The 267,196-nt window shown below is 42.1% G+C and overlaps 3 protein-coding genes and 1 pseudogene across 5 annotated transcripts; 1 reads left to right on the top strand and 3 right to left on the bottom strand.

Annotated features, from left to right (window-relative positions):
* The first annotated feature begins 13,181 nt into the window (after window positions 1-13,181).
* VANGL1 (VANGL planar cell polarity protein 1) lies at window positions 13,182-66,702 on the top strand. Of its 2 annotated transcripts, none has more exons than XM_016925042.4 (8): window positions 13,182-13,402; window positions 22,605-22,812; window positions 30,967-31,099; window positions 34,990-35,597; window positions 53,672-53,805; window positions 55,249-55,381; window positions 56,601-56,835; window positions 62,355-66,702. In XM_016925042.4, the coding sequence occupies exons 2-8, from the start codon at window positions 22,742-22,744 to the stop codon at window positions 62,613-62,615; spliced, it is 1,575 nt and encodes a 524-aa protein (XP_016780531.1). In that variant the 5' UTR covers window positions 13,182-13,402; window positions 22,605-22,741; the 3' UTR covers window positions 62,616-66,702. The 2 variants fall into 2 exon arrangements, with proteins under 2 accessions (XP_016780531.1, XP_016780536.1); XM_016925047.4 differs by lacking the exon at window positions 13,182-13,402 and adding an exon at window positions 13,781-14,023.
* Window positions 66,703-71,251: 4,549 nt separating this feature from the next.
* Window positions 71,252-140,105, bottom strand: CASQ2 (calsequestrin 2). Its single transcript, XM_513677.8, has 11 exons — window positions 139,655-140,105; window positions 116,086-116,170; window positions 111,980-112,080; window positions 109,470-109,581; window positions 104,172-104,245; window positions 98,301-98,431; window positions 96,833-96,878; window positions 89,118-89,172; window positions 76,429-76,529; window positions 74,140-74,214; window positions 71,252-72,654 (listed from the first exon to the last, which is right to left on the bottom strand). Exons 1-11 carry the CDS (start codon window positions 139,886-139,888, stop codon window positions 72,469-72,471), a joined length of 1,200 nt encoding a protein of 399 aa, XP_513677.3. The 5' UTR covers window positions 139,889-140,105; the 3' UTR covers window positions 71,252-72,468.
* Window positions 140,106-207,661: 67,556 nt separating this feature from the next.
* On the bottom strand, window positions 207,662-212,542 carry NHLH2 (nescient helix-loop-helix 2). 2 transcript variants are annotated; one of them, XM_001148497.5, is made up of 3 exons: window positions 212,238-212,542; window positions 211,507-211,835; window positions 207,662-209,683 (listed from the first exon to the last, which is right to left on the bottom strand). In XM_001148497.5, the coding sequence occupies exon 3, from the start codon at window positions 209,673-209,675 to the stop codon at window positions 209,268-209,270; it is 408 nt and encodes a 135-aa protein (XP_001148497.1). In that variant the 5' UTR covers window positions 209,676-209,683; window positions 211,507-211,835; window positions 212,238-212,542; the 3' UTR covers window positions 207,662-209,267. The 2 variants fall into 2 exon arrangements, with proteins under 2 accessions (XP_001148497.1, XP_016780524.1); XM_016925035.4 differs by lacking the exon at window positions 212,238-212,542 and having other exon boundaries at window positions 211,507-212,029.
* Window positions 212,543-228,256: 15,714 nt separating this feature from the next.
* Window positions 228,257-228,988, bottom strand: LOC469425 (heterogeneous nuclear ribonucleoprotein A1-like; annotated as a pseudogene).
* Window positions 228,989-267,196: the final 38,208 nt, after the last annotated feature.

A 267,196-nucleotide genomic window follows, 5' to 3' on the forward strand; every position in this document is an offset into this window, starting at 1 on the left:
GAGGAATAAATAAGACATAAAATGCTTAGCACAGTGCCTGACACATAACGAATGATCAGTAATGTGAACTATTATTCTTTGCACCTGCACATCCTACAGGTCCCTTACATTCAACATGCCTAGAATTAAACTAACCTTTTCTCCTTGAGCTTCTTCCTCTGCCTGGTTCCCCATTTGTGATTGAGCTTTGCCTGTGAAGGCTGCATTAACTAAGGGCTATTGGCCTCTCTGGGCTTCCTATGGTCTCACCAGCCTCCCATTTGGTCTCCCTGCCTTTACTTTTCCCACCCACCAAACCACTCTCCACACTGCAGTCAAGATTGGCTCATCTTATTCCTCTCCGTAAAAACCCAGTGGCTCCCCATTGTCCATCAGATACAATCTGAACCTTTTTTTTTTTTTTTTGGAGACAGTGTTTTACTCTGTTGCCCAGGCTGGAGTGCAGTGGCACAATCATAGCTCACTCTCACTGTAACCCCAAACTGTTGGGCTCAAGCAATCCTGCCACCTCAGCCTCCCATGTAGCTGGGACTATAGGCATGAGCCACAACACCCAGCTAATTTTTTTTTTAATTTCTGTAGAAACAGAGCCTATGTTGCTCAGACTGGTCTCAAACTCCTGGGTTCAAGTGATCCTCCTGCCTTAGCCCCCCAAAGTGCTGGGATTATCGATGTGAGCCACTGCGACTGGCCAAAATCTAAACTTCTAAGCCTGCCATGCAGGGCCCTCTGAGCTTTGGCGCTGCTCCTGTTCCAGGCCCATCCCCACTCTCTCCCCCGTATCCCAGCCTGCTTCCTCTCTTATGCTCCCATGATGCCAAACTGCCAACAGGCGCCCCACAGAGCTGTCCTGCTTCAACACTCTGTACCTGCCTCTCCTTCCCCTGAAACACCCCCACATTCAGCACCTTGTTTCTTCAGACCTGTGAAGTCCATTAGCATGAAAGTCACAAATGTGCCTTCCTGGATCTACTCTGTCACACTTCTGTGCCTTGGCCCAAAATGCTCTCTCCCCCTTGAACTGCCAAATACACCCTTTTCCTTCTGGTTCCAGAGTTACAACCAGGTGAAGCCATGCCACTTTTGCAGATTTAGCTAGTCCTTCTCTCTGTGCTCCCATGGTGCTCCCATCCTGCCTCTGGTCTCTGTCAGGGCACTGGCACTATCAGCACTATGGTATTTGATGGGAAGACTTTGTTTATGTAGCAGTCTTGCCCTGGAGCACCTGAGCTCCTCCAGGAGAGTGCTGTATGCACCCTCACCCCACTTCTCCATGTCCTTTCCTGCTTTATTTTCTCCTTAGCACTCATTACCATTGGACATACTACACATGATGCTCATTTGTGCATCTCTCCCCACTAAAATATGAACTCTCTGAGTACAGAAGCTTTAGTCTGTTTTAATATATCCCCAGAGACTGGAATAGTAACTGGTACACAGTGAGTGTTCAATAAATGTTTGTTGAATTAATTGTTGAATCACTGATCAATGTTATATTACCTAATTTTATATCTCTAGTAGCTAACATATTGCCTAGCACATAGTAGATACCAGAAGAAGATATCATAAAAGTCAGGCACTGTGGCATGCACTTATAGTCCTAGAGGCTAAGGTGGGAAGATTGCTTGAGATCACGAATTTGAGTCCAGCCTGGGCAATATAGTAAGACTGTTTCTAAAAAATAAACTTAAATAAAAATGAAATTTTAAAACACTTGGAAAGAACATTTCAGGTTTATCTGTGGTGCCTGAGCACGTACTCTTAAGCAAAAAAAAAAATCCAAACATCAGTGTTGGATTCCAGGTTCTCTACCTTCTAATCCTGGCCACTCAATTTTGAATCCTCTTTGTCTCAGCATAAGCCTTTATCTTGACCCTGACTGCCCTGCTCCCTGCCCTTGAGTAAATACCAGGCATTGCTCTTCCTCTCTCTGGCCCACACTCCAAACAGAAACACTGTTGAACCATTCTTCAACATGTACATACTGAGCACCTGGGATCCAGCCACTGTCCTCCACCTATGCCTATTCCATTTCTCTTTCCTCAAGGTGAGGACAAATTGACCCTCCCTTGGGAAGCTTTCCCTAACTATCCAGGCCTGTGTGACTCTCTCACTGGGCACTAATGAACCATACTGTAGCACCTCATCACTGGCATTATTAACCAGCAGACATAAAATAAGCATATGTAGATTTTACAGAAAATGGCCCTTTAAAGAATTGGCACTTTTTAACATTTCAAACATTTTGGATGGAAATTTTTCTGATATTTATTTTACATCTTCTCTGTCTTCTCAAATAGAGTACTGTATACAGAAGGGCCATCTCACCTTTTACAACGAAGGCACTGTGCATCCCTAGCCATTATTCTGTGATGTGCAGTGTGTCAGGAGCAAAAGAGAAGGGCATGAGCTCTGGAATTAAACAATCCTCATAGTGATCCTCTTTGCAGTCCCTGGGGTCTTCCTGAGGTCACTGCCTGACTCTTTTTGATGTGTTGCTAATCTACAGTGAATCAGATAGTAAAGTTTATTAGAATTGTTAGTAAACCAAGTGTAAACAGTATCTAAGTGGGGTATGAGGGAGTCACTTGTTTATCAACTCTCTCTACTTTAAGGCATAGACTTTGCACAGTCTATATTGTGGATCAGAGGCCTTTCTCACTTAACTCCTGTTATTTGGGGTTTATTCATAATTCTTGAGGTTGGTTAAGTAACTTCTTAAAAAAGTGTGATTTAATGCATTTAGCATTTTATGTATTATCTTCTGTTAACAACCTTTATATGCATATATAAAAACTCTGTAATTAGATTGTTCTCTGGTTAAATTATTAACTTCCCAGGGCAAAAAGTATTTTATAGTCATTTACTCATGTGCTAAGTATTTTAGAAAGCAACTACTATGTGAAAAGATCTGTGATAGAAAAAAGATAAATAAGACATGGTATTTACACATTATTGAGGAGATAAGACACAAATAACCATACAAAGCAATAAGGTAAATGTAAAAAATTCAGAGTGCTATGGCAATTCAAATAGAAGAAACTTCTGGTTGGGAGACCTGTGAAAGGCTTCATGAAACAGGTGGCATTTGAGTTGGGTCTTCGTGAACAGGAAAAATTTCAGTGGGTAGCTGAGAAGGAAAAACAAACTCAGTTCTTCCTATGTACTCTCACAACATGGAATGCTTCTCTGACCACAAGTGTAAGGGATTTTCCCACAGACCAAGCAAGCAAGCAATTCTGCAGGAGATACCACCTGGGTATCCTCTAATTCAAATTGATTCTGACACTATGGACTTGAAGAGTGTCAAGACCCACAGGCTGAGGGCTCAGCCTCCAAGAATGCCCTCACTTCGGCCAGTTGCAAGTCCAGGACTCTGGAACTTATGGCCAACTGGCTATAAATCAGGGTTCCCACAACCCCCTCATCAGATTCGATTAATTTGTTACAGTGGATCATAGAACTCAGGGAAACACTTATGTTGATGATAAAGGATATCTGAAATAATACAAATCAACAGTCAGATGAAGAGACACACAGCAGGAGGTCCGGAAGGGTGGCACCCAGGAGCTTCCATCTTGGTGGAATTGGGCTCTGCCACCCTCTAGACACATGGATATGTTCTTCTTCACTGTCCTAGAAGCCTCCATGTGTTTGCCTATCTGGTAGTTACCCAAACCCAGTCCTTTGGGGTTTTTACGGAAGCTTCATCACAGAGGCATGATTGATTAAATCATTGGCCACTGTGATCAGCTTAACCTTCACCCCCCTCTCCTCTCAGCTGGTATCTGCTGCAGAATTGATTGCTAGCTTGGTGTGTGGAGAAATATTCCTACAGCGGGGTCTGAAAAGCATTCTGTATTGTGAGAGTACAATAGGAAGAAACTAAGTTTATTTTTTCTTCTCAGCTACCCACTAAAATTTTTCCTATCCACCAAGCCCCAGTTGAAAAGCCACCAGTTGCACGAAGACTTCTGCAGGTCTCCCAAACAGAAAACAGTTTCTCCTATTTGAATTCCCACAGCACTCAATCTGAATGCTCACCTTGTTGCTTCCTATTGGTTATTTGCATCCTATCTCCTCAATAATGTATAAATACCACAGGCAGAACCCTTCAACCCTGTGACTACAGAATTGGTTTCCCCGACAACCAGTATCTCTCCCCCAATGCTACAAAGTGTTATCTAGGGACTTCCCAAAAATTGCCTCATTAACATAAGCTCAGGTGTGGGTGAAAAGCATTTGTTATAAATAACAAAAGACTGTCTTTCACCTTTATCACTCTGAAACTGTTTCCAGAGCTGCTTCAGGAATCAAGGACAAAAAGTCAAATACTTGAACAAAAGATATCCTTACTGCTCTAGTCACTTAGGAAATAAGAATCTCACAGGAGATGTGAGCCAGGAACCACCATGGATGAAAACCAAAACATATACATCATCATATCACTGCAGCATACCAAGATTTGGGAAAGCTGTGAGAATGAGAAGGGAGAAATATTTGTATGCATTTGTGGAACACAGAGTCTTGAGATCATCCAGTGCATAGTACCCCACTTCCCACATTGAATTTGCAGCAAATATATTAGTGAAACAAAGAAATGGCATGTGGCACCCACAATATTAATTTTATTACTAATTAAGGATAAGCTGGAGCACTCAACTTTGGGCAAAAGCCAAATGAGGCTGAACCACTTGGTAACAGTAACCTTGAGCTAGAGCAGGCCTCCATCATTCAGTTCCTGAGAAGTTTTCCAATGCTTACCTTTTCAGCTTGAACACTTAAGATCACTGGAGAAAAATGGACAGTAAATGGCATTTTTAAAAAATTATGCTTCAAGTTCTGGGATACATGTGCAGAACGTGCAGGTTTGTTACATAGGTATACATGTGCCATACTGGTTTTCTGCACCCATCAACCCGTCATCTACATTAGGTATTTCTCCTAATGCTATGCCACCCCTAGTCCTCCAACCCACCGACAGGCCCTGGTGTGTGATGTTCCCCTCCCTGTGTCCATGTGTTCTCATTGTTCAACTCCCACTTATGAGTGAGAACATGCAGTGTTTGGTTTTCCATTCCTGTGTTAGTTTGCCAAGAATGATGGTTTCCAGCTTCATCCATGACCCTGCAAAAGACATAACTCTTCCTTTTTATGGCTGCATAGTATTCCATGGTGTATATGTGCCACATTTTCTTTATCCAGTCTATCATTGATGGACATTTGGGTGGTTCCAAGTCTTTGCTCTTGTGAACAGTGCTGCAATAAACACACATGTGCATATGTCTTTATAGTAGCATGATTTATAATCCTTCGGGTATATACCCAGTAATGGGATGGCTGGGTCAAATGGTATTTCTGGTTCTAGATCCTTGAGGAATCGCCACACTGTCTTCCACATGGTTGAACTAATTTACACTCAGACCAACAGTGTAAAAGCATTCCTATTTCTCCACATCCTATCCAGCATCTCTTGTTTCCTGACTTTTTAATGATCGCCATTCTAACTGGCATGAGATGGTATCTCATTGTGGTTTTGATTTGCATTTCTCTAATGACCAGTGATGATGAGCTTTTTTTTTATATGTTTGTTGGCTGCATAAATGTCATCTTTTGAGAAGTGTCTGTTCATATCCTTTGCCCACTTTTTGATGGGATTTTTTTTTCTTGTAAATTTGTTTAAGTTCCTTGTAAATTCGGGATATTAGCCCTTTGTCAGATGGATAGATTGCAAAAATTTTCTCCCATTCTGTAGGTTGCCTTTTCACTCTGATGGTAGTTTCTTTCGCTGTGCAGAAGCTCTTTAGTTTAATCAGATCCCATTTGTGAATTTTGGCTTTTGTTGCCATTGCTTTTGGTATTTTAGTCATGGAGTCTTTCCCATGCCTATGTCCTGAATGGTATTGCCTAGGTTTTCTTCTATGATTTTTATGGTTTTAGGTCTTACGTTTAAATCTTTAATCCACCTTGAGTTAATTTTTGTATAAGGTGTAAGGAAGGGGTCCAGTTTCAGTTTTCTGCATATGGCTAGCCAGTTTTCCCAACATCATTTATTAAATAGTGAATCCTTTCCCCATTGCTTGTTTTTGTCAGGTTTGTCAAAGATCAGAGGGTTGTACATGTGTGGTGTTATTTCTGAGGCCTCTGTTCTGTTCCATTGGTCTATATATCTGTTTTGGTACTAGTACCATGCTGTTTTGGTTACTGTAGGTAGCTTTGTAGTATAGTTTGAAGTCAGGTAGCATGATGCCTCCAGCTTTTTGCTTAGGATTTTCTTGGCTATATGGGCTCTTTTTTGGTTCCATGTGAAACTTAAAGTAGTTCTTTCTAATTCTGTGAAGAAAGTCAATGGTAGCTTGATGGGGATAGCATTAAATCTACAAATTACTTTGGGCAGTATGGCCATTTTCACAATATTGATTCTTCTTATCCATGAGCATGAATGTTTTTACATTTGTTTGTATTCTCTCTTATTTCCTTGAGCAGTGGTTTATACTTCTCCTTGAAAAGGTTCTACACATCCCTTGTAAGTTGTATTCTTAGGTATTTATTCTCTTTGTAGCAACTGTGAATGGGAGTTCACTCATGGTTTGGCTCTCGGTTTTTCTGTTTTTGGCGTATAGGAATGCTTGTGATTTTTGCACATTGATTTTGTATCCTGAGACTTTGCTGAAGTTGCTTATCAGTTTAAGGAGATTTTGGGCTGAGACGATGGGGTTTTCTAAATATACAATCATGTCATCTGCAAACAGAGACAATTTGACTTCCTCTCTTCCTATTTGAATACCCTTTATTTCTTTCTCTTGCCTAATTGTCCTGGCCAGAACTTCCAATACTATGTTGAATAGGAGTAGTGAGAGAGAACATCCTTGTCTTGTGCCAGTTTTCAAAGGGAATGCTTCCAGCTTTTGCCCATTCAGTATGATATTGGCTGTGGGTTTGTCATAAATAGCTCTTATTATTTTGAGATATGTTCCATCAATACCTAGTTTATTGAGAGTTTTTAGCATAAAGGGGTGTTGAATTTTATCAAAGGCCTTTTCTGCATCTATTGAGATAATCATGTGGTTTTTGTCATTGGTTCTGTTTATGTGATGGATTATGTTTATAGATTTGCATATGTTGAACCAGCCTTGCATTCCAGGGATAAAGCCAACTGGATCATGGTGGATAAGCTTTTCCATGTGCTGCTGGATTTGGTTTGCCAGTAATTTATTGAAGATTTTCGCATTGCTGTTCATCAGGGATATTGGCCTGAAATTTTCTTTTTTTGTTGTGTTTCTGCCATGTTTTGGTATCAGGATGATGCCAGCCTCATAAAATGAGTTAGGGAGGAGTCCCTCTTTTTCTATTGTTTGGAATAGTTTCAGAAGGAATGATACCAGCTCCTCTTTGTACCTCTGGTAGAATTTGGCTGTGAATACATCTAGTCCCAGGCTTTTTTTAGTTGGTAGGCTATTAATTACTGCCTTAATTTCAGAACTTGTTATTGATCTATTCAGGGATTCAAATTCTTCCTGGTTTAGTCTTGGGAGCATGTATGTGTCAAGGAATTTGCCCATTTCTTCTAGATTTTCTAGTTTATTTGTGTAGAGGTGTTTACAGTATTCTCTGATGGTAGTTTGTATGTCTGTGGGATCAGTGATGATATCCCCTTTATCATTTATTATTGTGTCTAGTTGATTCTTCTCTATTTTCTTCCTTATTAGTCTGGCTAGCAGTCTATCTATTTTGTTAATCTTTTCAAAAAAAAAACAGCTCTTGGTTTAATTGATTTTTGAAGGGTTTTTCATGTCTCTATCTCCTTCAGTTCTGCTCTGATCTTAGTTATTTCTTGCCTTCTGCTAGCTTTTGAATTTGTTTGCTTGCTTCTTTAGTTCCTTTAACTGTGATGTTAGGGTATCAATTTTAGATCTTTCCTGCTTTCTCCTTTGGGCATTTAGTGCTAAAAATTTTCCTCTAAACTCTGTGTCCCAGAGATTCTGGTACCTTTTGTCTTTGTTCTCATTGGTTTCAAATAACTTATTTATTTCTGCCTTAATTTCATTATTTACCCAGTAGTCATTCAGGAGCAGGTTGTTCAGTTTCCATGTAGTTGTGCAGTTTTGAGTGAGTTTCTTAATCCTGAGTTCTAATTTGATTGTACTGTGGTCTGAGAAACTGTTATGATTTCCATTCTTTTGCATTTGCTGAGGAGTGTTTTACTTCCAATTATGTGGTCAGTTTTATAGTAAGTGTGATGTGGTGCTGAGAAGAATGTATATTCTGTTGATTTGGGGTGGAAAGTTCTATAGATGTCTATTAGGTCTGCTTGGTCCAAAGCTGAGTTCAAGTCCTGAATATCCTTGTTAATTTTCTGTCTCATTGATTTGTCTAATATTGACAGTGGGGTGTTAAAGTCTCCCACTATTATTGTGTGGGAGTCTAACTCTCTTTGTAGGTCTCTAAGAACTTGCTTTATGAATCTGGGTGCCCCTGTATTGGGTGCATATATATTTAAGATAGTTAGCCCTTCTTGTTGCATTGATCCCTTTGTCATCATGTAATACCCTTCTTTGTCTTTTTTGATCTTTGTTGGTTTAAAGTCTGTTTTATCAGAGACTAGGATTGCAATTCTGCTTTTTTTTTGTTTTCCATTTGCTTGGTAAATATTCCTCCATCCCTTTATTTTGAGCCTATGTGTGTCTTTGCACATGAGATTGGTCTCCTGAATACAGCACACCAATGGGTCTTGACTCTTTATCCAATTTGCCAGTCTGTGTCTTTTAATTGGGGCATTTAGCCCATTTACATTTAAGGTTAATATTGTTCTGTGTGAATTTGATCATGTTATTATGATGCTAGCTGGCTATTTTGCCCATTAGTTGATGCAGTTTCTTCATAGTGTCAATGGTCTTTACAATTTGGTATGTTTTTGCAGTGGCTGGGTACTGGTTTTTCCTTTCCATATTTAGTGGTTCCTTCAGGAGCTCTTGTAAGGTAGGCCTGTTGGTGACAAAATAGCTCAGGATTTGCTTGTCTGTAAAGGATTTTATTTCTCCTTAGCTTACGAAGCTTAGTTTGGCTGGATATGAAATTCTGGTTTGAAAATTCTTTTCTTTAAGTGTGTTGAATATTGGCATCCACTCTCTTCTGGCTTGTAGCAGTTCTGCAGAGAGATCCACTGTTAGTCTGATGGGCTTTCCTTTGTGGGTAACCCAACCTTTCTCTCTGGCTGCCCTTAACATTTTTTTCCTTCATTCCAACCTTGGTGAATCTGATGATTATGTGTCTTGGGGTTGCTCTTCTTGAGGAGTATCTTTGTGGTGTTCCCTGAATTTCCTGAATTTGAATGTTGGCCTGTCTTGCTAAGTTGGGGAAGTTCTCCTGGATAATATCCTGAAAAGTGTTTTCCAACTTGGTTCCATTCTCCCCGTCACTTTCAGGTACAACAATCAAACGTAGGTTTGGTCTTTTCACATAGTCCCATATTTCTTGGAGGCTTTGTTCATTCCCTTTCATTCTTTTTCTCTAATCTTGTTTTCACACTTTATTTCATTAAGTTGATCTTCAATCTCTGATATCCTTTCTTCCACTTGATTGATTCAGCTATTGATACTTGTGTATGCTTCACGAATTTCTCATGCTGTGTTTTTCAGCTCCATCAGTCATTTATTTTCTTCTCTAAACTGGTTATTCTAGTTAGCAATTCCTATAACCTTTTTTCAAGGTTCTTAACTTCCTCTTATTGGGTTAGAACATGCTCCTTTAGCTTGGAGGAGTTTGTTATTACCCACCTTCTGAAGCCTACTTCTGTCAGTTTGTCAGACTCATTCTCCATTCCAGTTTTGTTCCCTTGATGGTGAGGAATTGTGATCCTTTGAAGGAGAAGAGGTGCTCCGGTTTTTGGAATTTTCAGCCTTTTTGTGCTGGTTTTTCCTCATCTTTGTGGATTTATCTACCTTTGGTCTTTGATGTTGGTGACCTTGGGATAAGGTTTTTGTGTGGACGTCTTTTTTGTTGATATTGATGCTATTCGTTTCTGTTCGTTAGTTTTCCTTTTAATAGTCAGGCCCCTCTGCTTCAGGTCTTTTGGACTTTGCTGGCGGTCCATTCCAAACCGTGTTTGCTCGCGTATCACCAGCAGAGGCTGCAGAACAGCAAAGAACAGCCTGTTCCTTCCTCTGGAAGCTTTGTCCCAGAGGGGCACCTGCCAGATGCCAGTCAGAGCTCTCCTGTATGAAGTGTCTGTCGACCACTGCTGGGAGGTGTCTCCCAGTCAGGAGGCACAGGGGTCAGGGACCCACTTCAGGAACCATTCTGTCCCTTAGCAGAGCTCGAATGCTGTGCTGGGAGATCTGCTGTTCTCTTCAGAGCCGGCAGGCAAGAACGTTTAAGTCTGCTGAAGCTGCACCCACAGCTGCCCCTTTCCCCAGGTGCTCTATCCCAGGGAGATGGGAGTTTTATCTACAAGCCCCTCACTGGATCTGCTGCCTTTCTCTGAGATATGCCCTGCCCAGAGTGGAGGAATCTAGAGAGAAAGTCTGGCTACAGTGGCTTTGTGGAGCTGCAGTGGGCTCTGCTCGGTTCAAACTTCCCAGTGGCTTTCTTTACACTGTCAGGGGAAAATCATCTACTCAAGCCTCAGTAATGGCAGATGCCCCTCCCCTCAACAAGCTCCAGCATCCCAGGTCGACTTCAGACTGCTGTGCTGGCAGCAAGAATTTCAAGCCAGTGGATCTTAGCTTGTTGGGCTCCATGGGGGTGGAATCCCCTGAGCTAGACCACTTGGCTTCCTGGCTTCAGCCCCCATTCCAGGGGAGTGAGCAGTTCCGTCTCACTGGCATTCCAGGAGCCACTGAGGTATGAAAAAAACCTTCTGCAGCTATCTCAGTGTCTGCCCAAATGGCCGCCCAGTTTTGTGCTTGAAACCCAGGGCTCTGGTGGCATAGGCACCCAAGGGACTTTCCTGGTCTGTTGTTTGTGAAGACCATGGGAAAAGCATAGTATCTGGGCTGTAATGTACTGTTCCTCACAGCACAGTCCCTCATGGTTTCCCTTGGCTAGGGGAGGGAGTTCCCCAATCCCTTGCACTCCCCGGGTGAGGTGACGCCCCACCCTGCTTCAGCTCGCCCTCTGTGGGCTGCACCCACTGTCTAACCAGTCCCAATGAGATAAGCTGGGTACCTCAGTCGGAAATGCAGAAATCACCTGCCTTCTGCATTGATCTTGCTGGGAGCTGCATACTGGAGCTGTTCCTATTCAGCCATCTTGCCCAGGTCCCCCGGCATTTTTTTTTTTTTTTTTTAATTGAGATGGAGTCTCGTTTTGCCCAGGCTGGAGTGCAGTGGCATGATATCGGCTCACTGCAACATCTGCCTCCTAGGTTCAAGCAATTCTCCTGCCTCAGCCTCCTGAGTAGCTGGGATTACAGGTGCCTGCCACCACGCCTGGCTAATTTTTTTATTTTTAGTAGAGATGGGGTTTCGCCATGTTGGCCAGGCTGGTCTTGAACGCATGACCCCAAGTGATCTGCCCATCTCAGCCTCCCAAAGTGTTGGGATTACAAGCGTGAGCCACCAAGCCTGGCCTCTACATGGCATTTAAAGGTGAATTTATTATTTTAAAATAGGTTATTTGCAACTACCCCTCTTTCCCACAAAACATCATCTGGTAAGGTGGCTAGACATAAGAACCTAAGTGAATTAGAATTACTTCCTGAAAACTCATTGAAGATCTCTGTGTTAATTGGAGCTATTCAGGTACATGACTAGAATTGGAAATCCCTGGCCTGTTTGAACTTTGAAAGTTCTACATTTTAGAGATGAGAGAGACATGTTTTTATAATGTTCTACATTTCTGAACCTGAGTGCTGATTTGGGTGAATAGACCATTGGCTTTACCCATAGGAACCTGGCTGCCTGAGTCAGCAACATCTGCTCTCTGGAGCCTACTGGGAGGCTGGGGGTGGGGGAGGAAGATGGTCTAGGCCACTGAGTGGGGCAGCAGAGCCTGGGGACTAGGAGTGGTGAAAATCAGCCACATTGAACATATGGGTGTCTTCTCAAGGAAATGTGACATATGCGAGAGAAAATGGAGTCTAGAAGGGATGAGGAAGAGGTGATCAGGGGAGTGAGGGGTTCTTGGAGCCAAGGTTCCCTGATTAAGGCTAGTCAGGGTGGGCCTGCATTTCCCCACCCCAAATGCCCGCAATACTCCTGTAGACAACTCTTAGGAAATTCAGCACTTCATTATACACTGCTTCCACTGGAAAATCCTGCCACGTAAGCAGCTTTGGGTCCAAGCTAGATTGGAGATGATCAGTAAGGAACCCTAATGCTACCAACACAAGACAACTAAGAAAAGTGCAAATATTCATGAAAATCGTTGCCAACTGTTTTGTAATCCTCACCACAATCCTGCAAGGTTGACAGCAGCATCCTCACCACTTTTCAGACAGGTAAACAAAGGCTCAGAAAGGAAACAGTACCTGGTTGGAATCAGCACTGAAGCTTCAGCTACCTGCCTGCAGAGATGTGCTCATCTAGCAGTTTCTAGGAGACTAGGCTGGCGGCAGTGCCTGCTCTGATAAGGGAGGAGGAGGGGAGAGGCTTGCTGTGGTGGCTTGTAGGGTGTGTGTGTGTGTGTGTGTGTGTGTGTGTCTATTTGTGGGGTCATTTCCAGGGCTACATGTGAGTTTAAGTGTGTGTATATGGGTTGAGATATGGTGTATATGGATATTTGTCGGTCAGTTCTTGGAAAGTGTGTATATGAGTGTGTGTTGAGTGGGGTTGGGGGGTTAGTCCCTGAGCCGTGTGAATATGTGGATGGGGGCGCTCGTGAGGGCAAATGGGCTCGGATTTTGTGCATGATTGTGTGTGTGTGTGTGTGTGTGTGCTTGAGATTCCAAGTATGTGGGGGAGGGAGGGGGCGGTGTCGGAGATCAATCCCTGGGCCATGTGTTTATAGTGTGTGTGTCTGCCCAGAAGAGAGTGGGTTACTGGGCTGTGCACGTCTGTGTAGGGTGAGTGTGTGTATGAGGGTGAATGAGTGTGGGAGGTGTCATTCCCTGGTCCGTGTGTAAGAGTGTGACCGCGCACGCCTTCGTGTGTGTCCCGGGTGTGTGGGGTCGGGGCGGTGACGAGGTGAGGGGGACGCCGGCCGAGCCCCGCCCTCCGCTGCAGGTGGGCCGGCCCCGCGGCGGGGCCGGCAGCGCTAGCTGTTCTTGGCTCGCGGCCGCGCCGGGCTCGCAGGGCTGGGCTCGGGCTGCGGGGCGGCGCCGGGACAGGAAGCGGAAAGCAGCAGTGCAGCAGCGGCGGCGGCGGCGGGGCTCTGCCTCTCCAGGAGCCCAGCGCAGGCCGCAGAGCCGGGGCCGCTGTGAGCCGAGACCGCGGGCCGCGGAGCTCGGGCGGCCGGCGCGGAGGTGAGTCCCGCGAGAGGCCGAGCGCTGCGCGGCGGCGGCCCCCGGGGCAGACCGTTGGCTGGGAGACGCCCCCACCTCGGACCCCGCGTGCCCCTGCACCCTCCTCCCGCATTCGCCCCGCCGGACTTCGACCCCGGGTCGCCGGCTCCCGCCTCGGGCCGGGAGCTCCCTCCCCTCCTCCGGAGCGCTCCGGGTCGTGCTTCCTCTGACTCCACTCTTCTCCCCATGCGTTGCGCCCCTCCTGGCCCTGCCGTGCGATCTCCGCCGCACCCCACTCCTTGGGGTCCCGGGGTTCCCTGCTCACACCTCGGACGCCCCTTTCTCCCCGGGCTGGCCTTTGGAGTGCGCCCCTTCGGTGCGCGTGCCGGGGCGGCGGGCAGGCCGGCAGGGAGTGGCCGAGCGTTGGAGGCACCGGGCGGCTGCAGCAGCCGTGCAGGGCGGGAGCCGGGCGCGCACCGGGGTTCCCACCCCTGGCGGGGCTCGACCTGGGCACCGCCTGGCCCTTCGCCAGGAACCGGGACAGAGCTGGTCTGTGTGCACACCTCGCTCACAAAAAAATTGAGCCGGCCCTGGAGGCCTGGGGGGCGAGTCCAGTTGCGCCTCGGAGAGCGCAACAGGCAGGTAGGAGTTTACTTTCAAAAACGCCGGGGTGGAGCAGAGGCGCCCGGCGGGTCTCTGCCCAGGGTGTCCCGCTGGAGGAAATCTCACCGCGCCGGGGAAGCCTTCGCCACCGGCAGGACCTCATTTCCTTCTGCAGTCTTTGAACTGCCCCAAGCATCGCGCCTAGAGAAGTGTGAAGCTTTATAAAAATTTAAACGCGTCCGTGGTGGCGGCAGCAGTGGGGCGGAGCCGCGGCCTGGCTGCTGTGTGATGAGCGGATGAGACTTGGAGCAGAGAAATCTGTTGCTCAGTTTTCACTTCTCCAAACCAGGTCTAATGCCCACGCTGCGAAGGTGTTGTGAGCTCCCTTAGATTCTCCTTAGGAAGTGTTAGAGCGCCTTATGATGATGATTATGTAGATGGCCCATGCATTTTGTTAAAACTCTTGACCTGGCTTTGGTTAGAAATGAATGTATTCTTAGACACTTAGTCCAAAAGCTAACAAACTGTAAAAGAATCTGGCATTTTCACTAACATGTTTATAAATTTTACGGGGTTGCTGAAAAATATTATAACTTGTATCACCAGTCAACAATGCTAATTAGCATTCTCCCTTCAGTGGGTGGGTTGAGTACACAGCTCCCAGGCTCTGCAAGTGAGATGGCAGAAATTGTCTGAATACAGGGAGAGGTAATTAGCCATTTTCTGTAACCACTAATTATAGAGTTTTTAGGGTTGAATTAAATCAATGTGATATAGTTGGGGCTTTGATTTGTGGGAGGAAACTGTTTCTTTTTCCAGTTCAAAGAAATAACACGCTTCACCTATCCATGAGCATTAAACATTCCCAAACGTTGATGTCTCTCAATATAATTAGTGAAAACACTCAGTGTGGAATTTCACTATTAACAATGTTGGCAGTGAGGCTTGCTTGCAACTTAATTTGTAAGTAAAATGGGAGAAGAATTTTGAGAGTGATATATTTGTAAGGACTGCTTGCCAAGCAGTACATTTTTATTGTCTTATGTATTAAGCAACAGGACAAAACCATAAAGGAAATTTAAAGTTTCTTTACCAAGCAACAATTCCATGTCACCCTTTGTTTGAAGGATAAATGTGTTGAATGAAGAAGGCATTCTCCCCTTCATCATCCCCTTAACACACTTATATACACACACCGTGCTTGCTACCCTAGGCCTTATCAGCTATTTTGGTGGGATGGGCCCTTGTCACATTGTGTTTTAATTGGAGGTCTCCACATTGGGGCTGTGAGCTCATTAGGAGTTAGAATTATTTTAGATCCATTTCTTTTCTCCTGAGTGCCCCACGATGCTTGGAACACTGAACCTGTGAGTAGAAGTTGAAATTGCAAAATTCTTAGTGGGGTTATATGTGGTTTGGGACAATTTGTGATTGTTGCTTATACTCCTCTATATAAACAAACAATTCTAGTAATTGCTACAGTGCTGTCAATTTTCTGTAGCTAAGAACACAGGTTCTGGAGTTAGACTCTCAACGTTTAAGCCCTGGCTCCTGTGTCAGTCTGGTTTCCCTAACTAACATGATATTAATGTCTTATTTTTCTTAAACGCTTGTTATGCAGATTAAGTGAGATATTACATGTAAGTGACTTAAAACAGCATCTAACACATAGTAAACACTTGACAACTAGAAACTGTTAGACTATTACCATCATCTCTGTAAAATCAGCTAGCTGGTTAGGGTCTCGCTGTATAGGGCATGTAATTTGGGCATCATGCTATTCTATTTTCCTTTAGATGGAAAAGATTAGGTAGGCTTGTGATCGGACCATGTTTCTGTTAGCAATATTGGTTTGGTGTTAGCAGTATTGGTTTGATGTTAGCAGTATTGAAGTTTGATGCAAGGATACATGTGTGTGCTGTTGTCTCTAGCAGTGTCCTTCTGAATCCCAGTTACAGGACAACAGTGATCAGACTCCGTACCATCAGATTTACAGAGGAGGTAGTACTCATGAGATCTATTTTTCTGAAGTTTAAATATCTGGCAGGGAACAAGGGAGTCACTTGCAAGCAAATATACATCACATAACTCCAGACATGTTAACGATTCACACCTCTTCAGAAATCTGTACCCAGCTGCTGGAGGTGTTTCAGGGGTAATTAATGACTGGAGCCAAGAGAAGTTATTCTGGCAAGGTGAGTTGAAATCATTGGCGAAACAAGTAAAACAAAGTTGACATTTTCTTTCCTTGTAAATAATGACCCAGAATCATTCATTTATAAGCTGTTGTAATAAAAGAATCACTGGGTTTGTCACAAATGCCATAAGCCCAGCAGATCCTCACATCAGTGACCTGCATGATGTTTGGTGGTTTATAGGCCACAAGTTCAAAATGTTTTATAGATTTGCCCTGCATCTCTGCCCGCTCCTTTCCAGCCCATGCCCCTCCAAATAAACCCACTAAAACACACACGGTTTCCTCTGGTCTCTCTGACATTTGCTTCCAACCTGGGGATGGTAAATAGAGGCCTGTAAGAAACAGAATAGAAATCACTTGTTACTCAGCTATAGCTAATAGTAGCAGTTAAAGGTGGTAGCAGAGACCAGAAAAATGTGTATAAGTTCAGTGAAAATGATACAGAAGTTATATGCCATACAACCCCTTCAGTTCTTCCTAACTGAAGGAATTTTACTCTAGTGAATACTAGTAGTAGTTGACAGCTGTGAGTGCCTACCATGTGCTAGGCACTGTTCTAATAATTTTTATGAATTATCTCATTTAATACCTACCACAGATCTATAATATAAGTAAAATAAAATCTGTTGTTACAGTTAGGGAAACTGAGGCAGAGAGCAGTTAAGTAACTTGTTCTGAGGTCACACAGCTAAGTACTAGAGCCAGGATTTGAATGCTCTTCACCCACAATTTGGTCTCATTGCTACTCTCTAGAAGAATAGTTGACTCTAAACAAAATTATTTCAATTGTCACTTTCCCCTTGAGTGCCATTTAATTAAGAATGGGTACCCCTAAGAAGAATGTTAGCTTCAAGACATAATATAAATAATAATTAATAGCATAATCTCTGCAGAATTCTATGTAAAAATCAAATATTCAGAATAATATACACAGCATATATAAGCATGGTTGTACCAGATACCACTTTTCCTTGGAAATAGATCTACTCACTGAATAGGAAGCAAAATCTCTCTTTAAATTCAGTGCGTGTCTCTGTAACCCTTACAAAGTAACTTTCCAAACCAGAGCTCCCTTAATTACTTAATAGCTCTAGGCAGAGCTGTTGATGTTTTTATAATTTCCTTTTTGCGAAGGTTAGCTTATGTTTACCACGGTCATTATCATAACATATTATTTCCTTCATACGATTTGCTAAACACTGTGTTTTCATATTAAGTAGTAGGATTTTTATATGAGTGAACATGACTTTAGGAGAGAATTCTGTTTGAGGCTGCTTATCTTCATTTTGCTTTTGATAAAGGGTGGTGAACGAGGTTCTTTCTGACATTTTTGCCTAGGAAGTCCAGAATTTAGGACACTGCCACTTAGAAGCACTCTGTGCACCTATCTCCCATTGTTGACCTTGCCTGCATGCGATGTGGTTCAATGAGCCTGGCCCTGTCCTAATATTTGCCTCCAGCCCCTACCCAAGCAGTGCCAAGCAGTACACTCTTAAGGGGTGGGTGACCGGTGAGGCAAGATGCTCTTGGGCAGTGGCTGAAAGAGGCTGCTGCTGATTTTTACTCAGTGTGTCTGGCATACGAACTCTGCCCCTGAGTGGGACTGCCATGCGAGCCAGTAGTATAGCTTTTTTTTTTTTTTTTTTTTTTGATAGTTCTGGTATCACGCCTCTATCTAATATCTGCATCTTTTTTTTTTGCCACCTCTAAAACTAAGGATTTAAAATAAATAATTTCTAAAGTTTCTTCCACAATGAATCTATGGCCTCATGTCCTAAGATCTGCCACAAAACCCTTCATTCAGCAGACATTTATAGGGTACCCATAATGTCCTAGGAGCTGGAAAGACAGGCAGTCATGAAAGTGCCTCTGCCCTCATGGAGCTTACAGCCTGTAAAGAAACTAGACAATAAGTGATCACACAAACAAATGTATCACTGGAAGTTGGATAGAAAGGAAGAGTACAGGGTACTAGAGAAGAGCCTGACTGAGAATGAAGGATCAGGAAAGGCCTCTTGAAAGGAGCAGTATTTAAATTAAGGAGTGATGAGTAGGAATTTGGCAAAACAGGGCATGTAAAGGGTGAGTACCAACAGATATACTGGGCTCTGCCAAAGCCCTAAGACTCTACCTTAAAGGAGCTGGGGCTAGAGAAGGAGGAGGGAGCTAGAGCGCTGGGGAGGACTTTGCATACCAAATGAAAGATTTTTGTATTTTATTTAAAGTGCAGTGGGACACCACGGAAAGGTTTTAAACAGGAAAGTGACGTCTGCATTGTAATTTAAAAGGTCACTCTGGCTGCTGCCCAGCCTGGGCCAAACACAATATAAGTCATGTCAGGGGTCAGTATGATAGACAGTTCCAGGTTCTAGGAGCCATATTCCCACCTTTATATGACTGTCCTATTCATGCTGCTGTGACAGCCTATCAGTGTATTACCCTGGGAACCTGATTCCTTTTCATTGCTTTATTGTCTTTTCTGATAAGGGATTCCTTCTGACCTTATCATGAGTTTGGTTAATTTCTTGTGTATGCAAGGGAACTATCTCATAGATATATCATTGCAGTGATAAGCTTCAGGATATCCTTTTCCACTAAGTCTGTTGAAGTTCTTACCTTGGCTCAGACTCTTTTAAAATAAGTTCACTTCGGATTTTATTAGTTTGCCTCTTATTGCATTCTCTTAGTCCTCACTCAGATCTTGGATAGGATAAGAGTTGGTAACTATTAGAAACGGTATGACTTAGAAGGGGCCTGAGCTGTGTATAGGCTGGTGAGGACACCTGGAGGCTTTGTAGTGGTCTAGCCCTGTGTAGGTGGAGCCTGGAGGAAGTGGGTGGCTGTGAATCAGTAGAGTGAAGGGAGGATCAGAGAGGGTGTTGAAGGTGGCACAGGGTTAGATCCTTAGGATGAGGGTATTGCTTTAGCTGAGGAATTGGGAAGAACAGGACAGGATACTGGAGAGCACCTATGAGAGGGATGATGGTATTCCCAAGGGGAGCAAGAGGAATCTCAGTAGGAAATGTGCACTTGGGATTTAGTCTTTCAGTAAGTATTTGTTGGGTACCTGCTATGTTCAAAATATCCTGGGTGGAGGTAAGACGTAGTTGCTGTGTTCAAGGAGCTTCTGCCATAGGAAATCTGTGGATGGAGAAGACTGAGAAGAGTTTTGAATGTCAAGGGATAACGTGATAAGGGGAGAGGAGAGGGAGTGTTAGAGGAGAAGTAGTAACATAAGCGGCATCAAATTGGAGGCTAGCCAGCTGCAGAGAAACTCTGCTAGGGCAGGCAGCATGCCTTTGTCATTGCTGTGCCCTAGCATTGCCTAGCATGGTCTTGTAGGTGCCACTTAATATGGAGGTGGATGGACTAATAAATGAAATAAAAAGCACTGGGGGAGGAGGACAAGGATGTTACTTGGCTCATAGCAATTGTTGGCCAACTTTGAGTTGTTTCAGTGGAGTGTTGTGGATGGAGATTTGGACTGAAAGTGGAGAAGGAGGGAGTGACAGCATGTATAGACCATTCCTTTGGTAAGTACAGGAAGGAACCGTGGGAGGGAAACCGGACTAGGGTGGTTGGTAGAGTTAGATAAAGCCTTTCCCTGGAGGGCAGTTGGGACCCATGGTTTCCTTTGAGGGACAAGCCTGGAGTTGTCTTAATGAATGGCCACAAGTTTTCAATGAGGACAAGGAATGAAGTCCTCTGGCAGAGGGGGAAGGGAATAAAACTTGGGTTACCATGTGCCAGAGACTTTACCTTTGCAGTTTCATTTAATCCTCACAAGAACCCTGGGAAGAGAGAGTATTAAATGACCTCATTTTTATGGGGCAGGGTTGGATAAGCTCAGAGAGGCAAACATTTGCCCCCTGATGTCACAGCTAGGAAGCACCAAGCTGGATCTGCCCACATCTGGGGGGCCTGGGCCACCTGCCTCTGAGACACTCCAGCAGCATTTAGCAAAAAGTAGCTGGAAGTTGGGATGGAATGGGGAATCCAGAGTTATGGGTTGCAAGGCAGAGTGTAGGAGTTGTGAAGGGTTAATTATGAATCTAGAAGAGAGTGGGAAATTGGTGTTCTGGGCCAGGGAACTGGACATTTGAATCTGCAGATCAGCAGAGGCTGGGTGAGGGGCTTTCAGGGAGGATCTCAGTTCACTCAGGGCTGGAGATCTTCGAAGCACATCCTAATGTTGACGTCTGCCTGTTATGAAGCAGGTGAGAAAACAGCAAAGCCCAGGGCAGAGAGGAAGTGAGACTGAGGTGTTGAAAGCTGATTGAAATTGCTAGTGAAAATGGTGGAGACAGTAGGCAGAAAAAAAGATGACTCAGCCCTTGAAGTCTTCTAGGAAAGTAGGGTAAGTCCAGGAGCAAAACTTAGCATTTAAAAAAGGCCTGCTGTGTTTTCACATTTAATCTTTACAGCTACCTCCCCCCACAAACCCCCACCATAATAGGCTGCCTTGCTTCCTTTTTATGGATTGGGAAGTCTCTGAGGCTCCAAGGAGAAACTGCTTTGCCCAGGTGTACAGCTAGTTAGTAGGCAGCGGACTGAGATGTGAGCTCCATTCTGTCTGACTGCAGGTGAGCCTTGTGGCAGGAAGGCCGGCACAGAGACTCTGTCTGCTCTGCTTCTTTCCAAGCATTTCTCTCATTAAAAAGACAGAGGAACAAGCATTTCGGAACCCGCAAAGGGAGTGCTGATAGACAGTGACTTTCGTTTACCTAGCACATCTGGAGCTCGCGCTGGGTGCCTTCATAGTTGTTAGCTCATTTGGTCTTCACGGCAACCCTGATATTTGCATTTTACAGTTACATGTTCAAAGAGGTTTACTAATTTTGACTGGGGCCTGATAGCTAATAAGTGAGTAAAACCCGAGATTGGAACCCACCTTTGGAAACTGTATCTGCTTATATTTTCAGATCTACCTGTGAGGTCGGTGGCTGGTTGGTTTACCCTGTTTAACAGATGAGGAAACTGAGGCATAAGAAAGCAAGTGGCTTATCCCAGGTTGTACTAAACAGTGGCTGGGCTCAGACTAGAACTCAGGTTTCCCCAGGGCTAGCCTTGGGCTCCTGATGGCAGAGGAGAAGTGAAATGGTAAGTCAGGGCATCAGGGGCAAAGGAGGCTGGCCCTGGGTGGCAGACCTTGGAAGTGATCGTACCTGACTCCCAGGAAGAATGAATGGTAAGGGTAAATACACCCTAACTGGGATTAGAGGCTGTGGGGGCTGTATTGGTGGTGTATGGCAATTTTTGCTGACCTGATTCCCTCCAGACTTACGTGTTGTTGCTGGGGTCAGGGAAACTTGGCCTCCTCCCAGGAGGGTTAGGGTATGGCATTTACAGCTCCTTTGTTTTTTCTTCACACTTATCTCACTGGCTGTGTTTGCAGTTTCAGCTTCCAGCGGCTGGAAGAAGGAACCCTGTTGAGCTGAGACTAGCTCTGGGGTGAGGGGTGCAGAAAGAGACAGAACTTGTGGATCTCGGTTTTCTAGAAGTAAAAATTTTAGCATGTGGGAGCTCAGGAATGTACTTGGAAATGTTTCCAATTTATTTTTATTGCAAAGCAATATCTAATGAAAATGTGGGAAAAGACCCAGGAGCCTGCAAATAATAAATTGCCTGCTTTCATTTTCTGTGTCTCCTTTTAAAAATCTTTGTCCTTACATAAGCAATTTTATACAATTGTAACTGTAATGTTGGTTCACTGTGTATCAACAATACTGTATCCTGCTTTTAAAATTCATCATTATAAGAGTTTCTATTCTTTATAATGATCATTTTAAACATATGTGATACTTTTCTGGTGGATGAACCATGTTTTCCTTACCTGTTCCTGTATTCTGGGGGCATTCAGATTGTTTCTAGCATTTTATTATTTATAGACAATGAGACAACAATAATTTTTCTTTAAAAAAGAAATCAGTTCCCTCAGATAAATTCCCAGAAATTCAGATCCTAGATCAAAAAGATTGAAGATCTTTTTTTTTTTTTAATTGACTTTTGGAAATTATGACCAAATCCCTTAAAAGCAACTTCGCTGGGTATTGTTTTTTTAACCAGCAAACTGGCAGTGGGGGGCTGGGCATTGTGTGGAGGGTCGCAGATGTGGAAAGCCACCTCCTAAAGCCAGTGAGCAGGGGTCAGGTCATCCTGAGGACGTGGACAAGTGCCTCCCATTTTCCTGCTGCTGTGGTAGGGGTTCAGCTTGCTCAGCGCCTATCCTGTCTCCCTCCCAGACACCTGGGAAAACTGGTTGCTGCATGGGTGGAGCATTTACAGTTCAGTTGCTTCACCCTCACTCGCTTGTTCCATGATAGAGACCCCAGAGAGGACGTGTGGCTTTGTCATTTATCTTTCAGCCCCATTAAGGTTGGCTCTGAAGATTAATGTCTTTTTTTTTTTTTCCCTCTTTCCCAGAATTTGTTCCTGTTGAAGAGTGGCTCCTCTTCTAATTTCCAGACTCCTTGAGGTTTTAGGAGTCTGGTAGGTGAAATTTTCTACCTCTAAGGAGAAACAGTACCTGCTCCTTCCTCAAGCGCAAGCCCTCCATTGCTATGGATACCGAATCCACTTATTCTGGATATTCTTACTATTCAAGTCATTCGAAAAAATCTCACAGACAAGGGTATGTAAGTTGTTCATTATTCCACTTTTCCTTTTGGGGAAACCTACAGGTTGGTGGGGTTCTCTACACTCACTTTTCAGTGACTCAGCGCTGGACATTTGGTCCGTTGGTGCATGAGAAGCTGAGCTTTAAGAGCATTTAACATTCTTGGGAGTAACTACGCCACCAGTTTACATTTTATAGCCACCATTAGAGTTGATGACTTTAGTTTCTCACAATTGGTTTTAAATTAAAGTTTCTTCCTGCAGTGGAAATGTTTTTCATTTCTAGGTATTTCTTTTTTTTTTTTTTTGAGACGGAGTCTCGTTCTGTCACCCAGGCTGGAATGCAGTGGTGCCATCTCGGCTCACTGCAAGCTCCGCCTTGTGGGTTCACGCCACTCTCCTGCCTCAGCCTCCCGAATAGCTGAGACTACAGGCGCCCACCACCACGCCTGGCTAATTTTTGTATTTTTAGTAGAGACGGGGTTTCACCTTGTTGGCCAGGATGGTCTCGATCTGACCTTGTGATCCGCCTGCCTCAGTTTCTAGGTATTTCTTATAGGTATCGGCTCTCCTGAAAGCTTTATGAAGAATGTAAATGGAAGATATAAAAAGTGTTCATTGCTTGTTGCTTTTCACCTGAAGTTGTTGACTCATTGTCCATTATGCCTTTGTCATGAGGCTTATTTAGTGAACTGGTAGGATTGTCCTGGCACCTTGTTCTTTTTGACTAATCTTCAGGTGAACAAGTTTGGGTTTTGAAAACACTGTCCTGAGTGATATTGGTCAAACTTCCCCTTCTCCGCAAAATTAGCAGGTGTGCACTGGTATTCTTAGGGCCTGCTGTGTTACTGACCTGTAGAATGTTTGTTAAGTAGAAGAGCAAATGAATGAATAAAGAAATCAGTGAACAGATAGGTGGCACTGTACCAGTTAGAATTGTACTTGGTGAAATTGCAGTGCTGCTGTTTACTTAGCCTTGTCATCTGTAAAATGGGTACAGCAGTCCTCTCCTACAGGGCTGTTGAGAGGATTAAATGAGATTATGCATGTGAAGCATGTAACACAGTACAGGCTGGAGGTCACTCACCAGTGGCTAAAGTAATGCTGTAATGGCCTTGGCATTTCAGCACTATGTTCCAAGGTATCAACTGGCCCCAGCCCAAATGCCCAGCTCTGCACTGGCTTGGGAATAGTGATTGTAGTGGTTTTTCCCTGACTGCGCTCTTCCCCATACAAGCAGCCGAATGCAGAGTGAGATTTTGTTCTGTAAAACAGCAGTGAGCTACATATATCTAATTATTTACAAGCCCATCTGGATTACTAACGTAGAAAGAGGTTTGGGAGGGTGACCTCCCAAGCTGCCAGGAGTGGTCATCCATAGGGGGAGGCTCGGCGGAAGCTGGAGAATGATGGGAATTTTCATTTATCTTTTTGTACTTGTTCAATTTTTTTTACAAGTGTATATTTTGTAATTTTTAGAAATGAATGGAATAGAGTATAAGGATAGGTTCTCAAAGATGTTTGATGACTTGAGGAAATGTTCATGAGACCATGTTAAAAGAAACAGGATTCAAAATGTTGTATGCTGTGATAGTTACATAGACATATGATGAGTATTCACATAGTGACTATGCCTGTCTCTGAGTGTAGGACTATGGTCGTATTTTCTTTTTAACTTTAATTGTTTTCTAAATTTTTATGTATTGCTCTTATAAAAATTTGGGGAAAACATGTCAGTGAGCTTGTGCTGGAGTCCAGGTAAGGCTCTCAAATAAGGCTGAGAAACAGAAGGAGCTCGGGGCAGGTGCTGCTGGACGGGGCCTGTGGTGACATGGCAGAGCCCAGCTCCTGAGACAGTCACAAACCCTCTGGCCATAAGAATTGAATCACACATTTCAGCTGGTGGGTAAACTTACCAGATTTAGTTATGAAATACCAGAAACAGCTGTTTTAAAATACCAATTTTGTTTAGCACTACCAATTCCCTTGTCAATACCAGGCTTCCCTCATCCACACCACAATGACAGAAGTAGGAATTTGGGATTCCCTGGGTGCTTGGGGATGAACAAAGCAGGTTGGCTTGCAGTATCCTTTGTGGGAACCATCTCTGGGCTCTTTTGTCTACACTCGAGTTCTGACTTTCACGCTTCGGGGCCCATTGCTACGCTCTGCTATTTCCTTAGGCCTCTTGGGGCCTCCAGAAATTGATATTCCAATGCCCTTGTAGTAACTTTAAGAGACTGTAACTTCCAATTAAAACAACACGCAGAATTTTTAATGCATTCTTGGACCCATATAGAAAGTACTTGGCAAATGTTAATACAAGCTGAGTCTTTTAATCAATTATTCAAAAAATGTTCCTGGATATCTACTCTGAGAAAAGCTCTGAGAGAGGAGATGAACCTTAGAGATTTGTAGGTGCGTTCTATGGGTTCTTTAAAAAACAGCACTACCACCTACGGGTGGTGGATTCTCCAACTGACTGCAGCATAGGGCACAGCAACTGTGGGGTGAGAGGCACCATCCCTAGAGAGCACGGGCTGTGGTGTACTTTGCTGGGGCCTAAAGGATGTTAAGCAGTAGGGTTGCCCCCCACAGGCATGAGAGCAGGCCCCAGGCCCAGCTTAGGGTATTTTGTCCGAGGAGTGTTCCTGTGAAGGCTGCCCTGCTCAGAGGTTTGTGGGGAACTTGAATGGAAGGGTAGGAGGCGGGTTGGGGTTGGAGGGGGACCATGCTCTTTGGTAATTTTAGTCAGACTCCAACTCAGGGAGGAATAATGAAATGCACCAAACTTGATATGCCTGATGACACCATGATCATCTTAGAAGACTGGCCAGGTTCCAAGCAGATGACAAGTGACTGTTTTCTAACAAAGAGGTCAGTGGCCTGGTTTTGCGATGCCTGCAGTCTCCAGAGGGTGTCCAGTTAACTTGCTGGGAGAATGGTGTGGACTCCTGCTGACCCCGCCTAACTTTTGTCATTGTGGTGTGGATGAGGGAAGCCTGGTATTGACAAGGGAATTGGTAGGGCTAAAAAAAAAAAAAAAAAAAAAAAAAAAATTGGTATTTTAAAACAGCTGTTTCTGGTATTTCATAACTAAATCTGATCAGTTTACCCACCAGCTGAAATGTGTGATTCAATTCTTATGGCCAGAGGGTTTGTGACTGTCTCAGGAGCTGGGCTCTGCCATGTCACCACAGGCCCCGTCCAGCAGCACCTGCCCCGAGCTCCTTCTGTTTCTCATCCTTATTTGAAGTTGGGTTTGGAGCACAAGTTCCCTAATTTAAACACAGCAGCTGCCAGTTATGTTAACTGCTTTGGGGGTGTCTGCTAGGCCCCTCCCTCATAGCCGTTGTCTCCTATTCTCACAGCAGTCCTAGAATGGCGGGAGGTCATAGCCCCATTTTACAGGTGATGAAATCGAGGCACAGAGGGCAGTGTTATTTGCCTAAAATTACAAAGTTAGTAGGTGCCCTCAGCAGATTTTGGGCCAACCTTGTTTCTTTAGAAGAGAAATGCTACTTTGGGAAAGGGAAACGAAGGGTGACTCATGTGATTGATGTGCTAAAATGCACAAAAAGAGGGCCGCCGGGGCAGTGAGGAATTGGTGCTTTTGTTTCAAGGCTGCTTCAGAGTCTGTGTGCCCTGCGCCCAGCGCTCCTACCCCAGCCATAGCCAAGAGGAAGCAGCCAGCCGGGCCCCAGCAGCCAGCAGAGAGAAAGGACGGGTCGTGGGTTGTGGGAGAGAAGGAAAGGGAGGAGTAACCAGTGGGGCCAGCTTTCCCCAAATAGAAATAGGCAAACAACAGAAACAGGACTAAATAATCTTCCCAGGAAATGCTGACTGTAAGTGAGAACAGTGAGAATTACAGGGGTTCTAGCTGGAACGAGGAGGGTGACAGCAACCCCCAAGGGCTTAGCTCTAGAACCACCTAAACAGACGCATTTGCTCACACACGTGTGGTGCAGACACATGCCCGGGCTGCCTGCATGCCACCACTTGCTCTTCCTGCCCCTCACACAACACGCACAGATATACTTATCTTTACTCATACAGGCAGATGTTGCGTGGAGACAGATTCAGAGATAAAGATACGAAGAAAAACTCTCGTAGCTGACACAGCCACCCAGCAAAGGCACAGAGGTGATCCAGACCACTGAGGCAGAGTTGGAAAAACACACATGTATACATGTGTTTGTAACACCTCTCCCTGTGGCTTGGCAGTCTGTTTACTCTCCTGGTCTCCCATTTCCATACTCTTAGATGCCGTGAACAGATTGTCTTCATCATTGGGGAACCCTCTCCCAGACAGCAGTTGGCAGCCATAGGTTTTCCCTGGAGTTGTGGCATCTGGAACTACAGGGATGAGCATTTGAGTACATATTACAGTGAGGTGGCTGCACTGTGACCCGCAGTTCTGCAGACTGGAAGGCAGTGAATGCCAGGATTTTTGTAGAGTGTCACTATGAAGTCCTGACTTGGCTCAGAGACCTTCTTAGAGCAGTAATTCGGGACCAGTGGATTTCTGATAAAGTTATTCTAATTTTCTAATAATTGTTTTCTAATAAAAGCCATATGGCAGGTCCTGCTCCCTTGGTAGCATGACCAGTACCTGGCGCAGTGCTAGTGCTGAGCCGACAGGAAGTGCCTCACCTTCACCTCTCACTTGACAGTGGGTGGAAGGCTCTTGGCTCAGGGTATCCCTCAGTCATGACTGCACACTGTCCTGAGCTTTTCTCCCAACTTCATCCACTTTATACTATTTTAATAAAGCAGTGCTGTGTATTATAACATTGTGCAGCTGAGCATTACACTCATGGCTCCCACTATCAAGCCCCTGCTATATACAGGGCATTTCACAAAGAAGCAAACTTCCAAGCAGTCACTCAGCAACCTCCTCCTAGGAGCATTTGGGGAAGAGAATCTTGGGGCAAGTTTTCTTTACCACCTGCAGTCACCTGGGATGCTGGGAAAAATTTTGATTTCTGTTGTCTCCCTTCCAGAAAATTATTTGAGAGTGGGGCCAACAAATCTGCACTTGAGTCCATACCTAGGATAGTTTTTCTGTGCAGTTTTTTAAGTTTAAGAGGTTTTTAAAGTTTAAGACACACTGGTTAGGGTTTTGGGCTCTGGAGGATGAGAAACCTTGCTTGGGTTATCAGATAACAGATTCTTCTCTGGTTTCCCTCCGATGTTATCAGGGGAATTGTTGGTTGTTTCACATTTGGGTGCTTCTGGGCCTTTTAAGAGCCAGGCTGGGAGGGCTGGTGATGGCAACCCTGGCTGGCAACAGAGGCTGTTTCCACCCCTGGGTGGCTCCCCACCTGCTTTCTGCCCTGGTAGGGTTCAGGCTCCGGGAATTGGCACTCAGTGAAAGAATTTTGATTTCCAGTGGAATTTGTGCTGTCACAAGATTTGACCCATGGGACTAGTGAATAGATAGATGGGTTAGGTGAGCATGTGACTTGGCTGGTGGCCGAGAGAGTGATAAATGTGAGAGTAGCTGGGGAAAATGGAAACGGATTAAGATAGAAGAGGGGCATTGTCCATCTGGCCGATGGCAGGGCTGGTGGAGCAGCAGTTCTAGACTATTCTGAGGTTAGTTCAGAAACTGACCTAACAACGTGGGAAGTCTCTCCCAAATTGTTTATCGTTTCTCACAGTGGGTGCCTTTTGAAGTGATTGTATTTGACAGCCCAGAGTGTTGGGCACACAGCTTTGTGCTATCTAAGGTCACGGTCCAATTGTGATTCCTAGCAATAGCTTCAAGGCATATTTCATAGCTCTAATAGTTTTCAAGTATAAGGGTGTGAGAATGAGCTTTAAGAATATTTATGCCATGAAATCTTCCAATTGCTCTTCAACACGGTGCACCATAGTAGGTGTGAATAGAAGTGGTGGCAACAGACCTGAATTCAGGTCTGCCACTGACTATAATACTAGCTTGAGAAGTAACTTGAACTCTGTGAGCCTCAGTTTCCTTGTCTGTAGAATGAAGACAATGATACTGCCTTCATAGGATTATTATTAGGATTGAATGAAATATTATAGTGAGGCATTCAGCAAAGTGTTCTATAAATTGGGGTAGGATGTGAGGTAATTGGCATTGTTAGATGCGTCTCTGGGTAAACAACCAAATTATCTGCCTATTTGGCTGTTTCCCTAGCTGCCTTGTTAAAACAAAACACCTGAGTTGACCAGAACACCTCTGTTTTTAGAATCTAACTTTGCAGTTGTATTAGTCTCTTCTTGCATTGCCATAAAGAAATACCTGACACCTTCATAAAGAAATGAGGTTTAACTGGCTCATGGTCCTGCAGGCTTTACAGGAAGCATGGTACTGACATCTGCTTGGCTTCTAGAGAGGCCTCAGGAAGCTTACAGTCATGGCAGAAGGTGAAGCGGGAGCAGGCACATCACATGGTGAAAGCGGGAGCAAGAGAGACAGTTGGGAGAGGAGGCGCCACACACTTTTAAACAACCAGGTCTCCCAAGAACTCACTCACCATCGTGAAGATAGCACCAAGCCATGAGGGGTCTGTCCCCATGATCCAGACACCTCTCACCAGGCCCCACCTCCAGCACTGGGGATTACAATTGAGCATGAGATTTGGGTAGGGACAACTATCTGAACTGTATCAGCAATAGAGTGTGATTATAAGTTATGCTGTAGGAATAGAATTGTTGTCACTGAAAGATTCCCTTGGCCATGGGAGCCTCCTGGCTCTATGAAGGAATCAGTCAATGCTTATCCCAGGGAGGTAATGATAAGGTCGAAGTTTGACAAGAAATCTACGTTTTCTTAAGCTAAGTAGTAGGTTAACAGAAGATATGTTGTGTGTTAATAGTTCTATTTACATCCCTTTCTCCAAGGTTATACACACTCTGCATCACTAAGTCAAGACACCATTCTTTGACATTGGCTAATAGTAATAGCAATCATAGCCACTGTGCATTAGCACTTACTCCACATCCTTGTACTGAGCACTACTTACATTATGTGGTGTTGTCATTGTCACCATTTCATACATAAAGAAACCAAGGTTTTCAGAGATTGAATAACTTGTGCAAGATCACACATCCGGTAGGGCAGATCCAAGATCTGTTTGTCTCCAAAATCTGCTTCTGTCCTGCTGGGAGACCTTGGGAATGACGGCAAGTGGTTGTAGGAAGGAGGGCTGATGTCAAGGTGGCTGTGGGGGCAGGAGGCTGAGGGAACTCACTGACCCTTGAGGGACTCCTTAGGTGGGGGCTTCTGGGTTTCCTGTTGGCAGCTGGAGGGGGAGTGCCAGTTCCCAGAAGTGGTTATTGCCCAGGTTGTGACCTTGGCTTGGCCAGTGATTGGTTCATTTTGGAATTTCATGAGTGACCCCCAGGCAGGGTTCTTACAATCACGCTGGAAGACCACCCAGGAAGTTCCTGTGGGGTAAAATGATGCAGCAGCCTGCTTTCCTCAGGAGGTCTGAAACCCTCCCCATGTACACACACACACACACACAAACACCCACCCACCCACCCACACACCCTCCACCCCTCTTGGTGTCTTTGGCCTTTTTTCCTAGCTTATTTGTTTCTATGGGTGTCTTCAAGTTCAGCTAGAACCTATGGGAATGACTTAGTTTTGAACCTGTAAGAATGAGAAGTAAACAATTCTTTGTACTGACTTTGAATTTCCTTTCTTCTGTTGTCCAAAGGTGAAGGGTGACAATGTGTCCCAGATTTTTTTGGATATTCTACAAAAAAATAGATATTTTTTTGTAGAAAAAAGCTTATTCTACAGTGTTGTCCCAATTTTAAAAGCCCTAGAAAACTGGTTAAGGCAAATTATAACCAAATCAAATCACTAATTATTACAATAAAGTGTAACTAGCTACAAAAATCCTAAAATTACAATTTTAGGCTTTGAGAAAATATCACTGATGATAGAGGAAGAGTGACAGTCTTTGTTTTGGGTCTTGGGATGGCAGAAAGAAAATATTTAGTAGGGAGTAAAGATCAGTGTACCCCTTGAAGTGTGGTGAAGATGGGTGGGTTTTGATGCTCTGTGTGTGTGTGTGTGTGTGTGTATGTATGTAGAATTTCCCTAAATTCAAAATGATACCTACATTTTGATAAACCCAGAGAGTTAATTAGCATGGCATAAATGTGCTAGCTCATTGTTGTTTTTCAGGGAGAGAACTAGAGAGAGACACAAGTCACCCCGGAATAAAGACGGCAGAGGGTCAGAAAAGTCTGTCACCATTCAACCTCCCACTGGAGAGCCCCTGTTGGGAAATGATTCTACTCGGACAGAGGAAGTTCAGGTAAGGATCAAAGGTGGTCTGTAAGCACACTGCCACTTGACCAAGACTCCTGTCTGTAAATGTTTTCCTTAGGTTCTCTTGGATTTTTGTCTTTATTTTTCTACCATGCTAATTAGTTTATCTATGTCCCATGGTCTCTTGTTGGTCTAAGGACAGCCTGTCCTGCCCTTTGGTAGCGTGGGGATTCTTCTGAAGTATGATTGGTTGGCCTGCTTTACATGGTGTGGAAAAGTAGCCAGCAAGGTTGACGACAGGGTTGGGAAGGGAAAAGCTGAAGTCTCCCACGACTCATTTCAAAATGGAACAGTATAAGGGGGAGAAGGAAACTCAGAAACCTAAGAAGTTTAAAAAACATGGGGCAGCCCAGACTGACCATTACTACTAGAGCTATGCAGGAATTGAGAGGCCGCACGCTCAGATGCCTGGTAGAGAAACGTAAGTTAATTAAGGAGGCCCTGGGTCGAAAAGAGGGGGCAAAAATATATTAACCTAGCTTTGGGTTAACAGCAATCTGTGCAGTGCCTCAGTGTCAGTGCTGTAGTGTGGTGTGAAGGAGCCTATGGCTAACTGGAGAATGCATTTCCTCTGTAAAGGAAACAGCAGCTCCGCAGCTCCAGCCACCTACTGTTGCTCAGGAATGCAGGGATTCATTGTTTGAGAAAAGCTGCAAATCAGGATTTTATGTGGAATCCTAACTTTATAGTATTTTTGAAATACTGACACTTTATTAATTTTTTTGAACCATTGAGTGGGTTCTTCTCCAGGTTCCAACTGTCTGGCAGCCCACCCGATTTAAATAAACATCTGAGCTATACACAGAAACATGTCTGCATACCCTCTGCACATCCTGAAGTATATATACACATGTCCAGCCTTGCCCCTCATAAACAAAGCGATGTATGATACACAGCTGTAAAGATAGATATAGGACTATAGATAAGCATACATCTGTACATACCTGTGCATACACACAGGTAAGCATTTATAATCAAATAGGTGGACTGAAACTGGAATTCCTCAGAGTACACAAGGTGTTCTTGGGACACAAAACTACAATTGTGGGTTGAACGTGGGATTCATTGAGCAATGAGCAAATGCCTTTAGTGCTGTCTGCCTTGGCTCTGGGATGGCTGATGGTCGGATGGGGCCAGTCTTAGGATTGGATCACCCTGGAGTACTTGAAGGGGTCAGTTTCCTCCTGGATGTGGGTTCAGAGGTGCCAGTGGCCTACAGCAAAGGCTCTTCTTTCTCTGCATCTCCTCTGCACCTCGTAGCTGAGAACACTTTGAGAAGCTCTTGGTGTTGCCCCAGGATGATCTGGTGTGAAAAGCATTGAGATGGGTGTTTGGAGGCTGTATTTTTTAGTAGCTCCGTTACCTTGAGCAGTCACAGCCTTTGTAGGCCTCAATTTCTTTATTGAAAATCTAGGGGTTTTGATGAAAGCATCTTAGGTGCTTTTTCTTCTAAGAACCTGAAGCTTAACAGGATCCTTTGTGTATCTACATTTTTTAGGCATACATGTGCACCCCAGGAAATTCTCTCATGCCCTTTCTAGTCAATCTCTGCCCCACCCTCACCTCTCCAAGGCAACCACTGTGTTGATTTCTATCACTGTAGATCAATTTTGCCTGTTTTTGAATTTAGTATAATTAGAATCATATGGTCCATCTCCTGCCCCCACCCACCCGCCCTGCTTAGCATAATGATTTTGAGATTTATCCATGTTTTGGTATGTTTCAACAGCTTATTCTTTTTATTTTTGCTGAGTAGTATTCCATTGTATCAGTCTACCACAATTTGTTATCCATTCTCCTAGTGGATGGACATTTGGGTTTTTTTTGTTGTTGCTGTTTGTTTGTTTTTTGAGGCAGAGTCTTGTTCTGTCACCCAGGCTGGAGTGCAGCGGCATGATATCACCTCACTGCAGCCTCTACCTCCCGGGTTCAAGCGATTCTCCTGCCTCAGCCTCCCGAATAGCCGGGATTACAGGCACGCACCACCACGCCCAGCTAATTTTTGTATTTTCAGTAGAGATGGGCTTTTACCATGTTGGCCAGGCTGGTCTCGAACTCCTGACCTCAGGTGATTTGCCTGCCTTGGCCTCCCAAAGTGCTAGGATTACAGGCGTGAGCCACCGTGCCTGGCTGGATGTATATTTTTATTAATTTTTGGATAAAACCTGAGAGTGGAATTGCTGGGCCATATAGCTAAGTATATATTTAGATTTATATGAAACTGCCAGAGTGGTTTTCCAGAGGCACTGTACCATGGTCCACTTCCACCAGCAGTGTTGGAGAGTCCTGGCTGCTTCTGGCCATCGTCTTAAATAGGAATTTCTCTCACTGTATGTGATACTTCTGACTTTGCAAGTTGAAGGATTATTAGTTTATAGGATTGAGACCTTAACCACCACCACTTCTTACCATAGCCCATACATTTCATAAATTATGTTTTTTTTGGTCATTACTAGATTCGGAGTTATTTGATTATGAGCGATGTCTGTCTTGCTGATTTAGCTACTAACTTAAACTAGCTTTTTCTAAGTTGGTGTCCTAATTTCACCCACTTTGCCACTGCATCTGACTGTTTTTTTTCCGAGTGAAAGGATACATACAAATTTCAGAGGCAAAAACCTCTTTGGCCCCCTGTGTCTTTTCAGCGCCTTGCTGTTGTTGCTTCATTATTGTTGCCAGTTGTTTTTAAACAGCAAAATCCTTTAAAATTCTGTCAACTGGGTTTTGCTAAGTGAATAGACTAATTGCTTTAACTAGCAACTGCCTAGAAGTTTAAAAAGAGAGGAAGCTAGAAAGTAAAAGATAACATTTTAATAATCCTGGTTGTTTCTATGCCCTTGATGTTTAGTTCCTCGTGAAAACATGTTTTAGAAAGAATTTTTAAGCCAATCTGGCCATACACGGATTCCTGGATTTGCTTAGCTTGGTCCATGAGAAATATTGTTAAAGAGTGCTTGACACTGATACTTGTTAAGTGGATCTTGTGAACATCATAAGGAGATTTTTTTTTTTTTTTTTTTGAGATGGAGTCTCGCTCTGTAGCCCAGGCTGGAGTACAGTGGCACGATCTCAGCTCACTGCAACCTCCGACTCCCGGGTTCAAGCGATTCTCCTGCCTCAGCCTCCTGAGTAGCTGGGATTACAGGCATGTGCCACCACGCCTTGCTAATTTTTGTATTTTTAGTAGAGACGGGGTTTCACCATGTTGGCCAGGATGTTCTTGATCTCCTGACCTCCTGATCCGTCCGCCTCGGCCTTCCAAAGTACGGGGATTACAGGTGTGAGCCACCGCGCCCCAGTCCATAAAGAGATTTTAAAATGTGGGTCCTAGGTGCAGGTAAGCTTGGGTTTGTGTAGTGGTGTAAGTTCCCTTGCTATGCCCTTTGCTCTTCTGGGCTGCTAGAGGGTGTAGTAATACTCCCACCTCCAAAAGTTGGACTTCGTAAGCCTTTATAACCCAGCGTGAATTGGAAAGAAGATGCAGGAGGTTTATCTCTATAGATGAGCTCTCACAAGATTAGTCTAATACCTGGATTGCGCATTGCAGGGCAAACAGCTCCAGGCCCTCAGAGCTGCTCAAGGCTTTTCAACCCAGGGGATGATAATCAATGTTATGTCAATGAATCAGCCAAACAGACAGAAAGATCACATTATGTTTTCTCTGTTTGAAAAGGTAAATACCTCATACATTTTGAAAATTTCAATGAAAATTGTTTGAGTTAAAAAGTTCTAATATTTAAAGAGTTAAGCTTTCATTTTCTGGAAGCCTTTGTGAATAGGGCTGGGTAGATGCAGCGGGCCCTGCATGTTCACTGCCCTTTGTAGCTTTTACAAATGACCTGCGTCATGTCATCCTCACTGTCTTCTCCCCACCAGGATGACAACTGGGGAGAGACCACCACGGCCATCACAGGCACCTCGGAGCACAGCATATCCCAAGAGGACATTGCCAGGATCAGCAAGGACATGGAGGACAGTGTGGGGCTGGATTGCAAACGCTACCTGGGCCTCACCGTCGCCTCTTTTCTTGGACTTCTAGTTTTCCTCACCCCTATTGCCTTCATCCTTTTACCTCCGATCCTGTGGAGGGATGAGCTGGAGCCTTGTGGCACAATTTGTGAGGGGCTCTTTATCTCCATGGCATTCAAACTCCTCATTCTGCTCATAGGGACCTGGGCACTTTTTTTCCGCAAGCGGAGAGCTGACATGCCACGGGTGTTTGTGTTTCGTGCCCTTTTGTTGGTCCTCATCTTTCTCTTTGTGGTTTCCTATTGGCTTTTTTACGGGGTCCGCATTTTGGACTCTCGGGACCGGAATTACCAGGGCATTGTGCAATATGCAGTCTCCCTTGTGGATGCCCTCCTCTTCATCCATTACCTGGCCATCGTCCTGCTGGAGCTCAGGCAGCTGCAGCCCATGTTCACGCTGCAGGTGGTCCGCTCCACCGATGGCGAGTCCCGCTTCTACAGCCTGGGACACCTGAGGTAAGAGGCAACATCCAGGAGGCAGAAAGGATGGCTGATGTCTTGCTGGGAGACAGCTGCTCTGTAGCACGTGAGGGGTGGTGACAGATGCCAAGAGCTAGGACCAGAGTCTGACTCTTTTCTGGTTTGGGGAGGAGATGCGAGGGTGGGGAGGGTGTCCATGTTCATTGAGTTTCTGGACTTCTAGATGGTGCGGGGCAGTTGCTGGCTCTCACCCAGGTTGAGATTTTGCTGGGCCTGTTCTCAAAGTTATTGGCAGCTCCCAAAAATGATGGAGAAAGGAGATGCATAGCGATGGCTGCCTTCTTTGACTCTGAAATTGGCCAATGGACAACGGATAAAGTGACCAGCAGCTCCATTTTGTCCCAGATGTGACATCTGGTTTACCATGTTGTCCCAGTGGAATCATGAATTGTTCCTTTTTTCCCACTCTCAGAGGCCTGGTTTGGGCAGTAAATTATATGGTCATCCGAGGGACCCTCCAATAAAGAATCAAGTGCAGGTTAGAGACTCCAAATGTGTAATCCTTGAGTGTTGTGAAAATGTATGCGTGAGAAAAAGTTAGAAGTCAGTTGGGTTGTCATACTTACATCTCTGCATAAAATCTCATTATTTTGTGGTTAAATAAGAGTGATTACCATCATTTTATTTGCTTCAAGGTAAGCACTTTATATATAGATTGTGTATTTAGTCTTCATAGAACCCCGTGACCTAGGTATTATTAATCCCTGTGTCACAGATGAAGAAACTAGGGCTTAGGGGATTTAAGTAATTTGCACAAAAACATATGGCTAGCCTCATTTAGGATTCACTCAGATGTCATGAGGCCAGGGCTGAGTGAATGCCCCCATAATGGCATCTCTCACTTTGTGGTTAGTGGCCTATTTTTCCATCTGTTTTCTTCCGCAGACTATGAACTCCCTGAGGCCAGGGGCCACCCTTATACCTCATTACATCCTCAGTGCCTGGCATGGAGCATGGCTTGCACTGAGATGTTCTCTGGGTGAATGCAGAGCCTGGGACATTTGACTTCAAAGCCTTTACCCTCTCCCAGGCTCTCTGCCTCCTTAGGCAGTATATGCTGATGTGTGTAGCCTGCTTGGGACAGGGTAGGCACTTAGTTCATTGCAGCTATTACTGCTGTGATCATGTAGCTGGCAGAGCAGCCAAAATCAGCAAGGGCACACCTTAGTGGGTATCAGAACAATCGGCTTTGTCATAGATTTGGCTGGGCTCCAGGAAGGTGGCTCAGCCTGTATTTGGAGTCAGGCCGTGCTGCCAAACCATCTTCATGTTGGTGTGTACCCTCCTCCATTCCTCTGGCTTGGCTTGTGCTACGAGGACGGGATGATCTAGCGTTCAAGGTTGCTGCCACCCTAACTGATCCTTGGTGGAAACTGGTGTCCAAGTCACATGTCTGTGCACCAAAAATCTGGGGTTTAGAGTCCTTCACAGATGCCTGTAGGGCTCTGAAGACAAGTAGGTCACCGCTTTGCTGCGTATTCATCTCAGAAGGCTTTCTTTTCCCATGTTTTGCATCAGGGAATGACCAGCAGTTTTGTGTTAAACATCTGCTGTGTGCAGAGCCCTGGACACACCAGGCTGGCTGCCTTCAGAGCTCTATCTCAGCACCTGTGGCGCTCACAGTCACTTGGAAAGAGACCAGTGCACCGCTGTCTGGTGGACAGGTGCAGAAACAGGCCTGGGGGTATAGGTGATAGGAACACAGGAGGACAGAGAATTTCAGATTGTGGCAGCAATAAAGCCGAGCAGGAGACAGTCTGTCTCAGAACAGGTTTTGCTGCAGTTAAAGTGGTAGAGAAAAATCCGGCTGTGGTCTCAGTGGAGATGAGTGATATTTGGAACTCTGTATATGTAAGTAGCCAAGACACTGGCCAGGAGTGAGGTCTATGGTGGTTTTGTTTTTTGGCCCTTAGCCCTAGTTGGTGTGAATTCCACCTGTGTAGGTGGGAAAGGGCAGGGCATCTTCTCACCATAGGTCATGCAGGGTGGTGGGACCGACTTACCCCCATGGGCTCCCACATCGCTCCTCCCTGTACGACTGGTTGAGCTGCACACTGCATCTGAGTGGGGGTGGAGAGGGGACAAACCAAACAGCCCGAGGAAAGTATGCCTGTGGCGTGTTCAGAAAACGTAATTAGCAGCAGCCTTCGCCTCTCACCACACAGCTCTGCTGGTCAGGGCAGAGCTGGATGGGAGAAGCCAGACTGATTGTGCTGCATGGCTCCCAGGCTTGCTGCAAACCTTTCAGTCTGCTCTTACCATGACCAACAACTGTCCAGGCTTTCAAAAACTCAAGTCAGTCACCCCAGCTCCCCAGGGAGAACTGAAAGGTGGCAAGTGCCCATCTGCCCTGGGGAGAGCGTTTTGAGGTGGTCCCCAGCCTCATCCTTTCGGCTTCTTCTTAGGGCCATTGGTGTTCCTCCTCTCCCTGCCTTTAATAAGGCCCCCTTTGTCCCTCTCGTGGAGAGCCTGGGTTAGGAGGTGGAAAGAATGGCTGGGGAAAGAGGGATGTCTTTACTGACAAATGGAGCCCTCAGGGAGAGCCAGATGCCCAAGTGTCAGCCAGTCTGCCAGAGCTGGAGCAGGCTTGGCACCTTTCCTCCTGGCATTGTGTGGGCCTGGTCACCTGCCGATCCTTGGGCTAAATCTGGTCTGAACCCAGCAGTGGCTGGAAGAGTTACTAGGCCAGAAATACAACTTCTAAGGCCTTTTGTAAAGTGTAGAAACAGACAGGAGGGAAGAGGGAGCGGGAATAGACAAAGCAAGCCTTGGAAATCAGAATAGCAGGTCTCCATCAGACCCAGCAGAATCACAGGCTGTTGGCTCTCCCTTTATGTAAAGCCTTCACCATGGCAGCACCCTATTGGGCTTAGGTGCCAAGCGATGGTGAGTTCTTTTTTATGTTTTCAAAGATGATTTTATCGAATTGACTGAGCTATTTTTGAGAGTTGTCTAAAGAATGTCTACTCTTTAGTTTCTTAAAGAAAATAGGCTTCTCATTAGTTCATAAAAGGTGCTTGCTGTGGCCCTGCTTGTTGGCAGGAATGAAGTTTTGGGCTTATTTGAAAACTTTCAAAAATGTAAAAAGTTGTTGCAGAAAGTAAGATACCATAAATAGATTGAGATACTTCCTAACCTCTGCCCAGTGCCCTAGGAGTTATGAAAAGCTTTTCATAGGTTTGGACTCATTTACCCCTCCTTGCTGCCCTGTCAGAGGTCAGAACAGGTGGGGTAGAGGTGTCCCCTCTTACAGTTGAGGTCCCCAAGCCCCAGGGTAAGGGACCTGCTCAAGGTCACAGGGAATCAGCACCTTCCTGTGCATCACACCGCTTACCCCACCGCACTCTCTACAGCATCCTGGTGTCTCACACAGTCGCTTTGTCATTTTCCATACACACCTTGCTCGTCACTTTTCTTGGCCCCGTTCTCACAATAAGTTGCTAACTTTTCCAGGATGTTACCAGAGACTAATGACTGTTGATATGACTTTATTTGAGGAGAAACCCAGAAGAATAGAAGAGCCTAAAAATTGGCATTCAATTATCTTAATCATTTTTCAGTTTTGAAACCTCTAAAGGGAAATAGTGTGAATACTGGTGCACAGGCACTAGTGTAATTGACTGGTTGAATGTGAAATGGTAGAACAACAGAGACAGATAAAGAAAACCTTAACAATAAACAATTACATAGTCTTACTGGGAGCCAGGTACCTTCTGATCTTTTAATGTGCAACTCAGTTTTCACAACAATCATGTGAGGTAGGTTCTGGTAGCCTCCTTTTCAGATGAGCAAACCGAGGCGTGGGAGAGTTAGGTAAGTCTAAGGCCCCACACTTTGTAATTGTGGGAACCAGGATTTGAGCCCAGGCTCTCTGGTTCCAGAATGATCTTACCCATTTCACCATACTACCTCTGAATAGATAGGTGCATGTTCACGTCACTGCTTTAGGAACACATGAACAAACCCAGAAGCATTTTTTGAGTGTTTCCCATGTGCCAGCCTCGGTGCCAGATATTTTTGTATACATTATCCTGTTTCACTTAACACAGAGCTTAGGGCTGGAACAGAGAGAATGTGCAGGATTGTCAAGATGGCTTGCACTCTGAGGTCCATTCCTTAGCTCCACTGGTTATTTTATTCACTCAGTTGACAAAGCCTGGTCCTTAAAGTCATAGCAGTAGGTTTGAGCCTTTGGTCAGACCTTTTTAACTTCCTATACTTCACATGTCTCAAAGAAAATATATTTTATCTATTGTTGTGTAACAACTACCCCACCACTTAGTAGTTTAAAACAACCAATTCAGTATTTCTCACAATTCTGCAGCATGGATTGGGCTCAGCCAGGAGGTTCTTTAGCTGATCCTGCCCATGGTCCTGTGTGATTATACTCACATGGTGAGTCAGCCGAGGCTGACTTTCTTTTCCTGTGTATTCTCTCCTCCTTCTTTTCCTGTATATTCTCTCCTTCTCATGGCCTCTCCTTGTTGTTTCCTCATTAGGGTTGCTAGACTTCTTAAATGGCAGCTCAGGGCTCCCAGGAGCACAAAAGCAGAAGCTCCCAGGCCTTTTAAGGTCTGGGCCTGGAACTGTCCCAGTAGTATTTCCACTGCATTCTCTTGGTGAAAGCAAGCCACAGCCCTATCCCACATTTAAGGAGAGAGGACGACACAAGACAGAGGCTACTAGGATGTTAAGTTCAATGTCGCAGACCCCCACAACCACCTCGGGCTGTCTTTCTCAGAGTCTGTTTATTCTCATTTTGCATATAGTTCTAACAAATTTAATTATTGATTTCTACACCTTAAAAAGCCCAGAAGTAATATATTTTGAGGGGAAAAAGTGCTGCTTTAAGGAGATATATGAACATCAATGAAAAATGATAGCTGATAGTCATCAACAAGGAGGGAGACAGAGAAACCACAAAAGCAGGTATGACTCAGCACTCTGGGAAGCTTTCCACAGTGACCCATTCTGTAGGATATTTATATTGCTGAAGCTCCCTTGTACCTAATTCAGCCAGCAGGTTTTAACTGTTTGGGTTTTTAAGCTTCAGGGTCAAAGTTTTGGGGTAAAAAATGCTTCATTCATTGAGACAGAGAGAGTAGCTTATAAATTGACACTGACCATAGACCTTGATTTTGTGTCCCCACCCAAATCTCATCTTGAATTGTAGCTCCTATAATTCCCACATGTTGTGGGAGGGACCCAGTGGGAGTTCATTGAATCACGGGGGCGATTTCCCCCATACTGTTCCTGTGGTAGTGACTAAGTCTCACAAGATCTGATCGTTTTATAAGAGGAAACCTTATAAAAGGTGGCTCTCATTTTCTTCCTTGTCTGTAAGATGTGCCATGTAAGATGTGCCTTTTGCCTTCTGCCATGATTGTGAGGCCTCCCCAGCCACGTGGAACTGTGAGTCCGTTAAACCTCTTTTTCTATATAAATTACCCAGTCTTGGGTATGTCTTTATCAGCAGCATAAAAATGGACTAATACAGTTTTAATCAAAGATGTGGTAACTAATCACAGAACCACCTGTGCTTTAGAAGAAATGATCCTTGGATTGCTTTTCAAGCAATGGAAGTTTATGATTGTCACATTGTCGATTGTGATTATATTCACGAAGTGTTATGGACTGAATGTTTGTGGTCCCCCCAAATTCGTATGTGGAAGCCCTAACCTCCAGTGTGGCATATTTGGAGATGGAGCCCCTAAGGAAGTAATTGAGGTTAAATGTAGTCATAGTGTGGGGCCCTGATCCCATAGGACTGGCATCCTTACAAGAACAGATACCAGAGAGCTTGCTCTGTCTCTGCACACACCCTTAGAAGAGGCTGTGTGAGGCCCCAGAAAGAAGGTGGCCATCTGTAAGCCCAGAAGAGAGCCCTCAATAGGAACCAGGTTGGCTAGAACCTTGATCTTGGACCCCCAACCACCAGAACTGTAAGAAAATAAATTTCTGTTGTTTAAGCTACCTAGTCTGTAGCATTTTGATACAGCAGCCTGAGCTGAGACAGGAATATTACATACACTGGAGACTTGTAACCCCAAAGACTTTTGACCTGTTGAATAGAGCTCATCTTGTCCTCTCTCCAGCTCATGCATGCATCCTCCCAGCTTGCAAGGGGGCCTTGCTTCTCTGGATTGCACTTTGATTTTCTAGTTTTAACTGACAAAGGGAGAGTCTTCTAGGGAGGTTAAAGTTACTCCAGTAATTCCAGGATATTTCCAGCTCCTTTTGAAATCTTATGTTTGTAATTCTGGGTCAAGTAATGTCCAAGCCAGTGATTACATTACTGGTAGGCATGTCTCTCATGCTGGGCCACGCCCTCCATCCCATGTTCACGATGAGCACCAACGGTCTCTGAGAGCCCAGAGCCAGTGGCTGCAACGTTGGGAAAATTCTTAAATGACCATCAGTGGTTTTGGCTCATGTTCCTACGATTGTGGGTTCATATACCATCTCATTTTTAGAAATGTGTGTTTTTGTACTCCTGTAATTACTTTTTAATAAAGATATTTTGCCAGTCCTTAGCCCCACTCCATAGCAAAGCAAAGGACAAGAACAAGTAAGGGCTGAAACATAGAGCGTGGAGGGTTTTGCTCAGGCCATGCTTTGCTGTGGGAGAATTTTGAAGGCGGGAGTGGAGCTGCCGTTTGTGGTTTGGTGCTGTGGTGCCTGTTAAAAGTGGCTTTAATGAGAGTGTAAGGTGCTGCACACTGAAGCCCTTTGTTTATTCAGCTGCCTCCTGCCAGCGGCTACAGCTGAGATGGCTTCCCTCGCATGGCGTCTGCCCACAGCCTTGCGCCCAGAGCCCAGAGGACTCACAGGAAAAGGAGCTGGCAAAGGTGAAGCTGGTTTTCATGGTCTCCTGAGGGCCCCTGGCCCCTGGGAGATGGGTCACACTCCCTGAATGCTGTGCTGTTGGTTTCCCTGGAGGATTCTTGCTGCAGGCCAGGTCCCGTATTCTCCACACTCACCGCAAGTGGCTGGGTGTGACTTGACACGGTGTGAAAGTGGAGGGGCGCAAGCACTCAGGTGGGTGAACAGCCTGCAGCCTCCTTTCCCTGGCTGCAAAGCCGCCACTCAACTCTGCTCCAGCCCAGGTTTCGGGGAGCCGGGATCCACTTGGGCAGGCCGGGAGCCTCAGACTCCAGACTTTTCATGGTGCGCTCCTTCCTGCTTACTCACGAGGAAGGCGAGGCAGTCCAGCATCCTGGGTGGAGTGGAGGTGTTTCGAGTCCATATCTAAATCTTTTTCTTAGAGCACCCTAAGCAGGCTGCTGTCTTTGATCCCCATGCCTCTGCTGTTTATCTTGGTGTGATTCATCACTGTAATTTAAGACGTGGAGAGAGCAGAGTTCCCATCCCAGGCAGGGGAGGCGCAGTGCAGGTTGGACTGTGCAAGGAAATGGCAGCATGGCGAGGTTTGTGCCGCGGCCTACAAGCAGGGCTGCATGCTCCCCAGGCAGACGGTGGCAGAGCCAAGCCCCTCACTTGTAGGGAAGCGTGTCTCCTAGGTGCCCCAGTAGGGGAGGTCTGCCAGCATCGCTGTGCTGTGGGGAAGGCAGCCAGAGGGCTTCATCCATAACTGGCTCAGCTCCTCAGGAGGAGACCAGCAGTGTGTCTCTGCACTCAGAACTGCCACTGGGTCGTGGTGTTAAGCCCAGGAGGGGTGCATATGTTGACAACCTTGTATTGCTTAGTTGCTGAGACCAGAAGATCCAGGTAATTGCATGAGCTATTAGCTACTTCTGGTTCTCACAAACTCCTCCCAGTGTTGATAGAGAATGGTGTCCTCCGGGCATGCTCTGGGTATAGTTTTATTTGTATTATTAGGGACTCATGGAGAAGTGCTCTGGGTGTCCCACACACTGCACTTTGGAGATCATTCGGTGATTCCCAAGTCCTGCTGATTCCACTTCCTTGGCGCTCTGGGATTAGATATCCCAGGCTGCCGATCTGCTTGTTCATCTTTCAGTGGGGATACCCTGCAGGGCTTGTCCACAGCTTGAATTTCAAACCAAAAGCCAGGTACGCTTTCCAGCCTTCCGATATTGGTTCAAAGAATTTGGCTGCCGAAGCTTTTGTGTAGCTGAGGCACCAGCAGGCCCGAGGCACGAGTGAATCCAGGTGGCCCGAGGAAGAGCCTTCCCGTGGGCCTCAGCAGCCACACAGAGCCTCTGATCTGTTTCCCTTTGCGGGATGGTCAGTCTCCTGTGTCTCAAGACCTCAAGCAGAAACCTGTGGATCTCCGCCTCTATCTCGAAAGTCCAACCAAGTCCAGGCCTTTGTTGTGCAGTTTAAACCAGACCTGTCAGTAAACATGAGCTAATTCCAGTTTTTGTCCCTCTTTGTCCTTCTCAAGTTCCAAGGTGATCATTGCCTGTTATCTATGGGACTTGTGTAAGCTAACTTCCCAAATGCAGCTGTGAGACAAATATTTTAATTAAAAGGCAGAAGGGCCAGGAGATATAAACACTCATGTGCCTGGTTGTCAGTGAAGGCGGTGGCGTTCTGCGTCCAGGGGCTAATTATATTCTCTTCTCTGGGACTCACACAAATATTGCCACAAATGGTCCTGACTGTCAAGACTGAAGTCATTTATCTCCAAGTGTGGGGAGCAGTGAAGCCCACACGTCCAGGTAGATTTAGCTCTTACGGACTCTTCTGGGAAGCAGCAGGTGGGTAAAACTGAAAGCATCAGCTATTGCACCCTAGCTGCAGGTTTTCACAGAAAGCTGAATCAACTTGTATTGGGGATTCTGCATTTTAGAGTTATCTCAAAGACCTAGGTTTGGGCCCTAAAATGCAGCCACCAGAGCAGGCACACCTTAAAAAGTAGGTAATGAGTGGCCTTAGTGCCTGGGCAGCCGTCAGTACTGGCCTCCTTTGGTTGTCCCTGTCCACTGACCCTCCTTCCTCCCGTTCTCTCACGTTTGCATTCATCTGCAGCCTCCATTACCATTGACCAGCTTTGCTGCTTACCTGCCTCCACCCTTCCTTCCCTAAGTTCGAGTAGTTTCCTAAGTAGCTTCCCCTTAGTTTCCTAAGGCTGAAGTAATAGAGTATAGCACAAACTGGATGGCTTAAAAGTTCTCCTTCTCAGAAAGTACAAAATCTAGGTGTTGGCACCGCTGTGCTCCCCGCAAAGCCTCTAGGGAAGAATCCTTCCTTGCCTCTTCCTAGTTTCTGGTGGCTGCTGGCAACGCTTCGTGTTCCTTTATGGCTGTGTCACTCCAGTTTCTGCCCCCATCATTACATGGCCTCCTCTCTGTGGGTCTCTGTATGTCCTCTTTTTTTTTTTTTTGAGACAGAGTCTTACTCTTTTGCCCAGACTGGAGTGCCTTGGTGCGATCTCAGCTCTCTGCAACCTCTGTCTCCCAGGTTCAAGCAATTCTCCTGCCTCAGCCTTCCTAGTAGCTGGGATTACAGATGCATGCCACCACACCCAGCTGCTTTTTGTATTTTTAGTAGAGATGGGGTTTCACTTTGTTGGTCAGGCTGGTCTTGAACTCCTGACCTCAAATGATCTGCCTGTGTCGGCCTCCCAAAGTGCTGGGATTACAGGCATGAGCCAAAGAGGCCTGGCCACCTCTTTTCTTATACGGATACCAGAATGACTCTACCTTAACTAAACATAACATCTGCAAAGACCCTGTGTCCAAATAAGGTCACATTCTGAAGTTCTGGGTAGATGCAAATTTTGGGAGACACTGTTTGCCACTACGGGTTTCTCCAAGTTGTGCTGTCCTGTGACTGAACACTGACCCTGTTGCTCTATTGTGGATGTTTGGGAGGATTAACACCAGCCTGTTTCTGCTCACACTGCTTTCTCTGCCTGGAATTTGCTTTACAGCCTGTTGTCCCTGGTGTGACCATCATTCATCTTGTAAGACTTAACAGCCCAGCTTTGCCCCCACTGTGGATTCCTGGCGGAAACACCGTCCCTCTTCTCCTGGTGTACATGTTCTGTCATGGTCTCTGGATCACTTGACTGTACTTATTGTTTGAGTGGTACTCACCACTAATTGGAGCATAAGCCCCTTGAAGGTTTCATTTACATCCGGGTCTCAGTACTAGGGACTTAGCAGGTGCTCATAATTTATAACTGCTTTTGATGGAGTTGGAGAGGCTAGTTATTAAGATTTTTCTGAATGTAGCATCCTTAGCTGGCTTTCAGGATAGTGACTGCATGCTCTAAAAGGAGATCTTTGCAGATTTTACTCTATGATGAGAACACTTTTTAGTACTTTTTCTGTCAGCATGTACCTAGGTAATAAGAAGAATGGCGTGACATGTATTTGGGGAATTAGCATACAAGAAGTACTTTGACATTTTCCACGTGTGAAGAAAGCTGTTTTTATTGACCTAGCTGAAGGGATCAAATTCATATTTGAAAAGATGTGGCTAAAACTTGAAAAGGACTTGTCCATGGGGGATGTCTTCATCCCTTCTCCCTGCTCAGGGAGAAGTTGCAGGCCATAAAGTGTGAGGGCATCAGCCTGGATGAGCTCTAAAGCTCAATGTTAATTTCGGATTTTAATAACATGTAAGAATCCAAGTTTGATTGCAGAATCCACAATCAAGTTCAAGGTAGGGTGAATGAATGGGAAGTAGAAGGGACCATGTGTACGTCTGTGTGTATGTGTGCATGTGTGCACACATTTTTTTAGGCTTTGGTTCCTTTAGCTATAAAATAAGGGAGTTAAAATGGAGGTGGTTTATGGTCACGATTGTTTCCTTCAAGTATCTAAAAGGCTTTCACCAGAAAGGGGGACTTGGGTTCAGAACAAAGCATTGGGTGAACCAGTGGTAGAACTGAAAGGTCATTTCAGTGTGAAAGTGACCTTTCTTTTCAAGCAAAGGCTGGATGTCATTTGGGAGCTTGTAAAAAGAGTTGTTATATGGATGCCAGGCGCAATGGCTCACGCCTGTAATCCTAGCACTTTGGTAGGCTGAAATGGATGGATCCCTTAAGGCCAGAAGTTTGAGCCAGCCTGAGCAACATGGTGAAACCCCGTCTCTACTAAAATACAAAAAATTAGCCAGGCGTGGTGGCATGTGCCTGTAGTCCCAGCTACTCCGGAGGCCGAGGCATGAGAATTGCTTGAACCTGGGAAGCAGAGGTTGCAGTTAGCTGAGATTGCACCGCTGTACTCCATCCTGGACGACAAAGGAGACTGTCTCAAAAATAAAAATAAAAATTGGCCAGGTTTGGTGACTCACACCTGTAATCCCAGCACTTTGGGAGGCCGAGGCAGGTGGATCATCTGAGGTCAGGAGTGCAAGACCAGCCTGGCCAACATGGCAAAACCCCATCTCCACTAAAAATCAGCCAGGCATGGTGGCGTGCGCCTGTAATCCCAGCTACTTGGGATTTGAGGCAGGAGAATTGCTCGGACCTGGGAGACAGAGGTTGCAGTGAGCTGAGATACGCCACTGCACTCCAGCTTGGGCGACAGAGCGAGACTCCATCTCTAAATAAATAAAATAATTAAAAAAAACAATTGGTATATGGATTGGGAGATTGGACTGATGGACTCTTGATTTCTCTGATTCTTGAATCTCTGCTTGGGTGAACACTAAGATTCCTTCCATTTCTAAAATTTTGAGGTTCAGTATAAATGGAAATGGGGTCATGCTTTTGTGCCTAGGAGCTGTGTGTATATTCTAGCCACCAACCAACCCCATCCCCGCTGCAAAATGTTCATGCTTATTATTAGTAATGTGATAATTTTTTGTGTTTGTACAATGCATTATAGTTTATAAATGCCTTCACTGTCATTATTTCATTTGCTCTTCTCAACAACCACATGCAGTAGTTGGTGTTATCTCTTTATCAAAAGCCAAGAAAAAGGCCAAGAAAGGGGAAATGACTTATACAGGATTACAGGGTAGGTAGCAGGAATCTAGACCTTCTGGAATCTAGTACTCCTACAATGGATGCCTCCCTATAGGTAGGTTTGATTTTCAGGAGGCTGAGAGTTGGCAGGAAGTACTGCATAAAAACAAAGAGTAGCATAACTTTGTGGCCCCAGTCCCTAAGGAAAACTGTGCAGAGTGGACCCATCTTGGCTCATTTCCCATGGCAGTACCCTCATGGTGGGCCTCTGGAGGAGGTTGGTACAGGCGCACATGGGATCAAGTTGGCCGCTTCAACATATATGGCCATATAAGCTCGTGGTGGCTATCGTTTATGAATTATTTACTTTGAATAACCACTTTAAAATGTGTTATTTCATCTTCAGCACAGACCTAAACCAGGCAGGCTACTCCTCTTTAGGAAGCAGGAAAGTGGTGGGTGAACTCCCAAGTCTCCAGTATTTTTCCTGGTATAAATGCCAACTAGCTTTGAAGTCTCAGAATGTCATAGAACTTGGAATCGTCCCAGTGGATATTTAAGCTCATGAGACTTAACCTGCCTTAGGGCGATGCAGACCTCAGCCAGCACCTGGTATACTTGGATCTCGCAGGCTGCTGCTGGAGGTTCCCAGTAGCTGCCTGTACCAGGCCTGCCCCAGTCAATTCATTAGCCTTTCAGTAAGACGTTTTATGCCACTGAGTATTTTGGAGCCCACTTATCATGGTAATCAGGGTTTTCTGTGCTGCTCTTCCCATCCTGCAGATGAAGAGTATGAGGTTTGGAGAAGTGACTGATTTGTTCAAGGTGAATGAATGAGTGAGAGAGCCTGGAGTCATGTTGTCTGGGGCCAGAGTCTGCACCAGTTGCACTGTGCGTGCCTCCTCCCACAGCCTCTGTGCAGACTCAGACATGCACAGAGCATGGGGAGGCAGTGGATGGTCTAGATATGCAGGGCATTAATTTGGTTTGTATTTTTTTCTTCAGAATTTATCTTTAAAAAATATGTCTTTCAGATTTTTGTGCATTAACATTTGAACTATGTTTTGAGGTGCTTCTTTCCAGGTCTGTTTAAGAAATGTAGCCCAAGGGCAAGCCCCTCTTCTCTGTTGCCATGGCAGTCATGTAACAGTTGTCAACAACACTGGAAGTGCTTTCGTGGTTGATTAGACACAAAAGAACACAGCATTTCTCATTCCACCCTCTTTGTCCTGCAAAGAAAATAGGCCAGTAGGCAATGTGGTCAGCAGTGGGTTTTAAATTAAAATGCAGCCATCAGATTCCCTTAGACCTTTGTGTAGACCCATTGCTGGCCCGTCCTTCCCAGGAGTTCAAGTTTGGACCAGCCTAGACTGAAGCCTATTGAGGAGGTTTTTATGCATAGGTCTCAAGCGAATTTCTGTCACAACTAGGCGTACCTTCATGTGCTGTTTTCCACAAATCTATGTGGTCTGGGAGAGAGTATTTCTTTCCCTGGGTTGTGACTAGGCAGGTATGTTGGCATGTGGCACCAGTTGAGCACAGAGTCCTCTATCTTGGGAAAATGCTCCTTGTCATAGGTTTCTGAGGGGGCTGAGTCCACAGTCTATACTTCAGGCTCCCCCTGATGGTAATACAGGGGTCCTGTTCAGTCAGGCTACTGCCTTTTCTCTCTGAATGTAATGGTGATAACAGAGGGGGCAGGTTTCTAACCAACTTGATTTTTCTTGCCTCCCACATTTCCCCAAGATTGTCTGGTCTAGAGATTGGGGTTTGTAGAAGGATTTGCTTTTGTTCGTCTCTGGGGCCCTTTTTGCCTCTGAAATTCCATGATTTTATGAAATACATATTCAAGACTGATCTTAGGCCTGTGGGAATTCTAAGATTGCATGAACAGAGAAGTTAAGCCTGCAAGTATTATATACCCATGGAGGAACCAAAGGACATGTCCCCTGTGTGTCAGGGATTTGCATGGGCAAGCTTGTTGAAGGGGCAAGACCAGCTTCCTTGACTCCCTCGAAGATATCACAAGTCATGTGTCATCACTGTTGATGCTGCAAGTTTAGGGACAGATCAGCGGGGACTGGAGGATTCGAAAAGCCTTCCTGAAAGAAGCCAGTCCTGTGTTGGCTTTGTGGTTCCTTCCATATTTGGAGGGTGGAGAGGAATCAAGGCAAGAGGAATGCTGGGCACGGACAGTGGCGGAGGGAATGGCTGCTCCCTGCATCCTGGCCTCCTGGGGCTATGACTGAGGCCATGGCATAGTAATTAGGAATGACTGATAGCAGTAGTGAGGGAGAATGTAGAAAAAATGTAAACAAAACAGCCTCACCTATTCACACTTGCTGCAGCTTGGGACAGAGTGGGGATAGATGGCCTCTGCCTCCTGATGGAACCCAGTGTCTTCACTGCCTTATGTACGTGGCACAGCTCACTGTTAAGATGCGTAATCATCATCTGGAGTAATCAAGAAGACTTAAATCATATATCACATAGCTTACTCTCTTCAAAACGATGAAGAAAGGCCAAGCACAGTGGCTCACACCTGTAGTTCCAGAACTTTGGGAGGCCAAGGTGGGCGGATCACTTGAGCTCAGGAGTTCAAGACCAGCCTGGGCAACATGGTGAGACCCCGTCCTTACTAAAAATACAAAATTTAGCTGGGCGTGGTGGCATGTGCTGTAGTCCCAGCTATTTGGGAGCCTGAGGCAGGAGAATCCCTTGAACCTGGAGGTGGAGGTTACAGTGAGCCGAGATTGCGCCACTGCACTCCAGCCTGGGTGACAGCGGGAGACTGTCTCAAAAAAAAAAAAAAAAGAAGAAAGGCATATTGGATTTTATCCCAAAATGTCACAACCATTTTATTTAAGGTGTGCACTTGAGTTTTGTGTTTATTTAGTTACTTGGAAATTCTCATTCCCTAATACTGCCAGGTATGCTGGGCATCAAACAGACCATCCTCTGTAGGTGAGAGCATGCACACTCTTGGAGGCGTTTATCAACTTCACCCTGAGATCTCTTCAGCTCCAGCATTGGCTTCTCAGCCTGTGGGGCTGGCCAGGCCCACGGCAGGCTGTGAGTCATCCTGTTGCTTCTCTGAGAGGGCAGAGCCAGAGGGAGTGCAGGACGCCTGCACTTTCCCCTTGTTTGGTATTTTTGAGCAAAGACTCTCACTCTTTGGGAGGACTGTGAGAGCCATGCCTGTGACACCCAGGGCTGGCATCCCACAGTACCCGCCCCCACCCTGGGCACTTCCTGGGACGCCAGGACTTTGCTCTGAGGGGCTGTCAGGTGGGCTGTGGACTTGGCTTATTTGGAGAGCTGGCCCATTTGGAGAGCATCTGCTGAGGCCCCATGCTGGAAGGCGGTGGGCCGGGAGCCCTGCTGGAGACAGAAGCCACTGCTCTGGGTAGTGCATCACACTCACAGGGTGGAGGGTGAGAGACACAGCCAGGAGGCTCCAACCCACCCATCCCCTCACAGGCCCCAGCTGAATTAATGGGATTCCCTTGACACCTCCTTGCAGCCTTGCTGAACAGAAAAGCAAAGCCCAGCAACCACAAGACAGTTTTGAGTTGAAAATGGTTCTGAGAACTTCTGATGATTGCCTTTTAATTTTTAAATTTAGATCAGGGTAATGCTTTTCTGTTGGAATCCAGGGGCCTAGAGATGTTTCTTTATCAGTGGAGGAGGGGGGATGAAGTGAGTTTGAACCCCAGTGGGTCTGTGTGTATAAACTGAGTCTTACAGCCATGTGGAGGGACTGCTTGCCTCAGAAAGCCCAGGCACTCCGGAAAAGGCATGCACAGGGGTGGGAGCTGAGCTAGGCACACCAGGGAGTGTGTGTGTGTGTGTGTGTGTGTGTGTGTGTGTGTGTGTGAGAGAGAGAGAGATCAGGGAGAGGGTTGCAATGAATCTCTGGATGGGGTAGGAATAAAGAAACACTTGCCCCTCTCTGGAGAATGCCATGGACAGGGGGCAAGGACGGAGTTGGAGCCACATTGACTTGGAGATTGCCAGGTGAGACCTTCAGGGCAAGCAGACTAGACTTCTGCAGGAAGAGCTCTCGTGATACACGAACCTCCACGGAAGGCCGCCTCCTCAGGAAGGCTGCACCCTGTCCCAGGCAGCCAGAAGCTCTTCTCCGTGGTTACTCAGCCCCACGTGTTCCAGCATGAGAACATACTCACTGTCATGGGGTTCATGCTCCATGTACCAGCTAAGGTCTATCTTGATATTCCCAGGGCTTAGCAGACACAGGCACTCAAATATGGAATGACGAGTGAGCAACTGAGTAACTGAATGGTCAGAATTTTCAAAATGCAGATTTGCTGTTAGGGGTCTTAGGTTTACTTCCATTATGCAAAGTTGGTCTCACCAGATTTCCCCTGATAGTGTTCCCCAGCCTCACATGACTGTACATTATCTAGGACGATATTAGGTACCAACTGAATGCAGGCACTGTTGGGGATATAACTCAGAAAGTTTTACCATGATTCTGCTCTTAAGCAGGTTAGCTGACTGACTTCCAGATTCAACTCTGTTCAAGTCTTGAAGCAGAGCTCCAAGGGGAGCCAAATGGGTGGGTAGACAGAATTTCCAGTGGATAGTTTGGGAGCTCCCTTGTCTTGGTGTGAAGTGAAGATCCCTGAGCCACCTGGAGAGTGTTGGAACACAGTGTGGTCATCCAGGAATCAAAGGGAGCCCCATCCCGGTGCTCCGGCTACTGCAAATAATCCTTGTAAGCCGATCTGCTTAGCAGAGTACTAGAAAGGAAAATCCAAAGGGCAAGATAAAAATATATCTGTGGTATTTAACATGGTGGTGGTTGGAGATGTCAGCACGTACGCTGTTACACAGAGTCCGCATGTTACCGGGAAGCCCAACTTGGAGGTTTGTAAATCATATCAGAGTTCCAGGTCTCCTGTTTATTAAATGCATACTGTTGTGCAGGTCATAGATTTTTGAGCCTCAGTTTTCTTACCTCGAATGATTGTGAGGGTTAAATGAGAATCAGGTATGTGCAAACCCTTGCTGTATCATTGCAAGGTGTTCTTCAAAGTGGCAAGTGTCCTGCACCATAGACCAAGGGCATATTCTTTTGCTGTCTATACTCATTTCCAATTATAAGTACCCTCCCACATCCTCTCTCCCACTTGTTGATGGTACCTGTTCTTTGTTCCCCTGCTGCTCTCTGAGGACCAAGCAGGGGATAGGTTGGAGACCTAGAATATCGGAACATAGATAGTCACCTTCATACCCCTCTGCCAAAGGCCAGAGATAGCACTCCAAGGGGCAGGGGGACCCAGAAAGATCAAGTGGTCTCAGCGGAGGCTCTCTTTTTTGTTGTTGTTGTTGTTGTTTTTTTGAGACTGAGTTTCACTCTTGTTGCCCAGGCTGGAGTGCAGTGGTGCAATCTCGGCTCACTGCAACCTCCGCCTCCTGGGTTCAAGTGATTCTCCCGTTTCAGCCTCCCGAGTAGCTGGGATTACAGGTGCATGCCACTACACCCCGGTAATTTTTGTATTTTTAGTAGAGACGGGGTTTCATCATATTGGTTAGGCTGGTCTCAAACTCCTGACCTCAGGTGATCTGCCCACCTCAGCCTCCCAAAGTGCTGGGATTACAGGCGTGAGCCACCGCGCATGGCCAAGGCCCTCTTAAGTACGCTCTGCTCTGGATGGCTGCAGTTGTTCTGGTCTGTATAAAACCTAAGTTCCAGGATTCCTTATACCCAGGGATACCAAGGCCTAGGGGACAAAACCCTGAATGAGGACCTGAGAAACCTGAATCTATACTTTGTTCTTTCACTCATTAGCTCTGCAACCATTAGTAAGTCTCTTGCCCTTTTGGGGGCATCCTCAGTTTCTTCTTTTGTAAACCGAGGAAAAATAGAAAAAGTTCTTGTGTGCCTAAAGCTAAATGTAAGTTATGAGTTACAACTTCTTCCTCTTTCAACAAAGGGCTAGATGGGATGTGGCTAATCACAGGTCCAGGAGAGGGCACAGAAGCCACTTGGCCATGGGGCTTAGTTTCAGCTTTAAGTTCTCATCCTGGAGACCAGAAGTGTGGTGGAACCCAGTGGACTTCTGTATGAGATTATCTTTGATGCTGTGTTCCTTTACCTGACTCCAAAAGAGGATTTTTCATTTAGGACCTGCTTATTCAGTGAAAAAGCTTTGCATTAATTTTGTTCTTTTTTTCTCAGTATCCAGCGAGCAGCATTGGTGGTCCTAGAAAATTACTACAAAGATTTCACCATCTATAACCCAAACCTCCTAACAGCCTCCAAATTCCGAGCAGCCAAGCATATGGCCGGGCTGAAAGTCTACAATGTAGATGGTATGTGCCTTGAAAGGGTGTCCGTGGTGCTCACAGGGGCACAGTTGGGTGACTATTTAAGCTTCATGGTACGTTTGGTTCGACTTCTTCTCTGGGCCTACCTTTATGGTACATTCTTGTTTCAGAACAATTTCTCTTTTTTATGTAGGCAGACACATTTTTAGAGGAATGTTGATTTACCATCTACCTGTGTTGGAAGCCTGTTCATTTTGGGATTTTATGATTGAAAACAGCAGCGGTGTGTGTTTCCTGCCTTCTGCCAGGATCACCTTATATTGGAAGCTATTAGGAAAGGGTTGCTTTTCAAAATTTGTGCACATTACCCACAAACTCAGAAAGCTACCTAAATCATTAAGACTAGAAATCTCAGTAGTTTAGGCATCTGGTGAGATACCTACGGGCACTTCTTACTCGTGGCTAGGAGCCGGAGTTGAGTGGGTGGCAGGAGGCTGGAGGCCAGGCTGGGTAAGTCCAAGCTATGTTTCAGGGTATCAGATGGTTAAGTGCAAGAAACAGGATGCGGTGTCATTTCTTCCTGGGTATGTTGGGTGAGGGCAAGAACTTTGCAAACCCTAGGAGAGGATTATATTGTCAACAAGTCAAGTGATATATATACAGTGTCAGTTTTTGTTGGCAATATCCTTTCAGTTATTCGTTTGTTCGTTTTTTGGCTATATGAGGTGTGAGCTCCCTCACGAAGCCTGAAGGATTGATAAATTTCACCTGTGATCTAAAAACTTAAGAAAGATTCCCACTAGTGAAACCAAGTCACCAGCCAAGTAAATCATCTGTAAGAAAGCCTGAAATCTGCCTATGTTTCTGAAAAGTTAAGGTGGTCAGTGGTCAGGGGACAGGACAGGACTTCTGAGTCTGTATTCATTAATGGGTCACGTTGCACACCCTCAAGCATTGGTATTTCCTAGAAAAGTTGTGGCTGCCATGACATTCTAGCATAGCTTGCTTTCCATTGTAGACTCAGTGTCTCATGTCCTTTGACTTTCTTTTTTGTCTGTCTGTCTGTCTGTCCTTGGTCTCCCCATCCCTCTCATTCTGTCTCATTGTCTTGCTGAAATTTGATGTCCCAGCTGCCCTTATGGCCAAACTGAAACTTTATGTAACAGATGGTAACATCTTCAGCACACTCTATGTGTTGTTTTTGGCCAACATTTTAATTGCCAGCGTTCTTCATCCCCTTCTGAGTTCTTTTTCCATTTCCACTGACCAGATTGGGGTTTAGGGAGATTCCTCTGCTCCCTTGCTTTGGACATAGTGAATGTGGAGCCGGGGCACAGTTCACCCTCCTGGGAAGTGACCTTTAGGATTTGTGTGTGTGTGTTTCATAGGGGGTGGGTAGACAACACTGACAGATTGGGTACTAGTTTTCTGCTCTGTTTCCCACCCTCGTGGTATTAACACTATTCTTTCACTGTCCTTTCCCCAAAGGCCCCAGTAACAATGCCACTGGCCAGTCCCGGGCCATGATTGCTGCAGCTGCTCGGCGCAGGGACTCAAGCCACAACGAGTTGTATTATGAAGAGGCCGAACATGAACGGCGAGTAAAGAAGCGGAAAGCAAGGTATACTGCCCTCCTGATGCCAGTACCCTCTTACAGACTTTTAAATTTTTATTTTATTTATTTATTTATTTATTTATTTATTTAGAGACAGAATCTCACTCTGTTGCCCAGGCTGGAGTGCAGTGGCAAGATCTTGGCTCACTGTCACCTCTGCCTCCCAGGTTCCAGAGATTCTCATGCCTCAGCCTCCGAAATAGCTGGGATCACAGGCGCCCACCACCACGCCCGGCTAATATTTGGTATTTTTAGTAGAGACGGGGTTTCGCTATGTTGGCCAGACTGGTCTGAAACTCCTGACCTCAAGTGATGTGCCTGTCTCAGCCTCCCAAAGTACCGTGATTACAGGCATGAGCCACCATGCCCGGCCTCTTGTAGACTTTCAATCTTTCCTTTCTTACCACTAGAATGAGGTTTCTGTTTAAAAACATGACCTGCTGGGACACCTTTGGAGTGCACCTTGCTCCAGTGTTTCTCAAACTGAAGCCTGTATGAATATCACTGGGAGGGCTGTTCAAATACAGGCTGCAGGTTCCGGGCCCTGCCTGCAAAGACCCTACCCAGTAGGTGTGGAGTTGGGCCCAAGAAATGGCATTTCTAACAGATTCCTGGGTGATGCTGATGCTCCTGGCCCCCAGCCCATACTTGAGTGGGTCTGTTCTGCACCCCTGGACCCTTGCTAGTGTTCACCATCAGGTCATATTCACTGAAGGGGACAGAGGTGCATTCCATCATGTGTGCTGTGCCTCTTCCTGTTTCCCAGGGGCGCTGGTGTGGGTGGCTGGACCAGAGGGCACGTAGCTCTGCTTCTTTGTAGGGCTGCTTCTGCACCACCAGCCACCTCTCTCTGTACAGAGCCTTTTATAGCCAGTCGGAGGGGCCTCAGAACTCTTTTCATCTAACCATTGCAGAGATGCAAAAAGGACTAGTGCATTTCCCAAGCTCATTGGTGGCAGAATTCAGAACAGAGTTCATCTCCCAGTCCTGGGGCTCCTTTCCCCCAACCCCTGGGGCCCCTGTTCCACATGTTATTTTTGCTGTTGCTTTTCTTTCTCCCTTCCTCCCTCTCCACTCTCTGGGGGACAGCTAAGGATGCAAGCAGCGTGATCGGGCCTTGGGTATGTTGGCAGGTTGGGCCGCAGCAGGGTAGACAAGCGTCATTCTGTTCTCACACCCTGTGGCAGGCACCATCCTGATTACTTAGTGTTGCATCACCTTCTAGGCTGGTGGTTGCAGTGGAAGAGGCCTTCATCCACATTCAGCGTCTCCAGGCTGAGGAGCAGCAGAAAGCCCCAGGGGAGGTGATGGACCCTAGGGAGGCCGCCCAGGCCATTTTCCCCTCCATGGCCAGGGCTCTCCAGAAGTACCTGCGCACCACCCGGCAGCAGAACTACCACAGCATGGAGAGCATCCTGCAGCACCTGGCCTTCTGCATCACCAACGGCATGACCCCCAAGGTGCGCTGCTCCGGGCGGGCTCTGCCACCGTCATCCTGGCTTGTCACTGAGCTTGGCCAGTTGAATTATAGCGTGTTACTAGAAGTGATAAAATCGAAAGGCATCTCTAAAACTCAAGTAATAAGAATTAGTGATTCTCACTTATTTTATGTTATGTTAGTACAATTGTTTTTTTTAAATGTGCCTTTCGAAGGCCTCTGGATTCTAACAGAGGAGAGAATTTCGCTTGGAGGACAGTATGGAATAGTGATTGGAGACAGGATGGAATAGTGATTAGGGGTGCATTGTGGACTCTGGAGCTGAACTGATTCATTCTAACCTGGCTCCTCCACCAACTAGTTGCATAACCTTGGGCAGATGGCAATAGCTCTGTGCCTCAGTTTCCTAACCTGTTAATTGGTTAGGATAATACTAATAACTATCTCATTTGTATGTTTTGGGAACTGAAAGAGCAGGATACACATATAGTGCAACATATAAACAGGTCCTTATAAAAAACAGCTACCAAATGTTACACGTGTACCACATGCCAAGCTCATCTACTCTCTACCATGCGATTTACATGCCTTGTTGCCATATTCAATGTAATTCTTACACAACAACCCTGTCAGAGAGATATTATTATTATCCTCATTGATACAACAGCAAACAAGTGTAGAGGAACTGAAACAGTTAATTCATGTGAAGTGCTTGAAACAGTACCTGTCATATGATGAGGATGGACTAAATAGCTGTTATTATTATTGGTAAAAAATAGAATGGCGTGAACCCAGGAGGCAGAGCTTGCAGTGAGCCGAGATCGTACCACTGCACTCCAGCCTGGGCGACAGAGCGAGACTCCGTCCAAAAAAAAAAAATGCCATCAGGCATTTTGGGTGTTATAGAATTAGTTTTACTGAGTGGTCTTTAGATTATGATATTTAGGACACTTTAAGAAGTGTTACAAGAAACAGCCATGTATCTAATAGAGAGTTGTGGCCAAGGAGGCAAACTAGAGTAAAGATACAGCAAATGACTTCTCTACAGAGAAGTGGGTTCAAATCCTGGCTCCACCACTTAATTGTTTTGTGACTGTGCACAAATTACTCTACCCTCTATTAGATATATGGCTGTATCTTGTAATATCCCTGAAAGTGTGCTAAATACCGTAATCTAAAAGACCATTCGGTAAAACTGACTCTGTAACACCCAAAATGCCTGACAAAGCCATAGCATTATTTTTACCAATAGTAATAATAGCAATTTAGTCTGGCCTCTTCATATGACAGGTACTGTTTTAAGCACATCATGTGAATTAACTGTTTCAGTTCCTCTACACTTGTTTGCTGTTGTATCAATGAGGATAATAATAATATCTCTCTGACAGGGTTGTTGTGTAAGAATTACATTGAATATGGCAACAAGGCATGTAAATCGCATGGTAGAGAGTAGATGAGCTTGGCATGTGGTACACGTGTAACATTTGGTAGCTGTTTTTTATAAGGACTTCTGTTTATATGTTGCACTATATGTGTATCCTGCTGGTTACATTGTCAACCAATAACTACCCTTAGGAAAGCAATGTAGAAATAGTAAGAAACCAAAAAGTTTTCTGTATTGATTCACTAATCTCTCTCCTAGGAAAACTATTTCATATAATCATATATACACATGAATGAATATACACAAAGGTGGTGTTTTGCAAAGCAATCTGTAATCCTCCACAATGGAAATAATTTAAAACATAACAGTGGCTTATAAATTATGGTGTATCACCTGTTGAATCATGAAAGAATCTGTTAGAATATTAAGTTACAAGAAATAGAATGCAGAAACATGTGAATACTGTGGTTGCAAATGAGGAAAATATGTCTGCAGGTATAAAATGATGGCTTGTACCATGTAGAACCAAAACAGTTGTTTTTCTTTTTACAAGATTTTAGAAAGTTTCCTGGTTGCTTTTTGTTTCATTTAAAAATTTTATACTTTCCTGAATTAAAAATAATAGCTGTTTTTGGTATAGAAATCCAAACATTAAAGAAAAGTATCATGTGGAAAATGAAGTTTTCAGCCCCTGCCCCAAAACAGTTTTTACTGATAAGGAGTTAGTATATATTCTTTCAAATATATGTAGATGTTTTTTAAGCTGAAATGGGAAAACAAAACAGAAATTGGGTCATTGCTCTCTCTTTCTCTCTGTGTGTGTGTGTGTGTGTGTAAACCACAGGCACACACCACCATGCCTGGCAATTTTCGTATTTTTGTATTTTTTTGGTAGAGACAGGGTTTCGCCATGTTGCTCAGGCTGGTCTAGAACTCCTCAGCTCAAGCAATCTACCTGCCTCAGCCTTGCAAAGTGCTAGTATTACAGGCCACCACCCCGGCCTATATATATCATTCATTGGGTAGATAGATAGATACATAGATAGATACATAGATATATACATAGATAGATAGATAGCCTATATATTATCATTCATAGATAGAGATTTACATACTACATCTCTCTATACAATGTATATTATCTTTCTCTTATATATAAGAGAGATATAGATATATAAAACTTTGCTTTTTTTTCTTAAAGCTATCCCTTGGCTGTCTTTCCAAGTCAATACATACAGATCTTACTCATACAGATATAACTACAGATATAACTCATTTCTGGTAATAGCTACGTCTTATTCTACCAAATACCATGATTTATTCAACTGATTGTCTGTTGATGCACATTTGGATTAAGAGTTTTCATTAGTGGAAGCCAGGGGCTTGTTGTATTTGTTAATCAGATTTTATTGGCACACAGCCATGCCCTGTTATTTATGTATCACCTATGGCTGCTTTCACTTTGCACCAACAGAGCTGAGTAGTTGTGACAGAATATGGCTTGAAACGCTGAAAATATTTACATCTATGGAAAAGTTTGCCAACCCCTGGTTTAAACAGCATTGTGGTGAATACTTTTTTACATATGTATTTGTACAAGTATTTCTGAAGCCAAAGTTTCAAGTAGAGGAAAAGCCAGGTCAGAGTTGTAGATCCTACCAAATTGTCCCTCCTAGGGGGTGTACTTTTGCATGCTTTGCCTCTAACATCTGAGATTTTTTATTTCCCACATACTCGGGAGCATTGGATGTTATTTTTTAAAATCATTGCCCATCTAATAGGAGGAAGTTAGTTTTTAATTCTTCTAATTTATATTTCTTCTTTTTTTTTTTTTCTTTGAGACGGAGTCTCACTCTGTCACCCAGGCTGGAGTGCAGTGGCGCGATCTCGGCTCACTGCAAACTCTGCCTCCCGGGTTCACACCATTCTCCTGCTTCAGCCTCCCGAGTAACTGGGACTACAGGCGCCCACCACCACGCCCAGCTAATTTTTTTGTATTTTTAGTAGAGACGGGGTTTCACCGTGTTAGCCAGGATGGTCTCAATCTCCTGACCTCGTGATCTGCCTGCTTCAGCCTCCCAAAGTGCTGGGATTACAGGCGTGAGCCACTGCGCCTGGCCTATATTTCTTTAGTTAATAATGTGATAGAAAAATTTTTATATGTTAATTTTCCAATAATATTTATTCTATAAAATTATTGTTTTAGTTTCATTTCTCTAATTGTTGAGTTATTTTCTTTTTCTTACGATTCATAAGAGCTGTATTTATATTAGAAGTGTGAGAGTATGCAAGGCCTTACTTTTCTGCCTTACAATAGATGCTCCACAGATGAAAAAAATATATACCTGGCAGTAGCAGCAGGGTGTGAATAAAAGAGGATACCGGGCCGGGCGCAGTGGCTCACACCTGTAATCCCAGCACTTTGAGAGGCCGAGGCAGGTCAATCACCTGAGGTCAGGAGTTCGAGACCAGCTTGGCCCACATGGTGAAACTCCGTCTCTACTAAAAATACAAAAAAAAAATTAGCCAGGCATGGTGGCGCATGCCTGTAATCCCAGCTACTCAGAGACTGCGGCAGGAGAATTGCTTGAAATGGGAGGCGGAGGTTGCAGTGAGCTGAGATCGTGCCATTGCACTCCAGCCTGGGTAACAAGAGTGAAACTCTGCCTCAGAAAAAAAAAAAAAAAGAGGATACTACTTAAAAACTGTTCTTCACCAGGTGCAGTGGCTCACGCCTGTAATCTCAACACTTTGGGAGGCCAGGCAGGCAGATCACTAATGGCCAGGAGTTCAAGACCAGCCTGGCCAACATGGTGAAACCCCATCTCTACTAAAACCACAAAAATTAGCCAGGTGTGGTGACACATGCCTGTAATCCCAGCTACTTAAGAGGCTGAGGCAAGAGAATCACTTGAACCCGGGAGGCGGAGCTTGCAGTGAGCCGAGATTCTGCCACGGCACTCCAGCCTGGGCAACAGAGTGAGACTCTATCTCAACAAAACAAAATCTGTTCTTGACTCTGTCTGGGACCTGATTGATATATCCCAGTATGTTTCTATCTGTATTACTGGCTCATTTCATTCTTCCTTCCCGTCATGGCTAAATCAGTGTATTTATTTGATTTAATTTGCATGCTGTCAAACTCCTAGTATGTGCTAGGCACATTGGAAATTCAAATTAAAAAAACAAAACATACTTCCTGCCCTTCAAGAGAGTGAAGTGTAGTGTGGGGAGCAGACACGCAAGTCAGCAATCACTTTGAAAGTAAAGGGTCACACGAGAGTCAGTGATTACAGGAGCCTGAAGGAGGACATGTTAATCTGCCTGAGAGGTTCAAGAGAAGAGCCTTAAGAAGATTTGAAGGGCAGGGAAGAATGAGCTGAATGACAGTGTTTAGCTGGAGGAACAGCGCATGTATCAGAACTCCATCGAGCCAGGTGCCACTGGAGCAGAGAACTCAGGAGAGGGAAGGGGGCATCAGGCCTGGGCATCCCCTGGACTGGCCATGTGCACACTTAGCCCAACATGGAATAACCATTGCTTGCTTACCATGTTGGGCATTGCTGTGAGTGCTTTTTGAGAGCTAACACTTTCATCCTCACGGCAGCCCTATGACTTAGGTAGTGTCATTGCGTCCACTAATAGACAGTGTAAATGACTTGTGCAGAATCACTGCCAGTAAATGGTAGAGCATGCGTTCTTGTTCATGCAAGTATATTCAGCTTGTATTTCCTGACTGCTCCTTTGGGCCCGACACAGCCCTGGCCCTGAGAAACTTTTGGTTCAGGAGGAGGAAGACATGGAGAAACACATCAAGTAGGACCATACCCTAAGAATGGAGTGATGCAGCCATGACGGCTTCCAGCCAGACACTGACACCAGCCACCCCATTTTCCCTCCCCTCTGTGGGTACCACTATTCTTGCCCTTGGTGGATAGTAGGTAAAGGGGAGTGACGAAGTCCAAGAAGTCTTCCCTCCCCAGTAATGACTCAGTTGTGAGGGTCTGATGGGAATTGAGTGTGATGAGCTGGGCTCTGGTCTAAGCTGGTTTATTTGGAAAAAGTTCTTTATAGATGTGAAAGTGGATAGCCGCCTGGCAGTACTGCCCTTAAAACAGGCTGTTTCTTCCCTAATGGCCTTTCTCCTCTGCTTCCAGGCCTTCCTAGAACGGTACCTCAGCGCGGGCCCCACCCTGCAATATGACAAGGACCGCTGGCTCTCTACACAGTGGAGGCTTGTCAGTGACGAGGCTGTGACTAATGGATTACGGGATGGAATTGTGTTCGTCCTTAAGTGCTTGGACTTCAGCCTCGTAGTCAATGTGAAGAAAATTCCATTCATCATACTCTCTGAAGAGTTCATAGACCCCAAATCTCACAAATTTGTCCTTCGCTTACAGTCTGAGACATCAGTTTAAAAGTTCTATATTTGTGGCTTTATTAAAAAAAAAGAAAAATATATAGAGAGATATATATCTATGCCAGAGGGGTGTCTTTTTAAAAAATGCTTCTTCATTGCTGACTGAAACTGGCAGATGATTGACCAGTATCCTTTGACCATCTGCACTTTATTTGGAAGGAAGCAGGGGCTCTCCACCCTGAAAAAGAGTGACTGATGACATCTGACTTTTGTCGATGGGACTTCTCAAGAAGCCATTCCTTGGAGCTTCTGTTACAGCTGTAAACCAAAGTGGAGCTGGTGCTTCTTGGGAGCCTCGCCTTACAACTAGTTCCTGCCTTTCGTCCAGTACCAAGTCCCCCGTTGCTTCTGGTCAGCCCACTTGTAGACTTCCAGGGGACACATCTTTATTCTGTTTCAGGAAACCAGTCACGACACGTCCACATATGTATTTGTGTATGTTAATGTCCAGTATCACATCACCCATGAAAGTCGTGGGCAGTTCAGGAGATACCTGCCTTCGTCTTTGTTCTTTGTTGCCTTAGGTTCTTCAGAGAAAGATCACAACAAAAAAATGTACACTGTCGTTTACAGCTATTAAGTGATTTGATTTTGTTTTTTTCCCAAAGAGAAAACCTACCTGCCCTGTTTCTGATCCCACCCCTCTGCTGGCTTGAAGCAGGTAGCCCTTTCCCAGCCCTGCAGCTGCCCACCTGGCCTCCATGCCATCCTGCCCCCACCTGGCTGGCAGCCCTGGCTCTCCATGTGTGCCCTCCGGCTCTGTGTGAAGCCTCAAGTCAGTCCCAGCATTGTTTCCATAGGGAAGTGTGGGGTGCCCAGCAGGTAAAGCATAGGGAGAGAGGGCAGTGGGAATGCCGCCTTTAGGCTGCAGCAGGAGCCCCACACTGCCCAGTTTTCCTCCCCACTGTTCTACACCAACCAGGGGAGACTAACACTGTGACTCTGGGATTGGCAGGTGCAACTTGGAGCCACTTAATTTCCTGGGGACGTAAGTTCTTCCCAAGCTTAGAGCAAGCTGCCCTGCCAAAGGAGACCAAACCATGCCAACCACGCTGGCAACTGCTGCTGTCCAGTCCCTGTGTTTTCTGACCACCGTCACTGTGCAACTCATCGCCTCTGCGACTTAGGACCAGGAAAGAGGCTGGTTTTGCTCCCGCTCTTAGTTGCTGATAAAGTGGGGAGAAGGAAAATTGACACTCTACAGAGTTTGGGGAAGGGAGAGTAGGGAGCCCATCTTCTTGTCCAGAAAGAATCATCTGTGGTCTGTCTGCTAAACACAGCTGATTTCAGTGGGCTTTCCCCTGGCCCTGGGGGAGCAGACACTGACTGGGTTGTGGGCAGAGGAGCCATCCTGGCGGAGCCCTGCTGCAGGGGAGCTCCTTCAGGAGCCCCACCCGGACCTCTTGCACTGGGCTGCCTTTGCCTCCATTTGCCTTCCTGTATCTGCAACAAACCTTTTAAAAGTGTTCACTCTTGCTTTTTCCAGTATTTCGGTAATCAGCCATCTTGCTGTAGTACAGGATGACATTGTCGAATGTTCTTTGTATGTGTGCACACCCCGTTACTCCCTTACTGCTTCATACACTCCACAAGTGGTACAGTATTTTGTGTCATTGTAAAAATCAAAATTGGCTTTGGATCTTTGTAATACACCTGTACCTGAAAAAGTAAACAACATTCTTCAATTACCAGCCTTCAGCTTGAAAAGACATGCTGGAGAAGAAGGAAGGGGGAACCCATAGGTGTGGCGTGGAGCCAAGATGTACTATTCAACTATGTGGTTCTGTTTATAAAAAACACATACCATGGAACCATGGTGCTTTTGTTCTTAGTTTTTCCGTTAGATCCCTTCAAACTGGAAGTTCCTTACAATATCTTTCTCAGGAAATATTTTGGGAGATGGGGTAAGAGATGGCAAGTGTGAGACGGGCTGTGTCAGAGGTTGCTACGTCATGGGTACAGTGCAGTTCCAAGTGCCATAAGTGTATGTACATATAGTTAATAGTGACACTGTTCATCACCATTCTAAAATACTGTTCTTCCAACCCTATCTTCAATGACCAGTCCAGAAGGGGTTAAGCTGGATTCATTTGCTCTTGCATGTGCATTCCCAGCAGGGTGAAGAAAGGTTTAAATTAAAGAATTTATTTTCTCTCTCCCCCTTCCTCTTTCTCCCAGTCTTTGCATAGGAGAATGTTAGACATTCAGAAATTACTGTTTCTGTTTTAAATTGAGTATTGATTTTTTTATATTGACTTTGTATTGAGTTCTTTTTGAAAGAATAACAAAATAAAATGCAGGATCTTTGTAAAGCCTTTGCACTTGCAACCTCTTTATAGCTTGAGTTACTGTTGCAGTGGGAACAATGTAAATGACGTTTAAAAGATTTAAGGTTTCAGAAAGCTGCATCCCACAATTGAACACAATGCATTTTTATTTCAATTCTTGGAACTGGTAGGCTATTCTTTTTAAAAGGGGATAAACTTCGCCATAAGGCTGGTGGAACGTATGTTCACATTATAGTAGACAGGATTTCATTTGCCTTATATGTTTATAGATTTTTTATAATTTTCATCCTACGTTATTAAAATTAGAGCATTGAGTGTTAAAGAACTTAATGAGGAGTCTATATCTGAGATTGCTCTCTTCCCTGGTGATGTTTTAACTGGTAGATAATTTGTTCTTAAATATGTACTTTTGAAGATAGGACAGTTTTTATAGTCCATGAACTGAATGTTAAAAAGTTCTGTATGCATTCTCAGAGAGGATTTTAAAGCTATATAGTTCGTCCATCCTTTGCATTATCAAAATGTTAAGTCAAATCTGTAATACTTTGGCTAAAATTCATAAAGTAAGCCCTAGAGAAAATACTTGACACCAAATTTTTGCCCAACTATCATCACCTCCCTTCCCCCGCCTCTGTTCTTGCCTTTTGACATCTACATAGAAGACAAGTTCTTTACAGCAAATGGTAAGAGGCAGGTGACCTGGTGTGTTTGCTGTGTTGTAGTTCATTGCCTGGGGCTTGGGACTCCTTTTTTAATGGAGAGACTGGCTGTGCAGGTGTGTGTTGGATAGGGATAAAGTGCTCACCCCTGCCCTCTCTACAGTAGTTGGTGGTAGATTTCTCTCTCATTTTGCCTCATAATCACTTTCGAGTGCATGTATTTACCTAAGGGCTGTAGCTCTGTGGGATGCTACCAGCATATTGGACTGACAGAAATTGATTACCTTGCCACTCCAACCTACGTACTGAGTGAGTGTTCCAGCCACTCAGTGAAACGAACAAAAGTGAGTCCTTGGTTTACCTTCCAATCTGGGTCCTGCTGTGTAAGTATCCCTAAGTGGGGATGCATATTTGTTTGTGCGTTTTTATTTCCATATATATGAGCATTTCTCTGAGTGTATTACCAGACGGATAGCACATTTATATGTCAGACATCTTAACATCTGTGTTATCTGTAGCAGGTGTGTAGCTCAGCAGATACGTGTGAATGTGTATATAGCTGAGTGTGTGAGGGTGTCTGTGTTTCTGCAGTCCCCTGTGTTTGAGAGATGACTTAATAACCCTGTGTTTTGGGAGGTCGCTCTAAACCAGTGACTTTTCCCTCCCCTGCTTTATTCCTTTCCCTCACTGACACTGGCTTCTCCCCCTAGAGTAAATGGCTTTAGCACAGCACTGTCTTCTGGGGAGCCTGCTGTCCTGCAGGCAAGTCCATTAAACTCTTTCTTGCTTTAGGACTCTGAAAACAGCAAGAAACAAACAAACAAAGGTCAAGCTCTAAGAAAATTACTGCTCAAACTTCACTACCCTGGAAGCCTTACTAGATATTTCTTAAGGTAACTTAAAAATTGGGCTTTATTTTTAAAAAGTGATAGGTTACTTAAAGTAGCACAGAAATGTTAGCATATTTATTTAAATAGTCCTGCAGCAGAGACCCTGCGATTGTAAAGTGATTTAAGTATTTCTGGGTAGTGTTTGTGATTTACGGATTTGTTACCGAAAAACAAAAAAAATCACTACTGTGAATTTACTACTATGTAACCTTGTGGTCGTATTTCATTATAAATAAAATAAGAATTGCTCTTCTGCCCACCGTTCTTGATTGGTATTCAGTGCAGTAGCGAAATGAGATAGTTTAGACACTGTTGAAATAACTGCATTGAGCTTTAACCAAGTGTATGCTCAGAAAATTCAGTTTTGGATCACATTTTGACAAAACATGTTTTGGTCAAGGAAAGGCTACTAACACATTTATCAGGTATTGTATGTCACAGTCCGTGTTCCACCCAGCCTTGTTATCCCCACATTCTTTCAAGATAGGAGTCATCTTGGTTTTTTGGGTGAAAAACGGAAGGTCAGAGAGGAAGGGGCTTGTCCAAGGTCTCATGTCTGGTTAACAGAATTTCAAACTAGATGTTTGATTCTAACCCCTCAGTCCACTGTACCTTGAAGTATGGTCTAAATGATTTGGCACTTCTGGATGTTGAGGAAGGACCTAGAGACACATCCTTGAGCTAGAACCTGGGGTGAGAGTTCACTGGGAGGCAGGGTCTCTTCTTTCACTTTGGATTTACACCTTGTCCCTTGGAAAGCTTCTCCACTATGCTAGCAAATATCTTAGGATATTTGATGGAAAGAACTTGAGAATCCCTTCTGGAAAACCCAGCCTTTCAGTGTTAACACCTGCTGCAAGACAGGGATGCTGTTGTTCTGGCAGCCCCCCTTTGCTTTTGCCTGGCCCCACCTTCTGCTCCCACTCTGCTGGCTTGGGCAAGATGCGTGCCTTGGGCCTTGGGTGCAGGGAGGCAGGCAGGGGCTTGACCTGGCCTCTCTCTGGTGCCATGGCAACATTATGCCCCAAACTTCTTCCCTGGTTGGAGTGAGAGGGGCTGTCCACAGCCCCATCCTGTGGGGATCTCAAGCCGGAGTCCCTGGCCTGGCCTCCTTGACGTAGGTGTTCTCAGCAAGCAGTTTGCATCCCACCGTCTTTCTCACACTTGCCCCCAAGACTTTTGACAGAGCAGACGTAAAACAGGACTCAGAAAACCATTTTTCTCTGTTCCCATATGTAGTAAGTTTTGATTCAGTTGTGCATAAACCATAGTTTTCTGCCCTGCTGTTTGCTTTCAATGGAAGACAGTAAAGGGAAGATGGTGCTCACATCTCTCCATGTGACATCTCATTAGGAATTAAGATGCGATGGATTAGAAATGTAAAACTTCAGAATAAAATTAAATTTCAGGGCTCTATAAGTCCCGTTTTCCCAGGTCCTGTTCCGTTTCTACGTAGATAACCCAATTTGTTTTGTCTATGAAATAAGTCTCTTTAGTGGGTTGTTTTAGTCTCTCCAACAAAAGAACAGATTCCTAAAGCCAGGTGCAGCACTGTGAAAAGTTTCTTTCAATATGGCACCAAGACTCTACCATTTATGTCTCTCTCAGCTTACAACATCAGCGTTTTGTCCTTGTCATAGTGGAAGAAAGACACTTACTTTAAGCTTTGGGGACAAAGGTGACAAACCCCAGGCTTTTATCTTAAAAGTGTCTTTGGCACTTCTTTTGGCACTGAAATGGTATTTGGGAAGCATTATTTGAATGTACAGTTGTTTGGTTTTGTATGTGCTTATCTTTGTCTGAGCTTTCACTTGTGGACATGGCCTTTTGTTGTGAAGTTGCTCATCATTTAGGAGTGTTTAATTCTAAAAAGCCTTCAGCCTAAGAAAGCTTCATCTGTGGGGACCGGAGACTGTTGCTCAGGGAGTTAGTGATGGGACTTGGGCATCTGATCTGCAGGTGACAAGTTTAGTTCAACTCAAGTTGTAGGGAATTTAGACAGTTGCACAGCATTGCCGTTCTAGGGGCCTTGTAGAAAGACGCGGCAGTTGTTTTTCATTTACCAGCACCTCTCAGTTATAGAGGTAATGGAACATTTGCTTACTTTTCATCATCATTCTTTAAAAAGGGAACATACAAAAATCTAAACTTTGGCAATAATTTATTTTTATAATACTTTACGGTAGGCTTTAATTAAATGGCAAACTCCTCTGGGACCCCTAAGTTATGGCGTGATTAACCAAATTTGATTTCCAACAGTCATTTATGGCCATAACTATTGCATAGAGTGCAGGATGCCAGCAAAGATGAGGGTGGGGGCGGATACTGGCTCAGTGATTTAGCTCACATTATAGATGACCCCTTCCTCAACAGAAATGCTACTGAGAGAACCAGAGAGGCCTGGGCCAGGCAGGTCTTATTTGAGAGGAGATTATTTGATAATTGCTTTGGTTAGAAGGACTTTACATTTCCTGATTTCAAGTCCAGCACCAATTTAGAAAGTTCAGAGATGAAACCACCTGTCTTTACCTGACAGAGTCATAACTGTTTGTATAAAAATGTGGTCAGGGACCTTTTTTGTTCTTTCTGATTAGTTAATACTGTACATTGTAACCAGGAGGGGCAGTTTTGCCAACCAGCCTCTGCTCATGGTCACCATATGTGTATGACAAGGCCTGAGTGAGTTCCTGCATAAACTGGGTAGTGGGCTCTTTTGACACATTTGCAAGCATGTAAATGAATAAATGACACTACCAGCAACCATCTGTACAGGTCCATTTACTTACATTCATAAGGTTTATGCTATGAAACTTCTTCTCATTGTGATGTCAGTAACAGAGTTAGTGTCTCTGATGGAATAGTGTACCTGTCACCCAAGTTATTTTGTTCCTTTTTGGGTCCTCCAGTATAATCCCCCCCTCATCCCAATTAACGGTAAAATGTTTTACACATCACATTTTTTATACTGTAAACTTGGAAAATAAATTGAAATATCAAATTGTGTCTTGTTTCTTTTCTTCATGTGATTATTTCAATCTAAAAAGTTGCTTACTTTTTCAGGGACATTTTTCACTCTTGCATAATTTTGAGACCTTCAGAATTTCAAGACAACCTGTCATATTTCTATAAAAACCAAGACAATTGTGATGGATTGGGAAAGTAGAATTACCATTGTAACAAAAACTACTGGTTGTCAATCATTTTACAGTGAAGAAAATGTTTTGAATAGATAACTAAAAATGAAATCCTCAGGCTGTAAAACATGGAGATGAAACAGATCTTTTGAGTAAACCAGCAAATGGAAAGGTATTTGAGTCAAATAAGAAGAGAGAAAAGTAACAGACCTTGGGTTGATGTGGGAGGTGAATATTGGATTATTTTTCTGAGTGGCTTGGGAATTCAAGTTAAATTATCAACTGATTTTAGATAGGTCTATTTAAAGGAAATTTGATTATTTGCAAAGAAATATGAAGCCTGTTTTCTGCTAAACTCAGTGGTAGAATTTTGACAGCACACAATCAAATTCTTAGCTATTGCATGGACAGAAATTAGAGAAAGCAATTGACTCAAAGATATTCATTGGTTAGATTATTGATAAGCTGTTTCTTTGGGCCATTAAGCAAAATGTACACAATTTATATCTACATAAGTAAACCCTGTTAATACACTTTGTGCTATCATTTGGATATTTGTTCCCACCAAATCCCCTGTTGAAATTTCATCCCCAGTGCGGCAGTATTGAGAGGTAGGGTCTAAAGGGAGTGATTTAAGAACTTGAGAACTTGGGTCATGGGATGGATCTTTCATGAATAGATGAATGCCCTCTCTGGAGGAAGTGGGGTGTGAGTGGGTACTCGCTCTGTTAGTTCCCTGGAGAGCTGGTTGTTAGAGGCTGGCACCTCCTCTCTCTCATGCTTCCTCTCTCACCATGTGATCTCTGCACACACTGGTTTTCCTTTACCTTCTGCCATGAATGGAAGCAGCCAAGGCTTTCACCTGATGCCCAGTATTGCAGCCAGCAGAATTGTGAGCGAAATAAATATTTTTTCTTCATAAATAACCCACTCTTAGTTATTCCTTTATATCAATAAAAACAGACTAAGACACCTTGTAAGCTCTGTTACCCAATAGTGCTGGGGAATTATAGGTATTCTAGTTAACCAATTATTCATCCACCAACTCAATAAATGAGTATCTACTTTGTGATGGGCAAAGCGCTAAGTGCTAGGGATTCTAAGATAAATTCCTTGCCTCTAAGGAGCCTGCAATTTAGTGAAAGGACAGACATGCAAATATATGTTATACCTTAAATGATAAGTGACATGATCCAGGGATGCACAAATCACAGGGGGGAAGGGGCACCTTCAGGTCACCTAGACAATTGGATAAATGGTGCTATCACCCACCCAAACTAGGACTCCATGAAGAGGAGAAGATGTTTAGGGGAGAAGGCAATGAGTTCAGGTTTTGTTGTGTTGAGTCTGAAGTGCTTGTACAACATCAAGTCAAGATATCCAGAGGCAGTTGAATGAATGTGTCTAAAAATAAGGCAAGGAGTCAAGGTTAGAGACTCATATTTGGAGGTAATTAGCACATGGATAGTATTGATGGGCATGATGACATCATTTTGGAAGAGTATGTAGAGTTGAGATGCTGTGAAACACCATCATTCAAAGAGCAGGCGGAGGAAGAGGGGCTAGAAAGGAAAATAGAGAAGAAATAAGGAGGTAGGACTGGAGCCAGATGAGAATGAGCAGAGTCAGAAAAATCAAGATAGGATTTTCAACATTGTCTGAATATTTTCAAAATATGAGTTTAATGACAGAATTAGTTAGCTAGTATTCCACAAAAAGTATTGCTCTATTTTCAAAAAATTTGCACAGTGTCTTACACATGTGCTAAAAGATTGAGAAAATAAATTAGAAAATTATACTGCATGCTTAACACTAAATCTACCAAGCACAATGTAACTTTTAGACAGCTCAGAAGGCACTTTGGGTTTTTTTTTTTTTTTCAGTGCCTCAGGGCATCAGTATGAACTCCAATTATTGTTGCCCTGGCCAATTGTGGGAGTACTGATAACTGGAGAGTTAATTGACTGCTGGATAAAGCAATCTTTAATCTAAATGGGAAGGCTCACTAGCAGCTACAGAGAAGGGGTATTCAGATCCCAGCTTAGGCTAGGAAGCCAGCTGACCCAGAGACATGAACCCATCAGAAAAATGTAAAAGTTTTCATCTTTCTAGTTTTCCCCCACCCTCCACTCCTGCTGATGAATATGTGAGACTTGCCAACTAGAGGGAAGTTTAGAGAGGAAATCGACCTCCCATCCCAGTTTCCTAATATACTAGAAATGATGGTGACACCTGTACACATTTCAAGGCCTCTCCATAGCCATCCAAAGGCTTGAATATCCAAGTTCATAGTGATATGAATGACCATCACTTGAAATAAGTTTAACAGAGCCATGAGAATATGATTTATAAGTTTGCTTCCAAGGCTGAGCCTTCTCTAAGAAGGATCATCTTGGCTAGAGGAGGGATCCCAACTGATGTTCGAGGTATGGAGGGAGCTAAATCATTAATCATGTGTCTTCCCTGGGCTCTGATTAAAAGGTCACTCTATGCCTGTGAGTTAGAAAGCTGTCAATTCTGTTACTGTCATAATCAAAGACAAGTAAACTTGTGTTAGGGGATTGTTCACCCCAGACTGCCATGTTCAGGCACTGCCATGACCCTTGATGGTCCAGCAAAGAACAAGATCTGTTCCGTGACAGTCAAGACAGTCAACATGGGAATAATTTTTCTCCTGTCCCTGCTAAGTGGGATTGCTGCATTTGAAAAGGCATTTGCTGAATGATACTGCTCCTGACACAAAGGGAGTGGGAAAAGAGATGATGGAAAAGGGAAAGGAGCTGGCTGGGTGTGGGGCAGAATTGCTTGCTGCCACCTTGTGCTGTCTGTATGGTAGTGGGTGCTGTGATTTTGTTTTCATCAGAATTGTTTGGAGTTGGGCTATTCATCATCATCATCATCACTGTCATTATCCTCTTCATCAGAATTATCATCATCATCATCATCTTCATCATCATCATCTTCAGTGTTTATCTTTCCAGAAAGCACATCCTCAATCCAGTCCTCCAGCTCCTCAGCAGTTGGAAGATCGTCATCATCTGGAATCTCCATCCAGACACTGTCAGCCTGCAGTGAGGGACAAAATGAATGAGTAAATGCATGAAGGCTGAACCAGACCAGGGATAGCCGTGCTGAATAGCTATGCTGGGTGCCCCCCGACTCTCTTACACTTATTAGGAACGTGCACATTGTTAAATGGAAATGCCAAATGGCAAAATGGTATGTGTAGTATACTGTTTGTGTTGCATAAAAGGAAATGTGTATTCCATTGCCCAGTGGAATATATATGACATTTCTGGTAATATACCCATGCAACAACCACCAGTGGTTCCCTCCAGGAATGAGACTAGGGGTTGGGTCGGGGGAGCATGAATTACTTTTTACTTTGACCTTCTAATCTACTGTTCTGTTTTAAAATGTTTTCACTTGAGCATATTTTAAAAGTTATGTGTTATTATTAATTTTAAAGTAGCTTACAAAATAAATGAATGTAGAGTTCCCTAGGTGATTGAACACCTATCAACAGGGGAGAAAGACATTGCTAACTGGCCCCCATTCTTTTTTTTTTTTTTGAGATGGAGTTTTGCTCTTGTTGCCCAGGCTGGAGTGCAATGGCATGGTCTCGGCTCACTGCAACCTCCGCCTCCTGGGTTCAAGCGATTCTCTTGCCTCAGCCTCCCAAGTAACTGGTATTACAGGCACCCATGACCATGCCTGGCTAATTTTTGTATTTTTAGTAGAGATGGGGTTTCACCATGTTGGCCAGCTGATCTTGAACTCCTGACCTCAGGTGATCCACCCATCTCAGCCTCCCAAAGTGCTGGGATTACAGGCATGAGACACCACGCCTGGCTTGGCCCCCATTCTTAAGAGATTCTACCTCAATTAAGTATGGCTCTAATAATCCTCTGTGATCATCCCTTTCTGTTCACTATTTGCCTGATTGTATCTGTCCCCACTTGAGTTTTATGATGGTGGAGTTGTATCAGATGTATGGACTGAGATCTAAGATTTCCTCGCATTCTGCCAGTGTACCTCACTAGCCTGTCCCACCCTCAGTTCAACAATGCCTGAACTCTGAGGAGAAGCCCCTTACTCGCATATGATTTTCCTCCTTCCCTTCTGCAGGCCTGGTCTCCTGCCTGTAGAGTAGTTGCCTGCCTGGGATTCTAGGCCACAACGGCCCCATCACCCATTGTGCAGTGATGGCTCCTGGTGTGGGTTCCCTTTTGTAAAGAGACCTTTTTGTTTGTTGTTTGACTTTGGGGGTAAATACAGGAGAGTTTACTTGAAGGGAAAGTTCCAAATCAGTGATTCAGGAAAGGCTGGCCCCATAGGCAAGAAAATGTGCCCATGGAAGAGAGCCATGGAACCACAGATTGGGACTGGCTCGGAGACCAGGCGTGGAACACACTGGCAAGTTTCCTTGAGCAGGACCCCTGCCCTCTTCTGAAAAGGCTGGGCTACTATAGATGCTCTCACAATCTAAGCTGTGTAGCAGAAGACAGGGCAGGCCAAGGGTGCCTGAGCAAGCCTTCACGGGATACTCACATCTGTGACATTCACCACCCCAATCTGTGGCCTGAATAGGTCAATCTTGAAAGTCTTCTCCCAGTAGGCAACGAGCTGCAGCAACAAAAAAATAAGATTAGACAGCAAGCAGAGGGCATTCTCTGTTAAGGACCCACCCGCCGTCCCATCGCAGTAACTAGGTCACCATTGGTTAAAGGTCTTCAAAACAGCTGTGAGCACTTAGCGAATTGAAGACTTGGCCCCAGCCTTCAAGCACTTCAAATAAGCATTAAATAAAAGATGACATAGCATAAATTATGGAAACATGTGTCTACAGCTGTAAGAGAGAAAATTATAGAGGTGGTCTAATGTTGCTTTCCAAATTACTTGTGGCTGTTTTATAGTTTATAGAGCCATTTCCCTCCACCTCTTTTTTAATGTCCCAGTTTTAAAAATACCTTATCTTGTGCTACATGAGATAGCTGGAAAAGCCATGATGGGTCATAAGTTGCCAAGTAAGAAGAAGGCTTCTTCATTCAACCAGGCTTGGACTCCATGTGGACAAATCTCGGACTGGGGCAAAAATAAAGGAGCAAGGGGCCACAGGATTTTTTTTTTAATGGAGATGTCCAGTGGTAGGAAATCTCCCATGCAAATATATGGCCTAGTGGGGACTAGGGATATTCAGGAATCTGGAAATCAGAATAGTCTGAAGATTTCTTCTTTGCAAAAACCAAGGCAAACACATAGAACTGGCCAAAAGAGAGTCTGGGCATGGTGGCTCATGCTTGTAGTCCCAGCACTTTGGGACTGGAGTCCAGGAGTTTGAAACCAGCCTGAGCAACATAGTAAGACCTTGTCTCTACAAGAAATTTTAAAAATTAGCTGGGCGTGGTGGCACATTTCTATAGTCCCAACTGCTCAGGAGGCTGAGGCAGGAGGATTGCTTGAGCCTGGGAGCTTAAGGCTGCAGTAAGTTGAGATTATGCCACTGCACTCCAGCCTGGGTGACACAGTGAGACCCTGTCTCAAAAAAAAAAAAAAAAAAAAAAAAAAAAAAAAAAAAGAACTGGCCAGGAAAACTGCAAACCATCTGCAAGCTTGTATAACAAAATAGTCAGATAAACTAGAAACACAACCAGGCAGAAGCTATATCAACAAAGCTGTACTGTATGCAGTCTTATATGGCCATGACTTTGTTATAATTACCCAGTGCTATGACATTGGTCTCAAGTGTCATGGAAGCCTCTGCCTTTGATTCACCCCCCTCCTCTACATAGGGCTGATTTTCAGGACCCTTGAGATCCCTCTCAATTTTCTCTATTTAATCACAGTATCAACAGTCATGACCTATGCAACTAATGATAATTCCTGGAAGATAAAGTCATCATTCATAACCTAATGATAACTAAACTTGTACTGATTACTTCAATAAGCATTTACCTAAAGCAGTCGGTAGACCAGGCTTTAGCATCATGTAGACCTAGACTGGAATATCACATCTATCACTCACTAGCTTTAACCTCCCCAGCTATCATTCTCTCCACCTTGTGACAGGGATTATAATAGTACCTACTTCACAGGGTTGTTGAGAGGATTCGCTGTGATGAGGCATGTAAAGTATTACTCTAGTTCCAGGCATACAGTAGAATATATCAGCTATGCTTATTATCAGTACCAGTACTTATTATCAGCACCAGAACCAGTACCAGGGTTCAATACATGTAGTGTACAAATTCTGTTTATTCTTTTTTAAAAACTAAGTATAATCAAAACTTTCGGGCCATTGATCATGCACACTATCAAAAGTGTGGACTTGAAGTTTCTTTCACATTCCTTGTAGGCTAGACACTATGCTAGGTCCTGGGGAGAACACGATGAACATGACAGGCACGCTCGCTTTCTCTCCACAAAGTTCTGAACTCGCTGAAAAATGTTCATCTCTGATTTTTATTACTTAGTAATTCAGGTGGCCTCAGAACGATGGTCCCCACCCAGAAAATAAAAGTAGTTCTGGGGACTGGGAAAGGAGTGATGAGGAGCAGCTCTGGAGCTGCTGCCGAAGGAGTTTACCCTGCTCACTTGGCTGGGACCCCGAGGGTCAAGGGTTTTCAACTCCTGGTCTCCAGGGAGTAAGCCTAATCCTTTCAGGGTCAGCACCAGGCCCCCAGTTCAATACTGCCCCAAGGGCCAAGACCTCCCACATTGGATGAGGGCCGCCACTGGGTTTCTTCAAGTGCCCCTGCCTATTTTACCTCCTCGGATGCTGAACGCAATCATGAGGTTGTGACAGCAACTGAGGGTGGAGCGCTGGCCGGAGCCACTCACCAGAGGAAAGTCGTCGGGGTCGATCCACAGGATGCTCAGATCGGGGTTGTCAGTATTGTCCCGGGCAACCTGTTTCAGGATCTCCAGGAATTCGTAGCCATCTGAAACAGGATTCAAGAGAGTTGAGTAACCCCTGCACATACACAGCTTCTAATGTGGAGAGCAGAGTGTGATTTTTCCACAAGAACTTCTTAGGACATTTGGTGCTTACCCTCAATTATAGGATTATTCTATAGAATGAGTCAGATGAGAGCTCCAGGCACAGAGCAGATTATACAAAGGAAACAATAAAAAATTTGAACAAAGGATTAAAAGTTCACAGAGAACTGGCTGGTTTTTCACTGGAAGCCAAACTTCATTTGTGAAAACTGCCCAGCCTTGGGTCAGAAAGTCAGTCACGGAACAGAGAAATTCCTGCTTGTCCTTACTGATCCTGTGCGATCTCTTGAAACAGATGCTTTGCTGTCCCCTAGAGTCCCCAATAACATTTGCTCTATGGACCAAGAATGTTTAAGCCTGGACCCTTAGTTTTCTACAACCAGGAATTGCTAAAACCTTCAAACCAAACGAGCTTCTGATTTGCAGTTGGTTTCACAGCTCTGAGATAGTAAACGGGGCTTCCCTCCCTCCCTCCCTCCCTCCCTCCCTCCCTCCCTATTTCCTTGTATACTGGGCCCTCTCTCTGTTCAGTCAGCAGCAGTCATTGCCCCAGGGGCGGGATGATTCATAAGAAAAGCAGAGAGGAGCTTTATAAGCTTCAAGAACACAAACTTTTTAGCTTTAAAAGCCTAAACCTTGAAGGACTAGGAGCATACAATTTTTGCCATAAACAAAAATTGTAGGAGAATGTTTAGTAAGAGATAGCATACTCTCAACCCTCAGCACCACTCCCCAGCCCCCAGCTAGAAACAGAAAAAATAGTTTAGATTCTGGAAGGTCCCTGAGAATAATAAACTGTGCCTGTGTGTGTGTGCGTGCGTGCGTGTGTGTATGTGTGTGCGTGCGTGTATGTGTGTGCGTGCGTGTGTGTATGTGTGTGTGCACGTGTGCGTGTGCAGAAACACAAGCCATGTGTGCATGTGTGTCCACGTACAGAATCTCCATTGTTTCAGGGAATCCCAGAGTATAGAAGACCCATGATTTGTTTCAGAATTAAACTCAGGCAGATGAAAAGATCCCAGAATCCCTTAGAGAACCCCCTAGTATAGGAGCACTAGGGCAGAAAAGCCTGTCAGAAGGCCCCATGGAGTTGTCTTGTCATTCTGAGGAACTTGAACAGATAACGATGACCCATACCAGATGTGCACCCCACTCAGCTATGCCTGGGAACCAGAGAGACCCTGGATCCCTTGGGATAGTGGGGTTGGGGTGGAGGACCTTAATTATCAGCCCCAGCTTCCACCACTCAGTGGTATACACTCAAAATTGAAATTTAGGTTCAGTTCTAAATAATAAAGTTACATTTCTTGCATAGCTGAATTTGTGGCTTGAAATTTATACGTTGAATACAAGTAACTCACCAGCTACTTGGGAATTCAATTAACTGTGCTTTCTTTGCACAGTTTTTCTTCTTTTGTCTGGAGTCTCAGCAAACTTGAGCTCCTCCCTATGGCCTCTGTTTAGCAAGCCTCTCCTCTCTCCAGGAATGTTAGCTTTTGTTTGGCTCTTTTGGACTCTTGGTAAAAGTTTTTTTCTACACTTCTTTATCTCTAATGCATTCCAGGCAAAACGCATACTATTCTTAGCAACTCTACTTTGAGTTTTTGAGTTGGTGTAGTCACTGTTGCTAGCTCACACTGAAGATTCAGGCTGAGCCCCTTAGGCCTTATTACCTGGGAAGCACAGCGACCTCTAGTGGAGAAATATTTCCTTTTTTTTTTTTTTTTTTTTTGAGAGTCTCTGTTGCCCAGGCTGGAGTGTGTGGTGGGATCATAGCTCACTGCAGCCTCGACCTCCCAGGCTCCAGTGATCCTCCTGTGTCAGCCTCACAAGTAGCTAAAACTACAGGTGTGTGCCACTATGCCCAGCTAGTCTTTTAAATTTTATTGTTTTATTTTGTGCAGACAGGGGTCTCACATTGTTGCCCAGGTTGGTTTTGAACTCCTGGGCTCAAGTGATCCTGCCTCAGCTTTCCAAAGTGCAGGATTACAGATGTGAGTCACTGTGTCAGGCCTAGAAGGGGTCTTTATGGCCGGTGGCCACTTCTTGCAGAAATACAGAGTGGACCTGGGTGATCTTTTAATCCGTGCTCATAACCATATTGCAAATGAGATTATGACAAACACCGGAGACTGACAGGGCCCTAAGCATTAGAGTTCATTTATCTGTCATTGCGGGGCTGAGGGTGAGGTGGGGCAGGGGCATTACTCCTGCTGCCTGTAGGTGGAACTGAGAAGGTCCTGCCCCTCCAGTGTATCACTGACTGACGTGTGGACACTATGGGTCGTCCTTTGGCCATGTGTCTGTCACAGGAGAGGGAAATATGGTGCCACCTTGGTTATCTGTAGAGATAGAGATCATAGTACAAAGACCACAAGGAGGAATTCCTCCAAAACAACTTCAGTTACTGTTTTTAGCTGCAGAAAATAAAGAAATGATAATCAATGAGGTGACACTGCCAGTACTTTGGAAGATGAGAGAGAGTCAAATGTAAAAGGGACATGACAAAACTGAAATTCACAGAGAGGATGAAATGCAAAAACACAGACTCAAATGAAAGTAGAAAGTAAACTTGTGGTGCAAGAGACTGATTCACATAAAGGAAAGGAGAGTCTAGGCAGGCACAAGTGTTGTGGAGGGACAGGATCCGTGACCCAGAACTATAAGCTGAATACACAACGGAGCCCTGTTGTTTTCTTATGGGAAAAACTCTCTTAACATTGGGATTCATCAAAAGGAATGTGGTATACAAGAACTTACCTACTACGTTCCTATTTGACATTCTAGAGCAGGTTAAGAGATGAAAAGAAAAACTGAACTGTGCAAGAAAAATCAAATGGGTTGTGGTTTTTTTTGTACACGAGTGAAGTCAAAAGTGTGGCTTAATGCCCATTTTCAAGAAACTAAAAGGTTTTTGTAAGGAGAATATTCTTTGTGTCTATGGAGAAGCAAAGAAATCTCAAAAACCATTCCCAGAATAAATTAATAAATAAGGTTGACATTAAAGCTGAAAAAGTTTCCTCTAGATCCAAGGGCAGGTTTCTGATGTTCAGGGTGATGAATTCTGTAATGGACAATGTCTCTGACCCCAAATACTTTCAATGACAGAACAGAGCCCATTCTTCAGGGAGTCAGTCCAGCATGGCCCTTAAACACACAGACTCTGGGGCCAAATGACCTTGGCCAAGGTCGTGGATGTACCCTTAGAGTGTGACTTAGCGCAAGTTATTTAATGTTTGTCTCCTCATCTTTAAAACAGAGATGATGAAAATGATAGCATCTACTTCATCGGGTAGTTGTGAGTTAAATGAATCAGTATCTCTGAAGCACTTGGACAGTGCCTGGCATATAGTACGGTTTAGCCATTATTTTACTTAAATTACCTGACATTCTATATTCAAAGGCAAGGAAGCTGGCTGGAACCCCCCAAGCATGGCCATTCCTCTGCTCATTTACCACATCGGTATTACGTTCAGTGATCTGGGCACTGGGAGTGGGGTAGAGGCAGTCTTGGATCCACGTGGTACATGCTCACAGAAAACTGTATCACAAAAGTGTACAGCGTGGGGCAGCTCCTTCCAGCTCCTGTTGCCGATTCTGTGACCAAAGGCTTCAGGGATGGCTGTGCCAGCTGGTGTGACCACAAGAACCGTGCCTTGATAACTGGGTCAGGGAAAGGTTTAATTCCTTTGCTTTTAAGGCATTAGCTTGTGTGGATATTCCTGATCAAAGGCTTAAAAGCCTCCAAGGTTCTCCCCTCTTCAGACACCAGCCTTGAGTGCAGACCTGTTAAAATGGATTGTCAATCTGTGAAAGTGAGTTAAGGCAGCTAACCTGGTCTCACATGTATTCAGTTGCTAAAATTGCAAGTTACAAGTTCAATTTTTTCCAAATAGAGCCTCTGTTTCTTTGTAAAACTGGCAAGTCCCCTGGAAAAGAGAAACATTCTCTGTGGATCCTCCCTTTTTGACCAGGAAGGCAGGTGTAGAAAGCCGCATTTCACTTTAGTAATTCAATGTTAAGCAAGGACTAGTCTACTGTTAAAATTACATGGATGAATGACTGAGTTTAAAATAAGTAAATGTTTCCTTTACCAGTGGTAGACATGGCTTGGAGCCCTTTCAAGACTGTGGTCATGTATGTTTCAGAAGTAATATAGCCTATACTTCAAAAAACTATATAGAGAAAAAGGGAAAGTACTATTCAGAGATGTGTAGGCTAATAGTTATCTAGACAAAGCAAGTAGAGGACTATTCTCTGCAGTTATCAGAAAAGCATCAGTTCTCAAAATCAGAAGAGACCCCCGCAACCCAGACATTCCAAACTCCAGGTAGATGAATAGCCCTCACTCAGAACATTTGTCTCTGTTGAATATTTCCAGGACTGAGACCGTTTGACCTTGCTAAAGGCTGACTACAGAGTTGATCATTCTAACAGCCAAGAATCTTATCCTTGCATCCAATTGAAATCTCCTTTTTTTCACATGACATTTACTCCCCAATTTCTTCCTTTATGGACACTGGACATTGTTCTTTTTTGTTTTGTTTTGAGATGGAGTCTTGCACTGTTCCCCAGGATGAAATGCAGTGGTGCAATCACGGCTCACTGCAGTCTTGACTTCCCAGGCTCAAGTGATTCTCCTATTTCAGCCTCCTAAGTAGCTGAGACCAGAGGCACACACCACCATGGAGTTAATTTTTTTATTACTATTTGTAAAGATGAAGTCTCTCTGTCTTGTCCAGGCTCGTCTTGAACTCCTGGGCTCAAGCGATCCTCCCACCTCAGCCTCCCAGAGTGCTGGGATTATAGGCGAAAGCCACCATGCCCAGCCAGGACGCAGAACATTGCTCTCCATATGCAGAAAGTCTATAATCACGCTGCTCCAACCTTTATTTTCTGAGTGTCTATTGAACACTTACTGGGTACTGAGTACTTTTACATTTGATTTTTACAACTAGTCTTGATGGAGGTTAGGAAGATTTTATCATCTCCATTTTAAAGAGGATGGAATTAAGACCCAAGGAGAGCAAATGACTTGCCCAGCATCACACGGGAGCAAATGGTAGAGCTGGGAGTTGAACTCAGGTCTTAAGTTTGCACGTCTGGAGCCACTTCCACCGTCTCCTACCTCTGAGGTCTCCGCACTCCTACCAATGTTGCTGCCATCTTCCTTCCTCGAGTTTGTGCTTGAGATTTTTAAGCCCAGTGTGAAAGCTTCAACATCAGGGAAGCAGGGGCTGGGACACTGAGGAAACTGTCCATGGGGTCAGTCCCAGGGCTGGCGGGCTGGCCTCTACCTTCCCATGGAGGGGTCCCTTCCCCTCCTTCAAACCACGCTGCCAAGCCCTCGCCTCCCAGCAGCTGTAGTATGATGGGTTGGCTAACTCAGGGATGGCTCTGAGTGGGACTGGCGTCTCAGAGATGGATGTAAATAAAGAGACCTGGAGCTGTGAGAACTGCAACTCCTCTCCTGCCACTCAGGCTTGGAGTCCTGAGAGACCATGACCCACAGCCAAGGGATGCACGTTGTACCAGGAGGTTTCCCACGGCAAGCGACTGGCCTCTGGGAATCACATCTTTGTGGGAGGAGAAACTGGTGATTATCCTCTTCTGTTTCCCTGGCAGGGACTGGTGGGAATGAGCCTTCACCAAGCCCTAGGGGACCGGTCCCAGGCCAGGCACAGCCAAGTCAGGAGCCAAGGCCACATTCGGCAGAGGCTCACGGGTCTCAGACCAAGCAGTGGTCCAGGAGTGAACAGGCCCACAGCATGCAGCCTGCCCTGCCCTGCTATCTGTCCTCATGGCCCCACTCCTGGGGGAGCTGGCTGTGCTCACTCCACAAAGGCACGGAAAGGGACCCTTCCTGACTCCATGCCATGGGAAGTTCTGGGCCTCAGGGTCTCTGCTCCTGTGAGGAGAGGCCTGAGCTTGGGAGGGCCAAGCTCTTAGAGTGGGGTCCTGCCCTTGCTTGTGTGGCAGGTGGACAGATAAACGGCCGGGGCTGGAACCACACAGCTTAGAGGTTGTGTCTAAAGAGGGCACTGGGTCTGGAGTTTAAAGACCTTGCACAGGTCGCTTAACCGCTCCCCTTTCATCTCCTCCTCTGAAAGTGGAGAGAACAGCTGCCACATGACTTCTCAGGCATGTTGATATAACGAGATGCTATCAGCATGTGGGTTGGGCAAAGTGTGTAGGGAGACACATGCAGAAGGTCCTCATAAAGACTTTGTCTGTCTTCTTCCTTTCTCTCCTCCACCCCCATCAAACTCTTACTCATTTTAAGGTTTTTTTTTTTTTCACTACTTTGATCCTTCGTTGATGGGAAGGGTTTTTGTTTGTTTGTTTTGCTTTGTTTTTGTTTTTGAGATGGAGTCTCACTCTGTCACCGAGGCTGGAGTGCAATGGTGTGGTCTCGGCTCACTGCAACCTCTGCCTCCCGGGTTCAAGTGATTCTCCTGCATCAGCCTCCTGAGTAGCTGGGACTACAGGTGCATGCTACCATGCCCAGCTAATTTTTGTATTTTTAGTAGAGACGGGGTTTCACTATGTTGGCCAGACTGGTCTCGAACTCCTGACCTTGTGATTCACCCGCCTGTAATCCCAAAGTGCTGGGATTACAGGCGTAAGGGTTTTGTTTGTTTGTTTGTTTGTTTTCAGCAGGCAGGTATAATTTGAGTTCCCACAACATCTTAAGTCCAGAGCCTGAGGCTGAGACACAAGGGTGAATAGGACAGGTCCTTTCTCAGAAAGACCTTGTTGGTCTCTAGGCCAGAGCTCACTCAGTAAATACGGAATTCTCAAAAAGCAGCCCAGCATCTGAACTGGATCCTTTGGGAAACCTCAGAGGGACAGACAAGGCTGGGAGCTCTCCTCTCACAAGATGGAATTGCCAAGAAGTCACCTGTGAGAGTCAGACATCCGCGTAGGACAGGGGACATTGTCTGGGCCCCACAGCTATGAGATGGCACTTGAGACATGTGAATACGCTACCACTCCTTACCTTACCCTCTTTCTCTGCCTGTCTTCTCCTGGCCCTAAGATCCCAGAATTGGTGAAAAAGTCAAATGATATGGTGTTGTGATGAAGAGAAGCTTAAGCTGATGGTTACAGAGCCCAGACTCCGGGCTGGACTGCTGGGTTTGAATCCCAGTTCTATCACTGATTAGCCATGTGAGCTGGGGACATTATTTAACTTCTTTGTCCCTGTACTTTATCATCTGTACACCGGGGAAGATGATAAAAACAGCACCTAACACGTCGGGTTGTTGCAAAGGTTAAATATGTTGATACTTGTTAAGTGCTTGGAATAACATTCAACACATAGTAAGAACCAGGCCAGGCACAGTGGCTTACACCCATAATCCCAGCACTTTGGGAGGCTATTGAAAATACAAAACTTAGCCAGGTGTGGTGGCCCATGCCTCTAATCCCAGCTACTCGGGAGGCTGAGGCAGGAGAATCGCTTGAACCCGGGAGGTGGAGGTTGCAGTGAGCAGAGATGGTGCCACTGCACTCCAGCCTGAGCAATAGAGGGAGACTGTCTCAAAAAAAAAAAAAAAGAAAGAAAGAAAGAACCAAATGTTAAATTTGGTAAACCAAACTTAAAATCAAAAGCTCAAGGAGGCAGTTAGTGGTCCTACTTGAGACAATTGGTCTCAAAAAGATTTTTACAAGAACCTGAAGCAGTGGAAGCTTGGATGGAACAGAGCTTGGAGACGTTCCTTCCAGGTCCTGTCACTAATTCTGTTCCACGTGTGCAGACAGCAGCCTGTCCTTGCATTTCCAGCTTGTTAGCGCTAATATTCCCAGTGCCCTTTGAGGATATCCATCTAGCATGCACTCATGTAGAAACGCTGCTTTGCAAACCTTTCATCACATGTTATAAAGAAGATGTCAGCCTGACACAGACACATCCAGGGGTGGTGAGGAAGAGAGTCATTCATTTTCAAACCTGTCAGACGAGCGGCTCTGGCGGGCACTTTGAGCGCAGGAGCTGGAGGAAGACTGGCAGCACCACCAGGCAATGGGCAAGAGCACAGGGCTAGGAAATGTCCTTCCCAGCCAGGCCTGCCTGAGGGTGTGGGATGAGTACAGCAGGAGAGATCTGGCGATTAGGCTCGAGGGCCAGGAGAGCAGACTCTGCCTCCTGGCAGGTGGAGGTGGGAGTACAGGGTTGCTGCCTTCCCTTAGCTTCCTACCCTGGGTGAACTCAAGCTCTTGGCCATGAGGGTCATGTCAGAACTGCTGGGGGAAGAAAGTGGTTGGGGCAGCTGGATCACTGGGACGTGTGGTTGTTGCTGCTGTGTAATCTTAGATCCCAAACCTGGACAGACAGTGGGAGGAAGCCTGACTTTTCTTCCCTAACTAGGCTCTGAAGCTTCCAGGTGGTTTTGTGCTCTTCTCACCTCCGCCTGCTCTGCCTGCTCGTGTCCCCTTCCCCAGTACATGCGGCAGCACTGCACATGCTCAGAGCCTGCACTGGCTGGGGCATTGTTTGGAGTTGGTGTGATAGGGTGGACTGTGCACAGGAGGGGCCCTTGGGAAATCTAAGCTCGATTTCCCACTATTCCTATAACCCTGTGATCTCGAACATGCCACTGCATTGCCCTGGGTCTCCGCTTTCTTGTCTTTCAAATGTTGCAGGTGGAGGAGATGGTGAAGGGCAATAGAGAGGCAGGAAGGAGGACCGAATGATCACTTAGCATAAGGCCTTGCTACAGACGTATATGCTACTCAGAGTTGCTAACCTGACGACTTCATATAACTCTATGGCAGGGCCTTGTGGTTAAGGGTGTGGGCTGGGAAGCCAGACATCCTCAGCGTCATTCCAACTTTATGCTTCCCAATGAGGTAAGCTCTCTCAGCCTCAGCTTCCTCAGTTGTAATAAAAATAATGCCTTCCTCATGGGGTTCTTGTGTACATATAAGTACACAGTAAGTGACAATCATCATCATCTTCCTCATAGTCATGATGTATTTAGAGGTCAAGACAGCCCGCTTGAATTTGAATCTTGGCTTAGGTACAGTGAGTGATTTGGGCAACTTATTTAACCTCTAAAACTCACGTTCCTCATCTGACACTAGAATAATAATCATCATGCATGTATTACAGAGTGGCTTTAGGTGCTAAATAAGGTCATCTACATAAAGCTCCTAGCACAGTTCCTCAATACTGTTAGTTCTTTAAGAATAACTGTATTATTTTCCTGGAGGTATGATCTTCTTCCTTGGGGTGGTGGGGGTAGGTGTTTGGTTGGGGTGAAAGGCCATGTCTAACTTGTTAGCAAGAGCAAAGGAATGCAGAGGGACTGTTTTGCAGGAATGAAATTCCTAGTCCTGCAGTCAGGCCCATTGCCCCAGGTTACACATCAGTGCTCTGCAGGCAAATCACTGATTAACCACAAATTCAGAGTCAGGGACTTTCACAGACAAGTCTTTCCCTTTCCCAACCCTGAGTGGCAAGGCCCTTGCTCACAGAAGATGCTTCTAGAGCTCCTCCCCATCCCCCTGCCCTCACCTCAGTGCATGCTTACAGCTTCCCAGTACAAGCCCCAGCTTGGGCTCTTTTTGGGAAAGGCACAGCTTCAGGCCCAGGGATATTTGTGCAGGGAGGAGGTGGAAGTAGTTTCTGGAGCTTGATTCATTACAGCAGCAATCTCGGTCAAACAGGTTCCTGCAACTTCAGGGAGGCCTCTTTGTTCTATTGTTCCAAAGAGCCAGACAGGCTTCCCCACAATCCTGGAAGGGGGCAGGTGAGGTGGGGAAGGAACCCTCTGGAGTCTGGCCAGCAGGCTGCTGCCTATGGCAACTTCATCTCTGTTCACATAACACCAGGGATCCGATTCTGTTTGATTATAGCTTGTAAACCTTAGGCAATTGGCTTCCTTTGCTATTTGCTCCTCCAGGGAAGAGTGGTGGCCGGAACCTGTGGAAAACCCACTGAAACCACACTAGCTTTTTCTTGAGAGGGTGGAGACAAGGGCAGATCATGTTGAAAAGTGAAAAAGACAAGAGAGTGCTCAGATAATTCAGAATATAAATTTGGTTTTGATACAATGGAATATTATTCGGCCCTTAAAAGGAATGATATGTGCAATGTCATTGGGACACCTTGAAAACATCATGCTAAGTGAAAGATGCCACACACAAAAGGCTACATATTAAATGATTCCATTTATGTGAAATGTCCAGAATAGGCAAATTTTAGAGATAGTAGGTAATTCCTGCTTGCAGAGGTGGGTGAGAGAGAAATGGGAGTGACTGGTAATGGCTATTTTTCAAAATGTTCTAGAATTAGATACTGATTATGTTTGCACAACTTTGTGAATGTACTAAAAACCACTGGAATCTTCACTTTAAAAGGGTTACTATTATGGTATATGGATTATATCTTGATTTTATAAATTATATGATAAAAAATGTGGGTTTCACTCTGTAAGAAACTATGGAGGCTATTAGTGTATTGCCAAAAAAGGGAAGGAAAAGCTGGTCTGCCAGTGAAGAGTTTGGGGCTCTGTCTTGGTTGGTCATCTAACTCTCTAATCAACTGCCAGACAAATATTTATTGAGCGCCTACCATGAGTCAAGACACTGTGCAAGAATCAGCTATATATTGATGAAAAAGGCGATCTGTTCACCCTTCATGATCTGCCACTAACTGTGTTCTCTTGGGCAGTTTGTTTAACTTCTCCAAACCGCTGTTTCCTGATCTGTCTAGTGGAACCATCTCTAGATCTCTCCCTCTGAGTATACAAGAGACTGAGGTCCCCAGCAAATACCATGAAAGTCTACATTCCCTTGACTTCTCTGGTTACATTCTGGGTTGTCCCAGGGTTTCCAAAATGCACTTCAGAATCTGTGCTTCCACTTTCTCTTGGGGACTCTCTGTCTCACAGAGCACTGCCATAGGGAATTGCTACCTGCAAAATCAATTTTCCTGCACTTCACTCTCCACTGGTGTTGAAAAGAGTGAAACCAGAGAAAAGTTGTCCAAGTTCCAAAAACAAAGTTACCCATCCATTTACAGGGTCATCTTGCACTTTCAAAATAAGCTGCTCATTTTCCCCAGTTCTCATTATTTAGGGGAATGTTTCCTACTTCATTTCCTAAGCACAGACAATATTTTATGGATCAAAGTATACATTTATCCTATTTTCAGGTAGAATTGTGGTTGATATAGGCTAGATGGCAAAATAGGTAAATAAACTTTTAATGTGAACAGAAGTTCACACGTGCACACACACACAAGCACACACACACCCTGTAAAGCTGGTATGTTTTAATATCTCCCCCAGTGCCCAGTGTACCTTTCTATGTTTGGGCAGCAAAGCAGAATGTTTGAGGTTCTTGAAAGCATCTCCAAAAACACTTTATAAAATCAACTGGAGAAAAAAATAAAATCCCGCTAGGCTTCCCACACCATCGGCAGCAATCGTGAAGCTGGCTTGCCCTCTGGCCCACTTCTCTTCACTGTGTACTACCCCAGGATAATGTAGCCCTTGTCACAAGACTTGTTGTCCCTTCTCTGTTCTATAGATAAAATTTAAGACATGGTGAGATTAAAGGTGATATGGTTTGGATCTGTGTCCCCTACCCAAATCTCCTGTTGAAATGTAATCCCCAATGCTGGAGGTGGGGCCTGGGGGAAGATGATTGGATCGTGGGGGTGGTTTCTTATGATTTAACACCATTCCCCACTTGGTATGAGTTCTCACAAGATCTGGTTATATAAAAGTGTGTGGCACCTCCCCACGACCTTGGTCCTGCTCCTGCCATGTGAGATGTCTGCTCCCGCTTTGCCTTCTGCCATGAGTAAAAGCTCCCTGAAGCCTCCCCAGAAGCAGATACTGCCCTGTTTCCTGTACAACCTGAAGAACTGTGAGCCAATAGAAGCTCTTTTCTTTATAAATTACCCTGTCTCTGGTATTTCTTTATAGCAATGTGAGAATGGACTAATACAATAAGATTTCCATTTGAGTTTCTCTTTTAGGTTCTGCATACCAATAAAACTACTGACATCAGCTGGTCTAAAAGGCTGAGCAAGGAGCTGACTTATGGAAGAATGCAGTTTCCACATCCTCACGATTTCATCCCCTTACCCAGATCAATCAATGACCCCAATTTTCCAGGCCCTTACCTTCCATGATCCTCTTAAAAACCCTTGCCCAGAACCCCTTGAAGAATTGGATCTGTGGCCTGAGAATCCCTCCTCTTACCCATTTGGCAGCCTTGCAATTATTAAACTCTTTCTCTGCTGCAAATCCCACTGACTCAGTGTGTTGGTCCATTGCTGTGCAGCGCTGTAGGAACCTGGTAGTCTATAACATTCTGATTTGTTCACACCTTTTCTTCTCTTAGCCATGTGCACAATTGAAAACGAACTCATACTTAATGGGCGACCACCAGGGGGTGCCCAATATCTTGCAGTTGCATTGTGGATGGGATGTGAGAGAAGAGAAAGGTGAGGGCAGACAAAGGTGAGAAATCAGTTCTTGCTAAAGCTGTAAAAGAGCAGATTGAAGGTTTCCTACCTGGATCACTCTTCTCTGCAAAGGCCACAATGTGGATCCCATTCAAATCATCTTCCTGTATGAGAAAAGTATCAAAAGTTACACTTCCAGCTGGAGGGATACAAAGGACTGAGCCGGGGACAGGGACTCAGAAGCTGGAATGGAAATAGGAGAGGTAGGGAGAGGTGTGGAAGCAGGGATGAACACAGAAGCACAGAGGAGTACAGTGGGGCTCACATTAAGGAAGGAATGCTGAGGAGCAACTGCCAGGAATGCATAGGGTTTGGATCAGGGACTCAGATAAATGAGTTTGCAAGACAGGAAAATACCAACCACACGCAAGACATTAGCACTAAATGAGCCTCACTCCTGTGGTCTGGTGGTTCCAGGAGTGCAGCAGTAAAAGGCAAAATGAGAAAGAACATGAGTCTGGTTTATCAGGAGATCTGAGAGCAACAATGGCTCTGGAGGCAGCTCAGTAAAAGCAGCTGTCAGTCTCTGTTTCAAGAATTTACCACTGGCAGATAGAGTCAGTGATACACCAGATTATGGAGGCTTCTGAATGCTGTGGACAGATCCTGAAACTATATCCAAATGGATGGCAGACAGGAATCATTGAGGTCAATTAGGATGTGGGCTGGTGTTGTTCACACAAGAATCACAGACAAGGGTTGTGCTTCCCTGTTAGGACCCTGCCTACAGAACCCATGTAGTGTGTAGGGGACACTGCTAGAAGTGGCCTCTAGGTGACTTCCTTGAAGTCCTTGCCCAGTCAGTATAGGCCTCCAGTGCATTTCTGAGGCTGCAGGAATTGTCTGGAATTTGAGTGTAAGGAAGGTTGAGGGTGTGTGATTGAGAAAAGTGGTGTATGGCTGTGGGGGCAGGGGCAGGAAGAAGAACCTAGAGAGAGTATTTTAAGTCTATGGGGCAAACGAGGGGCATTTCATGTCTCTACACCCTGGGCAGCAAGGAACCTATGCCTTGTGTCTCCTTTGCAATGATTATTCCTGGAGAAAGAGGAGCTAGAGCTTGGAAGGGGCTCTGCTATCACAAATGTGATTCTCAGGAGACTTGGGGAGGAATATGTGTGAGAAAGAGGCACCTGGGGACAAGGCTGAGTGCATAGTGATGATGAGACATGGGGAGAGGTATGCTTTGGGCACCCTGAACGTCATATCAGAATCATCCTATGGAAAAACCTCCAGGCGTCTCAACCTTCCCATGATCTCTGTTTCCATTTCAATTGATTTTAATGCTGGCGCAATCCTATCTAAATGCTAATTTTTTTCCTTTGAGTTTGGAATGGACAAAGCCTCCACAAATTCTAAGAAAGATTAAATGGAAAATATTATTATTAAAAACAAGAGAGTGGGCACTGCCTTGGTCAGATTCTCTGGGGAATTTAATTTTACAGATACACATGTGTGTGCCTGTGTGTGCCGGCTTATTACACAAATCCGACAGCAACCAGAAGGGGAGTCTGAGGTTTCACTGTTTTACATTTGCTATTATCGCCAGACAGAATATCCCGATCAGTTCTCATTAGGCTAGCCTGTGTCTCTGTCTCCTGCCATCAGATGGGAGTGAGCGCTGTTAACTCTGTGAAGCAGGCTTCATTTCTGTGTGCCCTGCTAGAACGCATTTGGAAATTGGCTTTAGAATTAAGAATCCATATTTGTTTTCTAGAAGGCTGCTCATAATACGGCTGTCACTCCCCAGACCCAAGATGGTCCCTGGAGGGAGCACTGTCACCAAGGGAAAGAGCCTGTCACTGTGTGCATCACAAAGATTCAGCATGCAGACCTGTATTCCACATCCACAAGGAAGCAGGCCAGCACTAGGTGCCAGGCATTTTCAAGTAATAAACTCACAGAGCCAGAACCCATGGGCAAGCTGGCAAGTTGGGGTTACTCAGTGAGAACCCAGCTTGCACAGGGGAGGAAGAGCTGTGCTGACTTCAGGGCTGAGAACCCCCGGGGCTTCTCTGAATCCCACAGCCTTTGCTACCCAGATCTCTCGTTTGGTCTTTAGGTTGTCTTGGAAATTCTGTTTTTAATTGCACGAATCTTCCCTCCTCAACTAGATGGAAAGCTCACTAAAAGAAGGGATTATGCCTTAAGATAACAACAGTTATTAAAGTGGCAACAATATCTGCTATTTGCCACTTTTTCTGTACTTACTTTGTAAGTACATTATCTCAAAATCTCATAAGAAAGTCTTATTCTTATTGAATGCTTGAAGAATCAAAGTGACTTACCTAAGGCCACAGAACTAGTAGTGACAGAAGGGGGATTCAAGCCAGTTCTGTCTGGCCCCAAAGCCCACTGTCTTGGTCCATTCGGGCTGCTATAACAACATATCAAAACCTGGGTAGCTTATAAACAACAGAAATTTATTTCTCACTGTTATGGAGGCTGGGAAGTCAAGGCGCCAGCAGATTTGGTGTCTCGCGAGGCCTGCTTTCTGGCTCAGAAACAGTGCCTTCCTGCTGTGTCCTCACGGTGGAAGGGACCAGCTAGCTCTCTGGGGCATCTTTTAGGGCATTAATCCCAACATGAGGGTTCAGCCCTCAAGACCTAATCACTTCCCAACGGCCCCATCTCCTCACACCATTACCTTGGGGGCTATGATTCCAATGTATGAATTTGCATGGGTACACAAACATTCAGACCACAGAACCTGTACTCTTTCTTTCTCACCACCAGCAGAACAGGCTCCATGAATTTATTCCCCTGCAGGGTTTGCAGAAGATGTTGTAAACTTGGATCAATGGCTCTTAAGTTGAAAGAGGCTGGAAAGAGACCTGTATATAAAGTAACTGAGTGCCAGATTTCCCAAAGAACCGGAGATTTGGGAATAACGTCAGTGAATCCCTTCCTTTGGATACCCCAGCACTTTGTACTCCCCTCTGTCGCAGCAGTGAGCATGCTGGGCTGGCGTTATATGTCTTGAGACTGTTTCGTCTACTTAATCTGAGCTCTTAAGGACAGGACAGCAATGTTAATTTTTATAACCTCATTGTTTAGCACAGAGGTTCTTTTTAACGCCTATAGACTCAAAAAAGGAGTATGGCAATAAAAACCTTACTCACTGAAGAAAATTAGAAAATATTAGGTATACCAAGAAGAAACTATGCTTATCAATTACCTACCAACAACATATATTACCACTTAATATTTTACTCAGTTTCCTTCCAGTCTCTGTTGAATGTTTGTTCTCATGTTGAATGAAGAGATGCAAAGAAAAATGTGGTTAAAATAAGCAGGCTCCCTATTTAAGGTGCAATGGAGTGACCTAGATTCTTGTCTGGGGGTCTCTGACCCCATCTTGAAAGTATTTTGTTGTTGCAATATAGGGAGGCTTCTTTTAGAAGAAATTGCTGACTCTCCTTCCCTGTGGGCAGTTCCCCAGGACTCCAGCGGGCCACTTGGCTAGATGGAGGGTGGGGTCTCCAGGAGGAATGACAGATCAGCACTGGGTCTCTTTTTGCCCTGCCTCAGCTTGACATTCTTTGAGTATTTAAAATAAATAAATAGCTTTCCAATGTACACACAGCAAATATTACCAGGCACCAGTTTCTTTAGTAATCATATGTGATGTGTTTTCTATGGCCTGCATCTTAAAAACCTGCACAATTAGAGCGAGAGAAAGATCAATAGTTGTTTTAGTCCTAGCTGGCTTTCCCATCTTATTTAAATATTTCTCAATGTCTCGGGAAGTAAATGTCTGGGGAAGTGGATGTTGAAGATAAAGACCTTTCTTTTTCTTTCGAAACAGGGTTTCACTCTGTTGCCCAGGTTGGAGTGCAGTGGCACATCTCGGCTCACTGCAGCCTCTGCCTCCCAGGCTCAAAGGATGCTCCTGCCTCAGCCTCTCAAGTAGCTGGGACTATTGGCACACACCACCACACCCAGCTAATTTTTGTATTTTTTTGCAGAGATGGAGTTTCGCTATGTTGCCCAGGCTGCTCTCGAATTCCTTGACTCAAGCAATCTGCCCACCTCAGCCTCCCAAAGTGCTGGGACTATAGACATGAGCCACCTTGCCTGGCCAAAAAGACTTTGAAGTTCATTAACTGGTCACTTTCCACAACCACATCTGTGGTTTAAGTTGCTGTGGCCACGTGGCCCACAGGGATGGCACTCTTTAGAGCAGTGACCTGCTAGGGGGCCCAGGTAGAGGAGGGGGTATGGAAAGTGGCTCCTCAGAGGTCCTTTGGATGGACTGATTTCTGTTTCTCCCTTTCAAGGAAACAAAGATGGCACTGGAGAGGCCTGTCCTGCCTTCCCTCTAGTTGGAGACTTGAATGAGGGGCCGACTAGGTCTGGTTAGGGTTCCTGGGTAAGACATGAGGCTGTTCCAGAACGGGGAGGGAAGGAATAAACCATTTCAGCTGCCCTTTTCTCTGCCTGGTTAAATTCAATATGCTGCTCTCTTCCCCAAGTTAAGAACAATTCAATATGCAATAATGTGGAAAATATGAGCCATCACCATTATTTTATATTATAGCAAAAGGCTGTATTTTATCTTATTCATTAAATGAAAAGAAAGGAGAGACTGAGTTCCAATGAAACCAGACACTGAACTTCCTTTCTGAACATCTGCCTCTAATGTGTCAACAGGGAGTATTTCTGTAGCAGTGTGGGATATGTGAGGACACAGGCTCCCCATCTACAGAACACCATGGTCTTGAGTGATACTGCTATGACAGGAAGGAAAGACCTGGGAGAAGGGGTCCACAGTCTTATACTCCCTCCCTTCCTAGAACCTAGATAATTGAGACTTGCCTTTTAGGAATAAAGACAATAAAAAGAAAAAAACTGAAGATAAAGCCACAGCAGAAGAGAACATCAATAATGACTCTCAATTTAAAGTGGTATTTTGTGCCATGAAAGACGAAGACCAAGACCCTGTTCCAAATTAAAGGTGACTAAAGAAGCATAAGCAGGCCGGGCGTGGTAGTTCATGCCTGTAATCCCAGCACTTTGGGAGGCCGAGGAGGGAGGATCACCTGAGGTCAGCAGGTCAGGACCAGCCTGGCCAACATGGTGAAACCCTGTCTCTACTAAAAACACAAAAACTAGCCAGGTGTGGTGGTATGCACCTGTAATCCCAGCTACTTGGGAGGCTGAGGGAGGAGAATCACATGAACCTGGGAGGCAGAGGCTGCAGTGAGCCAAGATGGTGCCACTGTACTCCAGCCTGGGTGACAGAGGGAGAATCCGTCTCAAAAAAATAATAATAATAAAAGAAAAAGAAAGAGAAACATAGGCAAATGTAAGTGTGGAATCCTGGATTGGATTCTGGGCCAGGAAAAAGAGACGTTTTTCTTTTGCAGTAAAGGACATTGATGGGACAACTGGCCAATTTGAATAATGGTAGTAGATGTATTATATCAGTGTTAATTTCCTGATTTTGATAATTCTATCTCTCTATATCTATCTATCTATCTATCTATCTATCTATCTATCTATCTATCATCATCTATCTATCTATCTATCATCTATCTATATCTCTCTATATCTATCTATCTATCTATCTGTTTATCTATCTATCTATCTATCATCTATCTATGTATCTATGTAGCTAGAAGGGATGGTAAAATGTTAACATTTGGGAGATCTAGGTGAAGAGATAATGAAGTTCTTTGCACTATTTTGGTACATCTGAAATTATTTTAGGGTAAAAAGTAAAAACAATTTAAAAAATACTATTTTAAAGCACTATTATATCTTTTTGCTATTACTATTTTAAAATACATTAATAAGACTCTTTTTTTTTTTTGAGACAGGGTCTCACTCTGTTGCCCAGGCTGGAGTGCAGTGGTGCAATCACAGCTAACTGCAACTTCTGCCTCCCAGATGAAAGTGATTCTCTTATATCAGCCTCCAGAGTAGGTGGGACTACAGGCGCCTGCCACCATACTCGGCTAATTTTTGTATTTTTTGGTAGGAATGGGGTTTCACCATGTTGGCCAGGCTGGTCTCGAACTCCTGACGTCAAGTGATCTGCCCACCTTGGCCTCCCAAAGTGCTGAGATTACAGGCATGAGTCACTATGCCTAGCGATAAGACCCTTTTAATATCTTTGAAAGGTTTAAATGTTAGGAAAGTTTGTTTCTATTGTGCTGAGTTGTTATTAAATAGTCCGCTCCTCTGGACTGGATTATTTACCCTTTGGTATCTTGTGAAATGTTTGCTCTACCTTCAAACATCCAAGTAAGTTACAGACCAGTAAAACAGTGTCAAGTTGCTCCCTGGTTCTGTTCATCCATCACTTCAAAGAATTAAACAGATAAATACTTCCGTGTTAATTCCTTTCTCCTCCTCCCCAGCCCTCACGCCAAATGGCCCCTTGTGGGGACATAGTCACTCTGGGGAGGCATTCTGCAGAGAACACCAGGTTTGGCTCCAGATGGCCTGTATTTAAGTTCCAAGAACTAATGGTTTTTAGTTATGTGTCCTTTAGTGATTAATCTGTATGAGCGTCAGTTTCTGACTATGTCAAACGGGGCTAAAATAGTATTTGGTTTTTGTTTGTTTGTTTGGGGAGACAGAGTCTTGCTGTGTTGCCCAGGCTGGAGTGCAGTGGCATTATCATGTCTCACTGAAGTCTCAAGCTGCTGTGCTCAAACAATCCTCCCACCTCAACTTCCCAAGTAGCTGGGACTACAGGTGTGCCCCACTATGCCCGACTAATTAATAATACTTGTTCTACATCACTTTCTAGAGCTATTGGAAGATCCAAATAAAAAGATGCATGAAATGCTTTGAAAAATGCTCCACAGCCTTTGTTATTTATGAACTTCTGTACATAAGGTGTGGGTTGGGGGTTTATCTCCAAGGCCCTCTATCTAACACTGTTTGAGCTGCCTGACATATTATCCATGACACAGACCTAGAAGACAAGTTGGCTCAGCTGCTTGCCAGTGCCTTCAGTTGATATTTTAAAAAAACAGCTACCATATACTGAACTCTTCATATTCATCCTTATAAAAAGTCCCAATTTTAGATGAGGAAATTTAGACAGCTCAGAAAGGCCACAGGACTTGACATAGTACACAAAGCTACTAGGTGGCAGATTCTGGACTTGAACCCGAGTCTCTATTACTTTATAGCCTGAGTTCCTTCCACTGTGTTACTGTGTGGCTCTGATGGTCAATGAACAGAAGCTATAGTCACTGCGGGAAATTAACTAAGAGCAATTTTGCCTAGTGAGTAGTACCAAAGAGGCTTGGATTGATCCATGGAGAACTGTGTTTTAATTGAGCGTGAAGTTGTCCATGTTTTTGTTTTGTTTTGTTTCATTTTTTTGAAACAGTGTCTCACTCTGTTGCCCAGGCTGGAGCACAGTGCCAGGATCACAGCTCATTGCAGACTTGACCTCCCAGGCTCAAGCAATCCTCCTGCCTCAGCCTCCCAAGTAGCTGGAACTCCAGGCACATGCCACCATGCTCGGTTACTTTTTGCATTTTTTTGTAGAGACAGGGTTTTGCTGTGTTGCCCAGGCTGCTCTCAGACACCTGAACTCAAGTGATCCCCGGCCCCGGCCTCCCAGAGTGCTGGAATTACAGTTCTGAGCCGTCGTACCCAATCTGTCCATGTTTCAAATACTCATCTAGACATCCACCTCAACCAAATAAACTTGGTTTGAGTTTGGAGACTTAATCTAAGAAGCACTCCTCTTTGGGACTATACTCATCTCTACAAGGCAAAGAGAGTTTGCCTCTTTCTTACCCATGTTTCAAACATTTCTTCTGGGCGCAGGCGACGTAGAGTGGGTCTGGAAAAAAAAAAGAAGGAGCTTCCTTGAGTAGGGATCACTCAAGACACAGCAGCCACAGCATCATGAAATGTAAAATGAGATGATGCTTCCTTTGCAAGGCAGGGAGAGCCCTAAAAACCCACTTATCTTCTAAGGAAACAGACGTGCTCTACTCTGCTGTATCAGACAGCGAGCTGGGCCAAGGCACTCAGCCTTTTCATAGACCCACTGATCCAAGAATTATAAAGTCTTTTACAAACAATGGGTCAGAGGGCACAGGGTCAGCTCATTCCCAGGGCAAGATGCCATTTCCTTCCTCACAGATAGCCACCACTCCAGAGAGCCCACAGCAGGCCTGGAATGAGAAACCTGAGGGGGAAAACAGGAAATCTCGGATTTTGTAGGTTAAAACTGCCTTTGTTTTATCATCTGGTGTATACATTGAAAGTCCTTTAGGGATATTTAGGGGAGCAGACAGGATCTATATTTTGCTCATAGTTTCATTTCTTTCTGAATATTGGCAAATAGTGCTGGACATATTAATATTTGTTCCTCCAAGTACTGCCTTCCTGAAGGAACTAGGACTGTCCAAGTGAGGGGGATCACAGTACTGCAGGTCCAATGAACACACTCGTGTACATGCCAGGTAGGGTGGAGGGACAAGCCAGTGAGTCCACTACCATGTTCCATATTCCCATATCTTCCCTCCCTCAAGAGCAGGGGTCAAAAAACTACAGCTGGTGGGACAAATCCAGCCAGGGCCTCCTGTTTTCCTAAATAAACTTTTACTGGGACACAGCCACACCCATTTGTTTATACATGATCCATGGCTGCTTTCATGCCACAGCCGCAGTTAAGTAGTTGCTACAGATGCCATCTGGCCCACAGAACCTGAAATATTTACCATTTTGTTCTTTACAGAAAAAGTTTGCTGATCCATGCTGGAGCTACACTAAGTGGTATCAAGCATTTCTCTCCCAGAAGTTCTATGCATAGAGTGTTCATCCTTGGCTAAGTTACTTAACTATTGAGTCCAATTTCTTGATCTGTAAAATTGGGATAATAATAATTACTCCCTAAGGTTGGAGATTAGATAAAATAGTTTCCCTAAAGCACTGGGCATGGTTATTGGTATATGGGAAATTTCACTAAATTGCTATCATTCCTAGTATAGAATTTTATTTATATCTTGCCCTGGCTTTGAGGGGATTTGCTGACTGAGGGATTTATCAAACTCTGCTTGCAGGTGCAGACTTAGATTCAGAAGTAATAACATCCCTGCTAGTCATTACTGATCAACAAAGCCATACTACTGAGTTCTGTACTGCTGGGGTACTAACTAGGTTGTTGTTCTTGGCAGGTCTGAAATGTTAGCACAGAGAGGCTCCTCTCCATTCCCCAGACCCCAGGCCCCCAGCCCCCACATGCCATCTCAGGCACCTTTGGTGTTCCTTCACAAACTCCACCAGCTCCTCTTCTGTGTAAGGTTTGTTGGGGATGGCAATGGGCTCATCCATAAATGGCTCATAGAAGTCAACCTCATTCATCTTCAAAGATAATTTCTTTGCAACCTGTAACCATTAGAAATAAGACAAAGTTTATTTGAATACTAGTCTAGAATAGCAGTGTGTTGTCCATCTAAGATAAGTGTGTATGTTTTCCGGCAAAGACATAAAAACAGATGTACAGTTTTAACTTCAATGTTGAAGTGACAGGAACTTATCACCCAAGGCCTGGCTAGACTAATCTTCTTTTGTGATCAAAGAAGGAAAGATAGGAAGGAAAAAGACTTATCTAGCAAATGAGGGTCGGGCAGGGGCAGGGAGCAGTTGAGATGCGAAGTGGGAAATTTAATTCTACAATCACCATCACTCTACTGCATTTGCCAGGGCTGGATGGGAAGCAAATGCCAATGGAGCATATATACTATCCTGTGTTGTATGGATTTAATGGAACCAATGTTGACAAAACAGGCAATTGATGGAGATCCTTAAGGCATATAGGTACTCAGAATCAGAACCCAACCCATTAGCCTGTCTTTGATCTGCTCATAGCCCTAATTGCTTTTTAGGTTGAAGTGCTGGCCCTACAGTTAAATCTCTCAGTACCCAACTTGCTTCATGGTTTGTCAGGCTTTGGGAGCTGCCCAGTTTGTCAGCAGTTATGAGGTGACTGACCATCTTGCTTTGTTCTGGGTGGAAGGGCTCCCTGGGATGCAGGACTTTCAGTACTAAAACTTGGACAGACCCCAGTAAGCCAGGATGATTTGCTCATCTTACAACAGATAAAGAGCTCGGAGAGCCAGCCGATAGCCAGGAAGACATTTTCTCTCTGGATTAAAGCAGCCACATGTTCAGTGTGTTGTCAAGGCAGAATGGTTGCTGTTTGCCTGCACAGCTGCTGAACTCAGGACCTCTGTTTGTGAAATGATTTGAGAGGCCTGGAATGTGCAACGCTCTATAGAAAACCAAATGCCACTCTTTTCTAGTTCAGAGCTGTGGTTCAAGAAAGCGCAGGGATGAACAGTGGTTCCCTTTAAGCTGAAGAGGAATTGCCTAAGAGCTGATGCACTGTGGTGGTAACCCGTGGTGCCGTGACCCAGGGCGGCTGCAACTAACTGGGGAAGGGGAGGAGCTGGGTATTGCATAAGTTCTTACACGAGGAGATCCATTCTGAGGAAACACTGATATCCATATGGTTTTTGTCATCAATTGCTATGAATTCCAGGTCACTATATTCTGAAAGGCATTTCATATAGTACTTAAGGGAGAGAAATTCCAGCATCCTACTCAGAGATCAAGAAAACAGGCCATGTTGACAGCTATAGTCAGTCAAGGGAGATTTTATTGTCAGGTTAATTTTAAGAGAGGGAGACGTGGAGTTTTTTCTAACTGTTTTTCCCTCTTCTCAGGGGTAGGGGGGTGATGTAGATGATGAGGTGATGAGGCAGGGAGCCAGAGTGGGCAAGAAAATGACATTGAATTCTGGTTTTCTGAGTTAACTTACTATGTATTCCAGGAACCAGAAGACTGTTTCCATGAAAGGAGAAGTGATCAGAATGAAAACAGTAATAATAACAAACATATGTAGTGCTTATCACGTGCCAGGCACTGCTGCCAGGTGTTTTAGGTTGATTCTTTGTTTAATTCTCACTTTGATTGTATGTGGTAAGAATGATTATCATAGTTATTTTACAAATGATGAACCTGAGGCACAATTTGGGTAAGAAATTTGTCAGGATCATATATCTGGAGGGAGCAGAGCCAGAAGTCAAACCCACCTGGTGGTGGTGATCGTCTCCAGTCTCTGAATGCCAATGTCTGGTTCCACAGTGCTGTCTATGAATGTAAAAATTGGATTGTCGTGTCCTTAATTTAAGTCTTGGAAATGCTAAGTAAAAATTTCCCAGGGATCTCTTCACTGTCTACCTACCACCATCATGGAGTGCCCTCATCTTGTATCTCAGAGAATCCCTCTCTTTCATTCTTTTTTTTTTTTTTTTTTTTGTGAGACAGAGTTTTGCTCTTGTTGCCCAGGCTGGGGTTCAATGGCACAGTCTCGGCTCACTGCAATCTCCGCTTCCCAGGTTCGAGCGATTCTCCTGCCTCAGCCTCCCGAGTAGCTGGGATTATGGGCACAGGCCACCACACCCAGCTAATTTTTGTATTTTTAGTAGAGATGGGGTTTCGCCATGTTGGCCAGGCTGGTCTTGAACTACTGACCTCAGGTGATCCACCTCCCCCCTCGGCCCCCCAAAGTGCTGGGATTACAGGCGTGAGCCACTGCGCCCGACCACCCCTTTCATTCTTATTATTCCTATCTTGGATGGTAAGGACTGAAGGGATTTGATTGGTTGAAGCTTTTATTCATTCATTTATTCAGTAAGTATTTAGTGGGGCCTACTGAACCCAAGGCATTATTCCAGGAGGAGATCTGGTTCATGGGTATTAGCATTATATAAGAATGAATTATATTATTAAGAACCAAATGGGTCCATAAAAATGAGTTCTTTCATGCTTTTATCTGTTAACTAGTTGGAATAGATTTTAACAAAGATAAGAAAACTACAAAGTACAATGCCAATTTTCTGACATGTGCACGTGTATGAATTTTGATACAAATCATTTTTCCTCCAGTTAGCAAGTCATTTTAGTTGTTGCCAGTGAAACCAACTCAAGTATTAGGTTGGTGCAAAAGTAATCGCAGTTTTTGCCAAAAGTAATGGTTTTTGCCATTACTAAATTTAGGTCTTCCCAACATCTATCTTCTCCACTAACTTTGTTTAGTCACAGCACCCTTTGGCTCCAGTGTGATTTAAAAAAGAAAGTGATTTTTCGTCTCATTGTTCACTCAGACAGAGAGAGGAACAGGTCAGTGGGCGGGGACATGGGATTTTAAGAACTGATATTTTTCAGGCTGTGAGGTGCAGCAGAGTGGAACCATCCTTGGTCCTCTGACACTTTCTTGTGCTAACTGCTTCTTCAGAGAGGTTGGGTCTTCGTGTGGCTTGATTTAGGATTAGTATTAATAGATCAGTACTGGTCCTAAACCTCCACACCCTTTAAAATTCCTTGGGTGGCTTTTGAAAATGCAGATTCCCAGACACTGCCACAACCCTAAAAATTAAAATTTCCAGGGCTGGGGCCCAGAGACCAATGGTTTTAAAAGCCTGTTGGAGGATACTAATATGGATAGTGGTTGGGAACTACTGACTGACAAATTTACATCAGCAGCCATGACATCTCACCCTCTTTACAGTCTTGCAACTCATATGATGTATTTATTGGTTTGTTTACTTTTGAACTTTCTGTCTTTCCATCTTCTCTTTCCCACAATAAACTTTAAATTCTAAAGGGCAGGAATCTGCTTTGCTCAATGTTGTGTCCCTGGCACTGAGAAGAGTGCCTGGCACATAAAGGGCACTCAATAAATACTTGTTGAGTGAATGAATGACTGAATTAATTAATTAATTAAGGACATTTCCAGTTGAATGTTTCCCCAACTTTTAGAAAATAGAACTCATAACCCCATCTCTTGTTCCTCAATAGATTCTTCTTCCGGGATTTCCTAATGTTTTCAGTAGCTTCATAATTTTTGCTGTCTTAACGCCAAGACTTGCTATCTTAAGTTATTTTGAGGCCTTCTCTCATCATCTCATCAATGACCAGATCTTCTTGTTATATCCACTTTTACTAGTGCCAGTTGTTTTTTGCATTTTTGTGACTGCATTAGTGCTTTCTTGTCCCTTGCCTCTCCTGGTTTCAGACCTCAACAAAGCACCTCCAGGTCCCTCTGAGATTCCCTAGGGTGTGTTGTACAAACAGGTCCTTTCAGCCACTTCACATTTATTACTTTTCTCCTCTTCTGTCCGAGCACTCCCTGCTGGAAACCACTGAGGCTCTACCAGGTGCAGTCATGCCTTCTGGACTCCACCATCTCCCCTTGGACACCCCCTCCACCCCAAATGACGGATGCAAGTTCTTAAGCACCAAATGGCATCAGAGTCCTCTCAGTGCTCTCCCCTCTGTGTGCCTTTGTCTCTTTAAATATTCTGAAATCCAACAAGGCTACATGAACACTGGCACTTATGACTCAGTGTCCTATGGAGTTTGAATAAAGCATCTCTCTGAATTTTTAATCATAGCCTGACCTCACCTTTTTCATGGACCACAGGCATGAAGCTATACAGTTGCACTAGGAGGCACTTCTACAAACAAATACTACCCTGAGCTCAACGTTGAACCACCCCTCTAAAAACTAAGGGTTTGTTGCTGGCCAAATTAATTGGCCTGCCTCTCTCTTCCTTTCAGCTGGATTCTTACCCAGGAGCCACTTTAGCCACACCTAGTCCATTAGAACCAAATGCTCCATCAGAACCATATGTCAGCAATGGATTCAGTTTCGGCTTCTCTGTTCCTCCCTTTCTCTACTAATATCCTATCCAAGCCTCCCAATTCCTGGGCCTAGATGATTGCCTTCTTATGAACAATGGTGCTCATAGCTGGCTAACTATTACTGAATGCTTCCTGGGTGCCAAAAACCAGCTAGGCAGTTTGCATATATTGCTTCTTTCTCTGGAGTAAAGTAGGACAGAGCATTGACTTTGAAGTCAGGCTGGTCTGAGATTATAGCAAGCTTCTCAATTCAGTAACTACATGATCATGAAAAAATCACTTAATCTTTCAGCACCTCAGTTTCATCCTCTGTAGAATGAGGATACTAATTCCTCCCTTATGGGAGTGTTGAGAGGATGAAGTGAGAAAATCCATGTTAACTTCTTAGCACAGACTCTGGCACATAAAAACTTTTTTGAATTTACTATTTTTTACATTTTTATTTTTTGAGAGAGGATCTCACTCTATTGCCCAGGTTGGAGTACAATGGTATGATCACAGCTCACTGCAGCTTCAACCTCCTGGGCTCAAGTGATCCTCCCACCTCAAGCCTCCCAAGTAGTTGGGACTACAAGTGTGTGCCACCACACCCAGCTAATTTTTGTATTTTTTATAGAGATGGGGTCTCACTATGTTGCCCAGGCTGGTCTCCAACTCCAAGGCTCATGCAATCCACCCCCATCAGCCTCCCAAAGTGTTGGGATTACAGGTGTGAGCCACAGCACCTGGCCCATAATAGACACTTAATACATGATAGCTTTTTTGATTATTCTTGCTCAAGATCCCTCCCAACTGTAATACAACCAATTAGGATAAACATTCTTCAAGTTTAGATTATGTTACTTGGATTATAGACCACTCTTCTGGATCATAGGCTTGAAGACAGGGCCACGTCCACAGAAGTGGTTCATCATATACATGAACTGAATGCAATCTCATCCCACCACGCCCCTTCCCTGCTTCAGCTCACTGGCTTCCTCTTGTTTTTCACAGAACACTTGCTTGAACTAATCATAGAGGAGTTCCCACTCTACTTCCCATCCTGACGCAGTAGAAGGGGAAGTATGCAACCCCAGGAAGGGAGAGGATACCCCCTAAGGAAAAAGGAAGCAGTGGCTCAGTGGGCTGGCACACTCTGGGCCCACACGTTTCCCATCTCAGTGTATAAGAAGATAATGGTGGGTCATCACTTTTCCTTGGATGTTTTCATAAATATCCTTACATCCTCTGACTTAGTCATCTTTGTACTCATCTTAAATCCAATAGTGATTTGGTGATATAATTCTTAACCCTTCTAGAGAAAGAGGCAAGGGAGGATGGTTAATGTTGCTAAAAGAAAAGAAAGAGTGGTGAGAGTTCAAACTTTAATTCTTCATGCCTACAAAACTGTTCAAATTGGGGTTTCATAGGTACTTACCCCTTTGTCAAAGGTGGCAAAGAATTTGATGTAAGGCTGGAAGTGTTCAGCTGCTTCTTCAAAAGCCTTGTAGTCTAAGGAGAAAAATAAAGATGAAGGCAGAGACATTTTCAAGATTAACACAGAAGAATCTTCTTTTTAAATGGTGTAGAGAGTAGAAAGCCAATTAATCCTGATTGGATAATAATTTAGTAGGTATTGTTTAGATAGATATTATTTAATATTATTTAAACCCATAGTTCCCCCCAAGGAGTTGGAATTGACTGGCATTCAAACGCCCAAGAGAAGACCCATTCACCACACTTTTATGAACTGCAGGTAGAAAGCACGAAACAGAGGGAACCGGGAGGAAAAGAGAGAGAAAAAGACGCGTAAAACTCCAAACCGAAATAAAAAGATCTTTCACTCTAACTCACTGCTACTTATAATCATGCCCTCTAGAGAGAGTGCAGTTTGCCAGAATAAATGAGCCCTAAGTAAGAAGGAAATTCGTCTCACGGTGTAAAGTAACCTCAATCACAATTGACATCACAGAAGTATTTTAAACTTCTTAATGGAAGTACTCCTGTTGCTGAATTCTGGTTTTCTTTCCCTTTTTTTCATTTTAAAGTTTTCTTTTTTATTCTGATGCCTCAAGAGGATTTCTTAAACTTAATCAAGCCCTTGATTGAGTATGGTCTCAAACTGGAGTCCATACTGGCCGAGGCAGTATGAGATCAGGTGAGTGTGGGAGTGCTGTACCTTGGTACACCTGGGGAGTTACTTGGGAAAGAGATTTGTCCTCAAACCTTAGTTGTGAGGGTGATGGTAATTGTGGTGGTGGTGGTGGTTATGAATAAATGCTATAAGCCTGAGAGTCAATGAGCCTGTGATTTATTCTTAACAAGATTAGCTTCTTTCCATTTCATGGAATTCCATTTCCCTTAACCGTGTGAAGTATAAGCCTTTGTTAGAATTCTGGGACCATGCAGAATTTACTAAGATTCTATCAAAATTTTTTTAGAACAATGTTAACCCAGAGGATACCAAAATGAGTAAGACAAAGATACTGATCTTCAAAAGCTCTCAGCCTAGAGAGAGCGACTGATCCTTAAAGAATCAAAATGCAGCATGATAGTTGTTACAACAGAGGTGAGTGCCGCAAGCACAGGTGAGAGAGGGGTTGGAAAGTCATGAGAATACTTGCACATACTGATACACATTCACACTAACTTGTCCTCATAAAAGTAAGCGGGTAGTCAGAAAAGATATCCTGTAACATCATAGCTGGGGTCGAGAATTGGGTGGAGGGGAGAAGTTGGCTGAGAACATTTGAAGAATGAATGGAGTGAAAGTAAGGAAGTAGAATGGCTAAAGCAACACCTAAGCCATCTGTGTCTAAAGCAGCAGAGGGCTCTATCAGAATCCTCTGTCCCCCTCTTTTCCAATCCCCATGTCCCTGATGAATTTCTCTTCCCCTCCATGAACTCCCACCCCGATGGAAAGAATGGCTTAGGCCTGTGTCAGGAGCTTCCCTTCCTCTCTTGGAGAGCTGGTCTACATCACTTTAAGATGAAGAATGGAGCAAGGTGACCTCCAGATGGGTGATTCAAAATGTGGCTTGACCTTTAGCCTCAGCCAAACAGCAGTTGTTTTCCAAGAAGCCTCCTCTTGTCTTCTGCTCTGTTGGAGCTCAGGTCATCTCTAGGCTTTCCCTGCCTCCTGACCAGCCTGTTCCTGGTCCCTTCCAGTCAGACCCCTTTCCCACTTTCTTTGATGACTCTTTTGGCTTCTGGAATAGGCTCCTGAACATTGAGTTCCCAGCCTCCAGCTTACTAAAAACTTATCTTAGCATTTTCTCTCCTTTCTTCCCCCTCTCTCAGGGTTGTGCGTACTGGATATTAGTATCACAGACGTTAGTAACTGGGTGTGGTTGATGGCACCAGTTAGAAACCCTGACCAGAAATGCTTGGAATAATATCATCTGTCTTACAAAGAAGAACCAAACCAAGTTGTTGGGGATGAAACATTCAAAGAAGTAGATAAACATGTCAAAATAGATTCTGAAAGCACTGCACAAAATAAGTGTACACAATTAAATGTATAAACTTTATAGTGCATGAATTCTATACACAGTTAAACTCTGAAGTCAGATTTTGAATGTCCAAGTTCATGTATTGATAGTACAGCTACAATGACGAGAAAGTGTAAAGGCTTTACATCAAGCTCTTTCTGAAAATCTTGAGATTCAAATAATATTTATTCAGAGAAAAAGTTCATCATATAAAGGTTTGCCTGTGAATCTGCATTCCACAAAAAGGTTGTTATTTTTAAAAAGTGACTCCAATAACATTCAAACCTGTATAACTCCTTCTCTTTATAGCTTTTGGTGAAGAAATGGGTTCAGGAGACCTCTCCCTGCTCTTTCATCCTAAAGTTGGTTAACTGCGCAAGAATTTTACAGAGTTTATCAGCTAAAAACTAGATTTAAAACTATGCTATGAATTATACTTACTTTGAAAATATTTTGAGGGATCATTATTGGCTTCAAAAAAGGCTAGATCTTGCTAAACACCTACTTGAATGTACTTAATTGAAAATTGCAAGGACTACGTGAAATATATAATGTACTAACAAAGTTTATACATTTAAAAACAAAAATTCAACCTTAAAAAGAGGTTAAAATGATTCACTAGCAATTTTATTAAGTTTTAAGAATGATTATTAAGATCAGTAGAGCAATATCCGTGTATTCCTAAGGAAAAGCTTCATTATTATTTTGAAATATTGATGATATACAAAATTTAATTAATCTGTAATCCTTTCAAATTCATTCAAATTATTATAAGGAATATGAACATTACATTTGTCAACGAAAAGAAAAGTGATAGCTGTCAGATTGAACTAAGTGCCCTTGAAGGACACTTTAGAGATGGAATTATCTGAATTATGTCCAATGGCAAAAAAAGAAAGCTCATCAGTCAAAGAAAGAGCAGGCCGGACGTAGTGGCTCGGCCACTTTGGGAGGCCGAGGCGGGTGGATCATCTGAGGTCAGGAGTTCCAGACCAGCCTGGCCAACATGGTGAAACTCCATCCTTACTAAAAATATAAAAAATTAGCCAGGCATGGTGGCAGGCGCCTGTAATCCCAGCTACTCAGGAGGCTGAGGCAGAAGAGTTGCTTGAATCCGGGAGGCAGAGGTTGCAGTGAGCCGAGATTGCACCATTGCACTCCAGCCTGGGCAACACGAGTGAAACTCCATCCCGCAAAAAAAAAAAAATAGAAAAAGCAATGGATATTGTCCTCCCATTTGTCACTATCCACATATACAAGTGAAGTCTCTTGTCCATGGTGACCATCAAGAATTTGAAGAGGTCATCATTTAAAATCTTGATAAGGAATTTCATGTTGCTATTTTAAGCATAAAACCTAATATCAAAAAGCTATATCCTGGGCTGGGCACAGTGGCTCATGCCTGTAATCCAAGCACTTTGGGAGGTTGAGGCGGGTGGATCACTTGAGGTCAGGAGTTCAAGACCAGCCTGACCAACATGGTGAAACCCCGTCTCTACTAAAAACACTAAAATTAGCCGGGTGTGGTGGCGGGCACCTGTAATCCCAGCTACTCAGGAGGCTGAGGCAGGAGAATCACTTGAACCCAGGAGGCAGAGGTTGCAGTGAGCCAAGATCATGCCACTGCACTCCAGCCTGGGCAACAGAGCAAAACTAGGTCTCAAGAAAAAGCTATATTCTTGAGGCAAGCATAAGATTCTCATTCAAAATTTTTTTTAATTGGAGATTTTTTACAATGCAATATGTAATATATTTCATATTACTTTGCACACCATACTAGCCGTGTGATAATGGGCAAGTTAATTGCACCTTTCTGTTCCATCCTTTCATCATCATTAACATGCAGATAATAATGATAATCACCTCACAGGCTTGTTGTGAGAATGAAATTAAGGCATCCATATAAGCTCCTAGCATAGGCCCTAGCATATGAAATGTGTTAATTAAATAGTATTATTATGATGATTCGTCTAGGCGGGGGAAGACGCCAAGGGTACTGAAAGGTGTGCTCTTTATCCTAACCTTGTTTTGCTTCCCTCTTATCTGCCATCCTGAGCTACATGGATGAAGAGGATAGAGGAATATAAAGATGGAAACAAATTGAGACAGACGAACTGAAAAGGAAGGGGAAGGAGAAGCACCCCAGAGTAGTCAGCACTGATACGGAAATGTACAAACTAAAATAAAATTGCCTAAAGAAGAACTGGGGCAAATCTCCCTGGTTAGCCACCTCCCTCTAGCACATTCATTTTAAGCACTGTAAATGGAGGTTTTAATGAAGCAAATGAAAAGAGGGTTAAGTTGGGGCATGGGAGACAGAAAATGAATGGGTTGTTGATGAGGTGACTAAGGATGCAAGTGGGAAGACTGGTTAAAGAAATGGGTTTGCGAACAATTTCAGAATATTTTGGGGTTCTCAGAAATAGTCATAAGCAGCCCACATTTGTACTTCCTACGTGTATGAATGCTACCAGAGTTATGCTCACCCGCTCTAATGCTGTTCCTCTCTCCAAGGCTGAGATACCAGAAAAAAGCCTACCTCACTGGGGCCATGCTGCCAAAGCAGTTTTAAATATGTACAGTACTCAAGTGCTTACTCCTCCTGGTCCCTTCTGCCTGCTCTTCCTGACTCACCCCCACCACCCTCTCATCCCTATACGGGCTGTAGTGATGTTATCATAGGTTCTGTGTCCACCCAAAACCTGGTCACAAAGCTTTCAAAGGGAATATGTCCAAGGGTGTGGCTGCACTATGACAGGTAGCCTTGGTGGTCAGCTGTGGGCTTGGCCAGCGATTTTTCACATTCTGTAGCCACTGCTAAGCCCATCCCTACCCCAATTTTCCACTCATGCTTTCCAATTGACTGCAAAGCTCTCCAGCTGGTGACCATAGGAGCTACCAATGCCAGGGAGACAGCCCATTGCTTGTCCCATTGTAGGGGAGAATCCGACTGGGAGGTGGGTAGGCAGGAAAAGTGGAGAAGAGCTTTTCTCTTTTTTGTAGAACACTCAGCCTGCTTTAAAGCCGGAGAACCTGGCCCCTCCTTAATATTCTTTCAGCTTTCCTGACTGTTTTGTACAATTTTTGCACATGTACTCCACTGTGTTAGGCTCAGGAAGAATTCTAACTTCTATTCTACCCAGCAAAAGAGGTGCTGAAGACCCATCCTCTTTTGGGGTAACCTGACATACCTTGTTTGGAATCTAGCTTTTAGACTGATCGGCTGGGGTTGGCAGACAACTTACATTCTGAGTCCTCACTCTTGAAAAAGCCAATGAGTTTGATGTAGTCCTCAATGCGTTCGAAAGCTTGGACTTCCAGTTTGCTGCTGATGATCTCCACTGGGTCTTCAATTAGCTGAAATGCCACATGCACATACACACATGTTCAAACAAGAGATTTCCTTCTTCACTGGGGAAACAGAGTGCGTTGGAGGGAAGTTGTAGCGGACTTTGTGGTTGGTGCCTCAAATATCTATTCCATTCTCCCCACAATCCCCCAGTGAGCATACCAGCAGTACCTTCTGAGGAACAGACCTTAACTTAAAGAGTTAAATGATTGGTGGGGGCAACCTATTCCTTTTGCCAGTTTTAGAAAACATTTATTTTTAATTGTAGATTGACAAATTATAGTTTATGTATTTATTGGATGTAAAGTGTTGCTATGATCTATAAATATGTGAAATAATTAAATCAAGCTAATTAACCTATCCATCACCTCAAATACTCATCATTTTTTGTGGTGAGAACATTTGAAATTTACTCTTTTAGTGATTTTGAAATATGTAATACATATTATTCACTATATTCACCACGCTGTACAATATATCTCAAAAAACAAAATCTTACTCCTCCTGTCTAATTGAGGCTTTGCACCTTTTGATCATTATCTCTCCATTCCCACCCCCCCCCCACCCCCATCCAGCTTCTGGCAACTACTCTCTGCTTCTTTGAGTTCTCGTGTTCTAGATTCCACATATAATAAGTGAGAACATGTTGTATTAGTCTTTCTGTGCCTAGCTTATTTCACTTAACATAATGTTCTCCAATTCCATCTGTATAGTTGCAAATGATAGTTCTTTCTTTTTTTTTTAAAGCTGAATAGTATTCCCTTGTGTATGTATAGCACATTTTCTTTTCTTTCTTTTTTTTTTTTTTTGAGATGGAGTCTTGCTCTGTTGCCCAGGCTGGAGTGCAGTGGCACAATCTAGGCTCACTGCAAGCTCCGCCTCCCAGGTTCACGCCATTCTCCTGCCTCAGCCTCCCGAGTAGCTGGGACTACACCCACCACCATGCCCAGCTAATTTTTTTGATTTTTGTATTTTTAGTAGAGATGGGGTTTCACCGTATTAGCCAGGATGGTCTCGATCTCCTGACCTCGTGATCCGCCCACCTTGGCCTCCCAAAGTGGTGGGATTACAGGCATGAGCCACCACGCTCTGCCATGTACCACATTTTTTTTATCCAGTCATCTGCTGATGGACATTTAGGTGGATTTCATAACTTCCCCTGCCAGTTATTGATTCAGGAATGGGCAAGTAACTGGCCCAATAAAGACAGATTTGCTGAAGGCTTTGGGAAAAGTTCTTTACTCTTAAAAGGGCAATGGGAAGTCAAATTTGTTTCTCTATCATGAAATATGAATGAGGAAATGCAATGTATTTGTTCCTACTGCTGGCCATCTTATAGCTAACTTGAGAATAGTCAGCTTGAGGACACAAGCAACTACTGAAAACACAGTTATCTGTGATTTACAGAGAAAAATGGAGGCAGTGTCTGGATTCGATCAAGTCTAAAGTCTCCTCTAACTAGAGCCTTCTACTTAGGTAAGTCAATCACATTGTTTATTGTTTGAAGCAGTTAATCTTATTTCCAAAAGCCTCCCCCTAGCTGATAAAGCTGGGGCAGCACCATGCTGTCCCAGAGTTGTTCTGTCACCCCTCTCAACTTTTTCAGGGCATGTGGGTGTGAGTCAATGAGATGGCCAAGCACAGTGGGTCATGAGATGGCACTTTTTTTGGTAAAAGGTAGCTTCCAACTCACTTCTGACCTTCCCTCTGGTTTTTGACACTGTAGAGAAAGAATGATAGACCACTGGGTACTGGCTGGTAGATAAAGAATCATCGGCATGGATGCTCAACACTAGGTTCTTTATCTGTGCAAGAATACGTGTTCAAAGCATTGAACTTCACAGCAGTTACTGAAAGTGTGAGTTTATCTATGGATGAAATATTTTTATGATGTTTGTTCCTATGTTTGTCTAAGCATATGGATATGAGGCTGTGCTATGTCCACGGCTGAAAAAGTGTGATATTGCGGGGCTGTTTAGCTCTGCCACTTCTCTATGTTGCTCTGAGGGTAGCTAACTCAGGGTGACCTGGCTGATTGGTACTCCCATCCCTCCTCTCTCTTCAGGTGGCTGGTTAGCCCCCTCACTCCCCACATTCCCCAGCTCCTCTTCAGTAGCAGTGGAGCAAAACCAAGGAGATTTCAATAGACATCTATGTATAACTGGTAACAGAATTAGCGTATTACTACTACATGGCCCCCAACAGTTTCTAGGGTGACTTAAAGATCACTTTCCCAGTAGAGTAGACAGTGCAATAATATAGGTGCTCCTTAGTTTTTTGTGAATCCTGAAAAACCTGTCACAGATGAGGCCAGGTTCTCCAGCTTGTCCTTTCTTTGGGGTTCTATCTCTCCCTATATTTGAGCAGAGGCAGCTCCACGCAGGGTCACTGTGTATAAATGCTTACATCCAAGAGGAACTCCACCAAGACATCAGCTGCAAACTCGCCATCGAACTCTATTGTGCGATCACCCTTAAGAATATACAGGCTTCCTTCTTCATCAAAACCTGTAAGAAACAAAGAGGCCCACAGAGAAGGTCATCCTGACCTAGGAAGAGCGATTGTATTGGCTGAGGTCTGGCTCAGGGTTTCTGGGTGACAGTGGGGTCAGGATTAGTGGAACTAGCATTAACCAAAGAAGCAGTTGCCTTGAAATAACACTTTTGAAGAGCTCCTGAAGTGGACATTTCATTGGAAATAGTCCAGAACAATTCCAGCTGGATTTTGACTTAAAAGAAAAGTCTATTCTCCACCCCGCCACTGCTTTAGTTTTCCAAAAATACAGCTGATCCCATGTCATTCTCCTTATCAAAGAATTGTAATGGCCACTGCCCACCTGACTCCTTAGCCTTGCGTTAAAGTCCCTCCAAAATCTGTTTCCAAATCTATCCCTTTCATTCTCCCTTGGGTAGACTTGTACTCCTTTGAGAACTGCTCTCTTGTCCCCTGTGGGACTCCCTTTGCTTCCTGTCCACATGCTTATATGAAAAGGTGAGTAAAGGAAAAGTCACTGAGCATTATTCTCTAGACTTAGTTTTTCTTGTTCTCCCAGCCTGGAATGACCTCCATCTTGGTTAGCTTCTTCAGGTCTCAGCTTAGGATTCATTTTTCTTAAGAAAGGTCACTTCAATCTCACTGAACTCATGCCATTATTGATCTTTGTTCAGCTCAATTTACAGGTCTTCACTATCACAGTGAGTTCTCTGAGGGTAGGATCATTGTCTTCTTGGTATCCCAGTGCCTTGTACAGAGGCTGTGTACATCAGCAACCCATTAATGTATGTGGCCAGGATGGACAGCTTGCTTTCCTGTTCCAGCTGAATCCCACACATCTTCTTTATCCAGTTGGCTGGTAGATGTTGCAAGGACAGGCTCAGCGTCTTCTTATTTTGCTGCCCTTTAGCACCCTTGGTCTGATGTTGTGTACCTTAACAAATGCTTGTTGGAAAAATGCATTTTCCTCCTTAGGAATGTTAAATAAACAAAGCTGGCATTTAGTCCAATTGCATGGCATCCTTAATTCCTTAGATTGTTGTTAAAGTCTATTAGCTGGAGAAAGTTTTCTCCAAATGAACTCTTCTGCAGAACGTCCAGGGACAGGAAAGCTGGACTGCCGCCTGCTGTGTCCCAAGGCATGCATGAGGTATAAGCAGCCTCTGGCACATGGGCGGGAAATGGTAGAGGCACCATTTGTAAATCAAAAGGAGCAATGTGCCAGGTATTCTTTTTGTTTGTTTGTTTTTTGAGACAAGGTTTCCCTTTGTCACCCAGGCTGGAGTGCAGGGCCATGATCATGGCTCCTGCCTCAGCCTCCTGAATAGCTGAGACTACAGGCATGTGCTATGATGCTGGCTAATTTTTCATATATAAGTATATATGAAAAATTATATATTTTTATATATGAAAAATTATACTATGTATGTATATTACAAGCATGAGACACCGTGTCTGGCCCTGCCAGATTTTCTTGATATCAATGATGGCCAATCTCAAAAGGTGCCCTAGGGAACATTGGCCAGTGTCCTGCTGTTGGATTTTGTCTTGAGCAAAACCACAGTAAGAAGACTACTGTAATTGTTCAGGCACAACTTGATAGAGGCCAAAATAAGGCAAATGGAAAAGAAATGAAGATGAAGGAGCAGGTTCACAAAATACCTCCACTCTCCTATAAACCCCCAGGGATCAAATAACCAGAAGGAACCTGCCCCAACTCCTCCAAACTGAGCTTGTTTCAGTGTATCAAGCCCCATCATATTCTTTGCTAGTCTATTTTTATGTATACTTGCCCAGCTTGTCCACCCAAAATTTTTAGATCACTGGGACACTAGTATTTTTCCCTAACTAAATTTGCTGGAAATTCTCCCAAATGCAACTTCTCATTAAACCAATGGGAAGGCAGAAGAGGAATCAAGAGACTGCTGGGGGAGGAGACAGAACTCATTAAACTGTTTGTTTGTTTGTTTGTTTGTTTGTTTGTTTGTTTTGAGATGGAGTCTCGCTCTGTCGCCCAGGCTGGAGTGCAGTGGTGCGATCTCGGCTCACTGCAAGCTCTGCCTCCCAGGTTCACGCCATTCTCCTGCCTCAGCCTCCCGAGTAGTGGGACTACAGGCACCCGCCACCATGCCCGGCTAATTTGTTTGTATTTTTAGTAGAGACGGGGTTTCACTGTGTTAGCCAGGATGGTCTCGATCTCCTGACCTTGTGATCCGCCTGCCTTGGCCTCCCAAAGTGCTGGGTTTACACTGTGCTCAGCCATTAAACTGTTTTTGACTCTAGGGAAAGAGTTTAACATATTTTGCTCCCATACTCAAGGGAGAAAAATATCCCTCAATGTGTCTCCAGGGAAAGAGACATCCCAAGCATTCTATTTATTTATTTATTTATTTATTTATTTATTTATTTATTCATTCATTCATTCATTCATTCATTTATTTTGAGGCAGAATCTCACTTTGTTGCCCAGGCTGGAGTGCAGTGGCACAATCATGCAGGCAGAAGTCACGGCAATCTTGATCTCCCTGGCTCAAGCCATTCTCTCATCCCAGCCTCCCAAGTAGCTGGCACTACAGGCACATGCCACCATGCCCAGCTAATTTTTAAATTTTTTGTAGAGATGAGGTTTTTCTATGTTGCCCAAGCTGGTCTCAAACTCCTGGGCTCAAGCAATCCTCTGCCCTTGGCCTCCCAAAGTGCCCAGACATTCTTAATAACTCATTATCATTGTATAGTCCTAAATAGTTTCCTATAATTTAAATCTTTTTTTAAAAAAAGACTGGTCTTCTTGAAAATAAAACAGAAAACAGTTGTCTGTAATTTTCCAGGATAACGGACTTTTATGTACCTGAAGGTATTCACTGAGCCACCACTAATCTTTTTTTTTTTTTTTCTGTACTTACTACTCCAAATCCAATTAACCTTTCTTCAAAGATCCTGTTTTATAACCCGCTATTTTTTTTAATAGCCATTCTTCACTGGTCATGCAGAAAAAGCCAAATGGGCAGTACATGTGTGTCAGTGTTTGAAAATCAGAGGAGCGGGCCGGGAGCTATGGCTCACGCCTGTAATCCCACCATTTTGGGAGGCTGAGGCAGGCAGATCATTCAAGATCAAGAGTTCAACACCAGCCTGGCCAACATGGTGAAACCCTGTCTCTCCTAAAAATACAAAAAAAAAATGAACTGAGCGTGGTGGCGTGTGACTGTGATCTCAGCTACTCAAGAGGCTGAGGCACAAGAATCGCTTGAATCCAGGAGGCAGAGGTTGCAGTGAGCTGAAATCACATCACGGCACTCCAGCCTGGGTGACAGTGAGAACCTGTCTCAAAAAAAAAAAAAAAAAAAAAGAAAAAAAGAAAAGAAAAAGAAAACCAGAGGAACTACCTACATTCTCTCTCTTTGGGATTACAGGGTTGTGAATCCTAAAGTGCACTGCACTTAAGTGTGACATATCGACACTAGAGAGTACAACTTCCATGTGCGGGTCACTTAACCATACCTCACCTATGTCCTCCCCTCTCATTCTTGGTGATAATGCCCAACTGGGGTTTAGCCTTAAATTTGAAAAGCACTGTTACCCTGGCATTATTACTATTAATGCTGTCTTTTGTTGGCTGCTTCAGCCGCAAGGCAACGAAATAATACATGATGAAAGAAGAGAATTTTTAACTCTCTCAGAGAGATCACCACAGTGGTGAGATAAGAGAAGCTGGACTTTTAGCTTGCTTTAGAAGCTGAAAATAAAAGCTTGACTCTTTAGCATCAATTTCTCCAGGAAGAAACCCTCTTCATTGTACTGATACAACAATCTCTTACATGATTAATGTGAAACCATTCAATTCAGGCCTATATTTACTTTTGTGAAACTCTTCTCCAACCAAAGATGAAGGTATGCAGGATCATTTTATATATTTTAAAAGATAGTCGGCTTATGCAAGAATAATTGCAACTGTACTTTTCCTTTTGCAAGACACATTCGTTTCTTTCCCACATACAGTATCTCAAAAATCACACTTACCCAGTTTCTTGGCAAGCTTGGCTTCTTTCTTGGCATCCACCATCACAAAGCCTATAGCTTTATGTTCAAGGACCTGGGCCACAAGCTGAAGAAACAAATGGAAAGATGAGTGTGCTAAGGGCAGAAAGATGGTAGAAAATATTACAGGATTACTATCCTCATGTATCAATGGAAGGGTTTCCTCTATACTTTCTGTTACTATGTGACCAAGTTGAGCAGCAGCAAAGGAAACGTATTCTTGTCCCCTCAGGGGAAGGATGATTCAGGAGAATGCTGAGAATCAAGGAGGGAAAATCTGAGGAGCAGACCTAAGACAGAAAATTTGGAAGAATATATCCACTGTCACATACCAGTTTCTGCCCTTGGAGTAGATAAAACCTGGATTGGGGGAAAGAAGAATCAGGAAGGAAGCATGGGTGCCTGACAAGGGGCCCTGAGCCCTTCTCTAGCTGCCAGATGTACCTGGGGCAGAGTGGGAACACAAGAGGACCTAAGAATAAAGGAGGCCTATGTCCTCAATATCCAAGCATTGCCCTCAATTCCCCCACTCCTGGGCTTGTGAAGTAGGAATGCCCGTTGGGTGAATAGACCTGAGATGTCTTCTTAAGGTTCCCTGAAGCACACTGAGACTAGTAGAGTATCGGGGGTCAGGGGTTCGGCTCCAAAGGCCAAGAGTATGCAGCAGTGTCCTAGATGGACAGATAGCTGAAAACTTCTCTGGGTAGACACCAGCATAGATGATGACACCAAGCACAAGATTGGCATTATGTTAAGCTTCCTGCAATGCAGATATGAGCAAGTAGGGAATACTTGCTTACTTCAGGACTGAGACCTAATTCTTGCCATCTGTTTGAACAGGGACTTGAAACAGAAACAAAATGGAGATGCTACCAGAGAGATCATGAAATATTAATACTACTTTTTTAAGTTAAACTTAAAAAAAAGATAATTGTGGATTAACATGCAGTTGTGAGAAATAATACAGAGAGATATCTTGTACATTTTACCCAGTTTCCTCAACAGTAACATCTTGCAAAACGGAGGTACGATGTTACAAATTGGATATTGACATTGATACAGTTAAGATACAGAACATTTCCACCACCACAAGGATCGCTCTGTTGTCCTTCATGGTCACACCCACTGGTTCGTGTCCCTATCCCCTCTTTTACCCTAGGCAACCACTAATTTGTTGTCCATTCCTATAATTTTGTCATTTCAAGAATGTTATGTAAATGGAATTATATAGTATGTAACCTTTTCAGACTGACTTTTTTCACTCAGCATAATTATGTAGAGATTTGTCTAGGTTGTTGCATGTATCAATACGCTGGGTTTTTTTTTTATTGCTGAGTAGAATGTATGGTATGAATGTACCATAGTTTGTTTAATCATTCACTCATTAAAGGATATGTGGGTTGTTCCCAGTGATTGGCTAGTATGAATACAGCTGCTATAAAGTTTAGTGTATAGGTTTTTGAGTTAAATATTAGTCTTAATTTCTCTGAGATAAATGTCTAATAGTACAATTGCTGGGTTGTATGGTAGTTACATGTTTAGTTTTTAAAGAAGCTGCCAAAATATTTTTCAGAGTAGCTGTATTGTTTTACCTTCCCATGAGCAAGGTATGAATAATCCAGTTTTTCCATGTCTTTGTCAGGACTTCGTAGCATAACCATTTTTCATTTTAGTCATTTTGACGGGTATGTAGTGCTATCTCATTGTGGTTTTAATTTGCATTTTCCTAATGGCTAACGATGTTGAGCATTTTTAAATGTGCTGATTTGCCATGTGTATGTTCTCTACTATGAAATGCCTGTTCACATCTTTTGCTCATTTTTAAACTGGATTGCTTTTTGGCTGTTGAATTTTGAGAGTTTTTTTAAATACCAGTCCTTTTTCAGATATATGGTTTACAAGCATTTTTTTTACTCTGTATGTGTGTTATTTCATCTTCTTTTTTTATTTGACAAATAATAATTGTACATATCCATAGGGTAGACAGTGATGTTTTGATTCATATAATGTATAGTGATCAGATCAGGGTAATTAGCATACCTGTCATTTCAAATATTTATCACTTTTTTGGGTTGAGAACATTCAATATCCTAATCATTTCATCTTCTTAATAGGATCTTTCACAGAACAAAAATTTTCAATTTTGCTGAAGTCCAGTTGATCACTTTTTTCATTCATGGATTGTACTTTTGATGTTAAGTCCAAGAACTCTTTGTCTAGCCGCAGATCCTGAATTCTCCTATTTTTTCTAAAAATTTTATAGTTTTTCATTTTACATTTAAGTTCGTGATTCACTTTGATAAAATTTAAGATAGGTTGAGGTTCGTTTTTCTTTTTTTGCCAATAGATGTCCGACTGTTCCAATATTTTTTGGTGAAAAGGCTGTCTTTCATCCATTCAATTGCTTTTGTACCTTTGTCAAAAATCAGTTGGCATATTCATGTGGGTCTCTTTGTGGTTTCTCGATTCTGTTCCATTGCTCTATATGTCTGTTCGTCTGCCAACACCACATAGTCTTGACTGCAGTAGCTAGGATCAAGTATATCTGAAAGCAGGTAGATTATCTCTTTTCACTTTATTCTTTATTTTTCTAAATTGTTTTAACTATCCTAGTCCTTTAGCATTTTTGTATAAACTTCAGAATAATCTTGTTTATACATACAAAAAAATATTCCTAGAATTTTGATAGGAATTGCATTAAATCTGTGTATAAACTTGGGGAGAGTGACATATTTAGTATGTTGAGTCTTCCAATTCATGAATATGGTATGTCTCCATTTATTTGATCTTCTTCGGTTTCTTTCATCAGCATTGCATAGTTTTCAGCCTACAAGTCTGGCACACATTTTGTTAGATTTATATCTAATCAGTTAAATTATTTCAGCTACTGTAAGTTGTATTGTATTTTTAATTTTCATGTCCATGTGTTTATTGCAAGTATATAGATATACAATTAATTTGTTAATGTTAATGCTAAACTCACTTATTAGTTCTAAGAGGTTTTTGTTTTGTAGATTCCTTGGGATTTTTCTAGGTAGACAATTTTGTCACCTGCTAATAATTTCTTCCTTTTTCTGCATGCCATTTTATTTCTTTATGTTTTCTTACTGCACTGGTGAGAACTTCTAGCACTATTTTGAATAAGAGTGATAAGAATGTCTTGTTTTCTTAAATTTTTTGTTTGTTTCCCATTCTTAGAGGTTTGTTCATTTTTCCTTTCAGTTCTATCAGTTTTTGCTTTTTGTACTTTGCAGTTCTATTGTTTGGTCCAGACACATTTAGGATTTATTGTCTTCTTGATGGTTTGACCCTGGATCTGTTTGGCTCTATAACTCATACTATAAATCCCTCTACTTTCTTTTCTATGTTTGTTTCTTTCATATCTTCTTCATTTTTATGTCTTCCTTTCATTGTTCCTAGAATCTGTGTCTTCTCCTTCAGAGTTCCTCTTCTGAATATCTTGAGGTTTTTCTTTGCATATTTATTCTTCCCTCCCAGACCTTTTCATCTGTTCCCAGCCTCTTTCTTTCTCTCTGGCTTCTAACCGTTTCCCTTATTCGAAGAGCAAGGATTGTGAGCAGAAGCACCAAGAGCAGCTCCGAGGAATACCTCTGGTGGTTGGGGACTGAGGGGTGGGAGTGGAATGGCAGGTAACAAATAAGCCTACCCCCACCCCCACCCCTCATTCAGCTTTCTCTTATTTCTTTTATTTTGGCTGTAACTAGGCAACACTTAGGATGAAAGGCATCATCAGTGTTTATGTATGACTCATCTTGAGATTTTCTGCAGTGCCTAAACAAAAAACTTTTCTGCAAGTCACTTGGCTTCACTCTATTGCATTTAATCTGTTAGACAAGGCCATTTTTTAATGACTTTTCTGGTTTCCAGCATAAGCCCCTGTGTTCTATTTAGTGCTGTCAAAATCTTAAGTTAAATGTTCCCTTGTATATCACTCAGAGTCAGTAATGATGGGACCTAATGGCTTTGTGGTATAGTAAGTTTCCTTACTCCTAGTACGTGAGCCTCTGACAGTGGTTCTTAAACTTCAGTGTGCATAAGAATCACCCAGGGACTGAAGTGGGGCTTCCTGGGCCTCAGCACAATACAGTAGAAAATAGACCTGGGTGGGGCTCAGGAATCTACGTTTTTATAAACCACACTACCACACCCCATTATTCTAATACAGCAGATCTCAAGCCAGACTCTGAAAAACACTGCTATAAATGGTTGTCAGCACATCCAAAGTGATATGACACAGTGCTCTTCTAACTGCTGGGCTCTTTAAGCCCCTGTCTCTACCTTTGGCATAGGAGAGATGTATTAATAATAGTAAGAATAACCAATGACATAAAATAAGAAGTTAACTCTGAGAATTAAACAGAGAACTTAACTCTGATCTCTCCTAGGTATGCACTACCATGTTTTATTTGGTTTTAGGTAGATCCAAATGTGTGCCTCTCGTAGGCATGTAAAGCATGGCCTTCTGGTTATCTTATGGATATTTATATGTGATTTTTGAAGATCTATGAGTGGGAGGTGCTATCTCAAATGAACTCGATTCTTTTTTCCTGATTCCCTGGTTAACTAAATACAGCCAATCACTGTCCTGTGCCATAGATGGAGAGACAGAGCAGGCAATAACACATGGGCCAGGATCCCATGCCTAACTGAGACTTTCCCACCTCCTCTTTGGCACCCTTAGGCAATATTCCTCCAGAATTCCCATCACTCTTGCCTCCCATGCTGATAAGACCCAAAACTTGCCCACTGGAGTTCTGTGATCACTGCCGTCAGTCCTAGCAAGTCTCCTTCATGGGAGCCAAGGGTGCCAGGTAGGTGACTCCTGACATGGCAGGCAGGAGCCTCTGCTGGGCCAGTGGGGCAGGCAGGAGTCTGTCTACCTCTCACATTTGGCTTGACCTTGCCTCCACCTTTGCTTTGGCCCTAAATCTGCAGCTCACACGTTCCCTTCTCTCCTGCAGCCTAGTCTCACTGCATTCTCAGGTTGCTACCAGTCCTGGCCACCCTTGGCTGCAGAGCGCAGTTCCAGGTTCATCTTTCACCCCTTTTTCCTCTCTGGAACTCAAAAAGCCCCTCACAAGGGCACAGTACTCTGGCACTTATTGTGTAATCATTAGAGTTGTGTATAGTCTCTACATTGTGACTCTTTCCTCCATAAGAAGAAGGAGCCTGTTTTGTGCTTCTTTTGTATCTTGCAGTTTCTTGGAGACACTCAGCATACTTGTGGATGAATGGGTGGATTGGTCCAAGTACTTCACAAGTTCAAGGGCCTTGTGAGCCAAGGAGTTAGAAGCAATTGCCATCAAATACAGTAACAAAGAGTTACATATGTGAGAAAAAAAGGTAGAGTCAATATATCTCCTAAATTCCCAGAAAACTAGTACAGACTTTTCAGATAGGATTGCAATTTTCTCCTGTTGACATACAACTGTTTCTCTGCTGGTTTTGTTTGTTTGGTTAGTTACCTCCCAGGTAGTCCATCCTAGTGAATGGGGTTGTCTCTTAACGGTTGGTTATATGCAGCCTCTGGGCATTGGTCAGTGCTCATTCTTTCTAGAAACATTAGGATTTGCTTTAACCATTGCTGATTCTTTTAAGTACAAAAAAATATTTTTTAAAAGTTCTTTTAAGGTCCTTAAGGTTTTGTTCTGTTTTGTTTTGGGATTTGGTCTCACTCCTTTGCCCAGGCTGCAGTGCAGTGGCACAATCACGGCTCACTGAAGCCTTGACCTCCCAGATTGAAGCAATCCTCCCACCTCAGTCCCCTGAGTAGCTGGGACTACAGGCCTGCACCACCACACTTGGCTAATTGTCTAAGTTTTGTCGAGACAGGGTCTTGCTTTGTTGCCAGGGCTAGTCTTGAGCTCCTGGGCTCAATAATCCTCCCACTTTGGCCTCCCAAAATGTTGGGATTACAGCCATGAGCCACCGCGCCCAGCCTAAAAATTCTATTTAAATAATATGCGTAATTCAATAGGAAAGAAGTGGATATTTATAATATAGCTTTACTCTTGTTAAAAGATTGTATCCTGTAGGTATATATCGCACCACTGTTACCCTGTAATGACAGGGTGGATCCAAGTAGATCTCATCTTCGAATGAATAAATGACTCATGGATACTATGTCCCAATTGTTAAGTGCACAGGGCTTGGAATCAGAGACCCGGATTTTTGACTTGTCCACAAGCCTGTGCTGTGACTCCAGTGTAAAAAGTGGACAATACCAATATCTATTCAATGGGACTGTTTTGATGATTAACTGAAATAATGCATGTAAAGTGCTTGGCACAGTTCTTGGCATGCAGTAAGTGCTTAGTAAACATTAGATTTTCTTCTTAATATTATGACAGCTGGCTAGGGTTCTGGATTTTGTGCCAATTCAAAAATGCCATAGTGTAAAGTGTTATAATGGAAAGAGAACGATTATTAATTGAGAAACTACTGTGTTAACAAAAATGTGTAAGACACATGTCAGCTCCAAGGACCTTGTGATTTAAGGAGGTAGGAAATTCATTTAAAAAAACAGCTCTAGGGCCGGGCACGGTGGCTCACGCCTGTAATCCCAGCACTTTGGGAGGCCGAGGCAGGCGGATCACAAGGTCAGGAGATAGAGACCATCCTGGCTAACACGGTGAAACACCATCTCTGCTAAAAAAATACAAAAGAATTAGCCGGGCGTGGTGGCAGGAGCCTGTAGTCCCAGCTACTCGGGAGGCTGAGGTAGGAGAATGGTGTGAACCCTGGAGGTGGAGCTTGCAGTGAGCCGAGATTGCGCCACTGCACTCCAGCCTGGGCAACAGAGTGAGACTCCGCTTAAAAAAAAAAAATAGCTCTAGGTGCTACAGGAATAGGACAAAAAAATAAGAGCTGTGGAGACTTAGAGAGTTTGTGGGCTGGGAGGTCAAATCCTGCAGAGCCCAGTGGGCTGTGATGAATACTGTGGATTAAATTTCCATGCACTCAGGATGAACCTAAATCCCTAACATGGCCAAGAATGTCCTGCACTCTTTGTCCCACCTGTCTTTCCAGCCTCATCTGGGGTCACTCTATTTCCTACTTAATACAATTGTCTTCAGCTCCTCAAAACATCAAGCTTATTCCTGGCTCAGGTGTTTGCACAGGATCACCTCCTTCAGCTGTCCTCTCAAGCCCTAGGCCAGTTGAAGCTTCAGCTTCTTGCAGGGATACCTTGTTCTAATTCACACAAAGCCACCAACACATACTCTGCTTCTACACACACCCCTCACTCCAAATAGAATTCCTTTTCCCCGACTGTTTGCTGGTTTCTACTTTCCTTGAAGTCTACATTTAAACGTCAGTTCCTCAAAAGGCATTCCCTGACTCCCAATCTCAATTTTTCCCTTTTTACCCTTGATCATCACACCCCATGCTTTTCCTTTGCAACCATTTCACAGTTGCAAGTGCACATTAATTTATATGATTCTTTGTCTAGCAATTGTCCATGCTGTAGCCTGTAAGCTCTATGTCCATGTCTGTTTTTCTCCCATGCTATCTCCAGCACCTAGCATAATACCTGAAGAGATTAGATCTCAAAAATAAAAAATAAAAACAAATAAAACAGTAGTTTCTTCAGTAAATGAATGAATGAAGAGGGAGGCTGTTTAGAAAAGGGGAGGCCAGCTAGAACTTGGAGGAGGAGTGTGTGGATAGGCGGAGGGGGCTGCAAGGGCATCCCAGGAGGAAGAAATGGTATAAGAAAAGGTTTGCAGGTGGGAATGTGCAGGGGTGTGCAGGAGAACAGGCTGACCTGCTTGAACAGTGGGCTTATTTGGGGTGCTGAAAGAAGTCCTGTGTTAAAATCACATTAGAAAAAAAGGGTGAAGGACTTAACTACTAGGACTGGAAGCTCTGATTTGGGGATCGTCTGAGTAGAAGAGTAATATGACTAAGTTGTGTTTGGCAAGAGTGGATCTGAGTGCATAGAGCAGACAGAAAGGAGAGTGGAAAGGAAAGGCCACCAGTTGGGAGGCTGATGTCCTAGTCTGTGTGAGAGATGTCTCTGATCTCAGACCAAGACAGTGTCAGTGGGAGAAAAAGTGACACGTGCAGGTGGTGCTACAAGTTGAGAATCAGTCAGACCTGGTAAGTCTTCCTTGGTTTTGGAGAGAAAAGGGAGAGAGATCAAAGAAGAGGGAGGAGGCAAAATAGTTTGAGGGTCTCCCATGAGGAAACGAAGTGCAGGACACACAGTGATGGCAGGAGGGCATGACAGAACTGGGGAAGCTTCTCAGCATGGATTCAGACCCAGAGAGTTCACAGTCACGGCAGTCCAGCCCAGACCCGGAGGTGCTGATCTAGGGCTCAGGGGAGAGGTCCCGCGTGAGAGGTCAAGGCTTGAGGACAGGTGACATCTTTGGGAGATGAGTATGAGAGAAAGCCACAGGGTCAAGGGCTGGCTGTCTCAGAAGGAAGAGAAAGAAGCCTACCCTGGAGGCAAAGCGGAGCTATGGGAGAAGTGCGGGGAGAGAAAGGATCCTGGTGTAGTGACTCCAGAGTCACAAAGGAGCGGGTGGTCATATCAAATGTTGCAGGGAGTCAAGGAGGGGTAGGACCCCCATGAGGCCTCTCATCTCAGGACTGGTAAGTCACGGGTGACCTTTTAGAGAAGAGCTGAGACAGAAGCCAAAGCACTGGGAGTTAAACTGCTGGGTGGGTGGCAAGGACATGTTAGAGCAGGTGTGGCTCGCTTATTCAAGGTGTCACACAGAAGCGAGAGGGGCGCCCTGTGCTGCGTGACTGCCCCTGGGGCTCCCAGGGCAGCACATCCAATACCTCCATAAAGACCCCACCCAATCCAGTCTCTTCATAGGACTTACCAGCTCTAACCCAGGGAAAGACAAGAAGAAAGTTACATTTGTACCATTTCCCAAGAACTGTCTTTGTAGAGGAGAAAGACTAATTTACTACACAGTCAGAGGGAAGGTGGGGAGGTGGAGGGTCATAAAGAAAAAGGAGGTGGTTGCTTGTTGAAGGGAGGTGGGTGGGGATTACTTTCTGCAGGGCCAAGAATCTGAAAAAAAAGTTGAGCCTCGGGGAAAATGTCACAGATCTCTGCTCCAAGTGAATGTCCCTCAGACCAGTCATTAAAAACACCCTGGCTGTAACCCTGCTCTTTTCATGTAAGCCAAGAGCCAAACGGCTGTTTGTACCCACTGTCCCTCATGCCATCTGGCAACATGTCAAGCAATTCAACAACTGTGTGTCCTTCCCTGAAACCAGAGAGCTGACGTTTCTCTCCGGTAATCTCCTGTCACTTTCTGCCGCCCTCAAAGTAGGCCTGAGCTATGTATAGCTGGGCAGTTGGCATGTGATGTGTTCACGAAGGAGGCTGGCTCAATGAAGGGACAGCTATTTTATGGGATTCAAGCGAGTATCGGGGGCCTCTTTAGGGCTGGAATAGGTGGCCTCTGAAAGAGCCTTCGGGGAGAGAGAGGCTGTTGATTGTTTTTATTGGCATTTTGGACTATCACGTTGGTCAATGCCAAGGAAAAGACCCAAGGGAAGATGCTATGTATTTTTTCCACCCTACAATTCTGAGAGGCTATATAACAACAACAATTTTTAAAAAAAGCACTTACTGGGTGTTTACTATATGCCAGCTATTGCTCCAACTGCCTTACAAGAATTATCTTATTGAATCTCTACAAAACCCTCATGAGGTAGAGGCTTGCAGATGAGAAAATAGAGGCACAGAGTGGTTAACCAACTTGCCTGGGGACACACAGAGCTTAAGTGACCCAGCTAGGATCTCAACCCTGACACTCTGGCTCCAGAGCCCAAACTTTCATCTGTTACCTTTTGTTCCTATACCTGGACCTCTGAGGGACCTGGGCCCAAATCCTGGCTTTGCAACTTACCAGCTGTGAGACTCTGGGCAAGTCACAACTTAACTGATCTTCAATTTCCTTATGAGATCCAATCTCACAGGAGTATCATGTATACAAGGACGTAGTGAAAGTTCCCTACCAATTAACTACAGGGCAAACCCCACTACACTAAGTCAGTGGTTTTAGAACCTGGGTGCACATCAGCATTCCCTGGAGGGTCAGCCAGTAAAAAGAGATTGCTGGGCCCACCCCAGAGTTTCTGATTCAGCAGGTCTGGGATGGGACCCAAGAATTTGCATTTCTGCCAGGGTCCCAGGTGCTGCGGAGGCTGCCGGTCTTGGGCCCACACATTGAGAGCTGTGGCTCTTCCAGCCTCTAACACAAAATCACAATCTTTTATTGCGTAGCATTTTGCCATGTCCAAACTGACAGAATGAGGGAAGCTGTCCCTGAAGGCCAGGTTTGTTTTGTTTTATCTAAAAATATTATTGCAATGGAATTTTTAAAGAGTGAATTTGACTGACGTGGGGCAAGGCCATGCCCTTTACCAATTTTTCTCAACAGAATTCTGTGCCCCAGAGCCTGTGAAAATGCAGTCTGGAAGCCCAGGCCCTGACCTCCTCTGGTAGTCCCTCCCTCAAACTCTCCTTGGGAAAAAGTTTCACATGCTACTTAGTGCTTTCTGGAGCCAGAGAGATCATCCCTTTTTAAACTAACCTTCAGAGGAGGTTGGTATACCTCATTTTAAAAAGGGGGTGGGGTGCTTCCTCTCATGGAGAGGCCTCATGAATGTAAAATAATGACTGAACGAAGAGATCCTTGACTTATTGCTTCCACAGTGCAATAAGCAGAAGAGGAACCTGTTCCTGCTTGGCTGAACTTTCTGAAATGTCTGACTAGTGTTTATTTTGATAGCATCTGCTAATGACAGCAAATGCCATGGATAACTAACTTGAGTGGAGAGTGGGAGTTTTCAATGCGCTTTCACATACACAATGATTTCAGGAGCAGCCCTTCACTGAGCACCAAGCGTGTGCCCATCACTTCACACATGTTACCTGTTTTGTCTTATTAAAATCTCTATGAGGAGAGTACTGTGGCTTAGATTTTATAAAGGAAGCACTCAGCCTTGAGGAGCTAAGTGACCTGCCTGCAGTCACACAGCTAGTGCAAGGACTCAATCCCAGCTGGCTCTAACTCCAAAGCCTGTGCATCTCACACTGCTAGGTGCTACTGCCAATAGTCGTTTATGTGTTGCATTGTTGCATTCACTTCTTCTTCTGTGTCTGGAGGATGCTTCACTCCCTTCATAAATCAGAGGTGTGTGGTTGGGCTAACAGTTAGATATCCAAGGCCAGAGTAATTGTGTGTGTTGTATAGGTAGAAGCAGGTGAGCATGTGAGGGAGTACCTGTTGGCTCTCCTGGACACCCAGCTCATGGCAGATGGTGAGGAGAGGCCTGTCTGGCTTGGGGCACCTGGGCAGCAGGTGGGAGCTCCTGGAACTGGCACTCTGGGCACACAGAAGCGGCTCTGGCTTGCCTAGCCCATCACATTGCAAGATGCTGTACTGGCCCCTTTCCTGCATGGCTGTCCAAACAGAAACAGCTTATCTGGATAATTCTGGCCTACCACATCCAGTTTATAAAAAGGGAAGCCTTAGAGGCTTCTTTGAACAGGCTCAGTTCTTCAGGGGGCTGACTTTCTGGGAGGAACAAGTCATTTTGAATGCGCACTAAAGCTAAGCTGACAATTATGCAAAAATACTCCGCACCAACCTGTAAAGCTCAAACTGCCACAGAGTAGGGCTGCTGAGTAAAGAAAAATCTTGTGATTTGGAATCAGATTTTATTTCTTACTTTTAATTTTACTGCCTTATATCATAATAGCCCTTATAATATTTCTGCAGTGGTGACTTTCACGGTATCTCACGTCCCCATTTTAAAATTTATAACTTTGGGGGCTGGGCATGGTGGCATGTGCCTGTAATCCCAGCACTTTGGGAGGCTGAGGCAGGCAGATCACCTGAGGTCAGGAGTTCAAGACCAGCCCAGCCAACATGACGAAACCCCGTATCTACTAAAAATACAAAAATTAGCTGGGCAGGGTGGCACACGCCTGTAGTCTCAGCTACTCAGGAGGCTGAGGCAGAAGAATCGCTTGAACCCGGGAGGCAGAGGTTGCAGTGAGCCAAGATTGTGCCACCGCACTCCAGCCGGGGAGCCTGGGTGACAGAGCGAGACTCTGTCTCTAAATAAATAAATAAATAAATAAAAACGTATACCTTTGGGAGGAGGTCTACCTCAGGAATGTTATGAATAGGTGTCCTATTTGGGCTTGCGCTATACCGGGGGCTTTGGAGATAGGAGTAGTGAGAAAAGGTTCCAATAGTCTAAAAACTTCTGAATCAACAATGTATTTTCCAGTTCGTGAAACCTTTATTTCCTTATAATTCCATAGGTGAAAGGAAACATTTAACTGTAATCAACTCAATCCATGCTTTTACAACTAGCATTTCTGTTCTTCTACCGTCTCACTCCAAGGATCCCCTGTATTACCGATAAGTGCCCAGCAACCCTCCACACAGAATTCAACAGCACTTGGGATTCACAGAGAACTACGATTTAAAAGTGAGCACCTCCTGAGAGAGTATGGGCTCTATGAGAGGCTTTGTTCTCCAAGCCAAACCAAAATAAGTCTGACCTCATCCAATTTTTCAGAGTGGAGCAGGTGTGAATTTGGAGATTGCCATTTTTGGGCAGTGAACAGTTGGAAAAAAATACCTGAATCCTGTGTGTGTTGCTATTCCCTGCCCAGCGTTTCCACGCAGCTCCATCTGCAGATTCACTCAACTCCAGCAACTTCATTTTGCCTTCCTCTCTTGGGGTTTGGAAATGCAACCACCACTGGAATATTTGCCAGTGCTAAATAGGTTTAGAACAAGGGTCAGCCTTATAAAGCTTGGAGGCTTCTGCCCACGTGCATATATATTTGGGGCTAAGAATCCCATGGCTTAAAAAAAATCAATTTTACCCATATTTTGGAGGGATTAAGCAAGGGTAACAAACAGGTTCCTGTATCTGGCAAATTCAACCTCTTTACAATTGTACTCAATACTTTAAAAAATTTAACTTAATTTTAAAAAGAGATCAAGGAGAAGTATATTTTCAGTATAAGCAATTTATTTCTAATTCTTGACCTTTCCCTTCTTCCCCTCTCCATCCATCCATCCAGCAAACATTTATTAAATTCCAAGTGCCAAGCAACAGCCCATTGGCTCGCATTAGTCATTTAGGTTCAACACATAGTCTAGTTGCACAATTTAATGCAGCTCAAGTGTGAGTGAAAATCCAGAGTACAAACTAAAGACATCTGTCCCTTCATAAGTTGGCACTGCTTACAAACATGAAGCAATCCCTTTCAGCTGCTCCTTGGCATACTGGAAGGGACATGTCATTTGAAACCAAATAGGTTTGGGTTCAAACCCTGCTTCACAATCTAATGTTTTATAGCTTTGTGACTTCAGGCAATTTTTACTTAACTCTCTGGCTAATTTCTCTGTCTGTAATATTGTAAGAATTAAATAAAATAACATATGTAAAGCCCCATATTGACATGGTTTATGGTAAGTTCATAGTATGTGCTTCTCCCTTCTCCTCCTTCCTCTTCTCTTCATTCAACATTCATTTGACAAATGCTGTTGAATACCTACTGAGTCAGGCACTGGTTTAGGTGCTGGGGTATAGCAACGAGTAGAACAAAGTCCCTGCCTTTGTGAATGTCACATTCTATAGCAGGTGCTGTAGTTTGGACGTTTTTCCCTCCAAATCTCACATTAAAATTTGATCCCCAATGTTGGAGGTGGGGCCTAATGGGAGGTCTTGGGGTCATGGAGGTGAATCCCTTATGAATAGATTAATGTCCTCCGTGGGTGGGGCAGTGACTGAGTGAGTTCTCACTCTATTAGTTCCTGCTAGAGTTCCTCTGAGAGTTGGTTGTTAAAAAGAGCCTTGCACCTTTTCTCTCTCTCTCGCTTCCTCTGGTGCTGTGTGATCTCTGCACACATCAGCTCCTTTTCACCTTCTGCCATGAGTGGAAGCAGCCTGTGGCCCTAGCCAGATCCAGATACCCAATCTTCAACTTTTTCAGACATCAGAATTGTGAGCCAAATAAACCTTTTATTCTTTATAAATTACCTAGTCTTAGGTATTCTTTTATAGCAACACAAATGTACTGAAAGAAGGGGTGTCAGACAATATGCAATATGTCAGCCAAGTACTATGTAGAAAAAGCATAGAGGAGGGTAGAGAAGGTAAAACGAGTGCATGGAAAGTGTGATTTACATAGGTTGTCAGGGAGATAACTTCTTTGATAAGGTGACATTTAAGCATAGACCTAAAGGAAGTGAGTTCTTATCATCAATAAAAGAGGAACATTTCCCTAGACACTGGGGCCATTCCATCTGCATCTTTGTAAGTGCTATGATTTGGGTGTGGTTTGTCCCCATCAAAACTCATGTTGAAATTTTATTCCCAATATGGTAGTGTTCAGCGGTAGGGTCTAGTCAGAGGTGTTTGGGTTATGTGGGTGGGCCCCTTATAAACAGATGAATAGATGAATGCCCTCATTCAAGGGTAAGTGAGTTTTAATGAGAACAAATTAGTTTCTGAGGGAACAGGTTGTTTAAAAGGGTCTGACTTCCTTGGCTTCTCTCTCTTTCTTTCTCTCTCATCACATGATTTCCTTGCCCACTCCTCTATTGCTTTTGCTTTCTGCCATGAGTTGAAGCAGCACGAGGCCTTCACCAGATGCAGCTGCCAATTTTGAACTTTCCAGCCACTAGAATCATGAGCCAAGTAAACCTCTTTTTATAGATGACCCAGCCTCAGGTATTCTGTTATAGCAACACTAAGCAGACTTAGACAGTAAGTAAGATGAATATTTCATGAATAAATGAAAGAATTAATATTTCTATTCAGGTGTTCACTAGACTTAGTTTTATATTACAAAATACTCACCAGTTTTCTCTGAGAAGCTTTCCCATGGTTTCCATTAAACATCATAACATCTTAATATCCCACTTCCATCTACCTTCAGGGTTCTTAGATTTGCCATCTCTTTTGGGGAAAGGGCTAATGTGCCACAGCAACCAAATAGATGCATGTCTTCTCTTTCTGAAGGTCAATTCTGAACCCTGACCTGAGGATAGTTAGAAGGCCACCTTCTGAGTTGGTCTTTAAAAGCCAGGCAATTCAACTAGAAAGATCTCAAATAGGGTAAGACTTCTCAAGTCCCAGATCATTTCCTTCTAAGGAGGTCCAAAGGATTAGTCACTGATTGTGTGAGTGATGGGTCAGTGGGAGAACCCCGGGAGGACTGGCTGAGTCCCAAATCAGATATGAATCCCTGCACCCCTAGAACCAACTTAACATCCTAGCGACTCTCCAAATTAGAGCTATACTGACAGTTCCAACACCATTCTGAAGAATGAATAATCCAAAGGTCAAACAGGTAACAACATGATTCTGGTCATCTGGAAAACTTTCCCAACCCAATAGACTGTCGCAGTGCTTTGCAAACTTTAATGTGCCTACAAACGACACAGGGATCTCATTTAAATGCTAAGTTTGATTCTGAGATATGGCCTGAGATTCTTTGTTTTTAACAGGGTCCAAGTGATGCCATTTGCTACTGGTCTGGGGTCCGCCTTTTTATTCAGATGAGGTCTCACTATGTTGCTCAAGCTGGAGTGCAGTATCTACTCACAGGTGCAATCATAACACACTGCAGCCTCAAACTCCTGGCCTAAAGCAATCCTCTAGTCTCAGCCTCCCAAGTAGCTGGGCTGCTCTCAGCCTTGGGGTCCACATTTTAAGCATCAGGTTTCAAGTGGCCTTCAAACTTGGCTGCATCTTAACAGCACTCAGAAAGCTTTTAAAAATTGTAGCATCTGGACATCAGCCTTTACCCAGTGACCAATTAAACCAGCACCTGTGGGGATAAGACCCAGGAATCGGTATTTTTTAAAACTCCTTGTGTGGTTCTAATATGTGGCCAAAGTTGAGAACTACTACAATCGACTAAGAACACGTGTAAAAGTTCAAGTGACTAGTGAAGGAAATTCACATTGATAAGCACCCACTATACTTCAAGCACTCAATTAGTCATTCTATTAATACATAGATGAATTTCTTCAGTAGTAACTGATGTAACAAAAATAATAAAACCTGACTCTTTTATACCTTCTTATAATTTTATAAGAAATTCTTATTCACCTGTTTTCATTTAATTCTCCTAATTCATGGAGGTAGGAGCTAATGGTTGATTTTATAGATGATTTTACACATAGATTTCATAGGTCAGTGTAAAGAGGTGAATCTGTGTGACTTGCTCAGGATAGTGGGTAAATAGAAGAGAAGTTCAGGTGCTCGGCTCTCAGTTTTCCCAAGCACTGCTACCTCATCTGAGGTTGGACATAGAAAAATGGTGGTATACCAGCCTGGCCAACATGGTGAAACCCTGTCTCTACTAAAAATACAAAAATTAGCCGGGCATGATGGTGGGCACCTGTAATCCCAACAACTCAGGAGGCTGAGACAGAAGAATTGCTTGAATCCGCACCACTGCACTCCAGCCTGGGCAACAGAATAAGACTCAGTCAAAAAAAAAAAAGAAGAAGAAGAAGGAGAAGGAGAAGGAGAAGGAGAAGGAGAAGAGAAGGAGAAGGAGAAGGAGAAGGAGAAGGAGAGGGAGAGGGAGAAGTAGAAGGAGAGGGAGAGGGAGAGGGAGAAGGAGAAGGAGGAGAAGGAGAAGGAGAGGGAGAGGGAGAGGGAGAGGGAGAAGGAGAAGAAGAAGAAGAAGAAGAAGAAGAAGAAGAAGAAGAAGAAGAAGGAGAAGAAGAAGGAGAGGAGTGTTCATAAAGTGCACATGAGTCTTGTCAATGATGATGCTGGGCACATTGCAAAGCCTGAAGAGGCTACAGTCACTCTCCACTAAAGTTTACTTTTTATTGATATACAGATAGTTTGGGAGACTGAGGCCCGAAGGAAGAAGGAAGCTCAGTCTGTTAGGGGCTCTGGCAGACTGAAAGCAGAAGCATCAAGAGATCCACTAAACAGCTGCAAAACTCGAGGCCTACATTACACAGGATTATGATTCTTGATCCTGTCATACATGATGAAACCAGCATCCCTCTCCGCTACAGGGCTTAATAGATAATCTGCGCGAGTCATCCTCTAAATATTATTGGAAAGTAACCTATGTTTCAGCACGGGAAAAATGGTTTGCATTTTTAGGTAGTGGTCCTGCCATTTAATACCCAACAAAGCTTACGAGAGATCCCCTGGACAGGCACTGTGTAGATGGTAGCAGAGCATCCCAACAGCCTCTATTGGTGAGCTAAAGTGAGACCTTCTTAAGCAGGAAAAGCAGAAGAACTACACCAAGGGTACACCGGGCAGCAGCCTTAGACTTTGAACTCTAGTTGCAGCCTGTTGAAAAACTACAGGACTGGCAGGTAGACCTGGTTCAACTTCCAAGAAGATGTGGCCATTTTTGTGCCAAGACTCCAGATACCCTGCCTGAGCAAGGGACCTATTTCACCCTAAATGAATGAACCAAGCTTTACTGTTCAGAATCTGGAAAGTATTGCTTGTTCCTTATCCATACATTCAATGATACATTCATTTACTCATGCAAAGATTATTGAGTGTCTGTTAACAGCAATGAAAATTTAATAAATGAATGAATATTTCTATTCAGGGATTTACAATACTTGTTTTCATGTTCTGAAACACTCTCTAGCTGCCTGAAAAAATCCCCCATAGCTTTCCTTAATCCAATAAATGCATGTTGGTTACAGGTTAGTCTATTTAGTTGCTATTCCCCCCTCTCCACCCTGCCACCCAAAACACATATACACGGCTAACAGCATCAATTTTAACTGCAAAACATGTGAATATAAAATGAAAAGTGCCCAGAGGTCCTAAAACTGAGCTCTGAGGTCCTTGCATGTCTCCTTCCTCTTTTCCTTCTATAGACGATTTAAGTGGCCATAAAATTGTTTCTATGTAAGTGTGAAGCTCACCCAGAAAAAGCTTTTGTCCTTTTCTTGCCTTCTTTTTCAGGTTGGAATGCTGGACTCCTAGCAGTGAAGTGGTGTAGAGGAAAAGATAAAGGTCTTGGAGTTAGGGATAGGATCTGTGTCAAGGTAGAAGGGGAAGAGGAAGGAGTCGATGATTCCTCATCCCAGGCTGGGTGCTAGGCAGACAGGTAATGCCATGTATAGAGGGCTCAGGAACTCACAATGTGGAGGCCATGTTGCTCATGCCTGGCCAGCTGGGGCTCCACCTGTCACGTTGTCATGTGACCAGTGCATTTATTTAGTTGTGTTTTTGAGTCTCAAGCAGTTTCTTGATCCTTGCCCAATGTGAACTTGGCTCAGTTTGCTTTTGTTTTGCTTTGCTTTTTGCTTCCTCTATTACGAAGTTTGATTTTAATTCAGGTTGTTTTCATGAGGCTTCTAATCTAGAGGGAAAAATCCAACCCATGTCTCCATGGGGGGAAAGAGTAAGGTAGAAAGGATTAGAAGGAAACTGGAAGCACCTCTCAAAGTAGGTGAGACTGAACCATGACTGAAAATGGGGCAAGGCCTAATTTAATAAATGGCATGGATGAGGTGATTGGACATAGCTGACACAGGCTCAGCAAAGCCTTGAGAGCAGAGGGAATGCCAAACAGGAGTACATCGAGAGCGACCTGTGACCGCTGGCAACTCACTCCTCCTCTCCAGCCCCAGAGAGGAGGAGTGAATAAGCAATAAGAGGAGGAGCAAATCAAACTGGCTGTGAATAAGCAAGATGGCTGCATTTCCAGTCCCCAGTTCCCAAGGCCTGGTTTCCTCAGTTTGTCAACTGATGGGGTTAGCTGTATTGTGTTTAGAATCCTGATGAAATAGTGAGTGTGGGCTAAAAGAAGCCAGCATTTGTTAAGTATCTTCTGTGTGCCAGAGCTATGCTCTTGCTGGGCAGCCTCATTCAATCCTCACAACAGCACTGTCATCTCCACCTTGCAAACAAGGAAGCCAGGTCTATCTGATCTGGAAGCCCGTGTTAGAGCATGTCATCTCTCAAGCACTTCAACCTGAGGGAAATGGTGACATTTCTCAACTCAGGTTGAGAAATGAAGGACTTTCTCTGGCAATATTTATAGGACATGATAGGAGCAGTGGCTTGCACAGCAGTTTCAAGGAAAAAGAGGAAGCAGGAAACAAAGCAGCAAGGAGAAACTGAATTACCTGCCCATGTCCTCTGTCTCTGAGTCCTGTAATGCTAATGGAAGTTGGCCACTGTGGTGTGACTAAATTTACTATCTTGGTGGAAGCTGTAAGAGACAGCATGCAAAATTGCAACTCCCTTTATAATTTGTGTTGACACCCCAATAGAAAAATGAGAAAAGGCATAGAAAAATAATTTATGAAAGAAAAAAATACATAAATGGCAAAACAATTTTATAGAAAACTTTAGCCAGAAATCAAAGAAATGTTCATTAAAACAACAATGAAAAGCGAAGAGTTTTAAAACTCTAAAAATTGTGTCAAGATCCAAATATAGGGTAATTATTTTAAAAATATGTATGATCATACAGTGGAATACTATGCTAGTATTAACATTACTGTTTAATAATATAGAAATACAACATATGGATGTGAAAAAAAGCTGGAAACAAAACTGTATAAATGGTATAATTCCCAATTGAAAAATGTATATTTATGTATAGAAAAAAATACTGGAAAGAAATCTACCAGAACATTATCCATGTTTATTTTGGTGTGATTACTTTTATTGCCTTTTAGTTCTTTTCCACATACTCTGAAATTTCTAAATCAGTATATGCTGCTTTGTTGATGAAGAATACCCAAGCAGGAATCAGAACTGCCAGCTGTTTAAGTCAGGGTTACAGCTATGAAATGAGGGGTTCAGAGCAACCTAGATGACTCCCACAGTTCTTTTGAGCTCTAACATTTCGTTCATTCATTCAACAAGCATGTGTAGAACATCTGCATAGAACTATGGATTATACAATGACCCTTGGGCCCTCCAGAGCTGGACTCTGGCCAGATTGGAAAGCAAAGTTTGAGTTTGCTGCCTCCTGGTGTCATATTACTTGCCTTTTTCTTGCTAAGCTGTATAGACCTTATCTTCTCCCCCTTCTCCTCTTGCCCTTGTCAAGCCCTGTTCTCACGACAGAATTCAGACTCGGGGGATGTAAGTAATTGGCAACATCTCAAAGATCTACCTCTCCCAGAGGACCTTGACTAAGTAGGGACAAAAATCTTACCCTAAAGAAATGAGGCCCTCTCGGCCAAATTTTAGGAAAAAGCCAGCAGGTGGAAAAATACTTGAGAGCCATCAGAATATTTGCTGTTTTGCCAGTAAATTCCTACTCATTTCACAAACCAACTCTGGCTCTTCCTCTTTCCTCTACTCTCCCTGAGAAACTTATAAGTTGCTATGTTGTTACAGCAACCTCCCTGCACTGTAGCTCTTAGTTTGCATGTTTTCTTCCATGTTCAGCTGTGAGCCACTTGAGGGTCTCATTTTCCCCGTATCCACAGCATCTATCCCAGGGCCCCAACAAAAATTAGGTGGCAGATGCATGACTAATTGAATGGTATTTCAAGTGCCCCTCATCAGGCAGTGACCTCCTCACTCTGCGGATGGAGCTGTTTCTGGCTCTTTTCATTGACATCCCTTAGAGATGCAGACAAAATATACATGACTGGCCACAGTGCCCTTGGAGTTTCTTAGAATGGGGTGGCCCTAGTGTGAGGAGCTATGAGTTTCTAACTCCTAGAAATTCCTCAGGTGTTTCAGCCTGGGGATGGCAACTCCTCACTGGAGAGCGAAATCAACTTAATAGGTTGAGATCAATTTTTAAAATGAAATAGAAGAGAACAGGATAAAAATAGAAAAAAAATTTTAATTCCCCAAGTAATAATAATAAGTATAGTTTATATGAAATTTTTGTTTCTGGTGTGTGTGTGTGTCTGTGTGTGTCTGTATATACTGGTTCATAGTCAGTTATGATCAAAAGTGTCAGAAGCCGCCTTAAGCTGCGAGAGGGAATGGAGCTGCCTCCCCTCCAGCTATTTGCCCGTGGCTGAGACCACACTGCCTGTTGGATGGACACTGGGAACTGCCTCCTCTTTTCCCCCTACCCCCTAACAGCCACAGCCCTGGAAGCTGACAGACTATTTTTCTTAGTGCAAGTGTGGGGTCTAGAGGATTAAGAGGACAAAATAGTTGTTTTGACCATGAAGAAAGTTTAAAGGCATGTTCGCTCTTTCCACTCATGGACTTCCTGGAGCCTTTTTTTCCCTTGATGCTGCACCTGACAAGTATCTCAACAAAGGCCCACCCCTTCCTCAACCTTCACTAATGGAGCCCAGGCCTCCTCCTCAGTTTGGACTTTTGCATGAGCAGCGCCTCCAGGCCATGTACTTCTCGGCCATGCTGGTGTACAGCTGGCATCATCAGACCCGGGTCCAGAGGCTGAGCAACTCTGTTTAAGGAAGACTCTTGAAACCATCTTAAACAGGCTACCCAGAAGCCCCTTGGGTGTTTTCGCACTGATTTCAGGAGTAGTACCGTGTAGGTGTTACGTATGACTGCCTTCATCTGTAGTAGCTGTGTGACCTTGGACAACTTAGCCTCTCTGCTTCAGTTTCCCCATCTATAAAATGGAATTGGTAACTGTACCTACTTAATAGAATTATTGTAAGGATTAAACAAGCTAACACATACCAAGTGCTTAGAACAGTCCCTGCACTTAGTAAGCATTTAATAAACATTATTTGTTATTTAATCATTTCTTAAGCCTGCATGATAGTTATTATTTTTCCATATTTATAGATAAGAAAATGAAGCTCTGAGAAATTACGTAATTTGCCCTGTGTCCTGTGCCTAGTAGAGACAAAGCCAGAACTTAAATCCAGATATCCTGATTTCAAGTTCTGTGTTCTTTTTCTCCTAATGATGCCTCACTCCAGCTTTAGCAGCCTGAGGGGCATCAAATTAACTCCTGTGGTGAACTTTTCCTTATCGGTCTCTGCTGGGCCGGCATCCACTGTGAAAAGGGCACTCTTGGATCAAAGGTGTCTGGAGGGATGGTAAGCCCAGGGGAAGTTTCTGTTCATGATTTTGCATAGTCTTTGGGGACAGATATACTTGGGGGAGCTAGAGATAGATAGATCATAGATAGATAGATAGATAGATAGATAGATAGATAGATAGATAGGATGATAGAAAGATATTTCTTTTTTAAAAAAAAATTAGAATCAGAAATGAATGTCCTTGTTTGTACTGGCCACCCAAAGGCATTCTTTTGGAGTTCTAGGCTAACTGGACAGCGATGAGCATATAGGGGAGAATCCTTATGCCTTCAGTTAAGTTTTCATAACAATGTCTCTTGATAACTGAGTATGGCAGTTTGAGATGGAGATATAATGTAAGTGTTGGTTTCATGTGCTAAGCAGCAGCTAAGTTCTATGTCTCGTTCTTTTCCAGCCTGTGATTTGCTCATTTCTATAAAATAAAGTCTTAATAACTATCCCTGCTTTCTCTTTTCTTGCAACCCACAGAGAGAACTGAAATTCCACATTCAGCACCCAAGGTTGGAGATATACTTTTGATGTATTTGGGATAGTTTTGCAGGATTTTATTACAGCCAATTTTTCAATTTGAAAAAATTCAAATCCACATGGGTTTTATACGATAATCCTTTAAACTATTTCATCAACCTGAGTTCTCTGATTGTGCTGGTTAATAAACTGTAATTCTCAAATATCCTTTTCACAGGTTTGCGCCTGGGCTAGGCGTGGGGATTGATGAGGCATCTTGGTGCCCACTAGCATTCTTGGCACCCTCAGGCCCTCTTAAAGTGTAAGCCATCTTAAGCTGTCCAGGAGGAGCTGCAGGAATAGTTTCTGGGGCACTCGCAAAGGATTAGAAAATGGGCCCCAGTGCCGGGTTACAAACAGGCAGGCCATGTAATGCGGATAAAATAAGAACTGACTTCAGCTCTGCCCTAAAGTCACACCAAGAACTTTCTGAGAAAAAAAATCACATAAATGAATATGCCGCTCAGAAGATCTGCACACAACTACATTCTGTAATGCTGACTGATGCAAAACAAGAGAGAGGAAAGTCATTTAGTGATATTCTCCGTCTGACCCCCAGAGAGAGGCAAGGTCAAGTAACTCTGGTCTCTCCAGGATCATGGGGAGATTTGAGGGAGCAGAGTGGGCACACTGAATGAAATCCACAAGTAGTCCCTGGATTTCATTTCAGCCAACAGTTTTAACAATAGTTTCTACATTCTATCTGGGAAACAATGGCTGGGACAAGGGCCCTTGAAAAGTCAAGGGGGCCATAAAGACTTTACATCAGACCCATCATAGTGTAGCACGTTTGGTCCTCTTCATTTGAAGAGTTAGGACCCACCCCTCATTGTTCACACATCCCAGCTGTGTGACAAGGGCATCTGATTCACGTGAGGCCAAAATAAAGCAGACTTCAGTATATATTCTCTGCATCCTCGTTCCCATATCCCAACCCCTGGCCAAAGGCATTCCCTCGGCACCTCACTGAGGCAGCGCAGACAGCATGCCCTTTGGTTACTTACCTCAAGCACGATTTCTTTCAGTTGGAACTGTTTTTGCGCGACCTTATCTGAAGACACCGGCTCATGGTAGTAGAGGCAAAGCAAGTCATATTTCTTTAAAACCTGCTTGAAGTTCTTCTCGGAAAGACTTACCACTCGGTCCTTCCCATCATATGTGGGGAAATTAAGCCCCTCTTCTGCCCTGCAAGAGGACAGAAAATAAATCCCCACAATAAACAAGTGAGTTCTCTTCATTTGGGAAAACTTTTGTTTCTCGTTCCCAAATATGCCGTGTGCAGAAGAGAGGACAGAAGACTGTTAGAGGCCTTGTTGAGCCAAGCAGAGAGCAGACAGGCTGATTTTGTCTCTCTTCTTTGCCCTTCCTGGGGCTGAGAAGTGACTCTTCACCTCCTTGGGTCCAGCCAGCTCTGGAATCGTGGGCTCAGGACAAAGAGCAGAGGCACACACACACACACGCACGCACGCACGCACGCATGAGAGTAGAAAAACAGCCAAGCTAGGGAGGCTGGGAGGCCAAGCCCCAGATACCTTACATAGCTCTGCTCAGCCTCTGTCTCATTAGGAACTCCATTTTTAGGATGCAGTTGTTTCAGGCTAAAAATAAATCATGCAATGAATAAAAAAGTTAGATACGACACTGTAGAGGGATTCGCTGATACAGTCTGTCCTACTGGTGAAGAGGGAAGAGGCAGAAGGAAAAAGACAAGAATGTACACGCATGAAATAAGGAGGCTAGAAAGGTCAAAGAAGAGAAAGAAACTCGAGAGGGAGAGAGATAAGGGACTATGGTGCCAATAAGCAAATGGAGAGTTCAAACATACGGAATGACACTCATACATTACTGAATTGTTAAATCACCCCAGGGTGGTAACTCAGCCTGTCCCCTCACGGTGGTTGTTCATCCTCTGTTCCTCACTGCCACATGGAACAAAATGGAGCCCCGAGGTAGACTTCTTCATGTTCTACTCCTGTCTTTTTCTGCCTTCCCTCCTCTCTTCTTAAAAATCCTCTGCCAGCCACTGGGCGAGGGGTGCAGGGACACCCTGCTGAACCCAGCTGACACCAGAAGAACCTGTCCTCATTAAACTAAAATGAAACAAGGTTCACAGTTCAAATCTCTACTCTGCCTTTTAACAGCTAATGAACTTTGGAGGGTCACTTGCCCTCTCTGATTCTCAGTTCCCCTCTATGTAAAGTGGGGCTGATAATAACCATAAAGTTTCAAACACATAGATGAAAAAGCATGGCACAAAATAGGTGCTCAAAAATAGTAGCTATTATACTTACTTCTCATTGGAGCTGGTGGAACATTGGTTATATAATGGATATTTGTCTGTTTCTAATATGAATGGTTTGTGAACCCTTTCTTGTCCATTTTCTCCTTGAATCCAGTAGGCAATTGGGGCAAAAGGGATCAGGGCTCATCCTACCGCTGAGCTAACAGCAACTTGTCTGAGTTTGCAGCATTTCTAACTGCCGGAGCAAGAATCCAACCCTGCCTCAAAGCTGCTGCTCCTGGTTGTTTTGCCTCTGACTCTGGGTGATTCCCTTGCAGACACCCCTTTTCTTAAGTACCTTCTTGACCATCTCTTCCAGTCCAACCCTAGTCCAGTCATGTCTCTCCACTCTGCAAAGGCATCTAGGGCATTCATGATTCTGACCAAGTTTTTGTTCTCCTTCAGTTATAAATCAGCTTTGGAAAGACAGAGTACTCTGTCATGCACAGCTTCTGCAGGGGCTAGAAGGCAAAGAGAAGATCCGTGGCCTCTCTGAGTAAAGCAAGGCTCCCCTGCAGTCAGACGGCCTTACACTGAGAGTCAGGCTGATAAGGGGTTGTCTTGATGCTACACTCTCATGTGCAGAAAGTTGGGGCCTTGAAGAACCCATCACTAAAACCCTTGACGGTATTCCGTTCTTTCTAATGGTGTAGTCTCTAAGTTTTCAAAAGATGGAGCCAAGAATATCCATTCTAAGGTGCACTTAGCTTTCCAAATCAGTGGCAAGCATGCAAGATCTCTGCTTTCTTTAGGAAATTTAAGGGGAAAAAGATTTCCGAGTGAAACAATGTGTGTCTTGTCTTTTTGAGGTCAGCCTCCCCAGACTGTTCCCAGTTGTCTCGATCTCACTGGGTTACCTTTATTTAGAATTTGCTCCACTTTTCTTAATATGTAAGTAGGTTTTTTTTAACTGTTACTGAAAAATTGGAAGCTATTTAAAGTCAGAGTCTTTTAATTTCCTTCTGACTTATAATTGACAAAACTATAAGGGAAAAGAAATAATTTTTTAAAATTTAGTTTAGCCTTCAACTCTGGTTTACTACAAAAAGCCCGAGCTGTGGAAAGTTCCTGCCCCTAGATCATGGACTCGATTTGGGCCAGGCAGCCCAGCCCTGAGGACACGCAGCCACTGACATATGCTGTGGTGATCAGGTTTCCCCCAAGCATCCACGGTAGATATGAGGTCTACATTCATGCCCCACTCTCAGCAAAAGGTAGGTTTTCATAGTTTACATTTAACGTACCAGGCTTATTTTCTGTCTGCCTTTCATTTTCCTATTTTTGTTTTTCCTCTGTCTTATTGCTCACCAACTTTAATTTTTTTTTTTTTTGAGATGGAGTTTCGCTCTTGTCGCCCAGGCTGGAGTGCAATGGTGCGATCTCGGCTCACCACAATCTCCGCCTCCCAGGTTCAAGCCATTCTTCTGCCTCAGCCTCCCGAGTAGCTGGGATTACAGGCACGTGCCATCACGCCTGGCTAATTTTGTATTTTTATTAGATATGAGGTTTCTCCATGTTGGTCAGGCTGGTCTTGAACTCCCAATCTCGGGTGATCCGCCTGCCTTAGCCTCCCAAAGTGCTAGGATTACAGGTGTGAGCCACCGGGTCCAGCCAATTCATTTATTTTTTAAACAAAGAATGCTTCACACATTTCCGAGTCAACCTTACGTCCTGCAAATCAGCTGTTCTGTTCCAGCTTTAGCTGCGGCCCAAGCCAATGTGTCATGCACTTCTAGTTTAGGTAGTTGTGCTGAAATGTGTGCATTTTTATGTGCCATTAGTAGGTACTTTTTGTTTTGTTTTTAAACAAGAAGGGGTAGAACAAAACACACAAATCAATACAAATAAATGTTTATTGTTGTCACAATATATGCCGTAGGCCCCTTGTTTTGCTAACAATTTCCAGTCCTTCACTGTGAGTGGCCGCCAACTACAGTCCCTTAATCTAACCTAGCTCATTTACTTTGTTTATTCTTGACAGGTGGCAGAATGATTTTTCTCTCAGACCATTTTATCTACAAAGAGAAACGTATGTGCTCACGCCTCCCTTCGAAGGTCTGCAGGTCTCCATTTGGGCGCCTCTGAGGTGCCTCAGAGAGAAAGAACCGCCCCCAGAAAGGCAGGAGACCTGCGTTCCGCCTGCCTGTGTGATTAGGTCAGGAGCCCTGAGGCTCGGGCCCTAGCACTTCCAATTTGTGAAAGAGGGTTAGAGTCACCAAGCTCCTAAGGCCCCCTTTCTGGCTCTAAGATGTTAAAATCTGTTATAAGATTTTCTTTTACCAGGATAGGCCTCAGCCCAACACACAGTGTGATGAAGTCTGATGAGTGTTAGCTGCGGAGGAGGGTTTTGATGGGCGTGACTCCGGACGAGTCCAAGCTTGCCTCTTCTCCAAGGCAAAGATCGCCTACAATGTCACTGCTGCCAAAGGACCCTTCTTTGGCTAAAATACTCCACCCAGTGGACAAAACAGAAAATGGCCTATTTCTTTGCTCCCGTTCCTGGAGGGAAGCACAGCCTATTGGCCTGGTAGAAAGAGTGCAGAAATGCTCGGGTCTAGAGCCCTGTGCTCCATGAGCCTCTAGCATCCTCTGGCCACATCTAAACAAGCCTGTTAGCAACCCCAAGGCCCTCCTTTTCTCTCAACTTTAACAGGTGGTCCCTGGAGCCTTCCTGCCTCCTCTGCACCAGGAAACTCCTCAACAGAAACGAGCAGAAAGAGATCAATGCTATCCTGAAAAAGAGCCCCAAAGCTCCACCGATATGATTCCAGGTTTTGACAAATGTCACCTCCTCAAGGAGGCCCTCAGTGTAGACCAGGAGTGGACACTCACTCCCCTTACACACTATACTTCTCCTTGGAAACACTCCTCTCACGGGAGATCCTTCTCCCTCTCCCCGCTGAACCTCATTGCTTCAGGGGCAGCATCTGTTCACAGCATCCTCATAGCAAGTAGTAGTTCTCATTAAATGCTTATTAAATAAATCTGTAGCATTACTTTGTGTCCGGGCCCGGTGGCTCACGCCTGGAATCCCAGCACTTTGAGAGGTTGAGGCGGGAGGATCACCTGAGGTCAGGAGTTTGAGACCAGCCTAGCCAACATAGCGAAACCCAATCTCTACTAAAATACAAAAAGACAGGCATAATGGCACCTGCCTGTAATCCCAGCTACTCGGGAGGCTAAGGCAGGAGAATCGCTTGAGCCCGGGAGGCTGAGACTGCAGTGTGCCGAGATTGCACCACTGCACTCCAGCCTGGGCAAGAGAGTGAGACTCCATCTCAAAAAAAAAAAAAAAAAAGCCAGATATTTTAACAGCAGCAACAAGAGAAGGAGAGAGAGAGAGAGAGAGAGAGAGAGAGAGAGAAGGAAGGAAGGAAGGACAGGGGAAGGAAGGACAGGGGAAGGAAGGAAGGAAGGAAGGAAAAATTTAATTCAGTAGACAAGAACAGATAAATGGAAAGCTTAGGGCTACTTTGTCCTGGAACTAGGGGGGAAATACAGGGTTCTCAGGGGTAGCAGTAAAAGAACAGAAAAAAAAAGCCCTAATATGGAGGTCATATCAAAGGGTCCAAATGGAGGGTATGGTAGGCGGAATAGTGCCCCCCCATTCCCCCACCCCCCAACAGGATGTCCAGTATAATCCTCAGAACCTGTGTGTGTGTGTGTGTGTTGCCTAATATGACCAAGGAGTCTTTGCAGATGTGATTAAGTTACGGATCTTGAGATGGAGAGATTAGCCTGGATTATCCTGGTGGATGCTTGTGAAACAGAGGCAAGAGGGTCAGAGTGAGAGAAGGAGATGGAGGATGGAAGCAGAGGCTGGAATGACACAGGCCAGCAGCCAAAGCATGTAGGCAGCCTCTAAGAGGTAGAAAAGGCCAGGAGAGGATTTTCCCTGAAAGCCTCCAGGAGGAATGCAGCCCCACAACCCATTTGAGACTTTTAACCTCCATAACTATAAGATAATACATTTGTGTTGTTTTAACCGCTAAGTCTGTGATAATTTGTTACAGCAGCAATAGGGAACTAATAGAGGGTGACAGTGAAAACCGACTCCTAAAGTGACAAAAAGCTGCCTATCCTATAGCCTCAGCTGTTTTATCTGCAAAGTAACCTGTACCTTCACCTAGCCCCATTGCCTGTACCAAATAGATGAGAAAACAGCTCAGCACAGTTCAGTTGATAGGGCCATTTACATTTATGGTTCCTTTGATCCTCACTCCATGAGGGAGCTGGGACATATGTCTCTTGAGGCAAGTCACTAACACCTCTGAAGGCCTCTAAAATAATCTAGATCCACATTCTCCTACTTTTTTGACCTTTCTTTTTTATGGTAATATACCATCTCTCAATATCTCTCCTTAGGAGTTTTTTTAAAGTTGCCGTTTTTGTGTAATATATTTAAAAAGAAATGATTTTCAAATATGTCTAGGTTGACATATTATTACAGACTCTTATAAAATTCATTTTAATATCATTCTTAATAGTCATTATATACAGAATGAAGATAAATTATACTTTGCCAGTTTATAAATGATTCACTGTTTAATTTAATTAAAATAGACAACAGAAAGGTTGATTTGTTAGCAAATGTTTAAATGGCATATTGGTTTAGGAAACAAATATATATGAGAAATAAAGATTGAAGGTGTTCCTTTTTTAATTTTTTTAATTGAGAAATAATTGATATACAGGGAATTGCACATATTTAAAGTGTGACATTTGATACATTTTGGCATATGCATACATGCATGAAACTATCACCACAATCAAGATATTGAATATATCCACTGCCTACAAGTTTCTTGAGTCCTTTTATAATCCATCCTTCCCTCCTGCTCCCCCTAGTCCTTAGGCAACCTCCAATCTTTTTTGTCACTATAGATTAGTTTTTATTTTCTATAGTTTTATGTAAATGGAATCATACATTACCTATTCTCTTTTTTTTTTCTTTGATGTGGCTTCTTTCACTCAGCATACCTATTTTGATATTCAGTAATGTTGCCTATATTAATTGTCTTTCATTTTTATCACTAACTAGAATTATATTGTATCAACATATACAATTTGTTTATTCTTTCCCCATTAATGGAAATTTGTGTCATTTTTACACATAAAGCTAAAATTAAAATCTGTGATTCAATCTGGTTAATATAATGTGAATAAGTATGAATCAAAGTAGGGGTGTTTTGGCATATTCCATTGTTCTGTATTATACTGTTTCTTGAAAAGACTCCAATTCTACTGAATTGCTTTAACATGTTTGTTAAAAAGTGGTCACCCAGCCAGATGTGGTGGCTCATGCCTGTAATCTTAGCACTTTGGGAGGCTCAGGCAGTCGGATCACTCGAGGTCAGAAGTTCATGACCAGCCTGGCCGACATGGTGAAACCCCATCTCTACTAAAAATACAAAAATTAGCTGGTTATGGTGGTGCATGCCTGTAATCTCAGCTACTCCAGAGGCTGAGGCAGAAGAATCGCTTGAACCCAGGAGGCAGAGGTTGCAGTGAGCCAAGATGGCGCCGCTACACTCTAGCCTAGGGGACAAAAGCGAAATTCTGTCTCAAAAAAAAAAAAAAAAAAAAAAAGTGGTCATCCATATATATGTTGGTCTATTTCTGGGCTCTCTGTTTTGTTCCTTTTATTTATCTTTTTAAAATGTCAGTGCTATGTATTAGTTTTTATTACTGTAGCTCTGAAAGTCTTGAAATCAGGTACTGTTAGCTGTCCAACTTTCTTCTTCTTTTTCAAGTTATTTTGGCTATTCTAGGTCCCCTACATTTCCATATGAACTTTAGAATCAGTTCAACAAGTTCTAAAACAAAAATCTGTTGGGAGTTTTAGTGGGGAGAATTCATATCTTTGCAACATTGAGTCTTCTGAAACATGAACAAGATATATCTCTCTATAAATTTAAGTCTTTAATTTCTTTCAGCAATGTCTTACAGTTTTCCCTATTTAGGTACTAGATCTTTCATCAGATTTAATCTTTAAGTATTTCATATTTTGGTGCTTTAAAAAATGATAAAGTTTTAAATTTTTTATTTCAATTTGTTTGTTGATAGCAAATATAAATATAATTGATTTTTGTGTGTTGGTGTTGTATCCTGTAAACTGGCTAAATTTATTAGTTCTAGAAGCTATTTTGTAGATCCCATTGGATCTTCTTCATAGATGTTATTTCGTCTGCAGACAAAGACCTATTTATTTCTTCAGTTGAAATTTGGATGCCTTTTTTTTCTTTGGCTTGTTTTATTGCACTAACTAGAACCTCTAGTACAATATTAAACAGACGTGGTAACTGTAAACATCCTTGTCTTGTCCCTGATCTTAGGAGAAGAGTTCAGTTCACTCACTGGCAGGGTGGTAGCTACAGTTTTTGTTTGTTTGTTTTATACAGATGCCCTTTGCTAGGGTTAGGAAATTGACTTCTTTTCCTAGTTGGTTGAGAGTTTTTCTCAAGAATGGATATTGCATTTTGTCAAATCCTTTTTCTACATCCATAGAGATGATCATATGTTGTTGTTTTTTTACTATGTTGATTTGGTAAATTACCAAATTGATTTTTTTAAGTTAAATCAACCTTGGACTTCTAGTATAAACCCCATTTGGTCATGATGTATTATCATTTTTATAAATTTTTCAATTTCATTTATGAGAATTTTGTTTAGAATGTTTGCACCTTTGTTCATGATGGATATTGATCTGTAGTGCTTTGTGCAGGTCCAGATTGCCATTTGGTATCATTTTCCTTCTGCCAGAAAAACTTCCTTTAACATTCTTGTGGTGCAGATCTGCTGACAATTCTTTTAGCTTTTGTTTGTTTGAAAATGTTTTTATCTTGCTTTTTTTTTTTTGAAAGATATGTTTACTGGTTAAAAGTTTTAGGTTGACTTTTTTTTCTTTCAGCACTTTAGAGTTGCTCCACTGTTGTCTTGCTTATATTCTTTTCTATAAGCAATTACTGTCATCCTTATGTTTGTTCCATTGTATATAATTTCTTTTTTCCTCTGGCTGTTTTCAAGATGTTGTTTTTATCAATAGTTTTGAGTAATTTGATTATGATGTGCCTTGCTTTCATGATTTAGGTTTTTGTTTTTGTTTTTTTTTTTTTCATGTTTCCTGTGCTCCTTGGATCTGTGCGTTCATAGTTTTCCTGAGATTTGTTGAATATTTCGCCATTATTTCTTCAAATGGCTTTTCTGTCTCCTCTCCATTCTTAAGGGATTCTCATTATATATATTAAGCCATATGGGGTTTCCTAATTTATGTTCTTTTTATTTTCTAAAATTATTATTATTATTTATGCTTCATTTTGTATAGTTGCTATTGCTGTGTCTTCAAATTCACTAATCTTTTCTTTTTAAACACATAGTCTTTTGTTAATACCAGTTAGTGTTGTTTAATCTTGGAAATTATGGTTTCCACCTCTAAAACCCTGATTTGGGTCTTTTAAATATTTCTTTGTCTTGAATTAGGTTTTTAAAGATATGAAATACAATTTCAGTAACCATTTTAATGTTGTTGGCTGCTAATTCTAATATCTGTGTCGGTTCTGGGTCAGTTTCAATTATTATTCTTCTCATCACTATGATTCATATTTTTCTGCTTCTTTGAGTACCTAATAATATTTGATTAGAGGCAAGACCTTGTACATTTTACTTCATTAGTTACTGATTTTAAAAATATTTTTAAATCTTTTCTACTTTTGTTCTGAAATGCAGTTAAGTTATTTGGAAACAGTTTGATCCATTCAGGTCTTAATAATAAGATTTTGTTTTGTTTTGTTTCATTTTGTTTTTGGTAGGGCAAAAGCAGCGATGAGCCTAAGACTAGTTATTCTCCACTACTGAGGCAAGACTTTTCTGAAAGCTCACCCAATGTATTCATAATCAGAATACACAGGTATTCTGAGGTTTTCCAGCCTGGTTGGTGAAAGTCGGCATCATCACTGGCTCTGTGTGGGCACTGGGTACTATTCTTTCTAGTTGAATCCTTTAGATTGTTCTTTTCGCTAGTCTGACATAGTTTCCTTAAAACACATGCATTGATCAGTGCTCTGCTCAAGAACCGGAGGGTAACGCCCTGCCACTCTTCCAGGCTGTTTCTCTGTGCAGCTTTCAGACTCCTTGGTCTCCTTGGATCCTCAGTTCTATCTTCCCAACAGAGGATTCCACCTTAGTTACCCCTCCCTGTGCCACTGCCTAAAAGATCTCTCCAGGCATTCTGTGGGGCAACTGTAGGCTTTAAATGATTTGCTTCCTATCTCCCAGGGATTATGCTCTTTTGTTGCCTACTGTGCAGTATCTTAAAAACTGTTGCTTCAAATGTTTTTTATTTTTTTATTTTTTAGTTGTTTCAGATGGGAGGGGAAATTGGTTTGGTCCCTGTTACTCCATTTTGCCTGGAAGCAGAAGCCTTAGAAAATTGAAAATGTGTGTCTTAGTCAATTTGGACTGCTATAACAGCATACCATAGACAGGGTGGCTTATAAACAACAGAAATTTATTTCGTACAGTTCTGGATATTGGGAAGTTCAAGATGAAGCTGCCAGCAGATTTGGTGTCCACTGGAGGGCCTGCTATCTGGTTCATAGACAACTGTCTTCTCTTTGTGTCCTCACGCAGTGGCAGGGCTGAGGAATCTTACAGGGGTCCCTTTTATAAAGACACTAATCTCATTCATGAGGACTACCTTTCATTACCTAATCACCTCTTGAAGGTCCCCCCTCCAAATATCATCACATTGAGGTTTAGGACTTCAACATATCAATGAGGTAGGGGCCATAAAATTTCAGTCCACTGCATTTATCTATGTATTATACAAGTAAAAGTAGACAAAAACTGCTTTCATGAGCTGATGGTGAGTATTCTTGCAGATTACTTATTTCAAGTAGTTTAGTTTGTATAAAGTTTTGTTTATTTCTAAATAATTAGAAAAGCTAATGATAGGCTGGGTGCCATGGCTCATGCCTGTAATCCCAACACTTTGGTAGGCCGAGGTGGGCAGATCACCTGAGGTCAGAAGTTCAAGACCAGCCTGGTCAACATGGCAAAACCCCATCTCTACTAAAAAACACTTAAAAAATTAGCCGGGCCTGGTGGTGTGCGCCTGTAATCCCAGCGAAACGCCATCTCAAAAAAAAAAAAAAAAAAAAAAAAAAAATAGAAAAAGAAAAAGAAAAGAAAAAAAGCTAATGGTATATCAGTAAGATTATGCTAGAATGCAAGTAACAAAAATCCAATGCAAGCTAGCTCAGCTTGTGTAACTAGAGATGGGGAGGGCTGTAGGGTCAGTGTGATTTGTCTGCTCAAGAACACCTTCAGATGTTTTCTGTTTTCATCTCTCTGCTCTGCCTTCTCTTGTCTTTTTTTTTTTTTAATACTTTAAGTTCTAGGGTACATGTGCACAATGTGCAGGCTTGTTACATATGTATACATGTGCCTTGTTGGTTCACTGCACCCATTAACTCATCATTTACATTAGGTGTTTCTCCTAATGCTATCCCTCTCCCATCCTCCTACCCCACAACAGGCCTTGGTGTGTGATGTTCCCCGCCCTGTGTCCAAGTGTTCTCGTTGTTCAATTCCCACCTATGAGTGAGAACATGCGGTATTTGGTTTTCTGTCCTTGTGATAGTTTGCTCAGAATGATGGTTTCCTGCTTCATCCATGTCTCTGCAAAGGACAAGAACTCATCCTTTTTTATGGCTGCATAGTATTCCATGGTGCATATGTGCCACATTTTCTTAATCCAGTCTATCATTGATGGACATCTGGGTTGGCTCCAAGTCTTTGCTATGGTGAATAGTGCTGCAATAAACATATGTGTGTAAATGTCTTTATAGTCACATGATTTATATTCCTTTGGGTATATACCCAGTAATGGGATGGCTGGGTCAAATGGCATTTCTAGTTCTAGATCCTTGAGGAATCGCCACACTGTCTTCCACAATGGTTGAACTAGTTTACACTCCCACCAATAGTGTAAATGTGTTCCAATTTCTCCCCATCCTCTCCATCACCTGTTGTTTCCTGACTTTTTAATGATCGCCATTCTAACTGGTGTGATACGAAATCAATGTACAAAAATCACAAGCATTCTTATACACCAATAACAGACAAACAGAGAGCCAAATCATGAGTGAACTCCCATTCACAATTGCTACAAAGAGAATAAAATACCTAAGAATCCAATGTACAAGGGATGTGAAGGACCTCTTCAAGGAGAACTACAAACCACTGCTCAATGAAATCAAAGAGGACACAAACAAATGGAAGAACATTCCATGCTCATGGATAGGAAGAATCAGCATTGTGGAAACGGCCATACTGCCCAAGGTAATTTTTAGATTCAATGCCATCCCCATCAAGCTACCAATGACTTTCTTCACAGAACTGGAAAAAACTACTTTAAACTTCATATGGAACCAAAAACAAGAGTCCTTATAGCCAAGACAATCTTAAGCAAAAAGAACAAAGCTGGAGGCATCACGCTACCTGACTTCAAACTATATTACAAGGCTACAGTAACCAAAACAGCATGTTACTGGTACCAAAACAGATATATAGACCAATGGAACAGAACAGAGTCCTCAGAAATAACACCACACATCGGCAACCATCTGATCTTTGACAAACCTAACAAAAACAAGAAATGGGAAAAGGATTCCCTATTTAATAAATGGTGCTGGGAAAACTGGCTAGCCATATGTAGAAAGCTGAAACTGGATCCCTTCCTTACACCTTATACAAAAATTAATTCACGATGGATTAAAGACTTAAATGTTAGACCTAAAACCATAAAAACCCTAGAAGAAAACTTAGGCAATACCATTCAGGACATAGGCATGGGCAAGGGCTTCATGACTAAAATGCCAAAAGCAATGGCAACAAAAGCAAAAATAGACAAATGGGATCTAATTAAACTAAAGAGCATCTGCACAGCAAAAGAAACTACCATCAGCACGAACAGGCAACCTACAGAATGGGAGAAAATTTTTGCAATCTACCTATCTGGCAAAGGGCTAATATCCAGAATCTACAAAGGACTCAAACAAATTTACAAGAAAAAATCAAACAACCCCATCAAAAACCGGGCAAGGGATATGAACAGACACTTGTCAAAAGAAGACATTTATGCAGCCAACAGACACATGAAAAAATGCTCATCATCACTGGTCATCAGAGAAATGCAAATCAAAACCACAGTAAGATACCATCTCACACCAGTTAGAAAGACTGCCTTCTCTTGTCTTAAACCCTCATCATAGTAGTGGCTAAGCCTGGTTGTTGAAAGATGACTGCAAACAACTCCAGGGCTCCATAATTTTTCCTCCAGAAAGAGAGTGTGAAGATTTTTTGTCCCCTCAGAAACCAGCCCAGCCATCTTCTCCAATCTCATAAACTAAAATTGAATCATGTGCTCACAACTGAAAAATAGAATCCACTCAGACTCCAGTGGGGTCAGTTCCCTGAAAGCTGGGCTGCCAGAGAGGGGTGGAATACCCAAACAATACTCAGGTCACTGTCCAAAGTCAGAGGATTGAGGAGACTGAGGACACTGCAGTCACAATGTCCACTTGGGTGGGTATCAGACCATTTGTAAATGCTTTGAGACAGATAACATAAGTGTGAGCAATCCCTTCCTAATAAACGAAAAGCCAAATTTGTTATAATTATGATGGTATCTTTTGCACTCTCATTTTAGATATTTTAGGAGACATCTGGATGTGTACATGGGATTTAGGTCAGATAAATTAAACTAATAGAGTTATGAAAATCACCTTGAGGTGAACTTGCAGAATTAATAATATTGGTATGTTCCTCTTCCCTTGTGTTTCAGTACCAAAGTTTCTTGTATGTTCTTGTCTTTATGTGTTATAGGCACAAATTAGGCAATATGGTGACTAAGAACAAAGATAATCGAAAGCTCTGCAAGAGTCAAAACCACTGTGGCAGCTGAGTGATCATCTGAGAGCCTGAGTCAGGAGCTGGCCCATCTGACCCCACTAAGGGCCATGTGGACTAATATATTTAATCAGAGGCACTCAGCAGTTTTATTTTAAGTGGCAAGACATTTAAGTTAGTATTTAAGATACTTATAAAAAAATAAAATTGAATAAGACGCCGTAGTGCCATTAATGTCATGAACCCTGGGAACACTGTCACAACCCCCAGCTGAGAAGTGCTGAAACAGGCCATTTGTAGGACTCACCATGTCCCAAGTGCCGTACCGAGCATCTTACATGCAATGAAGACTATATATCCTCACAGATATATATTCTGTGAGGCAGAATAGAAGAATGCCAGAAGTAGTCACTGGCATTGTCTACATTTTACAGATAAATAAAAAGGTGAAAAAAGGTGGTATTCCCTTGCCCGATGTTGCCTGATAGTAGGCAGTAAAGTTGTGTCCCAAGCAGCTGGGATTCTGGCACCAGAGTATGTGTAATTAACCACTACACTGTACACTTCTGTTAAGTGCTTGGGGCAAAATTTTTAGCTAAATAATGGCTTTGGCTTCACAGATATGAATAAATCAACATAAGTGTTGGATTTTTAGCAGAGGTCTCTGTATTTCACACCAAGTTCTAGTCTCAGGAAGTATTGTTGCAAGTGCTTTCACTTCTTTTGAGGCTTAATACCAGAAGTCTAGATTAGTTGATTCTCAATCAGAGGTGATTTTGATTTGGCAGTGTCTGGAAACATTTTGATAGCCACAACTCAGAGATGTGTTGGCTGGGGTGTTCCTGGCCCCTAGTGAACAGAGCTCAGTGATGTGCTAAATATTCCACAATGCACAAAACAACTCTCCACTACAAAGAACTGTCCAAACCAAAATGTCACTAGTGCTAAGGTTGAAAAACCCTGAGCTACACTGAAACAGAGCTTGCAATGTGTGCATTGAGATCCCCTCTCTGTGGACACTTCCTGGAGTTTTGTCCCTGAGACTTGAGTAGCAGTCATCATGCCTAACCCTGCTCACAGAGCCTGAAGAATACATGGCACATTTCACTCCTTGTTTAGTATAGGAGCACTGGTTCAGCTTGTGTCGCCCTTGATAGCCCTGTCTCCTTGCCTCACAAGCTATGGGATAAGTTTAGAGTGGGAGGAATACTTTCTCCTTAACTGTTCCAGGACAAGCATTCTCAGTGTGTCTGGCTCTTTTAGGTTTTCTGAGTCATGCTTTAATATAGTCCTTGGATTCTTCTTTCTGCCTGTCCTGTTTGCTAGGTTCTTGTGGTAGCAGCCACCCAGTCTCTGAAATCCCCTGTCATCCTCAGCACACAACCAGCCTGATGCAGCTGAGGCGCTCAGGTTTCTGTGTGATTTTGTCCTGTGGTCAGAGCTCTCAGGTGCTTTGGAGTGCACAGACACATGACTGAGGTGAAGCATGAGGCAGGTCCTTGTGGTGTTGGTGCAGTGGCACCCCGAAGCCTGTGGGCCCATAAGAACAGGAATGTTATCTGCTAGGGCAGCATCTCAGCACTGCTTCAGGAATAGCTGCTGTATCTTGCAACATGTGGTCTGCATTGGTAGCATTCAGAGACATTCCATTGCCACTCCTTCCTAGAGTAAAGGAACTGCTAATCCTCCCTCTGACTCATAACTAAAGCCAGCTTTCAAAGTGGTGAGGTTGCAGAGCTTGAGGGAGGGGCCTCATGGTCCCACATACCTACTCCACTTGTTTGCTACTCCAAGGAATTCCTATACAGTCAGTTAATATTATTATCACTCACTCCAATTTTATAGATGAGAATCCTTAAACTCAGAGAAGTTAAGTGACTTTTCTGAGGTGACACAACTAATAAGCTAGGTGATCCATGTCTATATATTTCACATTCACTACTCTCTGCTGGGCTATTACCAAGAAATTCCTTGGCCTTATTTAATACTGGATAGGACTAATTAAGTGATCCAAGTATCTAAGCAACAAGGGTATGTCTGCACCAACAAACCTGAATGTAACTTCTAGATCTGAAAAATAAAATATTGATGGTCCCTAACTTATGATGGTTCAACTTAACAATCTTTAAACTATACCATGGTGCAAAGGCAATATGCATTCAGCAGAAACCATACTTTGAGTACCCATACAATTGTTCTGTTTTTCACTCTCAATGTAGTATTCAATAAATTACATAGGATAATCAATTATTTCTTATAAAATAGGCTTTGCGTTAGATGATTTTGCCCAACTATAGGCAAATATAAGAGATCTGAGCATGTTTAAGGTAGGCTAGGCTAAACTAAGATGTTCAGTAGACTAGGTATATTAAATGCATTTTCAACTTATTTCCAACTTAGAATGGATTTATTGGGACAAAACCCTACTACAAATAGAGGAGCAAATGTATCTGGAATAAAAATTATACTATATGGGATTAAACCCAGATTAGACATTGGGGTAAAAATAGACCAGTGAACCAGAAGAAATAGCAATGAAAACTACGTAAATAGAGTACAGACAAACTAATTTGAAAAAAATAGAATCCCAGTGACCTATGAGACAATGATAAATAGCTTATCGTACACATAATTGGAAGCCCTGAAAGAGCAGAGAGAGGAGGGATCAGAAAAAAAAAAATTCAAGAAATAAATGGCTAGATACCATCTCACACCAGTTAGAATGGCAATCATTAAAAAGTCAGGAAACAACAGGTGCTGGAGAGGATGTGGAGAAATAGGAACACTTTTACACTGTTGGTGGGACTGTAAACTAGTTCAACCATTGTGGAAGTCAGTGTGGCGATTCCTCAGGGATCTAGAACTAGAAATACCATTTGACCCAACCATCCCATTACTGGGTGTATACCCAAAGGACTATAAATCATGCTGCTATAAAGACACATGCACACGTATGTTTATTGTGGCATTATTCACAATAGCAAAGACTTGGAACCAACCCAAATGTGCAACAATGATAGACTGGATTAAGAAAATGTGGCACATATACACCATGGAATACTATGCAGCCATAAAAAATGATGAGTTCATGTCCTTTGTAGGGACATGGATGAAATTGGAAATCATCATTCTCAGCAAACTATCGCAAGAACAAAAAACCAAACACCGCATATTCTCACTCATAGGTGGGAATTGAACAATGAGAACACATGGACACAGGAAAGGGAATATCACGCTCTGGGGACTGTTGTGGGGTGGGGGGAGGGGGAGGGATAGCATTGGGAGATATCCCTAATGCTAGATGACGAGTTAATGGGTGCAGCGCACCAGCATGGCACATGTATACATATGTAATTAAGCTGCACAATGTGCACATGTACCCTAAAACTTAAAAGTATAATAAAAAAAAATAGGAACAAATTGGAACAGGTTAGATTTTCTGCCTCTGAAAAAAAAAAAAAAGAAAGAAATGGCTAAAAGCTTTCCACACTTGATGAAAACTATAAACCTACACATTCACGAAGTTTAACAAACCCCATCAGAGAAAGGATAAAAGGAAAACAAGGCAAATTATAATGAAATTTCTGGAGACAGAAGATAACAAGAATTATTAAAAGCAACTAGAGAAAATATTTTATCTACAGAGGAACAAGCATAAGAATGATAGCATACTTCTTTCTAGAAACTATCCAAGCCAAATAACTGTAGAGAAAAATGAAAGAAAAAAACCTGTCGACCTAGAATGTTTTGCTAAGAGAAAATATGTTTCAGGAGTAACAAGTAAGAATGGATTTTAAAAGGCCATAAAAAAACTTGTGAGGATGGAAAAGTTTATCATCTTGATTTTGGTTATATATACATGCACAGAAATTCACATAAAATTGTACATTACATAGTGCAACTTACTATAGGCAAATTATATATCAATAATGCTATATAAATTATTAATAAAAAGGAGAAATTAAGACTTTTTCAGATAAATAAAGGCTGACAAATTCATGATCCACAGACCTTCACCACAAGAAGTGTTAAAGGAATTTCCACAGGAAGAAGGAACATGATGTCAGTTGAAAATCTGGAACTCAACAAAGGAATGAGTAGCTCCAGAAGAATCTGTTAAGTATGACTGTTTAAAGCAAAAATGATATAAATGTATTATGGGATATATAGCCTATATAAAAGTAAAAAGACCTTGACTCTTTTTTAAAGAAGTAAAATGTATTATAACAATAGCATAAAGAATAGAATGGGAGAGATGGAGATTTACTGTTGTAGGGTTGTTATTTTATATATGAAGTAGCAGTATATAAAATGCAGATATGTTAAAGACAGGACAGAAAAAGAAATTTCAAGTAAATATTAATACTAATCAAAGGAAAGTTGGAATGCCCATATTAATTTTGAAACTAGGAATTTACCAGAGATAATGAGGAATATTTCATAAGGATAAATGGGTCAATTCACCAATATACCTAAAGTCTATAAGTCTATATGCACCTAATAATATAGCTTCAAAATAAATAAGACAAACCTGATAGAACTGAAGGGAGAAATAGATAATATACTACTACGGTCAGATATTTTAATTTTTCTCTCTCAATAACTGATTTTAATATTTCTATATAGTCCGATATTTTAATATTTCTCTCTCAGTAACAAGTAGGCTGAAAATTAGGGTATAGACATCTTGAATAGCACTGTCAATCAATTTGAGCTAACTGATATTTATGGAATACTTCACTTTTTAATGTGGCAAAATGTGCATACTTTTTAAATACACATGGATCAAGAAGGTAGACCATATTCTGGGCCATGAAACAAGTGTCAGTGGATATAAATGTTGAAATCATGCAGAGTGTGTTCTCTGATTACAGTAGAATTAAATTAGAAATAAATAACAAAGGCCAGGCGCGGTGGCTCACACCTGTAATCCCAGCACTTTGGGAGGCCGAGGTGGGTGGATCACCTGAGGTTGGGAGTTCAAACCAGCCTGACCAACATGGAGAAACCCCATCTCTACTAAAAATACAAAATTAGCTGGGAGTGGTGGCACATGCCTGTAATCCCTGCTACTCGGGAGGTTCACACAGGAGAATCACTTGAACCTGTAGGTTGCGGTGAGCAGAGATCGCACAATTGCACTCCAGCTGAGGCAACAAGAGTGAAACTCTGTCTAAAAAAAAGAAATAAATAACAAAAATATGAAAACAATCATCAAATATTTTGAAATTAATAAGACACTTCCAAATAGCTCATTGGTCAAAGGTAAAATCACAAGAAAAATTCAAAGATATTTTGAATTGGATAAACATAAAAACACTAGATATCAAAACTTGTAAGGTACTTCAGAAGTATTTCTTTAAAGGAATTTGAGAGCATTAAATGCTTATTGAGAAATGAGGAGAGGTCTCAAAGCAGTTATCTCAGCTTCACTTGTAAGAAACCAGAAATAAAGCAAAATTAACTCCAAAATAAGCAGAAAGAAGGAAATTATAAAGATGAGAGCAGAAATTAATGAAATAAAAGAGAAAATAGAGAAAATTAATGTACCCAAAAGATGGTTCTTTGAAAAGATACATAAAACCGATAAAAAACTTCACCAATACTAATCAGAAAAATGACACAAATTACCAAAATTATGAATGAAAGCAGGAACATCATTACATATCTTACAAAATTCCTTGAAAGACACAAATTACCAAAATTATGAATGAAAGCAGGAACATCATTACATATCTTACAAAATTCCTTGAAAGATACAAACTACCAAAATTTGTTCAGGAAGAAATAAATAAGCAAAGCAGCCTTATATCTATTAAGAAATTTGAATGTGTTGTTAAAACCCTTCTCACAAAGAGTACTCCAGGCCCATATGGCTTCGCATTTAAGGAAGAAATAATCCCAACCCTACTCAAACTCTTCGAGAAAACAAGAAAGAAGGAAACCCTCCCTTCTCATTTTTAGGAAGGCAAGAAAACAAGAAAATGATATTGTAAGAAAGAAAACTACAAACCAAAACTACAAAACAAAAATTCTTAAAATTACCTTAGCAAACTGAATCCAGCAGTATATTATCATGACCAAGTGGGATATATTTCAGAAATGCAAGATTGATTTTGAAAATTAATCAATGTAATTTATCATATAAACAGAAAAACAAAAAAAAGTGATCATTTCAATAGATGGATAAAAAAGCATTTGAAAGCTCAACATCCATTCATGACTAAAAAAAAGAACTCTCAGCAAATGAGAAATAGAAAGGAATTTCCTCAACTTGAAAAGGAGCAATTTCAAAAAATCATAAATAACTTCATATTTCATAGGGAAAGACTGAACACATTTTTCCTCCTAAAATTAAACAGGACTTTCAACTCTCACCATTTTTATTGAACATTGTACTGGAGGCCTAGCCAATCCAATAAGACAAGAAAAAGAAATACAACATATACAGATTAAAAAGAAAAAAAAAGTTTCCATTTGTAGATCACATGATTGTCTATGTAAAAAATTCTAAGGAATTTACAACAAAAGCTTCTACAACTAATCAGTGAGTTTAGCAAGGTTAAAAGACATGTCAGTATGCAAAAATCAACTTTATTTCTATATGCCAGTAATCAAAAGTTAGAAAGTAATTTTAAAATACTATTTACCATAGCAACATTTACAGGGATAGATTTAATAAGATGTACAAAACCTTTATACTAAAAACTATAAAATATTGCTAACAGAAATAAAAAAAATACCTAAACAAATGAAGCAATACATGATGCTTATGGATTGGAAAATTCCATTTTGTTAAGACTTTAATTCTCAACAAACTGGATTATATGTTCAATATAATCCTAATGAAAATCTCAGAAATCATTTTTATAGAAATTGGCAAACTGACTTTAAATTCTATATGGAAATAAAAATGATCACCACTAGTCAGAAGACTTTTGAAATAGAAAGCTTGAGGACCTACCCTACTTGATTTCAAGACTTACTGTAAAGCTACATTAAAGAAGATAGTATTATATTGGCATAAGCCTAGACACAATGTAACAAAACAGAGGGCTGAGAGCAGACTCAAATGAATATGATGAATTGATTTTCAACAATGTTGTCAAGATAATTCAATGGGGAAAAGATAGTTTTCAAAAATAGCCTTGGAAAAATTGGATATCCCTGTGCAAAATAATTAAACTTAAACCTTGCTTCATGCTATACACAAAAATTAAATAAAAATTCCTTGCAGTCCTAAAAGTAAGAGCTAAAAAATAATGATACTTTTAGTTATGTGACAGAAAATATTTGTGACTGTGAATTGGGCAAAGTCTTCTTAGGTAGAACATAAAAATAAAGAACCATTAAAAAGTGATAAACTGGACCTCATTAAAATTAAAAACCTTTTATCTTTAAAGGATATTCAACCTCATTAAAATTAAAAACCTTTGATCTTTAAAGGATATCATTGAGAAAATGAAAGCCATAGACTGCATGAACATATTTGCAAAATATATATCTGATCAATAACTTGCACCCAGAATATACAAGTAATTTTTACAATAATAAGACACATAATCCAATTAATAATTGAGCAAAATATTTGAATGAACACTTCACCAAAGAAGATACATGAATGGTGAATAAACATGTGAAACAATGCTTAACATCACTAATCATTAGAGAAATGTATATAAAAATCAAAGTAAGATACCACTGCATTACTCACTGGAATGGCTAAAATTAAAAAGACTGACCACATTAAGTGTTAGCACGTGGTGCAGCTGGAACTCTCAGACATTTCTGGTAAGAATGCAAAATAGTACATCCTCTTTGGAAAACATTTTGGTGGTTTCTTTTAGGGTTAAACACCCTTACCGTACAACTCAACGATCCTCTAGATATTCATCCAAGACAAGTGAAAACTCATGACCAAAGACCTGTAAACGAATGAATGAATGTTCCTAGCAGACTTATGCATAATAGCCAAAAACTGGAAACAAATTAAATTATGAACAGGTAAAACTTTGTGGTGTATCCATATAATGGACTACTCCTCATCAATAAAAAAATACAAACTGCTGATATATGCAACAACGCGAGTTGTCATGCTTAGTGAAAGAACTCAGAGTCAAAAGACTACATAGTATATGATTCTATATAAATGAAATTGTAGAAAAAACAAGCTACAGCTATTAATTTTTCAATAGGTGAAAATTTTATGAGGTGATTATTAAATATGACCATGTTGAAAATTAAATTATATAAACATGATTAAATACATTATATTAAAACAAAGTTAACAAATACCCCAAAGTCATACACTTCTTGCTTATTTTATTATAATTTCCTAATAGATATGCTCTTCAAATTATTTTAATCTATTCTATCTGTATTGCAGAAATTCTGTATAATGGTGCTCTATTGCACACCTCTTACCAACTCTGCATTCAGTGATGTCATGTTGGTAACATGAAATTGACCATGATGAGAGTATTTACACCATGGAAACTGGCAAATAATAAATTAGGGTTTTGTTTGTTTTCCAGGAGCACTGTCAAACATTTGCCAGCACACCACTGAATATATGCATAGAAGATTCTGTCTCAGGAAAAGGAGGGAATATATAGGATGGATGAAAAGATCTTTCTGGAGGAGGCTGGATTTGAAATGACCCTTGGAAAACGTACAATATTTAGCCTGTTAGAGAAGGAAGAAAAGGACATGCCAGGCACAAGAAACAAAAGCAAAAACCAAGGGACAGTCTGGCTGGAGTGAAGGCTGTGTATAGCCTTAATGAGCAATAATGCTGTGAACGTATGCTGGATCCCGGCTGAAGGAAGCCTAGATGACAGCTGTGATGGATTTCTGTTATCTCTCTTTCTTCTTACTTTCCCCCTTCTTCTCGTAGTAGCCTTCTGCCAGCAGCCATGCTGCACCAGTGGATTCTGCCCCACACAGAGCACACCCCACCCTCTGTCCATAGTGATAGGTCCTAGGAGAGACACACAGCCCAGGATGGTCCAAGCAGAGCCCCCAAGCAGATGTTTCTTAACTGGATATGGCATGCCAAAGGACATTTTCCCCTTCTGTAGTTACTAAGCTTGAAGAATGGCAGTCCAGAGCTGACTCAAGACACATCAGGAGGAGATAAGAGAATCAACACATAATAAAAGCAGAGATAAGAGAAGAAAGAGAGGTTTTTGAATCTTTCGTTTCCGTTGTCTTCAGATCAAATCTCCCTGATCTTTCTGAAGCTGAATGTGCAAGCTAATAAATTCTCCCTATTTTGCTTAACCTGGATCAAGTTTTTTTTTTCTGTCCTTTGCAATTAAAGATTTGAAAATAGTACACTATGCTCAGAATTTTTAACATATACTCTTTATCCCTGAAAACCTGACTTTGTGTGTGAAAGAGCAAAAGGCAGGGGGCCAAGTCTTTTATGGCCAGGTGTCCCACTGTTGGGAGGGGTTTCGTTTCAATCTTTTGCCTGTCTTAGAGGGCACTCTAGCAGACGAGGTGAGCCATGCCTTGGAACAGGAAGGACCTTTGAGGTCATGTAGGCCAGTAATTTGTTGTGGTTTGCCAACTAAATTCCTGGAGCTGTTGGCTTCCACGGAAATGCCCCAGGATGTGTTAAATGGGCCTACAGGGAGGTTCTCAGCTCCCCTGCTCTACTAATAGCAATGCAGCTGTGGATGGCAAGGCAACCAGAAGGATGCTGGCATAGTACGGATAGCACATTGCATGTATTTATGCTGTAGTCCGACACATCACACACGTGCAAAGAAACTGTTTTCTTCTGAAATCAAACCCCAGTATCCTCCAAGGTGTGAGCAGAGAAGAATGCTGGAAGAAGAATCCACCCAAGCAGGAGAGGCAACTGAACAATAATTTTTAGAAACCATTCTCCTGAGTTTTCACCTCCCACTTGAGATTCTCACCCTAGGGCACATCAGTTTCCATTTAACAGTCAAGTTCAAAGGTGGACAAAATTGTTTCCCTTGGTTCTTCATAGCACAGCTGAGACAACCTGACATTTTCAAAATGAATTTAACTAAATACTAAGGAGAACAAAAATGAAATTATAGCAGTCAGTACAAATAGCGACTTTCCAGAGTACTGATTTCTGATCCTAAGGTAACCACGGGGTGGTCTTAAGGATAGTGTGATAATTTAGATTATTGTTCAGCAAATATTCATTCCCTATCCCTTCCCACTGTGGACAGAATATACATCCCTGTCTCATTGATGCTGAGCCATGCCTGACTTTCTTTGACCAATGGAATGTTAATGGACGTGACATTGACAGAGGCCTTAAATGTGCGTGTGTCGTTTGGCTTTTGCATCCATTGATCTTCCATGAGAAGATAAGCCTTCAGTAGCAATTCCCCTTCAACCTAGACCCTAGAATGACATGTGGACTGGACCTAAGCCCAACCTGAAGCCAGGAGCACCACCTAGAAAACCCACAGCCTGAAGCAGAGACTCCCAGGCGGCTCATCCTAGAGCAGCTAAATTGTAGAAAACCTGCAGACCATAAGCATGAGTGTAAAGGCTGGCTGTGGTGACCACTGGGTGTTAGGCCAACTTGTTTCTCAGCATTCCAATAAGAATAGTTGATTAATACACATAACAAGTCTTGTCTAAAATGCCTTCCTTAGAGGAAGTCCTGCCCATCTTATTGCTTGCTACCCAGGTGCTGTATCAGGACATCTTGACCTCGTTCTTACTGGCCAGTGCAACTGAGGAAAACATGACACCTGCCTCCAGCTGCTGATGAAGTGTTAAGTTTATCATCCTGCTCAGGAAGAACCCCTGCCACATCACACATGCCCACTCCCACAGTGGAAAGCAGTCTTGCTCTAAAGAGTAGTATAGTATAGTATAGTATAGTATAGTATAGTATAAAATATGTCTGAACCAGACAATAATTGCAGTGAATAAGAAGACCTGGCACACTTGCAACTGCCATGCTCTTCCAGCAGCTTGGAATGCCCATCCTTCCCTTCTTTGTGGAGTGAACTGCACTTACCCTTCAGCTCTCAGCACAGTTGACACTACCTCAGTGACCTTCCCTGAGGAGATAAAGTCCCCCACTAGCCATTTCCATAATTATTTTCTTCTTCACACCACTTAGAGGTACAATTTCACACTCACTCATAGGAAGATTTGTTTACTGTCCATTTGTCCCAATATGTGAGCTCCATGAAGGCAGGGGCAAGCTTCAGGTTGTTTTGCCATGCCTGGCACATGGAGCGTTTAATAAGTATCTGCTGAATAGACTAGACTCATAGGCTCATGTTTTTTTCCAAGCCTCAGAGCTGCCCCTTTTCTAGGTAATCATTTGATTACCTGGGTTTTCTTTCCTTTCTATAGCACTTTTTATCCCACAGCTCATGAACTCATACGGTTCTGACCACAACTGCAAGGTTTCTCCCAGCCCTTCAAGGTCATAGAAACAAAGAGATCACACAAAAAGGTCTTACCATCTTCATCTTGGATGTGAGGACACAACCTCTTCAATTAACAAAGGAAGAAACTGAGGCACATTCTCTCATCCAAGTTTACTTGGCCAGCCATTGGCAAGTGTTAGAGCTGTTGACAGGAAACTGGTTCTGCCCCCTTATGTTGTCGCTGTGGGCATAAATTGTTTTCCTCCTCTAACGATGACTTTGGCACCAAGTACCATAGGTCTGAAACACCGGTTTCTTATTAAGCAGCCCTGGCTTCAGAGGGTCTGTGAGTGAATAAGGACGGATTGGGAGCCGTCCACTGGCCAGGTGTTTGGTAGCAGCTGCCACTTTCCTTCCTTTGTTTTCTCTACCATCACTGGTTTTAACCCTCATCTAGAAGGCCACTTTGTCTGGGACAGGGAGATAATTTAGTCTCGCGTCTGTTTGGCAGCTTCCTGATTACCAGCTGAGCCTGATTACACAGTCTGTGTGCCTGTCCCAGGACAGACGTGCTGCTGCGTGCTGGAGGAAGGAGGCAGCTCCAATAGTAGAATTGCATTTGGGGTCTCATTTCTAACACCTCTCTTTGGCTAACCCAGACCCAGTCCCACAGGCGACTGGCTCTGAGTTCCACTGTTAATTTCAAAGCACTTTCTCTCTCCAGCAGGGGTCCTAGTGGATAGACCAGGTTCTTGTCTCTCTCCATACCTCAGATCTGCCCCTTTCCTAGGAGAGCCTTGGTTTTCTGTACTTTCTCTAGTAAGAATAACTTTCATTCATGAATTCAACAAGTTTAACTAAAACAGTTGGCAAACATTTATTGAGGACTTTTGTGCCAGGAATTTGAGATATGAGTTGAGTAAGACACAGTTCTGACCCCAGGAGCTGTCAGAATAGAGATAGAGACAGATATGCAGCAGTTCCAATAGTGGGAACCCCCAGGAAGAGACTAGATTTCTCAGAGAAGGGGTGGCAGGGAGTAGTTCTGGAAGGCTTCACAGAAGAGGTGCCACCTTGGTGGGTCTTAAAGAGAATAACTGGGGTTTGCTACTATGTGTCGCTGAGTAACACACAGAGGCATGGAGATCCAAGGCAAGTGAGGTAGGGGGAACAGCATGGGTAATCATGTCCATGGTGGGTCAGAGAAGGTGAGTAATCAGATATGCCTGGAAGACACCAGGGGAGGGGTGGCTGAGGCTGGAAAGTCTGGCTGAGGATAGAGGGTGAAGGTTGCTATCTGACATGCTGTGAGGCAGGCAGAGTTACAAGCATCAGTTGCAAACATCAGCACCTGTGTGAACATGAAGCAGTTCATGAAGCTTCTACTTCATATAAAAATATTACTTTTATGTGATCGGTTAAATATTTTCCTGGAAAATAAAACACATATAAGTAAACCAAGGAAGATTACTTCTAAAAGATTTGGATAATTGTCAAAGGGAAAGCTTGACATCCATTGAGCTTGCAGTGTATGAGACACTGTATAAGCATTTGATATATATTTACCTCCCTTGGCCCTGACAACTATGCTAGGCAGCTGATATTATTTTTATCATTCCCATTTGGTAGGTGAAGAAAGTACCTAGTCATGGGCCTTTGGTGAGGAATACAGTTTGAAGTCAGTCAATCTGATTTCAGGGACAATGCCATAATCTTTATGTTCTTTGAGAGATAATCAGAATCCTAAACTAAAGAATGCTTAAGATTTCCTAATTTCTACAGGCAGTGGGGAGCCACAGAGGATTGCTGAGCATAGGGGAGATTTAATAAGTTGATGATGAACTCTCTCTGTTGAGCAAATGAGGAAGATAGAAGAAATACTTGCAGAAGTTTCAGGGGTAGCACTTCAAACAATGAGACCATTGGGAAACTTCAGTCCTAGGGAGGCTAGGCATGTGGGGAGGGTTCTGCTGAAGAAAGGCTTTGTGCTAATGTGTGTCTATGGAGCCAACTGCGTGGAGTGACAGGCTCTGAGGATGGAGTCTGCCTGTGCATATCAAAGAATGGCCTTCCTATGTCTCCATGGCACAGACCCTGGTCACATAGCGGTCTTTTTAGCCTTCCATATCCCTTAAATCACCCCTCAGCAGGAGCACCTGCAATTATGAAGTCAAATATTCTAACCTGAATTCCTTTTCTATTCGTATGACCAAATTCAGCACTCTAAGGACAATCTCATAAATGTTAGGTGGAAAAGAGCTTTACCTTGCCAGTCCAAGTACCTAAAATGATGTGTGTGTTCCCCAACAAGCAGAGGCGAAACCTGCTTGTATTAATGACCTCTGCCAGGGCATTTTCAGAATTCCTGCAGCGTGAGATGCCTTTCACCCACCACACTGGAGTTACTTCCCTCGGATTCACCACTTCATGGCTTTCCAGTCTGTATTGTCTTTGTTCTTCTCTGATCATCTTTCCAAACTAACCTCAGAATTATGTTCCTGCTTTTCCTGGGGTCTGCAAATCCTCTGTAATGAGCAGCCATCTGCAGATTCATTTTTATGCAGTTTCCCTTCCCCCTTCAGACTGGTAATAAAAATATTAAACAGGACTAAACCCAGGGCTGACCCCTGCTGCACCCTGCTAGACAGCCCCCCTTGGGATTGGCTGCCTTTTATCATTGGCCTTTTTTTCTTGCAATGTTTTGTCCAATTTACAGTCACCTCCCCCTGTCCTCAGCCTAGTCAATTAGAGCCGAATGTGAGAGTAAAAATGTTGAGAGATATCCCAAGCTTTTCCAGTTAAAGTCCAAATCTATGTCTGTTTCTATATATCAGGAAACAATTTTGGGTAAAAACTGAATAACACCACATTAAATATCAACATACTTTTATGTTAACCATAATCTGTACTGTTGACTTAATATTTTATTTTCAACAAGTTCTTTGGTATCCTGTCTTCATGAGTTAACGTTTGCTAATAAAAAGTAAAAATTTCACTCAGTTTCTCTTTCTGATTGTAAACTCAGACTTGGGGCATTTTGTACTTCAGTTTCTTCAGATGTAAATAACATAAACTAATTTGTGTTTACAACAAACTCCAAGAAATGTTTGATAGGACTACAAAGGATTGTTTATCCTTTAGAAATGCTTTGTCTTTTGACACAATTATTTCCCCCCATTTGGGGATCTTACCAAGAAAGATGCTGGGTAAATCTCTTTCGTTTTTATTGTGTGTATTCCACACATCTAGAAGTCCTGGAAGAAGAGGAGCATATCACTCCGCTGGGACTGCTTTCTGAATGCATGGATGTGCTATGAAATATAAATGTATCTCTTCCTGGACAGAGTTTTCTTTTTTCCCTTGCTCTCCTGAGACGCAGGGCTCATGGCGTCAAAAGCTCAGGTGCATCTAGCCATAAGAAGGAGCCTTTTCAGCTCTCTTTATCTCTGCCTCAGTACCCTCATCATAGTAATGAGGATGGACAGAGATTTAAAAGCAAATATGATCTAACAAATAGGCCAGACCCCTTTCTAATCCACGTCCAGAACAAAAGATAGCACTTCCTGGAATTAGCTCCTCGGGAGAGAAACACTCTCATTTAGTTGTGGAAAATCTTTTCCTTTCTCTCAAAATATTCAAAAAGTCCTATACTTTTAAAAGGACCATAAAGAGAGAGCCTTCAATATTTGGTCTATAGTTAAAAATTTTGTGTGACTTTTTCTTGGCTAGGAATGCTTTAACAAACAAGATCATCCAAACTAGGAACTTTAATAATAATTTTTATATTACAACTGCACAAAAATGCGTGAAATAAGAGAAACCCCACCATTCTTCATATATTTTGACTCTATTGTATACAGAAAAGATATAGTAAAAATAAAAAGGATTGTGTAGTTCACAGAACACTCAAGATATCACTCTCCATGATGAATGAATTTCTGAAAATAATATATATTAAATATAGCATATATGACAGATTGACTTATTCTATACCCATAATATTTGTGTTGTATATTATTCAGGTGCTATTTTCATAAATGTATATCTAAAAACATCTATAAATGTGACTTCACTGGTTAGCTGTCTCATTGATACGGTGATGTGGGTCTTCAGCCCGGCTTTCTTTGTATCTCGGTACATCAGGTCTCAATGGCAATGGAGTGGGAGCTGTCCCGTTTCTGAGTCCCTGAAGCCCAGGTTGTGTTTGTGTGTGGGGAGAGTTAATGAGAACAGAATGGCTTTCTTCCCCCTAGCTTCCCCAATCCCATCTGTTCAAACAAAAGGCTGAAAGGGAAAGAGAACTGAGACCCTGCTGGTCAAGGGGGGAGGAATAATAACACATATCCTTGGGCAACATTTCAGCACATGCAACCCTTTTATACTGTGCTTAAGCTTTTATTCAGACAAAAGGAAGTCGGGCCAATGTAGGTTCCATTTAAAACTAAAATAAAAAAAAAATACATTAGGCCCAAAGGTCTTTTTTTTTTAAATAACTACATTTGTAAGTCTAGATTGAAAAATGAGAACTATGAAAGGAAAGGAAAAAAGCAATTTGTTTGTACTGAAATCTGCTGAGTAATCCACCTGTGTAGACAGTTGTAGAAGACCAATTTCACTTACTTTGAATGAAGTTGAAGGACAAGTAATGAGCATTATAATAAAAGGAGTTAAAAAAAAAAAAAAGGCACGTCCTTAACTTCCTAAGAAGAGTCCATGAAAATATTGTGATTTCCAGTTGAGGACAAGAAAACCAGTTGCCTTCGGTTCATCAGGTTAGCGGCTTGCCCGCAGAAGCATGGCAAGCAACTCTGGAAGGTCAGAGCAACATCCCCTGGAGCAGTTCATTGAGGCTGACTGGCTCCTAGAGACGACTGCTTAAATCCCAATGGGCCACCCTCAAGGGATTATTTCACAAGATTTGCCAATGCCCTGATACATGCTGCTGTTCATTAAGGCAGGAGAAGAAAAGATTTCCTGGGTATTTACTCTACAATTAAAGCCAGAGCTATTGGGCCATCTTACCATCTATGGGAAGGCGAATTTGCAATCAGTTTTCTTTCATCTGTATTATAAACCATATATTTTAAGTCAGTCACCGCAATAGCTGCATTACCATCACATACATACATACAGACTTACCATTTTTTTGAAAGTGTGTAAAATAAATTCTACCCTCTCCTCTTGAGTTAACTTTGATGCTATCACTTCTGTAAAAAGGAAAATAAGAAAGGATGAAGATATTCACAAACTGAGATTGCCAGGAGTTAAGATGTTTAGGTCACTATATATTTGGAAAAAGAAAAAAATCCACATCTTCAGGATATTTCCCAAATGACAAAAAAAGAGAAAGGAAGGGGAAAATAAAAAGTAAATGTGAGCATTAAGAAATGTCATCTTAGGACCTCCTGGGAATTGTGAAAGCCTGAGAAAATTTTATAAGGAAATGCAATTAGAACACCTAGGACACGCTGAGGCACAAAGTCTGGCTCCTTCCATAGAAGGGCCATCAGCTACTTAAGAAAGGCAAACCAAACCTGGAATCTAAGGGAAAAGAAATTTCCTGAATGATGGGTGTGGCCTCTGAAGGATAAGTAAGCTTGTATAAAGGACTTGTTTAGCAAATCTTGATTATCTCGGTGAACATTTTCTCATAAATGTTCATTTTTATTGTGTCATCAACATTCAATTGTGCATGCAAATGGAAGCAAAAGCAGGGAAAAGACATTCCAAAGTGGTGATTGAGCAAAACCATATTATCTGGCTTTCACCTGCATCATATTATTCTTTTTTTACAAAGCATTTTCTTTCCTCATTATTTATTTTTGCTTGGGCTAATTTTAAAATGAGTTTTTATTCCCTTGGTACAACAGTCAGTGTTGGCCCGGAATGAAAAACACACCCCTGATAATCCACAGAGAATGTAATCCACAACATTAATAACTGGCGGCTGAAAGCATTTGCCTATTCCATTTTCCTCCTTTATTCCTAAAGGAAAACAGGAATATAAATATGCCTACTTTATAGAAGACCTGAGTTCTTTAAAGAGTCAGCTACAAAAAAAATTTTTATTAACAAAATTAGATTTTGCCATGAATGTCCATCTCAAAACTAAAGTTGTATAACATGTAAAAAGTTTGCTTTTGGAGATAATAGGAGCCATATTTACAAAACAATATGACTCTAAATGAAACTGCCTTTGCAAAATTATGACAGTAAGAGAAATCTGATGTAGTTGACTCCATCTTGCTTCTAACCTCCGAGCTGTTCTTGGTCATTACTGGGCGTAGGCCAAACTAACTTTGGGAGAAATATAGTTTATAGTTTAATCTTAAAGCAAGGATGATAATAGCCCTTCCCAAAACTAAACTGCCTTTGTAAAACTAATGAAAGCTTACAAGGTTAGGATTATGAGGGGCCTGATTTCTGCTAAGACGTAGGCGTAGTTAAATGACAACTAGCCATTGTTCCTGAGGTCACAAGAATTGTAACTTCCCCAATTACTCCTGTAAATAATATCACTGTTGTAGAACCTATGATTGGCCTTTTGAGATGTTTTTCAGACTTTTGCATTGCTAATGAGGGCTGACCCTACCCAGACCCCCAACTCGTGTCTCAACTGGTCCTTTGGCTCCTACCCAGAGACCAACTCAGCACATCAAGACCTTTTTCCACACCCCTATGATTTCATACCCAACCAAGCAACGTTCCTCATCCCCTAGTCTCCTGCCCACCAAACTATCCTTTAAAAACCCTAATGTCTTAGTTTTTAGGGAGACTAATTTGAGTGATAAATTCAGTTCCTCCTCATGGGCTGGCTTTACATCAGTTAAACTCTTTCTCCACTCCAATGCTGTGGTCTCAGAGAATTGATTTTGTCTGTGCAGTGGGCAGGAAGAACCCACTGGAAAAATCGCATAAAGATATAGTACATATAAGGTTGAAAAAATGGTCAGCGCTAACTATTGGATGATCTCCATTGGACGATTTTCACTATGCTGTCCACAGTAGCCACAAGAGACAAACATGCCATGGTTGAGACAGACTCCTTAGGTATGACAAGGACTCCCCCAACCCGTGCCCCTAGCACTGCAGTTTCAGGCTGCTTTAAAAAAAAATTTGTTCTGTAGTTTTCGCTGCCATTTCGTATGAGGTCATTATACAAGTAAATGGGACCTCTTCTGTCGGTTATCATTGGTGAGGTATATATACATTTTAAAGAGGCAATGTATTCTTCACATTTGACTTAAATTTAGACTTGTCAATTTATTCTATAACCATTCATTGTGAGACTTGAATTTAGATGTATCAATTTATTGTATGACCATTAATTGTGAGACACTAAATAAAGGCTGTAATGGATTAAAAAATGCTTTGTCCAGGTACATGTGAGGGAGTGGAGAATATGGTCTGCCAGTTTGGGGCTTGGATATTTATCCAGAGGGTGATGAGGAGGTACTAGAGGTGGAAAACAGAGAAGGTGTGAGCAGATCACTGAGAAACAAGCATACCTCAGATATTGCAGTTTCAGCTACAGATCATTGCAATAAAGTGAATATCACAATAAAGCAAGTCACACAAATTTTCTGGTTTCCCAGTGCATATAAAATTATATTTACATTATACTGAAGTCTATTAAGTGTGCAATAGCATTCTGTCTAGAAAACAGCATACATGCCTTATTTTAAAAGTACTTTATTGCTAAAAAAGTGTTAACAATCATCTGAGCCTTCAGAGAGCCATAATTGTTTTGCTGGTGGAGAGTCTTGCCTCAGTGTTGATGGCTGCTGACTGATCAGTGTGGTGGTTGCTAAAGGTTGGAGTGGCTGTAGCAATAGATTGCATCTTCTTCCAATGCAAGGCTATTTCATCTACTTTGAAAATGTGTTGTTTAGTGTAGCTGCCTACACTATTATTATTAACCATTATTAATATCAGCAATAAGGCTGTTTCACTTTCTTATCATCCATATTTTCTTTTAATTTCTTTCAAGAATTTCAAGAACTGTTCCTTCAAGAACATTTTCTTTGCATTTGCAACTTGGTTAACTATTAGGTGCAAGAGCCCTAGCTTGTGGCCTGTCTCAGCTTTCAACATGCCTTCTTCACTAAGTTTAATCATTTCTAGCTTTCAATTTAGAGAGCTGTGTGACTCTTCCATTCATTTGAACACTTAGAGGCCATTTTAGAGCTATTAACTAGCCTAATTTCAATATTGTTGTGTCTCAGGAAATAGGGAGACATGAGGAGACAGAAAAAGACATGGAATGGTTAGTTGGTGGAGCAGTCAGATCACACAGCATTTATAAATTAAGTTTACTTTCTTATATGGGTATGGTTTATGGCATCCCAAAACAATTACAATAGCAACATCAAAGATCACCAATCACAGATCACTATAACCAATGTAATAATAATGAAAAGTTTAAAATATTGTGAGAATTACCAAAATGTGACACAGACATCAAGTGAGCATATGATATTGGAAAAATGGAGCTGATAGATTTGCTTGACACAGGTTGCCACAAACCTCCAATTTGTACCAAAAAAGAAAAAAAGACTGTAAAGTGCAAAAAAGTGAGGCACAAAAAAGTGAGGTATGCCTGTATTTGCAATTACCGTTGACCGTTGAACAACAGGAGTTTGAATTGCACAGGTCCACTTATATTTAGATTTTCTTCTACCTCTGCCACCTCTGAGACAACAAGACCAACCCCCCCTTTTCTCCTCTTCCTCAGCCTGCTCAAAATAAAGACAGCAAGGATGAAGATCTTTATGATGATCTACTTCTACTTAATGAATAGTAAATATGTTTTCTCTTCCTTATGATTTTCTTAATAATATTTTATTCTCTCTAGCTTACTTTAAGAATACAGTATATAATACCTATAACATGTAAAATATGTTTAACTGACTACTTGTTATTAGTAAGGCTATGGTCAACAGTAGGCTATTAATACTTCAGTTTTGAGGTAGTCAAAGTTATATGCAAATTTTCAACTGTGCAGGATAGGGGGGCGGGGGGATGGGGAGATGGTTTCCCTAACCCCTGGGTTGTTGTAGAATCAACTGTATATTCTTTAGTTTAACCAAATTCTTTCTCACTAAATGAATTAGTGGCATTGAGAGTTTCCTGCAAAGACATAGCAGACTAAAGCAAACAACAGAATGGCAGAGCCAACGTTCTACTCTTAGCCTGAGTTCTTTGTCAGCCATGTTATGAGATTAAAGCAAAGATGATATAATAAACTCTGAAAAAAGTCAGCCAAAAAAATTAAAAATTAACAAGAGTTTTTGAAATACAGCTTTGTATCATTAACCACAGGGTATGATCTATATGGTGTGTATTATGTTTTCATGAAGTGAGGTATCTTTTTGGCCACATCTGCCATGAAAATCTAGTGGATAAATAAACTAGGCTTAGAATCACAACTTTGAATTACTACATTGTAAAACATTAAACTAAATTTGATTTTTAAAAATAAAGTGTTTCTAACTACATTACTCTCACTAAAAATATTATTGTGAATTATAATTATAAAAGAGTACAAAAAGTTTTCGTATCATTAATAAAAAATAATTTTAGAAATGTTAATTTCATCTTTCTTATTTTTTTCCAGTTACTGTGCTATGGAACAATTCATCCCAAAACTTACTGGCTTAGAACAGCAACAATATTGATTTTGCTCACTATTTTGCAAGTTGGGGAAAGCTTTCAGGGATAGCTTTTCTCTCCTCCACATGGTGTCATTTTGGTTGGCTTGAAGGCTGGGAGCTAATGCTAACTGTCAGCTCCTTTCCATGTGGGCCGTCTTCTCGTATGTTGGCTCAGGGCTCCCAAGGCATGTGTCCCAAGAGAAAAAGAGCTAGGCAGAAGCATTAACTTCTTTTATGACCTAGTCTAGTTAGCCAGCACAGTTATAAAGTCCTGCCAGGTTCAAGGGGAAGGAACATAGCCTTTCAGTCAAGTAGTGTCAATGTCACACTGCAAGATGAAAAGGCAGGAACAGATTATGTTGATATGGCCATCTTTGAAACATGCAATCTTACAAAATTATCATTTTTATTATCATACAACATTTTGTGTTTTACACAACATATCACTACATCTTCATATTTTATACATAACTAAATATGTATATATTTATAACACTGTCAGAATGCTTTATACATTGGAGTGCATAATCAAAATTGTTTGAAAACTTTTCCCATTTAGGAAACTGAAGGTAAAATAAATGTATCTTTGCATGGTATAGGAGATACTAAACATATTTTTTCATCCTTTCTCATTGGCCTTCAGACTAATGGGGGGTCAGTACCTTGTAAAATAGTGTTTCACTAGGACTCTTTGCAGTAATTAATCTCCCTTTCCCCTATATTCTAATAGCAAATTATGCTTTTGGTACCACATTTCTCACATTGGGTTTTGCATTCAAGTTAAGTACATATGGTATGTAAGACAAAGTCTTATTCAGCTCTGTGGGCTCAACAGTTTGTAGAATGCTTTTTACATAGTAGATGCCCCTCAAAATACTGAATTGAATGGACTAGCTAAAGTTTTAGGATCTTTACTCCAGCAGTGGAAGTTGGTGGTGGAAGAGCTGATTTACTTAGAAGAAGAAGAGAGAGAAGGGAATATGCAATGGTAGTCTATTTTCCAGACCACAGCTCTCCCTAGCATGTACTATACATCGTCTGAACCAACTCTGAGGGCCATAATAAGTAAGTGGGTAGAGGAAGATGAGTAGGTCCTTAATATAAAGGATTGTAAATATCTACTGCCCTCCGTTGTCAAAGATGGCAATGTTTCTGATCCCATGATCATGGTGTAGCAGAAATAGCTCCAGATTGGCAGCCATGACATTTGTCATGGGGTGACCTTTTGGCAGTTAACTTTTGGTTCCTCCATCTGTGAAGGAGTGGATTTGTATTAACAAATTCTTAGGTGCCCCACAGCTTGAAAATATTATGTTCTCAAAACCCCTGAGATGCGGTTCTATATGAGTAATTATGAAGGTGAAGCAAGGTTGGTGATCCCAATTTGTGATCCGAATATGGCACTGTCTTATGATTTAAAGAAAACCATTGAAAACATAGCTTATTATTCTTATATACCCAATGCCTCGAATAGTACCTAGCTCAAGATAAATGTTCAGAATATTTATTGAATGTGATATAATAAAGAGTGTAGTTGATTTTTGCCCATGGTTCCTGGCTCAAAATTTCTTGGAATTTTCTGAATAATAGGAGTGTCTTTTGTTTTCATAAGAGCCCCTTTTGATCATAGCTCAGTTTATGCTAATGAGGCAACTCATGGTAAAACCTTAGTTTTAAGGGAGAGGCTGACCATGACAGAAACACCGAGATGTAATGAGAATGTTGGAATTTTCAGCCTCACTTCCTCAGCTCCAAAGAGGGCAAAGGAGCTAGAGATTGAGTTCAATCACTTGGCCAATCATTTAATCAATGATACCTATGTAATGAGACCCTAGATAAATACTCTGAACACCATAGTTCAGGGGATCTTCCTTGTTGGTGAAGAGGTTGATATGCTAGGAGGCTGACACAACCAGAGAGGGCAAAGAAGCTCCAAGCCTTTCTCCCAGACCTTGCTTTTCTCTTCCATTGGGGTGTTCTCCTATTGTGGCTTTTATAATAAAACCTTAATTTTAGTGTGCTTTCAGTAAATTCTGTGAGTCATTTTAGTAAATGACTAGAATGTGGTCATGGGAACTCCTAAATTTGTAGCCAACTCAGACAGAATTGCAGGTATCCAAGGACACCACTTTCAGCTGACATCTGAAGTAAGGGCAGTCTTATTGGGGACCTTGCCCTCTAACTTGTGGTATCTAATGTTAACTTCGAGTAGTTAGTGTCAAAAGCAAACAACTTTGCCCTTAACTTGTAGAGTCTGCCCTAACTGTGGGTAGTGAGTGTCAAAATTGAATTGAATTCTAAGATATCCACTTGGTGTTGGAGAATTGAGGTTAGAAAGTAGCAAATCATAATAAATCACATTAATGAGTAGTCATTCTATGCCAGGTACTGTTCTGGATGCTTGATACGTATCACCTCATCTAATCCTCACAAGAAAACAATGAAGTAGATATCATTATCATCCCCATTTTACATGTAGGAAACTGAGGCATAGAGGGAGTAATTTCAGTGTTATACAGCTGACAAAACTGGATTTAAACCTGTTTCCTAAACCACTACCCACACACAGTCATACTACTCAGCCCTGTCTTCTTGATCCTCAGGCAGCTGAAGCAACACCGAAAAAGTCAGACTTGAAGATTCTGGGCATACTGATGGCAAATGTTCAGAAATATGGAAGAGATTGCTTCTGAGACACTTCATAAAACAGGCTAGGATGTGGTTGCCGGTTCCCCGAGAATAGAAATATGCCACATGCCTCACCTCCACTCAGGTATTAAGTGTGAAATACCTCAGACCCTATTAATCAGACCCATCACCAGAATCAATATTCGTTAAACAGCCATGTGCATGAACAAAAGCTAATCACAAAGAAGACATAGATGCTACTCCCACGTTGATTCTGCCCAAAAGGAGAGATAACACTAATGGAGACAAACCTTCCTTCCTGTCTTGAGAAGAGGGAGGGTAGAAAAAAGTCCCACTTATCTGAATGGATTTGGAGCACTCCACAGCTGCCCCTATGCCCTCCTCATATTTCTTCATATGTAAAGTATTTTCTATTTGGAGGACAGAGCAAGAGCAGATTAACGGCAGGTCTGATGACCCCTATCTGCAAAGGGCCTTAACCTCTCATAAAAATACTTAATAGAGTTCTTTCCCTTTAATTGCATGCCACAATCTTTGGGGGCCCATCTATCTCTATGGATGCTCTGGGCACTAGCCTCCCTTTGTAATGTGGTTCTGCCTGAGTGTGGAATCAGCTGATGAGGCCAGGGGTCCCAAGGCAATACACCATCTGGCCAAGGTCATGGGTGGCAGATTACCAATTAGGAAGCATGGCGGGGAGGATGTTGTGTGGCTGGGGGTGGATCAGCCATTAGTAAGGGAACCAGTGTAGGTGTTGCAGCAGATTAATACACAAATCTTTGCTCTCAAGGGATCCTGCATGAAATCTTAGATTTGGTCAGTAAGAGCTTTCAGAGGTAGAAAATGGAGCAACTGTGTTAAAACATGAGCATGCACTTAGAGCAGTGTTTCTCAAACTTTAATGTGCATGTGAATCACCTAGAGATCTTGTTAAAATGGCTTTGGATTCAGTGGGTCTGAGGTGGGCCTGAGATTTTGCATTTATAATAACTCAGGAGATGCCAGTGCTGCTGGGCCATGAACCAGTCTTAGATGCAAGGGCTTAGAACACATCCCACCTTGTTCCCTGCTTCCCTCTTGAAGGTTTCACCTGTTGGAACCTGGTTTCTATAGCCCTGCCTTCCACTCCAATTCCATAGATTAAATAAGGTCCCTCTCGCATGCTAATGTATGTTAATCATGAATAAGAAAAGCCAGGTTCCTTTTTTTCTCTTTTGCTTTTCACTTACTTTTTAACTGTACCAGTAATACATGAATATATCTGGAGTATTTCAGCCAACCCAAACATCATATCATTTAATCTATGAGTTCTTTTTTATCTGTCTTTAACATAAAGACTCTAAAAAACCACACACACAATACCATTATTATTCTCAACAAAGCTAATAATAATTCCTTTATGTTGTTTAATACTAGTCTATATTCAATTTTAAATGATTGTCCCAAAAATGTCTTTTTATAGTTAATTTGTTTAAATCAAGATCTAAATCATAGCTACACATTGCATTTGATTGATTTGACTTTTAAATTTCTTTTAATCTCTAACGGTTTCTCTTATTTCTTTCTTTCTTTTGTTATTTCATTCAATTTATTTGTTGAAAAAACTAGGTTATTTGCCATGTAGAATTTCTCTCATTCTGAATTTGCCTGATTGTATCCACATGGTGTAATTTAACATGTTCCTTTATTCCCTGTATTTACTGTAAATGAGTAGTTAAATCCAGAGACTTAACTAGATTCTGTACCTTTTTTTTACAGTAATACACTAAATGGTATGCTCTAAAGCTGTGTGCTTTGTATCTCCATCACATTGCAGGGAACACTATTACTGGTGTTTCACTTTTAGAGATATTGGAATTGAGCATTGGGTTCTGATGCCATTTAGCTGAACCATGTATTATAAAGTCTTCCATCAACCTTTCACTTAGTGGTTTTAGATGTCATGGATAACCCTTGTTTGCACTCTTGAAAGTGTTTCTCTGGCGTGCTATGCTTCCCTAGTACCACAGTTTATTCCTCAATTTTCTCTACTTGATGGTAAATTCCCTCAAGGCAGGGTCATACCTCTTCCTGTCTTCAGCACCTAACCCGATATCTGGCATATAGTTGGTATTCGATAATTATTGAATGAATGAACTCTGCCCCTAACATCTCCTGAAACCAATGGATGCATGCCATAAATTGGCTCTTAGGTTACATATGTCTAGGGTGTTTCAGGGGCTTTTAAAGCCCTGCTAATATCAAAGGCATTCCTTCTAGAAATTCTGCCACCCTATTGGACTCAGTATGGGCCTCAGAAACAAGGTAGTATTTTAGCCATGACTGGGTTTCCCAAGTCCATGGTGGCACAGAGGAGATAAGGAGAGAAAAGGAAGGGATACTTTTATAGAGCCTTCCCAGTTGTTGAATTAAGAAAACACATCTCAGGGTCAGACACATGGTCACTGGCAGAGACTCACTGAGGATACAGATAAGCACATACTTTGGGAATGAAGCAAGGAGATACTCCAGGTAACAATGTTTTGTATGACAGTTGGCTGACTTGAACCCTGATATCTCATTTCAGAGTAGAGGGGTCACTGATGCTTGCACTGAACTTTGTCCTCTCTTCCAGGAAGTCTTTGAATCTAACTAGGACTTTAAAAGGCCCTTACGTGGAACTATTCCACTAATGGGATGGTAGATGGCCTCTGAACTTCTTTAGTACAATAGTGACAGGGGAGAAAGGGGGTGGTTGCTCGAATAGCCTAGCTAAGATCTTAGCTTTTGGAAACTGAAGGCTTAAGGACACCATGCCCAGTAGGGGGAGCCCTTATCAATGAAGATACCTGTGGGATGTTGGAATGAACAGGAAATGCTAGGAGGAAGTGTTTGCTGAAGTCCTGAAGACACCCTTAAAACAAATATGTAAGATTAAAAGGAAACTGCTAACTTTCCAAGTTCCAAATTCTACCAACTTTGTTGTCTTCCCTATTATTCCCATTGCTAATGTGAGCCTACACACTGATACCCAAGCCTAAACTGTAAAACAGTGGTTCTTACCTGGAGGCAATTTTGCTCCCAACTAACCCCCAACCCCCTACCCCTTATTCTCAGGACACATTTATCAGTGTCTGGAGACATTGCTGGTGATCAGACACCTGCACAACAAAGAATTATCTGGCCCAAAATGTCAATAGTTCTGAGGTTAATAAATCCTGCCTTAAAACAATATTTTATTTGTTTGCAAGTTACAATGATATTGAATTGTACAAACTCTCCAACTCTTAGTTTCTCATCATTCTTCTGTCTTTCATCTGAATTCCTAAAATCACACTCTCAAATTTCTTGAACTCTTCATTCAGAGTTATCCTGTAAATAGTTATGTAATATCCTTCAAAATCACATGTCCCAGATGTGTTTCTCTCACTAGACAATTCTCCACCCCATCATCCCCATCCCAAGTTCATTCGTTCGTTCGTTCTTTCTTTCTTTCTCTCTTTCTTTCTTTCTTTCCTTCTTTCTTTCTTATCTCTTTCTTCTTTCTTTCTCTCTCTCTTTCTTTCTTTCTCTCATGTTGTTTTATTATTATTATTATTATTTTTTGAGACAGAGTCTCACTCTGTCGCCCAGGCTGGAGTGCAGTGGCACTATCTTGGCGCACTGTAAGCTCTGCCTCCCCGGTTCATGCCATTCTCCTGCCTCAGCCTCCAGAGTAGCTGGGACTACAGGCACCCGCCACCATGCCCAGCTAATTTTTTGTATTTTTTAGTATAGACGGTGTTTCACCATGTTAGCCAGGATGGTCTCGATCTCCTGACCTCTCATGATCTGCCTTCCTCGGCCTCCCAAAGTGCTGGGATTACAGGCGTGGATCCTACTTTCTACTTACATACCTAAATTTTGTTATATATGGACCTCCACCTCTTACAAGACATGAAACAGCTCATAAGCTTGAAATCATAGTTTTAAAAAGCTATGTACTCTTCCCATGAAAGCCTCCAAACTGTTAAGGCAAAGCTTCAGATTCAAGTTTATTTTGGTTTCTCTTCACTCCAGCATGTGATCTGGAAATTATTTCTTCCTATAGATGGTAGTGGAAGAGGAGGTGGTAGTAGAAGGCACACTTCCCTCTCTACATTATTTCCTTAAAATTTCTTCCTCAGGATCCTGGTCAGACATGGACTGTTAGATCTTAAAGGGACCTTACCAGCCTGTGGTGAATATAGCAAACTGCTTGACTCAACCTCCACCCTGTCACCTCCTGGTCTGCTTCCTGTACTGTGAGTGCTGGAAAGTTCAACATTTCATTTCTCAAGCTTTCCTTGCAAGCAAGGTCTTACATACACTTAGGTTCTGCCATTTACATGCACAAGCGAGATTTGAATGTGGAAGCAAGGCAGAGGCTGCCTTCCTGTCCCACTTGCTGTTGTTGCTGGTAAGCAAGATTGAGGACAGAGGGCATGTCCTGTGGTAGTGTCCGTCCCTAGCTTCCTGGCATCAAGAGGTGGTGGAGGCAGCAGAGGATGTGGATCCTTGGGTAGCAGGCATGGCGTCGTATCTTTGAACTCAACAGTTCCAGTGGTGGCTTTCTGGAGGCCCATCCTAGAATCCCCTCCTCCCGCCCTTTCAATCACTTTGTGTTACTTCATTTTCTGTATTGCATTTCTGTGTGCTTATAATAACCAACTTTCTGTATTCTGCATAGAACGCTGCCTCTATGAGGTCATAAACAATGAAGAAATTCCTGTCTTGCTTGTCACTAACCTAGGTTCAGAACTGAGGGCCCCAACAGTAGTGGAGAGTGGGAGATAATGAAGGGAAAACCAAGCCAGGAAGTGGCAGGGCCAGGGGAAGGGAGTGTGCTGTTACATGTGCTGTTACACTTGGTTGTGGGGAGAACTCAGAGAGGCTTTCCAAATATATACAAGGATGTCATCATGTTAACTGGAATGTAAAATGTTCATAGTGCCTAGGCTTGTCAATAAAAACAAGAATGGGCTTGGACTACATGGTGAGCAGAAATACCTATTAATCTAAGTCCTCATCTGGATAAAGTGTAGAGGAGGTGGGCACCACTTATTAAATGTATCTTATGTTTTATAAAACAGCTGACAAAGTGATAAAAGTAAGGTGTCAGATTGCGCACAAAAAGCTTGTATTTGCATAAAATCAAACCTCAGGTTTTCTGGCTATGGATTATACCCATTGCTGAGAAGTTTAATTTACCAGTTGTTTACAGCATGTTATTCAAATAACCTATAAGTTGCCGGCACAGCAATGTATTGCATTTCTAGGACATACTGTAGATTCTTGCAACTGTTGTTCAGTGTAAATTCTGCTTTACAGTATCTGAAAATTGCCTACAGTTCTGTACCCAGTTTGGACATGACTATCTGGCAAAAGAAATAAGCTGGAGAGTTGAAGAAGGACAATTAGACTTTTTGGAAAAGCTGAAAATTAAAAGGTGAAGTGCTGTGTTGGACAAAAGCAAGACCACCAAGGCCACTTGGAGAAGAGCGGAGTGGCCTTGGACTCTGGATAAGCTGGGAAACATCCTCCCAGTGTTTTCTGCAAGTGTTCATTCCTGCCCATCTGTTCTGTGCAATACATAAGTGCCCCACTTATGTTGTCTGCACAGAACCTACCCTGTGGTGAAATGCCAGGTTCTGGCTGCATGCTTTCCCAACAGTCCCTTCTTCTGTCACTCCAGAGTTGGATGTGTGTCAGGGGTCCCCAGGCGCTCAAGGCTTCATTGACAATTCATTAGAGAGATTCACAGGACTCAGAAAGCTGTTGTACTGATGGTTACAGGTTATTCCAGCAAAAGGATATAGATTAAAATTAGCAAAGGGAAAAGATACATGGGGCAAAGTCCAGGAGAAACCAGGTGCAAGCTTCCAGATGTCCCCTCCCAATAGAGCTGCACAGGATGTATTTAATCCTCTCAGCCTCAGTGTGTGATAACACATATAAAGTGTTGCCAACCAAGGAAGCTCACCCAAGCCTTGGTGTCTAGAGTTTTTATTGGGGATCTGTCATGTAGGCATGCTGTACCTGTGTGACTGGTTTCAGCTACTCAGACTCCAGCACTCCTAGACCAAAAGCAAGTGTTTGCCACAAGTCACATTCTTAGCACAATCTGATCCAACTGGTAACATGTGACCCAAGGCCTCACGCAAACAAAATGTCCCTTATCAGGCAGAATATCCAGGGACTCAGAGCTCATCTCCCGGAAACTGGCCAAGGGCCATTGCAGAAATCAGGCCTTTCTTGGGAATGTATAGGGTTTGAGCAACTCAGATCTCCTGAGCTAACACTTTCCTTCCCAGCAAGAAGGGGTAGTTTGGAGGCGGAGGGACTTTTTCTGGCCAGTGGCCTCAGGACTGAAGCCTTTCTGCATAGAGACTCAGCTCCCCACAATAGCAGTGTCTTGGTAACCATGAGCATTTGGTCAGACCATCTGTGCTGGGCATAAGGGTTGATAGTGTCCACACTACCTATGCTACTGCTGAGTGTGGGAAACCTGCTGGAGGATTCCTTCAAGGATGAGTCATCCTCAAGGGGCCTCAACCCTTTGTCCCCACCGAGCATCACTCCTAAGTGCTACCCATTTCACCTTTAAACATTACTCAGACCTGCCCTTCCTCTGAGCCTCTGCCAGCATTCCCTAGTCCAGATCAAAGTCATCCTTCACTTGTACCATTGCAGCAGGCTCCTCCCCAGCCTCCTGGCCCACTGTCATCCCACTACAGTCAGAGTGAGCTTTAATGAAGCTAAGTCTCCCCTTCAGTGGCTCCCCATGGGCCTGTAGGATGAAATCCAAGCTCCATGACTCTGAATGGTACATTCTCTTGCCCCTACTCCAGCCTCTTGTCTCCTCTGCCTCTCAACATTGCCTTTGACAATCCAAATTGCTTGTAGATCTCAGTATAGAGCTTGTTGTTTCTGTCTGTTGTTTCTTTGCACCAAGAGCCAATCATAATCCCAAAAGACACAATCTCAGATGTGATAATCCCACATGTTGAAATCCCCAAAAATCAAAATCACAAAATTACAATTCTGGGAAAAGTAATTTTAAAATTAGTTTAAAGATATTTTATTTGAGATACATATAAAAATGACAGAACACTCACAGGCCACTTTATACAATAAAATAGATAAATGAAATACATTTTTGCAATCATAACTACTCAGGTATACTGACAGTCACATCGTGATGAGCAGACAACTGTATTCATAAAGAAATAGGTCAAAAAGGGAAATGTATATATAAATATCATTATGGTTGGTAATTGTGTACACCCAGTCTCATAACTGTAATCATCTGAAATACTGTGATGAACAACCTAAGTCTTTTGATGAAATGGATCAAAAAATGCAATGGGTCACCAACTCATCATATGCACTTTCTCAAAGAGCTGAGATCTCGAGAAATTGTTGTTTTTTTTTGTTTGTTTGTTTGTTTGAGACGGAGTCTCGCTCTGCCGCCCAGACTGGAGTGCAGTGGCACTATCTCGGCTCACTGCAAGCTCCGCCTCCTGGGTTCACGCCATTCTCCTGCTTCAGCCTCCCGAGTAGCTGGGACTACAGGCGCCCGCCACCACGCCTGGCTAATTTTTTGTATTTTTAGTAGAGATGGGGTTTCACTGTGTTAGCCAGGATGGTCTCCATCTCCTGACCTCGTGATCCGCCCGCCTCGGCCTCCCAAAGTGCTTGGATTACAGGCGTGAGCCACCGTGCCCGGCCGATCTCGAGAAATCTTATCTTTCATAAATACAGGTGCACAAAAAGGACATCTCTTCATTTGTTGAGGAAGTTTCAGTGTTTTCTAATGTCCAAGGCAGCAGAAGAAAAGTCTGTTCCAGCTCTCAGATGCCAATAGCCTTCTGTATTTGTTCTCTCCAGGACCCTTGCCGATTGGATGGTGTCCTCTAATATTGGGTAAAGATCTTCCCCAGCTAATCCACTCAGTCTCAGGCACTAATCTCCTCTGGAAACACCCTCACAAACACACCTAAAATAACGCTTTACCAGATTTCTAGGTATTCTTTAATCTAGTCAAGTTGACATTTAAAATTAAGTCCAGAAGTTCACCCCTTGTCAACTTGGCACTCACACACATCTCCTTAAACATACCTCATTTCCAGTGAAGACAATAACAAGTAATAGTTCTGCCTAAAATGATACGTTTATACTGTGATTGTAATTTAGACTTTAGGGGTTTAAATCTTTTGGGATTTCAATATTCAGGATTATGGCATTTTGGATCATGTCTCTCAGGATTATGATCCAAACCCCTTTGCAACAGTCCTACTGCCTGGAACATTGCTCTCTTCTCACTTCCTTGCCTTAGCCTAGCCACCCTCTACTCCTGGACTGAGCTCAGCTATCACCTTAGGAAGTCTTCTCCAACTCCCTTCCTTAGCCCCACAAGCCAGGTTAGCTGCTTTCCTCCTCTGTGCATTATAATTATCTGTTCACTTGCCTGCCTTCACTTCTAGAATAGTCTCCTTGAAGACAGACATGGTGTCTTATTAGTTTTTTTTATCCCAAATAGCTAGCACAATGCCCACACAGAGCAGGTGTTCAGCAATTGTTTAGTGTATGAATAAATGAAAGGGTAAATTAATAAATGCATTAGTAGACATGAGAATGAATCCAATTTGAGCCAGACTTGTCTTGGCTGCTTTTTGAGAAGTCTGTCTTCCTTTTAGGCAGTTTCTTGCACTGTCATAGTCTTCTCTGCCTAAGTCTTCCTCTTAGGCAGTTTCTTGCACTGTCATAAGCATAGACTCTGGGTGTGTATCTCAATTCTGCTTAGTATGTGAACCCAGGCTAGTTACCTAATCTGTCTAAATCTCGGTTATCTTAGAGTACAGCAGGGACCCTAATCATGAGGTTATTGTTAATATTCAGTGAGATGAGGTCTATGAAGTGCCTAGTGCAGTGCCTGCCACATGATGAGCGCTTCAGATAGGGAGGTGTTTTTATTGCCCCTAATTGATTTGCTTCTACATCTTGTCTGGTCTCCCACCTGGACCAACTGGAAAAGCCTTCCTGGCTATAATCTTCTGAATCTTCAAGTCTCATATTCAGTGAATAGCAAAATGCCCCTTTCTCCTGAGATTGGGATTTTGGTGGAAGGTAGGGGAGCTAAGTTCCCAAGACAAGGGTCTGCTGGCATTGTTTACTAGATCCCCTAACCACTTGCTTCCTTTGACCCCAGGAGCTAACTGGCCACCAGGTCCTCTGATTCTGCCACCTCAGATTTCTAACTCCAGTTCTCATTGCCATTGTTAGTAAACTTTACAATTTAGGGACAAGGGACTAAACCACTGAGACCATGGCCTCTCCTACTATATCATCCCTAACCATTTATTTTGCTTCTAGCCCATTCTCAAACTACTGTCCAAGTCCACCATCCTCATGGGGTGATTATGAAGGCTAAGTGAATGCCTGTGAAGTGTTTAGCACGATGCCTAGATTATAGTGAGTACTCAATAAATGGTCACTATCATCAGATCTGATACCATTCCTCTTAGAAGTTTCCACTGGTCCACAACTGTCTATGGAATGAAGTTCAAATTCCTGAGCACAGCATTGAAGGCCCTTGATGATCAGAACTCCACCTACACTGAACTTTTCCAGCTCTGTCCCCATCTTACATTGTTCTCACTTGGAATGCCTTTTTCCCACCTTGCCTGTTGAAACCTGCCCACAGAAGCCCAGTGTGAATACCATTTCCGTGAAGCATTTCCTGATTCACTTAGTTGTAATTAATCATCTTTTCTCTTGGGATCCCACAGAGTTTAATTTATATTTCCACACTACCTCTTTTTGCCCTTTTTGTATACTAATTCTGCTATTGAACTTCTTATCCCTCCTCCTACTAGAGAATAAATTCATGGTGCAAACAAACATTGGCTACAGGCATCTTGGCAATCAGCAATAGAAAATATGTGGGTGGGACAGACCAAGCCTACAAAATAGAGCTGCCAGAAAGCCTTTTGGAGTAGACTTAGAGAGAGCGTGTGAGGCTAGCATGCCAAGGAGAAGCTTATCAGAGTCACAATGATCAAGCCTAAGCTAAGGGCTGGAGATGTCTGGTAGTCAGTAGTCTTGCAAAGATGTCTGCTCTCCAAAGAGAATGTGGACTTTATTTGAATGGACACTGACCTAAGATTAACTGGCACCACCTCTTTATGGGTCATATTGTCTCAGGGACACAATAATAAATAATAAATTCATGGTGCAAACAAATGTTGACTACAGGCCTGTGCTTGTGTCCACCTCTCACAAGTAGTTAACAGAGCTGAGCACAGGCTCCAACTCTTTGCATTATCTGCATTATCCCAAGCCAGGTGAAAAACAGGGTTAGAGAGAGGCAAGACCTCTAACTATGCACCCAGAAACTTAGCATGGGAGGGAATGGGATTCTTCTGCAGGTGGTTCTGAGGGTAGTCTGGTCCTTTGGCCTGTGAAGGGCAAGGGAGGGAGGAGCTTGAGGCAAAGGCAAACTTGTCCTCCAACTTGTATTCTGTCATAATTCCTTCTCAGACACAAAATTTTCTAGTTTTCCATCATTGCTGCTGGTCTTTTCCCTCCCCTTTCTTGTTATTCTTTTTCTCCTTTTTTTATTCTCCTTCCCTCCCATATCTGGGTCACGTTAGGTCATCTTGTCCTTAGTAATTCTTCCAATGCCCAGACTGACAGCCTCTTGGTTCCAGGCAAATGTTTACAACCATGATTCATTTTCCCAGAATAAACACGCAGTAATTCTCAATGACAAATATCAGGAAAGTTCAGTAGGATGGGGTGGTTTTCAAATCACAGCATTCAGGAATGAAGGCTTTGGGACCTTGTGCTAACTGCCTCCACACTCTACCATCATGAGTGGAATAGAAACACAAAAGTGTACCGTTTCAGTAGTTTGGCTTTGAATAATCTCCAAAACAAAGTAGCACTCTATTTAGCCTTGGGTGAACACTTTCCTGGAAAGCTAATACCCAAGATGCTCCATAAGGGCCAGGGGTGAGAGGCTGGGAGATATGAGGATGCTTGTCATATTGCGATTTTCCTTTATTCATGGGAAAAGCTGTCCTTCTGCTCTCTCCAGCTCTTTTTACTTTTATTTCATGATCACCGTAATCACCAAGCACTCTTCAAATTAAAATTCACTTGTAGGCTCACCATAGGAAGAAGATATGCAGGCCAGGAAAGTGGAGAATCCAGTCTACTTAATAATCTTTTTTTTTTTTTAGACAGTCTTGCTCTGTTGCCCAGGCCTGAGTACAGTGGCTCCATGTCAGCTTACTGCAACTTTGACCTCCCAGGCTCAAGCGATCCTCCCACCTCAGCATCCCAAGTACCTGGGACTACTGGTGCACACCACCATGCCTGGCTAATTTTTGTATTTTTGTAAAGACGGGGTTTCACCGTGTTGCCCAGGCTGGTCTCAAACTCCTGGGCTCAAGCAATTTGCTAGCCTCGGATGCCCAAAGTGCTGGGGTTATAGGCATGAGCCACCATGCCCACCCTTAATAATCGTCTTTCTTGTGGTAAATTTAAAACTTGGAATGTAACTTGGGAGAAACAGGGAAAATGATAAAAGACTAGAGATCGCACTCTGTACTCTATTATTCGTACCCCAAACCCCACCTCTATTCACCACCCCACATATTTTTAATCCAAATATGTAAAGGGACAGCCCTAAAGGATAAAAAATAAAAGGCATAAAAGGGCAACCTGTGGCCAGAGGGAAGCAGGTGGAAGTGGGGAGAGGCTTTGCTGGGAGGTCATGGAAGGATTTAGGCGCTGGTTGTGTAATTGAGGCTGGGGCCTTTTCTAACACTAACTGAGGGCGCCTCGTCCTTTTACACCATCATCTATTAAATAATTCCCCAAATCACCACTTGTGATTGTAGACTGAATTCAGTAAACTCACTTCAGAAATTTACAGCCTACTTATTTTCCCCTAGTATACATGAGCAATCCAATTAAATCCTGGAACTTAATAAAAAGAAAAAAGAGTCTTTGGAGTACAGGGATTAGATGAAAAAGATAGAAAGACACTCATTGTCTAGTTCTTGTTTCTCCACCCTCAATCCATCTTGTTCTTCCTAGGGTGGGGAATTATTGCACATTAATTGGTGTGCAACTTCCTGTCCGCTGTTCAGGGGAAAAACCTCCGAAACAAGGTTGGGTTTAAAGGTGCTGGTCCGGTGAAGGCAATTTAAGTGGCAGCAGCCCAAGTTTGAGAACAGGGCTCAGATCTTTAAGGGTGCCTACTTCCCACAACTGTCCATTAAATAATCATTTTACTGTGGTCTGGCTTCCCCAAGGCTATTATATCAGAAGTAGGAGGCTGATCGTTAGCTGGGTATTATCTTCTAATATCCAGGCAGAAGAGATGTCTAATTACTACTCAATTACTTTCTCCTACTTAAGGAAATAAGTTAATAAATAAAATATTTATCTTGAAGTTTAGCAATATACAGCTATCTTTTAATTTATGATATACTATAATTATTAAAATATTTTTACCTGGATGTTATATGCAAATAGCTAAGAAATCAGATAGTACAAAGTGTGTTTATAATAAAATACCACAGGCTCTTACCTGGCTACCCAAGTCTGCTCTCTGAGGGGCAACTACTTTCAATTGTTTTTGTGTTGAATTCTTAGAGTGGTTCCTTCCATATTTCTAAATTATAGGAGTATCACATTAGACGTTACCTGTTAACTTCTGTCAAGGTGGACAATGTTTTAGTTCTATACACCTTCCTGGCCTTTCTTCCTTCCTACAATTTAGTTATATAACTATTTTTTTATTTCTCTACCTTTAGTAAAAATACATAAACCCCTCTTTTTTGTTTTGTAAACTCTGATTTCTTACTTTGTAAGTTGAGGATATTAAAATCCCTATACTTCTTTCCACCCCTTCTGCTCTCCTTCTATCCCTCAACTGCAATCAGCTATACTTTTTTTTACCCTTGATAAGATTGATAACATTCTGTTTTGTAACTACTATTAAGTATGCTATTTGTCTATAGCTTTATTCTAAAAGTCAAAAACTAATAAACAAAAGAGATGAATAAATGAAGAAAATACATGTTCTTGAAAAGGAAGACTGAACATCTTTTTTTCCTAAATTTATAAACCCAATGTAATACAATAAAAAATACCACCAGGATTTTTTTTTCTTTTTCTGTATCTACACAAGTTGATTATAAAGTCCATTTGGAGGGAGAATAAACAATAAATGATAGAAAACCTTTGAGAACAGTAGTGGGACCAGGGTCTAGACCTACCAGATATTAAGGCATATTAAAAGCTCCTCTGAGCCATAATGAAAACAGGATGGCATTTGCCCATGACTAGACAGACAGAACAATGAAACAAACTTTCTGAAAATGTAGGAATACTCAACTACATATGAAAATTTAGTATATGGGCCGGGCGCAGTGGCTCACGCCTGCAATCCTAGCACTTTGGGAGGCCGAGGTGGGTGGATCACCTGAGGTCAGGAGTTCGAGACCAGCCTGGCCAACATGTTGAAACCCTGTCTCTACTAAAAATAAAAAATCAGCTGGGCATGGTGGCGCGCGCCTGTAGTCCCAGCTATCAGGAAGCTGAGACAAGATAATCGCTTGAACCTTGGAGGCGGAGGTTGCAGTGAGCCAAGATCGCACCACTGCACTCCAGCCTGGGCGACAGAGTGAGACTCCATCTCAAAAAAAAAAAAAAAGGACAGAAAATTTAGTATATGACTAAGGGAAAAGTTCTGTTATTAGGTACATGCACAGTCAAGATTGTTATGTCTTCTTGAGAAATTGATCCTCTTACTATTCCAAAATGTTCCTCTTTATCTCTGGCACTACTTCTTGCCTTAAAGTCTACTTTGTCTGATATTAATACAGCCACATCAGATTTTTTATGATTACTGTGTGCATAATATATCTTTTTTCATTCTTTTACTTTTAGCCTATTGGGACTTTGAATTCAAAGTGCATCTGTCCTTGATTTTCTCATTATTTGGGCTAGGAGAGTGTTGAATACAATTTTAGATATTTCTGGTTCACCTTCGAATTTGACTCTGATAAGTGTCCAGAATCCAATCACTATGAGAAGGCATGGAACTACGTGATTTCTCTGTTTATTAGCCCCTCCTCTGCTGCTATTTTCGCAGAAAAGCCTGGGGTTTCCTACTTCTAGGAATTTGCCCTACATATACACTAACAAAAATACCAAAAGACGTATGCACAAGATTTTATATTGCAGTACTATTTATAATAGTAAAAGACAAATAACACCCTAAACGTCCATCCATAGGAAACTTGTCTTATTAGCTATGATACATCTACACAACAGAGTACTGTGCAGCTACAAAAAAGTAATTACCTAGGAATGGAATGATTGACTTGTGTGATACATATATATTTAACTTTTAAATAAAATGATATGTCCATACAAGTACTGACACATGAATGTTCATAGCAGCTTCATGTGTTAGAGTCAAAAGCTGGAGACAATCCAAATATCCAAAAATTGGTGAATGAGTAACTAATTGTGGTATATCCATTCAATGTGATACTACTCAGGAATAAAATGAAACAAACTACTGATACATAGATAAATCTTAAAATCATTGTGCTTAGTGAAAGAAGCCAGAAATAAAAGAACATATTCTATTATTCCATTTACATAAAGTTCTAGATTATGAAATTTAATCTATGGTGACAGTAAGCTGATCAGAGATTGGAAATGGGTAGATGGAGAAATAAATTATAAATAAGTGCAAGGAAATTTCTGGAAGTAATAGAAATGTTTGTCATCTTAGTTTTGGTGTATGCACATGTCAAAAGAGATCAAATTGTATACTTTAAATACCTGTAGTTTATTGTCTTTCAGTGATACCTCGTTAGACTTGGGCAAAAAATATTTTTAAAGGGAATCTGAATATTTCTACCTGTTGTTATGGAGTGATTTTCAGGATATACTAAATGAAAACACAACATGAAGATAAATACATATAGTATGCCACCATTTATCTAAGAAAGTAAGAGATATTAATATACACAAGTATGTGGGAAGGTGTGCATATATATCTGTATATATACACATACATATGTACATATGCACATACACATATATGTGCAGATATGTGTGTATACGTAGACACACACTTATTTGCAGAATAAAAAAAGAACAAACCATGAAAACAAGTTTCTATATAGAGAGAGGAAACAGAGTGGAGCGGGTCATGGGAATAAAAATTCTTAAAATATACCTAATTCTATAGATATGGCCTTTGAAATATATTCTAAAATAATTCTAAAATAAACTCTATATTCTAACATAATTCTAAAATAAAACTAAATTTAAAAAAGCAAAAGTGAAACAAATAAGTCCAGTTGGTAGCATTACCACACAGAGAGAAACTATTTCAAGTAACTGTAAAATACAATAGGCTAGGTGCAGTGACTAACACCTGTAATCCCAGAACTTTGGGAGGCCAAGGCAGGCGGAACGCTTGAGCCTTGGAGTTAAAGACCAGCCTACACAACATAATGAAACTTCATCTTTATAAAATATAGAAAAAATTAGCCGGGTGTGGTGGCATGTGCCTGTAGTCCCAGCCACTCAGGAGGCTGAGGTGGGAGGATCGTTTGAGTCTGGGGAGGTCAAAGCTGCAGTGAGCTGTAATGGCACCACTGTGCTCCAGCCTGGGCTACAGAGCAAGAACCTGTCACCAAAATAAAATAAAATAAAATAAATATGACAATTTTATCTAGTAGTTTATACTCTAAGACAAAAAGGGCTGTCAGAAAAAAAAATCTTAGACTGTTTCAGTTATCATATTTTTTACAGTAATATTGTTTCTGTTATTCTTAAGACTGTGTTTTTATGTAGGATAAGGCAAATAAAAAAGGAATCATATTGGTGTCGTTGAGAACTGATATATTCAGCATGAAAGAAAGGAGATAGAGATATAAAATCAAAAGAAGGCAACTAAAAGCCCTGTAGTCTTGACTTTGAATTGAAAGTTATAATTTATCCTAAAGCAAAACAAGGAATCAAAAATATTTCCTAGCTCTTTACATTGAAAAGATTTGGTAGCAACAGCCAAGCTAGTAGCAATGAGGACCCCTATTCACAGATTGCGGTTTATAAGCACCACTGTGCACTAAAAAGAACTAGGGTACCTTGGAGAAATGGCTGATTCACGATCTGAGGAAGGAAATGTATAAAACAAACTTGGAACATCTTGTCATATCAAAAGCAAGAATATTATGAAACACTACTGAGATCATGTTGAAAAGACCTAGAAGCCAACCTGAAAAGGCTGTCATTGGCCAAGAATGGGGCAATTTAAGTATTAATAAGGATAATAACTGCAATGGATGGAAACACATCATCTACTTTAAAACCATGATTTTATAACACATAGAAAACATTTAAAAATCTTATTAGTCACCTTTGGAAGATGCTAGAGAATCAACTCATTAATGAAAACTGGTAAATTAATGTAAAGAAACAACAACTGATCCTGTCTTTCCTATTTGATGAGCTGTACCTAAGGTTAACCAAATGGTTGATGACAGGAAGTTTATCTTCATAAAGTGTCCCAAATAATAGATGAAGAAAGAATAATAGAATTAGAAAAACAATTTATAACTGCTAATGAATTAATGAACCTAAGCCATGGTCATCAGTGGCTGCTAATATCAAAAAAAGAGAATCAACTAGACATCATGAGCCTTCTGATAGAAACACATACCACTGCCTATGAAGCAGATTTGCCAACAATTGAAAACTGAATCTGGTCAAGCTTCTAGATCTACTTACCAATTTATAGAAAATGCAAAATCCCAACAATGGGGATTTAATTAGAAAAATCCAGACTGTGAGAAACTCAATAGAGAAAACTATTTCGTTTCTACAAAAAAAAATACATAAATAAAAATAAATGCAAAGAAGAAGAAATATCCTATGGATTAACAGGGACTTAGGGGGCATATCAAGCAATGTATAGAGTTTGAAAAACTATCATTTAGAGCTAAATACTAAACTATTTATGGATTTCATGATATAATGACTTAGAATATATTTCCAAATAATACAGGGAGTGGGGAGTATAAATGAAAGAAAATTGACCATGAGATGGATCAGCATTGAGGCTGGGTAATAGGCATAAGGAGTTCATTGTACTGTACAATATGTTTATATGTGTTCAAAATTTTTCAGAATAAAAAGTGAAAAACAAACTACAAACCACATTTACAGTTTATGACCATGCAAATATTCAATGCAAAGTGGCATAGTGTACTATGGTCCCAAAGTCCCAAACTCTGTGCCTCTCAAAAGACATGTTTCTCACATCAAAGCTAAATACTTATTCCTTTCTTGCAATATTCTAACTGCTAAATATTTTGTTACATTTTGGTGTTTCACATCTGGACTATGCCCTTTTAACATATTTTACCTTTGAGAATAGATTCCTGTTTTCTACTTGAAGCCCACTAACTGCTCATATTTGGATGGCTGCTTTATATTTTTAACTTTAACATTTGTATGAAGCTTTGTATTTTTCCTGATGTTTCTAGTGACCTTTCCAATTTCTTTTGCATACCTTCAAGTTTATTTTTCCACAGACCTCAAGTATATAGAATCCCTCTGATAATGAGGGACCTCCATCCTAATACCTTCTCTCTCTGCTCCAAACTAGACCATTTTCTTTCTAGATTAGTTATGCCATTATCATCCTGGGACTTTGCTTCTTTGCTCTCCTAAACAGCATTCACTCTTTTTTGGCTTTCATATTATCTTGGTTTTGCTGTGGCTGTTTAAGCCCTTATTTTTCTTGCAGTATGTATTCAAATAATGTACTAAAAAAGGGCATGTGAAAGGCAAATGTCTTGAGGCTTTGCTTGTTTAAAAAAGGTTTTATTTTTGTCTTCACAATTGATTGATAACTTTGCTGGGTATACAATTCCAATTTCAAAATCATTTTTCTCTCAACCCTTTGAAGATACCGCTTCATTTTCTTTTGGCATAATACGTTGCTGATAGCAATACAAATCATGTTCTTTTATAGGATACCTTTTTTTTTCTTCCTGAAAACTCAGAATTTTCTGTGTATCTTTGAAGATCTAAAATTTCCTAATAATGTGCATACTGAAGTATCCTTTTCTTTATAAAAATTTTTATTGTGTTACTTCTTTATAATATTCTCCCCTCCATTGATTTCATTTTCTCTTTCTAGAATTAACTATTTTTGATCTTCAGATGTTAATATCCATGATTTATGTTTTCTCTTATATTTTTCATATTTTTGTTCAGTGTTGTGAAAGATTTTCCTGTCTTTATTTTCTAACTCTTCTAGTTTTTCTGCATGAATTATGTTGTTTTACTCTAAAAAGTTATATTGATCTCTGATTTTACTTTCTCTTATCTTGTTCCTTTAAGAATACAATATCTGAGGCTGGACGCAGTGGCTCACGCCTGTCATCCCAACACTTTGGTAGGCTGAGGCGGGAGGATCGCCTGAGGTCAGGAGTTCCAGACCAGCCTGGCCAACATGGTGAAATCCTGTCTCTACTAAAAATACAAAAAAAATTAGCCAGGTGTGGTGGCACACGTCTGTAATCCCAGCTACCCGGGAGGCTGAGGCAGTAGAATTGCTTAAACCTGTGAGGCAGGGGCTGCAGTGAGCTGAGCTCGCACCACTGCACTCCAGCCTGGGCAACAGAGTGAGACTCTGTCTCAAAATAATAATAATAATAATAATACAATATCTTTACTCATATAATCTCCTGAGGATACTACTCAGTTACTTTAATAGTTTTCTATTTTCTGAATTATCTTTCTTAATTCTAGTATCAAATGTACTTATCTTAAGACTGACATCAGCAAGATGGCATAATAGGACTTTCTAGTGCTCATCCCCTCACAAAAACATCAATTTGAACAACTATTCATGCACGAAAGTATCTTCCTAAGACCTAAGGAATCCAGGTAAGTGACTATAGCACCTAAGTGAAGCACAAAGTAAAGACTCATTGATAAGGGTAGGAAGGACAATGCCAAATTATTTTCCAAAATAGCTGGGCCATTTTACATTCCCACCAGCAATGTATGAGAGTTCCAATTGTTCAACATCTTTGCCAGACCTTGGTATCATAAGTTTTTCTTTTTAAGTTAATCTAACAGTAGTAAAGTGATATCTTATCATGGATTTAATTTGCATTTCCCTATTACTAATAATATTGAGCAACTCTACATGTGTTATTTGCCATTTATATCTTTTCTTTAGCGAAGTGGTTGTTTAAATCTTGTGCCTCATTTTTAATTGAATTGTGTGTTATCTTATTGTTGAGTTTTGAGAACTTTTTATGTTTTCTAGACACACTCTAAACACCATTTTGAACACTTTTTTCCTTCAAAAGTCCCTTGAAGAAAGTACTATTATTATACCTATTTTATAGATGATGAAATCAAAGAAGAGAAAAGTAACTTATTCAAATCTTGTGACTAGAAAGTAGTGTCAGCACTGGGATTTGAAACCAGGCATTCTAATTCTAGGGCTCTTCTCTACACCAGGAGTTTGCAAACTTTCTGTAAGGGACCAAATAGTAATAGGTTTTGTGGACCGTAAACTCTCTCTTACAACTACTCAACTCTACCATTGTCAGCTCAAGGACAGTCGTAAACAACACATAAATAAAGTGTTGCTATGTTCCAATAAAACTTTATTTACCTACCTTGAAATTTGAATTTTATGCCATTTTCATATTGTGAGTATTGTCAACCCTCAATTTAAACCATGATGCTGTACTGCTTTCCACTTGAACTACTGACATTTTCTATTCATGTGTCCCCAAACACCAAAATGTTAAGTACTTTCTATAAAATATTTATCTTCTTGCTGTAAAATTGTATATTCCTTTTACAGTTATTCATACTGTATATGATACACAATGGCACGTAAGTACTCAGTAAGTATCTGTTGAATTGAATTGAAATAACTGAATTGAATTACTGGCTTATGGTTGAGACACACATTTCATTCCTGATCCTCTTCTAACTATTTTATATTAATAATTACTGGGTAACTTCTCCACTGTTGTTGTTCTTTATATATCATAGTTATTATCCTCCATAATAGGTTTAATGATTTCATAACATTTGTCTCCCTCCCTGTGAGATTTCCTTGTTACACCGTCTTGAACAGTTTGCAAAGCTTGCTATGATGTTCTTCTAATTTATATTAAAATATTGAGGGCATGTTATATACCAGGCACATCACAGGTGCTGATGATTCAATGGCCAATAAGTCAGATTACCTGCCTTTGAAAAGCTCATAACCTAGGAGAGAAGTGAGAGAAATAAATATGCCAGTATAGTGCAGTGATATCAGTGTTATGATGGAGGCCGGTACAAGGGGTTATGGGACCATTTAGAAAGCTCCTAGCTTAGGGGAATCATGTTAAATTGACCCTTCCCAAAAGCCCTGCATGTTGGTATTGTAAGCCACAACCTAAGGAGGACAGGGGTGAGGGAAATCATTGAAATTGTCTTCGGGTGTTTCTATTCACTTTCCAAATCCTCCTTTCTTTACCAATTTCATAACTTTTAAATGTAAAAAGCTAAAAAAAATTACCTGTGCCCCGGTCCCTTTAATTTCATGCAAGAATCCACATATATCAGAGGCACATTTTTGTTTATTTTGGTGCATCATTCATTCTGACATGATTCAGAAAGATAGGCAGCTGGTTTGGATCCCCCTGTGAGTTCCCACTCAAATATTGGTTATCTGCTCTGGGAAGAGAGCAGAACTTGCAGTGGCATTGTCAGGTCTACAGCCCAGATCAGCATACATGGCCTCTGGATCTTCCCATTGCCTGTGAATCTTTCCCAATTTGAGTCCTGGTTTGTGGCTTCCTCCTTTTTTTGTTTATGCTATGGTGTTAGCTAGGCTGCATTTCGCCTCATGTAGACCATTTTTAAAAATCAATGGCTGATAATACTGTTATCTGTGGTTATACAGCTGATACCAGCATTAAGGACCAAGGTGTCTGTACTAGTGTTTGTATTGCAGGAGGTGGAGAGCAAACAATACCATGAAAAGCAACAAGTTCCCGTGTGCTGCTATATTTGGATAAGAGAGGAAGAATGAGATGGAGGGACTTGTTACATACACTACCCTTAGATAATTTCCCTTTTTAATAGTCAAAATTATTGTGTGAATATTTCACATATTGACTGTGCCTTTCCTCTGAGAAGCTGGAGAACAAAGCTCCTTCCACAATCCCCTCTGTGCTTTGATTCCAGAGGCCATCTCTTAGTATCACCATCTCTTTGAGGGGCAAACCTCCAAAAGATAGACTGTCCAATAGAAGAGTAAACCTGATAAAAATTCTCTTGTTCTTTGTACTAGAAAATAATTTTAGCATCACACTCTGTCCATCTGGACATCATTAATATTGTCAACCACTCCCTCCAATAGCCTTTAATGTCTAAATAATTACTCCCTGTGGCCACAATCCGACATGATGTCACTCCCCTCCTGATTTGCATTTCATAGATAACAGACAGCTTGGGAATTACAGGAGCCTTTGTGAGCTGTGCTGAAAGCCTAACACTCCCACCATCACCTCAATCACATGATGTCCCCTCCTCTAAATCTGTCACCAAACTGCACAACCTTCCCCCACTCAATTACCCTTTTCCTTCTGTTACACTATCATTGGCTCTGTCTATATGGAGCTCAACATCCTGACTGATAACTGGAAACAAAGTTGACTAATCAAGACATTTCAGTGCTTTGCTTAATGTGAATATCCTTGACTGGAATTTTGGCTTTTCATTGCTGAGTGTGAAAATCACCCCTGCCCCCACCCCAGTATATTAATCACTTTTCCATTTTGTAGCCTCTCCCCTTCATACAGCTGCCCTCCCTGGGTAAGCCTAATGCCCAGGCATTAGTGCCAAGTTTGCTTCCCTAGGTCTCCTCAGGATTTCTCTTCCCAGTCATTCTTTTAAACCTTCCCCTCCGGCCTCCCCCAACCCCCCCATCCCCCATATAACCCGGACCTGGACAAGCAGAAATGCTTTTCATGGAGCCAGGTAAGAATGAGGTCAAGGTGTGGGCTATGAAGAAATAGAATGTTGTTCTTTTTTAAAAAATTTACTGGTTTTTATGTTTTACCTTTCTTTACATTTTTTTGTCTTTAATTTCTCCTTTTCTTTCCCATCACCACTCAATTCCCCTTCTTGCTGTCCTCTTAACCACCTCTTGGCTTCCTTATTCCCAGTTAGTTATTTTTCTTTTCCGTGTTTAGGTTTGGTCTTTGTCTACACAATACCAAACATCTGGATCTATAGTAAAAACGTGCTGTCAAATACTCAGATGTTTGGAAACATCTGGGTATTTTGGCACTTAACAGCAGCAACAGCTGGATAATGGAATTAATTTTTCACTTTTCAGTCATCTCTTGACATGGGATGGACAGAGTCTTATCAGCCACAATCTAAACACGGGCCATTATCTGCTAGCAATTCTTTTATCCTCTCACATGGGAAATTATCTCTGTCAATCACTTTATTGTCAAAGAAAAAGGGAAGGAATGTGTGTCTTCCTGGGCCCGCAGTACATCCGCCCTCTCTGCCTCAGCTCTTTTCTTACTGAAAGAGCTCCCAGGAACTGACAATTTCTTTAGCCTTTCCCACCCCAGAGGCAAGGAGAAAGAACAAGGCATATGAAACAGTTTTCTCCATTGAAGTCTGGAGAATTTGACAAGAACTCGTTTCTTATTAGAAACGCTCTGTCTGGTTTGAGATCTTGTTTTCCCCTCATTCTCTCCTATAGTCTTTGTTGCTCTATTTATAACAGCAAACAAAATAACGGCAATTTATTATTCCTGTCCCCTGCTGTCCACAAAGGGCCGGCGTTATCTGTTGGTGTTTTTCTCAGGTAGCTCAGACTAACACTGCTGCGCCCCACTGGGGCCTTCGGTGGAGGGACGCTCTCCCGAGACTGCCGCAGACAGCGAGGTGTCATCATTATCGCCGGTTACGTCCGACAGCCTCCGAGTGACTTCCAAGGTCCCGTGGCCGCGATCCCACCTGCGGCGTCCGCGTCCGCCCGCTCTCCCTGAGGTCCGCACCCTGAGAGGAGCGGCGAGCGAGCCAAGTTGGGGCAGGGATCACCGTGTCCACAGGCGCCCACTGGTGTGGCGTCCTGAGAGTGCGTGCGTGAGCGAGCGAGCGGCTTATCCTAGACTGAAGACCCAGGGAAACAGATCTGTGTGGAGGATGTTTCTGTTTTCAGCAGAACAGACGCAGCCCCCGAGTCAGTGCCGTCAGAAGACACGTCAGTCAATTCAGTGGAAAACACTTTCAGTGTGAGGCGTTCGCCGGCGCCCCTTAGACGCGGCCGGGTCTGAGGCGCCTGCCGAGCGAGGTGGCGCGGCCCGGGAGCTGTGGTCGAAGCCCCTGGACCTGGCGTGTAGGCTGCGCGGGCGGCGGCGGGCTGGGGGCGGGGCTCTCCGCTCTCCGCGCGGGCCCGCCTGGCCCCTCCCCTCCCACCCCGCGCCCGTCCCGCCTCCCCCACCTTCTCCCAGAGGAGGTGACAGACGGGCCTGTAATTTGGTTCCATTCGCTCGACTGGAGCAACACCTGCCCCCCTCCCCTGGGACGCGAGGGTCTCATCCCAAACCAGACAAGAAGCCAAAGACAAATCCCAGCCCACATGCAGATCCGACGCGGAAAGGAGCGCGGCCTGCGAGGCAGACGCTGCCCACCACACACCGAGCCCATCCAGGGACACCCGAACTTCACGTTAAACATCACCCACAACTTTCAGTCTCAGATTTACACTTTTTTAAAAAATCAAGAGTTAGCTACTATTGCAGCAAGTGATAGTTTCTTCCACTCACACCACCTCACAATAACACCAGGTGCCTGGCGTTAGGCTGTGTTGACAGCGAGGTTAGGAACCAGAGCCAGGTATAAAGAACAGGGCGATGGAGGTGTGCGGCTGCGTAGACGTCTGCCGGCCGAAGATGGGTGTGCGACCCCGGAGGGGATCACTTTCTTTGTGTAAGGCCTTAGTGCCCATATCTAGCCTAAATTAAGAAGGACACTCATTTCTTTCTCCATTTAGTGGGCATTGTGCAAGGGCACTAACCACTAAGCCTTTCTGAATATTTCCCAAAGTCTAAGCATCCTCGTCAGGATCCTCTGGTGAGAGTGACTCATCGGGATCTCCTCCCCCAGGCTTGATCCAGAGCTTATATAAGGCATGATGTCAGCACAGAGCCTTCTCCAGACACACGCAGAACCAGCCCACACTGAGGCCTCCCTCACCTGCTCCTTTGCAGTCCCTTTGAAGTTTCGGACTCTCCGAGTGGCACCAGAGGACAAGCCCACTGAGCAGGGCCCATTTCTAGTCCAGGGCCTACGCCGCTTAAGGGAAAACCTGTTCTCATTTTCAGTTGCTGTCGTGTATTTTTCTTTTCACAACAAAGGAAACGTATTTTTTTTTCCTTTTATCAAAGTATTTGCTTTTTAATTGTATTGCCCTAAAGACTCATTTTCCCATTTCAATCCTAACTAGCAATGTGACCTAGGGCATATCACCTAACTTCGTGTCTCAGTGTCTTCATCTATAATTTAGGAATAATAACACCTTCTACTTCAATGAATTTTTAGAGGATTAAATGAGGTAATAATGGACAGTGGCTCGCACAGGGTGAATGCTATGCCTATGCAGTTTTTGCTGATGCTATTAGTCCCTAGGCCGCAGCCCAGGGTAGACAGTGTGGGGTCTATGTGTGGAAGGAGCACAGGATTGGTGTGAAAGGCTTCTAGGTGGCTCTGCCCTGCAGGATGCTGAGACTGTGAGCAAGTCACTTAACCACTCAGGTCAGCTGAGCCCTCTCTACCAGGGGCCTGAGGGACTCACAGACACAGAATATGCAACAGACCTCAAAGAGAGGCCCTGGCCTGTTGTAAATGACCCTCAGGCTCCAGGCTGCTGCTGCCAGGGAAGTCTAGGAGGTCCTCACTCCAAAGTTCCCTCCTGACTTTAGTGCCTGACCAATGGCTGAAAGAGTCCACCCGATTTTTATTTAATCTTTAAAATCTGCCTAAATTGGAATCTGGCAGCATATCCACTCTAACATGTTCCAGCAGTCCCTGATAGCTTCCCCTTTACCTGTGGCTATATTTAGCCAGCCCCCAGCTGTCAGCTACCCCAGTACACCCCGCAGGGCAACTTTGGGCCATGGATAGGCTTCTGTGCTCAATTCTCCATCCCTACTAACTGGCTGTGGCCTTGAACCAATTACTTAATTCTGTGCCTCAGTTTTTCCACCTGTAAAATAGGGAAAATATAGTACCTAGCCAGTAGCATTGTTAGGAGGATTAATTAAGTTAACTCACGTTAAGTACTTAGAACATGTCTTGTGCTTGTAAAGAGCTCAATAGCACTCACTATATTAGCATTTATGGCAGGAAACCTTTTTAACAATGAATTAAACAGTTTAATTATTCTTGAGATAATGGAGAGAGAAATTGTTGGAATTTCCTGTTTCATTTCAGTAAGTATTTCCAGGTCAGGAGGGAGTTCTTCATCTCCTTGCTGATCATTCCAGCAATATATCAGAAAAAGGGAAGATTTCAGGGGCTTCTTGAATCAGGAGAAAGGTGGTGTGATTGGTAGATATGTATATGGGGGCAGGTCCTCTGAGGATTCCCTGGGGTTAGGATGGAATAACTGAAAATAAAAGGCCACTGGAGTCAGTCTGCCAAGAGGGACAGAGGATCATTGACCAAAGACAAAGAAAAAAACTTTCTCCAGAGATGACTCTGTGGAGCAATACCTGGTGCATTCACAAAAAGTAACCAGGGCTGGAGATGGTTCTCTGAGTGGCATGAGGTGACTTGTGCTAGAGGGTGGAGCTCTGTGAAAGAGGGTGGTGGCCTTAGTTTAAGCGGGAGTCGACTTCCTGGTGAGTAAAAATCAACTGGCACAAATTTTCTGAGCAACTACATTTTAAAAAACACTCTTATGGAAAACTGTTAAAACATCTCCAAAAGCCAAGAGAATAGTGAAATGGATGCAAATATACACAACACCAATAAGTACATTTCATTTATTTTCTTATCCTTCTTTCTCACTACCCCTTAAGACTTTTTGAAGCAAATCCCAAACATCACATCATTTCATCCATGAAGACATCAGTAAGTATCTCTGAAAAGATAAGGACTCTTTTTTCTTTTAACAACAAATATACCATTATCACAGTAAAACGAACAGTATTTCCTGAAAATCATCTGTGAGCACTTGCATATTTGAGGGGACTTTCACAGCTGATCTAACCCACCTTCCCTGATGACTTTTCCTTCTACCTTAAAAATGTACCCCTTGTCTGGCTGGGCGCGGTGGCTCACGCCTGTAATCCCAGCACTTTGGAAGGTCTAGGTGGGCAGATCACCTGAGGTCAGGAGTTCGAGACCAGCCTGGCCAACATGGCGAAACCCCGTCTCTACTAAAACTACAAAAAATTAGCCGGGCATGGTGGTACATGCCTGTAATCCCAGCTACTCGGGAGGCTGAGCCAGAAGAATTGCCTGAACCTGGGAGGTGGAGGTTGCAGTGAGCCAAGATTGCACCACTGCACCACTCCAGCTTGGGCAACAGAGCGAGACTTGGTCTCAAAAAAAAAAAAAAAATGTACCCCTTGTCGTCCTTAACTTTGGCAATTGCTCGTACACACACATTGGATGTGAGTGCCCGCTTATCCCCCTCTGCCTGACCTATCATGGGTGAGCAGGCCTGAAAACTGGCCCTCTGCTTCTAGACCTATCTTTAAAAATTAGCTTTGACAGAGTCTGTGCTACTGACCAGTCTGCTATAGTGCTTATCACAGCATTCGTGCTATGGGAAAAACCAAGGTAAAAGAGAAAAGGCATAGACTGGGCCTTTATCATGAGTCGAGTGGGGCTTTCAGACCTGTAGATAACTCTACATGTGTGCATGTGTGGTGTATTCCATGGATGACTATTAATTTACCTATGCTTCCTGTCTTAGAAGATGGGGATGATTTCTGGCTGACTGTTGAGTTAGTAATGTATCATATGCAGATGGATATAGTTGGTGGAAACCACAAATCATTAATATATTAAAGAATTAAAACTGATTTTAGCTTATCCTATATTAATTCCTGTGCATATTATAAATACAAAGGTAATGAAAATAGCTCACATTTACTGAGCACTTCCCATGTATTCCTATTCTGATAAGCACTATACATTATCCCATGGAAACCTCATAACATGCATTTGAGATTGGTACATATATTGTCCCACCTTATGGATGAAAATGGAGGCTTGAGGAGATATAGTAACATGTTCAATGTCATACACTTAGAATAATTGGAGCCAGGGCCCGAACTTGGCTCCAGAGTCTTGGTTCTCAAACACAGAGATGGGAGAAACAGGTAAATTCAGTTAAAACGATGTATGTATGTGGGACTCAGAGAACGGAGCAGCTAATGCTTCTGAAAGAAATGGAAAGCTTTGTAACGATACGTGTGGTTACGTGTGGTCTGAGTTGGGTCACAGTGGAATCATCGGAATTTTCTGGGTAAAAAATGAGGTTAGGGGAGAGCATTGTGAGTAAAGGGGAAGTAAATGCAAAGGCCCAGGTCGTAAAAGAAAAAGACTTGGCCTCTCTGGGGAAGTGAGGAAACCGAGTTTGCAGGAATATTTAATCTCTGGAGAGTGGCTGAAAATGGCACTAGTGAGGGTCTGGAACAAGACTGTGAAACATTTCTATGCCTAGATTGGGAACTTGAATTTTATTAAAAAATAAAATGGACATTCACAAAGGAGGATGCCACGCTAATTTTTAAAGATAGGTCTAGAAGCAGCGTGAGAATGGGCTGGAAGGTGCAGAGGAGTGTGGATGGAGCCAGCCTCACCCATGTGGTAGTGAATGACAGTGCCCTGGTGGGGGAGTTGTCACAGGGCCACCATTATCCTATAGTGTTTTCTTGCAAAGTAGAAAAATGCTCCCCTTCCTCCAGATAGTTCAACTTCAAGCCAAGGCACATGCTTGACTTGGCATACAGAGCACAGGCTTGGTTTTGGCCTCCACTGGTCCCACTGGTTGGGCAGCTGTGTGTACTGCAGACGCAGCACTCCTTAGGCATTACATGAGCTGAAGCTTTCCCTAGGCACATGGATGGAAAGATGCAGTGCAGGCACCAAGGGGAGGGTGTGTGCGTGGCACAGCTACCCCTCTATCAAAGGACAACTCTAGAGGATGATGGGTAGGGGCAGGCACTTTGATAAACTGATAAACATGGCTTCATGGCCCTAAGCAAGTCATCTAATTTCTTTAAGCCTCAAATTCCTCATCTGTTGAATGGAGACAATAAAAGTACCTACCTCACTGGGTGGTTGTGAGAATTACAGGAGATAATGCATGCAAAGCACTTTAGTAAGCATGTAGTATACACTCAACCCACATTAGCTATTATTTCGACTACTAATACTGATAAATGAGATAGCACATCTAAATATGGAAAAGGGTATTGGCTGTGCATGCTCTTAAGTTGGCCCTCTTCTCCCCTTAAATTCTCTCCACCCCAAACATCAGCAAGAAAACTGGCAGCCAGAGACAGCAGTGAGGAGAGTTGGATAAATCACAGCATCACAGAGGCTGGCTCTGGCTACTCGCCTTATCATAGTGCTCTGGTGATACATGTTCATGGGGCAGGGCCACTGGAGGGAGCTCCTGCAAACAGCATTCCTGAGGGAAGCGGGTATTCCCTCCAGAGTCCCCCACTCCCACCCAGTCTCATTTCCTCCTTACCCATTCCTCTCTCCTCAGTCGGCCCTTCCTTTACCATCCCATCCCATCATACACTGCCCCTCCTCTTCCCCTCTCCCTGGAGAGGAAGGTTGTTTTGCCCAGTACTTTTACCCTTGTTCTCTGGAAGTTTCCGGGCAGTGGTAGAAGTGAGGGGAAGTCCATTTGGGTGGAGAAATATTCAGCACAGGCAGCCTTGTCCGCTGGGCCAGCTGGGGCTAGGCTTTCTGGGGAGCAGCAATGGCCTGGCAAGTTGTTCAGTGGCTGTGGGCAAAGAGAAGAAGGTGAAGGGACAGCAGGAAGACATGTGGTTCTGGGTCTGTTTGGTGAAAGACCAAGCTCAGGGTAAAGGATGAGGCTGCGGCCAGCTGCGGAAAGGTAAGTGACCTGCACAGACTGTTTTGGTAGCATGAGCACTCAGAACATTTTAATAGGATGAGAAAAGAAAAGGCAGTGCCAGTGGCAGCAACTGTATAAGCTGGTCCAGCAGGCCTAAGTCTCTAGGCAGAGGGTACCAATGTATTTCCTCAGAGAGGCTTTCTCCAACAGCCCTCTCTAAAATGCTACCCAGCACCAGCACGTCCAGCCCCCATCCTGTGTTCTTTACCCTGCTTATTTTTCTTCATAGCATTTAGCAATATCTAAAATCAAATATTGGGGGTTTTTTCGCTTCAGTGTACTGCTTTTCTCCAGTAGACTTTGTCTCATGTGTTGCTCTATTTTCAGCATTTAGAACAATGTTTGGCACACAGTGGGTCCTCAATAAACAAAGGTTAAATGTAAGAATGAATGCTCACCATCGTCATTCAAAGAAGAATCGAGACCTCACGGATGGGCGAATAATCACTGCGTCTGCGCTGTGCTCAGGGAATGAGCCAGTCACCCTCTGGTCTAGCAGACTGCCACCATGCTTGTCTCTCTTGGAGGGTGCTCAGCAGCTTTGGATTTGAAATGACATTGCAAAGGTCCTCTCCTGAAATCACATGGGTTGCATAGCTAGGAAGGGATGCTGCCCTTTGTCCAAATCCCAAAGGCCCTTTGTCCAAATCCCAAGGGCCTTTTGTCTAGGGGAGTGTATCAGTAGGTTCCTCCTACATGTGAATAGGAGGACTGTGTTGGTCAGTTGGAAGTTGGGCCCCTAAACTGGGAAAGAGAGGCACTTGGAAGGTTTCCAGAGGTTAGAAGTTGACTTCATACCCTTGGCATAGGAGCAGGGCTAATTATTCTCTTGTATAATAGAGAGGTGCTATAAGAACTAGGAGTAGTTATCCTTCCACACTGCCTAGAGGTGAGAAGGCCTACAGGCACTCATGTGTTTTGCAGGTCACAGAGTAACCAGTCATTGCTCTAGTGGCCAGGACATTGTCCAGATACAAGGCAACAGAAGGTGCTGTTCTTTTTCACACACTAGGAAGTACTTTCCTACTATACACCTTCATATAAGGGAGAGGATGAGGTCCTACCTAGTAGGTATCTGTGAAGCTGACAAGAAGACACCTGGGTGAAAAGTGAAGAATACCAGCAATCCCACAGACATTTTATATGCGTAAGGCCAAGCATCCATCTAACCGCATTTATTCTGAAACCAGAGATTTGGTGTGATATAGACTCATACTTCATAATATTCTATATATGCATATGTACATATAGTTTTTAAGTCATTTATGTCTTCTATTTGTAAGCAATACATTTCGCATTTTTACACTAGCCACAGGTTTTTGCAGATGTCATTCTTCTTATCTCAAGGTTGGTCCAGGGCTCAATTTTTTTTTCTTGTTTGCGGGTGCCCTGTCTTGAATCTGTGTACTGATTGGATGTTTGAGTATTACAATAGTAATACACACCTTGTTCTTAATAAGTGCCATGAGGATTGAGAGTCATCACATCAGGGATCTTCTTCTCACTGCCATTAAATAGCTATGTGTTTTAGTGTAGCTCACTCCTTGGGCCTCAGTTTCCCAACTCTAATTTGAAGAGGCTGGGTTAGAGAGTTACTAAGTTTTCTTTTAGAGGCAAAGAATCCACAATTCAAGTAATATTTTATATAAACACTATACTTCTTTTCCTCATTGTAGAATGATCTATGTCACCATCATATGTGGGGCATCTATTTATGGGACTGATCCACGTCCAAATTTGAGCATCAAATATTTCACCACATAAATATGTTTATGTTAAGATTTTGTTGTGTTTACCAGTTCCTTTCTAAGGAATTGAGTCCATTAAGATATTTCATGCTCAGCTAACATGTCCATTATTTTTAGACTGTGTGCTTAAAATAAAAGAGAGGACTTTATTTGATACCTTTATTTATATGCAAAACAGCGCACCATTCATGAGATATGAAAAACTCGTCAGATAGAAACCAGATTATATCTATTTTCACTACAAAATATTGCATTATATAAAGCAACAGAGACACAAAAAAACCCTGAAAAAGACTAAAATCTTTGGATAGCAGATGTGGTTTTTTTCCCTTGTCTCTAAAATACACTCCTTGTTTTAAGAGTTTCACAGCAGAGAACATGAAACATTTTCAGGTTATAGACTTTTCTTTTTGGTGTCACAGAGGAAAGTAGTTCTGAATTCTTTTTTTCTTTTTTTTTAGGAAAATAACTTAATTTGCTAAATTCATCACACGCACAAACATCACACACAGAAAGAAGCTACTCTCCTTATAAACAGCTTGTAAAGGACTTCTCAGACATAACTACAGATAAGAATAATACACTTTTTAAAAAACTATAATAGTGAAGTGCTAGTGTTGCTGATCTCACAACAAAAGAACCTTTCAAGAACAAACATCTTAATATATAAAATATGTTTAGAAACAGGGAGAAGTGGGAAATTTGTTATACAAGTGCAATATAATTAGAGCAGAAAGAAAGACCACAGTATAATCTCAACAAACACGTAAAAAGTTAGACATAATTATTCCACAGGAAAAAGTGTAAACACTTGACTATAAATAAATTGGCACAGAGTATCCAAAGTAAAAGTATCACCACTCTGAAAAATAAATGTCTTGAAAAAAATACTCTACTCCTTCTAACATAAATAAAAATAGGTTGTCTTTTTCTAACTGCACCTATGGGTCCACATGTTTAAGGTCACAAATAGATGTTTTTGGATATATAAAGGGGCACTTCGCCTGCAAAAGTAATCAGATATTAAAGTTTCCATTTAAATATGGATTTTCCTGTCTACCTTGGTGTCATATCTTGGGGATAAAATATCACCAAGCTCAGATCCTCCCACAGTGTGTCTACTTGTTCTCAATTTGTCTTTTTAAACTTACTAAATATTCAGGGTTTATTTGGATTCTAATATAATCTTTATTTTCACAACAGAAAGGAAAGTTTCCAGTCGCACCTTTCTGTGCCTTCCATCTCTATGGGAGAGATCCCTCCTCTCTCCTCCTTCCCAGTGTTTGGTGATTTGTCCATTAGAAAAATTCCAGATAGCCTAAAGTTATGAGCCTGCATACTCTGAACTTCTGCCCTCATTCTTTCAACACATTAAGATTTGTGGCGTATGAATGTAGGAGAACTCAAAGTCTCCAGTGGGTTAAAACCACAACCCTTGGGGAGCCCCAGAAGTGGCTCATCTCGGGTGTCTCCACGAGGTTCTCCTGGCCTGGAAAATCCCCCCTGCGAGCCCCCGGGCTCGCCAGACAACCCCACCTGCCTGCGTCGGAAACCTTCCCTCGTCGCCCTGCTGACCAGAGAGAACAGGTAGCGAGCTTCTTCCCCGGCCGTCTCTCGAGGCGGCCGTCTCGCTGGGCCACCGCAGCCTCCGCCACCCGATCGACGGCGCCCGTCCGGATCCGTAGCGTTTCGCGGACGCCGGGACAGGCGGCCCCCCCCGGCGCACCCCGCCCTACACGTCCAGGACGTGGTTGAGATAGGAGATGTAGCAGATGGCCAGGCGCAGGATCTCGATCTTGGAGAGCTTCTTGTCCGGGGGCAGCGTGGGCAGCAATTTGCGGAGCTCGGCGAAGGCCAAGTTGAAGGCTTCCACGCGGATGCGCTCGCGGGTGGCGTGGGCCGAGCGGTACTTGGCCGTGGCGCGCCGGCGGCGGCGCTTCTCCTCGCGGCTCAGCTGCTGCGGGTGCGGGTAGAGCGCGGCCCGGCTGCCGCCCTTGCCGTCGCCCTCGGCCTCCTCCACCGGCTCCAGGTCCGACACACTGCCGAGCACCTTGGTGTCCGTGCCGCCCAGGGACTCCGGATCCGAGTGCGCCGAGCTGGGATGGTCCGAATCTGCTGCTTGGTCCGGACTCAGCATCATTTTGGAGGCTGAGGAGGGGTCGGAAAATTAATCAGTAAAAGGAATCAGGGTATTTTGCTGGAAGGATGGCTGCCGAGGCCTACCACGCCGGCCCTCCCAGCGGACGCGCGGCCCGGGCCCCCTCCCCACAGCAGGCCGGCGCGCGACGCGGGAGGGCGCCGATAGGATCTGGCCCGAGGGCGCGAGCCCTGCGCCTCGCCCTGGCGCGGGAGCCGGCGGGGACGCGGTTGACCCAGGCCGCATACTAGACTCGACACCTCGACTTGCAGACGGCCACAGCGGGCCTGTGGCCCTGGGCCTGGGGAACAACCGCAGGCCTGTGGGGTCGCGACTGGGTTTTTGTGCCTCTTCCGGCCAAATGCCAACCGCGCTATTCCTCCTCCCTCCCTTCGTCCCCTTCCCAGACAAACGAGCGATTTCGAACAACGAATACATCTGGGTTTTCACGGGGGCGGGGAGACGCGGAGTGCACTTCTCGCCCCGAGGGCCTCCGGCGAAGCAACCCGGCAGCCGCGGCGCCCAAGGGCCTGGCGCTGGTCTGGGGCTGCGCCGGGGGCGCCTGGCTCTGGGGTGCGGCCGGTCAGGAATCCCCATCCTGGAGCGCAGGCGGAGAGCCAGCGGTTGGGGGCGGGAAGGCTTCTTGGACCCCTCGCGCTTCTCCGAAATCGTAAAGAAATGACTAAACAAACGTGGGGGAGCCTTTAAAAAGAAAATTGACTCCGATGCCCTCGCAGGCTCCCGGAGCACCATCTGTCACGCAGACAGCCACACACATAGGGGACCTAGGGACACGGCGACGTGGGATCAGACAATGCGCCCGGCAGTCTGGCGACCACCTTGCGGGAAAATGCCGGCAGCCGGGCCGCTGAGGGAGGACAGGATGCAGAGGGAAGGGAAGAGAAGGGCGGGGCAGGCGGGGACTAGCGGGTGCAGCGCGTGTTGTCCCGGCGGGAGCTGCATCTCTGCCGGCAAAGTTCGGGCGCTCCCGGAACCGGAGCTCGGCAGGCTGCAGCTGTCCCCGGGTGGCCTGGCCAAGTCCGGGCATGTCGGTGCTTAGCCTTCCTCTAACTTAACTGTGCCCTCTTGGAAACGCCACCTGGCCAGGCTTCTCTGGGGCGCCTGGAGCACTGGCCCGGACTGTGCGCCTTCTGGGAGGGGGCCGCTCAGAACCGCTGGGCTTCCGGGTAATTCGGGCTTCGAGAAAGGGCCCGGCAGGAGGAGAAAGGCCCCTGCAGGGGCTGCACGCACCGCCCCTGGGCGTCGGGAGTGAGGACCAGGCTGCGAACTCGGGGCCCCGGCGTGGGCAGCCTCAGCGACGCTCGGCACGGGAGAAATCCGCGTCGGCGACGTATAGGAGCGTTTGCTTCTAGAGAAACAAAAGCAAGGGGATGGGTGATCGGTTCCCAGCACCGCACTTGCAGAGGAGCGAATTGGGCCAAAACAGCTTTAATTTCCCTGCGAGGAAATCAGGTCCTCTACGGCAAAATAAAAACAAATGCTCCCGGTGAACTGCATGTGACTCCCTACGGGCTTTTCTCGGGTACGTTTATGAGTAGAACAACTTGCACCTACACAGTCAGCTTGAAAGGGCAGAAATAAATAGACGAGTAATGGAAAATCACAATAAACCACTAAATAGTTGTAGTTCTGGTAAAAAGTTCCTGGGTTGCCCTCAAAGCATATTAAATTCTCCTCTAGATCTTTAAAAATATTCATAAATAGTATGTCGTGTATGCGTTTTATCTCTTTATGGAATGAACTGCATCTATAGACGCAGTATGAATAATCTAACTTATTTCAAGCTGAAAAAAATTATTTAAAGGAGTCTTACCTTGCAAAAGCCTTTTTGATAATCTGTTCTCCAATCTTTAGAGTTAAAATTCCAAGGAATAGCGAGGGGAGATTCCGGAAAATATTAAAAGCAGCAAATATTTATTACATTCAAAAATGAAAAAGCAGCTGTCATCTCGCTGGTGTCCGCAGCGAGGGACAATAATATCTCAGGATGTAGACGATATGAATGATTGTTCACTTAGTTGATAGATTTTTTAAAAAACGCTTTTTCCTTTTAATTGTTCTCAAACATTTCAAGAAATTCGTTGATGATTTTTTTAAACGATGTGTTGAAAAGTCTCGTGCCTTTTTTCCTCTTCTAGGTCTCTAAAAATAACAAAAGAGATGCAGAGATAAACACAATCACATCAAAGGGCTGATTCCTCCACTTTCTAATAGCGGAATAATCAATAAGAAAGATGGTTAAGATAAGATTCCGCTCCTATCGTATGCCTTTCTTTCCCTTAATACGGCTGAGCAGAAACTGGGAAGTGCAGGACAGAGATGTGATCTTGCTCAGAAGTGATTTTTTTTTTTTTTTGAGATAAGGCTTTGTTCAGCTGATATCTCCCCAGTTCCCAGGAACACAATACTGTAACTAGGAGCTAAGGTTGCCTCTTCCTCTTCCCTCACTTACTTGTATGTTGTATAAATAGACACCTATTTTCCAGTTTCAAAGTCTTTCAAGGTTTGGCTATATCCCCCGTCCCCACCCCCTCTTCTCTTTACCTTGTAGCAAAATATATATAGTCAGTGGCTTGGAGATGCTTGGAGAAAGGTTGGTGAAAAGTGAACGTCTCCTGGAGTAACAGTGACAAGGAAGCAGAGAAAGACGGGAAGAGGGTGGGAGAGCCAGAGCAAAGAGGCAGAGATGCGTGTGTGGCTTCTGGGCTCTCCTGGTACCAATTGATTCAGCCTGGAGATGGTGGAAGAGATAAAGGCTTAGGAAGGGGGATGGAATTTTTTTCCCCTAAATTGATATTTAATGGGAAATCCTATTGGACAGAAACCTGGACATGAGTCACTTAATTGGACTTGACATCTGTCACAGTGTGGGAGTTTTCACAGCCCAAATATTTTAGCAGATCAGATTCCCACTGAATCTGTGCCATAAAATATAACAATTGAAAGCAGTTCATGATAGAAATCTTAGCCTCTAAACAGTATCTAGCCGTAGTCAGGCTATTTCTCTTTTCCAGATTATTGATGAAATATTTAAGTACAAATAAACAATATATTGACTATCAAAAAATTCCCCTGGCATATTACAAAGCCACCACTTTCCCTTAATATTTAGAAAAATATTTGTGTCCGGAACATGGAAATATATACTATATAAGATGCTGCAATAAAGTATTTAGACATGCAACAGCTAACATTTATTAGAGATCATTTACATTTTAAAAGATACTTCAGTAAGGTTTGATTAAGCATATTAACATTTTTGAGAAATGATCTGCTATGAGACTAACTTATCAATAGATGGTAAGAACCCTTCAATAGATTAAGCCATTGGTGGAACTAGAAAGAGAATCCACATATTCACGGACCACGATATGAGATAATTCTACTTTTCTGTATGTTTGTTTTTCTCTCCACCCACTCATTCATTCAAGCTGAAATATGACATGCTACATGTGTTGATTATTGCACTTCATTCTTGCCCATCTTAACATGCTAATATATTGTACTGCGTGGCAGTGCTTGTGCTAAGATGTAAACACAAATTACCAGTGTATTCCAGTACATAATGCCTTTGCCTTACATGATCCCATGGCCCTGAATTTGTATACCTTATAATAAAAAATAAAATCTAGTTCAATTATTTTGCCACTTTATGAAGATACTCATAGTTAATATCAGTAACATATTATTTGTGATTATTTTAGCTTGTTTTGATCATACAAGCTTAAAGAAATAAAAGAGCATTACAGCCTTACTCCCACCCCGCCAGTTCCTAGGGGAACATTTGTGGAGAGAGGAGTCCTCACTTGTCTTCCTTAATTTTGCCCTAAAAGCAGATTTTATCACCAGGGGAGGCACATTGAGCAGCCCACCCCTGGGAGTGACCCTCCGGGTTTTTCATGGCTTCCACAAGTACTATTTGCCTTTGCCCACATTTTTGCTCCTTTGAGAGATTCCTGGACCACAGTGGGGCAGGGGTCGGGGAAAGGAGGGAGTGCCTCCAACAAATAAGGGCACCAACACTCCCCAGCCTTGCTTCTGCCTAACCCCAGCACAGAGGTATATTTTAGATATCCCCAGAATGTTAAAGTGAAGATGGAAGCCGGTCCCATACAGGTGGCAATGGAAATGGGTGAGTGGATAAACACCCCAAGGTGGTGACAATGAAGGGAGAAGGGAGGTTTTCTCACTCTAGTTAGGAACAGCCAATGCTAAGCATTCACACACAACCAGAAGTGTGCACACAGATGCACACCCACAGATACCTGTACCTCCTCCCCCTTCATCATACAAGCTGGCTGGCTCTATTAGACCACCACACATCCAGACTGATGGATTGAAAAAAACTGGTGGGTCTAATCACCATAGCTCTAGAGTGGGCAGCTGCTACAGTGGGAAAGGACCAGCATCTCTGGTTCCCCTGGTGTTGGGGAGTCATGACGGGGTGTGCATATCAGGGCAGGTCCAATTCTGCTATGGTGTGTGTGATACCAGACAAATTCCCTTTTATGTTCAGGCTTACTCATTCTATACCAGCAGCCAGCATACACAAAAATTAATGCTTACAGAAGTAAGCCTATATAAACAGGTACACACTCAGATCCATACTTAGTGATGCCTAGCCACACTGTCATAGACACAGACATGGATTCACATTCACACACACACAGTCTTTCTTCCATCAAAGCCTCCCCCTCCCCCACCCCTTTGCCTTTTCTAAGACCTCCCTGGCACAGATGGCCCCTCCTTCTGTGCTCCATAAGCACTCCTTTCATGTCTCCCTTAGAGACTACATATTGTGTACCGTGATTCTTGGTTCTTGGTTACCACACTGGTCTCTCTCCCTAGGCTATGATGCTTCCAGGGGAGGTCTGTAGCTTATATCCCCAGCACTAATGTCTGAGCTTGACACATTATAGGTACTCAGTTCATTTATGCTGTGACTCTATGTACAGAGGTACCCCAGATATTTGTAACATAGAAACGCTTCCACTAAAGGACACCCATGGTTCAGTTCTATCAATTTTCTTTCCTATAAAAATGAGATTAATAATATTGCACTTCTCATTTCACAGGCTTGCTATGAGACCCAATGTATTTGAAAATATTTGATAAAATACTAAGCACCATACAAATTATGATATTATAGACTATAAGAGTAATATTAAATAATATTATTAAATGAATGGGGAGGTGATAAGTAGTGACTTAAAAAGTCCGGCTTTGTGGCTCTGTCATATGCTAGCTGTGTGAATTTAGTTGTAAGTTACTTAACCTTTTTGGACCTTAGTTTTCTAATCTGTAAAATGAGAATAATCAAAGCATGTTATGTAATGTTATGTCATGTTTTTTTCTGAAGGTGAACAAGATAATCTATGTAAAGTGCTTAAACTAATGCCTAGAACTCATGTTCAGTAAGTGTTGGCTATCATTATTATTATTCAGTATAAATACATATTGAGGAACAGATATATATTGACATAGAAAAATAAACATATCCAGATATACTCACCCGTGTGTGTGTGTGTGTGTGTGTGTGTGTGTGTGTCCATAGTTCTGGTGGCCAAACTACAATGAGCATTTTCCATATGTCAGACCTAGGTATAGTGACTTTGCTCATATTAACTTATTTAACCTTCACCACAAACCTGTGAGGTAGGTAGGTACTGTTGTCCCGATTTTGTGTATAAGAAAACTAGGACATGGGAAAGATGATAATCTACTCAAGGTCACATAGCTAATAAATTATGGAGCTAAGATAGAGATTCAGGTGGTCTAAATTCAGAAACTGCACTCTCAGACACAAAGTACTACTGTTTCTGTCATTGTTTCCTACACAGATATACTCACACAGAACTATTCACCAAAATGCATATGGCAAGGGAGAAATACACATACACACAAAACTTAGATAAATTGCCACCTTTGCATTCAGGGGTGGTTAGTGAGTGATATGGTTTGGCTGTGTCCCCACCCAAATCTCAACTGGAATTGTACTTGCCATAATTCCCGGGTAGGAGGTAATTGAATGCTATTCTCATGATAAAGAGTAAGTTATCATGAGATCTGATGGTTTTATAGGGAGCTTCCCCCTTTGCTCAGCTCTCATTCTTCTCTCTCCTGCTGCCTTGTAAAGAAGGACATGTTTGCTTCCCCTTCCATCATGATTATAAGTTTCCTGAGGCCTCCTTAGCCCTGAGGAACTGTGAGTCAATTAAACATTTTTCCTTTATAAATTACCCAGTCTCAGGTATGTTCTTATATCAGCATGAGAATGGACTAATACAGTGTCAGTGTAGTTTAAATACTTACTGCACATCTAGTACTTTGCCAGATACTGTTGGACTACAAAGGCTTTGTAATTATTTGTTACTTTCATTAGACATCTGTTTCCAATCTATTTTTTAAAATTTTGTACCCCATAGATAAAAATTTGGGGCATACATACTGAGTATATGTATATTTATATGTATATACCCAATTATAACTACATAATATACTAGTACAGTAGTACATGTATAAGCTTTGTACATGTACTACTGTACTAGTATATTATATAATTATGATATACAAAAGATATGGTATGCAAAGATATGATAAAAATATTTATTTTAAAATTTGTAAGTATTTATCAATAGATATATTTATAAATTTAAATATTCATATTTATTGTTAAATATATGATAAACTTAAAAATAATATTAATAAAATATTTAATTTTATTTATTAACAGCACAAAAACCAATTAACAGCATAAGGTTTTATTGATCATGTATAACTTCTGAGAGCAATAAGCTTAATTTTGTTAAACTCATTGTTTAACCCTTTGAGATAATGATTTGATCATCTGGTTTTAAGATCAATTTATTTAGAATCTGTTTTTTGGCTGATACAGCAGAAAGAGATGTAATACAAAAATTCAGATGTTATCATCACAAAATATGATAAGCATGTGAAGTGATGGATATGTGAATTAGCTTGATTTAATCATTCCACAGTGTAAACATATATCAACACATCACATTGTACATCATAAATGTATACAATTTTTATTTGTCAATTTAAAAAAAAATAAGAAAAAGTGAAAACAACCCTAAGGTCCATCAACTGATGGATGGATAAACAGAATGTGATATAACCATACAATAGACTACTATTCGGCAAGAAAAGAAACAAAGTACTAATACATGTGACAACATGGATGAACCTCAAAAACATTAAGCTGAGTGAAAGAAGCCAGACACAAAGACCACATATTGCGTGACTCCATTCATATGGAAAGGTACAGAATGAGCAAATCTATAGAAACAGAGGTAGATTAATGGCTGTGCAGGGATAAGATCGGGTAAAGAAAGGTACCAGGGAGTGATTGCTAATCAGCACAGTTTCATCTTGGGATGATGGAAATATTCTAAAATTAGATTTTGGTGATGATTTCACGACTCTGTAAATATACTAAAAAACATTGAGCTGTGTGCCTTAACTATGCTATGTTAAGTGTATCTCAATAAAGCTATTAGAAAATTCAGAAGACATAATGTGTGATATTTATGTCACTGTAGTGTGTAAAGGGTGTGATGTCTTTTCTCACCCATCATAAGGGTCACAGCTGACACTCATTTAACAAAAGACAGGTTAACATGAAAAGCATAACATATTTATCTAATCAGAGTTTTACATGACACAGGAGTCTTCAGAATGAAGACCCAAAGATCCAAAGGAAAACTGTCCATTTTTATGCCTAGGTTTGATGCAGAGTGGATAGCCGTGCAGAAATGTGACTGGACAAAAAGGGAATGATCTTACAGCAACAGACTGAATGAGGAAACCCAGGAAAGCCTGCCTGTTAAGATTCTACTTGGTCTTTCTGTGTGGCATTCCTTTTTCCAGGGATAGGGCAAGACCCCTTTTAGAATGAGGGTCTTATAATCTACTTGCAGACAGAGTAGGTCAGAGAATGTCTTTATGGCCAGCTCTTACACAGAAAAATGGGAGAATGTTAGAATACTATTTCTAGGTTTTATGGCTGGCTTTGGAGAGAGGGGTTCTAGTTTCTATGATCCACCTTGGGGAAGAGAAATTCTAGTTTCTATGGCTTGCCCTTGGGGGAGAAAATGGAGCAAGGAGAAAGGAGGGCATGAGAAGTTCAGAGAGAGACTTTGCTTTTAAGGGATTTTCAATCACCTTTTGTTCAAAGTACTCAGCATGCCAAAGTGCCATACTTTGAGTTATCATTTTCTGAGTCCCAACAATTCCTATTTTCACTGTACATCTCTATTTATTATTTTATCTAGTATATATTTTTATTTATTGTTATTGATTATATCTTAAATGGTGAGGGTTTTTATCATTTTTTATTTGTTTGCTTTCTTTAAAGGAATAGAAGAGACTACCACCAGTTGTAGCAGTACTTTTGAAAACTTACCATCTATGTGACCCGAACCGTGGTAGGAGTGAACACAGTCAGAGGTTAAAGATAGACAATAGTATCCCCTAGTTTGCTCTGTACTTATCTATGGTCCACTTGTGCTGGTGAGCTGATATGTGTGGTGGATAACCATTCCCAATTTTTTAAAATTAAAGTAAAATTTCCAATTTATTTTATATAAGCCAATATTATCCCATTAGTAATAATTACAGGGGAAAAAACAGAAACTGTTTTGTGACAAAAGTATTTTAGCATCTATATAAACACCATAAGTGATAGGACATAATTTGAGAGCTATTTATTTTCACTAAACATATATTAATAAAAGAATGTTTCCAATCCCTCAACCCATTCAGACATATACACATGGTTGTGGGAGATCATTTTTCTTATGAAAGAATAAAATGTGTGCTATAAGAAAAAAAATCAAAAGTCTAACAGAAGTTAATCACTGATTGTGTTAACTAATTTATTATTCTCATTTTTCTTTCTTATCTATGAAATATTCCAAAGTTTTATTGAAATTTAGACAGTAAGTCTCTTTCTAATGTGAATTAGTTTTTCTTTTAACAATGGGTTTAAAATCCATAAAACTCTTGATTCGGAAAAATTTTTAACAGCTTAGATATTTATGCTTCCAAGTGTTTCAAGTGTTCAGATATAATAGATTTTAATGTATGTCACATTTTCATTATTTGGGGTAGCAAAAATCACATAACAATGGAAAAATTTCTAAATTAAATCTCTTCAAAATGCCTTCTCCATTGCACAATGTTTTTAAAATTTACCATTTAATTCATTTAAAAATAATACTTAAAGAGACACGTTGCGTGTGCATTCATTTTTTTAATCTGCTGGTAGCATACCATTGACATTGTCGTAAAAAATAACTTTGGAACACTTATCTTAAAGTTGAGCAACTCTTTAAGTACTCTTTACCTACTTTACCATTTGCCAAACAGCACTTTTCGTTGTGGAACAGTAGAATTTTATGGTATTTTCCAGTTTCATTTATTGCAAAGATTCTATAATATTTTAAAAGACTCATATTTCTAAAACTAACTACATGGGTACATCTTGCATACTTTGGCTTCAAATTATGCACATTTCTTGCATAGTAATTACTTGGTGAATAAATTTTGTTTGTGATGGTCTCTCTGACTCCAGGCTGTTTATATTTATTTGAGTTAAAGCAGCCTTTTCCTCAGTAGTTACACTTCCATAATTTTTCCATAAATTATTCTTTCTATTGAAGATCATTTCAGTTGTGAATATATCTGCTCCCATACATTTTTCCATTTATATCCCCTTAAAAAGAGTTCTTCATGTATTTCAAAAGATTCTGAGACAGAATCTATAAAGTACCACAAGTTCAAACATGTTAGAAATAGCTGCTGTTTTTTAATCCACATAAATAGCAAACTTACATAATTACAACATTGCATAAATTGATCTAATACTTGTTTCTTCAAATTTTCAGGAATGTTCAGGAGTGTTTCCCAGGTGTCTATCAATGGAATCTGTCAATATGAGAAAGGATTTTAGTTTATCACTTCACTGGTTTCTGAGTATTATTTCAGCTATTTCCCCAACAGTTTGGCTTTTGCTATAAAATAAGAAACTTTAGAAGAGGTTTCTAAACATTTATCTTTATATTTAGTGAAATGTTTTAAAGTACTGGATTGAGTGTGGTATAATTTTACATATCACTGGAAAATTTGAGAGATTTGCTTTCCTATTTTGGATGCCTAATTTTTAAAATCAGTTTGCTGAAGTATAATTTATATACAGTAAAACTAATCCTTCAGAGGTGCCCTGTTTTACAAATTCCACAAACGTATTGAGTGTGTAAGCAACACACTCAAAATATAGAACATTTCCATTACCCTGGCAAGTTCCCTGTACCTTTTAGTAGCCAATCCTTTTACCTGCATCCAGCCTCAGACAACCACAGATCTGATTTCCGTTCCTATAGTTTTGCCTTTTCCAGAATGCCATAAAAATAGAATTGCTTATTATAGGAAGTATAGACTTTCAAGTCTGGTTTCTTTTACTTAGTACAAAGGTTTTTTTCATTATTCATCCATGTTGTTGCATGTATCAGTACTTTATTCTTTTTTATTACTGAGTAGTATTCCATTGTATAGATGTAGCACAATTTGTTTATTCATTCACAAACTAATAGACATTTGGGTGGTTTCTAGTTTTTGGATATTAAGAATATAGCTAATATATTTGGTATAACCCTGCATATACAGGTATTATGAGGGCACATGCATTCAGTTCTCCTGGGTAAATAACCAAGAATAAAACTGTTGGATTGTATGGTGAGTGTATGTTTCCTCAGCCCACAGGAAACCACTGTTCTACTTTCTGTTGCTAGACATTATTTGGTGTTTTTAGAATTTTATATATTGACCATACAATATGTTTTGGCTTTGTCTGCTTTTTTTTAGTCAGTCGTTATGTTGAGATTCATCCATGTTGTTATGTATTAGTTAGCTGTTCCTTTTTATTGCTACATAGTATTCATTTATCCTTCCCAGAGCTCTTCAGTCGACTGTGTAGATCCAAATTTCTATGTGGTAACGTAATCCTTCTGCCTGAAGAACTTTAACGATTATTACAAAGCAAGTAAGCTGTCAGTGAATTTTCTCACCTATTGTTTTTATGAAAATGTCTTTGCTTTCCTTTTCAAAAACTTTTCTTTGTGTATAGAACTCTAAGTTGACAGTGGTTTTTATTTTTTCTTCGGTACTTTAAAAATGTTGCTTCATTTCTTTTTTGGCTTGTATAGTTTCTGATGAAAAGTCTACACTAAGTAGTCTCTTTGTTTTGCTGTATATAATGTGTTCCTCACCCTTTTTCCCCAGCTGCCTTCAAAATTTTCTCTTTATTTTAGATTTTTAGCAGGTTGATTATGATGTATCTAGGCATGTGTAAGGTTTTCTTTGTTTGTTTGTTTGTTTGGTGTATATCCTTTTTGGGTTGTTTGAGCTTGAATCTGTGATTTACTGTCATTCACTATTTTTGGAAAATTCTTGGCCATTCATTATGTCTCCAAATATCTCTTCTTCCCCATTTTCTTTCTCTTATCCTTTTGGGACTCCAATTATATGTACATTATTATGTTTGATATAATTCCACGTCTCTTGAATGCCCTGTTCTGATTTTATTCTCCCACTCTTCTTCTTTCTTTCTGTATTTTTGTTTGGGTAATTTCTGTTGACAGATCTTCCAGTTAATTGATTCTTTCTAGCTGGGTTCATACTTCTACTAAGGAGTACGTTGAAAGCATTTTTTATCTCCACTATTAGTTTTGTTTTTGTTTTTTGTTTGTTTGTTTGGTTTTTGTTTTTGTTTTTTTTTGAGATGGAGTTTCGCTCTTGTTACCCAGGAGGGAGTGCAATGGCGTGATTCGGCTCACTGCAACCTCTGCCTCCCAGATTCAAGCACCCGTGCCTCAGCCTCCCAGGTAGCTGGGATTATAGTCACCCACCATCACACCTGGCTAATTTTTGTATTTTTAATAGAGAAGGGGTTTCACCATGTTGGCCAGGCTGGTCTCGAACTTCTGACCTCAGATCATCTACCTGCCTCAGCCTCCCAAAGTGCTGGGATTATAGGCATGAGCCACCGTGCCTGGCCAATATTAGTTTTTAATTTCTAGCAGTACACAGATGTTGAAACTAGCATGCAGGAACTTTACAATAACTATGATTAATATGTGAAAGGATATAGTAGAAAGGTAGCAAGTATAAAAGATGGGGAATTTCAGAAGAAAGATGTCTTCTTCTGAAAAAGATGGGAGAAATTCCCTATCTTTTATACATGCTTCTTCTTCTGAAAAAGATGGGAGAAATTCCTTATCTTTTATACATCTTTCTTCTTCTCAAAAAGATGGGAGAAATTCCCCATCTTTTATACATGCTACCTTTTCTACTATATCCTTTCACATATTAATCATAGTTATTTTAAAATTCCTGTATGCTAGTTTCAACATCTGGGTATTGGATGTTGACTTCATTGTTTCTTGATCGTAGGTAGTGTGTGTGTGTGTGTGTGTGTGTGTCTGTGTGTGTGTGTCTGTGTGTGTGTGTGATGTAATTTTTGAGTGAATGCCAGACTTTGCATGAACAGTAGAGATTGGGGTAAATATTGTTAAAATATTGTTAACAGTGGAAAATGAGAATGACTCTTCTTGTATAAGGCCATTAATATGGAGAATTGACTCGATCTGTCAGGAGTTGAGCTGGGTTTAGGTTTTGTTGTTGCTATGGTTACCATCAGTACACCACAGGCTTCTAATTCTTCCATTGGTGGGCCGCCTTTGCCTTGTGCCTAGAGTGGACACTGGTATGCCAGAGTCTTCTCTCAGGTTTATTGTTCTACCATCAGCTTTCAGCTTTCCTGAATGCCTGTACCACAGGGAAGATCTCTCACCATGGATTTTCCCCATCCCCAGTCTTAGACTACTGTTGCTTGTTACTTTTTGCCAGGTTTGTGTTCAGGGTAAATGGATTTATCTGTTGTTCTACTCCAGTCTATGTCTTAGGGAGGGCCTCTGAAATTGGGCCTCTCTCTGCATTCCTGTCACTCCGTCTTGTGGCAGCCAAATTCTGCTTTGTATTAATAATAGTTGATCTTGAACAAGAGTTTTCTTCGCCTTTCCTAGTGGTAGAAAACCTCTGCCTTATATCAGTTTGAGATGTTAGGTCCAAGATGATTTTGTGCATCTCCCCAGAGATAGCCTTTTCTTATATCCCTAACCCCTCTCCATAATGCATCTTTTCCTGGGCTTTGGGCAACAGTCTTTGCTGCCACTCTTCCAGAAGTTTAAAGCTTTTGCTTCACATGAGAAAAGAGTCTGGGGAGGGAAGTGTATGGTGTTTTGTGTCTGGCCACACAGACCTACCAGTTACTTTCTGTATACCTGCTACACCCATGGTCTTTTCTTCCTGATTTAATTGATACACAATAACTGTACATATTCATTGGGTACATGTGATATTTTGATACATGCATATAATGTGTAATGATCAAGTCAGGGTGTTTAAAATATCCATCACTTCGAATATTTATCATTTTTTTGTGTTGGGAACATTTCAAATCTTCTCTGGTAGATGTTTTGAAATAGACAATAAGTTATTAGTAACTATAGTCACCCCACTGTGCTATCAAACGCTAGAACTTATTCCTTCTCTCTAACTGTATGTTTTTATCCATTAACCAACCTCTTTTCATACCTCTACCTTTTCCCAGCCTCTGGTAACCATCATTCTAATCTCTACCTCCATGAGATCAACTTTTAGTTCCCACATATGCAGTGAGAACATGCAATAACTGTCTTTCTGTGCCTGGTTTATTTCTCTTAACATAATGTCCTCCAGTTCCATCCGAGTTACTGCAAATTACATGCTTTTATTCTTTTTATGGCTGAATAGTATTCCATTGTATATATACCATATTTTCTTTATTTATTCATGGACACTTAGGTCGATTCTGTATCTTGGCTATTCTGAATAGTGCTGAAATAAACATGGAGGTGCAGGTATTCCTTTGATATACTGATTTCTTTTCCTTTGAATACATTCCCAGTAGTGGGATTACTGGATCATATGGTACTTCAATTTTTAATTTTTTGAGAAACCTCTATGCTGTTTTCCATAATGGCTGTACTAATTGACATTTTCACCAACAGTGTATGAGTCCCTTTTTTCCACATCATCATCAGCACTTGTTATTTTTTGTCTTTTTGACAATAACCATTCTAACTGGGGTGAGATGATATCTGATTGTGGTTTTGATTTGCATTTCCCTAATGATTAGCAACGTTGAACATTTTTTCACATGTCTGTAGGCCATTTATATGTCTTCTTATGAGAAATGTCTATTCACATCTGTTGCCCACTTTTTAATGGGATTACTGGCTTTTGTTTTGTTTTGTTTTGTTGCTGTTGAGTTGAGTTCCTTGTATAGTCTAGATATCAGTTCCTTGTCAGATGAATAGTTTGCAAATATTTTCTCCCATTGTACAAGTTGTCTCTTTATCAATTGTTTCTTTTGCAGTGCAGAACCTTTTTAGCTTAATATAGTCTTATCTGTCTGTTTTTGTTTTTGTTGCCCATGCTTTTAAAGTCTTAGTTACAGCAAGGCATGGTGGCTCATGCCTGTAATCCTAGTGGCTCAGGAGGCTGAGGTGGGAAGATCACTTGAGGACAGGAGTTTGAGACCAGCCTGTGCAACATAGTGAGACCCTGTCTCTCCAAAAAAAAAAAAAAAAAAAAAAAAAAAAAAAAAAAAATTAGCTGAGCATGGTGTTGTGCGCCTGTAGTCTCATCTACTCAAGAGTCTGAGGTGGAAAGATCACACAAGCCCAGGAGCTTAAGGCTGCAGTGAGCCATGATCATGCCACTGCACTCCAGCCTGGACAACAGAGGAGACCCCAGATCTACAAAATTTAATAAATTAAAAAATAAAGGCTCATCCATAAAATCTTCACGTAGTCCAATGTCCTACAGAATTTCCCCTATGTTTTCTTTTGGATCTTATCTTTAAGTCTTTAATCCATTTTAAGTTGACTTTTGTATATGGTGAGAGACAAGGGTCTAGTTTCATCCTTCTGCATGTGGATATCCAGTTTCCCCAGCACCATTTATTGAAGAAGGTGTTCTTTCCCCAGTGTATGTTCATGGCACTTTAGTCAAAAATCAATTGGCTGTAAATATGTGGATTTATTTCTGGGTTCTCTGTTCTGTTCCCTTGGCCTATGTATCGATTTTTATACTAATACTATGCTGTTTGGGTTCCTATAGCTTTGTAGTATATTTTGAAGTAAGGTAGTATGATGCTTCCAGCTTTGTTCTTTTTGCTTAGGATTGCTTTGGCTATTTGAGGTCTTTTGTGGTTCCATACAAATTTTAGAATTCTTTTCTATTTATGTGAAGAATGTCACTGGTATTTTGATAGAGAATGCATTAAATCTATAGATTGTTTTGTGTAGTATGGCCATTTTAACAATAGTAATTCTTCTGATCCATGAGCATGGGATGTCTTTCCATTTGTTTGTGTCCTCTTCAATCTCTTTCATCAGTGGTTTTTGTTGTAGAGGTCTTTCATTAAATTCATTCCTAGGTATTTTATTTTTTGTAGCTATCGTAAGTGGGATTGCTTTTTTGATTTCCTTTTCGGCTAGTTTGTTATTGGTGTATAGAAACACTACTGATTTTTGTATGTTGACTTTGTATCCTACAACTTTACCGAATCTGTTTATCAGTTCTAAGAGTTTTTTGGTGCATTCTTCAGGTTTTTCGTGATATAAGATTATGTCATTTGCAAAGGAAGATGACTTCCTCTTTTTTAACTTAGATGCCTTTTATTTTTCTGTTTTTTGATTGGTCTAGCTAGGGCTTCCAGTACTATGTTGAATAAGAGTGGTGAAAGGTGGACATCCTTGTTTTGTTCCAGTTCTTAGAGAATAGGCTTTTAGCTTTTCCTCATTTAATGTGATGTTAGGTGTAGGTTTGTCATATATGGCCTTATTATGTTGAAGTATGTTCCATCAGTGCCTAATTTGTTGAGAGTTTTTAACCATGAAGACATGTTGAATTTTATACAATGATTTTTTTGCATCTATTGAGATTATCATATGGTTTTTGTCTTTTATTCTGTTGATGTGATGTATCACATTTATTGACTTGCCTGTATTAAAACACCTTTGCATCCCTGAGATAAATCCCACTTGATTATGATGTCTTATATTTTTGATGTGTTGTTTGATTTGTTTTGCTAGTATTTTATTAAGGAGTTTTGCATCTATGGGATATTGGTCTGTTTCCTTTTTTTTTTTAACTGCACACATACATGGAAATTAATCAACATGCTCCTAAATGACAATTGGGTCCATAAAGATATTCAGAAGGAAATAAAAAGATTTCTTGAAGCAAATGAGAATGGAAACACAATTTACCAAAACCAGTGTGTTTCATACCACTGGTTTTTGTTGTTGTTGCTATTGTTGTATCCTTTTCTGGTTTTGATATCAGGGTAATGCTGTCCTTGTAGAATGATTTAGAAAGAATTCCCTCCTCTATTTTTGCAACAATTTGAGAATTGGCGTTAGTTCTTTACAGGTTTGGTAGTAAAGCCATCCGGTCGTGGTCTTCCCTTTACTGAAAAACCTTTTATTGCTGATTCAATCTCCTTATCCATTATTGTTCTTTTCAGGTTTTTTATTTCTTCCTTGTTCAATCTTGGTAGGTTGTGTTTGCCCAAGAACTTATTCATATTCTTTAGGTTTTGCAGTTTGTTAGCCACATCATTGGTCATTGTTTGTAATAGTTGTCAGTGATCTTTGTATTGTTGTGGTAACAGTTGTAAGGTCTTCTGGTTTCTGATTGTGTTTGTTTGGGTCTTCTCTCTTTTTTTCTTAGTCTAGCTAGCAGTTTATGAATTTTGTTTATCTTTTCAAAAGCCAACTTTTTGTTTAGTTGATTCTTTTTTTCTTTTTTTTTGTCCCTATTCATTTTGTTCTGCTCTGATCTTTATCTTTTCTTTACTTTTACTAATTTTGAGTCTGGTTTGCTCTTGCTTTTCTAGTTTATTGAGGTGCATAATTGGTTATTTGAAATCTTTCTACTTTTCTGGTGTAGGCATTTATTGCTATAAACTTCTCTCTTAGAAATGCTTTGCAGTATCCCATTGGTTTTGGTAAGTTGTGTTTTCTTTTTTTTTTTTTTTTTTCCAAGAGAATTAAATGGGTTATTGATTACACATGACAATGGATGATACACAAGCTTTATTCCCATCTATAATTTTATCTGGTACCATTATTCAATTTAGATATACTGCATAGGATGTGCCAACAAACTTTTTTTGTTTGTTTGTTTTTGAGACAGAGTCTCGCTCTGTCGCCCAGGCTGGAGTGCAGTGGCGCAATCTTGGCTCACTGCAACCTCTACCTCCTGGGTTCACGCCATTCTCCTGCCTCAGCCTCCCAAGTAGCTGGGACTACAGGCACCCACCACCACGCCTGGCTAATTTTTTGTATTTTTAATAGAGACGGTGTTTCACAATGTAGGCCAGGATAGTCTCGATCTCCTGACCTGGTGATCCGCCCGCCTCGGCCTCCCAAAGTGCTGGGATTACAGGCCTGAGCCACCACGCCCAGCCCCCAACAATCATTTTTATAACCAATAATTCCATGATTTTGCTTGGGCAATCCCTTTTAATGGTGAACTTCAGGTCACAACAGTAACTGTCAGTTCAACTACACCAAGGTTTCTGAAGACAGTGGCTTCTTCACCCAAGCAGGTTGTATATAAATTCCAAATAGTACCTGGTATCACCCTGAAGGAATTCTAACTTCACACTGTTGGGGAAATTTACCAAGATGGCTTCAGAGTAAACTAACTTAGCATATTTTTTTAAAAGACACATTTATTCAGCATCACAATCAGACCATTACATTTAGCAATCAACAGCATGGGTGGAAAAGAAAAAAAAAAAAAACTGGCCGGGTGTGGTGGCTCATGCCTGTAATCCCAGCACTTTGGGAGGCCGAGGAGGGCGGATCACGAGGTCAGGAGATCGAAACCATCCTGGCTAACACGGTGAAACCCTGTCTCTACTAAAAAAACAAAAAATTAGCCCGGCGTAGTGACTGGCGCCTGTAGTCCCAGCTACTTGGGAGGCTGAGGCAGGAGAATGGCGTGAACCCGGGAGGCGGAGGTTGCAGTGAGCCGAGATCGAGCCACTGCACTCCAGCCTGGGCAACACAGCAAGACTCCGTCTCAAAAAAAAAAAAAACTACATTAAAACCCTTTGTTGGAATGCTTTACACTTTCCGCAGAACAGAAACTAAAATAACCTGTTATACAATTAGTCACAAATACAGTCCTCCTCAAGTTTTTTTGCCCATACACTTGAGTATTTGTCTCAAACATGTCTTCTTTATAGTAGCTAGGCCCTGCCACCACTGTGCTTGGCTGAGTTCACAAATCTTTTGTAACCTGTAGCTTCCCTGTCACTTCCCTGGCTCTCCTCTCCTGCTAAGATTTGTTTCCTGGCAGTAATTAAAATCTTCCGCCACTGCCATAGGTCTGCTGCTACTGGAACCACCGTAGCCACCTTGGTTTCATGGTTTGGCAAAGTATTGGCATCCACCACCATAGGGGCCAGAGTTTCTGCCTCCAAAGTCTCCTGCCTTCATGGGTCCAAAATTTGAAGATTGATTGTTGTAACTGCCAAAATCATTACAGCTTCCACCACTTCCAAAATTGCTTCCATCATTACCAAATCCATTATAGCCATCTCCACAACCATTGAAGTTTCCTCCATGACCAAAGTTGTCATTCCAAAAACTACCTCCATGACCACCACCAAAGTTTCCAGAACCACTTCGACCTCTTTGGCTGGATGAAGCACTAGACATCTCTTGCTTTGACAGGGCTTTCCTAACTTCACAGTTGTGGCCATTCACAGTATAGCATTTCTGAATGACAGTCTTATCCACGGAGTAATAGTCGTCAAAGGTTGCAAAGGCAAAGCCCCTCTTCTTGCCACTGCCTCAGTCAGTCATTATTTCAATCAGTTCCATTTTTCCACACAGTTCAAAATAATCTCTTAGGTGATGTTCTTCAGTGTCTTCTTTAATACCACCAACAAGTATCTTTTTCACAGTTAAGTGGGCACCTGGTCTTTGAGAATCTTCTCTTGAGACAGCTCTCTTTGGTTCCACAACTCTTCCATCGACCTCGTGTGGCCTCGTATTCATGGCTGCATCCACCTCCTCCACAGTGGTATATGTGACAAACCCAAAGCCCCTGGAGAGCTTGGTGTTTGGATCTCTCATTAACACTCAGCCCGTGAATTCCCCATTGCTCAAAATGGCTCCTCAGGCTCTCGTTGATTGTTTCAAAACTCAATCCTCCAATGAAGAGCTTCCTCAGCTGTTAGGGCTCTTTATACATGACGGCAGGGGGATGAGAGACTTTACAATGCTTCCTCGGTGGCATCCATGGGCAGAAAGGACATGTTTCCATTTTCATTTGCTTCATGAAATTTTTTTATTTCCTTCTGAATATCTTTATTGACCCAATTGTTAGGAGCATGTTGTTTAATTTCCATGTATTTGTACAGTTTCCAAAGTTCCTCTTGTTATTGATTTTCAGTTTTATTCCATTGTGAGCTGAGAAGATATTTGTTATGGTTTTGATTTTTAAAAGTTTGTTAAGACTTGTCTTGTGGTCTAATATATGGTCTATCCTGGAGAATGTTCCATGAGTTGATGAGTAGGATGTGCATTCTGCAGCTGTTGGATGAAATGTCTTGTAAATGCCTGTTAGGTTCAGTTAGTCTCTAGTGCATATTGAGTATGATGTTTATTTGCTGGTTTTCTGTCTAGATCTGTGCAATGATGAAAGTGAGATGTTGAAGTCCTCAACTATTAGTATATTGGAGTCTCCCTCTTTAGCTCTAACAATATTGGTTTTATATACCTGGGTACTCCAGTGTTAGGTACATATATATTTACAATTGCTATATCCTCTTGCTTAATTGATCCCTTTATCATTTTATAATGACCTTTTTTGTCCCTTTTTATGTTTTTTGACTTTAAGTCTATTTTGTCTGATATAAGTATAGCTACAGAAGCATATTTTTGGCTTCTGTTTGTGTGGAATATTTTTGTCTATTCCTTTTCTTTCAATCTATGTGCGTCTTTACAAGTGAAGTAAGTTTTTTAGGCAGAATATAATTGTGTCTTTTTTTTTTTTTTTTGATCTATGCAGCCAGTCTATAGCTTTTAATTGAGGAATTGAAGCTGTTTACATTGAAGGTTGTTTTTGATAGGTGACGACATGTTATTATCATCTCGTTCATTGTTTTCTGATTGTTTTGTATTTTTTTGTTTTATTGTTCACGTCTACAGTTTGGTCTGTTTTGTGGTAATAACGGTTGACTCCTTTTTTCTCATTTGTGTGTCTGCTTTATCAATGAGTTTTATTTTTTGTGTGTTTTCATATATATGTAGATGTAGTTCTTTTGCTTCCAGATGTAGGATTTCCTTAAGCTCCTCATCATTTATTTTGTTGAATTTGTCATTCAGATAATGAATTCTTTCCTTGATTTCTTTGTACCATTCATTTGGGTTGTCCTATCTCACTGACTTTTTCTAATGTCATTATTTTGAAGTTTTTTCCAGGCATTTCATAGATTTCCTTTTCTTTGGGCTCTGTTACTGGTAATTATAATGTTCCTTTGGAGGTGTCATGTTTTCTTGCTTTTTCATGTTTTTGTGTCCTTACCTTAATATCTACACATCTATTGTAACAGTTGCTTCTTCCAGTTTTATCGGTTGGCTTTTGCAGTGAAATAGTTTTCCTGTAGATGTTTCTGTAGTGTTGGTTAGAAAAGGCATTTTGGCATTGATTCTTGGTGGGGGTAGTAGCGTACCCTTTGTATGATTTCTTCAGCTGTAATCAGCTCATCGGTGGCATCTGTGAGTTCCTCAGTGGCTTAGGCTGCAGTTGTTAGTGGAGGCTGTGGTGACACTTTGCTGATGATGTGAATGCCAGATGGGCCAGTCCTCGGGCAACAGTGGTGATGGTGGTGGTGGTGTGCTGAGCATGCCAGTCCTCAGGTGCCAAAGTAGTATATGTGGGCACCAGCAGTGACAAGTTCAGGAGGGCAGAGCCTGGGGCCCCCAGATGTTGTGCGTGGTGCCGGCAGTGGCAGGTCCTGAAGGGCAGGTCCTCTGGTCCCCAGACAGCATGTGTGATGTTGGTGGTGTCAGTAGCAGCAGCAGGCCAACCCTTAGAACACCAAGCAGTGCACACAGGCACCAGCAGTGGTGGTGGCAGGCTGGGTGTGCTGGACCACAGTCTCCTGGGTGGTACATGTGGGCAGGGGCTGGTAGCAGCAATGTCAGTGTAGACAGGCAAGTACCCCTGCTTTTAGGAGGTGCATATGGGCACAAGCAGCATGTGGGGTGGTCCTGTCCTTATATTGCTAGACAGCATTCACATACACTAGTGGCAGCACACAGGGTGGGTCTATACCCAAAGCCCTGCACAGTGGGTGCAGGCCCACGCACTGACTTTTTCATGAGCACTCAGCAGAGTCCACAGATAGGAGCTGGTGAATGAATATTAACTCCCTTTTGGTGCCCTCACTATTCTAGACTGGCACACTAACCCACACTTAGCCTTTGGAAGCTCCTTTAAAATGTGATTGGTTTCTTCTTCCCTACTTGTATTGTGGCCTACAGCTTTTTCTCATGTGGTTTGCTATAGGTGAGAGAGTTTGTGTCTTTTATCTCTCCTTAGAAGGGTTTATCTCTCTTTCAAACTCAGATAACTCTATTTTCCTCAGTTTTCTGATTGGTTCAATGAAGTTATGATTTTGCTTTTTTCTGGACTTTTCTCATTGTTGTGATGAGAACAATAGTCTTTGCAGCTTTTTAACACAAAGCAGAAGTGAAAATTCATGCTTAATTTTTAAAATTTTTATGATAATGATGACATCGAACTATTAGTAAGTGTATCTCAAGGCAAAAGGTGTTCTTAGGTTGAGTTTCCTAATTAATTAATATTCTAGATCATTTAAAATTTTGGACAAGTTCTTGCTAGATCTGTTTAGACAAACATTGTTTTTTATTGAAATATGGCTGAAATGTTCATTATTAAGAGTGGAGAGAATGTCAGCTGACACTTTCTTGTTTGCTCGTGCTTGCATTATTAGTATTACCTTTAAGTGATGGTATCTTTAAACGAATTATTTTTTTAGGCCACTAGTCTCTTTGTGAGGGCTAATTTTCTTAAAGCTAGATAATAGCAAACCTCTTAACCAAGCACACTCAAACTGCAATACATCACATTACACTGAAAGTGATTAAATGGCAGAGGTTTGTACTGTCAGCCCCTATGAGTTTGAGAACTCCCACTCTGCCTCAAAGATCCTTTTGTATTATACATGATATATGACTGTATGACATAGTTACCAACTGAGGGAATCAGGATCAATCCACATATTAAATATTTATAAAGCTTAATTTCTTTCCTTAGATAAAAAGTTTGCTAGAATATTAGAAACATTAGACTATTAGAAACAAAAATTAGAAATATTAGGAATTCTAATATTTTCTCGCTTTAATAGATCTTCTTAGATACTCCCTGGCTTGCATATCCCCAACTTAAGCGATGCTGCACTCGTGTATATGCTTCTATACAGTAGAACTTCTGTCTCAATCGCTGTTTGTTCCTCCCAATGCCTTGTATAGGCCTGATACTTTATATGATGGCAATGCATACTTACTTGATGCATAAATGAACACATGGTCCCTGACATCAGGAAGCCTTATCATTCACCAAATGGATCCAGTCAATTATGACGAACATGTGAAAAAAATAGAAACCTATCTAAGATAATATATTATAACTAAATTGTACCATACTGATGACATCCATTTGATTTTTAAAAAGGCAGTTAAATACAAATTGATATCTTGGAGAAAAGTACATAGAAAAAGTCCACTTGGGCTGAGCCTTGACATTGGGGAGCATTGCAGTAGTCAGAAATAAAAATGTTGTTTTCCATCAAAGAGAACAACACAAGCAAAGTAGAGCATAAGCAGGGTCTGGAGAGTTCAGATCATAAGGAGTGGGAGCAGCCGTCCCTGCAATTTGACCACACCAGCAGCATGGGAGTTGGGAGGGCTGAGAAATTTATTCAGGCAGAGACACACTCACTGGCCCTAACTGTGATTGTCACTTCTGGTCTTCAGTGCCTTCTAGCTGGTTCAGCAGAAGCCAATGCGCTGGAGCAGCCACAGAACCACAGAAGCCCAAGCAGAAATGGATATCGCCATGGCCTCTTCTCCCTCCATATCACTCCCTGCTGCATGAATTTGTCCTTGCTTAGCTTGCTTACCTTAAAAAACAAATATTTACTTAGTGATTAAAATGAGGCAAGTACTATACAAGGCATCAAAGTTAACGAAGAATAAGATGTAATCCTTGCCTTTAAGGAACTTAGTCTTATGAGAGAGACGTTGACATAAAGTGAATATTTAAAATGTCATGCACTAAGTACCAACATAGAGTTTACACAACACATTACAGGAGATCAGAGGAGGGATAAGTAATCCAGTTCTGGGGGAAAGGGAGGTGGGATGAAGAGAAATTGTGCAATAGAGATAATTTCTTAGAGAAAGGAACAAGAAAGCTGAGTCTTCAGGGTTGAGTAAGAGTTATTTAGGTAATGAGGGAATAAGAGAGCTACTTGAAGCAGAAGAAAAATAAATGCTACTAGATTAAGAAGTATTAATAAAAGGCAGGTAGTAGAGAAAAATTAGTCTAGAGAGTTAAGCAGGGACCTGTGCATTGAAGTATCTTTTAACAACATGTTAAAACAACTGTAGTGATTTAGCTGAGAGATGATAGTGACTTGAGTTAGGGTAGAGAAGAGGGGACAGATACAAAAATATAGCAATGGTGACAGCAGCACATGACTACTTGGATATGAAACCACATGAATCTGAAATCTCTACCTTGAAACAAGTTGGAAATAATCAAAAGAAGAAAAGATTTTTAGGTAGATAATGTGTTTGGTTTTGAAGATAATGAGTTTAAGGGACCAGTGGGACACCCAGGAGAAAGTTTCCATCAGGCAGTCGGACCACAAAGCCCAGATATGAGGTGAGTAGGCTGGGCTGGAAATAATTCTCAATACACGTGTAATAGCTGAAACCATGAGATGTGGATGAGATCATCCCCAGAACCCTGTGCACAGTTAAAAGCAGTAGGGCAAGTACAACTGGATAAATGAGCCATATTCCAGTGAGTGACCCAGGAATCCTGCCAAGACCCAAGGACATATCCCTGAAGGACCCGCAACATTTAAAATAGGCTCGGAGGACAAAAGTCCACAAAAAATCAGCAAAGGAAGTTTCGAGAAAAATAAAGAGCATGAGAGGGTGGGATCACAGAAGCCAAGATGGTAAAACATTGTAAAAAGGACGGAGTAGGCCAGGCATGGTGGCTTGCACCTGTAATCCTACTCAGGAGGCCAAGGTGGGAGGATTTTTTGAGCCCAGGAGTTCAAGGCTTCAGTGAGCCAAGATTGCACCACTGCACTCCAGCTTGGGTGACAGAGGGAGACTGAGTCTCTGAAAAAAATCAAAAAACAAAGAGGAGGAGAGAGTGATCCTGGTGTCAAGTGTAGCAGAGACTTTCAGAAAGAGAAGAATGTTCCTTGAGTTTAGCAGTGTCAAGATGACCAGCAATCTCAGTGGTGGAAGCAGGATCTGGAGTCTCTCAGGTCTGGGGTGAGGAAAGGAAGAAGGATCCCAACAACTCTCAGGCATCGAGTCTGCTCTGAGACTCAGGAGAAAGTTTGGCAGGAGAGTGGGAAGGAGAGGCAGGGCTGTGTCCAGAGAGCGGGGCTGCTCCAGTGAGCTCTCCCTGCCCCGTGGGAAGGGCAACCAGAGAGAACTGTGGTGACACTGAGGACGTCAGGGAGCAGTCAGGCTGGGAGCTGGACTGGCTGTCCACATGGAAACTGATGTCACTAGAAAATGAACAGGGATACTGGGAGGCTGGTCAGTTTTCAGTGAGTTTGGGGAAGGACAGGAAGTCAGTAAGTGATGGAGATGAAAAGGGTGGAAGATGTCAGAGCACTGTGACACCCACCTGAGAGAAGCCAGGGTATTTACCTGAGAGTAGAAGGAAGTAGTCTGGAGCAGCCTTGGGAAATGAGGACAGGTAAAGGTTTGGGGATGTGGAGAATAAGCAGTCTCCCTGAGGGAGGGCCCCAGGGGAAGACCTCAGTGTCCTCAAGGAAGAGACAGATTTTCCTTAAGGCCATGAAAACTGTGACATGAACTTTCATATGCCTACCGTGAGCAAGAGTTTCTCAGGACACTCAGTGAAAAGGTCTGAGAATCTAAGAGGAGAAAGCACAGAGCAGTTTGGGAAGAGTGTGGGAGAGGCTGCAACAGGAAGATGGCTAGGAGCTGAAGCTGGGGGCAGGATGCTGGGGTCAGTGGTCCAAGCGACTCGGCTGGACAGAGCTGCTTTTGTGAGTGAGGAAGTGATCCGAGGTCCCTAAGGTGGGACCAGAGGCCTCGCCAAGCCAGGGAGTGGGAGTCTGTGGCTGGGGAAGCTCCACATGTCTGGAGCACAGGCTTCAGCTGCAGACCCAGGGCCATAGGAACTGAGGCTATTGAAAGAAGCCAGGAGGATGACTACATGCTGCTATCCTAGCCCCCAGGCCTTCTCAGCCTCCATGGTGCCACACTGATTTTTCTTTTTACCTGTTCCCTGACCCTCAGCATATCCCCAGCCTGGGGCCATGGCACTTTGTAACACTGGCACTACCAAGGGAAAAAAGAGTGTCTATGTAAGCCCATTTTCCAGATGATAGAAACTCAGTCTTTTGAGAATCAATTTCATATTTTAAAATTTTTTGATAGAAACTGGCCAAGTTGGCCAGGCACAGTGTCTCACGCCTGTAATCCCAGCACTTTGGGAGGCTGAGACGGGGGGATCAATTTGAGGTGAGGAGTTCGAGACCAGCCTGGCCAACGTGGTGAAACCCTGTCTCTACAAAAATAACAAAATTAGCCAGGTGTGGTGGTACATGCCTGTAGTCCCAGCTACTTGGGAGGCCTGGGTGGGAGGATTGCTTGAGCCTGAGAGGCAGAGATTGAAGTGAGCCAAGATCACGCCACTGCACTCCAGCCTGGGTAATAGAGTGAGACTCTGTCTCAAAAAAGAGAGAAAGAGAAAGAGAGAAAGAGAAAGAGAAAAGGAAAGAAGGAAAGAAGGAGAAAGAAAGAAAGAAAAGGAAAGAAAGAAAGAAAAGAAAGAAAAAGGAAGGAAGGAAATTTTTTTTAAATCATCAATTCTGACAAAAATGTTTTTAATGGGCATTGTTTGTGAAAGGACAATTTTAAATACGATTTTTTTTTTTTTTGGTAATGATTAAGGGGCCTTGTGTCTGTTTTGAAAAGACGTAGCACATAAATAAGTGAATGATGGTGACTATGGTCATCATTATTGACGTCAGTTACATGTCCTGTTATAATATGTTGATGCTCAGGGTCTTTTGAGACAGACTAGTAGCAGCCTCTATGCTGTGGTTACTAAGCAATCCCTAAAAACCGGCTCTTGGACCACTTTGTTGTTGTCGTCATTGTTCTGTTGCCTCCTTGACTGCGCTCATTACTTCCCTGCTTCTTCTAATGGTTGCCTCATTCTTCACAGCATTTTTTAGGTAAAGTCCTGAAAGTAATTCTGCCTCTCTAATGGGATCACCCACTTAGACTTTGTGACTGCTGTTTGCTGTTCAGAGAACTTTGTGCTTTCTTCCAGAATTGGAAGCTTGGCCCATGTTGCCGGATTTTATTTATTTACTTAAAAAAATATTGACTACTTACCTGCCAGATTCTGAGTGAGGAACTAGGGGCATAGCATACAGGAAAATACAATCTTTGCCATCATGAAGCTTATAGTTTAGAGGCAGAAACAGAAACAGACAATAAACCAACAAACGAGAATTATAAGTTGAGAAAAAATAAATGAAAGAAGCAAACAGAATAACAAAATGGAGAATATCAGTCTTTCTTTGGGTGGTGTGTGATGGAAGGAGGGGTTAATTTAGATTGAGTGGCCATAGAAGGCCTCTTTCAGAAGTTGTATTTAGGATAAGCCCTGAAGGATGAAGGGAGTCTGCCAGGCAGAGTTGGAGCAAGAGTGACCCCAGAGAGAAGACTGTAAATGCATGGCCCGGAGGAAGGAAGGACCTTAGTGCTTATGAGGGACTGAAAGGAAATCAGCCTGGCTAGAACATGGTGTGTGAGAAGAAAAGAGATACTGTAAATGAGTGACAAGAGGACAGGCCAGGTGATGCTGGGTGGTGGACACCATGGCATGTACTATTCAGAGTTTGGATTTAATTCTGGGTTTAGTTGGAAGTCACTGAAGGTATGTGAGCTTGAAAGTGACATGATTTGGTTTTGTTTACAAGATCATTTCAACTGCTATGCAGGGAACAGATTGGAAAAAGGGAAGTGGAGGTAAAGAGGTCAGATAATGAGTGTTGCAATACTTCAAGTGAGAGATGATTGTGGACTACATAAGTTTTATGCATCAACAAGCAGGCATCACTCATGTCTCTTTTTAACTTCTTTTTAGTTTTTTAACTTTTTATTGTGAATCAGTTTCAGACTTACCAAAAATATAAAAATAGCACAAACAATTTCTTTATACCCTTTACACAGCAGCCCCATGTAAACATCTTCCATAACCACAATTATGAAACCCAAGAATTTAACATTGATACAGTAGTATTAACTGAGCTACAGTGCTTATTCATAAACTGCCAATTTTCTTTTTTGTTGTGTAGGATCTGATCCAGGATTACACATTGTCATGTCATCTTAGTCTCTCCAATCCACAGTGGTTCTTCACTTTCTTTGTTTTTCACAGTCTTGACAATTGGAAGAATACTGACCAGCTGTTTTGCTCACCACCCCTCAATTTGTGTTTGTCCGCTGTTCCCAATGATTATATTCAAGTTACACAAGAATGATACTAGGCTCTTTTTACTGCATCATATCAGGAGGCCCATGATAACTACTTGTTGTATCACTGGTGATGTTAACTTAGTCACTTGGTTAAAAAGGTACCTGCCGGTTTTCTCCATTGTAAAGTTATTACATTTTCTTTTGTAATTATTAAGTGTCTTATGGGGAGATACTGTGAGACTATGCAAATATCCTGTTTCTCCTCAAGCCTTTTCCTTCCAATTTGTGTATACATTGATGATTCTTGCCTACAGCAATTATTACTGTAGGGTATATGTTGCGGGGGTAGGGGTTAATTTAGATTGAGTGGTCACAGTAGGGGTTAATTTTGACTGAGTGCCAAATGTATAAAGAATCATGAAATATATTTCCCAAATATCTAGTAGAGATTTTCTGTTTTATAACTTGGCCTAGTTGTAATTACAACATTTACTAGTTGGAATTCTATGGTAAGACAGTGTTTTTTCCTTATTCATTTATTCAAGTATGTATTTATATAAGTACGGATTCATGGATATTTGTTTTATTCTATGGGTTATATCCATTCTATCACTATTGGTTTTGTTGCTTAGATTTTCCAGATTTGGCCATTGGGGACAATCTCAAGTTGGTTCTTATGTCTTTTCAACACGTTCTTATCATTTTTTGAGCATTATCTTACCTTCTTCAACCTTAAGTGTTCCAGGCTTATCTTGTACTTTCCCAGCCCGAGCCATGAAATCAGTCATTTCTCCAAGGATCCCTGGTTCTGTTCTTGGAGAATGAATTTTAGAAACAAAGATCTGGGCTCTGGGTATGTTCACTGTCTTAGTTTTCTTGGTGGACAGAATTTAAAAATATAAGTATGAATATACACACATAATCATCATGTATCTCTCTCTCTCTCTCTGTATTAAAAACTGGTTCATTCCAACCTTCTCTCTTTCCTTATTTGTAATTCCTTTCTCTGACAGCAAGAAACCTGACTCACATTAGTCACTATAAACTTGTTAATTTGCTGAGTCGTAGAATACACACAAATATTGCCAAGTCATACCCTTGTGGAAAAAAAAAAAAACTTACCAAGTAGACTACAGTATCTGTGTAGAGGTTTTTTTTTCTTTAGCCTGATAGTATTTGTGATGGTCAGTTTTATGTGGCAACTTGGCTAAGTTACAGTCCTCATTTATTCGAGAAATCAAACCTGTAAAGGGATTTTGTAGATGGATTTAAAGTCTATAATCAGTTTATTTTAAGTAAGGGAGATTATCCCAGATAATCTGGGTAGCCCTGATTCAATCAATCGAAAGGCCTTAAGAGTGAAACTGAGGCTTCCCTAAAGAAGAAGAAATTCTGCCTGTGAATAGCAGCTTCAGCTCACACCCTAGAGTTCCAGCCTGCCCTCCTGATAGCCTGCCCTGTGAATTTCTAACTTGCCTAGACAGCCCCTACAATATTGCAAGCCCATTCCTTACAGTAAATCCCTTAGTATATATGTCCTTTTGATCTGCTTCTCTGGGTGAATCCTGACTGATGTATTAGCCAAACAAAATAATGTTTTCTGCTTTCCAAAATCACTTAGTTTTCACCCAATCCCTTCAGTGTAATTATATTACTCATTTGTAATTCAGTTAGGTTCATTTGTTAGTGTTTGGGTTCCATTTTGCCTTCCCCTATATTGTGGCTGATTTTAATTATTTATCTAATTTTTGAGTATATTAAAAACATGGGTTTAAAGATCAGAACTAGACAAAAATGTATACCCAGAAAAGTCACTCATCCTTCATCCCTTCTGCTTCATTCCCATCCCTTTATTCTATCTACTCTATTTCCATCCACTTTCTGTAAGTAATCAGTCCCAATAGTTTCTGATATACACTTTCTCTATTTCTTTCATTTGACACAAATGAGCAGATATATGTATATTTCTTATGTTCTCTTATTACATAAAAGAGCATAATATAGATGCCTTTTTCTTAACAATATATCCTGGAAATCACTCTACTCCAGTTCATAAGCTCCTCTTCATTCTTTTCTATAGTTGCATAGTACTCCATTATGTGGATGTCCCATAGTTTACTCAACCAGTCTCCGGTGAAGGGGCATTTAGGTCGTTTCCAGTATCTTGCAATTATAAGCAATATCTTAAGCAATGTCAAGTTAAAAAAATAAAATGGTGCTCTCATTGAGTTGGTTTATAAATCTTGATGTCCAGAGAGGGAAAATGTTGAAAGGCATAGAAGACATTGGGGAATGGGCAGCAGTGTGCAATTCAAACTTAGCGATGGAAAAGCCACACTTTGGGGAAAATCGCCCTGCATTACGGTGGATACAGCAATGAAAGGAAAGGCAGATGAACTGGAATATATTCTTTTAGTCAGTGGTCCATCAGGAGAATATGTACTCCAAGGGAAGTACAAGTTAATCCTTTAGGGTACGGAAAGAAAATATTCAGGCCAGGCGCAGTGGCTCACGCCTGTAATCCCAGCACTTTGGAGGCCCAGGTGAGGAGTTCGAGACCAGCCTGGCCAACATGGTGAAACCCTGTCTCTACTAAAAATAAAAGAATTATCCAGGCATGGTGACATGTGCCTGTAATCCTAGCTACTTGGGAGCTTGAGGCAGGAGAATTGCTTGAACCTGGGAGGCAGAGGTTACAGTGAGCCGAGATCGCACAATTGCACTCCAGCCTGGGTGACAAGAGGGAAACTCCATCTCAAAAAAAAAGAAAATATTCAAACTTTATTTTATATTTAAGTTTTAGCTAAAAATGAGATGTGTTACTATTATTTAATACACAGGTTGACAGTGATGACCTCACCGTACCAGTGTCTGTTGGTCACAAACCATGTGTATACTCTGCAGCAAGGATGGGCTGGCAGTGAAAACCTCATGTGTCATTTTGCTTTCAGCGAATTGTAATGTACCATAGTCTAAGTGCTATAGGATGTCACTGGTATGGCTGGATTTATTAAAGCAAGACTTAAAACATGGAAGAAGCTTTACAATGCATTTTTAATGACATAAGGAGTGACTATGAACATCTTTTGTATCTCAGAGAAATTTACTGATGAATGCATAAAAAATTACTTTGAAGAGCTGTTAACTTAGAGATGGAATTTAACATTCTTCTGTTACAAAAAAGGAAGTGCTCCAAAGTTACCAACCTTTCTCTAATAACATATGACATTAAGTTGTTCATAATCAAGCATATATTTTATATTTTCAAAAAACCCCACAACCTGTTTCTTCAAAGTAACAAAGAATGAGAAGGTAACAATATTTCAAAAGAAATTAATGCTTTGAGAACTCATTTAGAAGGATAGAAACATGATTTGGTCATCAGAAAAAAAAAATGTGTGTCATCTATTTTTAAAAATACCCTTATATCTGTGCCCTTAAAATAATTTAGAAATAATTTTTTAGTCTCCTTAAAATTTTTCCAAAACAAAGGCTTTTAATGAGTTTTAAACCCAGATATTTTAAAGTTAAAAGTCAATGTTTTCTGATTTGTTTGCAAGGAAAAGTGGTCAGAGCTGGGGAAAATAGAACTTTACTGGCCAAATTTCAGTGAAAACCGGCATGTGCAGGCAAGGATACACCTCTTCCATTTGGATTAGACATATTGCAAGATATCTTCTCATTTATAGCACCCTTTAAAACCAAGAATCTGGATAGACTAAGCTGGGAACCAGAACTTTGGATTGTTAAATCACAAGGTGTTAAGCCAAGATTTAAAAAATTTAACTAGGCATATTCAATCACATTACTCTGTCATTTGTTAACATTAATTTTAGTAAGATTAAAAAAGGGATTTTAAGGGTGGGAGCAGGGGCTGAAGACTCTAATCCCAGCACTTGGGAGACCAAGGCGGGTGGATCACTTGAGGTCGGGAGTTCAAGACCAGCCTGGCTAACATAGTGAAGCCTCATCTCTACTAAAAATACAAAAAGTAGCCAGGTGTGGTGGTGGCATGCACCTGTAGTCCCAGTTAGTTGGGAAGCTAAGGCAGGAGAATCGCTTGAACTCAGGAGGCAGAGGTTGTAGTGAGCTGAGATCGTGCCACTACTCTCTGCCTGGGTGACAAAGTGAGATTGTCTCAAAAATAAAAATAAATAAAAAGATATTTTAAACAATTATTAAACAAAAAGAATATTATTTTAAAACATGATTTATTTACTATTTACATATTCCCTTTTCAGGAATATGGATGCCTTATAATACATATAATGTATCAGTATATTAGTACTTATGTGTAAATTATAAATAAATAAGCGTATGCTGAGCGAGTGTGTTCAATTTTTAACTGATTGTGGTATGTGACCAAGATGTCTGAAAAACACCTAAAGACTATATTTTGCAAATGACCTTTTCACCATTAATACCTGGCTAGCAGGCTTTTAAAAATTATTTCATTTCCTGATTTTCAGAGTAATAGGTTTGTGTTCTATCCACCTCTAAAGGTGACTTTTATTATATATATATAATGAGATTTTATTTGCTTTCTCCCTCTTTCTATGTGCATGTATCCATACAAACATACACATGTATACACATATGCATGTAATCTTTTTTAACCATTGAGAATGAGTAGCAGATTGTTTTCCTTTATTCCTAAATATTTCCGTGTATATTTCCTAAGAACAAGGACATAGCCATAGTACAGTTATCAAATCAGAGAAGTTAATGTTGATTTCGACAGCAGAATTTAAAGATCTTGACTTAATCTGATCAGATAATAAACTTAAAACTGAAGAAAAAACTAAGAATAAGTCCAATGTATTTACCTGAATTGTCTCATCTGTGATATAGAAACTAACACCCACTGGGCCGGGTGCGATGGCTCATGCCTGTAATCCTAGCACTTTGGGAGGCCAAGGTGGGTGGATCACAAGGTCAAGAGTTTGAGACCAGCCTGGCCAACATGGTGAAACCCCGTCTCTACTAAGAATACGAAAATTAGCCGGGCGTAGAGGTGCATGCCTGTAATCCCAGCCACTAGGGAGGCTGAGGCAGGAGAATTGCTTGAGCCCAGGAGGCGGAGGTTGCAGTGAGCAGAGATCATGCCACTGCACTTCAGCCTGGGCGACAGAGCAAAGACTCTGTCTCAAAAAAAAAAAAAAGAAAGAAACTAACACCTGCTTTACATACTCAACAAAAGTGCTATGAACATTAAGGAAATGCTGAAAGTACTTTGGAAAACAAAAATGTTGCGTAAGTTAAATATTGTCATAATCATTTTCTATAAATTTTATCGTTGATGTGTAAGAAGGTGGTTGCTCTTAAATATAATTATTTTAAGCATTGTTTTAAAGTGTTAGGCTATTTTAATTTTAAAAACATACATATGTGTGTGTACACATATATGTGTGTGTGTGCATATATATGTATATATATGTATCTCCACTAATTAAATTTACTACTGCACCAAGAATAAAAGTCTTAGCGTATGCATAATATAAATCTACAATTATGACTAGGAGCCCAGCAACAAAATACCATGCAAGGCAAAAGGTAGAACGATGAGGATGAAGCATTGCCATTGTGAGTGTGTGGACAGACAGCTGTTCCTGCCTTACCGTGTTAACCAAAAGAGACTGTACCTGGTTCACAGCTAGTGCAATTTACTGTTAATTACCAATACCTTTCAGATTAGCAGAAGTTAGGTGAGATGGGGTGAAAAATAGCCATGTCAACTTAATGGCACTCTTATCAAGAGTCCCCAAGAAACCAGAAACTCAGAAGAAAACAGGAGCGGAAATGGAGAGTAACTAGAGAAATTTGTTTTGAACTTGATTCTCAGGTGGTAGGAGCATCAAGGAAGCATTCTGGAGTGTGTTCACTTGGTCTCTCTTTCTCTCAGATGTGCCATAAATGCCACTGATCTCTCTGGAGAAGACAAAGGGCTTGAGGGAAAACTTATTGCTGCCTTTAGCAGAGAGGACAAAAGGATTCCAGGAAAAATAACCTAGAATGTAGTAAAAGTCGGGGGAAGTTTTTACGAAGGCAGGGTAACATCTTAACAATTGTATGGCTTAGAGTCAAAAGTAAAGGAAGAAGCTTTTCAGTCTCGGAGCTGGCTCCCCCAGCCCTGATGACCCTCCTGCTTAGGATGAATCCAGATCTTCTGAGGAAAAAGCACCAGCACTGCCCTCAAGAATAATCAAGAGAATATCCAGGTACTGACAGGTGTAAGAAATCCTGACCTGGACATGAGGCAGAGCAATGACTGGAAAATGGTTCCCTCCTTCCTGAATCGGATGAAGGAACCCACCCAAATCTCCCAAGGCAGATCAGGGTTTCTCATTTCTGCTTCCACTTGAGGTTTGTAATTTTGGAACAGATGAGAGGAGAGAAGAAATGAGCAGCTGGCTACATAGATGGTATCCAAAAACAGGATTTGGTCTTCTAAACAGGGCTGATGATATTAGAATGATAGGCTTCTGGCAAGAAGAAGAAGGCGTCTCTCAAAAACCAGGATAAACATGTTTGGCAAGAAGCTGTATGATCTGACGAAGAGGACTTCAAAATGAAATTTAGGGCAAGGGGCAGGGAAATGTGCTTATATAATGCTCTGAAGATACTGCCATTCACATTCAGGTCTGCTCTCTGCCATTCTCCCCCTGCTCCGTGCCTGGGAAGTTCACAGTACAGACTGCGTCATGGGGCTCCCATCCCTTTTCTTTGGCTTGTACCAATGAGAGCCACCATGGAGAAACCCTGGGTTCAAGTAACTACACCTTCCTCTTTCCCCTTCAGACCAAGGAGTTGTAACAACTCTGTGTGGTTGCCACTAAAGCTGCTACATTATCCAGCCTCAGTTTCCCCTAATCATCTCTACACTTTGTAAGTAAGATCTTTAAAAACTGCTTCTCAAATTGCCCTTATGTATACCAGCTGTTTCTTCCACGACTCTAACATACAGTTATCTATATGGAGGATGGTGAGTGCAAGGGAAAAGAAGAAAGTGTTTGGGAGGAAGTTTCTGGTGATTTTCTATAACAAGGTGAAAAGGAAACAAGACAGGAGTTGTGCCAGTTGTTGGCAGGAGCACTGATATCTGTGGCTACAGAAGACTGCACGGCCATGAATGTATTTGGATGATGAAATGAAGCAGAACTTTTAATTCAGCTTGTTAAATACAACCCAAGCAGTGAAGCTTGTCACTGCAGGGCAGGAGTTCAAAAGAAACTGATGAATCCTAGGGTTTTGGAATAGCACCGGCTGTCAGAAAGGTGCACACCTATCTTAGTATCCATTTGACTGAGGATGGACTCAGCTAATGAATGAGGAGGGAGAAGGGAGGCATGAAAGTATGGGACTGTCTATACTAGCGCTTCTCAACTAGGGGCAGTTGTACCCCTCATGAAACATGTGGCAATGTCTGGAGATGTTTTTGGTTATCATTGTTACCAGAAAGGGGTCCTGATCCAGACCCCAAGAGAGGGTTATTGGACCTTGCACAAGAAAGAATTCAGGGCGAGTCCACAGAGTGAAGTGAAAGCAAGCTTTATTAAGAAAGTAAAGGAATAAAAGAATGGCAGACTGGGCGCTGTGGCTCACGCCTGTAATCCCAGCACTTTGGGAGGCCGAGGCGGGTGGATCATCTGAGGTCAGGAGTTCGAGACCAGCCTGGCCAACATGGTGAAACCCTGTCTCTACTAAAAATATGAAAATTAGCTGGCCACAGTGGCGCACGCCTGTAATCCCAGCTACTTGGGAGGCCGAGGCAGGAGAATCACTTTAACCCAGGAAACAGAGGTTGCGGTGAGCCGAGATCACACCACTGCACTCCAGCCTGGGCAACAGAGCAAGACACCATTTCAAAAAAAAAAAAATGGCTACTCTGTAGGCAGAGCAGCAGCATGGGCTGCTCAACTGAGTATACTTACAGTTTCTTCTTTATTGTATGCTAAGCAAGGGGTGGATTATTCATGAGTTTTTCAGGAAAGTGGTGGGCAATTCCCAGAACTGGGGGTTCCTCCCCATTTTAGACCATATAGGGTAACTCTGGATGTTGCCATGATGTTTGTAAACTGTCATGGTGCTGATGAAAGTGTCTTTTAACATGCTAATGTATTAGAATTAGCATATAACGAGCAATGAGAATGACCAGCAGTCACTTTCTTTGGGATCTTGGTTTTGGTGAGTTTTTGCCAGCTTCTTTCTTGCTGTTTTATCAGCAAGGTCCTTATGACCTGTATTTTGTGCCAACCTCCTATCTCATGCTGTGACTAAGAATGCCTAACCTACTGGGAATGCACCCCAGCAGGTCTCAGCCTTATTTCACCCAGCCCCTATTCAAGATGGAGTCGCTCTGGCTCAAGCACCTCTGACATCATGACTGGTTGGAGATGAAGATGCTTCTGGCATCTAGTAGATTGACGCTAGGAAGGCTGATAAACGTCCTAAAATGCAGAAGACAGCCCTAAAGAACCTTTCAGCCCCAAATGTCAACAGTGTGGAAGTTGAGAAGCCCTGATCTACGGCCTGGCTAGCCAAGTGGAAGCTGTGGACCATGTGTCTATTATAATGGTTAAGAATGCAGTCTCCAGAATTAGCTAGACCTGAGTTTGAATTCCAGCTAGTGATGTTGGGCAAGTAATCTAACCTCTCTAGGCTTCAGTTTTGTGTTCTTTTCAGCTTTCAAGCAAGATCTATTGAACACCCCCTTATGCCACGTCACACTATGTGGTCAGCAAGTACAAATGATCACAGTAACATTTAAGTTAGCTAGAACTCCCAGGAAACAGGACATTCTGAGTCATGGACATTTCCGGTTGAAAACTAGTGTTCATTCCTGTCTCATAATATATGTAGAAACAATTTTCTTGCTCCTATTCTGTTATTTTTACATATTACGGCTTTTGTAAAATTTACTGGATCGTGGGAAACAATTTTCACGTTCCCAGTAGCTGAGGCAGCCACTATTGACTGACCATTCAACAGCCAGAGCCTTTTTGTGAGAGTGATTTCTTTGTGTTTTTTAATTTATTATTTTAAAATTAATATTATTTTAATAGAAAGATAATTGTATATGTTTATGGGGTATAATGTGATGTTTTGATATACAATGTGGGATGATTAAATCAATCTAATTAACATATCTATTACCTGACATTATTTTTCATGGTGAGACATTTGAAATTTATTCTCTTAGCAAGTTTGAAATAAACAACATATTGTTAGCTGTAGTCACCCTGCTCTGCAATAGATCTCACAGACTTATGGTCTCTGACGTTAACCAGCATCTCCCTATTTCCTCCCAGCTTCAGTTTCTTATCTTTAAAATGGGGAAAATAACGAGACCCACCTCACAGAGCTGTGGAGCTTATATACATATAAATTGTTTAGCACAGTGCTTGGCACATAGTTAAGTTCTCAAGAAATGGTTACTCCTATTATGGTAATTGTTACCTTCCCAGTACAGATTATAATTCCATTAAAACTAATTTATGAGGCAAGAGGAAAGTTTCTGTGGAGCTGATAGGTTTTGTAATTAGGTAGTTAGATGTGTGTGTTCACTTCATAGAAATTCACTGAGCTTGCAGGATGCAGTGGCTGGTGCCTGTAACTCCAGCACTCTGGGAGGTCAAGATGGGTGAATTGCTTGAGGCCAGGAGTTGGAGATCAGCCTGGGCAACATGGTGAAACCCATCTCTACAAAAAGTATACAAAAATTTGACAGGCAAGGTGGAGTGCACCTGTAGTCTCAGCTACTCAGGAGGTTGAGGTGGGAGGATCACTTGAGCTCGGGAGGTTGAAGCTGAAGTGAGTCAAGATGGCATCACTGCACTCCAGCCTGGATGACAGTGAGACCTTGTTGCAAAAATAAATAAATAAATAAGTAAATAGATTGAGCTCTAGCTCTACACTTATGATTTCGGACCTTTTCTGTACATATATTATAACTTTTAAAAAGCTTACTTAAAATGATTAATAGGAGTCTCATTCTGCCTGCCTTCAAAAAGCCCCATGATATTTAATAAATTCTTGACTTTCCTTGCCAGTGATTCAATCTCTCAGAAGTTGAAAGATGCAATGAAGGACAGTTACTCTCCACTGACCAGTTTGCTCTCCACTGACCAAAACTGAGGAACTGGGAAGAAAGATGAGAAATTGACAGCAACGTCATATACAAGGGACCATCATATTATAGTATAGGAAGAAAATGTTTGTTGAAGTGCCAACATCTAATTTAGGTTTTAAGAAAATAGAATTCAAAAAAGTTTGGAGAAAAAATAGCTGTGACCATGTAGTCTGATTTCAAAAAGACCGAGTGACTTAAGAGGAATGGCAGGTTCTAAACAGAAATTCTAACTCTTTAGTCATAAATTATCGTGATAAGAGAGAAAAATGGGAAACAGTGTGTCCATAGAGGGAGCTCCCAGATGATCTCAGGTATTTAAAGGATCTGCGTAGGTGAATGAAGAACACTGAGCTGAGGGCTAACACAGAATGACACAAATAGGTATTATTCCTGCATGGTAAAGGTCAGAACTAGGCAAGGTTTGTGAAGCATGCCAACGACAATTGAAAAAGCTTTGTAGCTATGCTTGGTGCTGGAAAGACAAGGAAGCATATGGCCATTTGTCAATTTAGTGTTAACAGCAGCACAAAGAAGGCAGAACAATTCATTTCATAATTTTTTTTAATTTTCTCTATCAAGGAAAATGATCTTCTAATGATAATGGATACCATGATATTGGCTAGGAAAGAATTTGAGCACTAACTAGTTGAATAAATACTAAGAGCCCCTTCCTTGTTTTTCATGGGCTCAAATCTGCTGCTGGATGAAAAACGTGCAGATGTGATTGGGAAACCCTTACCTCAACCTTGGGTGAAAGGGCACAAGAACCTGCCTGAAAGCTGAGAGAAGGACCAGTGTGCTTATTTTTAACGTGGGGAAATAAGTATTTCAGAATCTGCCACCCTGTGAGCTTGATGCTGATACCTGGGAAAATTCTGAGTTGATTTAATTAAATTAGGTAGTTTATGAATACTTGATGCAATAAAGGAGTGAAAAGCCCTGCACTCAGCCTGATTTTCCAGGGAAAAATGTTATACTAATAATATACTGAGCACCACCTGCCAGCGTGTCTACAAGCACTCCATTTCTTCAGGCCTCAAAGAATCCTGTGAGGCAGGTCCTGAGACAGTCAAATCCTAGGCAGATAAAAAGGAGTCCCAGAGAATCTCTGACCGGCTTCAAAAGTGTTTATATCAGATGCTTTTGTGCAGATGAGGGCTAGATGCCCAGAGCTTGTCTGTGCATGCACACAGCTGACTAGACCCTGGCGTGTGCACTGGGGGAAGTGGGTGGAGCCACAGGAAATTCACACATTATGCATGGGAAGAGCCTGCTCTCTTCAGCTCCTGCGGTGACCTGGGAATCAATCAGTGAGGTAGAGGGCCTGTTAGCAGGGGTCCATCACACATTGCTGAGATCTTTTTTCTTTTTCTTTTTTTTGAGATGGAGTTTCGTTCTTGTCACCCGGGCTGGAGTGCAGTGGCGTGATCTCAGCTCACTGCAACCTCCGCCTCCTGGGTTCAAACGATTCTCCTGCCTCAGCCTCCCAAGTAGCTGGGATTACAGGCGCTTGCCACCATGCCCGGCTAATTTTTTGTATTTTTAGTAGAGACGGGGTTTCGCCATGTTGGGCAGGCTAGTCTCGAATTCCTTACCTCAAGTGATCCGCCCGTCTAGGCCTCCCAAAGTGTTGGGGTTACAGTCGTGAGCCACTGCGCCTGGCCTCTTTTTCATTTTTCACCTTTCACCCAATACAATCCTGCTCTACACACCCTTTGATGTGTCCACGTGCCTAAATTTTCCTGGTTGTGTGACAAGAAGCCAGGTTTTAGCTGAACTAAGGAGTAAAATTCAGCAACAGTACTACCATTATCTCTATTTCCAGATGAGAAAACAGAGGCACAGGGGAGTCAATGAACTTGCCAGAGGTCACACAGCCAGTGTAACAGAGCCAGAGCTCAACGGGCAGGCTGGCTCTGGGGCTTTTGCTCTTCCCCTTGACTCTGAGAGGCTTTCAGCAAAGCAATGGATAATGAGCATCAACATGCCTTTCACGACAACAGGAGGAAATGCAGTCTGCACAGGCTGCAGTGAGGCACAGTAGCACTCGTTTAAGCAGTCGCAGCTTGAGAAGTTCAAGTGAAGCCTCCCTGCCATTTTGGAAGTCCTGGAACAATACCTTAGGCTGCAGCATTAAATACTGGTGATATGTGAGCACTTTTGACCTATAAAAATGGTAGTTTTACGTGTTCCAGCCTAATACTTTATCCTGTCTTGCCTAATACTTTTTCATATTCTTTTACCTGGACGTGTGTAGTGCTTGTTGGACCATTTTCAGATGTCACATAGCTGGGATTGATACCTAGTGAGATAATTGCAATACAGAAAGGTCATTACAGTTTGGAGAGCGGGAATGAAACTATCACAAAATGAATTTTAACAGAAATAAATGTGAAGCTCTGAATTCAGTTTTAAACATTTAGTCTCCACAAGGATAGGGTGAGAGAGACCTGATTAACCAAAGTTCCTGTGAAAGCACAGGATTTTTGGTCTCCACCAGCTTTCTTGAGTCCCCAGGTGGTGAGGTAATTGGGGAGGTCAAGGAAGACGGGGCTGGATTAAACAACCTCACATTGATCATTTAACTCTGTCTAGGGGACCAAAGTGCCAGGGTTGGGGGCAGTCCTCTGACATGCACAAAGTGTTAAAAGAGGGGTGTTTATTGTACACTGAGCAGTGGAGAATTTGGAATTTTTAGCCTGAAGAGGCTTGGGGAAAACTGATAGCAGCCTTCAAGTATTTAAAGGGATACTATTCATAAATCAAGAAACATTTACTGAGTACCTGCCACATGAAAGGAGGAGCACTGTGTGCTGTGAGAGACTGAAAAATGAGAAAGAATGCTATCTGACCTCAAGAAGTTTATTAATAGAGAGGGGTTGTCTGACCCAGAGACAACTAATACAGGGGGTAAATCAACAGTTGCTATAATAGAGACACAAATAAATCATAATCATTAAGTGTTCTTTCCTTTCTTAACAGATATTTGTAGTACAAAGAACTTCAAATATCTGAAAGAAGTAGAGAGAGGTATAAGAGGTGTTAGGAGACTTAAGGAGAAACAGAATTGGTTTATACATAAAAAATTTCTAAATAAGAACTGTGTACCAATGGACTAGATGGCTGGATGAGAAACTAAGCATCTCAAGTGTTCAGACAGAGACTGGGAGGCCTGTGTCAGGACATGCCTGCTCTGGGTAGATGGGCTGACCAAATCTCCAAGACTTCTTCCAAATTGCATGAGTCTCTTACTCTGAAAATAAACTCTCAGAATCCAAATGTTCATGAAAACACAATCCAATCTTCCTATGTGTTAACAGCGGCATGTTAGCCAGCATAGCGTCTAATACAAAGCTGGTGCTCAGGTGATATTTGGTGATAGAATCCTATTTTTAGGAATTTTACTTCATGGAGTTATAAAGCAGAGCCCAGTTTTAAGGAATTCTGAACTTCTACAAGAGTTAAATCAGATTTTTAGAGCTACAAACCACCTTTTAGCTGGTTGGCTACGGCACCCATTTTACAGATGAGGAAAGTGCGGTGGAAAGGGGCTCACTGCCTTGCTTGCAGTTGCACAGGCTTCTCGGACCTACAGGGAAATTGTTGCCTGTTTAGTCCAGTCTATTTTCCATTAAACATTCTGTCTTGCTCAGCTTCACGAATAAAAACAGGGAAATAAAGCAACTTTCTTTTAATTGTATTTACTACAAGACTCATTTGATGGTAATTTCCTTCAGTACAATTATTTATGGATTTACTTATATTCTGCTTTTCAGCCTCTTTTACTTTTATTTTTTGAGATGGGGTCCCATTATGTTGCCCAGGCTGGTCTCGAACTCCTGGGCTCAGCAATCCTCCCACCTTGGCCTCCCGAAGTGCTGGGATTACAGGCATGAGCCACCACGCCCGGCCTCAGCCTCTTTTTTTCCGCCTGCATACACATGCGCTTACATGCACACACACACACACATATGCACACACACACACAGACACACACACACACAAGCACAGTGATTCCAACAAGGAGATCTAGTTTTTACTAAACAAAGGAAGGAGTCACCTCTATAGTGTGATTTGAGGGTTGAGGTACCAAGGAAAGCAGCTACCCCATCCCAATCTTATAAAACCACTTCATTTGTCATAGGATCCAACGCTACCATTCATGAATCATCCCTTGAGTGCCCCCTTCTGGCTCCCCAGAGAGTCCTGGGGGGAGTTCCTCTTTGAAGTCTTCACAACTAATTTAAGTTGTGAGCTGCCAGTCTTCTTTGTGACAGCCAAGTGTACCATGACAGTACCACAGGAGTGTATGGTGGGGGTTGTATTTCAGGAAATAGAAAGGATGAAATATTAGGATCAACTAAGCAGATTTCACCAACCTTACATTTTTTTCCCTGCAGTTAACTCATCATTATCTTCATTCATGTTCTCAAGACAATCCTTAATAAAGTATTAAACAATCATTTGGGGCCGGGCACAGTGGCTCACGCCTATAATCTCAGCACTTTGGGAGGCCGAGGCGGGCGGATCATGAGGTCAGAATTTCGAGACCAGCCTGGCCAGCATGGTGAAACCCCGCCTCTACCAAAAATACAAAAAATTAGCCAGGCATGGTGGCACACACCTGTAGTCCCAGCTACTCGGGAGGCTGAGGGAGGAGAATTGCCTGAACCCGGCAAGCAGAGGTTGCCGTGAGCTGAGATCGTGCCACTGCACTCCAGCCTGGGCAACAGAGCGAGACTCCATCTCAAAAACAAACAAACAAACAACAACAAAAAAAACACAAACAAAAAAAAATCATTTGGATTTGAGCTATATTCCATGTTAGTGTTTCCCTAGTATTTACTAGTGGTTCTAAAAGAAAGTGTGCATTCCTTGGGCTCAACAGATGGTAGAAAGAGATGGCTGGAAAGTTGATGAGAAACCAAAAACGAGCATTTTGCATGGGAAAATCCAAAATCTCCACAAGGACCTAGTCTGATTGCTTATGATAAAGTTCTAGCACTGGTCCACCAATGAATCACAATGAAAATTTCCAGTAATTTTGAATTTGCCAGGCTATTGCCTACTAATTTTATAACATCTGTTAACATGTTCAGGTACTGGGGTATGATGAGTGTCTATTTATTCATAAGACTGTTGTGGGGGTGCCTACATGCTTTAGTCAAATCATGTAATAGTTCTATGCCTCACAACTGAAAACCAAATAGTTCCTGTTTTTCTTTTGCATACAGTCTCAAGTGTTGATGGAGTAGCACTGTGATGTTCATTAAGGTTAGAAGACGCTACTCATGAAAACTCTTGTTTGCTTGGCAGGCGGGATTATGGGTGGGTTTTATTATTCTTTCAAAAAAATTTTTTTAATCTTGACATAAAATTCCTTTTAAAATAAACATTTTTAAAAGGTTATGAAAAGGTCTTTCCAGGAAGAAACAGAATATTTTGGAGAGTTCCCAGCCATGAGGTCATGGAGACAACAAACAAATGGGTCAAGAAGTGCCAATTGGGCAAACAATTTCAACATATAAAGAGATCACTGCATAACTTCTGTGAATAATCAAGCATATCAAAGTTGTTACATCAATAAAACTTACATATAATTAAGTACTGCATTTTTTCATCCAGATGTTCCAATGCCTAGCAGATAAAGCCTCAAAAAAACAAAAACAAAAACAAAATAGCTCAAGGGGCATTTCAAAGCCATTGTTTATGTCAGCATAACCTACCTGAAAAAAGTGTGAATAGCTCATCTTGTCCATCAGACTTGGCTTGTCTTTGTCTTGCTTCTGCAGGGCTGTGAGTGACTAGGGTTAATCTGGTAAACTGATCTGTATTAAGGTGATTATTATTATATTCAAGTATCTTGGTTTTTTTCGTGATTTAAACAAAATGAATTTGTGAATTTTCGGTCCCTGGAAACTTCATGTAAGTGGAGATTGGCAAAGGTGCAACTTGCATTTCACGAATTAGGCAGCCCCTACCTCTAGTTCCCCACAGTCTAAAGATTTCTTATGCATGATTGGGGATGGGGACCCATTGGGACTTTGATGGCTTTAGAGGCTGTTGTAGGCTGAAAAACAGCTCCCCAAAAGATATCCACTTCAAATCCCTGGAACTTGTGAATGCTACCTTACATGGCAAATAAATGTGATTAAGTAAAACATCTTGAAAGAAGGCACTTACCTTGGATTATCCAGATGGACCCTAAATACAGTGTAGCATGTGTCCTCATGGGACTGAGGTAAAGGGAGTTTTGAGAGAGACACACACACAGAGAGAAGACAGAGCAGAGAGAGACGTGGCCACAGGCTGAAAGATGTTAACAATCACCAGAAGCTGGGAGAGGCAAGGAATGGATTCTCCCCTAGAGACTCTGGAAGGAGTGCAGCCCTGCCAACACCTTGATTTTGGACTTCTGGCCTCCAGAGCTGTGAGAGAATACACCTCTGTTTTTATAAGCCACCCAGTTTTTGATTATTTGTTACAGCAGCCACAGGAAACTAATAGTCTAGATTCAAATCCTGGTTCCAACTGTTAACTGCTCATGATCTTAGTTTGTTCTGAACCACAGTTTCTTCAAACAGTTGTCCCTCAGTATTTGCGGGGGGATAGGTTCCAGGACCACCTGTGGATACTAAAATCTGAGAACGCTCAAGTCCCTGATATCAAACATGGTAGTATTTGCATGTAACCTACATAAATCCTTCTGTGTACTTTAAATAATCTCTAGATTACTTATAATATCTAATAGAATGTGAATGCTATGCAAATAGTTGTTATACTAGATTTTAAAATTTGTATTATTTTTTATTGTGATATTGTATTTTTTATATATTTTTCTGAATATTTTCTTTTTGAGGTTGGTTGAATCCTCGGACATCCATCCCGCAGATACAGAGGGCCAAATGTATATAAAATGAAAGTATATGTGTAAGATGTGTACTATGTAGTGTTTGGCACATAGTAATAGTTCATGACATGTTTTTTGTGAAAAAAAAAAAAAGTTTCAGTGGTTAAAGCTCACATCATCATGTCCACAAACATAGTGTGGTTCTCAGCTTACACACATGTTTTATAAGCATGTAGAAAAGAAGTGCCTGTGTTGGTGATGGGAGAGGGATGACACATAAAGGGGCAATGGGCCAGTTAGGAAAGCACGTGACAGGGGCATGGCAGGGCATCAGTGGATAAAAGATTGTGTGGGAGGTCAATGCAGGGGTCATGGGATTCTTACATGATTGTAAAGCAGATGGACAAAAGTCCTCATAATTTAATGGGAAAATTCTCTGGTTTCTTCTTGAAGGACTTAGCTTTTTATATCCACATCCATATTTTAAACCTCATAACTGAAATCTAAGTACACTCTTCATTTGTAGCTTGTCAGCCGAGGGAAAATTACAGAATGGGTCACGGCAGTGGGAAGATTATGGGTTGCATCTGATAAATGGCTATTTATATGTACTGAGCTGGCTCTGGGGTATTCTCAGGGTATAATTTCATAGCAGAGTTAACATCATCTCATAAAATATGACAACAGGTTTTACACTGCCTATCTGAAATGAAATTGCAGCCTTTTGTAATGAGCAAGTGCAGCCCAGAAGGCAGGATGGATTGAGTTTCCCTGGTACCTGCCATGTCCAGTCTCAGGCCTTTCCAGTGGAGAGAGGACACATGGGCACATTCCCAATTCTCTGTGGCACCCGCAGTCGGCTTTGGGAAGAGCAGTCTCCCACCTCCACACTCTAGGGACGGCTCCCTTCTTTCTAAAGACGCATTTCCTGAAGCACTGGGCGTAAATCGCAATCACATCTCCCCCATTGGCTCACATCATCATTTCCAAGATGATTTACCTTTACTTCTATTGATCTTCAATTGGCAAGAACTCCATAACTCTCCCTCTCTGCAAGCCCTGACTCAGTGATTAATGATTTATGAAGGAAATCTAAATGCCCCAGAGGTGGTCCACACTTGAAGGAACTGCTGAAGTAAATATTTTAAGTGGGCCCTTTTTGAAATGAAAATAATTACAGCAGTGTTAATCTCTTTGGTCATTTGGGACTTTGCTTCCCCTCGTTGTGGGAGGGAAGGGACTGTTTGTGCGTTGTTTGGACAGCACACCTGTATTTTCCAAGCGAATTGTTCTTGGTGAATGAGTTGGTCTGACTGTAAGTGAAAGCAAGACATTCTGTTTTCAGCCCACCTGGCCCCACCTGGGTTTCCACGTAGGAAACTTTTCTTCATGGAGTTCTGCTCTGGAGTCTGAGCACCTTTGATAGAAAGGAATGTATACTAGGGTATTAAGTTCCATAAATTCGTTATTACTCAGTTATTTTATATCCATCTATTCTCTTACAGCTGGTCAGTACCACCAATCTGTCCCCTTTTGGTCATTCTAGACATAAAGAATCTTGGCCAGGTGCAGTGGCTCATGCCTGTAATCCGAGCACTTTGGGAGGCTGAGGCGGGCTGATCACCTGAGGTCAGGAGTTCGAGACCAGCCTGGCCAACATGGTGAAACCCCATCTCTACTAAAAATACAAAAATTAGTCTGGTGTGGTGGCAGGTGCCTGTAATACCAGCTACCATGGAGGCTGAGGCATGAGAATCGCTTGAACCTGGGAGGCAGAGGCTGCAGTGAGCTGAGATGGTGCCACTGCACTCCAGCCTGGGTGACAGAGCAAGACTCTGTCTCCAAAAAAAAAAAAAGAATATTATTTTTACTTAATATGCAGGGTGGTCAGCAACTGCAGGATTAGGAAACTCTGCCCCTGTTGCTCTGGGGCAGGATGGTGTGTCGACCCAGCTGTATCTACTCACAGAGCATCTGCTCAGTGGTGTCAAGTTAGTTCTCAGCACCAACCTTGGGTGAAAGAGATATTTTTAAATGTTCCAATCAAACACCTTTTCTCGAGTCCTCACCTACTTCTTACTCCCATTAGCATCACAAGTAACATCCTTCTTTTCCCTTGCCAGCAGATATAGAAAGTCTTAGAATAAATCTGTTAGAAAGAGAGGCCATTTGGAAATGAAAACTAGACTCAAGGAAATCTTAAAAGTTACATTTTTACATTACAGAGTTTAAATCCCCTTTCAAGCATTAAATCATCTTTTTATTTTTAGAGTTTATGATATATAATAGGAACACTGTAAACATTTTTTTTTTCTCTTGAGACAGTCTCACTCTGTTTCCTAGGCTGAAGTGCAGTGGCATGATCTCAGCTCACTGCAACCTCCACTTCCCAGGTTCAAGTGATTCTTCTGCCTCAGCCTCTCGAGTAGCTGGGATTACAGGCACCCGCCACCACTTACAGCTAATTTTTGTATTTTTAGTAGAGTCGGGGTTTCACCATGTTGGCCAGGCTGGTCTCGAACTTCTGACCTCAGACGATCCAGCCGCCTCGGCCTCCCAAAGTGCTGGGATTACAGGCGTGAGCCAGTGTGCCCGGCCTAATCATTTCTTTAGTTATAAAAATTACAAAGACTGAAATTCACTTTTTTATGTACACGTCTATAAATTTTCACACATGCATAGATTCCTATAGCCAGCATCACAGTCAGGATAGAGAACAATTTGAATATCCCAAAGATTTCCCTCCAGCTGCCTTTTTTTAGTTAAACCCTTTCTGTATTCCTAACTCCTGGAAACCACAGATCTGTCTGCTTTTGCCTTTTCCAGAATGATTCCTAAATGGAATAAATCTGTAACCTTTAGATACTGAGATTTCACTCAGCATAATGCATTTGAGATTCACCTATGTTATTGTCTGTATTTGTAATTAATTATTTTTATTGCTAAGTTGTATTCCCTTGCATAAATGGAACACGGTTTGTTTATCCATTCAGACATTAATGCTAATTTGGTTGTTTCCTGTGTTTTGGTGATTATGAATAATGCTGCTATAAACACTTGTGCACAGATTTTTGTGTAAACATGTTTTTATTTCTCTAGGATAAATATCTAAAAGTGGGATTGCTGGGTCATCTGGTAAATGTACATCAAACTTTATAAAAAACTCCCAAGCAATTTTCCAGAGTGGCTGTACCATTTCACATTCCTGTCAGCAGTATAGAAGAGTTTTTGTTGATTTACATTCTCACCAGCGCTTAAAATTGTCATTTAATTTGCATTTCACTAATTGATTATATTTAAGCATCTTTTCATTCATCTTATTAATTTTATTAATCTTAAGCATTAGATTTGCTATCCATATATCTTCTTTGGTGAAGTGTCTGTCAAAATCTTTTGGCTATTTTAATTTTTTTATTTTTTTATTTTTTTTTATCTTTTGGCTATTTTAAAATAGGTTGCTTCTAATCACTGAATTTTGAGTTCTTTATATATTCTGGATACAAGTCCTTCATTTGATATGTGATTATAAATATTTTCTCCTTGCTTATAACCTGGCTTTTTATTGCTTTAACAGTATATTTTGAGGCCGGACGCGGTGGCTCACTCCTGTAATCCCAGCACTTTGGGAGGCCAAGACGGGTGGATCACGAGGTCAGGAGATCGAGACCATCCTTGCTAACACAGTGAAACCCTGTCTCTACTAAAATACAAAAAAGTGGTGGTGGGTGCCTGTAGTCCCAGCTGGTCTGGAGGCTGAGGCAGGAGAATGGCGTGAACCCGGGAGGCAGAGCTTGCAGTGAGCGGAGATAGTGCCACTGCACTCCAGTCTGTGTGAGAGCGAGACTCCGTCTCAAAAACAAAACAAAACAAAACATAAAACAGTATATTTTGTAGAGTAATAAAGGCTTTTTTATTCCTATGAAGTCAAATTTTGCCATATTTCTTTCATGGATTGTCTTCTTATATCTAAAGACTCTTTGCTTAACCCAATGACAAAATTTTTAAAATATTTCCTTTGATGAGTTTTATAGTTTTACATTTCATTCTATGATCCATTTTGAGTCAAGTTTTGTATATGGTGTGAGGTATAATTTGATGATATCTCCAATTTGCAATTGAGTCTCTTCAGTGAATTTTTCAATTCTAAAATTTCCATTTTGTTCTTTTATATAGCTTTTATTTCTTTGCTGAGAACTTCTGTCTTTCCATTTATTTAAAAAATATTTACCTTTGCTTATTAATGCATAATTATAATAGCTACTTTAAAGTCTTTATCTGACTATTTCAATGTTTAAGTAGCTCCATGCTGGCTTCTGTTGATTGCCCTTTCTCTTGACACTTGTTTAAGTTTTCATAGTCCTTTGCATATCAAATAATTTGGGGTTGTATCTAGGACATTTTGAATGTAATGTGATAAAACCTTGAGTCCTATTTAAATCTTCTGAAAAGCATTGACTTGTTTTTAAAATCAGTCAGGCAACTCAGGTTTAGACTCACAACCCGGTCAACTTTCTAAAGCATTTACAGTGATGTTCTGGTCCACTCTGCCTATACATCACCCAGCTGCCAGTCTGAAACCTGGGCAATGGTCTACTCCATAGTTCAGCGCTTAAAGTCCTTACTGTGCTAATTCCGCTCAGCTTCACACATGCTCAGTTCAGGAGTAAGCTCAACACTTCCTTATACACAGCTTTAAAGGATCCTTTTCTCCAGCACCCTCTTCATAATTCCCCACTCTATCCTGCAGTCTCTGGCCTTTAGGGTTTCCCCTTCCTGATGTCTGGCTAGAAAGCTAAGGCATTATCCTACCTATAGGGTCTGCTGTACTGGTGAGGAAGGGAAGAAGCTCTGCCTCTTGCTGGCATTTGCCTGGTGTAGGGCAGAGAGACTCAACAGGACTCTGCCCCTCAGGGACCACCTCAGCTACGAGTGAGAGTAGCAGGGGGAACAAATTCTTTGCTGGTGTTTGCCTGGAGTAGGGCCGATAAAGTCAAAAGGATTTAGACCGATGGGGTCCTCCCTTTCCAGAGACTCTGGCTTCCTAAGGGCTTATTTCTGTCTGTGTCCAGATTTCAGGCTGCTTCAGTACCCAGAACAAAATCTATGAGAGGTCAAAAAAAAAAAAAAAAAGACACAAAGACACAAGAAAAATGTCTTTAGAGAAATCACCACCAAATCATGCTTGGAGTCCAGTTATCCTTACCCACTCTGACTGCTTTCATCCACTTTTCAGAGCCTTTTGATAGTTGGATTATGTGTGTTGATCCAGAGTTTTTAATTGTAATTACCAGGAGAGATATGGCTGAGTGTGCTTACTTGTTCTTGCCTAGAACCAAAAGTTCATATAAATATTTATGAATGAGGCTAGGCGTGGTGGCTGATGCCTGTAATCCCAGCACTTTGGGAGGCCGAGGCGAGCTGATTACTTGAGGTCAGGAGTTCGAGACCAGCCTGGCCAACATGGTGAAACCCTTTCTCTACTAAAAATACAAAAAAATGAGCCTGGCATGGTGGTGCATGTCTGTAATCCCAACTACTTGAGAGGCTGAGGCAGGAGAATCACTTGAACCTGGGAGGCAGAGGTTGTAGTGAGCCAAGATCACACCACTACACTCCAGCCTGGGTGACAGAGTGAGACTCTGTCTCAAAAAAAAAAAAAAAAAAAAAAAAAAGAATGAATGGGCAAAAGGAAAATGCTTAATATCTATTATAATATCTAACTTTTTGGAAAGCTGCCCATTTTTAATTCCCAGGCCTGTGTATATCTAAAAATTTTAGCCTTTCTTCTTGTCTCTTATAGATAAAAAATCTATTTACAATTTAGGCTCCAGGGATATTAATTTTATATTTTATTTAAATGACTAATATTGCACTGCCAGAGTTACCACTGCTCTTTCTACTTGGCACAGATAGCCTGGAATGAGGGTAAGAGCATGGCGTTATAGTTCTGGCTCAGCAACTCTCTGGCTATGTGACTTTGGAAAAATTCTTTAATAACTCAGAGCTCTGTCCACAGCACAAATGACTAGGACTAGATAGTCCCTAAGTTTTCCTGCAGTCTTCCCATTCTACCCCTCCAACCCTTGGTAAGCCTGATGTTACCATCACCTCCTCTCTCCAGCCTGGGACACACTCTGCTCCTTTCCTCTTGTATATTGTTTGCCCCAAGATCTATGAGATTTGCCCCCTGCTCCAGCTCTCTGTACCCATCAACATGGGTCCATTATGCAATTCTTGAATCTCTCTTCTTTGAACTACAAGCTTTAGCTCTTCTTCTGTTAAGAATCTTGACTTTCATTTTCTTCATGAACTTAGTAATGGCAAAGGAGGCGTAGTCTAAGCAAACTGTGCAGTCACACCCACAATTCAGGGATACAGGCCACCATGAGGTTGACTGTCAAAGTCCATTCTCTTGAAGGTTTACGCTGTGTGGAACTTTACCACTTTGGGCGATTTCTCCTGACACACTTGTCAGATAACAGCCTGGAATCATCAGAGCATAACCCCATAGGTTCCCTGAATTTCTAAGCTGTTCCCTAGCCAGAATCTTTCAGCACTGTCCTTTTTATTGGCCTTCGATTCAGTGGTTCTTAAATGTGGGATTTTGACACATTTGTGTTCTGGAGCCAATTTTGGTTTTTCTGCTGGTTACCTGTTACTATCCATATTTAAAATCTTGTGTATACAAAATGTTTTCTTTTCATTTTTTAAACTGTTATGTATGACTATGTATGAGTCTAGTTTGTCTACACAAGTCTGAAAGTATTTCACTGGACATTAGCACCACAGGTTGGAAATAGGGTTTATTTGAAAATAAAATGCCTCCACAGTCACAGAAAGTTTTAGAAATATTAAGCTAAGCAATTTTCCTCTTTCCTATAGAACTTAACCTTGAATATAGCTCATGTACTGTGGCTCCCCAAGGGTTCTAGACATTGTACAACTGCTGCATAAATTTTTTTGAACACAATGCTTTTTGAAAGGGACAACTTGAGGGACTTGTGTTTAGAGGAACTCTCTTTAGGAAACAGTGGTCTCAACTGTTTCTCCTTCCCATTAGCAGAGTACATCAGGAACTGTGTCCTCCAGAGTTGAGTTACTGAAGGTCATTGCTGTCCTTTCATGTACACGCTCTCCCTTCTTGGACCCCATCCAATGATTCACACAATATTAGGAAGGGCTTCTTTCGTCAATGGTTTCTTATTACTCTTGAAATAAAACTAATATTCTTTTTTTTTTTTTTTTGAGACAGAGTTTTACTCTTGTTGCCCAGGCTGGAGTGCAATGGCACTATCTCGGCTCACTGCAACCTTCGCCTCCCGAGTTCAAGCAATTCTCCTGCCTCAGCCTCCTGAGTAGCTGGAATTACAGGTATGCACCACCATGCCCAGCTAATTTTGTATTTTTAGTAGAGATGGGGTTTCTCCATGTTGGTCAGGCTGGTCTCGAACTCCTGACCTCAGGTGACCACCTGCCTCAGCCTCCCAAAGTCCTGGGATTACAGGTGTTAGCCACTGCACCCAGCCATAAAACGAATATTCTTAACATGACCTAAAGCATAGATTTGTCTTGACCACTCTCCCTGCTCTATCTCTACACTACAGTCAAAATTTTATTTTTAAAACAATTTTGTATTCATTATACACCCTCTCGCTCCAGATCCTTTCTTTACCCCCATATTTCTTTTTGCCTGAAAATACTCTCCTCCTTTCCGCAAACTTGATTTGATCGATGCCTAGTTATTCTCTAGGTATCAGCTCCAATATTAATTCCAGAAAGCCTCCCCTGAATCCCTGGTACATCCCTTCCCTTCAAAGCACACATCTTGATTTTAATTATAGGCTTATTTATGTGTTTGTTTAATATTAGTCCTCTCCCCACCCCTGCACTGGTTTGAAAGCTCCATGAGAACGGGGAACATGTTATTAGTCAGTCACCATTATACATTGTCACCATTAGCAATGTTTGCTAAATGTGAACAAACGGTGTCTGTTGGCTTCTGAATGATTAACTCACAGTCAATAGAAAGAACCTTGTAGGCCTGAAGCAGTCCAGTAACTCAGCTCAGAGTAGCCACAGGCCAATGGAAAAATGGACTGCAGCCATGTGTCGTGCTCATACCATTGATCTTGTAGATTTGCTGTTGATCCAAAGGAGTCTACTGTTTTATCTCATGTGTACTTCTGTTACACCATTGGAGTTATTTCATTTGGCTGTGTTATTGTTAGCAGCAGCAAAGAACCCAAGGCAATTGATTCACATAGCAGAAATGGTGACTGAGGTGGTTCTTCCTTTTGGGACTCTGACATCAGAAAGTACACAGTTGAGTGATGCCCTGAAAATCCATGTGGGGGCCTCAACTAGTAATCTTGGAAGTGGCCCAGGCAGAGTCACTTTAGGGACATTCCCCAGAAGCTGATTGGATTGTTTACAGATATTCTGCTTCCCTGTCTCCAGGAAGGTGAAAAGTTGCAATTCCTTGCCCACTTAAGGTAAGGTGTAATCATGAGACTTGCTTCAGCCAACAAAATGCTAGAAGTGACATCTGAGAAGCAACCTTTAAGACCAGTGTACACTTTGTCTTGTCTCCTTCATTGCCACTGTAATAGACAGTTATCCAAACAGTAGAACTTCCATCCGCCTAAATCCTGCAGTGAGGAGATATGGGACAGAGCCCTGTGCTGATGCTTTATAGCTGAGCAGCAAAAAAAAAAACACATGGCAGAGTTCTTAGTGTTGGGTGGACAAAGCTGTTAGCGAGTACCATCAGTTTCTTCCCCCTGCATTTATGGATCTCAGTGCAAGAGCTCATGATGATTAGCCTTGTGCTACTTGACCTTGTATGCATGGAGAATAAAACTTTTCCTTAGGAGACACAAGTATTTGGGAGTTGCCTGTTTTTGAAACATATCCGAGCCCATCTTTATTGATACATTATGTCTCAGGGTCTGATTTAAGCATTTTAGGTATATGGAGTCATTTACTTTTTACAAACACACTGCAGAGAAGGTACTAGTATCTCCATTCTATGCATGTGAAAACCAAGGCATAGGCTGGGAAAAGTGTCTCACACCTATAACTTCAGCACATTGGGAGGCCAAGGTGGGAGGATAATTTGAGCTTAGGAGTTTGAGACCAGCCTGGGCAACACAGTGAGACCTCATCTGTACAAAAAATTAAAAATTAGCTTGGCATAATGGTGCATGCCTGTGGTCCCAGCTATTCAGGAGCTTGAGGTGGGAGGATAGCTTTGGCCCGGGAGGCTGAGGCTGCAGTGAGCCATGATTGTGCCACTGCACTTCAGCCTGAGTGACAGAGTGAGACCCTGTCTCAAAAAAACAAAAAACAAAACAAACAAACAAACAAAAAAACAAACCGAGGCATAAAGAGATTAGATGAAAAATCTAAAATGTAGTAGAGCTAGGATTCAAACCTAGAGAGTTTGGCTTCAGAGCCTATAGTCATGACCATGATGCTCCTGTTCCTCTTGATAACCCTCTGGCCTGCTATCTTTTGCTGTCTTCCTGCACCCTTGGACTTGATGCTGCAAATGACCTATCTTCATTCCTAGAGCTCTGAACTCTAGGCTCCTAGCTTGTCTGAGAAGGAGATAACCGAATACTCCTTGGAGAAGGTTCATGTACATCAACTGTCCTCTCTTTCTGCTATTTGAGTACTTGGAGTTTGAATACTCCTTCTAAGATTCTATAACAGGACATCCAAATTCCAGGTTACCAGATTGAGACAAACCCTAACCAACTTATTATTTAATCAGTGACACAGAGGCAATTTCTTGTCCATCAATAGCTCAATCACTAACAATTAGAGATAAACATATAGGAGCATAGGAGAGAAAATAAATGCATTTTGGGCCTTATAGTCACAGAATTACATTAATCGTAATCCTTTTTTCTCATAAAATACTGTCATTTTTAATTTATTGACTTAACTTTCTTAAATAATATAAAATATTGGCAGTAGCTTACATGTGCTTATGTGCCCCTTCTGCATCCTGTCCTTTAGTGAAGCCCACCCACTCTCCTGACTCAAGTGTATATCATTTATTCACTTTTCAACATGTAGTTTCACCATCTATATTCCTGAAAGATGTTTTAGGTTTTTTATGCCTAGCTATTTTTAATCTTATACAAAAAATGTTATCCCGAATGCATTCTTCTTATTTTTTCCCACTCAATGTTCTGTTGCTAAGACATCTGTTGTGGCCGCTGGAATTCCTCAGAGATCTCTAACTACTGGGAGTGTAATTGACAAGAGCCCCACTTCTATGCTGCGTCCCCCATTGCTGAGTTGTCCTAAGGCCACATTCCCCACTGCTCCTGGGGCCCTGCTCCCAGCCAATGAATGAGTGTGGCAGAGGCATAGGGCAGCCCCATTCCTGGGAGAGATGGGGCTCCCTGACACCTGATGGCTTAAGGACACCTAGGTGGCCTTGCCAAGTCTTCCTTAGACCTAACAGCAATGTAGTTCACTTCCATTCCACCTTCTTTTCCTCTTGCCTAAATCTAGGTCAGACTTGCATGGTAGTCTGATGGTTCCCCCACCCTTCCAGGGCTCCGTCTCCATTTTCTCTCATAGTCATTGCCCTTAAAAAAATTTTCTATGTTTAATCTCACCTTGTCATCTTCTTCTCAGAAACCTGGACAAAAGCAACATTCACATGTTGCATATAACTGAAATTAATTGTTTTGACTGCTGCATAATATTTAATTATGTGAATATACTAAGAAAGTGGATAAATACATCGTGGTATATTTATACATAGTCATGTACTGCATAATGACATTTTGGTCAACAAAAAACCTCATATACAACAGTGGTCTCATAAGGTTATAATGGAGCTCAAAAATTCCTATTGCATAGTGATGTGTGGTAGCCATGGTAACGCTATAGCACAACGCATTACTCGTGTTTCTGGTGATGCTGGTGTAAACAAACCTACTGCGCTGCCAGTCATGTAAAAGTGTTGCACAGGCTGGGCACCCTGGCTCATTCCTGGAATCCCAGCACTTTGGGTGGTCCAGGCAGGCGGATAGCTTGAGCTCAGGAGCTTGAAATCGGCCTGGGCAACATAGTGAAACCTCCTCTCTATCAAAAATGCAAAAATTAGCTGGGCATGGTCATGTGTGCCTGTAGTCCCAGTTGCTCAGGAGGCTGATGTGGGAGGATCGCTTGAGCCTGGGAGGTAGAGGCTACAGTGAGCTGAGATCATGCCACTGCACTCCAGCCTGGGTGACAGAGTGAGACCCTGTCTCAAAAAAAAATTTTAATAAAAATAAAAATATAAAAGTGTAACACATACAATTATGTATGGTATGTATTACTTGATAATAAATGACTGTTACTGGTTTATGTATTTACTATATTTTTAATCTGTATTTTATAATATACTCTTTCTACTTATTAAAACAAATGTTAGCTGTAAAACAGCCTCAGGCAAGTCCTTCAGGAGGTATTCCAAAAGAAGGGATTGTTACCATAAGAGATGACAGCTCCATGCATATTATTGCCCCTGAAGACCTGCCAGTGGGACGAGATGTGCGGGTGGAAGACTGTGATATTGATGATCCTGACTCTGCATGGTCCTACCCTAATGTGTGTGTTTCTGTTTTAGTTTAAAAAAAAAAACTTTCAATTTTTTAAAAAAACAAAACATTTAAGAAGTAAAAAATAAAAATAAAAATAGAAAAAATAGAAAAAATTATAGTACAATGATATAAAGAAAGAAAATTTTTTTGTACAGCTGTATAATGTGTTTGTGTTTCAAGCTAAGTGTTATTACAATAGTCCAAAAGTTTTTTAAAAATTTAAAAGTTTGTAAAGTAAAAAAAAAATTACTGTAAGCTAAGGTTAATTTATTGTTGAAGAAAGAAACGTACTTTTTATCAATTTAGTGTAGCCTAAGAGTACAGTGTTTATAAAGTCTAGAGTAGTGTACAGTAATGTCCTAGGCCTTCACATTCACTCACCACTCACTCACTCACTCACCCAGGGCAACTTCTATTCCTTCCTGCAAGCTCCATTCATGGAAAGTGTCCTATATAGGGGTACCATTTTTTATCTTTTAGACCATATTTTCACTGTAGCTTTTTATGTTTAGATACACAAATATTAATACTTACCATTGTGTTAGAGTTGTCTACAGGATTCAACACAGTAACATGCATATAGTTTGTAACCTAGGAGCGATAGGCTATACCATGTAGCTAGATGTGTAGCAGGCTATAGCATTTAGCTTTGTGTAAGTACACTCTATGATGTTCACAAAATGACCAAATTGCCTAACTCTGCATTTTTCAGAAAATATCCCTGTTGTGAAGAAATGCATGACTGTAATTGAATATTTAGCTTGTTTCCAGATTTTACGATTTTGAAGAGTGCTGCTGTTAACATCCTTGTACATGTTCAACAAGTTGTCTTAGATATATATCTGGAAATTTATGCATATATTATATATTAAATATATGTATATATTTCCAGATACATATCTTTTATATATTAGATAAATATATGATACAAAATATTACATACATTTAAAATATAAATATATTTC

The sequence above is a fragment of the Pan troglodytes genome, chromosome 1 (assembly GCF_028858775.2).
Source record: "Pan troglodytes isolate AG18354 chromosome 1, NHGRI_mPanTro3-v2.0_pri, whole genome shotgun sequence".
NCBI classification, from domain to species: domain Eukaryota; kingdom Metazoa; phylum Chordata; class Mammalia; order Primates; family Hominidae; genus Pan; species Pan troglodytes.

What these genes read in the sequence shown, in the direction of transcription:
- CASQ2 (XM_513677.8), bottom strand. Translation starts at nt 139,888, where the DNA reads ATGAAGAGAACTCACTTGTTTATTGTGGGGATTTATTTTCTGTCCTCT. An exon ending in CAAGCTTGCCAAGAAACTGG is followed by an intron (nt 112,081 to 116,085) that starts GTAAGTGTGATT and finishes TGTTTCTTACAG; the next exon opens with GTTTTGATGAAGAAGGAAGC. An exon ending in TGCAGAGAAGAGTGATCCAG is followed by an intron (nt 76,530 to 89,117) that starts GTAGGAAACCTT and finishes ATCCTGTTTCAG; the next exon opens with ATGGCTACGAATTCCTGGAG.
- VANGL1 (XM_016925042.4), top strand. Translation starts at nt 22,742, where the DNA reads ATGGATACCGAATCCACTTATTCTGGATATTCTTACTATTCAAGTCAT. An exon ending in CTCGGACAGAGGAAGTTCAG is followed by an intron (nt 31,100 to 34,989) that starts GTAAGGATCAAA and finishes TCTCCCCACCAG; the next exon opens with GATGACAACTGGGGAGAGAC. An exon ending in TACAGCCTGGGACACCTGAG is followed by an intron (nt 35,598 to 53,671) that starts GTAAGAGGCAAC and finishes TTTTTTTCTCAG; the next exon opens with TATCCAGCGAGCAGCATTGG.
- NHLH2 (XM_001148497.5), bottom strand. Translation starts at nt 209,675, where the DNA reads ATGATGCTGAGTCCGGACCAAGCAGCAGATTCGGACCATCCCAGCTCG.